This window comes from Hippocampus guttulatus, chromosome 3 (assembly GCF_054856545.1).
Source record: "Hippocampus guttulatus isolate MCC_2025c chromosome 3, RoL_Hgut_1.0, whole genome shotgun sequence".
In the NCBI taxonomy this organism is placed as follows: Eukaryota; Metazoa; Chordata; class Actinopteri; order Syngnathiformes; family Syngnathidae; genus Hippocampus; species Hippocampus guttulatus.
In genome coordinates, this window is record NC_141263.1 from 28133695 (window position 1) to 28420000 (window position 286306).

Below are 286306 nucleotides of genomic sequence, written 5' to 3' on the forward strand. Positions count from 1 at the left end.
AGTGGGCACATTTATGGCCTTACATGTTCACTAGTAAGCGTCAAAATGATCTTACTAGTGAACTAGTGGGCGTTTTGTGGCTTACATGTTCACTAGTAAGCGTCAAAATGATCTTACTAGTGAACAAGTGGGCAATATGGAATAAATACTCAGTATTTATTCATCCGTGATTGTATTGTAGACCAATGAGAGCACGTCCGACAGACACGTGGACTTCGGGCAGCCAATCATGATGCATTTCAAGCCAAGAACGGAGGAGAAAACTTTCAGACGCATTGAAAGCTTTTCGGGTAAATATTACTCTTGTTGTTACACACAATGTTGTTTAACGATTATTTTAGGCGGTAAAGTTATGGTGTAAATGTCAAATATGTGGTCAATTTATCAAGATGAAGCCTGCTTAAAAATGTGCTCCAACGATTTCGGAGATGTGTCTGACTTTGACAGCAATGGCGGCAGTTCAACGCTGACAGTCGCAGTCGGGTGCAGATTTATTTCGGCAGGACTTTCTCAAATCTGCCGTTTGCTCTGACAGTTCTCTGTCCGACAGTCACATTTTGTCTTATTACTCACAAGCTAATTGACATTTAAAAAAGAGTTAAAGTTAATGTTTGGAACATGATTTTGCTCTTACTGTTTGCTGCCTTAGTTCGTTTGAATTATTCGCTGCCTGCATTACATGAAGTACATTTTTTAATATTCACAAGACTGTAACTGTGCATTATAAATAATGTAACATTTGCACTATGTTTTACTGGATCTAAAACTAAACTAAACTAGGTCCTCGTTTCTGGGAGAGTCCACAGCACCTCCTGCATCACAACCATTCTGCCGGCACACCGTCAGCAGCACGATGTTTCTAACGGGAGCTGGAGGGTGATCAGCTTCATTGAAGAACAGGAGGAGGAGAGGCACAACGTTTGTCATCTGTGATATGTTTTTAGACTTTTCTCCTCATTAAAAAAAACTGTATGTTTTGTTAATTTCTTGATATAGTTCTTGTATTTAAATATTTTAACAATCAAATATTTTTCAACTGTGTTTTGAATATGAATTGTATGAAATAAATCAGTGAAGCCCCAATCAAATTCTACTCCATCTAATCTGCTCGATCACACTGCTGTCAAGATGCTGTAAATAATGCCTTCATTCATGATTGTAGAAACCCCAGAACGGTAAACATGTGATTATTTTATTTTAAAATACAAGAAGCCTATGTTTTTCAATTGTGCTCATTTTCGTTGTATTGCACGACAAATATAATAGATGAGCCGGTTTGGGGACATCATCAACCAAGCTGCTGCTCCGATTGCAATGCGATGTCCTGCTCTCCTAGATTCGCATCTACACCACAAATTATAGCATCCTAACTGATTTAGCAACAACTGAAAATTCACATCATTATTTAGGGAGAATATGTTGCAGAACTGCTGCATTATATGGTGCCGTATTAATTTTATTTAGTATAGCATACATATATAAAAGTGGAAAGATACTGTAGAGCTGTACCATTACTCTTTATCTCCGTGTACATAATAAATAAACATCACCTACAGATACATTGACTGGTAAAAATTGCTTGATTCCTTCTGTATACTGCAGATATTACGCAAATGGCGGTAAATAATTGTGAAAGCTCAGAATCAGGTTTTAAAGGGTTAATTTTTTGCTGGGTGGTGCTCTTATCGTGGAGCCAATAGGAGGTGTTCACTTCTGGCACTGTCCTGCCTCCTGATTAGCATTTAGCGTAACTAGTGTGACCAGTGAGCCATTAGTGTTTCACATGTTGTACAAGTGAACATTTTGCCATCACTAGTTAACTAGTTAAATCAAACGACCATTTAACTAGTTGACTAGTGAGTAGGGTGACATCCACTAGTGCGACATTTTGACTTCACTAGTCGAACTAGTGAAGTCAAAATGTCGCACTAGTGGATATTTGGGGCATCACTGGTGAGCAAGTAACATTTTTGGACTCACTAGTTGGATATCAAGGCTTTAACGGTCTTAAACTAGTGCACTATCAATGTTTTATCCTCCACTAGTTAACTAGTGGATATTTCAGCTCCCACTGGTTAACTAGTGCAGGAAATCATAGGCCACTAGTTAACATGTTAGAACAATCCACATTTCACTAGTTAACACTTTTTAAACCTTACTAGTAAACTAGTAAGACTTTGAACCTCACTAGTTTGGTCTAGTGGGCCACTAGGGCATAAAAAAGCTGACTAGCTGGGAAGTTCCCTCTGCTTGTGTGCTTCCAGGTGTCACTAGTTAGAATTTTGTCAGCACTAGTTGGACAAAAGTGGCACTAGTTGCCAAAAATGAGTGGCTAGTGAGGATTTCTGTGCAACTAGTTCGACATTCGGTGTCACTAGTGTGGCCGAGTGTCGAACTAGTGCTGAAAGAGATCGAACTAGTGTAACACACTTATGTTTGATATCAGGGATTTGGAATAAATGCTCAAATGGCTTGCCATACAGGCCTAAGCAAAAAATGAATTACTTTCGAGCCAATCCTAGTGAGGTTGCTCGGTTTTACTCGTTGATTGTGTGTGTGTGTGTGTGTGTGTGTGTGTGTGTGTGTTTCTGTACAGGTGAGATTTCCCGTTTTGTTGGCTGTCATTGAAAGCACCATGAACACACCTTGTGCCGAGTCAGAAGTGAAAGTGAAACTCTTTTTGGCTCTTTCCCAAAGCAGCCCCTGATATCATCTTCCTTTTCTTCGATGCCCGTCTTCCCGCACGTTTATTATGGTGTGTAAAAAACAAATGACAAGTTGAATGACATTTCCCCTTCTGGTGTCAATCAAGTAATCGTGCTCATATCCCGTTCGCCCATTTGTCACATGTCAGTTTGTGCCAGGCGCGTAGCTACGGGTGGCCGGAAAAGAACTGGATAAACCGGATTAAGTGCGGCCATTCCCAAACAGCAGCACTACGCGGGACTAAAACAAAACTAAATCATCTTTTTTTTAAAATGTTTTTAAATTAATTCCTGCTGATCATGATTGTGAACTGGCTTGCATTTGTTGTGATTGTTCAAACAGACAGCGTGATGCCTGGTAAGTCCACTTGCTTGACAAGTTTATCTGCATGTCTTTCCACGACCTTGTGTTTGGGCTTCACACGTTTTATTCAAGGAATTCCTTATTCGTCTTTGCAGTCGGATACCAAGTGACATAATGGTGTTTATGTTTTGTCATCTTATTGTCTTCAGTGTAACTGTGCTTGAAAGTTTTTGCATGGCGTATTGGTTTCTGGGGAACCTGGGACACAAGAGGTCCTGTTTTGTTGTCCGGTTGAAGGTCCGTCACATGTCCATCGGTGGACTGTGAATTTTGGTTTTGGCCAGCGGGTCATTCCAATAAGTTTAAGCCACAGGTTCCCCTTTACCTCTCGAATTTTCTTCAACATTTTGATGAGGTGTGGATGGAAGTGGAGCAAAAACAAAACAAAAAGAACCTGGGCGGCCAACAGATTTTTAGATCACGAGTGACATCTCTCAATGTAGAATGTCGACGGTTTCACTTTGAAATCACTGCACTTGCTGACTTTGGTGTCACTCGAAATCTCTCTCATAGTCTTACAACACTTGTAAATATTCTTTGATATAGCAAGCTTCATTCCTGTCATTCCGAGCCCCACACTTCCAAGGTCTGAAAACAAATGATCTTTTTTTTTTCTAAACTTCCTATTTTCCAATTTAATGACACACAATCAGAAAAAATATATCAAGTTATGCTACGCAGTGGCACAAGAACTCATCGGAATATTTCGTCGCAATTGAAAGATCCACATAAAGCCCGTGGAAACCAAATAAACAAAACATGCTGCAAGGCGATGCAAAATGGTCGGCTGACGACAAAGGTCGCATGTCAGCAAACGGGCAACTTCTCCACACGTTGAAGAAATAGCGTCCGTGTTTCATTGTGAAATGAACCGTTGGGCAAGCTCCCTCGCTGGCCACCTTTAAAACTCAGTTTTTAATCTTTAGCTTTCGACAAAGCAGGAGACGAGATGTTTCTATTTTTGTGCTCTCTACTGTCTTTGTCGTGAAGGTATTGTTTGTTGTATGAATTCTTCTTCCTCCACGCACAGCACTTTGCGTACAGCGGTGGTTGTTTTCAAGAAATACAGTCGATTTAAGTTTCAATTTGAAGGTCAAGATGGCCGCCAGGGTGATCGGAGGCACCAAGTGCTCAAGTCGCGACTTAAAAGATGCGCGTGAAGTTCGTACTTCATGCTCCACTTGAGTTGTTGTTGGCATCTCATTTTTGGGACATTTGTGTCTTTGAAACAAGTTTTTTTTTGTGACGATGGCGCACCTGCCGGCAACTGACGCCTCAGGAGAAAATGACTCTGCAAGCGATTTGGCGCGCCATTCGAGGCGTTCAACTTCATATTGATCCCGTCCAGACCAGTTTGGCTGCTCTCATGGAGAGTTGGAGAAAAGTCAGCTCAAAAGAAGATCCTCCACAAAGTCGATCAAGCGTCGTGAATTTGAAATTGACACGAACTCAACTATGGCGAGCGTTTTTGTTTTATTCTTGAAATCCAGATAGATGTGCGAATCTCATGTTGATGTTTTGTTTCTTTGTTTGTTTTCTTCCAGCAATCCACTCACTGGAGAATTTGGTCACGGTTTCAACCGGAATGGCCAACTTACCGGACCATGTGGGTGTCGTTTATGTCGACAACGTTGCTGTGATGTACTATGACAGCAAGAGCAGGATACTGGAACCCAGAAATAACTGGGTGAGAGAAGCCACAGCAGACCATCTTGCCTTTTGGGAAAGGGAGAGAAACGTCGCCATGGTTGTTGAGGATTTGGGCAGATCTTTGCTGGAAACCGTGAGAAAGGCTTTCAACCAATCTGAAGGTCCGCTTTAGTTTTTCGTGGACTTTTTCGGCGCTGATCAGATTTCCGTTTGCCTTCCAACGCTTTTGTCACCCTTTCAGGTGTCCACTTTGGGCAGGCGACGTTTGGCTGCGAATGGGATGACCAGACCGATGCTGTCGATGCTTGGGAAAAGATGAAATATGAAGATGAGCATGTTCTGTTGTTGGACGTGAATACATTCACGTGGACCGTAGAGGGCCCGCAGGCTCTTGCCATCAAACACAAGTTTGACTTGAACGAGCTTCAAAGGGACCTGCGGCGGCATTACTACACCAACGTTTGTCCTTCTTTTTTGAAGAAGCTGGTGAACTACGGGCGGAGCATCCTCATGAGAACAGGTAATGATCACATGATGTCCTTTGACCGTTGGAAGCCCAGATGGGCACTTGACGCTATTTCGCCGCTTCGTCCTCCGACCTGCGTCCGCGACCTGGGTACCCTTCTGTCATCTTCCCTCCGTCCTTATTTCTGTAATCATCGTCCTCCGTCCCCGTCCGTCCTTGTCCTTTGTCGACCCAGTAAATACCCCCCCCCCCCCCCCCCCCCACAATTTTGTTCCATGAATGGCAACAGGTTGAAGCACAGGTTCATCTTTATTTATAGCAAGCCTTGCTGGTTGAACAAAATCCATTGTCTCCGTTTTATCTCATGTCATGTCACTTTCTGTGCAGAGCTTCCCAAGGTGTCTCTTCTTCAGAAGACGCCGTCCTCTCCGGTCAGCTGCCACGCGACAGGATTCTACCCAGACGTGGCCGACCTGTTCTGGAGGAAAGACGGTGAGCAGCTCTACGAGGATGTGGACCTGAGCCAGACTCTGCCCAACCACGACGGAACCTTCCAGATGATGGCCGACCTGAAAGTGGAGGTGACGGCTGAGGTGGAGGGCCAGTACGAGTGCGTGTTTCAGCTGGCCGGTGTTCAGGATGAAATTGTCATCAAGCTGGAGAGAGGAAACATCCTGAGCAACGCACGCATCGAAGGTGAGGAACATGTGTTCGGGGAGGCCCACGCTTCTTGGCCTGCAGCCACCTCATTCATCTTCACCAGGAGAACCGAGCTCGACTTTAGTTCTCGAGCACTTGAAAACAACCACCGCTGTACACAGAGTAGATGGAGCGAAATTCAGATGTACAACCGCAAACGATAAATGTATGACAAAGACGCTCGAAAGCACCGAAACGGCCAATCTAAAAATTAAGTCTCATGCCGAGTCAACCGCCAAAGACTAAAAATGAGTTTTTTGAAGACGAGTTTTCGAGACGGGCAGCGAGGCGGCTTGCCCAACGTTCCTTCCAAAGAGAGGGAGCGGCAACGGAAAAGGCTCCACCCCCTCGCAGCCTCCGCTTAGTTCTCGGTGCCTCCAATCGTGTGTGGCGGGCAGAGCCGAGGCACCGGGCGGGTGTGTAGCGGCGGAGGAGCTCAGAGAGGTTCGGGTGGGGCCAGGCCATTTCAAGATTTGAAAACAAATAACAGGATCTTAAATGGAACGCTCAAACGTGTCAGGAGCCGGCGACACACACTTGCTGTCAATCGCACTTGATAGAATGGCTGCAGAGTGAGGGTTTCCTCTTCCTCACGTACTGTTTTTCATTCTCTTTTGCTGCAGAAGAAGAGAAGAAGAGGAGGACCGTTGCCATCGCCGCCCCGTTGGCGGTCCTCGCTCTGGTGCTCGTCCTCGTGGCCATCGTCGTCATCAAGTGTCATCCACGCAAAGCAGGTGAGCGACACAAGTCGTTTACAAAGACACCAGTTTTCGCTCTCTGCCATTCAATCTCACCTTGTCCTTCCTTTCAGACGATTACGCGCCAGCGAGTAAGTCCAATCTTTTCTTCATTTGAATTTTTAACATTTTTTGAACGAATTGACCCGTGTTGTCGTCATCAAGTTGGCCCGTGAATGGCTCCATGTGCCACATGTCGCTTCACGAGTGCAACTTTGTGCTTTTCAAGGTGCCGAAGTGCCGAGCTCGCCGAAAAGGTCAAAAGCGGTTCAAGACACGGCGGCGGGCGCAACGCCGTGTTAACGTTTCATAGACACGATAAAGAACTTATGCGTATGGCTTTTGTGATCATGTCCGTCTGCACGTGTTGCTCCAGGGTCTGCTCCAAGGGCCACAGCAGCTAGCCATGCTAATCGTTGGCCCACGCCGGTGGTTTACATTATATCGGTGTCTTTCTTAAAGAAAAGTTGTTTGATTATTTTAAGCACGCAAATTGCAATTCTCTTCCTTTTTTGGTCGAGTTTGACGGTAAACCGTGAGTGTCGTTAACCAGCCTGAATTGTCTTATTTTGCGGGGGTGTTACAGGATAGACAAACACAATGTTACCATGTTTCAAAGTTTCATTTTGTTCCATGCTTGATTGACCTCCAACGCGTGCGTTCACATCGGGGGTCAATTGGTTTCTGTTGGTTTATAGATGTGGGTGCGGGTACTCGGGGAATGGTTTGGCCTTCAGGGGCGCACTGAGGGGCGACCCATCGGGGCCGTCCAGGGGCGTGGTATGTAAATGAAGATGGGAGTGTTTTTCGGATATATTACTTGTAATTTGCATACACAGTCAAGAAAAAGTCGGCAGAGGCTATCTTTGGGGCGTTTTGCATGCAGGAGACACGCTTGGCTGTGTTGCTCATTGTTCAAATGACCCCCGATCGGAAGCAGATATTCTAAAGCAGATGGGCGACGGCGAATTTCTCGGCTGTTTTTGCCCATGCCACCAAATATATGCGCAGCGCGATGCCAGTTTCATCATTTCTAGAATTCGCCATGAAATAAAGTTTTTTTTTTGTTGTTGTTTTGCAGTGAGAACTTTCATTGCTTTGTTCCAATCATGTCAGAGCTACGTGCACAATTCTTGCTGATGCGTGAAGGTGATCTTGGCCATTTAGTTCTTTTGGTGGCTAGAATTGTCAATAGTGCAGCTACAGTATACAGATTGATCATCTGGTCGTCCCATGAGGGAAATTAAATCTGGGAAAGAGGGTTAAAGGCAAAACAACAAAACAACCCCCCCGCCACAAAGAATAAAACATGTCGCCAAACAAACGGAGAACTCCATTTAGTTTTCTCATCCTCGCTGCATTTTGGATGTCTAATTTTCCCGTCTCACATCCAGCCGCTTGGAGGCCTGTTGTGCGCAGCATCTGTGGTCAACTCAAATCCAATACAAGCAGCCAATTACGCCAAGAAGGGGCGGCCCGACATAACATCACCTCCGAAAACATCATAATTGGCTGCAACCGCCGCAAGCCGTCAGCGCCATTGTCACGATCGCCCATCGAGCAATTAGGGAGGAATCGGGCCGCGGACCCGAGTGTCGTGTTGTTGTTGTTTTGTTTATCAGGTTCAAGCTTCAGCCAGCCAACCTGATCAAAGTCTGGCAACATCATTTTCACTCAAAGGCGAGCGTGTTTTTCCTGTTCGGGACATGACGTTGCAGTTTGAGCAGTGGTCGCACACAGCTGAGTGACAGGTTGTGTTGCGAAGGCCCGTGTCAAGACAACAAACTCCTCGCATGCATTTTTTGCATTGATATTATGCAAAAAGCTTTAAAATCCATGACGTCAAATAAATAGGAGGCTGCAAGTTTGTACATTTTGCCAGTCGCGTCGGCGGTGTGGAAGGTAACCTCGGTGACAAACAACAGAATTGCAAAAGTTTGTTGCGGCTCCAGTCGGAAACAAAAGTTTTTGTGTCCTCCCACTTATTTGAACTTATTTGATGATTAGAGAAGAACGGTGCACTTCTCCCGCTGTTTCGACATCTTTTCCTAACATCTAAAAAGTAAATAGATGGCAACACTCCCGCTGTGCGCACATACAGAAAAGGTCCCACTAAAAAGAGGACGGCGCGGCTTTGACACCTCCGGCCGACGTCGCAGTTGAAAGCGCTCAGTCACGGGTCGCTCATTAGGAAAGTCCACTTTTGCCAATGCGAAGAAAAGGGCCGAAGGGTGGACGAAGGGGGCAGGTCGAATGGACGAATCAAAGAATTGCCAAGACAAAGACGCGCAGCGGCAGCGTGCTGGGAAGCAAAATCTTTTTCGGAAAGCAGCTTGTGGCTCTGTGTATAGATAAAACGGAGAAATCAATCGGTTGCCAGCCAAAGGCAGTGAGAGTTTACCGCTGTTTTAAAAACTCCCAAGTTTCAATAACTGCAAATATGCTCTGTCGCCGGCAATGAGCTCTTCCTTTCTTTTTTGGAGGGGACTTTTACACAACTCGATTGGCTACTAGTAGAGTTGATTAAATTAGCCATCTCTTTGAAGTAAATTGGGGGCTTTTTTTTCTCCTCGAGAGAAGAAAGTGGAGGGGTGAGCAGTGTCGCACAGAGGAAAAGGACGGGGGGGGGGGCACGCAGAGGCACGGTTTTGTCGACTTCCACGGATGACTTTTGATTCACGGCATTGTTGCCCACCCACAAAAAAAAACCCAAAATGCTGCCAGCGTGTACTAATAAGCCCCAAGGACAACGTGACAAGCTCATCTGTTGTAAAAATAGCTCAGCAGTGATGGGACAACAACTCGATGATAAGAATGAAAACAGAATGTTAATGTCGAACTATTTAAACTTAACATGATCCACGTTTTGTAATGTACCAAATATTCAATATTTTTAAAAAATAAAATAAATTGCGTTGGACGTTTTAGACCGTGTTCATACCGTGACGCGGCAATATTTGTGTTGACTTTTATCATACGGTCGGAATCTAATATGGGCCCACGCCGACTGCCAACATGATGACTTGTGAGTGCATATATTGGACATGTTGAACATTTTCAAGCCGAACGGGGGGGGGGGGGGGTGGCTTGGACGACACTTCCCACACCAGATGCTCGTCAGTCGGTCCTTTGCGGTCTTCAATCATAAGGTAAATGTTGACATTTGGCCCCGTGTGTCCTGCGCGTAACGTCGACATTTTCTGGGCCTCAACTTTAACAAGTACATCGTGGGAGGAAACATGATTTTTGACACACCCCACATCACTGAATAATCTATTTTGGGGGGGGGGAATATTCAATAATCGGGCCGATTATCCGTTTGGACTTCACCCGCCTTAACACTGCCGCCGCTGTCCCATTTAGATTGAAAACGGCATACCTGATCATCACAAACTTGTAATTGTTGACACTTACTTGAAACTTGATTTGAGATTATTCTCAGTGAATGAGCCGCATGCTGCTTCACCAAAGTAATCCCGTTCTTTCTGCTGGGGCCAACCGATGATGAGGGCGTGCTGGGCTCCAGCGGGGCGATGCTCTGGAACATCGGTGTCAAACTCGGGTCCTGGAGGGCCGCTGCCCTGCATGTTTTCCAAGTCTCCTTGTTACAACACACCTGATTCAAATGAACAGGTTCAATGTCAGGCTTGCGCAGAGCTTGCTGATGATCTGATCATTTGGATCAGGTGTGTTGCAACAGGGAGACTTGGAAAACATGCAGGGCAGCGGCCCTCCAGGACCCGAGTTTGACACCGATGCTCGGGAAGAAAGAGAGAAATGGCGGTCAAAAAGATGGATGCGGGGAAGCAAGGCTGGATAAATGGAAAGATAGATGAGGAGGATGGATGGATGGCGGCTTTAGCAAAGGGCAGCCGAGACGGAATGAAGAAGGTAAAGAAGAATTGATCTTGTGGCTGCTAAAGCCTCGGGGGGGATGAATCTCGTCTTGGAGTAAGAGCACTATTGGCTTTTTATTCCCGCCACAGGATTGCGAAGGTCAGTGACCACACCTCGGTTGGGCACAGGCACACCCTCGCGCAGGATGACCTCCCCCAGGGAGAATTCGTCATGTCAACAGAAAATTTGCTATGCTAATATTTACTCTTATCTCTTTATCTTAGCGTGAACATCAACGGTTGTCTTTCTCGTCTATTCCTGGCAAGGAGGAAAATCGATAGCATATAACAGCTGCTGAGTTCTGTGCATTCTGCGTTTCTGGAGTGCTACCGGCGCTACAAGCTAACACTTATTAGCTTGCAGTTAAAAATGGAACGTTATCGACATGAACAGAAGGTATGCCATTACTTTTGATTTTTCTTGATGGCATAATGTCAGCTTTATCCCTAGGAGAAAGACAAAGGTGGATCGGATAAAGATTTTCTTTATTTTTCTTTGGTGACTCCAGAAAACCAAAAGCATCCCCAAACTGTAACATTCGAAATGTTGATGACAGGTGAGCTCTTACCTTTAGTGCACTTTTACAATTTTATGCCATTCACAAAGAGTGCTCATGAAAAGCCAAACCCAGATTCGATTGAATCGGCTTTGTATTTGGGAGCCGATATCCGCTCGTGACCGGTGTTTTGCTCTCGGTGTCTGATTGACAGCCGGTCCAGCTAATAAACATAACGGGCCTTCTACCTGCTGGGTGAGAAGCGTGAGGTTGGCTGGGACTGGTGCGAGGTGATGGAGAGTGTTGTCACACTATTACTTACCTACCTCACAACACACTCTCGGCTCATTATTCCCGAGTACGCGCACGCACACACACACACACACACACACACACACACACACACACACACACACACACACACACGCGCACACACACCGACAATGTTGTATGGGAACTAATGAGAACATTCTTCAAGTCTATAACCTTTACCTGAGAAAGGTTTGCGCGCGCCCCTGTGTGTGTGTGTGTGTGTGTGCGTGTGTGTCCACGTGCATGTCTATTGTAGGAGCCTGTGGAGAGGAACTCGTTGGCAAAGAAAAGAGGACACCGTTTACCGATATCAACGAAAAAAAAATCGCAACTCTGGAAATCAGAAAATATATTTGTTTAAGTTGTATTATTTTATAGACTTTTTATATGGTTTTTCATATTATTTTGTTCATCATTGTGGAGATTCTCAGCAACTCTGCCTGTGAAGATCCTTTGAAAATGGCCATCAGTTCAACAATTACAACTCTAGAATTTCAGATCGTAATGAAACATTTTTTTGACATCACTCTTATAATTGTTGTTATTCAAAAACATTTCTAATACCATTTTTTGTGAAGGTTTATTGAGTTTTCTGGGAGCATACTTGAAATATATGATTAAAAAAATAGACTGTGTATAGTTTTATTTATTAGAATTCAATGGATTTTTTTAAATAAGAAAAATATTGTGATTCTGATGATACTACAGATACAGCCATGAAAATATATATTTTTTGTGGCTTTATAATCATTAGATTTGTTTTGGGTATTCATTCCACACCTCAAAAATGCACGTTTCTTGTGTACCAAACGATGCGGCTGGTGAATGTGTATAAAAAGGAAGCTAATGGGTCTTACAATATTAACAACAAGAACGCAAAAACAACTAATCGCCCCCCACCAAAAAACAAAACAAAACAAAAAAACAGCATTAGAAGAAAGAGAGCGGTTCTCACCTTGTTAAACAATGAATGAATTGATATACATGTCACAGGGAATAATAATTCATTCAATCCCAGCCATTTTCACTGGATCTTGACTGATCTTGCAAGGCCCACAGAATATTTGGTTCTAATGCTATATAAACATGGAGCCTACCAAAATAAAGTTTGGACTCTCTTCTTTCAGCAGAATTTTTTTTTTCGATCTTTTTCCATTCTTCAGCAATCAGCATTACAAAATGGCTATGTTTCATGGAAATGGCGATTCCTGAGCAAAAAATGGAGAAAAAGAGCTTTTTGTAAAAGCATGCATTTCAATCACACGAGGCACCACTGCCACCTACTGGTCGCTTTTTTTGACATGATTTACAATGCAAACGGTTTATTCTCATTCACAGATTGCATCAGACCCTCCTCTTATCTATGATGCAAAAAAAAACAAAAAAAAAAACGACTTAGACGTACAAGTACGTCCTTGGTAGGCAGGGCGTAATTTTAAAAAGACGTACAAGTACGTCTTGTGGAATGAAAGTGTTAAACATTCTTTGAGGCCGTTAAATTATTATGGAACTTTCCTGTTTAAAATAATGGCTTAAATCAAGCGAGCATCGCCGTCTGTGTACACAAAGCGAGGTCATTGAGACCAGCTTGTATTCAGATGTCTCCCTCCTCCAACACACCTAATCAAAAATGATCAGCTCTTCAGCGAGCTTCGCAGACGCCCGATAAGGATCCTCATCATTTGCGTTGTAGGAGGGCAAAGGCTGGAAAGGGGCCCCAGTAGGACTAATGCGCCCCCGTTGTAAAAATTTTTCCTATTTCTCTGCATTCTCCCTCCTTTGAGTCCATGTTGTCGCCTCGCTGGGCTAGCGTCGTGCTCGCGGTTGTCACGGCGACAACGCAAAGCCGCACACTCGTCTAAGTTAATGAATGGAGCACCAAGGGCGGACACGACACTCCCTCCCCCAACGCCGCCGTCGGACCTCGTTTAGCAAATGCCGGCGTCAAGCGAGGACTCTGGGAAGAGGGGGAAGGCCCCGGGGATGGGCCCCGCTAGCTTGTTAGCGGCTAATTAAGCTCCGCTCGTTATCGTTTGTTTAGTTTGTTGACGAGGAGCCTTTCGTATTTGCTGTTCGCTTTTTTTTTTTTTTTTCAACGTTGTTTTGCTGTCACTTGACTGCATTGAGTTGCAGTAATGAACATAGTTGTTCATGTACTACTAAGTGAGATGAAGAGAAATTAGTGTTTTAGAGCCACGCCGACCATGAGATGATACGATTTGCTCCAATGTTGACAGCATACAGCATGGTTGACTGCAATCACGATAAAATGTGAGAAAATTCACTTTTTCAATTTCATTGGAAATGACTACAATTTCTTTTGTTCTTTACAGGATGTTGTCAAGAGCTACCAAAGATGATAGCAGCCCATGTTGAGGCTTCATGTAATAAACTTACAGTTTCATACCATATTCGTGTCATTCAAAGGTAGTCATGTACTTAACGATTGTCCGAAGACGCCAGCCTTAAAGAAATCCAAATTTTGCCTTCAAACCATCATGTCATCAACCTGTTGCGATGCTACTTATCGCCGCACGCTCAGGGAGAACACAAAGGTATTTTCCGGGTTTGGTCTCGTGGCATTCCACACAAAACGGGTTACGATGCGATATGATTTACTCCGTGTAGGATGTGATACAATTCACTCCAACTACTACCTGGAAGGGTGGCCCGGTAGTCCAGTGGTTAGCACGTCGACTTCACAGTGCAGAGGTACCGGGTTCAATTCCAGCTCCGGCCTCCCTGTGTGGAGTTTGCATATTCTCCCCGGGCCTTTCTCCAGGTACTCCGGTTTCCTCCCACATTCCAAAAACATGCGTGGAAGGCTGATTGAACACTCTAAATTGTCCCTAGGTGTGAGTGTGGGCGTGCATGGTTGTTTGTCTCTGTGTGCCCTGCGATTGGCTGGCAACCAATTCGGGGTGTCCCCCGCATACTGCCCGAAGACAGCTGGAATAGGCTCCAGCACCCCCCGCGACCCTAATGAGGATAAAGCGGTTCGGAAGATGAATGAATGAATGAATGAATACTACCTGGAAAAGACGCCTTGCTGGTACGACAGGGTCACAGATCATTTTCTTGAAAAGGAACGGAGAGTAGAATTCACGTATAAATAAACGGACACATTTTATGATGTCGGCCAAAATTGAGCTTCGCCTCTTTGACAGACCAAAGATGATATATATATATATATATATCAGTGGTGGATATATATATATATATACAGTATATGATACAGATCAATGACAAAGCAACGTGACTTACTCCTAAACTGATCGGCACAAGACCGTATATGATACGACTCGCTCCAGTAACGACGCAATACGATGCGTTTCACTCCACCTAGCATGCGATTGAATCCAATTACGATGCGATGATATGATTTACTGTAATTAGGATACGATAAGAGTCGCTCCAATTACCACGTGATGCGATTGACTCCAATTACGATCCAGTACGATGCCCTCCAGTGACTAAGTGTGTTTGAGGCGTGACGGGGTTCTGATGACCAGGACAGGCCTCGTTAGGCGAAATAAGCCCGCCGCTCTTCGGGGCCGCCAGACTCCCCTCATTTCGCTCTAAGTGGCCTTCTCTTTGCATATGCAAATATGGCACACCCCATCATTAGTTTCCATATCTGCTCTAATTTCTTTTATGGCCAAACAGACGCGGTGCCAAGGGCAAACGGCGACTGGCCGTCGGCCATCTATCAAGTGGGTGTCGCCTCTTGTTCGGCGTGGCGCTTTATGAGGATTTTGACGGCCGGGGACGGTCACGCGTTTGAATGTCACGCCCGCGTACATCGGCGAAAAAATGCCTCGGACCCTGACATTGTATGGTCAGAGCGTATGGGGGCGGGGAGGGGGGTCCATAATGGAGCAAAGCTTCCTGACGAGGGCTAATTGGCCAAATGGAGTCACTTAGGCAGAACAACAGTCCCGTCACATAGATGAGGAGGAGGAGGAGGAGGCTGCCAAAAGATCAACTTTGGAGCCCGCTGGCCTCCAGACGGCGTCCTTCAGCCCAAAAAGTTTCAGCAAAGTGGAAAAAGTCTCACTAACGAGTGGACGTTTTGTTTTTGGGAGAGTTGGCTTCATGAAGTCGCAAATTGACGAATGAATAGGTCTCGGAATAAATAGGTCATTTAGTTCATGCAGGAGCTCATCAATGAAGTCGTAAGTCTAGTCGCAGGACATGTAGTCGGCCATGTATTTAGTCAAGTAGTCGCTCATGGCAAAGGGTGATGGGAGAGGTCACCTTGCTGCCCGTGTCGTAAGTCATTCAGATAATGCTCATTTCCAAAGAAGTAGTTCTTGTTGTAGCCTAGATAGGAGATCATGGAGTAGTTTGTGTAGCTGCTATTGTCGTCGCAAATATATTTGGTCACATAGACCTCCTTTTAGTAATTTAATCTACGATTGTAAAGAAATATGACTGTTGTAAAAGACAGCAAATAAGTGGACGATGACTGACGATGCAGTTGATAAACCTGATGAAATCTCAGCCATCATCGTGGGTCAGGGTCTCAGCCCCAAAAAAAGGTGTCTCCAAGTTGACCGATTGACTTCAAATTTGGCAGAAGCCGAGCAAAATATCTCATAGATGTGGACATTTGGGTTTGAAAAATGGCCGCACTCATGCAAACGTTGTGGCTCATTTTTGTGGGTGGAGTATGTCGTTGAAATCATGCAGTAGCCAATTCAAGGTGTAGCCAAGTTGAGCCATTCTGTGCTGCAGCCACACGTGCAGTCCCAAGATTGCCGATCACGTAGTGCGTAACACAGCGGCTGGTGCATCTTCTCGCCACTCATCCTCCAAACAAAAGCTCTTTGCCCGGAGTCCTGTCTTTTACGCGTTTTCAATGCCGGGACGTTTCTTGCGTCAAAATTGCTGAGCATCGGCCGCAGCCTCCTGCACTCGAACAGTGAGCACAAAATGAATCTTTTCATGCATTTTTTAACAAGAGCGAGGCAAGTTTCTCCTCCGAAGTCAGCGTCCAGACTTGGGCAGTCTCTGTTCCGCATCCGGCCCGAGTGGAGATGTTTCCACCTCCGCATCCGGGCCTTTTGTGTTCCTCCTATATGGTGTGCTCATGTCAGTCTGGATTTTATTTCAAAGACCTAACAGGCTCGTGAACGCCGTGCAGATGTTCACGTTTGACTCATAAAAGCTTTATGACTGCAGGAGCTCCTTGAATAGCAAATGTGAGCACTTGTTGGCATATCTCGGGCGGGAGAACCTGCCTTCACTTGCCTTTTGCACGGAGAACCAGATTAGCGTCGATGAAGGCTTTGCAGCTTAGTACGTTCGGATGATTAGATGCATGACGACGGCGTAATGAAAGCGGCCATTGCTTTTGACATGAAGCGGCGTGGCAAGTGACAACGGGGCGATCAAGTTCACACTCGTCCTGGCAAAATTCATCTAGTAGCTCATACGATGGCCTATATATATATAGTACATCAACGTAGTAGTTCACACAGGTGCGGTCGTAGCTCATTTAATGTGCCACATACTGTTGTAGCTTGTATAGTAGTCCATGACTCGCATCGTCGGGCAGATCACGCTGAGGATCATGATCATAGGTCATGTTGTAGCTCATGTAGTCTGGCACATCTGGCACATCGCTTACTGAGTTCACGTAGTAGCTCATGCTGTAGCAGCACATGCACTTGTAATCATGTAGTATGTCTCCTATAGTATGTAACGCGATAATTCATTTATTTCACATAGTTGTAGATCACGGAGTACCTCAGGTAGTCGGTCAGATAGATTACATCGTTTCTCGTTAACGGTCGGTAGGACATATAGACAATGTCACTTAGGAGTACCAGTAGGTAGCCATGTTGGAAATGTAGCAGCAACAATAGGAAATTGTACAGGAGGTCACATTGGAGGTCATGTCGGTAAAATAGTTGGTGATGTAGGTCACGTAGGTAATGAGTAGCACGTTTATGTCAGAGGTCTCGTAGCTGGTCATTTAGTAGGTCGCATTCTAGGTCGTGTATTGGATCATAGTATTTCAGTTCGGGTAGCCGGTCCCATAGTACCTCGCATTGTTGGTCATATGGAGTGAGTCACGTACTGAGTGAGAAAGTAAAGTCTCTTGCCCGCTATGTTTTCAGTGTTCACACTTACTTCCCAACCACTGCCCCTGTGGGACGCCAGCACATCCGTATGCAGGCGCCCGTTGTGAGGGAGCACGTTCCTCCGATTCCCCCATGACTGCCGGATCTCCTCAACAATCATCCACACTCGGCTCCTCCACAAAGCGCCGCCGAGCGTCTCTGCCGCCTGCTCTGTTTTCTTGGTATCAATGTCCCCTGGTGGCTGCTACTCGGCAGGTCAGACTATGCAACCGGATAATGAAGCCATTTTTCACTTCAGCTCATGTAGTAGGTCACATAGTTGCTGATGGGGTCGGTTGTGCATGTCACATAGAGCACCGGTCCCCAACCCCCGGTTCACGGACCGGTACCGGTCCGCAGGGCATTTGTACCGGGCCGCACAGAAATAACTTGCCTTAATTCTGTTTTATTTTTTTCGGATTACAAAAGTTGTTTTATTTTGAAAAATTACCGGATTCTCCGTTACATCCGTCTGTGTCACGCTTGACTAATGTCAAGCCACGCTTCTCCGTCACGTGAACAATTACGCTAAACACAAAACGCTTGAGCTCGCAAAATCAGTAAAAAAAAACAAACTGCTGGAGATCGCAAATGACAGCGGCCTTAAAAGTACGTTCGAGACAACTGGATTAAAGTTATGGCTGAATACTCTGAGATCGCCACAATAGAACTGTTGATATTTCCTACCTGTGTGAGGGGGGGGGGGGGAGGTTTTCAGCAGCAACGACGACTAAAACAAAATTACCAAGTTGACTGGACATAAACCACACACTTGAGGTGTCATTGTCTCTTATTAACCTGAGATGGGACCGTCTGGTTGCAGAAAATCAAGCTCGGGGCTGTGGGGAGTCGTCATTTTCATGCGCTTTGAATTTGCGTTGTATCGTATTTTGTAGGCATCAAACATTACCATAGCGATCAGAGTGTTGCGCCCAGATTAGACGCTCCTTAGTTTTATCATGATATTTCGAAAACACCACAGTTTTCATGCAGCTCATACCATATTATTTTGTTGTATTAATCCGCCACACCTTAAATGCCGGTCCCTGAAAATATTTTCTGACATAAACCGGTCCGTGGAGCAAAAAAAGTTTGGGGACCCCTGAGTTAGTAGGCCATGTTTCAGGTCATTAACTGGGTAATGTAGTTGGTCACAAATTCAGACTCAGGGTAGCTCGAATATTATTTTGCGTAGTAGATTGTATGGTTGGTTCCATAGTAGCTCACATTGAAGGGTCATGTCAAAAATGGAATACTTCATGGAGTTGGTCATCGACTAGCTACATTTAGTTGCGCCATTATTAAGGTAGTCGTTCATATATACTCCGTCACATTGCATTTTGATTGATTTTATTGATGAGATGTAAAACAAATATTGAAAAACAGGAGAGGAGCATCAATGGATTTTCAGCACAATTTACTTAGTAGTTCAGTAGTTTACTTAAGTTATTTACTAAGTAGATCACAAATAGTAGGGCGCACCCTCATGTAGCGTGGGTAACAGAGATGCTGTAATGTTAGGATGTCACACAGGTGAAGTAGTAGCCTACTTACCAAGTAGGTCATGCTTATGTAATCGATCACATAAAATAGTCATGTAGTGGGACAAAAAGTAGCTCTTGTAGTATGTCCCAGATGCTCATGCAGTCTGTGACATTGAAGTTAATGTGACATAGAAGCTCATTTAGCAGGTCATACCTTTTATACTATGTTACTCTTTGGTTCATGTAGTAAGTGACTTAGTAGCAACTATTGGACGTCACCAGGTCTTCATGTAGTTACTACATGAAAACCTGGTGATGAGAGGAGGCATGATGAGAGGAGAACGGAGACGAATGGAAACACAATCAAGGCCGGGTGGTGCGTTTGAAACTGGTGGCCCTCAATAATCCGCAACATTTAGGAGGGGGAGCATGTGTCCGGCTGGCAGCTTGTAAGAAGATGTGGTTGCAGGCGCATTGAGAGATTTAGCGGCCGTGTGCTGGTGTGGCCCCAAGTCTGTCGGCTCTCATCGGAATCAGTGCCTCATGAGGGCTGAGTGTCCAAAAGCAACAGTTTTAGAAGGTGTCATCGTTCCCACGGTTGCCCTCGCGGGCCATTATGAATGTAATGTAGTAGGTTGTTTAAGTAATGAAGTAGCTCATTTTGTAGTTTGCAATGGAGCAGCTTTTTTTTTTTTTGCTGGAAATGTGAAAAAACTTTGCACTGGATGGAAACTCTTGTTTTAAACAGTACAGTATAAACAAGATTTGAAACCCCAAACCCATGCTAGTGAACCGACTTCGAAAGTGGGACTCCAAACAATAATTTTATACCCTACACCAGGGGTGTCCAAAGTCGGTCCTGGAGGGCCGCCGTCCTGCCTGTTTTCCAGCTGTAACACACCTGATTCAAATGATCAGCTCATCAACCAGCTCTGGTGCAGCATTGGAACAATCCTGATGATGTGAATCAGGTGTGTGACTTTTGGACACCCCTGCCCTACACTGAAAACGGTGGGTAGAATTTGCTCAATATTATTTTTCCAAATAGATTGGACCAAATCAAATCATTTGGATCCAGATTCCAGCTTTCAGGTAGATGATACACCTGCTGAGAAAAAAAATGGATCTGGTTCCAGATGATGTTGTTCAGTGCATCAACTTGACAATATAAAAATTCCCCATAAAATTGCTCTGTTTTACATTTACGAGAACATTTCCACCACTTGACAATCACTCCTGCAAGTCTAATTTTCCTCACTCCGCACACACTCGCGCGCGTGCGCCAGCCAGCAGCGGTCGGAGGCACTTTAGCGGATCGATTTGTGAATTATTTTAATCCACTCAAGTGACGTGTTATTGGGGACAAGAGTGGTGTGATGTGTGTGCAGGGCCGCGCATTGATCAGCGTGACAAAGGGCTCGGGTTGGAGAAACCTCCCCCCCATGACCCACCCGCGCGTATATACGCGTGAACATCCATCCATCCATTTTCCGAACCGCTTGATCCTCACTAGGGTCGCGGGGGGTGCTGGAGCCTATCCCAGCCGTCTTCGGGCAGTAGGCGGGGGACACCCTGAATCAGTCGCCAGCCAATCGCAGGGCACACAGAGACGAACAACCATCCACGCCCACACTCACACTCACACCTAGGGACAATTTAGAGCATCCAATCAACCTGCCAAGCATGTTTTTGGAATGTGGGAGGAAACCGGAGCACCCGGAGAAAACCCACGCAGGCCCGGGGAGAACATGCAAACTCCACACAGGGAGGCCGGAGCTGGAATCGAACCCGGTACCTCTGCACTGTGAAGCCGACGTGCTAACCACTGGACTACCGGGCCGCCCTACGCGTGAACATACGAATTCAAAAAGGAATACAGATCCGACAAACATGTCAACGTGACACCTGTGAGGCGGAGTACAGGGAAGATGCGGCGAGAGGAGCTGTGCGCGCCCCCGTGATGTAAGAAGCCCCCCTTTCCGCCCTCGGGGGCGCGCGCCGGTGAGAGAGCGCGGAAGAAGAGCAGGAGGCGGACGCAAAGTTCTCCCGAGCAGAACAGAAGCCTCCTCGAGCGCGCCGTCTCTTCGCTCCGCTCTTTGATCGGTATTTGGTCCATTTGGACGTCGGAGGATTTGCGGCGGAAGTGTCCCGGGAGGCGTGCGACGAGTGCACCCATGGGTGCCTCGGCAGATTTGGCGCTCCGGTGGTGAAAGGTGCTCGTCATGATTTGGGTAAGCCTTTTGCCGCTTTTGCTGTCGTGCGCGCTCGCCAACCGGACCGCGGAGCCGGCGCCGGTGCCCTTCTTCCACGGCCATGTGTTTGAGAACGCGTCGCCGGGCTCCCGGGTCAACGGGCTGAGCGTGCCGCTGCGGAGGCTGAACGCGCAGCGGCCGTGCGGCGGCGGTGACGGCGGCGCATCGGAGCTCGTTCCGCAGCCGCGCTGGAGGCTGCTGGGAGACGGCGGCGACAAGTTCCGCGTCCTGGCGCACCACAACCGGGGTCACATCCTGCTGAGGACGTGCGGCGTTCTGGACCGCGAGGAGCGGGCTGAGTACGAGCTGGGGGTCGGCGTGTGCTGCGGCGGGTCGTGCGCGGAGGTGGCCTCCGTCAAAGTGGACGTGCTGGACATCAACGACCACCGGCCAGCCTTCCGGGACGCCGACGTGAGGCTCAGCCTGGACGACGCCACCCCGCTGCGCACGGTTGTCTACACGGTGACGGCGCGGGACGGGGACAGCGGCAAGAACGCGGAGCTCTTCTACTTCGCGAAGCCCAAGAACGGCACCTTCTACGTGGTGCCCAAAAGCGGCGACATCCTCCTGGTGGACTCCATCCTGGGCCGGGACGGGCCCATCAAGTTCGCCGTATTCGCCCGGGACCGAGGCTGGCCACCCCGCACCAGCGACGCCATCGGCGTGGAAGTCAGCCCGCGCCGGTGGCTGCGTGGCGCCCGTCAAAACGCCCCCGCCCGGACGCCCAGATCCGTCCAAGACGCCGACGACGGCAACCCGCTTTTCATCAACGTGTCCGAGGACGCGGGCATCGGCTCGGTGGTGATGAATCTGAACCCGGTGCGCTTCCAGGCGGCCGCGTTCGAGCTGGTGGAGCCCGACGACGCGGAGAGCTCGCCGGTCAGCGTGGGCAGGGACACGGGCGAGATTGTCATCGCGCGCCGGCTGGACCGAGAGACGGAGCCGCTGGTGGAGATCGGCGTCAGGGTGCACGACAAACGAGGTGGGAGCTCGAGGGTGCGTGCGCCTGAAGGGGCGTATAGCGCGCGCGCTCGTGTGTGTGTGTGTGTGTGTGTGTGTGTGTGTGTGTGCGCGCTCGTGCGCGAGGACCCCCGCCCCCACTCCGCTCCCCCACCTACACTTTCCAAAATAGGCACACAAACATACACTTTTACACTTGAACAGCTGACACATTAAACCACATTTCGATTTCCTTTTAACACGAACATGCATTTCAAAGATCACAACTTTTCAGGAAATTTGGGGACTTATTGATGATCCATGGGTGAGCTGAACCTTCCCGACCTTCCGAATGTCCCCTTTCTGCCTTCAATCCACCCACACTTTTCCAGCCAAGAAACAAATCGATTCCTTTTCGAATGATCCTCTTGGACGTTTTTTTCACAGATCACAGAAATGATATATTTTGGTCATAAATGATCACAGACAGACTGTCGTGATGTAAGGTTCTGATTTAAAAAAAATTTGGACCCTGCACTCTTCCAATTTGAGGAATGACTGAATTCATGTTTTGATTTAAAGCATGTCAGTAAACAGGCCAAAATGTTGAGCGCTTTTTGTAAGCACGCTGATGTCCGCATATAAAACTGATCATTTGCTGGCATGGCGGTGCAATATTTACATTTTAGAGGCCCAATTGGGAGGCTTTGGGCTTTCTTTTAAATTGTAAAAATGGCTCTAAACCTTTCCTATTGCATTTAATTTTGTGTGCAAGAAAATAGATGGCAAGGATGACATTTTACTGTTTTTTTTTTCTCTGAGTGTGTGTGTGTGTGTGTGTGTGTCTGTTGATTGTCATTGTGCATTCATCTGGCACCGAAATGCTTCGAGTCATTGTTTTACTCAACCGGAGTTTGACAATTTTGCTATTTAGTTTCTTCTGCTGTGACGAAGAGGTAGCAATTGAATGCCAGATGATCATTTGCTCTGGAAAGTTGTGCACCCCCCCCCCCCACCACTTCTGAAATGCCTATGTACCCTGTGTGTATCCCTAATGTGTGCACAATGGATGCGTAAAAAATGATCTTGTGATTTTTGTGCCGAATGCTGCACGAGTGATTCTATCAACATATTTTCAACCCGTCACGTTGAATTCTTTAGAGAAGAAACACTTGGATTAATAAGATCATTCCTCGTATGTAAGTGCATATTTGATGGGTGGGGGTTGGGGCGTTGCATTGGAGTTCATTCTGCGGGGAATTTGTCCAGGGGAAAAAAGGAAAAGTTTTGGAGTTTATGAAAAGACTCCCTCCAACAATGCAGCCTCCGCTGAGACTTCTTTGTGTTGCATTTTGAAATACGAGCGTAGAAGTTGGATGTTCCGTGTATTATTGCTTTGTTGTTTTCCTTTGGCAACTGGGAAATGAAAAAGTGATTCATCATTTATCCGTTTCTAAGTCTAATGGGCCAAGAAGGAAGATCAGTCAAAATCTAGCATGGCGTTGTTTGGTGGCTGATGGTCGGGTCCAGATGGATGTGGCGCGTAGCAAGCTAACATCCGCTATCTTTGCTAAGACTTGTTCACAAAAGTGCAGCTCCCGTAACACGACCAGTTATGAATTCTATCTTAAAATACAAACTGTCCTCGACGGATTTGTTCTAAATGTCATGCCCGTAAAAGTTAAATGCTTTTGATTGAATATTTAAAATTAATTGTTCTGTACTTAAATTATACCAAAAACTGAAATAAGATTAAGATATCCCTTATTTGTCCCACAATGGGGAAATTTACAGTCTACAGCAGCAAGATTGTGGGTAGAAGAGGAAAGGAAAAAAAAACAGTTTTTTATTTTTTGCATTATACAGTTTGAATATTGAATTCAGTGATTCTTTGGCGAAACACTAGAGGGAGCCAGTAAACCACATTTTCAGAATCACGACACATGGAGGGTTGAAAGTTAAATGACTTGATCTATTTTTTTTTTCTTTCCTTCTCAGAATACAAGGTGTCATATTATGAGAAACAAATTGAATTTTTGGACTGGTTGACTTTCTTCCCTTGTTAAACTTTGAATTCAGTATCATATTACAAACAATTCACAGACTTGGGTCAATTTAACACATTTTTGGGTTTCTTTTGCATAAAATGTCGCTTGGTCATGTTGATCCAAGTAATGGGTCGGTACCTTTTTGACCCAAAGATTTTTGATCCGGCTCTTATCGGGGCATCTGCAGTGATTTGCACTCCTGAGTACTTTTCGATACTTGGCATCTTGAGGGCAGTATTCCATTCAACTGTTTCACATAGTTGTCGTCTTATTGGCTCAATATTGACAGCACGATGGTCCAGATGATGCGGTACTGTCGCATGCAGTGATTATTACCATTTGCTTTTGTATTGATGGTTCATCGTGACTAAATGGGCCGCAAATGGACCATCGGCCTCTTTTTGGACTTCGGTGCCATAGAGAACCAAAACAAAAAAAAGAAGGAAAACAGCTCTTGGCTCATGAGGAGTTTGGACTGCGGTGGTTTTGATTTGTGGATGGCGGCGGGTCTCGCCATTCACACTTCTGGGTGCACTTTGCTGTGTGGCACGTCAAGTTCTCGTGAGTGATGGTGGAAATTGGCACCAGTCAAACGCTTTCATTTCTGGAGCTGCCTGACGATAAAGTGTTCCATTCAGACCAGTGTTATTAAGGTTCAGTGAATGCGCCACAATGACCTTCCATCATCTCGCCTTTGAAATCCATATTAAATGTAATGAATTGTGTTTCATTAGCGGTGTGTGGATGTTGAAAGTTCTTAAAATGGAACAGAAGTGGGATGTAGAACATTAGATATGATGCGCAAGTAAGTATGGTGCTGAAGCGATATGTATGACAAAAATTTGCAAATAGTACACAGTAATGCCTGGAGATTTTTTCTTCTTTTTTTTTTTAAAGATACTGTTATCAGTTTAATGCTAACAAAATGGAAAACATCGATGATGGGCTCAATATTAGCTTTGCTAATCGCGGTGCTATCACCCTTTTTGGCAACAGATATTTGAACACAAATGGTGGGGCAGGGCCTGTAGACAATATCACAATACTCACAGGCATAGATTCTTTATCCTCTGCAAAAAAGACTAATGCAGTTTAGAGTCGCTGAAAGTAGCGATGAACTTTATTCATTTATTTGAATAATGAGTATACAGTGGCCAAGGTGGACAGACCAGAAGGAGCAGCACATGACAATGATGATGTACAAGCTGTTTAATTCTTTATAATAACTGTCAGTCCTCTGTTTTATGAATTATAATATTTCTTCAAAAGCACTTGACAAAAAGTCATTGACAAATTTCTCTGTAGTTTCGGCTTCCAGTGTAATTGTTCTTTTTGCTATGCTTGTTGTTGGTGTTCTTGCAGGTATTTATCAATCTTATTATCGTCGATCTGCCACGGCCCTCGATACTCAAATTGAGGGGCCCCGAAGATTAAATCCACATCCACGTGCCACTTCAGGGTCATCTTTTTTTCGTATATGTTTGTTTTTATGCCATGGCCACAGAGTGCATAGAAAGCACATCTGAGCGTCTAATCCGCCGTAATCCGTATACCTAAATACATTTAGATATCGAGCGGAGTATTTGAGGATTACAGCCAGCTGTGTGTCCTAAATTTGAGCATAAACAGCGGGAGAGCGACCCTCCGGCCTTTCGGTCCTCCGATGCTAAGAGGGGGCGCTCTGTCCTCGGGTGGGAGGCGCGCTACACGTCCGTTTAATCTGTTTGAAGAGTTTAGCCGCGACCTCCCTCCATCTGCTCGCATTATCTCAGTAATCCCGTCTCACCCCCATCCTTTTTGACACCCACCCCTTCTCCTGGTATGTCCCTGCCCTCCCCCCCATCCCTTCCTGTCATTTTCACTTTCACTACAGGGATTTAGTAGTATCCTGCTTTAACACAATAGCAGTGAATACTTTTTTGTTTGGTGAGTGAGAGAGTGAATGAGTGTGGGTGTGTGTAGCAGGCCAAACCACTCGATTAAAAGCCCCGACTGATGACCTTTCGGCAGTCCTCACTCTTAAAGCAGAAGTGAGCTTTGACTACGTACTCACGCACTGCTCGAGCTGGCATGCGCCACATGAGTCCCATTTCAAGTTGGCATGATCTTAAGGTAGCGCACAACGTTAGCACACTTACCCTTTGAAATTGCAGAGGTGCGATGACATGCGATGTAGACATGCCAGCACGGAACATGGAAGTGCAGCGTGCAGCGAGACCGAGCCGCGGCGTACGGAAGTAACCGCGGCCAGCTGGGGACACAGGGACGTGGCGCCCGACCTGGGTCTTATCTATGACAACTGAGATGAACGTCATGCTCATCTAAAGCCAGACATCGCTCGCAATATATTTTTATCCTCCAAATTTTTAAAACACATCACCTTTTTTTTGTCTTCAAGGACATTCATGCCGTGAGCTCTCACTGTGTCTGATTCCCTGTTTTGACCCCAGATGCAGTGGAAAATGACGCGTGCACACCTGTGACAACCAGCAGCAATCTCGTTGGTCCGCTGCTTGACCTTTTCCAATTCCTGTCAAGTGAGCCGTTGCAAATGTCTCCACTGGTGTTAAAGGCCACACAAGTTGTTGAGGAGGAAGAAGAAAAGACGGAGCGAGAAACGGTGTGAATGTTATATTTTGGGGTGGCTGCGCCATCTCTGCGGGGATGACACGCTAAAAAATGCACAGCTGCTTTGCGAATTCATTTGCTGAGTCGTTGTGGATTTTGAGCGTATTTGGTTGCTTCAACTTCAAGGGTGGTAACTACACTGATAACCCGGTAGCCCATTTCTCGCTTGGTTTATGAGTCTAAACCGGACCTTTTTCAAACCAAAGCAACACATTGCCTGTCATGATGGACATGCCTGATTTCTTGTTGCTCGGGGGAGGGGGCTTAATTTTCAAAAGTGACAACTTATTTGGCCGATGAATAACGACAAAGACATGAAACGATTTCTTCGGGGCTATGGCACCCGCAGCCTTGGAGCGTAATTATTAATGGTGAACAGAGAGCAAGCCATACAATGCATCGCAGTCGTGCTCACGACCTGGACTGTTGCCAATGATTTGCTCCTGCTGACCGTAGCATAACAAGCAGCAGTGTTGTAACATTTTTTTTGCAGAGATTGTGTTGCGTGACCTGCAGGCTGTTTGCGCAGCAGATGGTCAGAAAAGGCAAAGATGGATGATTTAATAGTCCGGCGCTGCGCGCGAAGCAAATCGCTATGCTCCACAAAGCGGCAAAGAGCTCGTAAGTCTGCCCAGCGCTTATCTCGGCCCGATAAAAACACAACAAAATAACACAAAGTTGATAAAAGTGGTTGGAGGCGTATTATTATTATTATTTTTTTTCAACACACGAGGGGGGGGGGGTGTTGCTCTCATGCCTAGTTAAAACTTAAGTTGAATAACTTTTTTTTTTTTTTTTGACAAAGTAAAGCAGGTGAAGCAGTTGTTCTACTTTTACCAAGTTAGCTAGCTAGGCAAGTTCAATTTCGAAAATAATAAAACAGCCGAGTTTAATTGTTACCGAAGTCCCCCCAAAACACCCACCCACAAACAAAACAGCCACAGCGTCCTTTGGTCTCACGTGACGTCATGAAAACATTTCCTGCCTCAACTTTTTCTTGCAGCCTTTTGGTCACGTTCAGCACTGCACAACCTTTTCTTATCGTCAGTGAGCACATTATGAGGTGCGCCGAACTATTCCTTCTCATTTCTCATGCTTTTTTGATGAGGAAGTTGGCCGGAAAACAAGCCCCTGACCAATTGGACTGAAAGCTCTGCATTGTGCATGCCAAGCCAGCAGTTGGCCACGTCATCAAAGCGCTCTCTTTTTAAACAAGTGATTGATAATGGCAGTGACCAAAAACGTTCACTTTGAGATCCCATTATCAATTTTTTTTAAAAATACGCTCTGAAACGCTGTGATGTAAACTGAGCTACTCACCGACATCATTTTATGTTATACCAACACTTAGTAATGTATGAATTTATACGGTGTGTGTGTGTGTGTGTATGTATCTTTGTGTGTGTGTATTCATACAGAAGTGAATGTGAAGAGCAGCAGGAATAGTCAGCAACGTTGTCTGCAAATAAAACAGAATGAAATAGCCAGCAGCACTATTCAACATGAATGAAATTCTAAACTACGACCGTATTTTGTAATATGCAAAATGCATATGAAGTTACAAAGTAACGCAGCAAGAATAGTCAGCCTCATTGTCTCTAGCAAAAAAACAACAACAACAACAAAAAAAATGTTACGTGCATCGGTAGTCTTGAATTAAACGGCAGCAATAGTGCTCCACATGGACAAGTTAGAGAAACTCTTTGCTAATATACATACGGGATATGCAGATGTGAAGAGCAGCAGCGAGAATAGTCAGCAGCGTTGTAAAAATCAATGCGTATCAGTCTGCAATTAAAAACGGGCAGTGTTAAGCAAACATGACAAAATACTATCGAAACGGAAAACTTTTCTTTGCCAACTCTGGATAGATCGACGTGATGAAAAGCAGCAAGATTTAGTTGGCGGCGGCGTTATTTGTTGGGAAGTTGTCCATGTGATCATGTGACCAGCTGGCTGTCCTTGTGGTTTCCTCCTTGGAAGGCCCAATTTTAATTGAATTAAAAGACTGGCTCCGTCCTTTAGCTGCTTAACGACGCAGCTGATTTGCAGCCTTTTTCGCCTCCCTCGTCCTCCAGGAACGTGCGACAATAGCGGCGCAGGTTTTTATAGTTGGCGCGGGCTCATAAGAGAGCGACTATGCAATACTTAACTGCAGATTAATTTCAGGAAGATCCATCAGAGGCCATCTTGGTTGATGCTTACGCGCCCATGACTATCGGAAATTCAATTTAGAGGCAATGGCATGCAGTCCGACATGACTGTTTTAACTTTTTTCGTATCGATTCCTCCCCAGTCCCCCTTACAGTGGAGGTATTTGTCATGTTGACAATAACGCGGCGAGTCGGAGGAGAAGCAGGCCACTAAAATGTGAATAAAATGCAAGTAATGGAAGCCCAATGGAATCTGGAGCTCGCAGTGTTCCAGTCTTAAAGCTGCACTGTTAGCACTTCCACTGCTCTGACGGTGCATACGGGAAAATAAAATCAGTGGTGTAGAGAAAGTGAATGCATAATAAACATGGCCACCGGCACTGAAAAGCTATAGCATTAATTTATGTGCACGGTGTATCTTTATGTACTGGTGGTGGGCAAGCCTCTCAAACGGTCACATTCTTTGTCAACAGAGAATAGGAATGAGAGCATCATAGACTACGCCGTGGTTCGAATCTGGCTTTAATTTGCAGCCACGCTCTTCCCACGCGCAGTGACCGATTTACAGAACAATAATTTGGTCGCAATTGGACGGACGGAATCTCGAGCAACTGTTGTCGGAAGGACCCTAGGAAACAGTCGACGTGGCCCCCCAAGTGGCCATTTCAAACCAAGAGCCCACCTTGTTTGTGTCTCTTGGATTCTTGCAACGTTTTGGTGGCTGTACGAATGACAGGAACATCTTCCAAGTTTGATGCTGGTGAAAGTAATTTGCTTTGGGCCAGTACCCCCCCCTCCAAATTGCAGGGGGCAAGAATCCCTGCAAGCTGTGAAAATAGTGACTTTCAACCAAAATGGTCTACTACCTGTCTTCTCAAGCATGAAGTCTTCAGACTTTTTTGTTGTTGTTGGTCCACTCATCATAGACATGCTGACAAAAAATTCCCCGTACATTAAAACAAAATCCAGAGACAAAGATCTCTGGATGTGACCTAAAATGGCTGCTTTACAACAAAATGACTTCCCTTCTGTATCTTTCTGAGCATGCCGTCTTGAGACAATTTATTTTTTTGAGGGGGGGGGGAGGGGTATACTTATGTGAGACATGCCTACCAAATTTGATTTTTATAGATGAAAATGGCTTTGGGGAGCTTGCTTTTTCACAGGGAGCACGGATCCCCGGAAAGCAATTGGGTAATGGCCACTTTAAAGTGCAACTGCCTACTTCCTGGTGTCTTTTCAAGCCCTGCTCCTTTTTTTTCTAGGTCTGTTTATGATGTACATGCCTTCCAAATTTCATCTTTCCAAGTGAAACTGGCTTTGGGGGCTGCATTTTCATCAAAAATTCCAAGTAGGTGAAGGACCCCTGAAAATGTTGTTTTTAAAATGGCCACTCCAAACCAAAACTTTTCAAGCATGGCTTCATTTTGTTGCACATCTCCATCGACATGCCAACAAAATGTCATTTCCCTACTTTGTAAGTGAAACTGACTTCAGGAGCTGGATTAAAAAAAAACAACAACAAAAAACCGAAACACAATGTCATGGCAACATGAATGATTGTTGTTGTTTTTTTCTCTCCTGCCTCACCGGCGTGTGTACATTCAATAATGACTACTAATGAGGGCCTTTTGAGGGATTAAGATATTCATCAAGTTAATCGCGTGACTGGCCCTTACTTAACGGCAATTAATGAACATTCTTCCCCTGCGTGTCGCAAAGGCCCGATCCGAGTGCTTAATACACTTATCAACACGCGGCAAATATGTGGCTACACGGTGAAGAATGCTTATTAGAGGCGCGAAAACATTCCTCTGTCCGCTGATATTCCAGCAGTGTCAATGGGAGATTCGTGTGTCTCATTGGAGCAACTAAACCTTCCGCTTCCCAATATGGGCACGTAAGGAAGGGCACATTCATAAATGTCAAAATGAACACAAACCTTACATCTTCCCAATCAATTAAAACAAAAAAAAAATCAAAGCATAAGTTATAGATGCTTGCTTTTAAAGTATTTGGAATGTCATTGTCTTAAGATCATGAACTCAAACTGAAGAACATTTCCTTTATGATATGGAGAGAAAAAAAATCTATTTAATATAATCGTGGAAATAAGACTTTGTCCATACCTACCACCATGAAATGAATTTGTTGAAATCGAACATTTTTTTTGGAAGATAAACTGCTGTTTGTAGTCTTGAAACCATAATTTGAACCCCTAATGGTGGCCTGCAACCTGACCTTGAGAGCCCTGTGCCCCCTCGGAACCCTAACCCAGGCTTCAAATTGCCCCCCTAACCTATTTTTATGGCCTAACTGCATCTTGAGACCCGAATCTTGGCAGTCAGACTGCCTTTGCTCCCCTAACTCTGGCTTGACACCCTACTTGGACCCCTTCACTGCGCATGCATGCCAAATCTCCCCACTGGATAAGGCAAAATGTTGATTGCATGCGAATATGAAAGGTGTCGCGTGGGTTTTCCTGTGTTGTGTTTGCCGCACTCTTAGGAGGCCATTGTGCGGCTTGCTGCTGAATGATTGATTCCCCCGCCCGAATCGGAGGAAGTCAGTTCATCAGATTAAAGGCGGACAAGTTGGGAATTAAAGATTTGATTGCGCACGCACGCACACACACACACACACACGGATCTTTGTTGTCCGCCCGCCACTGCTGCAGCAGCCGCTGTCGAGTGAATCCCTAATTTTGACTTGGAACCCCAATTTGAGACCACTACTCTGTCTGAATCCCAAAGTACTTGTGCTAGTTCTAAAAAAGGCGGTATCAGTCTGTCTAGAAGGAGAATTCACAGCAAGGATTTTCTTTAGCGCCGTGCTCTTCGTGTCGAAGCATTTTCTTCTGATTTAAGATGGAATTTGCTGCCATTTTGTCCCGTACTGCCTTCGGGCTCGCATTGTGTAAAACCCAGAAAACGGGTGAGCGACGACGCTTGCAATGCGAGCCCGAGGGCACTTGGACATCAATTTTAGCTGGCGGCAGAGGGCGCTAGAAGACAAAACGGCAGTGCGCTGAGGTGGATGGGAAAAAAAGATGGATTCGTCTGCTCATCCTTCTTCCACAAACGCGATATTAATCAGAACGCCGTGTTTACACGAGCGGGGGCACGGAGAACACATTATCGGGGAGACATTTGTTCACGTGGCTTCGCCTTTACAGTAAATCACAAACAATGACTCGAAGCCCACAACACACACTCAGGAACAGACTGATGCTCGTGATCTCTCATGCACCCACCGGCGCCGCGGCCACAGCCGCAGTCACTATCGCAAGAAAAAGGTCTGGCATCCGCATTATTTTCTCATCATCCGTCGGCATGAAACGGTTTTGACACCGAGGCGGACGGGAGCGCACGCGAGAGGCGGGAGTACATCCGCATGCCACTTCCATCAGACCCAGACAACAGAAGCACTTTAATGTTCCGTCAATGTAAAAAAAAAAAAAAACCCAAACAAACCCAAACAACATGCATCAAGGTAAAACGGCGCCACCGTCAGATAACAAAAGCTCCGTCCGTCCAATAATGCAAAATGCAGGTAAGAGACGGAGGACATTTGATACGTGCTGCTCGTGTGCTGTCGTTTCCTTGAGTGCGGCGAAGCTTTCGCACTCCTCCAAAGTGTTACCACCAAGACGTTCATAGCACTCACTTTGCTTGCCCTTCCCTGACCAGCGATCCAAGCGCTGTACTGTGTTGCTACGCTGTCTTGGGGTCAAAAGTCTTGGCACGGTTCCATTGTTCGCAAACCCCACCCCTTGCCGCAAACCCCACTTGGATCATATAACATGGCGTGAAAGCCTTTCTTAAGACCCCAATCTTATCTTGAAACCCCAATTGCTAGCCCAGCCGTCACTTGCAACCAAATTTGGATCTGAAACCTTAACCCTGATTTCAAGCCATAATTACAAAACCTAACACTGGCTTGAAAGCTTCCTTTGAATCCCTGACCCTGAAAAAAGCCCCCTACTTTAAGATTGTTTTGAACCCCAAAAAAGCCGAACCCAAAACGTCAACCCCTCTTTTTTTTTTTTTTTTTGCCAGGGTCGAACACAACCAGTGCTCTGTGTTTCACAGCATCAGTATATTCATTTTAGGAGACTTTGCTCCACAGTGTTTTGCCTATATTTGTCATAACGACAGGAGCACAAAAGAAAGCTTAAATGGAAGCCTAGCACCAGTTTGAACTCGGGAGCAACGGTGGGGGGGGGGGGGCCTTCACTCGGTTAAAAAGCATTTTCACCTCGCACAACCCGAGCTGCATTCATGGAGCTCTTGTCAGGAAGGTCTTCTGGATCTTTCTCTTCCTCTTCTTCTGCCTGACTCAAAGGCTTCATGCAAACAAGCAAACAAAGAACACATCGTGTTGAACGTTTCACTGAGCAAGTGAACGTGAAGCGCTCGTCCGAAATGATGGATGCTAAGTGTGAGCTTCTACGGTGCCTGTGTGGGGATTGACGAATGATATTTAGATGATATCGTACCCTATATAGTGAGTCGGCCATTTTGTTGTGAGCCTGCAGTGCGTCCGTTACTGTCAAACTAAACGGCGATTTGGACGTTGTTAATTTAAAGCAACCAGGAAGTGTAACTTGGTCTTCGCAAAGTCCCTGAGCTCATGCTATTGGACGGCGCAAAGCACGATAGGGAGGCAAACAAATAGCTTTTACAGTATGTGGTGCCACTATTCCACTTTTGAACACAAATGGTGCAAAAACATGTGAAAGTGTACTTCCTATAAATTCTCCTTCGACGTATCACTTCATCGAACGAGACTTTGTGCAAGACTGTATCGTTCCGCCGGTGGCCAAGTTGCGCACATTCGAAGGGGCTGCAATGAATGACACTGACAAAAAAAAAAGAAACGCTTACTCGAAGCCCTGCTGCTTATTTGAAACCCTAACCCTGGCCTGAAGCCCTACTTTTAACTCCTTAACGTTGTCTTATTTGCATAATTTGAAAGCCTAATGAGCCACTAGTGGCTAGTTTGCAAACAAACGTCGGCTGCAAGTGACACCGTCCCTCGGCGTGGAAGTATCTGCACATATTTCCCAACCGTCGAGTACGTGTGTGTGTGTGTGTGCGTGCGCAGGCATGCACTCCATTTGAATTATCCAAAGAAAGCAAAGCCCATTAGCGCGGCGAGCATGTCAGCCTGCACTGCATCATCATTGTGCGCTAATTAGAGATGCAAATAAAGCCTGAAGGTGTCATACAAGACACAGTCCCACTTTAGCACGTAAACAATTCATTGTGTGCGTGTACTCTTCGGGGGTGTGCGTGGGCGTGCGCATGTGCGCTATGATAACGAGAGCGCATGCTGTGAGTTGTAATCCGCTAGCGCATTGGATTGAACGGAGTGTGCGAGATTAGCGGCGCAACGCAACATGCTCTTAATTAGCGCTCACTGTGCAGGAAGAGACGCCTAACGAGGGGGGGGGGGTCTTTTAATTGCATCCGTTTCACACGTACTGTATGTAGCTTTGCATGACAACTTTTGCTGAATTGCTGTTTTACCCAAGTATTTATTTATTGATTTATTTTTTGACTATCCGTACAGCCAAGTGTGAATTTATAATTGCTTGCGTCGTGTGCCGTACCACTTTGGGCCACAACATGCTGGGCGAGGGCCACTGTTGGTTAAAAATGACGAAATTCATAGAAATTGCTGATCGAGAACAAATACTACATGTCAGGGAAAGCCGACGAGAACATCTTTTCATATTTTTCGGTAGATATTCTGATGCCAAATTTTGGTCTCCGCACGTCCTCGCTTGAAACCCTTCTTTGGAACCCTAAAACGGTCCTAAAACCCAACTTTGAAATCCTAACCCTTGTTGGAAACACTCATTTGAAACCCTAAAACCTGTTCAGAACTCTAATTTGAACCCCCAGCTACTGTTTGTCACCCTAACCCTGCCTTGGAACCTTAACACTGGCTTCTTAACTGTCGCACTAAAAAACACAATGTGATGATTTGAACGATCATTATTGTCAGAAAAATGTCTGCGGTCTTTTCTGCTGATCTGTAATTGTGAATGCCCTGCGGGTTGTCACGGTAACCGAGTGACAAGATGCCTTCATCTTTCGGTAATTAGCTTGTTTGGCCTGGGCGGCGTCCGCTCATGCTATCTGTTGCTAATAGGCCAGCTCCATCAAAGAGACAAATGAAAGGCAAGACGCTGACCTTTCCTCAAAACGCTCGCCTCGCTCCTTCTTCTTCTTCTTCTTTTCCTTTCCCAGCCGGACACTCGTGCGTTCATCCATGTTCTTACGAGCAGTTGCAGCGCCCCGACCCCCCACTGCCTTGGATTAGACGTGAGTTAGCGGCTCGATGAACTTCCGCAACGTCGTTTATCAGTTTGACGCCTGACCATCCCGCTCGGTTTTCTACGCTGACAAATAAGTATGGAAAGACATTCCGTAATCTGTAAGGGTGTCGTTGTGCGGTAGTACCACCCGATGACAGCTGTGAGACAATGTGCAAAGTGTCAAGCAGCGCTAAAGTGATCAGTGGTAGAATACAATCCTATAAGAGTTGTGAAGTTGGTGCAGATGATTGTTGCACCATCTTAAAAGTGACTAGCCGCATTATTTGTAGAGCAAGTTGAAGGGTGCAATTGTGCTGAAGTCCTTGAGCCCTTTAAAATGTCTGCTGCTGTGGAATTGAGATGGTTCAAGTACAAAGCCGGAGCTACAGTGATTATTGCGGTCATGCTGTTCCACAGGGGTGTGCAAAATTGCAAAGAGCTACTGTGCAGGTAGATTTGGGTTACTGTTGCTAACCGGACTCCCTCAGAAGAGCATCAAACAGCTGCAGCACCTTCAGAACGCTGCAACTCCGGTATGACCAGAACAACGAGATCAAAACACCTGCGTCAAGTCCGAAAGGCTTTTCAGCCGTAGAATCGACTATACAGTTCGGCTACTAGACTACGAATCAGTCAACGGTTTGGGTCCTGAATCCATCCATCCATTTTCCGAACCGCTTGATCCTCACTAGGGTCGCGGGGGGTGCTGGAGCCTATCCCAGCCGTCTTCGGGCAGTAGGCGGGGGACACCCTGAATCAGTTGCCAGCCAATCGCAGGGGTCCTGAATAAATCGACGAAATGCCGATTGAACACAAGCCCGGTCGGGCTTTGAGACCTGAGGAAGTTGATGAATGGATCCCAAAGCTTAACGCAAACAAGGTGAAGCTGCACTTAGCTGTTGTGCCGCATACAAATGGGATAGCTGCAAACAGAAGTGAAGTCAGCCGCGAGTAATTTCTTTTCGCCCAAGTTCGAAAACGCTCCTGTAACTTACTACTTATTTCATCATTTTGCTGTGGTATGTACTTTGAATTTTGCGAGGCACATTGAGTTACCTTGTGTCTAAAATGAGCAAGAGAAGTAAAGCTGCCTTCCTTTGCCTGCCTAATGCAAGCATCAATAAAGGTAGCTCTGTAATTGCAGACAGCGACCTGTGCATTCATTCACATGCGTGCATACGGGCAACCCACTGCCGGTGTGTTGACAGACCGCCGTGTTTGCGCGCTTCATTCACACGCAGACTTAATGGAAGCATGTTGGTCAATTCACAGACGAACGGGCTCATCGGGTCAGCAAGCCAATGCAAAAAGCTTGAAGAAATAAAGAGAAGACGCCGATGGCCGCGTCTCACCGACGAACGAACGGGCGATCTCACCCGATTGCCGCGTGCTTCCAAAACTCCGCTCGTCCGACGCCGCTCCAGCTGTGGCGACAGCTGTCGGCGAGTGTGATTACTTGATGACTCAAATGACTTGATTTCTCGGTTGAAACGTCGGCGGGGCCCTCACAGGAGAGCAAAATTGTTTACTCGCAAGAGACGTCGATTGCTGTTGCAGCCGTCGCATTTAATTGCTGCCTCCCCTCGCTCGGGCGGCGGAAATTAATGTGCTGTCTTTGCTGCTTTCGTGGATGAAACAAACACGGGGCCCCTATCTGTAGCGACGTTAATATGAGCTGACAAAGGTCCGGCGTTATTGCACCAGTACGGTATTGTTACATTCGCACTAGAATTCATTTTTTCTTTTTAAGAACACGCCGTTTCAGGAATCTTCACTTTGGCTGCTAGAATTACATAACCTCACAAAATACCAATCGCGTGTCTCTAACTGCGCAGCTCTCGTCCTTTCCCATTGGCGCGCATTCAAGGTTTTTCGAAATAACCCACTGAAATGAAATGAACATTTTTGAAGCAAAGTAAAAAATGACTACAAAAAAGAACTACGGTTTTCATTCATGAAACAAGCTAAAAATAACTGCAGTGGGATGCCCTTCGTCAGTTCATTTCATACGTGAGCTTTCGGGGGTGACAGTAATTTCGGAAAGACTGGAAGAAGGAACGGTGAGGAATTCCGATTGTACTTGACTTTATTATCCGATACATCGTGACCACTGAAAGGAAAAAAAGTCTGTCAAAGTCATCAATTAGACGTTCATAAGAAAGACCCAATGAGGAGAGGAGACGCTCGATTTTGGGAGCAATCTCGCGAGGGGGAACCGTGACTAGCGCTAGCTTTCAGTTCTTTGCACGTCATCTCCCCATTCATTTCTCTTTGGGAGTCTATCCCATGGGTGTGTCCAACCTAGGGAGTGAGGGCAGGACAAATATTCCAGATTTAAAAAAACAACAACAAAAAAACTAATACTAAAGTTAAACAAACGAACCGTTTCCCCCTCAAAAATCTAAACTTGTAAAAACTCCAAAAAAAGGTCTCAAAATAAGATTAACCCCCCCCCCCCCACAAACTCTTGAGAAAAATCCCTCATTTTTGTAACTCCACACAAAAAATGTCGTTCTATCCATTCACATGACTCTCGCTCACACTGTCAACAATGATCTATCCATTGACATACAGTCCTAATAAAGAAATAAACATAAACTCTATTGCATTAAAATAAAAATGTCTTTCCATTCACACACAAACATTAAAATATTTGCATCCACTCACATTAGTCGTGTATACTTAAATCACGCGTGTCCGTTTGCCGGCAGGCGACATAAACAACCGTCTCTCCATTGACGCATCCTTTCAATATGTCCGTCCATCTTAACGAAAGCTGCGTCCGCCCATACGTCTACACTCAAAACGCCAACTCACACCGACATGCTTTTTGCTGACCTCGGCGTCTTTTTATCACTCTTTCCTGAAAATGTAGCTGAAGTCAGCGGGAAAAAAAAAAGTTGAAAGTTCCACTTGCTCATTTGAGAGTGCAAGTACGAAAAAAGACACGCACGCACAGACTAAAAAAACCCTAAACATCTCTTGATCCATCCGGCAGCAGCCCAGACACAAGCGACACTTAATGGCCTTGTACACGGGGATCAATCCCTCCGCGTGTGTGTCTCGCACTTGGGATGATGTGTCGATGCGTTCAAGGGGGGGTACGGGGGGAAGAACATCCAACACTCTCGCCCTCCGGATTGCCTCGTTAAACAACTCTTGTCCACCTGTCACAATCCCCGCAGACCTTTTATCGGACTTCCCACTATCGGGCCGAGTGCCACACTGCATTATGGCAACCGAGGAGCCTTACCGCACCCCTATTCTGCTCTGCAAAGTCCGTCTGGAAATTGCACTCGCTTCTGTGTTGTATTCAGAGCGCAACCGCATTTTGCAGGCCTACTTATCCCGGTCAAATGGAAATTCGGTCGAGCTAAATCCAGCCCACAAAGCCATTTTGACCGAACATAAAAATTCACATTCATCTTGAGTGTCAAAAAGCCATGGTTGAAAATAGACATGAAGTCTGCCTTTTTTTTTTTGTATGTGAGTCAGTCATTTGAGGCGTGCTTTCCAAGAATCCTTGACCCCTGATTTAATCCCCGAAGCTACATGCTATTAGCTACATGTACTATATAGTAGATGTGTCTCTCATGAGTAGACCCGCAAAAAAATTCTTAAGAAACCATGCTCAAAAAGAGACAGGCGACCTGCCATTTTGGTTTGAATTGGCTTTTTAAGATGTCATTTCAAGAACATTTGCCGCTGGATAGAAAAAAAATCTAATAAAAATTGGCAACGTGAAATTTGTCAGCCATGGCTGTCATAAGTAGCTCCACAAAAAAGTCTCAAAAAGGCATTCCTGAAAAGACAGCGGAGGGTGCGCAATTTAGCTTTGAATCTATTTTCGGGGTGCTTCCCAGGAATCCTTGTCATTTTGGCAAAATTCGGCCCTTGAAGCCATTTTCTCTGAGTACCATGAACATTGGCACAAGTGGCTCTCACCAGTAGCCCCACAAAAAAGTCTCAAGAAACCTTACGCGAAAAGACACTTGACTGATGTCCTCCACTCAACTGCGGTACGATTCGAAAAACAATTCCCATTTTGTGTGGGCAGAGCACGGCGGAAAAGTCTCATCTTTATTTTCTTCCCCACTTTGATTGTTTCTTCTGCTGACCGAGTTGAGCAAATAAGAGGAGACAAACCCCAGCATGCAGCTCAACTCTTCTTTTCCTCTTCATCTGTCTTCTGCTTTTTTTTTTCTTCTTTTGTGTGTGTGTGTTCTTTTCCAGCCACATCCGCCACGCTTATTTATTTATGTGTCACCTGAGGGCCCGGCTCGGCCCAGCGGAGCGTGCGCGCATCAACTTAGAAGCACTCGGTCCGTTCGTGGAAAATGAGACGCAAGCACAAGCTTTGCAGAAATGGCCAAAGTCGATCAAAACGCGCGGGCCCTTGTCACAGTCGCATTGCTCCATTAGTCAACTTGAGCTTGCAGTTATTTATGATGCAGTGTGAGCAATGCGCACCACCAATATCTGTCGATTGCCACAGACTGCATCTCTCATTTATCAGTTTGTTTCTATGGTGCAAGCATGCATTTTCCCCAAATTTCCAATTCCTGACCCCTAAAATGGTATTGCAAAACAAAGTGGCAGACTTTCTGTGTCATTTCGGTCCAGGCTTATCAAGACATTTTCTGTGGGGGTGGGGGAGGGGGGGGGTGTTAGGGCGGTCAACTCATGATAGACATCCACCAGATTTCATAAGTGCAACTGGCCAGCGGAAGGATGGCATCAGCAACATGACACTACGGCAGACCCTCGGATTTCGTATTACCCAACAATTTTCTCTTCCTTGAAATGTTGTCCCGCTTTTCATTGGTTTGAAAATGGTTCGTAGCAAACTCATCCAAGTAACTCAGTTCCGTTAAGGCTCTGCCCATTTCTCACTCTTTTGTGTACTACTCGGGAGTGCCCTTGTCCAGGATTATCATCGTTTTAATACACTTGGTTTTTAAATTGCTTTGACTTTTGTTTTTCACATTCAGTGCCGGACTGACGCGAGTGGACTTCATGGGACGGAGTCTTGGGGGGGGGGGGGGGGGGGTAACATGGAGGGAAAACAAAGAAATACATTGTGACCAATTCAATTCAAAAAGAATTATTTGCCCCTGAAGACTCTGGTCAACCGGGCATCTGCCCGCGATACGCGATGGCTAGTCCAGCCCTGGTAAGAGTGCTGTTACAGGTCGCTGCACTTCCTGGTGCGAAGCTTTTTCTTGGCTGCTTGCGTACTTGACTGAGCGACACAATTCACTGATTAGCTGCTGTACCAATTTATTACCAATACGGGGTGTTAACACACCATAACATGCTCAGAGAGACCATGGCCTGGTTTGATTTTTTTGGGTCAATAAAAGGCAAAAAAAAAGTGTATATATATATATATATATATATATATATATATATATATATATATACACATCCATCCATTTTCCGAACCGCTTGATCCTCACTAGGGTCGCGGGGGGTGCTGGAGCCTATCCCAGCCGTCTCCGGGCAGTAGGCGGGGGACACCCTGAATCAGTTGCCAGCCAATCGCAGTGCACACAGAGACGAACAACCATCCACGCCCACACTCACACTCACACCTAGGGACAATTTAGAGCATCCAATCAGCCTGCCATGCATGTTTTTGGAATGTGGGAGGAAACCGGAGCACCCGGAGAAAACCCACGCAGGCCCGGGGAGAACATGCAAACTCCACACAGGGAGGCCGGAGCTGGAATCGAACCCGGTACCTCTGCACTGTGAAGCCGACGTGCTAACCACTGGACTACCGGGCCGCCCTATATATATACAGGTATATATATTTTTTCTGACGTTTTTGAATGTCTTGAATGTATTCATTGGATTTACATTTTTTCCTATTGGAAACATTGCTTTGGTTTTCGTACAATTTGGTTTTAGTCTGACGTTTTGGAAACGACTGAGTCATGGTTATCGAGGTTCCACTGTCATTGGAAGGCAACGTATATTGCGTGACCAAGTGTGCAGTAGACTCCCCACCCCTCCCCTCCACCCACTGTTGTGGCTTATTTCCATTTGTTCTGTGCTCGTGGCCATTTGTCATGAATGACTGGCGACACTCATGATAATGTCAAGTCCGTTGTGAGTGAGCATGTGTACTCTATGGATTATCTCCCCTCGTTCTGTTCGTTTGGAGAGTGCAAGGTGGCAGATAGCATGAGGATGTGGTCAGAGGAGCCCACGGCAGCCTTTCTAGGACTCATCCATTGCCCCGTGTGTATGTGAGGAGGGGGCAAAGGTAAGCAGGCAGGCACGCGCTTTCTGTGCGGAAAGCAGAGATATTTTTAGACGAGACAGAAGCAGACAGAAGTATAAAACACACACATACACAAAAACAAATGGTTGTTTCATTTTTTCTACATAGTGTGACGTGTGAAGCCTTGCCGGGCTTGTCTACAGACCAGAGCAAATTGAAGCTCAGGTGCATTCCTGACATCTTCGTGCCGGGATGAAGCGGCCGCTTGTTCTGGAAGCATTCGGTTGAAGCGCTCCATTTAAAAATGAATCAATAAATCTTTGCCACGCTGCCGGCTGGTGTAAGTCTCGTTTTCTTGAGCAAGCAGATGTCGGCAACAGCTGGCCGCTTTTTTGGACGCCTTTACCAGAAACTTCCCGTTGAACTTTGTTTGGCTGCAAAGTGCGGCGTCGTGTGGATGAACGACGAAACACCGCATGATAACCAGGAAATGCAGTCCGTCCGTCCGTCCTTCCGTTCACCTCAAACAGGGATGCCCGAGTTCCATCACACCTGCTACAAATGGTCATGATCGCTATTAGGCTTCTGCAAAGTTTGCTGATGAGCCGATGATTGAATCGGGTGCGCTGGACGAGGGAGACATCCAAAAATGCTTGTGAGAATACTGTGGGGGAAAAAAAACAATACAAATACAATTGATGCCCTTCGAAGCGCATTGAGACAAATACGTTTTTTTGACGTTGGAACAATGAGAATCAGTTGGAAAAATGTAGACGTGGCATGTATAAGTGTGAGGGAAATTATAATAAGAAGAATAAAGTTGAAGGTATGGAAAAACATTGTGTGAAGGCCTCAGCCAGAGCAGGATTTTTTTTTTGGGGGGGGGTCGGACTGGTCTGAAAATCCAATCCTGTGTTACCCTCACTCTCTCTCTCTCTTTATGTATATGTGTGTACGTGCGTGTGTGTGTATGTACTGTATACGTGTATATACTAATTTACATATACTGCACAGAAATAATATACTTTACTAATACTCTTTTGGTGCCTAAACTTGTCTGACTTTGGAATTGGCGTATTCTCTCCCTCAAAACTGTGCTGAGAACCCACTCCCTCATCTTTATCTTCTCCTCAAAAGCTATGCTGATCTCCAATCCAAAGTGATGCAACATTGCCATCTACAGGCATCTTTTACACTGACAAACGGCCCACTCGTTGAAAAAAAATAAAATAAAAATTGACGGTTCCCCACCTGGGTGGCACGCAAAGCTGGAGTGCCAGTGGACAAACGCAAACATTGACGGCAGCAAATGAGTTAACAGCCGCTAACGTCTGGTCATGCTAGCGCCGCCGTTAGCTTTCCCGTTCGCGCTCTCGCTCAAAGCCATTTTTGATACTCATCACGTCTTTTGATTGAGGCCCGTTGTGCCGCCGTCTTTTTTATCAGTGCTCTCATTCTGTCACAGGCGAGCGTTTAACATCTTCATCTTTGTCTGTATTCACACGCGCCAAGGTTTTTCGTGTATATTAAACGCCTGCCTTTAACCGCAGCGGGGCCCCCAAGGGAATGCCATTCAGCCCCCCCCGGAGAAGATGTTTCATTCAATGCAACTTTTTTCTTTTTTCTCCTTCTTCTGCTTCCCTTTTTCCCCCTCCTCTCTTTGCTTACTTTTTTGTTCTCCTGACGCACAAAAGATTGCCCTTGAAAACCAGCGGCCCCCCGTTTGCCCGAGCACCTCTTGAAGCATACTTCTCCTCTCCTGGAATTTGTTTAGAAGAGTTGCACATGCTCAGCTGCCAAGATGCGTCACGGATAGGACTCTATTTCTTCTTCTTCTTCTTGTTCCTTGCTCAAAAGTAACATTTCCATCTCTTCCCTTTTCAAAAGCTCACCCTTGAAACATCTACGACGCATTTATCGCTCCTTTCTTTCTTCAATTCATTTAGCATTTACGTGGCTGAATTTCAAACGGAAATGCCGCACAAGTCTTGAAGGAGAACAATGAAACCTAAAAGGAATAATACACACAACGGAGGCCGCCTTATGAAACACGTCTCACGGTGGGGCTTCCGACGATTATTACATTTGGATAAAATGAGGGGAAAAGAGAGAGAATGAGCTCAACCACAGCTGGTCGAAAATCCAGTTACATTCAAGTAAGCTAGTGAATGTGTTGGTTTACAGCAGTACATGTCATGTTTTGGGTTTTTGAGTCCATTGCGGGTCCTTGTGAGTGTTCTCATTGTGGATTTTTGTTTGACTGTCCCAGTTGCTAAACCGCGACTGTGGCTGTCTTGAATCCGTGTTCAGTCGTTTTTCCAAACATAACTGGAAGTAAAACAAAAAACAACAAAAAAAAAAGAAAAAAAGAAAAAAGAATTGTTTCATCAATAGAAAAAAACAAAATGAACAAACGTATCATGGCTTGTCTTCCGATTTTAATTATCTATTTATCTACTTTTCGGGGGCAGCATTTTTTGTACAAAATGGAAAACATAAATAACGGGCGATGTGGATATTTGAGGATTTTGGCATTCTGTTGCCCGTTGCGTGACTCGGGTGCAAAGTTGCAGCAAAAGAGTTTTCATCTCGCTGGCTGCAACTTGACCAATTTCGATTGAGATGTGGGCATGTTTGTTTTGTTGCAAACCTTATATCTTCTTGTCTTCATGATGAGCAGACCTCGACGAAGCAGCTATGACCTGTACACGCATACACATACACAACTGGACAACCACACGCGCATACACATCCTTGTTATCACCGTCTTCATCGCTCCGATTCTTTTTCCCCCGTGACGTGGTTCGATAATGCGGAGCGCAACGGTGACCGTGCGGCTGGTCATTATCGGCCGCGTCGCGGTTACCCTACCCTACCCCCCCCCCCCCCCCCCCTTCCCATTCATCCCCCCCTTATACATGTTATGTCTTGTGACTTGTTGTAACTGTCTAATGCTTATTCATGTGCTAGGGTCTTTTTTTATCCTGGACTTAAATTATCCTCGGAAGAGGATAGTTCGAGCGTGGTTTTTTTTTCCCCTCTCCCTACCCAGCGTTTTTCCTTTTTGAATTCTGATTGTAATTTCCCCATTGCGGGACAAATAAAGGATATCTTAATATATGTGGCGATAATTCCCCCCCTAATAGCTCACAAATCTTTTGAAAAGAAACAAAGACAAAAGCACATTTTTCACAGTTCAGCATATAATTGAAAACGATTGATTGATGTCATTTCCAATTTCAAATGGCACTGAAACGGCACCGTTTTGATGAGTGGGGGCCCCCTTGCAATCGTCATGATGTCGCTTTTGAAATGTGGCGCAGTCAAATTTCGATCAACGTGGACACGACCAATGACGGCAACATAAATTGGTGGTCGTCAAGTCGAGTTTTGCTCTTCTCTGGCGTCCCCCCGCAGTCAAAGTCCAATGTATTTATCCGGCCCATAAAAAAAACAAAAAAGAGTCTCAACGGCTTCACGGCTCCACAGTTAGTAAATATGAATGACATTCCCTGATGTCAACCCCCCAGGAGGGCAAGGAAAAAACTCAAATAGATAAATAAACACATCTGCAGAAAAATGTTCACACTCAAACCGTGTATGTTTAAGTATGGGATAAAATCTGTAGATGTTGGCTAAGTAATAAAATGTGCGATCATGAGAGGAAAAAAAAAAGAGCTCATGGAGTCTGGAGTGAGTGGTGAAAGCCATTTTTAAAAAGAAAAAGCTAGCGCAATTCATCGCAGGCTATGCGTTGTTCATCGACGACGCTCATGGCATGTGCCTCAGCTGTAGTGTATCTTGGCAACTCCATTATTTTGCTGTCAAAAGATCTTTCTCCGTCGCCGTTGACGGTTTGAGATTCACAAAAGCAGAGTCGCCGTCCCGCTTGACATGATTGTTTTCCGAAAAAGCTTCTTTTCTGTCCTCAGAAAAGGTTGAGTTTCTCTGTTTTGTGGTCAGGAACCGTTATTTTGGGTGAAAGTGACTCAGAAGACAATGTACTTGAAAGACGGATTATCATGCTCTAGAATGGCCTGGCAGTTGGTGATTTTTGTCATCCGAATTCAGCGATATCATATCTGAGGCTTGCAACACACGGCAACCCCCCCACAAACAAACAAACAAACAAAAAAAAAAACAACAACAAAAAGACGACCATTTAGTCGAAATCCTCGTCAATTTCGGCACTTCTAAGTTAAGGTACCAGCTCTGTATTACATGAAAAAAGATGTTGGCCCTTCTTTCAGAACATGAGTGTGGCTAAAATGCCAAAGGGCAAGCCAAACCTTGGCTCAACTATGCTGCTGGGACTTTAAGGTCTCACATTTTGGAATTTGGTGATGAAATTGTCAGCGGTGCAGCAGCAGATCTCCATTCTTCTCCAGCAAGCAAACGTGCGAGGGGAAGCGGATTCTAATTTTAAGGTGCCGCATGGGGCGGGAAGTAAAAAAAAAAAGTAGCCCACTTTTTGCGCGGGTGCCGACACTTTTACTGCACTCTGCGGAAATGTTCCACGGCCACTCGATGGCGGCGCACATCTCCCGCGGGGCGTCTTTCTCTCTCGCTGCCGCAGCTCGTTAAATCACTCCCACCCGAGTTAGGTGCGAGTGTTTCCGCCCGAGCATTTGCAGCCGGGCGTCCCTCGGGCTCAACAAGAAACGGCCGGCCTGCGCTTTAAAAGCTTCAACAAGACAGATGCCTTTGGATTTCTTTTTTCCATTCGCCGGCCCGCTCTCGTGGCGCGCTGCATTGCGGGTATACTGCCGCTGTTGCGGACGGCGCAAAAAGACGCAAGGAATGCGCGATCAAAATTGTTGCGGCCAAGGGCTACGCCACATAAATGCTATTCACTAGCCCGTCTATGGCGTTCTCCTTGATGTGTTTGCGCTAATTAGTAACAACGAGAGAGATGGCACCGGAACACGCTCTAGCCTCACATGCAGTAGGAGTGCACAGGAAGAGAAAAGTGATGCGTGCATTGCGGTGTCATGCCTAAATCAGGTCCAAAAAAAAAAACCCAACGTGGAGCTGTTTTCCCCATTTGCAGATCAAAAATCAAAGGTGGAGGATGGAAATGGTCGAGCAAATGCACGGACTGCAGTATACGGGCATCATGTCAACAGGAAGTGAAAGGTGACCAAAAGGTGGAGTCTTTCCCACTCTTGGGAGTTAAGTATCAAAAGTGATTGACGGGAATACGTTTTGAGATGCGATGCGGGGAATGCAGGGTCGCATCTACAGGACTGGAATCGCAGTTTGACATTGCGGATTAAAAACATTTGATATAAGGAAGAAAAAGAAAGTGAATACGTGATGTTCTGCATGGGAATGAATGAATACAGCGTTTTTTTACACTGCCTTTCACTATTACACTTTTTTTACGCTGTCATGCCATATTGTTGTACCAAAAATGACCTCTCTCATTTGTCTTTCAGCCATTTACTGGTCGAACGGCCTCCCTCCTAATTCTCATGATGGAAAAAAGAAAGCTCATTTCATGCAACGTGGCATCGCAGGCGCACGTACGCGCGCCAAACAAAAAGTGAAACTGCGCGCAAGTTACTCGTCAAGACGCCAATTGGTTGTGCTGTTGTGGATGGCGGCGGTCTCACTGGTGTACCTCGTGAGGTGTCCGGAGGGGCTCTGACCTCTCCTGGATGAAGCTAATTGGCCTCCGAGTCTCCAATGTCCGAAATATGAGCCATTTATTGATTTGCTGTCAAACGTAATTAATACCATAATGGATCACATGTGTGTGTGTGTGTGTGTGGCAGGGGGCAGATCGATACATTTAAGACCTGATTAAAAGGAGCTTTGAGAACGAGCAGGCGGGCTAATTGGCAACCATCGAACCACCCGTCGAACCACCCGTAGCTTTCTTTCGCCATTATAAAAAAAATAAATCGGTACAATCATTGACACGGTGGATTATTCATTTATTGAATTGAAATCTGCTTTTCTCATTTTTAAAGTGGAACCTGTGCACTCGGTCACAAGTGGTCATGCCTTTTCAGGAAGTCATAATTCAATATTGGAGTCAAAATGTAACATTTTCATTTGATTTCAATATAATGCAAAATGTTGTAGGACATTGCCACGTTTTAAAAGCTTTCGATTCCAAAGGGATTAGCTGCATGCTTTGAATGGGAGAATGGAGCGCCATCTTGTGGACGAATATGACGGGCACATACGGAAAGGCCGTTCCGTGACGTCACACTGATGCGTCGTTTACGATCAAAACATACGATCAGCTGCTCTTGATCACTCCATCTCAGGTGCGGTTTTCTTTTCCGAATGCAGCGGGTCAAGATTAGCCTTTGAGTGTCAACTCGGGACAGATGGGACTAAGGAGAAGAAATCTTTTCTTTTTGGACAGCTAGCAAGTAAAACTGAAAAATAGATGATATGAAATGACTTGAATTAAAAAAAAAACAAGCATGAAACTAAGTGTAATATTTGGTACAGTTTAAAGAACGAAAATCCATTATACCCAATCATTTCATTTTATTCTCTAATATATGAAATTATTATTATTTAAAAAAATATCTCTAAAAAATATTGTTTTAACTTTAAATAGTTGAGAATTGGAAGATTTTTTTTTTTAACATGGTTGATTGCCATAAAAGAGTAAAAATACGTTCACCATTGCCAATGTTAAAAAGACGGGCTGGAGGATTTGGGGGCAGGCGTCTGTCAAATTCTTGCCCACCAGTCGAATCCAATCGCAGCTCTTTGGGCCTCGTGAGGTGGAGTTGACCGACAGTTCTTAACCGCATGAATGTTTTGGTTTTCTTCATTTTCGTCACAAATTCTGGCATATGCTAAAGCGATCCCTGCTGCGACCTCCACCGGTCCAACAGATGTGCCGCCAGTGAACGCCTCACCTTTTGACGTTTTCAGTTTTCCGTCTGGAGTCCATGTGTTCTGGCAGCTGACACTTTGCTCACTATCGGAAACGAAAGCCACGAGGAAATGGACCGCGCTTATATTCGGTTTTATCTCCACCGTCTGGTGTCCTGCGCAACTTCACAAAGCCTCACATTCAGCCATTGGCAGCCACATTCCGAGCCCAGTGGGAGCCCGTTGCCGCGTCCGCTGGGAGCATTCTGGCTTTCTAGTCTTGCTTCGGGACACTTTAGCTCGGCCTGGTCGCAAGGGAATATTTAACAAACACAATTGAACATGGCTTGACCAAATTGAGCTGAAGGATTGCATTCGTAGGTGTACAATCAGAAAAAAAGTCGTCTTGCATTAATATATATATATATATATAAATCGCGATACTCCCACTTTGTTTTGAAAAGTCTTTTTTTCGGGGCAGAAAGCGTGAACAGGTGCGACCTGCTCGCAGCAAGCTTCCAATGGAAAAAGTTGCTCCCGGCAAGAAGAAGTCCATCCATCCATCCATCCATTTTCCGAACCGCTTGATCCTCACTAGGGTCGCGGGGGGTGCTGGAGCCTATCCCAGCTGACTTCGGGCGGGGGGGGGGGACACCCTGAATCAGTTGCCAGCCAATCGCAGGGCACACAGAGACGAACAACCATCCACGCCCACACAATTTAGAGCGTCCAATCAACCTGCCATGCATGTTTTTGGAATGTGGGAGGAAACCGGAGCACCCGGAGAAAACCCACGCAGGCCCGGGGAGAACATGCAAACTCCACACAGGGAGGCCGGAGCTGGAATCGAACCCGGTACCTCTGCACTGTGAAGCCGACGTGCTAACCACTGGACTACCGGGCCGCCCAAGAAGAAGTCCTCTTTTGGAAATAAAATTGAAGAATAAAGTTGGAACCGGTCATCATATTTTGATATCCAAGTCAGAATTTTACAAGGATATGACTCTGGAAAACACACTTTCATGAGATCACAATTTATGCATCAAAAACAATGGGACTTTTGTGTAGGTTTTCCATGTTTGACAAAGCTCAGGTCCACCAAAAGCTGAATATGCTGTGTGAAATTCCACCTACACTGAGTCAAGTCAGCCAAAATGGTTTCCTGTGATGCGTTTAGGCGTGTCTGTGTTTTTGAAGCTTCGCAGCAGCGTTGGCAGCGTCACACGGGTACAGGCGCGCGCCGGCGCAAACATTCATGCGTGCTCTTGAAAAGATTTGCGCAAATGATGCTTTCTGCGCTTGTCACCTGCCGTTCCGAGATGTTTGCAACGCACCCGGGAGAAAACAAAACATCTGAAAAGGAGCGCAAATAAACGTGTTCTTTACTCAGCTGCCAGTAAGCTTGTCATAGAAGCAAAGCAGAAATCGCTGGCAGCTTTTCTGCCATTGTGTAAGCTGTCACCGTTGACTTACTGAGCCTTCCATAAAACGTTTCTGGAAAACCGCCGAAAAAGTCTCAAGAAGAAACGATACTGTTTGGGTTTGAATCCTTTTTTTTTTTTTTTTAATTTCGGGGCAAAATGGAAGACTTCCTGTGTATTTTCCACCATAGCGTCCCGAGGCTGTTTTGCAGGTCTTTTCACCACAGACGTGTCTACCAAATTGCATGTTGCTTAGTGAAATGAGCGTTGGGGGCTAGACTCGTGATTTTTTTCTTTTTTTCTCTTGGAGAACTCAACCTTCAACCCAGTTTCACTTCGCAACGCATTTGTTCGGCGTGTCCATCTTGAAACGATCCACAAGAAAGGGCTTGAGAAGCGATGCTGTCGGGTAAACAGGAAGTCTGCCGTACAAGAAATACATTGTGAACAGTATTATTTTTGCCTCAATATGTATGGCTGGAGCAACATTGGATGAATTCAGGCCTTTTTGATTGAGAAACATGACATTTGGCAGACATGTTCCCGATCTTGAGTAGACCCACAAAAAAAAAGCCACGGCCAAAAAGACACATCAAGTCTGCCGTGTTGCTTTGATGAACCCTTCCTGAATCGATTCCCCCGTTACCAAGGATCAAGGCAAATGAAGGTGACAAAATTTTAATCCAAGATAAATGAAAGGGATTAGTGAAGATTTGGCGTTTTCGTCATTGAGCCTGGCTCACTCACCGAAAATATGCTCATTACCATGTCTGTCATATTTTGAAAATTCAGCCCCAAATGCCGGATTCACTCATCGCCATGAAATTTGGTAGTCATGTCTCTCATTAGTACTGTGGACCCACAAAATAAGTCTCCAGATTCCGCCTCGTAAACATGAAATCTGCTCTTGTACTGTGGCAGGAAGCAGCCGTTTTGATGTCGGTATGGCCACTTCCTGTGTGTCTTTTAAAAGTCAACTCCTCCTCGAGATTTTGTCCAATTGTGACCAAATTGGAGAGCCGTCTACTTGGACGGATGGCCGATGCTGAATTGCAAAGATTTTTGACTTTGGTCATTGTCTGCGGGTGCGGCAAATTTGATGACTCGCCATAAAAACGGGAACATTCCTTGTGGGAGTAGCGTGGCGTCCAAAGATTACTGACTCGGCGAAGACAAAGTTTTTGTTTGCATCTCAACGTGCTCTCTTATTCCTTTCTCCCTTTTTCTGATGACCTCGTGAAGACTTCCTGCCAGACGTCGGGAGTGTATCAGTGGCAACTTTGGTATCGCCGCGTGAGGCCGTTTCCCACCGACGCCATCTTATTTCGAGTTCTAGTCTGCATCCAGCAGCAACATTTTTTTCTTCTCTGCCAAATCCATCCGGAGCTTTGTGGATGAAAAGGAGGATATTTCGATGAACCCGCGGATTTGATGGCGAGCCGCTGCAGGAATGCACTCGAGCGGCGGCATTCCAGAAAAGCTTTGACTTCAATCTTCCTTGCCAACTTGTTGCAATGAGAGAATGCCGCATCATTAGCCAGTGAGCGGTGTGTTGTTTTCTCGGCCCGTCGCCATCATCATCATCATCATCATCATCATCATCATCATCATATTTTGTCAACATCGTTATCGCTCTCGCAGTCTCAGGAAGCAGCCGCGGCTGCCGGCCCCATTTTAATAATGCTCTGTTGTTATCCCGGTCGACGGTCAGATCGCCATCACCTGCGTTCATCACCATCATAACCTGCCACGGCTCACCTTTGCTCGCTCGCCTTCGCTCCGCCGACCGGTCTTGAGTCGCCGATCCCTTTTATTAAATCAAATCCGGCAGCTTGGCTCACTGCGATACGGGCCATCGCCCACTAAAACCCTCAAGGCACCGGGAGGCTTTGCCCCTCCCTCCGTGCAGGTGGTCGTTTGTGTGCTTCTACATATAGATACAAATGTGTGCGCGGGCGCGGCGGCTGCTCACAAAGGCCATCCGTCTGAATTTCCCATGGTGCCTCCGCACTACTTAGCCAGAGGGAGATGTAGTGTGCGCCCGTGTTTGTGCGAGCGAGAAGAGATTAAGGCTGCGTTTGAGAAATGGCAGATTCACGATGCTGCAATAGCAAGATACCCGATGCCCTCAAGACATTAACCATGCGTGTGTGCGGGTGCTCGTGTGTGTGTGTGTGCGTTTCTGTCTGCGTGACGCAAGGAAAACATGGAACTGTTTATATGCGGGGGGAGAGGGAGATCACTGTCAGAGTGTACAGTAGATATAAAACGTCTACACACCCCTGTTGAAATGAACACTAGGTGTGGGTCTAAGTGTGTGTGCAAGATTAGTGTGAGTGAATGAGGGTTTGGCTGTGAGTGTGTTTGAGAATGTGTGAGTGTAGGAGTGAGTGGGAGTGTGTGTGTGTGTGTGTGTGTGTGTGTGCGTGGAATGCCACCTCCTCCTGCAATTCTTCCACCTGTGCTTCTGCTTCTCCTCACCTCTTCTCGGCCGGCCGGTGTTGCCCAGCATCGTAGATTGGAAACCAACGGCAAAAGGACACCGGCTGCTGTCGTCATGTCTCCATGACAATTATGGTCCATGTTTGAGGTCAGATGTTCTCATTCTTAGGTGGCACTCCAGCGGCCGTGTATTCTGAAGATTGTCCGCCAGATATTGCTTGGACTTGTAACGCTCAGCATTGTGTGTCGGTGGGAGTTTTCCGCGCAGCCATCGCCACTGGGGTTTTATTCGGCACCAGAGCAACGGCGTTTCCTTTCGCAGAAAGATGGAATGCATCCGTGGGGTTGTTTTCATTGCGCTTGACATGCGTGTTGGTCGTTTGTGACTACCACCGAAAGAGTTCATCACGCCACAGGAAGAAACGGGCAGAAGTACAATCGTTTTTCCGAGTTTTGGGGCAGCAGCGTTTTGGCTCAGCTGGAGCGTCCCGGAGTGGATGAAGCGATCCGTTTACTGGTGGCAGAGGCACCAGGACAGTGAGAAATGTGATATTTTCTCTCGGTTGTAGGCGTCACTCGGACAGCAGGCGTTCAGACCAGGTGGAGAACCTTGGAATGGATGGCGCAAGCAACTTATCAGTTGCTTCATTTACAAGGCAAGCAGTTTAGCGAAGCTTGCACTTGTGAAATATGAGAGATATGTGATCTGTCTTTCTGCTTCCAGTCAGAACATGAGAAGCTTTCATGTAGAATCCTGTAAAAGAGGAAGCCAGCACTTGATGGATGATCGACTGCTTAATATGCAACGTGCGGTGTGAAAGCTTGGAGCACAGTAGTCGTCTATTTTACTCGTCTGAATCAGCGCTTGAGCAGCAGCATTTTGAACCCACTGGAAATTTGCGCTTGAGAAGAAGCAAGACGCTTCTCAGTGAACAGGGGCAGCTGGCACTAGACTCCTTGATTTTCTTAGTTCTACTCAGCGGCTGAACAGCAGCGTTTTGGACCAGTTAGAAAATCCCGTTTGAAAAAAAACATTTGGTTCGTTCATTTACGGGGCTACCAGAGCAGCCAAGCTCGTACAGGAGAAATGTGATCTCTTCTCCTGTACTTCTAGTCGGCACTCGCAAAGGAAAAGCCGACCTTGTCTACCGAAATGAAACGTCCTCCGAGCGGCTGAGTCTTGAGCCTGCCGCTTGTGCGGCTCACTTGTGGAAAAAGCGGAGCTCCAACTGCCGCCCTCCTCTCGCAAACAGACGGTGCGAAGTATTTTTAGCGCCAGGCGCTTTCTGCACGGCTCTTCAAACGGTGCCGCGGGTGCCCCCGGAGGGGGTGATGTTTGTCTAGACTGGCGCAGCGGCCGCGTCAAGATCCAGCCGTGAATAAACGCCAGACATTCACTTATAGTCAAGTTTGCCACCATCGCACTTAAAAGAACGCACGGCGACTTGACGTTGAATATTTGGCTTCTTTGGTGCCGCGCCGAGTCAGGAAATTAAATGATGCTCGCTGGTGATGCCCTAATGACTTAGCTTCATCACATTCAGTGGGTGGGGAGGAGGGCGGGGGATGTGACGAAAACCGGAAAAACATTCTTTTCCAATTTTCATCTTCAAATGATTTGAACTCTGGCGTTTGTTCTTTTACTTGTCACCCCCTAGTGGCCTGGATGAACTGCAGCTGAGCTTCGGAAAAAGCAACACAAACACTCACTTGCCCTTTCTCTCGCTCACTTCTGATAGTGACTGTGTGTGGCGTACACACACACACACACACACACCCACACACACACACACACACACACACACACACACACACTGTGACAGACAGAATGGCACACAAAACGATGTGTCGATGTGGGTGGGTGACAGAGAGAGAAAAAAAAGAGGAGGATAAAGAAAAGAGACTCGTGCAGTGCATGCGTGCGCGTTCCAAGGGAATGTGTCATAAATGTTGGATTGTTGTTGTTGTTATTATTTCATTTTCCCACAAGGAATTGCATGGGAAAGTTCCCAGTGATAATACACGGGAAGAGTCCAAAAAGGCACATTTGACGACTTCTCCTTGACTGATTTAAAATGAGGCACAAGATAAATGTTCCCCACACGCTCCATTTTGTCTCAATCGTTTCAAAACGGGGTGAATAATTCATTCCAATCACTCTTGTTGAACTCCTGACTATTTCCTGAATGAGAGAGTCCCGACAACAAGTGCCCACGCGAAATGTGCCCTGACAAGATGCTTTTTACATTCCCCTCAGGCGAACATTTTGGACTTGTTTGCTTTTGCGAGCTTTTTTTGCAAATGTGCTTGATGACTTCATCGATGGGAACTCGACTCTAAAAAGAACTCCCTTTAGTTTTCACCTGGAACCAGAAATGGAAAAAAAAAAAAACTCTGTTGGAAAAAAGGGAAGATTTTGAATTTGAAAATCAACTTTTTTTTTCAATGTTTGTTGCCATTTACCCAACAGAGGACATGGAAAGTTATTATTGAAACAATGATACTATGTTTCAATGTAACCAGTCATGTAATCATGCCAGTATGATTTGGTGATTTGGTGGTGTGTGTGTGTGTGTGTGTGTATACGTGCGTCCCCTCCCTTCTGTCTTTGTTGAAAGCATGCATGTGCTCGGGTCTCAGGAGCTCCCGGTGCCTGTAAAGCTTCTCGGGTCCCCGGTGGGCCTCTAATGGGCCTGTCAGCCGCTCGGCAATCTCGTGAGCCTTTGCGAGCCCGCAACGCGTCTGCTATCGTGTCCATCGGACTGACGCACGCACACACAAACACACACGCACGCGCACCGAGTGAGAGGCAGTGGAACAGCTTTTGGTGGTAAACTACGTCAGCCAGTGTGCATGCTGATCCTAATTGACAGTGATGCCACAAACTCCTCTGAGACTCATGGATACACACTGTGTGCTTTTTTTTTTTCTTCTTTTTTTTGGAGCAATAGAGACGGTGTGTGCGAGAGAGAGAGAGAGGGGGGGGGGTGCGTGTGCTCGTACATAGCTGTAGGAGAGGGGGCAAATGAGTGCATATAAGAGAGAGAGAGACAGAGCGTATGAGAGAGTTAGTGTGAGTACGAGGCAGAGAAAGAGAAAGAGAGAGTGGGAGGCAGAGATAGTTGTGTGAGTTTCAAGGCACGCATGAGTGCACAAGCGTGTGAGACAATACGCTGTGCATGCAAGCATCAATGTGCTTGTGTGTGGGATTGTGTTTGAGTGTGTTTGAGGCAAGAGAGAGAACGTGAGTGTGTGTTAGAGAGATTGCGTGCAATGTTTTTTTGGGTGTGTGGAGGAATGTGTGCAGGTGAAACTGTTTTGAAGCAAATGTGTTTTTCGTGAGAGGCTTTATGATTGTGTGAAAATGTGTTTGTGACTGCGTGTGAGAGAATGCATGAAAAAAACTCCCATCGAGGCGCAGCCCTCTCACTCGCAGATCCTCCGGTTTGCACTCATTTGCGCAATTACCAACATGGGGTCGAACCCGCCCCTGCGCAGAGCTGTGTCACACACTGCGCAGGATTTACAACGCTCACAAAAATAGAGCCATAAAGTTGCCAAAATGTTTTTTGTTTCTATTTTTAAGTACTTGAAATGTTTTTTTCTTTTTTTGGGGTGGGGGCGAATTTTTTTTTTTTATTGTCTGGACAGTGATCCTAATTGACACTGAGTGCACACTGTGGTTTCCTCAGGGACTTGCAGTTCCAGACTGTGTGTGTGTGTGTGTGCGTGTGTGTGAGTGAGTATGAGTGCGCTTTATCCCGTGGTGTCTCTGTCTGGAGCAAATGTTCTCGCGTATGGCTGCAAAATGTGCTTCAACAGACTTGAGGGTGATGAAAGAAGCTGGAAGTAACAGTAGCAAGACGCAGCGCGCCGTTGTTGATGTCGTTGCAGTTTGTTGTGAGTTGGCACGTGCCGTCTGCGGGCGGGATTCACACGTGCCAATCGGCGTTATCGTCCCGCTCGCTGCGCTTGTCCGAGGGGGGTCAACGCCCGGGTGAAGGCAACGTGCAACGCGGCTGTCAACACTCACGAGCTCACCCACATTTGACAACGGCACGCATGGCACGCGCTTCGCTGTGTGTGTTTGTGATTGTGTCGTTTCTTATCTGGTTCAGGTTTTTTTTTCTCTCAAAACTAGATCTTGGCTTTTCAAAAATAAGACTAAAAAATATAAATACTGAATTTAATCAACAAAAATACATCGATGGTTGGGAAGAACGTTGACTCAAGATATAATACACATTTACTGTACTGCAAAAAATTCACTGCGGATAACATTCAAACGTTTCAAAAGTATCGTGTAGATTTCTTCTTGAAAAACAGAACTGTACTGGATATTGGGGAAAATAAATCCTAAAAATATGTATGATGAAAATAATTTGTTTCAGTGAATTCGTCCGTGTGTTCTTGAGCTCAATTGACAGACTTCAAAAATCCAAAGACATGCGCTTCGGTACCATGCAAAGCAAGCGGCTTCATGAAGAAGGCTGACGGGTAAACCGGCGACGTCCACATTTGTCAGTCCAGTTCATCCGCCGCAAACAATCTGAGCTCATTTTTCAGACCGAGAGATGAACGGGAAAGTTAGCTCCTTCCACGGGAAATCATTAGCAGAGACGCACGTCTCGTGGGATGAAAAACATGGTGGCGAGCGGCGACATCGTGCTCTGACTGATGCGAGCGACATTAGGCGGTGACGTTAAGCCGTTCAGCGCAAATTAACGAGCACTCCCCTGGAATTGCTGCCAGGTGCCGGCGGAAAGCATCGCCGGCGCATACGACTGATGGCAAGCGTGGCCGCTTCATTAGGGACACGCCTTTGTCACATGCCCTTCGCAAATATGCAATTCTCACAGGGGGAAAAAATGTTTTCAATAAATTGGAGATGAATTCATATCTTGGGAAATAAGATCAATATCATTTTGGAATTCAATTGTTAGAATATAATTTGACCCGAGTTTAATTTTATCTTTTCAAATACTACATTTTTTCTTGTGTGTGTGTGTGTGTGTGTGTCAATATGTATACGTATGCACACCGTGGCGTACACGTCGCTATTAGAGGCTGAGATTTTTTTTGAGAATCCTGCGGGTCACGGGAATCCCACAGGAATCCCACCGAATGGGAGTCAACTTTACCTTTAGTCACAGGATTGGGATGGCACGGGACAAAATATTCATGGGAGTAGACGGGTCTGGGTTCTTCCATCCATCCATCCATCCATCCACGTGTGTTCTTCTCAAGCAAGAACACTCATGATTGGTGACACGTCAGTTTTTGACAGGATGACGCTGATCAAAACTCAAACACAACGGCAACGATTTCTCTCTGTGCGCTTTTTGTCACGTCCCCGATCCCGATTCTCTGTACCATTCGATGGCAGCCAGATAGGGTTGAGCGATCCGCCATCTCGGCCCGAAAGAGCTGCGGTGCAAACAAAGTGAGAAACAGGACAACGCCTGTGACGAGGACGAACGGGATGCGACGGGAGTGATGCTGATACCGAGGACGTGCACGTCCTCGGGCGAACGCTGTCGCCTGTCACCTCTCTGAGGGTGGGGGTTCAACGCTGAAGCCCGCTGAAAGAAGGGACCGCCTTGTTGTCGCGTTACGGGGCCCCAACTGCTGATCCACATTTACACCAAAACATAGGATTTTTTTTTTTTTTCCAGACGACTAATTTATCTCGATAACCTCGACCGTGCTTTCTTTCCACATCTTTGATTGTATTCTTTTAAATATTTCAAAAATCACTTTCACTTGACAGTCTTTCAGTCTATTTCCTTTGCCTTTAAATGTTTTTTGCTCTTGTTTGTCAATGCGTTTAAATGTTGTCACTGTACCTTCCTTTCATTATTTGGACACTGCACCTTTTGTTCTCGTTCCTTTTGAAAGTCTTCAGCTGTTCTGTTTGCAAATGGTTTTATTTTGGTTGTGTGAAGCACATTGAGTTGCCTTGTGTTTGAAATATGCTGTACCAACAAAGTGGCTTTGACTTATGTCAGACGACACATTTTTAGATGTGACTCTGCTGTCGTCCACAAGATGACGACACCAATTTTCACTGTATTTGAAAGAAGAGTGAAAAGAGCAAGTTTGGAAAGCTCATGCTAGCTCTTGCGGGTGATTGAATGTCAAATCCTCTTCAGTCCTGCTTTTTACTCCGACAGAAAGAGAGATATCTGTTGCCAGAGGTTTGTTTGGGGAAAACAAAGAGAGTTGTTTCGCATAAATGCAGGGATTAGTACACTGTTAGACTGGAGTAAAGGCTGACTGTTTTTTATTTTTTTTCCCAGATGCATCACCCAAAATAACATTCAGCCGATTTTTAGGCTAGCCTCCTAACAGTGACAATTAGCATTGCCAAGTGGACAAAGAGGACTTCCACCTCCACTTTTGTTAACAGCTAAAAAGTTGTTTTCATCTTCGAGTACTATAACGTGAACCGCGTCAGTGAGAGCATTTACCATGGCTAAAGCGGCTCCTTTCCGAGACACGCCGACCTGCAATAAAGTTCTCGAATGCTGCGCGCTCTCGCCGCAGGATGATAAGAAGATATGGGATGAACACTGGGTTGTAAAACAATGTGCAGGTCTTTGGATTGCACTCCTCTTAGTGGCGTTGTAAAGTGGAAGCAGCCTTGGAAAGACCCGTGATTAGAATAGTGAGAAAACGATGAGATTGTTGACAAAAAGCATGTTGAATGTCGGACAAAAAGATGTGGGAGTTGGAGGAGAAAGAAGTCAAGTTCTTCTTCCTCAAATCGACTTCAAAGCACTCGGCTAATCCTCTCCCGCCCGCTCATTAATAATCCATTTAATAATCCCGTTAGCTGCTTTCACGCGCCGCTCTTTGTTGATGTGAAGAAATAACACATTTGTAAAAATGCAGTGCGAGCGGGTTTTCGTTTTCGACAAACATCTCGTCATGATTCAACCCCTAGAAAGTGCGCCTACTCAAAAGTTGTGTGACCTCGTTTGAAGTCAACGTCGAAGGATTAACGCGGCGGATCCTGCATCTTTTTGTAAACAAATGACACCGATCTTGATCTTGGGCGGCAGGTGGCGTGCATCTGCGATGTGACGCTTGTCAAGGCGGAGTGAGTGGGAAATTTTTGCCAGCGCAGTCCGATGCTTGTGAACAAAAGGTAGACTGTTTTTATGTTTGTCTGTTTTGTCCTACCGCGGAAGCTGTCAGCTGGTCTCACTAGAGCTCTTTTGAGCCGGCATCAAAGGACGAACAGCTTTTTGCATTCAAAGGACTTTTGATCTTGTGTGTTACGTTTGGTTGGAGCATTTGGCATCCACCGAATGCTTGTCATTGTGAGCAAAAGTTAGCCTGTCATATGTATGTACGCATATATCTATGGATACATGGATGGATGGATGGATGATGCTTTTCGTCATCGTACTCATTTGTATTCGATGGCGTTTGACAGGGCATGAATCTGACTTGATCTCAGTCTTACTGTTTGGTGCTTCCTACTGTCTTTGTTGTTTTATTGTTGTACATAAGATATCTGCTCCACGTACGGCACTTTGTATACAGCGATGGTTGTTTTAAAGTGCTCAAGAAATACAGTTGAGCGTTGAGTTGATCGCGTGTACACCATCCTACATCTGGATGTGAGAGCCGGGCCTCATTTCAGCCAGCGCCTAATGATGAATCCTGCAATATCCAGTAACTTTTTGTAAACAAATGACTGACTGATTTCACTCTTGTGTGACCGTGTGGTGCACTTGAGCCCATCTACATGTACTTTTTAACAAGAAGGAACACCGGGTGATTATGTAGACTGCCATATTAGCTTCTCCTCTTAGCCACCTAATGTTTCCCACTTGTGAAAAAAAAATGTAGGCTGTTTCACAATGTGTGGTTTTTTTCCTTCAAGCATACGTCATCATATCACACATGATGTGATCGCTCGACCTCGTTTCAGCCCGTATTGAAAGTTTAACGTGACATGGAGCAGCTTTTTGTCAACACGGGACTTATCTTGTTCTTGTTTGAGCGGTGTCGTGGTGTTTGATCAGCACTGAGTGAAGATGGATACAGCAAAGCTAGCTTGGTTGCTTCTCTTGCTCCCCGTCAAGTGCTTGTCATTTGTGAATAAAAGGTAGCACATCCATTTGGGAGCAAATAACTGCTTTTCATCTCGTGTGACTGTTGTGTTGCATTCAAGTCCTTCTCTGACTGATGTTCAACAATGAACAGCACTGAGTGAAGATGAGGACTGCTCCGTTAGCATACCAGCCTAGCTGCTGAATCTTCGTCACTTGTGGGGGAAAAAAAATGTAGCGTCTTTTTCATCAAACCGGTATATTTCCATTACACTGCATTATTTATGTGGATTGTGTGTGCGGGTGGTATACATCAATATTTGTGCTAAAAAAAACCCAAAACAAAACAACAACAACAACACATTTCTCTTCTTTGAAGCCAGGCTGAGACGGAGCTGCCTGTAATCAAGCGTCTGATTCAGTGACATGTTAGCTGCAAGATTTGTGTGCATAGAAGTGAGGTTAGGGGACAGTTGGGCGTGTGTGCAGGCGCAGTAGCTTACGAACGTGATTTGTTTTTAATGGGGGGCGCGCCGCCATTATGGCCCCTCTGCTCCTGTGCCGCAGGACAGCGGATATAATTGCGGTCGCCCGGGGGGCCCCCAAAAACTCATTTTGGAGAATTTACTGGCCCCGACTGGAGGAAGGTAAATGACAGCAGCCCACATTCAATCAATCAGCAGGCGCTCTATTTTTTAATGAAGGAAAATGACTCAAACTGATGAAATTACTGCTGTAATAGTTGGCGGCAGTATTTGGACACAGCCCTGAAGCCTGCAAGATAACCTTGTGCATTCAAGTTTTGACGGGCATACCATCCACTGTTGGAAGTAAGACACTGAAGTAGTTTGATCAACGGATTTCTGTTCGAAGATGCTGACAAAATACAAAGATGCCTCCATTGGTTTGATTGATTTGTTCATAATATTAAACGCAGTCTTTAAATGACATCAAAGGAGTCCATGAATGAATGGAATTGCTTCAGGAGATGTCCAAAAATGGTTAAAAAATTAATAAAGCAAGCACATCATAGGACAAATAGTTCCAAAGACAGCAGTCATTACAATATACAGACAAATACATTAAAGCAAAACAACGCAACAAGTGACAGCATTTAAGAAAAAGAACATCACACATCACACACAGTGATCGTCCGGGGCTGGTTTGCCCCTTCATGACCTGGACGACTTGCTGTGACTGACTGAATCCTGAAGTCCGCTGCGTACCAGAAAGTCCTAGACGAATTTCCAGCCAATAGTTAGTGGCGTTTGCCTTTGACATCATGATAATGCTGAAATTTAGTTAATCTATCACCTGCGAGAAAACAAATGAGCTGATCTTTGCCCATTTAGCTGGCAAGTGGACTGGGTCTTTGTTCTCAGTGGGAATCAAAAAGTTTCACTTGAACTTTAGCACTGTTTGCTTTTCCAGCTGTGACCTGTGAGGAAGTCTACATCCAGGCTGGCACTCAGCATGTTTGAGAACAGCGGCGGCAGATGCCTCGCTCGCAGCTCTCGCCGCCGTCTCAACATCTGTCGCCATTTCCAAAATGCAAAAAAACGAAACCTCCAAGTCTGACTCGTGGGCAGATCGTCGTAATCTCCGCTGGATCTCGCCATACTTTTACAGGATTGAGCTAATCCGTAGTGAAGAGGAATGGCCTCATTTGACCTACCGTACGAGTGGATCTCCTAACCCAGCACATTGCTAGTTGATCTGTGCCATTTCATTTCGAACAAAAGGCACGTTTTGTGTTTTGATTGCAATATTTTTTTAACCATTAATGGGTTTTTTTTGGAATGAAAGTTGGAATATAATGGCAATAGTTTCATTTTTCACTTTCTTCCCTCGTTCAACTTTATTGTCAAATTAGTGGGTTTTTTTTCTTGAAAATAGGCAACTTTACACATTTTACAGAATCCCCATTATATTTCAATGTGATCATTTATGCAACTTTTTCCCCCTCCCTCAATTTTTTTTTTTTTTACATTTAAGTCGATTGCTAATGACCAAACCTAAGGTTACAGTGGCTTATAGTAACGTTAAAGTAATTAGCAATAACGCCAGTCTCATTTTTGAACACTAACGCTGACAACTTATGTATTTAAATGTTGGTCATGATGGTACTTGGCATAAAAAAATTGAGAACATCTGACCATTGACATTTAGCGGTGCACTTGTTTAATTGGTGTTGGGATGATGATGTGGTCCTTGGAAAAACAAAACAAAACAAAACACTCCCCAGTCAGGGTTGCCAGGGGTTTGAATAAACTGAGAACCCCTGCATGAAAGGATCAAGTAGAGGTTGAAATTCATGGTCCGTTTTCATTGAGACGTGAGAGTTCTGCTTGGTCCTCTGAAGCCATGACTTCAGAGGACCCCCCCAAAAAAAACAAAAAAAAAACAAGAAAGAACAAGCGAGAGCCACGCGGATGCAAGTGCTTAGTGAACTCATTTCAACAGGACCAATTAGAGAGGCTTTGGAGGGTAAAAAATGGCTGATTAAAAGACAAAGTCACTCGAGTGAGTTGAAGTAGAGCAGATAAATAAAGCCATCCGTCCTTTGCGAGCCGTCTTGTTCATTAACGTCGCCGCTTGTTAAAGTTGCATCACAGGGCTCAGGCTGCAGAAATTGGCGATGTTTATATGCCCATGTTAGTCGTTTACATTTGAACTATTTGCCGCCCAGTTGTTTGCTCCTTGCCAATCGAATCTCTTTGGCCTAAAAGCACAAATGCGACTGGCATTTTTAATTAAAAAAACAGACCCACTTGCGAAAAATTGTTTGAAACAGTTGATTTATTTATTTATTTCAAAAATGACTTAGGCACTGATGTTGATGCTGTAATAATTTATATGAAACAAATAATGACTGCACCTTTCTGTTTATGACTCAAAATGACACATTTTGGTGGTCACGCTCTTTACGGTGTGACACATTCGGGGGGTATTTTATCCTTGGTTAGTCGTATTCGGTTTGATTTCGGTGTGTTGACTAATTGTGAGACAGGTCATTTAGGAATATGTTAGATTTGGATTGTGGTTAGGCAAGGTTGCTCGCTCTAGTTACGGATTCAGACAATCTGTTAACATGAGGTAAGATTGCATCATTCAGACAACATCTCTGTGTTCAAGTGTAAACAATCAACTTTCCTCTGTGATCTTTTACAGGTATTGTCAGACATAAAGTCACTCAAGCATATCTCGAATCTGCGTGAAGCTGTGTCTGTCTGTCTCTCCTTTGTGCGGTGCTCGCTATCGCTGGAAGTGCACTTTCACATTTATCCGTTGGTTTTGGGCAGCATTGTTGGGCCTGGACCGGTATTGTCATTGTCGCTGCCAGAGGACGTCTCGATTACTGTTACTGATATGGCTGTTGTCGTACTCATGGTTCTCTCCTGCCTCCGTCTTGTTTTCTCGCTCTCGTTACCATCTGTCCCTCTTTTCTGCGTCTCCATATCAATTCCAAGCAGCCGAGTCGGACGGTTACCCATCAGAGGCTCGGTTCTGTTCGTAGTTTCTTCTTTATAGGGCGTTTTTCTTACCCTCGGGAGCCAAGTGTCTGATAATATGTGGCTCACTTGCTTTTCTCATCGACAATATATACAGACGAATGTATGACGAGGGCCCTGCACAACGTGTAATACTGTGGGATAGCTTTGGTTGAGATAAAACGACATGAGTGTTTGGGTTTGGCAGGGTAAGATTTAGGTTATGGTTGGAGTTGCTTCTGCAAATGTTTGGGTGGAGCAACTTCGGGTTAGGTTTTGTGTAATGTTATCGGATCAGAATCAGAATCCAAGTACTGTATGTCGAACACACAAGGAATTTTGTCTCTGGTAGTACAGGCGACCCTAGTGTCATCGATGACCAGCAACTACGATAAACAAGGGCATGACAAATAAGTATGGAAAGACATTCCGTAATGTGCGGTAGTACCAGCCAATGACAGCTGTGAGACGATATGCAAAGTATCAAGCAATGCGAAAGTGATCAGTGGTAGAAAACAATCCTATAAGAGTTGTGCAGTCGGTGCAGATAATCACTGCGCCATTTTAAAGTGACCAGTCGCAGTATTTGTAGAGCAAGTTGAAGGGTGCAATTGTACTGAGGTCTTGGAGTGCTTTAAAGTGTCTGCTGCTGTGGAATAGAGATCGGTGACAATGCTTCAAGTGAGTACAGAGCCGGGGCTACAGTGATTATTGCGGTCATGCTGTTTCACAGGGGTGGGCAAAGTTGCAAAGAGACACTATACTGGTAGATTTGGGGTTCTGTTTAGGGAGTTCGTGGCTAGCGGGAAGACACTGTTTAAGTGTCTGCTGGATTTGGTGTGCATGGACGGGTAGCGCTTGCCTGATGGGAGTAGCTGGAAAAGGTGGTGGGCAGGGTGTGGGGCGTCCAGTAGGATTTTCCGTGCCCTTGTCTTGGTTTTTGCGGTGTGCAAGTCCTCAAGAGTGGGTAGGGCGGTGCCAATGATTTTTTCCGCAGTCCATAACTGTCCGTTGGGTGTTCAACCCCTCTTTGCCGAATCGCATTCTACCAAACCGTGGACTTGGAGGTTTTCCTTGGCCAGTGATGATAAGATCCTTTCGGTTGTGCTTTACCTTGCAGACATGTCAACAAAATACTGTATATTGGGGTATTCAGAGATGTTTTTGTGCGTGTCGAGGACGGAGCGGCAAACAGCCGAAGTTGAGTTGGAGCCGCATCAGCTGTGGTAAGTGCGTGTCAGCGGGAAACTGCCCGGTGGAGCCATTTGTGTCAATTTGAGCTCTGAAATTGTCCTGGCTAAAGTGACATTTCCCGGGAGAAACCCGGCGTTTCATGGAAGCACATTACGGACGGGAGCAAGTTCAGCCTTTGTCATGCTCACGCGGAACGTTTAATTGAGCGCTGACGTCTGTCATGCCCCCATGCTTTGTTTCCCGTCTGGGTCAGACCTGCGTGACGTGGTTAACCCACTGGTTCAATTTCATCAACATTTGCAAAGGCGCACCGATACTGCTTGCATGTTTCTTAAGCCCCAATTTGAGTTCTTAAAGACTGAAAAGATATATTTTTAGGCAGACACAAAGGAACGCGAAGGACAGGGCTTTTTTCTTCTTGATAGACGTCGCTGCCATCATCGTGACACAAATTAAGCGAGCCAAGCGGATGGAGTTCAGTCATAAGTTTTGAGTTCAAGAAATTCATAAGTCAAGTCTTTTGGAAATTTTAGCTAACCAACTCCACGTCCTGAAAATGTTGGCTTTTTTTGTTTTTTGTCATGCGACTGGAGTCCCTCATTTCCGACGACATACACTAAACATGGTTCAAGTTTCCAGTGAAGGTTTCAAGCCAAAGTTTTGGTTTCTAATACGGGTGAGGGTTTCAAAATTGGGTTGAAGGTATGCTTCAGGGCTTCAATGTATTTCTGAAATTGAAAATAAAGGATGAGGTTTCGATTTTGGTTGTCCAGTTAAGCTTTCAACCCTTTCATGCACCCTGTAACCCGATGACATGCTAAGCTGTCCACCATTACATGTTTACTGACCCGACTCGGAGGAGTGGGGTCTCTACTGTGTACTTCAGTCATTGACCACGTGTAAACACTTTACATTTACATGTACTTTACACACAATCTACTAAATGTGCTCTTTTTTAAATTCGATTTCAAAAATAATTTCAAATGTGTGTATACGTATGTCCGTATATACACTCTATATATATATGTGTTTGTGTGTGTGTGTGTGTGTGTGTGTGTGTGTGTGTGTGTGTGTTTGTGTGTGTGTGTGTGTGTGTGTGTGTGTGTGTGTGTGTGTGTGTGTGTGTGTGGTGTTTTTTTCACCACATACATGGTTGTTGAATCTTCCAACGATTTACACTTTATACAGTGCTAATCGTACACTTGTGTATACTTTGTATTCTGCTTCAGAGACTCGAATCCAAAACCAATTTTACTTTTCATCCACAGACTGTTTCACACTTTGAACCCAACCAGAACAGTGACGAGCGTTCAGTTCAGTCTTTTCTCATAAAGAAACACAACTTTAACACAGTTTCACATTGTGAACCCAAACAGAAAAAAAAAAAGGGTGAACGCGTACAAAAGTTCACTCCCGACATTTTAGCGAGGCGTGCAGCCGGCAGCGTTGCGGCACGTCAAATCGTGCCAGCCAGAGATCATCCTGACCTGAAGAACACGCCGTGCCAAATTCGGACGCGGCTTTTTCTAAAAAGCTTTTGGGCTGACAGCACAAATGCACCTCTCTTGTGTGAAGTGGCCCAAAATACCAACATTTACCTTTCTCTCACTCTTGCTCTCTCTCGCACTCACTCACACACACACACACACACACAAATCTCTGACTGACACAAAAAAAACTCATAGGCAAACAAAATTACCTCTCACACAGCAAAAAAAATCTTCCCCACACTGCACTTCTCATGAAAAACAAAGTCTCACACCCTAAAGAAACTCTCACAGGTATCCAAATAGCTCACATAAAAAGTACTCTCACATGAATCTCTCATATACAAAAAAACCCTCACACACACTATACAAACATTGCACACATGACCAGTCACCAAAGCTTTCATGCACAGCACAAAATTTCCAAACCTATGGGCAAAAGAAATCGCTCATGCCCAAGTCTCACTCAAAGAACTCATACAAGACACATAGAAACATACCTCGCTCTCACACACACACACACAAATCCATTCACATCATATTTCTCTCACACATATTTCTCTCAAAATGTATCATCCCCCAAAAATTCACCCACACCTGAATACCTTTAACATCATGAAAACCCCCTCGCACATCCAGTCAAAAATTGCACACACCAAAAAAACTCTCACTCCCACCCAAATAAAACTTTTATTCATTCCGTAAAATCTCCCAGTTCAAAAAGTCACAAAAGTTGAATACACACAACACAAAACCTCTCATATTGACCTAAAGAACTCTCCCACATGCAACAAATATCGCTCATGCCCATCAAATCATCCCTCATTTACTACCTCTCACACAAAACATTCTCAATGACCAAAAACTTCTCTCCTCTCTCGCGAACCATATTGACCAAAAATCTTCTTCTTCTTTTTTTTTAATAAGGTCAGCATAAAAATATGAACATGATCATCATTGTTATTAAATTAAAGAAGCAACATTTTGAGCCTGGCCTGCAAACGAGAGAACGGTTTTGATGAATACATTCAAAATATTCTAAAATCTCAAAATATTTCCAAATGAATAAGTGATGTGATAACTAAAATGATTAGATTATGTAATTGTAGAGAACTAGGCCAGCTAAATCCGAATTTAAGAAAGAAAGTCAATTTTAAAAAACGCATTGAAAAAATAAATGACAAATTACATTTTTTTTTTTAATCGATCCTACAATTTTGACCACTGTACTTCGGATTCAATTTTGCGTTGTATCCAAACATGGTGGATAATACTTTTGCTGGCCTTCGTTGCTTTTTGACAGTTTTAGGGAATTTATCATTTTCCTCATGTTCACTGCGCCGTCACAACGAGCATCTTCAACCAAATGCTGCAGTTGTTTCCCGCGCCACTTTAATAGCGCTTAAGTGAGCAGCACATTGTTCTGCTACACCGGCCGGGATTCCATATTTCGTGATTCAATGTGGACTTTTTTTTTTCTTTTTTCGTGATGTTACTAATACTTGAGTGCACGCAGCTGGAGGCCGAGCAGCTGCTATGGATGCAGACCTTATTTAATCGTTTTAAAGAGAGGAAGAAGACGTAAAGACATCAAGGTGTAGTTGCAAAAAAACAAAACAAAAACATTACTGGGATCCTTATCATTTTTCCCCAGATTGCTTTAGTTCAAAACACTACATGATCACACGTCGTATATTTTCTTTTCTTATAAGAATAGAAACAGTATTTTGTTCGGTATTAGAGCGATGAGGAATACAGAGTACCGGTAATACGAGACCGAATGCGGCTCTGCTCTTGCCATACCGTGTTGCAGTGCTACGATAAAAAGAACCCGTGTAATCCACCTGCGTGTCGGTGACATTTTGAAGCGACAGTAACGCGGAGCTGCAAACCGCTGCGCTCAGTTGTGGCCCGTCAAAGCTACATAGCGACCTACCTACATCCATCTCTATTCATCCAGCGCTTTCACAAAAGCATGAATTATTCGTGTTGGAAAGTTGAAAACCACGAAACGTCCCCGTTTTGATGTTGACGTTTTGGAACCGTTAGCCGGATGCCACCCAGCGAGAGTCGCGTTGCAGCCTTCCTCGTGGGACGCTGGCTTTACAAATCTTGAGCCTTGATTTCTTTCCAGAGCTGTCCAATTCTTTCTTTTGAACTTTTTGGCCTCACTAGAGTTAAAGAATCGGCCCCAGGAAAGGGCAAGGCTGCCGAGTGCGGCAGAGCGAGCGCGCGTCGCGTGTGGCAACGAATGACGGAAATATGCTTCGGTCACGCCTCGAGCGACGACGAGCCACTTCCGTACTCCTTGTCGGCTTCCTAATGGCCGCTTCTGTGCTGTCTTTTAGACCACCAACGTGTCTACGTTTTATACACCACAAATCACCTTTCCATTGTCACTGTCAGTACTTAATAGTCAGTCCTGGAATGTCATTTTTATGCATTATGAACCAATCTCAAACTCACTCTGCAGGCGGCATGACGTCAACTGCAGACTGAAAGGTTTTTTTTTGAGATGATAACAAGTGAAAGTGGTTCCGATGAGTACGTCCGGGGAAGTCGGTTTGGTGAAAAATGTATCGCGGCAGAAGAAAGTGCGTCAGCCGCGAAGGTCATTTTGCATGTGAATTCATTTCTGCCTATTGGGGCAGCTCGTCAGTTCCCCTCTCTCTTTTTTTTTCCACCCCCCTTTGAAATAGAGTCTCGGAAGATGACATCACCAGAGTTGTACGTTTTTGAAACTTCCCTTTAGTCGTGGACTCGGGTCTACAACATTCCAATCAATGAGAGTGCAAAAAATAAGCGTGTTTTAGTATGTTGGTGTTTGAATTGGGGAGGTGCTGTTTTTGGTTACTCAAGCAAGATAATTTTTTTTTTTTTTTTTGGGGGGGGGGGGTTCCCCTGAAAGTGGTGGCCGTGGAGATTGAAGGAGCGACAACAACGCACGACTTATTGACCGCTGCGGGAGTGTTGTGCATGTGTCTTCGTTTCTGAGTGAGTGCGTTTTCGTGTGTGTGCACGTTTGTGATTGTATTTTTGGTAGAGTGTGTCGATTTGTTGGGAAAGGCGCCCTTCTACCCCAAGGCCCGCATTTTCCTTTTCTTTTTTTCTTTTTTGGCCCAATTCATTTCGGACGAGGAAATTACACGCACACTCGCCTTTTGTCTTGATGGCTTCGTTTCTGCCGCCAATGTATGTTTCTTCTTCTTCTTCTTCTTCGTCTTGTTGCGTTTCTATAACAACCGCCGGGTGACTTCCTCTCACAGCCTCACCGCCTCCGTCGACTGGCCAGGCGTCAACTGGCGCGTTCCATGTTGCCTGATTGCACCTGCTCCCTCGCCAAAGGCCTCCTACTCTTCCGCGCGGCTCCCAACTGACACGCACGGTCAAGTGCCACGCGCGCAACGCGAGTTGAGTGTGTTCGCGCAAAATGTCAAAACCTCTCAGACATGCTCGTCCTGCCCCCCCCCCCAAAAAAGGACGATTAAATGAGGGCGTGCTTTCCATGTTCATCGTTGCGTTGGTGCGGCCGTTGACTGTGTCGACATTTTACTTCTTTGACAAGAATCGCTATTCCAGTGTATGTACGCACGCATGCACACGCTATGTTAAAATTCACTTGCGAGTGACAGAGATTAGAAGACAAATGTGCCGGGAAGACAAGAACGCACACACACGCAAAAGGAAGCGTTGACTTTCTCTCAATGTGCGGACATTTTGCTTGTTCGAGTGTGTGCGTGCCCGTGTGTGTGTGTGTGTGCATTCGTGCCTTTCCATTTTTGTGCAGCACAACCCTTAATTGTTTGTACATTTTCCTTCTTGGACACAAAAGTTGCTATTCAAGTGCGTGTGTGTGCGTAGGTGCGCGTGAATGCGTCTTTTCACCCCGATGCGCCACAATCATCGATTGTGGCGACATTTCGCTCGGTGCTCTGGGATGAGCTCCTTTCACCCTCTTGTGCTGAGCGTGCGCGGGCGATTGCTGTAGGCTGAGGAGCAGGACAAAGCAAAAAAAAAAAAAAAAAAGAAAAAAGAAATGCTTTCAAGTATGGTTGGGATTTTCAAGTAGGGTTGTAAGGCAGGGCGAGGGCTTCAAAGTGGGCTTGGAAGACAGGGTTTGGATGATAAAATAGGGTTTCAAGCCCGGTTGAGGCTACGCCTTTTGAGTTTCAAGCCAGGGTTGGATTTGGAATGAGGGTGTTGGGGTTTCAAGCAAAGGTTCAGGCTTCTGCACACGGTTGGGGTTAGGTTTTTAAGACAAGGGTATGGTTTTTCGAGCGAGGTTTGAGGCAAAGGTTAGGAAAAAAAAAAAAAAACCTGGACATCTTATATGCTGTTCCCTGAACGGTTACTTCCATTTTAATGACATTTTGATTTTATTGGAATTAATCCAACTGAAAATGACTTGACATTTCGATACTGCTTTTGGTTCACAATTTTTGAAGACTTAATTTTTCGAAACAAAAAAACTAGTAATGTGATCTGATATTTCTTAATATATGCAATAAACACATGATTTTGAGATATTTGGTTTTAAAAAAAATAAAGCTCAATATGTTTTTCAGTAAAATAAGAAATTACTGCAAATAAACTGCAGATGTTTTTTTCGTGTGGAAATTTTCTGTCCTTAGTTTAACAACCTGTCTGAAGCTTTATTTTTTAAAAAGGTTCGATTAAGCCAGTCCAACAGAGAGCTGCAAATAAACGTGTTGATTTTTTTTTGGGTTTATTTGTACGTCTACTGCCAAAAATTAAAGAGCCACCCATTGTCAGCCATATTAGAGAAAAAAAAAAGGAATTTGTGTAACAAAAGTAAAATGAGGATACGTGATTTATTTTTATTTTTTTAATACAGATAAATGTGCCGTGGGTGAGCGCGAACAAGTCGATGAAGGTGTTTCCTGATTGGCAGGTCCCGACTGGTACCTGGTGCGTGTGGAATTGACGGTGACGGACGTCAACGACAATGTTCCCGAGTGGCGAATGGTCCCGGCGCCGTACCTGGCCGTGGTGTCGCCCGACGCCGCCGCCGGCTCGCTGGTCTACCAGCTGCACGCCCAGGACGGCGACGAGGGGCTCAACGGCGACGTGGAGTTCTTCCTGGCGGACGGTGGGTTCACCAGTTGCGTCCGTTTTCTTTTTTCCCCTTGCCAGAGGCCAGTCGGCATCGATTCGTCTGTGAACTCTCCCACTTGGTTTGCTTCTTCGCTGCACCAGACGTGTTCACGGGTCAATTTGACCCACCGCACGTTTGGCCTATTGTTAATTTGCACGTATTTTTGCCTCCGGCACGAGTCTCCATCGGCTTCCTACTTGTCAATTCCCTCACGCACGCAGACACCTCACTCCTATCCAAAGCCTAATCGATGTTGAAAGCAGCGTAAAAGTCGGCGCGTTGTTGACGAGCTGCCGCGTCCGGTCCCATCAAGTGGACGTTGACAACCCGACTCGATGTGCCGCTCGTCCTGCTTTTCGTTTGGCGGCTCTCTTTATTGAGGCTTCTGCCGCTTTGCCGCTTGTGCCTTTCAACTCGGAACTTGAGAGTGGCTCAGCAGTATTGGACTTTTCATCCAGGGACAACAAGAAGAAGCGGAGGCTCTAATTGTCCCTCAAGGGGCCGCGTCTCTTTTCCACCGTCTCCGTGTAAACACACACCATCAATCAAAGTACAGTCCGATGGCTTGTATTGACATGTTTGGCTCTTGTATGTTGACAAAGCCACCTGCGAGTTCAGTGACAGCGCCAAATGTTCTAAGAAGCTTCGTAATGCACGTATGCTCGCTTCTTCAAAGACTCGGATTGTCTTGGATGTTGGCTGAGTTAATTGACTTATTGACTAGCAGCCCTTTCAAAGCGGTTCCCCGTATTCCAGCAGATCCTTTGAGGCCCGCAGAAAACAAGGCAAAATAAGAGCTTTTTAAAAGACGTTCAACGTGAAAACGCACCGTGAGTGACTCGGGCTGCCCCCGTGGGCTTGTTTGGAACGCCGCTCACTTCGTCAATTGCCTGTCAGGTTTCTTTTTTTTTTTTCCACTTGAAAATGCCCCTGAAATATCAAATAACGTTTCGCTCTCATTTTTTCAGAGAATGATTAGCACATGCCAGTTTGGGTGACAATCCGTTGCGATTTTCTGACCTAGGGTTGTTATCGAAGCACCTTGCCAGCCATTGCGCTGTTCATGTTTTTTTTCTTTCTCTCTCTAAGGAAGAACATGAAACCTGATGGTCCAAATTATGGCAACACTTGACAACAGCATTTTTGTAGCTGTCCAAAATGTCCAATATGGCGGCCTACTGGCTATGCCGTTATTTTGATATCTCGTCGGCTCAAACCTTTTTTCGGGAAACCGGATGCCATTGACAGTGGCACGTTGATTCTTTGTACATGCTGACCAAACACATGCTGGAAAATGATGTACCTTTAGTGGTACCGGGCATCCATATGAATAAAAAACGAGATGGGCTGACCTGTCTTTTCCATGATGTGTACATGCTCTTAGCATTATCCTAATCTTCGACTCAAAAGCACTGCTGATCTCAAATCCAAAGTGGCGCATCATTGCCATCTACGGGGTTTTATTCGTCACTTACTGTGGTTTACAAAGCTGAATTCCACAACCTGGGCTAGGCACTTTGCCACACCGACGTGGAAACTTGACAGATACATACATTGATGGCAAGGAGTCCGTTAATTCATCCTGTTCGCCAAAGCATAAAAGTTCAAAAGCATCCTTCCTTTGTCCAGGTGGCGACGGTCGCTTCGAGGTGGACCGCAAGAGCGGCCACGTGCGGACCACGGGGCTTCCGCTGCAGCGCCAGCGCGACTACCTGCTGACGGTGGTGGCCGCCGACCGCCTGGGCAGCCGCAGCGTCCCCGCCGTGCTGTCGGTGGTGGCGGGGGCCAGGCCGCCGCAGTTCACTAACGCCTCCTTCACCGTCGCCGTCCCCGAGAACACGCCCGAGGGACAGCCGTGAGTACGCCCACGCCGCCGCTGCGACCTTCGCCGAGGGCAACTTCAATCGGGGATTCATTGACGATCTTGTATTAAGATGGGTGTTGCATCTTCGTCTGAGAGAGAATCAATACGCCTCTGTCAAGGAGCAGCTCTCAAAGTTGTTCTTTCAAGCAAATGATCAGGCTTCAAAATAGGTTTTCAAGCAAAAGTTAGGCTTTCAAAGGACAATTTTGAGTCCGGTTTGAAGGCCCAATTTGGGTTTCAAGTGGGGTTTTCTTCTAAGACTGCGTTTGTGTTTCAAACGAGGCTTAGGACTTCGAGCATTTCGGGTTTCCAGACAAGACTTCAGGGTTTAAAATTTGGCTTCAAGACAGGATTGGGCTTTCAAAGTAAGGTCTCAAGGCATGGTTGCACTTTGCATCAGGTGTTCGGTTTCAAGTATGGGTTAGGGTTTCAGGTGTGTTAGGGTTGAAAGTGGGGTTTTCAAGAAAAGATTAGGGTCCAAAAGGAGCTCTTTAAGAAGCAAGGCTAAGGTTTTCAGCGGTCTTCAAGCTAACGCTAGAGTTTCACAAGGGTTAGGGTTTCAAGCCAGGGTGAGGCTTTTAAACAAACGTTTGGGGTTCCTAACTGGGATTTAAAGAAAATGTACCATTTAAAATCAGCGTTTCAAGGCATGGTTGGAGTTTGGATCAGGGTTTGGGTTTCAATTGAGGCTTTCAAGTCTAGGTTACGGTTTCAAATGAAGATTTGAAGCCAATGGTGTCACACAAGGATGAAAGTTTGAAGCCAGGGTTTGGGTTTCAAGCCAACATTTGGGTTTCAACCAGGAGTTCGGGTTTCCAATGAAGGTTTTGTTTTCAACTTTGGCAACTTTGCGCTATTCACGGCAACCAATCCTTTCTTCCTGCCCCAACACTTTTGTCGAAGCATCGACTCTCGCCGGCGGCTTTTTTTCCTCCCGCAAAGTTGCTCGGCAAACTTTCCCGGACCGACTATTGTGAAAAGCTTTCTTTCATCTTGTGTGCCTGGGGCGACAACAACAGCGCTACCACACCGCCGCCGCCGCCGTGGCCTTCAACGCCTTTAACAAGCAGCACAAAAGTGATTACCGCAACGGCGCTATTGATTGACACAGCGGCAAACAAAAGGTTGCGCGACAAAGGCACGACGCCCTTTTATGGTGTGTTGCATCATTGTTTATTAGCGCGCACGGACGCGGGCGCATCTCAAGTCCGACTAGAGTGTGCAGTGACAGCCAGCATTCTTGGACAGGTCTCATTGTTGTCGGTTAAGGTTTCAAGTTCAGATTTCAAGCATGTGCTGAGGTTTTGAAATTCGGGCTTCAACCAAGGGTCCAGGTTTCACACCAGGGTTAGGATTTAAAATGGAGGTGAGCATTGGAAACCAAAGTTAAGGTTTACGATATGGGTTTCAAGCCAGTGCTTGGCTTTAAAATAAAGGTCAGGTTTCAAATTATGGTCCCAAGATGTGGTTCAGGTTTTAAATTAGGATTTCAAACCAAGATTAATATTTCAAATGAAGGATAGGGTTTCGAATGAGTCATGAGACATGGTTCAGGTTTTAATTTGGGTTTTGAAGCCAGGTTCTGGTTTTAAAATAGGATTTCCAGCCAGGGTTAGTTTTTCAAATTGAGGCTAAGCTTTCAAAGGAGGGTTTTGACAATGTTAGGTTTTAAAGCCCAGGTTGTGTTTTCAGTTTAGTTTCCCTTAGTTCGATCAGGGATTGTATTTATTTATTTAGTTAGTTATTTTAGCACACACACACACGGTCTGACTGGAAGTTGAGTTTGAGTTCCAGCCTGCATCCTTGGATGCTTGTCATTCTGGCCCACTTGCTGTTTTTTCTTTACTTTGACTGACACGTTTGGCAAACAGGCAAAGTGGACGCTACGGTCTCCTATCGCTGCCGGGAACACTCTGTGGGCCAAATCATCTCACAAACACACACACACACACACGCACAATTCTAGATTTCATCTTTTGTTCACACAAAGGTGCTTCTGCAATTCTTTTAAAATTCCGACCCCGAAACGAGTTTGACTTTAAATTTGGTGGGTATGTCCATCATGAGTCGAAAGAAGCAAAAACTGAAACTAATTCATCGCCAGCCTCTCTGAAAGCAGAGTTCCTCAGATTGCCAAAAGATTTGAAGAATTTTGGCTGGTCTTTCAAAACTCGCATATGCAGGACCAAGTGTGACAAAATGAAATCAATAAATACAAAAAAGAAGACCTGACATTGGGCATTTCCTTGTCTGGGCTCGACTGATTAGTTTGGCGCAGTTTTTACGCCAGGCACAACCCACGTATCTCCTGCGGCCAGCAGTGGCTGAGAATTGGTACACTGTCCAAAAACTGAACCCGCGCTGTCTGCGTGAAAGGCATCCACCATGTACCACTCATTGATCAGTGCCAAATAAATGTTGATAATGTCATGTTGATGGTTTTTTTTTTCGTGGGTGTGATTCACGTGGTCTTGACAACAAGACAACCGTTGCCCGTTTGGTTTTTGACCTTACGCGTACCCGGTCTTGGTCTGTGCAGCTTCCTGGTGACGACGGCCGTCTCCTTCCAGAAGAAGCCAATCAGCTACAGCCTGCTCATCAACCCCAGCAGCCTCTTCTCCATCTCGCCCGAGGACGGCGAAATCAGCCTGACCCGGCCCATCGACTACGAGAGCGACCAGCACCGCTACCTGCTGCTGGTGCGAGCCGGCGAGGGCCAGGACAGCATGAGCAGCGCCGCAGAGGTTAGTTCTCAACCATCTTTGCTCCAACGGTCCCACGTAGTTGAGTCGACGGCTTGCTGGTTTGTTAGTGTTGTTGGTTTAATTGGCTGGTTCTTGGTTACGCAGTTAGTTGTGATTGGTTCAATGCTTGGCTAAGTTTTTTGGGCTAGTTAGCTATTAGATGGGTGGTTAGTTTGTTATTTGCTTGTTTGATTTCCGATGGGTCGGTTCGTCTGTGAATTGGGTGGTTGGTCGTTCTGTCGCTTGGTTAGATGTTAGTGTGTTGTCAGACGGTTTCTTAATTTGCTGGTTGGATGCCTGATTTAATCGGTGTTTAGTGATTGGGCTTAGTTAAATGCTCGTTTCATAAGTTAGCTTGTTGGCTGGTTGCTCTTTCTGTTGGTTGGTTGGATGCTTAGTGTGTTGTTAGACGGTGGGTGAATTTGCTAGCTGGCTGGTTGATTTATTATCTGTTTAGTTTGTTGGTTAGTTAGATGTACATTTTGAAAGTTCATTTTTCAGTAATTGATTTCCTGGTTAGTTGGTTTGTCATTTTTTTATTTGGCTGATTAGCTGGTTGGTGGTTTGACAGATATTGATTAGTATGTTTGTTGGTTGGTTGGTGTTTAAATGGTTGGCTGTTTGCTGGAAGAGTTTGTTGATTCAATGATTGGTGAGTTAATAAGTTATTGATACATGCATAGTTTTTTATTTTTTTATTATTATTATTTTTTATTGCTGACCAATCTGGCTGCTGCTGACATTGATTTGTGGCTCGTGCGCAGCGGCCAAGTGTGACGTTCAGTGAGGTTGAGGTGTGAGAGAGGTCCAGTGCTGCAGCAAGGTCGCGTTTCAGCTCCTCCCGCCTCTCGTTTCAATCTGGCAACTTGTTGCTCATGCAAGCACGCAATGTACCAGAGCCTTTGCACGCCCGGTGTGCATGAACGCATGCACCCAAACACACACGCGCACGCGCACACGCACTATCCAGCGAACGGTGACATCTACACAAACACACAAATCACCTCAGGGACCTGACATGGTGGGATTTTATTTATATTATTGTCGGTCTTTCCAGCCGATATTTGCAAAAGGATTTACTGATATTACAGAATTTCATCGGAGCAAGCAGGAATTAATGTCAGCGCTATTTACACACTCCTGTGCGTGTGCGGGCGTGCGTCCGTGTGTGTTTATTCCCCCTGTGAATGCTGCGAGCTGGCGCGCCTGCGAGAAGAAAATGCAGTTCACCTCACGAGGTCCACCATGAAGTGGATGTGGAAGCAGAACACACGCGGATGCAGAGAACGCATACAAGCGACACAAAGAACAGAGACTTACACACAAACACACTTTTGTGCTATAGCTGAAAGATACACAACAGCCCTCCCACTTCACACACGCAGACACACACACACACACACACACACACACACACACTCTTTTCATGTGACACACACTTGTAGCAGATAAACTGGGGACCCACAAAAGCCACGGATGACTCAAATACATACGACAGCAGACATGCATACATTGCCTGAACTCGTCTTTTTTGTGGCTTTAAATGTTCACAATATTGCGTTCCTCTTCGGAGTATTTTCACACCTTCTTGTTTCCTCGTCGCAAGGTGCGAGTCATCATCATGGATGAGAACGACTGCGTTCCCGAGTTCCTGCAGTCCATCTACAGCAAGGACGGCGTTCCCGAAACCGTCATGACGGCCACGTCACTCCTTCAAGGTGCAAAGTTTGACTTTTTTAAAAAAAATTATTATCTTTTATTTTTTTATGGGGAACACACCTAAGATACAACGATGTTTTTCCATGCCTCCAATGTCAAAATTGGAAGTGAACCTAACCTAACTAAACCCAAAACATCCAGTCGTCCTAATGTACATTTTTGCCAGGATGCACGTGTTGGCAACAATTTAAGAACTTTGCTATGCAATGAAAAAACTTAAATGGTTTGCAATTTAGCTTCTCCCATCTGTTTAATATGGCTACTTCCGATTTGGTATCAATTAGTTCAATTCATATGGAGTAGAAAAATGGGGACCCCTAAAATTTGACATTTTCACAAGTGGGCCAATTTTTGCACAATTTGGTGAATTTTCATGCTGTCCAAATCTGACCATACACAGCTGTTTCATTACAATTGCGCTATTTTTTTTTCCTGGTCACCAAAATGAACCACAACACTGAATCCAAAAACAAGGTCAGGCAAAATTCTTCCCGGTTTAACCATGTCACATTTGCGAGGTGGTAGAGTAGAGGACCCCAAAAAGCAGGGATGCAGGAAGAGCAGGGTGGACCAAGCCAAATATATTCACAAAACAATACTTGCAGGATTACACAGGGAAAAACTAACTGAAGTACACAAACAAAGTCTTGAAAAGTAACAAAAGCCAATGACAGAAACAAAATGTGACAGGGGCACACAGACACCCGACCGTTCGAGTCCTTTTCACAAAACGCGAACTGATGACACGATGACCAACAGGTGTGCCACTGCAGGAGGAGCCCTACAGTGCCACCTGTTGACCACAAACAACCACCTGAACAAACATCACCCATTTGGCTATATTATACGGTTCCAATTTGGTAGCAGTCACATCCCTTCGGAGAAGTTCATTTTGAAAAAAAAAAGGCAACTAAAACCAAAATGGCTGACTTGCTAGTCTGTTTACTTGTATGTTCCCCATCATAGCTTCTTCAGACTTTTCTGCGCAGCCCGCACCGATAAACATGTCTTCCAAAATTCAGGTCACTAAGTGAAATTGGCTTCACGGGCGGGGGTATGTACATATTTGCAAATCTGTGTGGGGGCGGGGGCACGCTAGTGAATGAGTTTGGGATGATTTTGATGGACAGCAGATGAAAGCACAAGACTGGGCCAACAGTCAGTGCCATTAGCGGCCGCGGAGCTTCGTCGCTACGGCAACAGTCGGCAAGCAGCTTGCGCGCCAGCTGTCCAGCAAAGAGGAAGTTAGCAAAATGGAAAACAAGATTGGAATCATCTTTTTTCTCCCCCTAAAAATGTTTGTGCTCTATTGATTCGAAAATATTTTTCATGTAGTTAAACAATACAGCAATATTTCCCTGCTGAAATATTTTTCCACTTTTGAAGAAACTAAAGCTTACTTGGTAACTTACAATAGTGTTTATATATATATATATATATTGTTTATATATATATATATATATATATACACACACACACACACACACACACACACACATATTTATGTAAAAATGCTGATTCAGTTGCGATACCAATACTGTTACCGATACTGATACTTGCTACTTTTGGGAGTGCTTATAATATTATATAATCCTCCATCTCACATCTTGGCAAAGAAAAAGCGACGTCTTGCGAGAATTTGTGGTTTCCATGGCGATTCCAGTCTCCTGCAGAGCGCACACACACACACACACACACAGACAATGTTGACTAATGAGCAAGGCAGCAGCTGGTTGATGAATGAACAATTGACTTTTTTTCTTCATGTGGGATGAGCGTCTTTGCTTCGGTTAGCGTCGGGGGTCTCGCTTGGTAAGAAAAAAGCTCATCAACAAACTTCATCAAGTCAGATGCAATAATCAATAAAGCACAAATTGAAACATTTAATGACCTTTACGGCATCCATTCTGCTGCATTTTTTTTTTTTTTTGCGAAATATCCCTTAAACACAACACAATTGCTGCGCTTTTTGTCATCGTTGAATGAAAATGGGAACAGTCCAGCTTGACTTTTATGTGGGTCACATCGTATGCGAATGTCATAATTGTCACCCCAAAACAATGTCAGCAAAAGCCAAATAAAAAGCAATACATGGCCCGTCTTAAGGGAAATTGTTTTTGCGCTATTTTCCGTTCAATTTCATTTCATTCGCATGTTCAATGAACTGGATTGAATTCAACTTGATACATTTTTAAGTATTTAATTCTAGCATTTTAGACAAGTAACGCTTTTTTTTAAGAATGAACTTTTTTGAACTGATTCCAAAGATGTATAAGTGAACTAGTGGTGAATCTGTGCAAATTGAATTGAGTTTCATTTCAATGAAAATATTTTGAATATTTACAAATAAGAGTGTTCCATTAACCTGCCATGCATGTTTTTGGAATGCGGGAGGAAGCTGGAGTACCCGGAGAAAACCCACGCAGGCACAGGGTAGAGAACATGCAAACTCCCCCACAGGAAGGCCAGAACCGGAATCGAACCCTGCACCTGTGCACTGCGAGTTAGACGTGCTAACGACTCCATCCACGTGCAGCCCTTCTTACATTACTTATTTGAGTTAATTTAATGTCGCAGATCAATTGTACCCATTCAAAAAATAGTCATAATAAACACACTGAAAACACATCCGGTAGTGGAACTCACAAAAAAAAAAAACAGTCATCTCACTGCACTGATTTAATTCATTTGATTCAGCGTAGTAAAAAGGAATTTTATTTAAAGTACAACAAAAATGCAATCAAGATGTTGAAATTATTCATATTTATTCATATTTTTGTACTTTTTGGTCAAACTTAGGTGCATAAGTAAGCACTTATACTGTGCTTTTTGGAACACTAATTGTATTTGCTGTATTTCTTTTCATGTAATTCTTCAGGTTGCTTTTTTTTCTATTTAAATGAGGCCCCTTTAGAGAGAAAAAAAAAAAAAAAGCAAAGTGAGTGATTATTCGGAAGCGCATAAAAAGGTGTCACTTGCGTTGCGTCCCCGCGGAACGTGGCGTAGCAGCAGCGCAATTACCAAACCAACAAATCAAAAAAGAAAATGTCACTTCATGAGGCCGCCTTTAATAAAAGCGTGTGATCATTTGTGAGGATGCTCCATTTGAAGCTTTTTTTTTTTTTTTCAATTTTGATTTCCCTCCCCCCACAACCCCCGTCTATCAGAAGTCTCAACGGCAAAAAAAGCAGAGCAGGTCACGTCGCCTTTATTCATGTTATTCAGGATAAATTGGAGAATGGAGAGTTTGACGACGAGAAAAAAATAATTCTCGCGAGCGGAAAATATGCTTGTGCATGTCCCTGATGGCGCGCGGCCTTTGCGCAAGGCAATCACTTTGCCACTCGGCCCGCATGGATTCCCAATGCGTCCGATTCCAAACACGCTGGCTCACTCGCCGCCCGAGCGTCGCCTTCGCTGACAATCGGTTGATCGGCCGTCGTGTCAAGCGCTCAATTAGCGCTTACGCTAATTGAACTTTTTGCCGTAGCCCGGTGGTCCAGTGGTGACCTCACAGTGCACGGGTGCCGGGTTCAATTGCAGCTTCCGCCTCCCTTGTGGGGAGTTTGCGTGGGTTTTATCTGGGTACTCTGGTTTGCTCCCACATTCCAAAAACATGCATGGCAAATTGTCCCGCGGTGTGAGGGTAAGTGCGGATTGTTGTTCGTCCGTGTGTGCCCTGCGATTGGCCGGCAAGCGGTTCAGGGTGTCCCCCGCCGACCGCCCGAAGACGGCTGGGATGGGCTCCAGCACCTCCCCGCGACCCTTGTGAGGATTAAGTGGATCGGAAAATGAATGAGGGCGGCCCGGTAGTCCAGTGGTTAGCACGTCAGCTTCACAGTGCGGAGGTACCGGGTTCGATTCCAGCTCCGGCCTCCCTGTGTGGAGTTTGCATGTTCTCCCCGGGCATGCGTGGGTTTTCTCCGGGTGCTCCGGTTTCCTCCCACATTCCAAAAACATGCATGGCAGGCTGATTGGACGCTCTGAATTGTCCCTAGGTGTGAGTGTGGGCGTGGATGGTTGTTCGTTTCTGTGTGCCCCGCGATTGGCTGGCAACTGATTCAGGGTGTCCCCCGCCTACTGCCCGGAGACGGCTGGGATAGGCTCCAGCACCCCCCCGCGACCCTAGTGAGGATCAAGCGGTTCGGAAAATGGAAAATGAATGATTGAATGAATTACCATTGGATTTAATGATTTTTTTTTTTTTTTTATAATTTTTCTTGAATTGTCCCTTACTGTGTTGCCTTTGTTTTTTTTTTCGCTTCTGCTTTTAATGATGATGACCTTTCTTTGCATCGCTTTTGTTATTATTACCAGAGCTGCACATGTCTGAATCAAGGAAATCCAAATGATTTTTTTTTCCCCCAGTGTACACTGTTTCTGTAATTGTTTGAGCTACTGACCGTCCGTGTTTTTTTTTTGGTTTTTTTTGTGTCCGAACGTTCAGTTTCTGCCAGCGACTGCGACTCGGAGAAGAACGCCGAGCTGACGTACTACACGCTGAGTTCCGACTTCACGGTATCGCCGCACGGCACCATCTTCCCGGCGGGGCCGCTGGACTACGAGAGGCCCAACCACCTGTACGAGTTTGTGGTGATGGCAGTGGACAAGGGAGAGGTGGCGCGCACCGGCACGGCCACCGTGCGGGTGCGCATGGCCAACGTCAACGATGAGCCGCCAGAGTTCTCGCAGCACGTGTGAGTAGCGTGTCGCCGCTCAAGTCTCTCCTGGATTCTGTTCAACGCTGCGGCGGGATCTGCCCCGATCAACGCTAACGTTTGACACTGCTCTGTTTCTTGATTTGTTTGTCGATAGATGCTTTCATCAACAAATAACTCAAAACGATGCGGTTACACGGCTGCGTTCTAGGCAGCGCTAAGTCTGAGACGAGGTCGATTTGGGTTCAATGTCCATATTTCCGACTGCTGTTTTTTTTTTCGTCTTTTATGGATTCATTTCTTCATTCAAATTGTCATCTAAAAATACGCACGAATCTTGGAAATAATTGCGCATTTGGAATCACGCCCCTTTTTGCCGAACAAATTCAACTTTGGTGGCTCCACATCGCCCCCTTTTTTGTTGACCTAAAATTGGATATTTAGCGTTGTGTCATCACCAACAAGTCCAGCAAGTTTCATTCTAGTCACTTTGGTCTTTCTTTCTTTTTTTTTTTTTGTGAATACAACTCGGTGCTTTAGCAGTCAGAGTTTGTCACTTCTTAACTTCTTGAATGTGTGCCTGCATTCATTTTCTTTTCCCAAACGGACCAAAAACACAGTCCTCGAAAGTCAATTCCCGCTTAAGCGACTCATCCAATCTTGCTTCGTCACAACATTTCTTTGCGCATGAGCAACGGCAACGAATCACAAGATCATCACAGCAAGCGTCGTGTGACTGACGGCGAGCGTGAGAGGCGGCCAGCTCCGCCTTCGGGTCAGCGCCTCGCAGCCGCTTTGCTCTTTGGATCTGTGTGCAGCTGCCATTACCCACAATGCCTGTTTCCTAGCCTCCCAATCGCCCCCCGTCCCGCCCCCACCCCGTCCGGTGCCGCTGCGGCGCTGGCATCTTTTTTTAATTGGCAGATTTTCTGGCAGAGAGCCAGACAGAAGTGGTGAGCTGGGGTCAATCAGCCATGCGCACCAGCACCCTCAGGAGACCTCGCTGTGTGTGTCTCGAGCGTGTGTGTGTGTGTGGGGGGGGGGGCTGTTTGTTGTCATTCTTAGAGAAGACTCCGATGTAGTTGTAAAGTGCATTCATGCATGGTGTATCTGATTCGCACGTGCACTGACATTGTTTTTGCAGCGAGTGCACGTGTGTGCGTGCGTGTGCGCGCGTGTGTGTGTGTGTGTGTGTGTGTGTGTGTGTGTGTATGTATGTGTGCAGTTCTATTGATTTAACGTCAGCGGAATAATGGTTCCCCTTTCTCCCTGTGTAGAATTCAACCTGCCACTGCAGATGCTGGAATTAAATAGATAACGGCACTGGACAATTCAATAAAATGCGCACGCGCGCGCACACACACACACACACACACACACACACACACACATTTGTGTCAGACAACAAGAGTTAACACCTGCTGGTATGTAGCTTGAGAGTGGAAAGGCGGAGAGAAGACGGACGATACAAAAACAATGACAACAGACAACAACATCAAACGCACCTGCTCGGATGTCGTTTGAGAGGGCGCAGGCAGGATGAAGAGCGATCACAGTAAGCAGCACCAAAAGACAGCAGTAATGACACGTGCCGGGACTTGCTCGGAGTGGGGACCGACCGACAATAAGAAGCAAAAACACCAGCATGAGCTTTCGGGCTTCATTTTGAAAGTGTTTGTATCGGTGTTGCGTTATGTCCGTACAGAAGAAGGAAGGTCAAGCGGTCTCCTCTAAATTTGGTGCAAATTTGCTGCGACGTCACTTTCTGAACTCCGTTTTGTGAGGCCGCAGTAACGGGTAGTTTTCACAAAATTCTTTGCTGGATGCAGAATTCTACAACTTGACACTTCATAAATTGTGGATGAAATTCATCTTTTAATCACTGCAAATTTGATTTCAAGCATTTTACCTTGGTACACAATACCCTTTTAATCTCGCCCTTCACAAATACTGCATATTAAACTAAAACGATAAATAAAACAACAACAACTAATTGCTGCTTTTGTTCAAACTCTTATTTAATCAGTGCCAGACGAAGGGAAATGAGGACAAAATCATCTACGCCCCCTCTAACTTTGGTGCGAATCTCATGGGGCATCATGGTCACGAGACCAAATTTTGAAGAGACTAATAATAAGAACCGTTCACCAAATTCAAAGTGAAATCCCAGAATTTTACGTCAACAACGTTTAAAGCAATTCATTTTATTGCACAATATTTAGCATCTTTTTAAAAATCTTACACTTGACAAACCATCCACGTATTTAAAAAAAAATCGGAATAACAAAACTACCAAAATCAAAAGAAAAATGAACCGTTTTTGAAAAAAAAAAAAAAAGCGGAACTTCAAAAGCACAATAAGAAAACAAAATAAAAACGATCATGAGAACCCCGAAACGACTGCCTTCGAATTGTAGGGGGACCGGGCAGCGCTGGAAGAGGAAACCAAATCAGTTACAAATGCGCAACAACAACTGCGACAAATTCAACAAAAACAATCGCAGCCAGAAGAGGACAAGAGCGAAAACATCTGCCGGCTTCTTGCCGTTGACGGACGGCTCGAAAGGAGACAACAAAAAGGAATAACCGAAGCAATAAAAACACCTTCTGCATGACGAGTGGCCCTGGCAAGACGTCATTATGGACCTTTCTTAAGGTTGCGTTTTATTTATTTTGGGGGGCGATGGGGGGGGGGGGGTTGAGTCAGTGACGGCACGTAGTTGAAATGATCAGCACGCGTCCGTCTTCGCCTCCTGCCGAATGACAGGTCGCCAGCGGTGCCGCTTTGAGCCGTCACTCCCTCCCGTGGGCGCACCACCGCTGGCTTGGCCGGCAATTTACAGCAGTTGCCGTGGTAACCGCTCCCCCCCCCCCCCCCCCCACACCAACAAACTCATTTCCATATACATTTCGGATAGAAGAGATGGCGTGAATGCGGTCGACGAGGTCGGGGCTTTGATTCTCCTTGTCCAGTCGCTAAATGTCACGATACGTTTCCCTCCCGCGGAGACGTCGCGGATTCACGCCAGCGTTTCCCTGAGAAATCTCAAGACCTCGTCAAATGTTTTCCTGCAATGCATCAAAGATTGCTTCCAAAGAATAAGCGATTCCTGCGACGTGGAGGAGAGCTGAAGGCGAAAGACACATTTTTCAGGCTCTTGTCTTAGAATTTTCAAGCTGGCCTCGATGTCTGGGGGATTTTGTTCCCATGTCATCCAAGACTCTTCTGGATTTCAAATTATATGCGCCACCAAATGAGCAATGCGCCTCATTTGATGAGGATCAGATCTCCCATGAGAAACGTCAACCCCTTTTTGTCCAACTTGGAGGAATTATTGTCGCACTGTCTATCGAGTGTGAGGTTGTTCTCCCTCTCTGGCTCTCTTCTGTTGCGTGACAGAGCAATGCACGCGCCATCGTTTTTGGTCAAATTACTATTTTCATACCTGGACTGTGAACAGATTCACAACTCGTCATAAAACGTCTTTGTATCTTTCTTCATCTTTCTACCCGATGAATAATGTTTTTGTGACGCCAAGTGGCGCTCATTTTCCACAAGTGACAATTCACCGCCAGCTGCCTGTTGATTCGTTAAGACCTCACAGGATGAGTGGGTCCAGATGAAAGGCGCAATCAGCGATCTCATTCCCCCCCCCCCCCGCTCCCACACACACTTTTCCGAGGCCAGTTGTCGCCTGCTAACGATTGGCCTCCAATTCCACAAAGCAAATGAAGTCAATAATTAAATTCAGTAATTAATTTCCGCGAGCCCACGGGAGGCTTCTTTTTTCCGCAGGCTGAGGCAGCGTGCGACAAAAACAAATTTGCACGCACAAAAAGGGGTTAAAAAGTAATTAGTGTGTGCTGGTGTATGTCCGAGGCGCTTTTCATTTGATTGCAACATCGATCGGGACAAATTAGAGACGTGCACAGGGTCCAAAGGCGCCAGGCCGTTCGCATTGAGCCCAGTGAATTGAAGTGATCGCCCACACGCGTCGGCTCACCCCCCCCCCTCCTCCCCCAAAAAGAAAAAAAAACTGTGCAGGGTTTATTCATGTTGAATGTGAGGTCATTGCGCTGTCGGGTTGGATTAACCGAGGAGACGTTGACCATGGCCACTCAAAATGGCTCTGCTTTTCCAGATATACAAACACTCGGTGGAAATCTCTGAGCAATGAAATATGTCCCTCCTCTCTCGCCGTACTGTGATTGTGCCAGGTGGTTCAGATTCAATGGGGAAAAAAAGATTTGATTGTAAAGTGTCATTGCAAAAAAAAAAGGTTTTCCCTAATACTCGATAGAATAATCCATCAAAAAAGAGATTCTTCGGTGACAGGCCTATCTCGGTCTTGCTCTTAAGCTCAGCTAATTATTTCGATACGTCGAGCAACATTGGGATGCGTCCTCCGTACGGGCCGCCCTCTCGGGCTTGGGGTCCCAAGCGTACTGCCGGCGAGGCTTCGAAGTGGCAGTTCAAAGTGTCGAGCAAGGCGCGGAGACAAAACTGAGGGGAATTTCAAGCGGGCCAACCAAACTTTGCTGGCTAAAGGCAAAGGGAGCTGATGAAAAATGCATGCGAAAGGCGAGCCTCCCCGCTCTTGAAAGCGCGCAAACTGCGGTCGACGATTACCGGTACCTATAAATATCCACTAATGTATATGCCTGGCGTTCTGTGCTGATATTAGGCATTAGACTGACACTTACTGCTTCATCCCGAGTCTGACTCGTGTCTCCTCGGAGCCCGCCACCGAAAGGTTCTTTTCTACCACTCTTTTCTACTTCCCGATTTTCTTTAACACCTGCGGCTCACAGTCGGAACCAAGAAGTGGGCGCTCGAACAGAAAGCTGCTTCTTTATTTATTTTTACGAATAAATACATAAAACCCGCTTCCAACTGTGAGTCTCCTTTTCATTCCCGACAGCTTTTTAGCTCCAAGCTGTGTTTCTGTTCTCGCCACACAACGTAACAAATGTGCGCCCAGGTCCGGGACTCTTTGTAAGTGTTAGCCCGCTGCTAGCTTTGTTGTCTTCAACTATCTTCTTCGCAGCGGTCCTGTTGACGTCGGACAGCAGTAAATCATCAGGCACCTCCCCAAAAAAATAGCAACACTTTTGTGGGGGGCGGGGTTATGTGGTCCAAAAGAGTTTAAGAGTTTACTTCCAGACCAAATCTGTCCTGGCAGTAAATGACTCCAGAAAGCTGCTAAACAAAGAGATAAATCTAAACATGAGAATTGTACACCCACTATGCCAATGGTGTATTTTATCGCGCTTTCTCTTTCAGCTACCGGACGTTCGTGTCGGAGGACGCCGGGCCGAACACGCTGGTGGCTACCGTGCTGGCCAAGGATCCCGACGGAGACGGTATCACGTACCGCATCGCCTCGGGAAACGCGGAGGGCAACTTTGTCATCGACAGCCAAAAAGGTAGGACGAGTTTCACTCCAGCTGTTGGGAGTTTTGCCATCTCACACTGAGGATGCGCCGCCACGCTTCATTCCGGCAGCACGCTCGAGCGTATTTAAATTCTGACAGGTCACGTCGCACAGACTTTGGAATAATCAGCAGCAGCGCAGCCAGACAAGCGTTTTCTTGCATATTTTCTCACAAGGACGACAAAACGCTGTCTGAGGTTTTATTGTTGTGCGGAGGGGAGGCGGCCGACGGTTGGGGTGGAGAGTGGGTTGTTTGGAGGCCTGGGGAAGGGAAGTGGGGTGGAAAGGTTTGACAATGAAATGATCAGAATCCAGTCTCGGCTTTCCCATCATGTGCGCCATCGATACAGCGACGCAGACTTTGACCAAATGACTCTGTCACGGTGGTGGGCCGTGATAAAATAACAAAGGCCAAATAGCCCACGCCGCGATGCATATTCAGATCAACTTCGCGAACGTCGGCGGTACACTCGGACCGAAATATTTCAGAATGGTGTCGGACTGTGGAAAACTGGTAAGGGGGTGCATACATTGAATAAGTGGCCCAAGTTCAGATGCATATTTAGATCAGATCAAGGCGCGTGGCTCGACCAAAACTTGATAATAGAGGCAGACCTCAATAAAATACGAAGGGAGCGCATACACGGATCTAATGATCCAAATTGAAATGCATACTTAGTGCAAATTAACCAACAAAGTCGACGTAGACTTGAAGGCAAGACCCTGTTACAGTTTTGAGCTGAGATAAAATGACTCGGGAGTACATGCATGGGCTCAATGCATATTTACCAAGATCAGATGAATCAACGTGGCTCGACTTTGGATGAATAGAGGTGAAAATGGCGGCAGACTTAGATAAGATGTCAAGGGAGTGCATACGCGGAGCAAATGATCCAAGTTTAATGTGGGAGGAAAGCGGAGTACACGGAGAAAACCCACGCAGGGATGGGGGGGAACGTGCAAACTCCACACAGGAAGGCCGGAGCTGTAGTGGAACCCGGTACCTCTGCGCCGTGAGGTCGACGCGCTAACCGCTGGCCCACCGGCCCGCCGACTTGGACACAAAAGACCCAATTACGGTTGTAAACTGAGATAAAATGACTCGGGGGTGCAGACAGTAACTAAATGAGCCGTGTTGGGATGCATACAGCGCTTACACTGAATAAAATTGCATTGCCAGGGTCAGTTGAAGAAAATAAAGATTTTTACATTTTTACATCACTCATTGAAAAACGCAGTCTTGTATCTTCTAAAATTACAACTGAATCGTAATATTATTTCATATATGTTTATTAATTACATTTTTGAAAAACAGCTTGACATTTGGTGAAGTTTTGTTCTCGGATGGCATTTCGTAATGCAAGTGTACCTTATGGTGTGTCCGGAGAACGTGACGTAAAATTTAATGAGCCCCCCGAGGGAAACCCAATTAACATTCTGGGCAACAGACGCCTCGTTTGCAGTGTTTGTTTGTTGTGACTCGCACCTTTTACTCTTTGTCGTGCCTCTAAATGACTGCCAGACCATTGTCTCACTCGCACACGCGCCACGCACACACTCAGCAGTTGGTGGCGTGTGAGCCAAAGTGACACCGAGACTCATCGCGCGGTCCGCTAAGGTCTCACGAGCTCACCATTTGCTCATGAAAATGATTTTTTATCATTTTCCTAATGGACGTGGAGCACATCGCACGCCGCCCTCACGCATCGTCCCATCTCGTTTCCCGCTGATGGTGATGGAAAACCTTGATTGATTCACACACACACACACACCCACACACACACCACACACGCGTGCACCCATATATATATATAGCAAGTGTTAATTTGCTTGTAAATCAGCCCAGAAAATACAGTGCGTTTCTCGCAGATTTAAGGGGGCCATTAGGATGGGAACGGCTCAGTCAATATGATGATCACGCGCTGCTATTGCAAGCCATAAATAACCGGGCTGTATCGGAGGGTGTCAATAAACAGTCTTTTCTGCTCTGCGTACTACGCTCTGTTTCGGGAAGGAGGACACCGGAACAAGTTTTTTGTTGAATTTAGTCCGTTTTATTTCTTCTAGCGGTGGCCGAAAATAAACTCATCTGGACCCTGGTGCGTTTTGCATCGACTTCAAAAATGCATCCGCATCCAGATGATGTTCATTTGGGCAGCCACTCCATGAAATAAAATGGAGTCAATTCTTTGCACCAGTTTATTAATCTTTTTCAGTGGCCGGGTGGAGGAAGAGGCAGAGGTGTACATGTGAATTTCGACCGCATGAAATTGCGCTGGCTGCATACCCGAACAAATGACTGCGGCCACTTTGGAGCCATCCAGTCCTCCCTCAAATGTCTCCATGCTGCTTGTCTCGCCTTAACGGGAACTCATTTTGTTGGGGGGGGGGGGGGGCTGTGTCAAGAATCTGCTGTCCCTGTCTTGGTTACGCCGTCCTTCCAACCCTAATCTCCACCCTCAGGTCATTTCGTCCATTCCGGTCGGACTTGACAGGCCGAAAAGCAAATTAGCTAGTACTGTTAGCAAAATTGCCCCATAATGTTGGTAGACTGAGGAGTGCACACGCGGCCCGAATGACTCACGTCGGCATGCAGAATCCAACCCGATGAACCTGAACTGGCAGCAGACTTGCCCTAAATAACTCGATAAAGGCAGCGGACTGAGATGAAAGGACTCGGGAGTGCATACTCAGATCAAGCGTCTGGGCTTTTCGGCCCTGTGCGGCATTGTGCTCAGATCGAAGCGTTGAGCAGAGGAAACTTGTTGTCACGCTGTCGTTTTGCCTTCTTTTCTTGTTGTTGTTGGTGTTGCTTTTTCCCCTCTTTTCTTTTCCACTATTTAGTCTTTGGCCCTGAGCTGCTGTTTGGTCTGATGGCTGCCCTGCGTCTGATCCCCCGCTTTATGCAACGCACCCGCACGGCTTTGCCCTGCTTCTTTTCCCGGCTCGCCTCAGGCTAACGTATTGTTATTCCGTCTCTTCTTCCTCACCCTCGCTTTTCCCCTTATTAGCATCTTCGGAAGATTTATTTATTAATTTTTTGCTTCCTTCCGACACATCTTCCTTCCACTTTGAGATGTGCCTTTTTCTGCCAAGTGAAAACAATCAGAACAGTCTAATGGATGCCCACCGGACTCTGTAAAGGTGGACGCGTCCTATGTCACATTTTGGACTGGATGGGGGGGGGGGGGACTGAAACAAAATATTAAGACATTGTACAAATCATGATCAACTCTCCAAAAATAATTCAGGTGAGGAGCATGGCAACTAAATGCTGATTTGCCTTTTTTGGTTCTGCGAACACACAAGGGACTTGTCCCAGATGACCTGAGGGGTCCGCATGCTTCTTCGGGTACTCGTACATCTTGCAAGATGATTTCGAGGTTGATAGACCAGCAGCAAGATTTTAAAATCTAGTCTTTGACTCGCCGGAAGCCACTGTAGTGATTTGAGGACGGGTATGATGCAGTCCAGTTTCCTGTTGATCAAACGTGATTTTTATCTCAGTCTATCACTCTGATGGAGTCATTAAATCTGCATCTCTGCATCGCAATTTCAGTCATGCGCTCCATGTCATGTCATTGCAGTCTACCACTAGAGCAGTGGTTCTTAACCTGAGTTCGATCCAACCCTAGAGGTTGGCTGAATTAGTCTCAGGGGTTCGACGGAGCCTCTGCCATGGAGGTTAAGACACACCCGACTCAACATGTCAATTAGCTATGACACGCCCACTTGGCCATCACTGGCTGTTTCATTTTGTGCGCCATTAAAAAACGTATACTTTATACTTATACTAATTGTGTTTACGTTTTTCTGTTTTTAAAAAATGCGCTTTTGTAATGTCTTGAATTTGTAAAAAAAAAATAAATAAATAATAATATCTGGGCGGCCCGGCAGTCCAGTGGTTAGCACGTCGGCCTCACAGTGCAGAGGTACCGGGTTCGATTCCAGCTCCGGCCTCCCTGTGTGGAGTTTGCATGTTCTCCCCGGGCCTGCGTGGGTTTTCTCCGGGTGCTCCGGTTTCCTCCCACATTCCGAAAACATGCATGGCAGGCTGATTGGACGCTCTAAATTGTCCCTAGGCGTGAGTGTGGGCGTGGATGGTTGTTCGTCTCTGTGTGCCCTGCGATTGGCTGGCAACTGATTCAGGGTGTCCCCCGCCTACTGCCCGAAGACGGCTGGGATAGGCTCCAGCACCCCCCGCGACCCTAGTGAGGATCAAGCGGTTCGGAAAATGGATGGATGGATAATAATATCTTATTTTTATTTTTCCACTAAAAAAGGTTTCGGTGAATGTGCATATGAACCGGTTGGGTTCGGTACCTCTAACAGGTTTAAGAATCACTGCACCCGAATATTGGCTTTTTTCAAAAACATTTTTTTAATGCTTTTCCATGGATGTTTTGAGTTTCGATTTACTAATGAAGTGGCCAGGGAGTGCATGCAGACCAGAAGCGCATGTCAGCGTTCACGTGTGTGACAAGTACACGCAAATGTCTGAGAGGATGAGAGGGGACATTAGCCGTGGTACCTTTGTGTTCTCAGAATGTCCTAAAACCTTTTCCGTGTACCATTTGCATCCACTTATGCCCCACGTGTATGGCTCCCATTTTCAGCTCTTAGGCGTTATGACGTCGTCCATTCAAAGCGCCTCCTTGGCTGGACAAAAATGTGCAATGCTAAGACATTCTCTCCAACTATATTTGAACATATGATGTATATGGGGCGCAGTGAGAGGGGCTATACGTCCGCCCGCCGCCTTCGACAAACCGGTCACATCTATCTCGGCCTTGTGTCTCGATACATTAAGGCCGAGTGCCCGGATGCGTGCGGGTGCGTGTGTTTGTGCGTGCCTGCCTGCCTGCTTCTTATCAGATTGAGCTGCATCTGCTGTGTGGCAGATGTACAAGATGTGATGTGATGTACAACACGTGTCCCATAAATATACAGTCTCCGACTGTAATAGGAATATTTCTTCAAATTTCAGGTATGAACTCCCGAGTCCTTTCGTCTCAGTCCACCACATTTTTTTTCACATACAGTACAGGAAGACGTTTTATTTGGGCAGTGTATGCATCTGAACTTGAGTGATTATATTCATGTATGCGCTCCCTCATCGCTTGATCCAAGAATGCAAATATCATCAATTGATTTATTCAAAGACTGCAGGTGCTGCTTTTTTTTCCTGGTCGACTTGGTACCTGAAATTGAGTCATTTGGTCACGTATGCACTCACTAGTCGCTTTATCCTTGACTATAACCACTATCGACTAATGTAGTCAACATCCGTTCCCTTTGCTTGATTGCTGCACTTTGTAGTCATTTTCTCCCTCTCTGGCCATTATTGAGTCCTTTCATCCATATCAATTGCCAGCCCTGGTTTGTTCGGTCAGAATTAGCGTTGGAATTTGAATTGGTTGAACCTTGAACGCACTGCCGAGTTATATTATTTCATTCTAGCTCGATATTGTGTCCTTTGATTCCATCTTCAAGCAAATCGAAGATACAGTTTATTCGGCCATTGGAATATAGGTCATTGAGCCCCTGTGTCCCCGGTCACGTTATCGTTATGCCAGTCTCCCGCTATTATTGAGGCTTTTGGTCCGTATGATTGCCAGTACTGGTTGTCTGCAGCCAAACTGGAGTGATTTGGTCCATGTATGCGCTCCCTCATCCTTTAATTCTCGGTCTAAAACCCGCTAAGTTCATTTTCTTGAGGGCTAGAGGCAATGCTGTTTCATTGAGTTGATGTCCGCATCTGAATTGGAGTGGATGATAGAGTTGTTTGGTCCAAGTTTTCGAACAGGACAGCTGAGTATATGGGTCAGCGTATGCCCTCCCTCCATCTCTCGTGGTTTTCATTCAACGTCCGGCCATGATGGAGGCCCTTGATGATCCGTGTCGAAAGCCGATCCCGTCTGTTTGGTTGAAGTTTGCATGCCCATTTGGTCCCGTATGTACTCCTTCGTCGTTTTATCTACATTTAGCACTATACTGGATCCTTTGAGCAAATACAGATCCATTAGGTCTAAAGTTAAGTCTGAATTGAAGTCATTTGGCCCGTGCAAGCATTTCCAACGTATTTCCCCACACTTGTCCACCATTATTGACGTTTTTGATCCGGTACAACCATGAGTAAAAATGAACATGGTCAAAGTCTGACTACGGAGGTCCATGTGTATACTCTGAAGTTATTTCATGTCATGAAATAACTTCTCCCACCCCAATTGAGTCCTTTGGTCTGTGCGTGCGCTCCTTCGCCATTTCTAATTGCGCCCGTGAGCATTGTTGATTGATTTGGCCCAGCAAGCAAAGTTTCATTTGCTGTACCCAAACATCGTTATTTTGGTCTAAGTATGCACTCCCTCGCCGTTTTATCTCCGAGACTTTTCGACTGTGGACGCAAGAGCCACAACCTTTCACAAAGTACAGGCAGGAGTCACATTGATTTGCCACGGACTGACGGCTCTTTGACCGAACCAATTTGAAGGATTTCTGTGGGAATGAAGGACTAACACCCCCCCCCCCCTAAAAAAAAAAAAACAGAGACCAACTTTGATTAATCTTTGGCCCGACTGTATTCCAGCAATCAAGCGTTGTGATTTTCGCCACGTCTTATCTCCTTTTCATGTCGTTTCCCTTCCATAACTCTTAAACGGATGCCATACAATGGACCATTCTGGTCAGATAATGAGGAAGTGGCAATGTTGTAACGGAGGTGTCCGGGTGGGAAAGTGCAGCTCGGTGCGGGCGGCTGCCGGAACGTTCTCTCATTTTAATTGACAATCTGCAGCCGGCGCGGTCGGAATACCGAAGAGGCCGCCTTAGAAGACCAAGACGGCGGGGAGCGAGACCGCCGGGAGGGGTCAAAGTTGAAATGGAAATAGACGGCATGCAGATTCCTCGAGTGTGTGCGCCAAGCGCGGGTCACGCCTCCGACAATCTACGAGCTTAATAGACTTCCTCTTAGGCGCCAGCAATCTGCCAGTCTTATTATTGGTTTGTGGCTTGAATATTTGACCGCCGCAGTTCAAAGGCAGCCGGCTCATTCACGTCCGTACGTGGCATCATCTGCATAAGATACGGCAAGCGCTAATGTTGTTGATCTCGGTTGTACTCCCTCCGGGCTTTCTGCTTATTTGCGGGAACGTATGCCGAAGGGCCGCTTCATTGGGTACGCTAGAGGGGAGGAAAAAAAAAAGTTAAAAAGTTCATTTTTAGCGTGAAGTCTCGCAAATGTCCCTGAGTTCGTACGATTCAGGACGCCCATGATGTACATCACTAGCGTTGGACGCAATCATCGTATCTCCAAGATCGTCGCTCTTCGGGAGACTCCCAAACCTGCATTTTTGTTCTCCAATTCACATTGCATTGTCAAAAAAAAAAAACAGCCAGCTATTTTTAACACTTTGGATCGGTCAAACATTTGTCCAAATAAAAGTCACATGCTGTATGTGGAGTGACCGATCGTAGATTTCTGTGAAGAAAGGTGAAATGTATCAAATTGTAACATCGGTGGTTTCGGCTCGATGCCAGCGATATGAAGTTGGAAAGATGTCGCATTCAACAAAAATTTTGAGGGGAAAAAAATAAAAATAAACACCTCTTAAATTGAACAAAAACAGTCAGATTAAAAATGTGAAAAATATGCTTCTTCTTAACAATGAATTAAAAGCCATTTCAAAAGTTACAGTATGTGAAGATTGCAGTTTCTTGGAAAGGTTCCTTAAGTTACACAAAAATGTGTAACTTGACCCAAATTTGTGGGTGCAATATGCCTCTCAAATTGCAAAAACAAACCCATAATTCAAGCCTAATTTTAAGAGGAAAAAGTGCATTCAAAGTTCTGAATTAAACAGTCTGGTCTAAATTAGCCCCGTCACATAAGGATGTCTATAAATTGGACTTCAAAGATGTGAAATTTGAGCCACATATTTGGTAACAATATGCCTCTCAAAATGCATAACAAATCAGAATGTGCCTGATTTTCAGCAAAAATCTTGTCCAGATTTTCAGAATACATTACCTCCATGATCATCCCTAAAAATGTTGAATTTAACCAAAAAAGACTGAATTTGACCAAAACTTTCATTGCACACAGACACTCACACTGTAATTTGACTCAAATAGAATTCTGGAAAGATATTCCTCAAAAGATAAAAAATGAAAATCAAGGACGCAGCCAGAAATTCCAACCCCCAAATTTTTCACAATTTTTCTTTTTACAAAATAAAGTCCTACAAAATTCAGAAATTAGCCAAGATTTTCAAGAAACATTTTCATCAGAAAGTTGCACCGAAAATGACACTAAGAGGAACCCACCAAAGATGGACCTACAAACATGCACAAAATCGGATCCAAGTTCTTCTTCTTACACCAAAAATGTAAAAAAAAAAATAAAGAAATAACTTGTTTAATCAAAATGTAATGCTGGTAACTGTTTCTGCTTCCAATTCCTTTTCTCCGACTTCCTACGGGAGAACTCGTTCAGTGGACATGCGTTCCGGCAACAATTTGTTTGACTTTGTTCTAACGTGCTACAGTACTTGAAATTGTAACCTGTTCAAAATCTGTCTTTCGTGCATATAAATTCTTTTTTATGTCTATGATAAGGCTTTCAGCTCTTTCATTGAAAAAAAAACATGAAAAGCGTCGGGAGTTGTAAGATGTCATTTATGGAACGCTTTTGGTCTTTTTGCGGTTGGTTAGTCTTTTTTAAGTTTACCACTTTAAAGACAACATAAATCAAAGTCAATATATCTCATGAAGCTCTGCCAACAACACCAAACAAAAACAAAAAAAACTTTCCTATTTCAGTTCAAAAATACATGAATGAAAAGAAGAAGGGAAAAAAAATATATACATCCCCTAAAGGGTGATTTAAAAACATTTCCAACAACCGGGCTCATGTTTAATCCCGTTCCCTGCGGGACTCCTCTCTTCTTCACAGCTGAGCTTCAAATCATGAAAAGAGAATAACCCACCGACCATTTTATTATTTCTGATTGATCAGTGCACAATGGATTGTTTCAATTAAAGGCGGCGTGTTTTTTGCAGTTGCCCTCATTAGCTTCTCGGCAAACCTTGTACAAAAACAAATAAAGCTCATTCCAAATCAAATGAGGGGAAACGTTTTCACCTCGCCGTAATAGCACTTTCTACCATTGCACCCCCTCTCTCCTGTTTAATCATGCAAAGGTGATCAACATTGAGGTTCAAACAAAAAGCAAAATGGGTACTTGAAAATAAAATGGAGGTTCAAACAAAAAGGATTTCTATAGTCAACTTGACCTCTTTTAGGATGTTGGAGAGGGTGCACAACTCAGGAATCAGCATCTTTGACGTTTCACTTTGCCATTTGAAATGCGGTGGCACACACGTCACATAACAGCACAGATTCATGAGAGAAATCACAGGTCGTGCCCCGACGCGCTGAAGAAAACCCAAATCATACATCTTGCGGCTGTAATCTTTCCCATCGCCTCCCCCGGTCTGGTAAACGCAGATAGTGCACCGCGATGAATATTGCACACGTACAGCTGATTTCAATTCCGTGCTCTCCTCTGAAACAACAAGCAAATGAACGCATGACAGCGATAGCACCTGGCCCGGCCCGTGAGGATAAGGTGGATGTAATAAGCACTGTTCGCACTCCAAGCCCGCCCACACACAGAAACACACAAGGACGCACAAACACAGACAGAGAGACACACACGACATGAACAGAGCAGCCGGGCGATGAGATGAATACAAAGCGCGCACACAGAGAGTCATTCAAAGCCGAGCGGGATGCAGATGAGTCGCCCACACCAGACGCATGATGGGGGCGGGGGCGGGGGGGGGGGGGGTAACGCACCCCCAAGCGCAATCCCGATCGGACCGTCGTCGCTCGTGGCCGTCGCTTAGCAACCACCAAGCAACTCACATGGCTAAAGGAGCAAATTTCAAGTGAAGAGGCCCTTTTTCATCAAGAGCGTCAAGTTGAACACCCCACACGTCCTGACCGTGTCCCTCCGTGTCGGAAGCAATTGTCGCAACCTGACAAGTATTCCAACGCGGCGATGCTGCCACAACATCGGATTTGATTTCCTCCATTTGTGAAGCCGCATCAGCTGACGTCCTACTTCCGCGGCCACGTGAATACCAACAAACTGACTATTAGTGCTATTGCTGCAAGTACGACTGCTAACAGTAAGAATTCTTGTATTCGCGGTGATGATGAAAATAGTCATTATGAATTGTTTTCATTATTTTTGTGAGGCAGCACTGTGGTTTGACTGGCGAGCATTCGATATGAAGTCAATCTGTGCCTTGAAATGGACTGGCGACCCGTCAATTGGATGCCAACATCGGCTGGCGACCAATCTACTCTTTGTAGGTGTCCTGTCATGAACCGCTAACCGGCAGAGTTTGGGATTTTAGTTTTTAGATGTCACTTTGTTTTTCAATTGATTGTTTTTTGTTTTTTTTTCCCTCTAAAATGCTTGCCTGTTTTCCTTTCACTGGGTACTGTGTCATAAGGTGCAATTGTCAACGGACTGTTTGACCTTCCTTCTCGTGCACTGATGTACAGCAATACAGAAAAGCCATTCACGCTACAATTGTAGTTTGACAAACGTAAGATGTCATTTGGTAGTTTTCTTTTTTTTTTTTTTTTTAAATGTTAATTCTTGAATGAAAGTTATTTGTCAATTTCACTTTTGCTCAGTTTGCCTGTTTCATTTTTTGGGGACTTTTTGCTAACCATATTGACCTCGGTAGCTAGCCATCCACTTTGCTTCGAAAGACTGGAGAGCACTTTATGGTTTGCCTCGATATTCGCCGCCATCGACTGACCACCATTCCAGAAAAACGTCCGGCCCAAAGTCAGCCGTCCGGAGCGCTTTTGGAATGGGATGAATAGATGGATGTCGGCGTTGCGTTTGCGTGCGATCTTCCGCTGACGACCCGCGCCCGCTTTTGCTCGTTGTCCAGGTTTGATCCGTCTGCGCTCCAGCCCCCCGCCTCACCTGCAGGGCGTGGAGTACGTCCTCAATGTGACGGCGACGGACGATAACGCCTCGGGCGGCCCTCGGGCCCTGTCGTCCACGGCCCGGGTGGTGGTCGGCGTGGACGACGTCAACAACAACAAACCCGTCTTTGAGAAGGTGACGTACCGGCGACCGGGCGCCCTCAAACTGTTTTCTGTTGAGTCGAGGTCAAGGCTTGGCGACTCCTCTTCCGATCATCCGGGGGGGGGGGGGGGGCCGTGGCAACACGTCTTTGCCGCGTGCTTGCGAACCTCTATCGTGTGAAACGCCTTTGGCTGGCGAAAGCTGATTTCGCGCTCACTCTTCCACCTCTTCATCACCGTGACGACGGCAGCCGAGTGATCCTCTTCCATCCCACATAAGTCCTCTTTTCCCACTCACGCTCATTGTCTTTGTCCCTCGTCTGTTTATCAGCCTCCCCGGAGGAGCGATTAGCCGGACCTTCGTCTCGCTCTTTAATTCAAAGCTTTCACCGACGTGGGAGACGTCCCACTCCATTGCTAAACAAACGCAACCGCGTGCAAAAAGCCAAACTTTAATGGAAGGCACATTCATTTTGCACTTTTTCCTCATTCACTTCCCGCCGTTTTCAAAGCGGGGTACCTCATATTTTTTTCCAGTATTTTTTACATAAAGTGATCCGTGACAAGAGAAAATCAATACAAGACAGTAGGAAAAAAAATGTTAATAGCCTTTTCGCTTCTTGAATAATCAGCAAGAAGGACTTGGGTCGGCCTCGGCAAAAACACCACTTTCTGACTGAAAAGTGGAGAAGTTTTTGGATTTCATTTGAGAAATCATTTTCCGGAAAAAAAAAAATCAATGCTTTTAAATTCACAAAAGAGTTTGTGAATCATTTGAAAAACTATCGCCCAAGTTTTCTGAAATGATGCCTTTCAATTCAGACCAACATTTGAAATCCACACACTATTTTCCAGTGCAAAAAGGCCAGAGGAGGTCTAGGAGGACAGAAGCTTTCAAGCTTGTCCTGCAGCTCGACCAATCGCTTAAGAAGTCACCACCGTAGCGCTCTGTGATCTCGCGCTCGCCGGTTGAGGCGCGAGGTGAGCACTTGAACTCGGGCAGTGGCGCCGCCCGGCACGCGGCGAGTTCCCGCCCTCCCTCCACAGCGCACTCCAGAGGCAAAACTAACCAGCCGTGTCCCGGAGGTCAGGAACTCAACCGGGAAATTGAGCGAGAAAATCAGTAGTGCAGTCGGCCTTTTCATGGCCGCACCAAGGAGGGATGATGTCGAGTGCAAAGGAGAGCACCGCTGCGAGGCGAGCGCTCTTGCTAGTTTATTGCGGCTTCTGTCGTTCCACATTTGGGCGTTAAAATCAGATTCAAAGGTGGGAAAGCCCAGTTTAATTTTCTGAACAATCTCTCTGAGGTTGCAATGGTTGGTTTACATTAAAAAAAACACAACCAAATAAACAAACAAAAAGCAACCTGTGACAGACTTGTCAAGAATGACGCCAAATCTGAACGAAAACGGAGTCATGACGGCTTTCATGAGGCTGCTGAATTCCATTTGGAGACCGTTATCACCCCCAAAAATATCGAGGATAAAACCAACCATTGACATTGACTCGACAATAGACGGCAAACTCACACGGGCCTTTCTCGTTTCCGCCTGTGATGCCATGTTCAGAATATCCGATTAATAGTCTCCGAATTCTGCACTTCCACTTCAATGGAGCCGTTAAGTAGTACCGAGAAATTGCTATGGAGCTTCTCATAAATCAAGCCGGCACGCGCACGCGCACGCGCACGCACAGTGGCTGGTGCAGATACATGACAATTAGCGGTGAAAATAGAATCAAGTACTTTTCTAAGCGAGCTTCATTAATTCGCACAATTTGGCCTGGAAAAGCAAGAACAGCTTGTGGGGGCGCAAATGCGCAAACATCTTGGCGGAGAGAAATGGTAGTTTATGTATAATAGATTGATTTTGAAAGTCTCCCTCGCAGCCGCGCGCTGCAAATGCCGTTGCGCCGAGGCCCACCGCTGTGAGCCGTCAGTGGGGGGGAATCAAGAACTACAAATTAAAGCCGCGTACCGCCATGTCAGCCTCGAGGACTCGGTGCGGGCGTCTGAAGGAAACGGGAGCGGGGCCGGAGCGCCTTTCCTGCCTGCATGCATGTGTTTTCCGTCAGCAGGGGGCGTCCAAGAGTCAGTTTAGGGTGCAACCTACAGTATAAAACTTGGTGTAAAAATCAGCGGTGGACAACTGGCAGCCGGCGGGCAGCATGTGATTTTTTGATTTAAAAAAAAAAACATTAGCACAGACAAAGCAGCTTCACATCTGGCTCAACAATAGCTTTAGCTTGCGTATTACATCCAAATACGTAAAACATGTCCCAAAATGCCACGTTTCACATTCAGCAACAATTCCAAAAAAATGGAATCCGTGAATGCCGATCCACATCTGGTTCAGAAGTGCGTGCTTCTATGGAGCCTCCCCAGTAGCGCTGACGGAAAAACGGTGACCCCCCCCCCCCTCCCCCAGGATCGAAGTCGCCCATCCCTGCTTTAAACCAACATGGTCAAGCGAGGCACCTTGAGAAATTGACCCCAAGATGGCGTCTTCAAACAATACGGTCGGCTTCCCGCGTCTTTTCATATCTTGGATCTTGAGCCTTTTTGGTTTGTCTACTCATGAAGCTTCTCTCAAGAGTCCAACCAGGAGTGGCTTCGGGCCATAACTGACCCACCACCCACCGCCTTCCTCACCGCACCACATCAGTGAATGCCACTTTTGGGCGAAAAAGACTTTGACACATATGGATGAACTGTGCTTGTGCAATGAATAAAATATCACCTCTTGTGCGCTCTGACATAGTTTGTCCGCTTCCTCTCCCTCCCCCAGTGCCAGCAGTACCGGGAGAAGACGACGGTCCCGGAGAACCAACCGGCCGGGACGTATGTGCTGCGGGTTGACGCCGTGGATGCGGACGAGGGTTCCAACGGCAAGGTCACATACGGCTTCATGCACAAAGACTCCACTGTGCCCGCCTTCAGCATTCACCCTGACACAGGTGCACGCACACGTCGCACATCTCAATTGACCGGCAACTCTTCTTTCCCATGTGCTCGTTTTTTTTTTTCCCCTTTTGATATTTTCTGGACCTACCCAAAGTAGGGAAAAATGTATTATGTAACAGCGGTTTAAGCAATTTTTGAATGCCGTACAGCGCGTGTTCAGGAAAATTGTACGGAAATATACACGCCATCGGATTCCGAATTGGATTCACCGACACTGAATTTTTTAATTTAAATTTTAGCTTGAAAAAAACAATTCCAAATATTCATTGGGATGCAAAGGCAGTTGCAAATTTAGCTACAAAACACCACTCTGAGATCGAGCAGTCCAAAGCACTCGATAGCGCAATCATCCAACTTCATTCATTTGTATTTAACTTTTAAATACCATACATCTGAATTTAATTTAATCTGTTTATTGGGGTCCAATTTTTATTTCACTCATGTGCAATAAATCTTAATGTAATCGTTTGTTTTTTTTTAGCAAATTTTTAAATTTTCATTTCATTCATTTTCAGAGTCGTGTCAATGCTCAAACTGTGCGGAATGTTACAGTGAGTTACAATAATATTAAACCCTTTTTTTAAAATCAAATATTTAGCACAGTTACGTGAAGGGAAAAGTTTACAGAACAGTTGTGAGACCAGCCATGATGTACGGTCTAGAGACACGAGCAATTGGCAAAAGACAGGAGGCAGAGTTAGAGGTGGCGAGAGTTAAAGATGCTGAGATTCTCCTGAGGAGTGACAAGGATGGACAGGATCAGAAATGAGGTCATCAGAGGGACAACTCAGACAGGAAAGTTTGGAGAAAAAGTTAGAGAGGCCAGACTGAGATGGTTTGGACATGTACAGAGGAGGGACAGTGGATACATTGGTAGGTGAATGTTAGCGATGGAGCTACCAGGTAGGAGACAGAGAGGAAGGCCAAAGAGGAGATTCATGGATGCCGTGAGGGAAGACATGCAGGTAGTTGGAGTCAGAGTAGAGGATGCAGAGAACAGGGAAAGATGGAAAATAATGACTCGCTGTGGCAACCCCTGAAAAGGGACAAGCCCAAAGGAGAAGAAGAATTTAGCACAGTTACGCTATTGCGTATATTTTGAGGTGGTACGTGAACGTGCCAAAAAAATGTAAAAACTGCAGGGTTAATGAGATGAAAGAAAAGAGAAGAAATCTACTAAGTGTGAGATAAAAACAAGATGAAAAATAAATCTGATGCTTCAAAGTTTGCTCTTTCACCGCAGTTGGCTGTACTTTCGTGATATCTAAATTGAAATGGTGCCCATCCTTTTATTCTGTTTACGAGACGCTAAACAAAACAAAACCATGAATGATCCTGAAGGTAACAGCGCTTCCTCAATTTGAGCCAGGAGAAACCCGACGTGTGATGAAATAAGTTTTTACAGCTTGCAGCATCAATCGAGCTTCTCATCACAGCGGCGGGACGCGATCGAATTCCTTTCTTTCGCCGCAGCAACCGAGTGCTCCTTCGTTGTGTGGTTTTTACGGGGATGTCAAAGGTTCCCGTTGCGCCGGGATGCGGCAAACCACGTCCGTCTCTTCTCGCCGTCTTTTGTCTCCAGGGACGATTGTCACGGCCCGGAAATTTGACCGCGAACGCCAGCGGGAGTACGCGGTGACGGTCACGGCCACCGACCAGGCCAACGACCCGCTGATTGGCATCTGCCAGCTCAACATTCTCATCGTGGACCAGAACGATAACAGCCCCAAGTTTGAGAACATCCGCTACGAGTGTGAGTGCAACTTGACTCGCAAAAGAACAACATTTGGTGACCTTCATTCAATTCAAGAAGCCAATTTGGCCCAATAATTCAAATCACCGGAAAGTGATTAGAATTGAAAATGCAACGAGACATGTTTTGAGTATTTCGACCGGCATGCTAGCTAAAACTATTGATGCGCCTGATGTGAAGGCGGCCTTGTTTGTGTTAAACACCCCAAAATTCTTTCCTCGTAGACTTCCTCCGCGAAGACACGATGATCGGGACCAGCTTTTTGCGAGTGGCGGCCCACGACGACGACTTTGGAACCAACGCCGCCGTTACATACTCTATGTCCGGCGAGCAGCCGGAGTACCTCAGGGTAAACCCGCTGACCGGCTGGGTGTATGTCAACCAGCCCATCTCGCAGGTTTGCACTCACGCTAAATGGACACAACATTCGGTACACCCGCACTCAATACCAGAGTTAATTTTTTTTTTTCATTTAATGGAAGCCAAGCAACAAGTGATGTTTGCAATAATATGTGCCACGTGCCTCCGCTAGTCTCAAGGGTGTTCTCATTCATATGCCGTTCGTGTCAAATAAGCACACTACTCAGGCTAGAGATTAAAATATGCAACATATTTGATCAACAATTCCAAGGAATATTTCTTCATATCAAGCATGCCAACATATCCCAACATATCGGGGAAAAAAAATTTGAATCGGCATCGTGCAAAGTATTTTGTAACAGATTAAGTTTGAGGTTGCCAGATCATCTGTGACATGAAACAAACCAGTTGCCATTTGAAACATTTCAGATCAGGCGGAATATTGCCCAACTGCTGATGTGACCTTCGGCTTCCCTCTCTTATCAACAACTTCTTGTCGAGCTACCGCGCGGGTTCTTTTTTTTTTTTTTTTTTCTTAGAAGATCTGAAACATAACGGTGACACATTGAATCGCTACTGTCCATGTTTCTCAGCAGGTTAATTGTAGAAAGCAAATATGAGTCCTTCGTGTTATGGATAGAAAGAAAGAAATGAAAAGAAACATTTGGACATTCAGTGGATGCTTTTCATCGGAGAGAAATCCACTTGAATTGAGTTGAGTTAATGTCCATAGATATGGGAGAGATGGTTTTCCTCCAATATATGAAACTGCTGTATCCTGTATCCTCCACAATCCTAGTGTGTAGTGAGTAGTCTAAAAATATATCTTCTCTGGCTGAACAAAAAAACATTGTGTCCTGCGTGCATTTGATCGCTCGGGAAGTTATTCCTCCCGTTGGACTTTTATCATTGCGACCATCTCGCCGACGTGCAATTTCTTGGATTGCTGCCGCTTGTTCCGAGAGATTGCGCCCGGCTTTAATCGTGCGCGGCCTGAGGAAATATCCACGTCTCATTTTGCCGAAGAAAGGACTCTAGTGATGACACAATCAGATGTTTGCCCGCTGCCTTTTTTTCCACCAGACGTCTACGCGATCAGGGAAAAAAGCGTCGCTTGCTCCTCCGGGCATGGAAATGTGACGAGCGGCATCGTTTGCGCTTAGCATGCCTCTTACGTGATTTGATTGAGATGAAGACATTGAAGGGTTTCTCTGGAGGGCTTTTCAAGTGGCATCATTAGCTTGATTAGCTTAGTGCGTTAAATGGAAGATGGAGATGAGAATCTAGCGGCCATCGTGGATTCCTGCTCCACGATACAAAAAAACAATTGCATGATCTGGATCGGAATGAAAGTGGATCTGCATGCGAATCATCCAGCAGCATCAATTGCTAGAAAAAGTTGGTTTGATCAAACTAAAATGAAAAATGCAAAGACTTGATTTTAAGGGATTAAAAAAAAAATCACAAAATTTGGTGATGCATGTTTAGCATTGGTGATAATTAAAAGACAAAAAATCCACTTGAGTTAAATTGAGTTAATTTCCATAGATATGGGAGAGATGGTTTTCCTCCAATATATGAAATTGCTGTATCCTGTATCCTCCACAATCATAGTGTGTAGTGAGTAGTCTAAAAATATATCTTCTCAGGCTGAACAAAAAAAACATTGCGTCCTGCGTGCATTTGATCGCTCAGGAAGTTGTTCCTTCCGTTGGACTTTTATCACTGCGACCATCTCGCCGACGTGCAATTTCTTACTGAAGTGAGAACTCACTAATATGGAGATGCAACCTGCAAGCAAAAGACCAAAGTGGGACGATTTGTGATAGCTCCCTTCGGATATATTTTTTGGGGGAACTCACAAAAGTTGGCACTGCATGTTTGAGGTTAAGGTAAAAATTAACCCTCACAAAAATAGAATTTTATGATTTGGCATCAACTAGCAAAAAAAAAAAAAAAAAATCTGGGGGAGAATTAAAAAGTCAAATGCTAAATTTGAAAACGCTTTGAAAGTGCAGGGATAAGTTGCGATGCAAAAAAAAACAAAAAAAAAACAAAACTAAACTATACAGATTTTGGAGATCCATGCTTGCCTTTGAAGACAGAGAAAAATAAATGCTTTTACCCCAAAATTAGAATTTACGCTAAAATTGCGAAGGCCTTATTTTCATTGGCCAAAATGAACTCGGCCAAAACCCTTTTTTAGTGGGGCAAAAATAAAACGCCGTGTCGTTGTATTTGGTGATGATTAAATGATTAGTGGAAAAATGTAGCATTAAAGAATAAAAATGCATGATTGTATTTGAGTGACTTGCATATTTTCATTGGCCAGCATGCAACTGAAACTCTCAATTTGTATGATGGGCGAAAACATGCTTTCAATGGGGAAAATGACACGCAGCAACTTTTGGAAATGCATGCCTTGACGGTGGCCAAAGTTATTTGGAGATGGATGCTAAGGATGGGTCATTTTTGCCAGACTGACACTGTTAAAAAGAAATAGCGTATGATAATGAAGCACTGAATTTGGAAACGCATGCTTTCAAGGGTGTTTTGTTCATGGGCTGGATACCAAAGTGCACCTTTTGCGGAATCAGCCTCTGACAAAAGAGAGCCCTCACTTATGACTGACTGGCATTTTCTACTATTTGAGCACACAAATCGACTTTTCCCTCTTTTTTTTTTCCACTCCATTTCATATTCTCGCCGTGGCTTCAGAGGACCTACATCACCCGGGAGATCATGGCCACAGACGGCGGAAACCGGAGCAGCTCGGTGGAACTGGCCGTCACCATCACCAATGTGAAAAACCAGCCGCCGCAGTGGGAAAAGGAAAGCTACGCCGTGGTCATACCGGAGAACACCGTGCGGGACACGCCCATCGTGGTAAGTCCCCGCGCTGGTTACGTTAAACCTCCCCCAAAAGCACTGCCCGGGGAATCTTTCTTTCCACATTTTCCACAGAATGAGGAACACAGAACAGCCCTTAACGTGAACAGGGTCGCGGGGAGTTGCCGCAGCCTATCTTCAGCTGACACTTAGAACGCTTTAGAACCAGGGTGACGGACGACGCTCACGAGCACAGTTCCATAGATAAAAAGGCATCAACTGATTGGTGAATTATTTGAGTCAAGACAAAATTGGGCAAACCGACTCTCAGAACTCTCCGACACACAAAGAAGTCAAAAAGCCCGACAACCAAAAGTTGCACAGGATGCCAGCCATTTTGTTTTGAAATAAGATAAGATAAGAAAAGCTTGATTTGATTCACAATGGAGAAATTTCCAATTTACAGCAGCAAAATGATGAAAGGCAGAAGTAGAAGAACAAAAGTATATCTATCTGTCTGTCTATATAAAGAAATATAAATGAGAAAATGGAAATATAAGCATATTAAAAATGGGTGAGTCGGGGTGAGTCCAGGTTTTCAGGTCTGTCTATTGAATAGCCATTTTTGTGTTTCTCAAACTGCCCTTCGAGCTATTTGAGCAATAGCAAGCCCCAATCGCAATCAGGTATCAGGAGACTGTCGCACATTCGATAGGCTTCTTTTTTTTCTTTGACTACACTTCTGCTGGGGAATTCGCCAAGTAAGCCTCAAATGGAAACAGGGATTCTAGACAGATGGGCATACCTGTCAACGTTTCGGAGCGCCAACCTGTATAAACTACCAAAAAAATCCTTATAAAGAGCAAAAAATCCTTATAACATACCAAAGCATTTTATATGTCAAAATAACGGCAGAAAAAAACCCACGAAACTTTCAATGATATTTATTGTAGATCTCCATAATACAATGTCTGGTTAGACATACCGTGGAAAGTTACCGGAAATGAATGCATTCGAGTAGACTAGCACCATTCTGGGCAAAAGCAAACGGAACTACCTGTTAGGGGGAAGAAAAAAAATAAAAATACGGAAATTTTCAGAATCCGTATGATTTATGCGATACGGCCATATACGTAAGATTCACCACAAAATCCGTATGAACTACGGCTAAACCGTATGAGTTGACAGGTATGGATGGGCGACATGAAATTGCCAGATTTTACTTTTGTTTGTTTGTTTGTTTTGCTTATGTTGTCTTTTCTGGGCACGTTCCTTCACGTACTCAAAAGCTCACCAAATCGTATTTGTCTGTTGTCCATCAAGCAGTAGAATGAAACTTTTCGACCTGGAAACCTAATATCATGATCATCGCTATCCACGTTTTTCGATCTACCGTTGCACAAAGATGATGATGATGTCAAATATGATCATGTATTCGCGTTCAGTCACAGAAAAGATTTGTCATTGTTACATGGTAACACATTTCTGACCTCTCCGATTTGGGTCTATGAAAGTGAATCCATTTTCTGAGCTGTAAGCTGGTGGCAATGGAAGAAGTGGTGCCCATGCTTTGTGGACATTCGACGGTAATCACAGCGTAAGCGTTCCAGGGAGCCGACCTCCTTCCTCAATTGCACTTTGCAGTTAATTGGAAAGAAGAAGAAAAAAAAAAAACACATCTTTTTTTCCTAGACATCATTTGGGAACCTTGAATCGTTTAATAAAAAAACAAAATATAACCGGTTAATTATTAGCCGAATCTGGAAACAAAGACGACCTTTTTCACATGGGATTGCTCTTTTAGCAACCAAATGAAAACACACAAAAAGCAAAGCGCGGAAGCTTTATTTTTAGCGGGTTGCAGATGTTCGCTAATAGCCGTTTTTCATTATTCATCCGCACTCCCGTTTATGCCTTCTCGACTAATCACGAGTGTTTTCCCAGCGTCTCTCCAAAGCAATTAAGTCCATTAAAGCCGCTGATTGATATTTGCGCGCCGAGGATGCAAACAAAGCAGTCGCCGAGGGTCCTTCACGTTGAGCTATCGGATCCCCCAAAATGGCAGTCGACAGTCGGCCTGAGCGAAATGAGAAAAGCGGCGTCGTGGTAATGACTCTGTTGTGGAAAGTGGAACACTTTGCCATTTGAAATCGGCACGTTTGCCAGCCAGTGTTTCATTGCTCGCATTGTTTTGGGTCAGAGTTTGAATAGCGGAAAGGGTGAGGCTTAAGGGCTGGCTTGGACTAAGTGGTTTGGAATACGGTCAAGGCGAAGAGTAAGCCTTTTTTTTTTCCTTTGCCTTGCTTTGCGATATTTCATCTTTGTTCTAATTATTATGATTATTTTTTGGGCAGTCTTCACATTGAGCCAATGGGATGGCCGGAAATGGCAGCGCAGCCTGACGGCGATGTTGCTAATGGCTCCGCCGGGCAAATGAGAGCTCTCCCCGCCTTTAATCGGGCACGTTTGCCAGCCGGCGTCTCATTACGGCGGCTTCCTCACTCGGAGGCTTGACCGTCTTCAGCGAGGTCACCGCCGTCCTGTCCGAGATGGCATTTGTGAGCCTAATTGGGAGCGCATGGCGATGTCTTCTGCTTGCTGCTTCCGCCTTAATTAACCAAGCAAGGATGAGGCGGGAGTGGTGAGGACGCCTCGTGTTGTTTGGTCCCGGCGGGTTGGAGCCTCACCGGAGATTTACGGCCTTAATATTTGACTTTACGTTATTGCGCGCCATAAAACACAGGGGGCTGATCGCTTTCCGCTAAGTAGAAGAGTGGAATGTGCCAGGAGGTCTCCGGAGGCTGCAATAGATTAAAAGATTTCATCTGGAGCAGGGCATACAATTTAAAGCTAACGTGACAGAGATTGGTTATTCTCGGGTGGGCGCTTGCGTGCGTTGGAAAAACGGGAGACCGTGGCCCACTACCGTGGCGGCGGCAGAATCCTACGTTGCATTTTCATCTTGGTCAGATGCAAAAGTCGACACGAGGCAGGATGGTTGAGGGGGCTCGGAGTTTGAGTGAGTGGATTTCAAAAATGGGGGCCCTCTCTCCAAACAGACCATCAAAGCCACCTCCCCGCTGGGCGACCCCAGGGTGACGTACAATCTGGAGGACGGCATGGTCCCGGAGACCAACATGCCTGTCCGCTTCTACTTGACGCCGAACCGGGCGGACGGCTCGGCCTCCATCCTCGTGGCGGAGCCTCTGGACTACGAGATCACCCGGAACTTCATGCTGAGAGTCCGAGCCCAGAACGTTGCCGCCGTCCCGTTGGCCGCCTTCACCATTGTCTTCGTCAACGTCACAGGTTGGTCTTTGGCCTGGTCTCACCATACCCGTCCCACCTCGTAACGGTGCGATGGGCCGGTTCGGGCCTCTAGATCTCGAGATGGACACCCTTGCCCGAGCCAAAGTCTCTGGAGCCAAATTTCCAACCCTCCCCCTCATCCCATTCTCTTAACACCGCACCCCCAGCCCTCGCCCCAGAGCTCTAATTGTAACTAACCTGAATCCTCGGTCCTACGTTGAGCCCTCATGCTGACCTCGCTTCTTGTCTTTTACCCCCTTTGAGCTCTCTTGCCCGCAGATCCCCCTCCATCCGAATGGTCCAATTCTGACGAGAAATAATGAAACTAGCTCAGACTTTGTCACCTGAACTGAAATGCGCAGCTCAGTCTTGCTCAGTTCAAGTCAATTCTCCTCCCATTTTTTTGTGACTCGCGGCAAAGACGGACGGACGTTCACGTTTGGTCGGGCTGCTCCCTGCTCGGTGGCCCTGTACAATCGTCTCTTGCGTTGACGCGGCTTCAAGCCTGCGCTCGCGGCGGCCCAGTGTCACGGCTTTGTCCGCTATCGATTCATTTTGTGAACCTCGTCTTGACACCGGGACGAATGAATGATAAATGTGGAGTCACGCAGGCGACAAGAGGCCCTTGTCAAACATACAGGTCCTACTTGTACTTTGGAAAGGAGACGAGGATGTGAAATAAGAACGTGGCTGACGCCAAATGACAAGTGGACGATCAGACCACAAAAAAGACATGCACCTTTCACCGTTAGCGTGCGCCAGCATTCCATTTTTCTTTCTGTATGCGACCATAACCCCGTTGCGGTAGCCCCGAACCGAATGTCCTAACCACACACTGTCACCTTATACCCTTTGGCTCTCGCCATCACACTTCCGTATAATGATGGCGATCGATGTCATTTATGTCCCGTTTATTGCAAAAATACTTTCTTTCCTAACGGACTGGACCGGAAAGGTCTTTAGCGGAGTGACAGCAAAGGAACTTCCCGAGTGGAATAATTTATCGAGTGGAACGTTGACTGGAATATTTCAGTCCAGTAGTGGAAAGAGCCGGACGTTTTGCTCACGTCGGCTTAGTCTGGGCGCTCCGCTGACACCCGGAGCCGTTCGTTCTTTTGATGCTTCGCCCTCCTGTCTACGTATCCACAAGTTAGCTCATACTTGTCCGGAGTTCAAATGCTGCTTCATCTTCGCGCAGCCCTTGCAAGTCAGAACGACAGCCCGGCAAAGCTTCCCCTTTGGTCCGACCACAGAACTTGACAGTTGAGCAAGAGAATAAAACACGTGTCAGGACACGGCCAACTAACGCAAGAGAAGAAAGACGCCGCAAGACCTCTTGTCACGTACAAACTGTCCAAGTAACTTTTGTGGAACTAAAGGTTTCACTCTGTAATTGCAAATGCATTTTCAAATGCCAAAAAAATTAAGTGTTGTGCTGACTAAAAGGTCGACGTGCGCACTGCGCATTGATAATGGTGCAGAACAACTCGGGCCACTCATCTCTGGGCTATTCAAAGTGGAATGCCACAACTCCCAAAGTCCTTTTCGGCATCCTGTCCATATTTGAAGCTATCCCCTCGTCTCCTCCAAATTACACATTTTCAGGAAATTAAACCAAAATATTTTTGGAGTTACCGAGCACTGCATTATTGCTATCGTCTATCGAATATCAACACGCACGCCACCCCAAAGTCACGTTCAAACGCTGACCCACCGACCTGCTTAAAAGCCTTTCCTGCTGCCCTCCAAAAAAGCAAACAACAGTGTTCCATCATCTTCCTGAACTCATTTTTTAAAGGGTTTCGGCCCAACATCAACGATATGCAGCGTATTAAGCGTAAGAAATGTAGCCCCGCCTTCATGCCCGGTGTCCCTAACCCTAACCCAGACCACTTACCCTGGTGCCTCCGCTCCTAAGCACTAAACTCAGTCCCTAACTCTAAGGTAGCCCCAAACCCAAGCCCCTGAGCCACACCCCTAACCCTCGCCAATATCCCGAGCCGCCCACCACCACCCCTGACCCCAATCCTAGCCTCGAAACCAAAGACCAAAACAGGCGTACGGTCAAATGTACGTTCAACTAATCCAAGTTGCCATTCCCGACTATTTTGCAGATGTGAATGACAACGTCCCCTTTTTTACATCCTCCATCTACGAGGCCTCGGTGACCGAGGGCGCCCAATCAGGAACTTTGGTGTTTCAGGTGTCCGCCAATGACCTGGACTTGGGCCTCAACGGCAAGGTGAAACCCTGCGCTCCCACACACTCGCTTTCAGAACAAATGTTCGCACCATAAATACTATCTTTCTTCTAGATCGCCTACTCGCTGCTTGAGGATCGAAACGGGGACCACCGGTATTTTCGCATCGACCCCGAGCTGGGTTTCATCTACACGCAGGCTGTTTTTGACCGCGAGACCAAAAGTTCCTACCTCTTGGAGGTCCAATCGATGGACGGCTGGGAGTCGGCCAGGCCCGGCAAACGCGGACAGCCCAACTCTGGTGAGCAGTGGCGGTCGTCTCTCATTGCTTGCCTTAATGCTTGCTTCGTCACCGACGAATGCATTCTTAGCAAAGCAAAGACAAAGCTAAAAGCGCATTTAAACACGCTAATTGGTTTTGAACGTGCTTCAAAAACTTCAAAAGTGCGCCTGTCAGATACTTTAAAGGCTTTTGGGGAGCACAAAAAAACTCCACCTCCCCGATGGACTTGGCTTGACATTTTGAAAATGCAATAACTCATCTTTTGCCTCGTTGAGAATAAAGAGGAACTACTCGGCAACTCTTGATGCGGCCAGAACCTTTGTCGATGTTCCAAGTGAAAAAAAACCCCAACCCATTCATGGCTTTTCTTTTGCATCAATATGAAAGAAGAAATTTGGATGCTTCAATGGCAGACGACATGAATGTGATCCATCCATGACGTTACAAGTGCATCTAAATCCAAGTTCAAGTGTCCGTTCTTACGCCAATTGTTTGTTTTAAGCTGCAGAAAGCGAGATTTCTTGTCTGGCCCAAATGTCCTGAGGCTTAGATGTGAGCGCGCCACCTGTCGCTTTACAACTTTGCCGATAAGAAGGCGGTTGTTGTGGCTTGACAAGTGTGCTTTGGAGCCTGGAAACACAAACAAATAAAAACGCAAAAATCAGTCAGTGCGAAAATTCAGGAGCACTCAATTTTGATTGTTGCACTTCCAGCAGTTGAAGTCGTCAAGTCCGCTCCAGCTCGCAAAAAAAAAAACAAAACACTTTTATGTTGGCCATTTTCAGAATGTGAACCAAACCGTGATCTTAAAACTGAGGTATGGAAAAAAAAAAAAGATTACGGCATCTCGGAAAGGCATAGCAGTGGAGTCCTTGGAAATTCATCCTAAAATGTTAGTTCTAATTTTTGGGGATTGGTGTTTGTCGTGACTGAGTAAGATTGTATCGTATGACTTGCTTGACTCAAGTGACGATTTGATTCGACTTGAGTGGCTTGAGTTTTGGTAACTTGGAAAAATCGAAGCTTGCGTCTTCAAGACCGACACTCCCACCTCTGCCGCTGAGCAACCAGACGGCGCTTTTGGATCTTTGTCGGCTGCTTGGACAGCTGCAGTTCATTTAAGGCTCCATTTGTTTCCGCGGCGACAGATGAAGCGCATACGTGCCGCTTTGATCCGACCGACCGAGCGCATGCGGACGGCAGATGCTCGGCCAGACGGATGCTTGGAGAGAGGTGTTGAGGGAAGGCGAGGACGGAGGACAATATGCTTTTTGATCACCACATCCTAGATGAGCCCGGGCCCTTCTCGAAATCCTCGGCTCGGCTAAAATCGTCTCAATGTCAAACACGTCACACAACAAATGACTGGCCGCGATGAACGCGAACAAACCTGAAGAAGAACTCATTTTCATTCCCATCCGAGTTTGTCACGCGTAACTTTACGCCTCTGGTGAGTCGGCCTCGTGCCGGCTGGCGAACAGATGACAGTCGCTGACAATCTTCTGCCAAAAATGTGCTTAGTGCATTTTAACTGAGAGCGAGAGATTGCTTATGATGTGTTTGAACTTGAATGAGAGCAGATAGTCGTCCCTCCCAACATCATGTGCTCCTGTTACAGTCGGTCTTGGAGATAAAAACAGTTCGTTGTTCTGCCCGTCACGATTTGTTCCTGACATAGAAAGATGAACCTTTGGTCTCCATTGACCATCCCCCAATTTTTGGAGGTTTTCTAACCGGAAAAGGGTGTTTAGCTCCACAGTCTCTTTGCTGTCGCTATTTTTATTTTTTTTTATGCCTTTCGTTTCCTCTTGAATAATCACTGTTATGCCACGCTCGACCCTCCATCTTCTTTGGTTCCGACGGATGTTTTTCTCAGTTTCTGAAAAGCCTACAGAAAGCGCTCGTATCAAAAGATACCTCTCTCAACTGTCGCTTTACACTTTGCGGTGTGAATGTTTGGAGTGCGAACAGGCGGCTGCTCTGCTGCTTCGTGCCACTTTTTGCAACCCCCCCCCCCTCCTCCCACCTCCGACAACATCTCATTGAGTTGTTGTGCGCCATCTTCCCATGCCGTGCCTTAAATTATTCATCTCCATCTCGCCGAGTGCAAATGATGCGACGCTATCAAAGGCCGGTCTACCACAGGGCGCTTTGAGCTCCGCCCCATCCCCAAGGTTCCATCTTTTTTACTTTGAGTTTATATGCTTATTTTATGCCCCGTAACCGATGAGTCCCTGTGGCAGGCAGTGGTGGGTAGTAACAAAGTACAAATACTCTACTTGCTAAATGTACTTGTCGTAGTGAGACTTTTTCATTTGAATCCCCTACATTTAAAAACAAATATCTGTAGCTCCCATTCCTTGTTTTGTCGAAACAGGCTTGATTTTTCAACTTCCATAGATAATGATGATGTAAATCTGTAAATATAGAGAGGCAAAGTCAACAGTTTGAGATCTCAGTCAAAAGACCAAAAAGAGAGAGTTCCCCCCCCCAACAAAAATGGTTTCTGACCCAAAAGTGAAGACAAGGATATATATATATTTTTTTTAATTTATTGTGAAGAGAAACACATCAAGCAGAGTGGTGACACCTCAAACCTGGGAACAACTAAAACAAGACCGAGAAATGGCTTATGGTGGCAAAAGGATCATTTATTTACAGTTACAAAACTAAGAAATGCGTCGTGAGTGACATTGGCTCAACACATGGCTGAAGTTGAACACGATTGGCATTTTGACATGCCATTTGCCATTCGCTCCATGTGAAATTTTCACAGTTTGTATTTTAAACACGAATAATAATAAAAGTCAACTTTTTGCATGGAAAGAAGTTTGAAGCCCCGGGCTAGTGGGAGAGTCTCACCCGTCTATGTGTTTTCCTCAACAGACAAGAGGCGGGAAATGGAAGGGAGGACGGTTTGAGTTATTTTGGTGCGCGTCGGCGTGGGTGAACACATTTGCGACTACTTTGTCTTCTGGCTGCAAAGCGACAGATGTGCGAGGTGACAGAATAGGCACAACTCCGCGCTTGGAATAGCATCTTTCTTGCTGCCGTTATGAAGACTTTCTTGTTATTGTCGTTGTTGCGTCCTTGGTACTCGTAGGCACGCCGGATGGCAGCATGTTCATTAGTCAGGTCAATGGAAGGTCACAGTGTTGGGAAAAAAGGGGGCATTTATTTTTCAGGGAAGGACATTTTTTGTTTTGACTCAAGTTGTACATTTTGCAGGATTAATGCAATAGTCGTATTTTTTTATTGGCATCTTTATGAATTCATGGAAACATGGCTCAGTGTTCTGAGAAAACACTCATTGTATTTTCAAGAAAACATTTTGAATTTTACAAAAATAAAATTGTATTTTTCCAAAACTTGTCATTATTTTTAAGACTAAAGTTTATGTTTTTCATGAAACGGTGTGTTATTAGAAAAATAAAGTTTGACGTTTTGGAGGATAGTGACTTTTTTGGGGGTGGATGGAAAAAAAATAGTTATATAAGCAAGAAATTCATCATTTTTTAATGTCTTGAGAATCATGTAGCATTTTTTTAAAAGCAAAAAAAGCAAAACTCTTAAGCGATGATAAAGTTGTGAAAATGTGTGATATCACAAGAAAATCGTTATTTTTCGGAATAATTTTAATTTATAAGACAACTTGTCTTCTTTTCTAAAAAAGAAAATTTCAAGACTTCAAAAAAAGATTTTCTTTAGATTGTATTAAAACTAAAGCTGTGTTTTTGCAACGGTAACGGACCATTTGACCACGAAAAAGACCTGAATTGATCACAATTTGCAACCTTTTTTTTTCTTTCCCTCCCAGCCCAAGAATCAAGTACTAAAGTGTTTGTTTTTGTCACTCTCAGACACGGCGTACGTTCGCGTGTTCATCAGCGACGTCAACGACAACGAGCCGGCCTTCGCTCAGAGCGCGTACGAGGTGGACACGGATGAGGACGCCGACGTGGGATTTGCCGTCCTCACCGTCAGCGCCAACGACGGAGACGAAGGTGCAACTCCACATTACATCCTATATCATGCATGGCAGGTACAGCAAATAAGTAAATATGATCCGTTATTAATAAGCAGCATTAAATATGATGTTGTACATCAAATATACATAAACATTAAATATGGTCCATATAAATCCAGTCAAAACTATGATGCATGATGGTTGCACTAAATATGATATGCGCATGCGCTCGAGAGGCGCGTCAACATCAAATATGAGGTAAGTACGGTACGTTTGATGCACAATACCGGTGTGTAGACATCACACGGATATGGTAAATACCGTAGTATTTAACAGGTATGGCTCCGCAAAGGTACATCAAGTATGAAGTGAACGTGGTCCATTCGACTTAATTTATATCGAATGTAAATGAGGCACATTGAAGGCCTGGTACGTCACATTCCATCTGGCACGTTGTAGCTATGTTAAAGATGCAAATATGCTGTCGGGGCTTCAAACATGATGTGAATATGGTGCACTCGTAGTCTCTCGCCGTCGCTGTTAATTGTAACGTTTAGACCAGAGGTGGGCAAACTACGGCCCGCGGGCCGAATCCGGCCCCTTGGTCTTTTTAATCCGGCCCGCCGAAGGTTGGTCCACAATTAAGGTTCGATGTGAATGATTGCATTCATTTCAATTGGACTTGTATTGACAGGCATTTCACCGCCAGGTGGCGCATTGATTTGAAGTTGCAGAACACGGGGGGGGGGGGGGCGGGGGGGATCTTTTCTACCACCTAGGACCTCTGTATCGCTCTACTTCTACTGGTCTGATCACAACCCATCTGCAGCAATGCACAGGCTAAAAGAGGGCATCAACAACACTGTTGTCATTTAAAAAAGTATATTAATACAGTACTTTCATGCTTTTGTTCTGTTGATGTTTGATATGGACTGTCAACAAATGCTTTTTTTTTTTTAATGTACCATAGCTCGTGCTGATCTGGCCCTTCTGTCAAATTTTAAAAGTCAATGCGGCCCCCGAGCCAAAAAGTTTGCCCACCCCTGGTTTAGACGGTACATTCAAGCTGCAGAGACACCAGGATGGATGCGGTACAGTAATGGTATGGTAGCTATTACGTATCAACGGGGTTCATTGACTGCAATGTAAATCAGGCATGTTGCGGCTACGTCAAAGTGAATGCGGTTCATTGGACTTTGAATAAATTTGATATAAATGAGCTCTGTTAGAGAGTAACGGATATACAATAAACAGTCTTTGTCATACATGAAAAGTACATGCTGTACATGGGAATTATATGATAGACTCCACGCGGACACATTCTGAAATATTACGTTGAATATCAGGCAAACGGGGTCGATTAAAAAAAAAAAAAGATAGTTACGTAAGATGGGTTTCTAGAAATTGATGTCAACGTGGAGGTACAGCCACTCTGCGCATCCGCTACACGAGAAGCTCGTAGAGTGTTAACGTGGCATAGATGGCACGTTAGAGGTGTAGAAAATATGGTACATTGGAGTGACATCCAGCAAAAATACGATGTCATTGCGCTACGCACGTCGTCATTTAGTCAGATGTGATAACGGGCAAATTAGACTTGTGTGTAAATTGAACAAGCTGAGTGCATACGCGACTGCGCACAAATCAGTCATGTCCAAAGTCTCAAATGAATGTTGGCGTTCTGCCTGACGTTGCCACTCCTTGCCCCAGAGCAGTGTCGCTGATGGCGGCACCTTGGGGGCCTTGGACTCTCTCAGCAAGATCACATCTTGTAGCCTGACAGCCAAAGAGCGCAAAACACTTCAATATGGCAATGTTCGAAACCCAACAAGCGGCTGACCTTTCCAGTCCACCTGCCTATAATAAGACGCTCATGATGACTCGGCGATATTATCGCTCTGGGGCTCGAACGACGCCACTCCTCGTCCGACACCTTTGGAATTACGATCTATTAATGTCGGCTTCCTTCCAACGCAGGCCACCCCGTGGGCTCGCAGCACCTTTCTTTGGCCCGGCGAGGTTGTCCAAATGTTCTTTTGCGCCGTTAGCATCTTGTCGCTGTGCACTCACAACCCCCGTCAGGCCATTAGAGCACCATTTTTGTGACAACCGTGCGCTCAAGCCAGACTGACCGCGATTTTCTGGGGGCTGTTTCATGTGGCCCCCTCTCGTCTCAACATGGTTTTATGATGAATAATTTGTCAAATAAGACTTAAACAGATGAATCCGTCCATTTTCGTCAACCTCACGACGCCGCCATTTTGTCCTATACCGCCCTGCACTGCCGACTGTAATTGATGTCAAAGTGCCCTCGGGCTCGCATTGTAAAACTCAGCCCTGCACAAACAGAGAAAAAAGGTGAGCTGTGACGTTCGTAATGCGAGGACAAAGCGTACAGTCGACAGCAGAGGGAAAGAAAGGCGCAATAGTTTGCATTTATTATTTCTTTTCAAATTTTCAACAAATTTGTCCTGAAGAATGACTTGCGTAATCTTCAAGGAATTTTCACAAAATGTACAATACAACAAGATTTTTTTTTCACAAAAATGATTTTTTGGGAGGGGGGCATTTTTTTCCCCAAAGGCAAAATTAATCTTACAAGAATGAAGTCATGTTTAATAAAATGTTGGTTTGAAAAAATAGTGTAATGTTGTCAGAACATTACTCTGTGTAACATTCCAGGAGTCAAGGTAGATTTTTTTCAAGAAAAAAAAAATTGTTCCATAAAGAAAAGAAGGGTTGTATTCGAATAAAACTGCCGTTTGGGATTTTTTTCATATCCCCTGAAATAATGATAGAATCAATTTATCATTTTTTGAAGTAAAAAAGAAAAAAAATGCCCGATCTTGTGAGAATGAAGTTGTAATTTTTTCTCGAGAACCTCCCCAGTCGGTATTTATTATGCTGGCGGTCAAGTGGAGGTCCTTCTTGATCCTGCTTTCGGAAACGGAGCCACCTTGATGCTAATTGTCATAATTATCATCACGACCGTAATGGAGAAAACAACCCTAAGTGCATAGTTGGACACCGGCCATGAGCAAAGTTCACGATGATCAGAAAAAAAAAAAAGGATGTCAAGACTGCTTGTCCGTGTGAATTTTGGCACATGAAGTGCTTGTTGAAATGCAAATGTGAATGTGGAGCACAAGCGGAGCTGAAATTGAACATCTGTACTGGATTAAAAAGGCGAGCCCCCACTTGGGATGTCATTATCAGTCAAATCAATACAATTTCAGCGAGTTCGGCAGAGGCCGCGAGCTCCTTCCCACTGCTGCCAGTGAGTCTCTTTTTTTTTTTTTTTTCCCGGTTGTTTGTTGGATGGCAAAAAGCTGGAATAAATCCTCTCTGTAAACAAGCGTAGTCTCGTTAAATGCCAGAGCTAGTCAATACTCGCGCTCAAAAAGGTCTCATTATAGCCTCCGTGCTGGCCGGAGTCAGTCCAAAACACCTGCGGACAAACTCCATCTACTTCGCAGAAATCTTCTGAGCCTGTAGAAAGTCTCGCGCAACTTGCGCGACGACATTACATTCGAGGAAAGCAAAATGGGTCGGCCGGTCTGCCCCAATCTCACGGTTAAACTTGGGTGGGTGGCGAAGCTTTCCCGCAGTGGTCCCCGACCTTTTTTGTTGACCAGTTGAGACCAGTAGTCGCTGTTGGCGGAGCGCCAACCATTTTTTTTTCATTGCTTTAAATTGCTAGACATTTTATTAACGTAGATTTATTATTTTCTCAAACGGTGTTATTCTACTGCTCAACAAATGCAGACTAAAATAACACCGTGAGCTCCTAAGAAATGGGCCGACCTGGAATCATAAATCGGCCTTATCACGTAAAGCGAATCATTTCCGAGTTACGACGGCACGTGCGGCGTTAGCATCACCGCTACTTGCAAAAGTGACGGATCAAAAGATGACCCGAACGAAACTGCTCCTGTCGGCGTGGGCGGGCTGTGCAAACTCTGCTGTGCATTTTCATGCTTTCCACCCCATCGCTCGAGTGCTACCCGTTCAAATGATCAGCTCACACAACTTGAGATCAATCAACCCGCATTTCTGAATGTGTGATTTAGTTATCGTTGGGCGTACTTGCTCTGCATCCTGTAAAAAAAGACTCCATGTTTATTCATGATTTCGCATGGTTGCTGTAAATTTCAAAAGTGCGTGTGTGCGTGTTTGTGTGCGTGTGTCGTAACGTGCGTTGTCCAGGGAAAAGGAGAGACGTTGCAAATGAGTCCAGAGATGAGGACCCCCCCCCCACACACACACACTCATTTGATTTTGTTTGGACCGCAGCATCCCTTGCCGGCCGACGTCCTTGAGCTCCTCACGGTTATTTGTAAATATTCAAGCCATGCGGACAATTAGAAAGCGGAAGTGGAGGGGGTGGGGGGGGGGGGGCCCAATGTGAACCCAAGTCTAGAGAAGTTGCGATTGCACGTATCCCCCCGACGTCTCGTTTGGAAAGCCAAAGGCAGGCGCTACAAAACGAGGCGGATTAGAGGCTCCCAACAATTCCAATTTTGGCACGTCTCACACACACACACACACACACACACATATATACAGCCCCCCCCCCAACCAAATGAAACACACACACACAAAATGTCACATGCTCCTCCTGACCTAGCAAGCCTCTAACCTGACCGACTTCGTAACAAAGGAGCCAACAACTGAACGAGCTTCCGACTGTATCAAAGCTACCGTACGTACCTGCACACACGTAACTAAGGAGGAAGCAAACAAACCAAGCAAGCAACCAGTTAACTAAATACTGAACAGTGGCAAACCTTTTCAGCTCTCACGATTTTGGAGTTTCAACTCTATTGGAATGCGAATCTATCTCTGAGTACGCATCAGCGATTTTGGGCATGAAGCAGCAACAGGCGTCAGCCGACGGGAAGTAACGCCGCCGACCGCCGGCTCGCCTCACGGCGCCGTTCGCAATTAAGACGGCGTTTTCCGCTATGTTAAACCGAGGACGGCCAATCAAGTGTTAACGAATCCCGGCGCCGTGGTCGCGTGCTGGGAATTAGCATAATGCTAATCGGAATAAAGTGAGAGGAGAACACAAATATTGGAACCTCGCTGGCAGGCAAGCGCGCAGGGTCAGAGCCATTATTTCACGAGTGGCGTCGAGGAGGGAGGCGGGGCGCTATTGTTCCAGATGACATTTAGCAGCAAATCATCATCGTCGTCATCATCCTTTCGCATTCACTTACTCTTCATTGTGACCTTCAAACTAAAAAAATAAATAAATAAAAGTCCGGTTCAGCCCCACGCAATGACAGTAAAAGATGTTCAACATATAAATAGTAACGAACGCACGGAAAAACGGTGTGTACAAGATGAAGGGAACATGAAACGAGACTTATCTACTTAGCGCGTATATTTTAAAACATGGACTTTGTGTATTGCAATCACTCCCAGCTATACGAGTTCTTTTATCGGCGGGAAATACATACACGGGCATATTTAGACATGTCGGGTCGAGACAAAAAAAAAAAAAGCTGCAAAGGCAATCCAACGTGATTTATACATCATCACTTGACACCATTTCAGCACATTTACAAACAGATGTCAAGACATTTGAAAGCATCAGAAAGAAACGCAAAGTAGCTTTTTGAAATGACAAAAAGTCCGTACAGTGAAGTGGAGGTCCAAAATGCTTAAAAGACCTTCATCAAAGGAATGGGGGGGGGCGGATAAAAAAGTCCCACTTTTTAACTTGGATCCATTTGCGTGAAGCATCACAGCTAAACACAGCTTTGCCGCGTTTGGCTTGAAATGCGGACTCCTCCCATTGACCCGTGTTTGCAAGCCAACTGTTTTCTTATTTTTAAATATTCCCTTTGCATTTCCTTCACGTCTTCACTAGTGGCTACAATTTCACAGAAGTGTATTTCCAGCATTACAATCTGGATAAGCAAGCTTTCAAAATGTTGGGGGGGGGGGGGGGGTGATTGACGTTGTTTTTCCACAAGCAAAAAAAAAACAGATGATGAGTTTACTTTACTTGATGAACTAGTTTGTCCTAAATGAACGACATGATCAACGTGTAGCCGTTTTACTCCACTCGCATTGCTTGTTTGGAAGCAGTTTTATTTTTAGTTTTTCCTCTCGCAGGTTGATTCGCCCAACGTTTGTTTTTCCGAGTATGCCTGCCTCGTCTGTCTAGGTGATGGATTGTCTTCGCGGAAACTGCTCATTGTGTCTTCAAGGGCAAATCGCAAAAACATGTTTCGACATGTTAAAAAGGCTCCGAATAGTTTGTATAGCTGCGAAAGAAGCGGACAAATTCACTGCAACGATGCTTCCGCAAGCACAATTGCATGTTATCAGAATGCACTTTTGTGGGCTCCAAAAGGACGGACTGATTGGACGTTGGTGGCTGACAGGCAAGCAGACCTTGTGAAGTGTAGCCAAAGCTTTACATTCGCCGCATCGGCCCCGCTGACCCAACCGCGAGGTCAAATACGCGCTTCTCATGAATGCAAAAATATTCCCGCTTGACCCAGAATGAAAACAAAATCAAAACAGTTCAAAATGTTTTCCAAGCGAAATTATGAAGTGGCGGCACTCAGTCGCAAAAGGACATTTTATGTCCAATGATTAGCAAAAAAAAAAAAAAAAAAAGTCTTGCTAAGAATGGACACTTTCTTGGCGGTCGATCTCATGATGGGAACCGACGCAAGAGCTGTATCAAAATATCTTTGAGCGTTCGGCCACGTTTCACTCGGCAACATGACATTTGGTTGACATGTCCACCATGAGCAAACCCACAAAATAGTCAAAAGGAATGATGTCCCGCGGAAAGTCTGCCATTTTGATTTGACACATTCATTCTAGGCTCTTAGTACTCTTTGACCAAAATCAATCACCTTTTCAGGTCTCTGCCATACCGATGCCGATGTAGCAGCATGAAATTTGGTCGACATCCCTTTCATGAGCAGTGCCACAAAAAAAGTCTGAAGACGACATTTCTAAAAAGTCACAGGAAGTTGGCCGTTTTGCTCGAAGCGGCCCATTTTTGGCTCATGTTGGTCTTTCCAGAGGTCCTTCAAAGACAAACTTATCTTGAAAATGTTGTCCAGTACCCTCCAAAAAAATACTCTTAGAACCCTTTGACCAAACTATTTGACCATTTTATGTCTTGGCCCTTTTTAGCAACATGAAATTTGGAAAGCATCCCTTTCATGAGTAGTCTCACAAAAAAAAAAAAAGTCTAGAGAAGTCATGCCCAAAAAAAGGTCAGCCATTTTGATTTGAATCGGTCAAAGACTCTTGCGCTTTGAACTGCCATCAAATGCTGGTCAATTTCCCAACTTTCAGATTCAGAGCATTTCATTGCATTCATATTACTACTTTTTTTTGGTTGCAGCTTTGTAGTTTAATTTAAAAACCTCCACCGGTGGTTCCGTGGAGCGTTTCCACAGTCATGCAAAAAGATAAACTTCCGATGGATTTCTCATCACGAGCGGCTCCTCACATGCCAAGTCGGACTAATCGCCTTTTGTCCGGCAAGGCGAGCCTGGTATCTGATGGTGCGTCCTCCCGCTAACGTGCACTAATGCTCCCCATTAACAACGACTGACCGGCCGATTGGCAACCGGGCGACGGCTTCAGAGACGAGCGCTTCCCACGAGGACGCCGCCTCTCGGGAAATCAATGCGTCCGTCTGAGTGAGCGAAAACCATTTCGCTGACGCTTTTGTGCTCTTCCGCAGGCGGGAATGCCAAACTACGTTACCAAATCACGTCCGGAAACACGGGAGGTGTGTTTGACGTGGAACCAGAAGTGGGGACCATCTTCGTCGCTCAGCCTCTGGACTACGAGCAGAACAAAAGGTAGACGAACAGCATTCGTCAATCCCAAATTGAGATGAGAAGAAAAACAAAACGTGCATTTTGGCCAGTCACAGAAATCCATCATGAAAACTCTCACAGATGCTAACACGGAACGAACTGCGGGGTAAAAGGCCAACCTGACTAATGCAGCAGCTTCCGATGTTCCTCGCTCGGCCCCGAACATTCAAATGCACACATCAACACGCAAACCGAGCAGACTTTTGACTCCATTTGATTTCGTTACAGCAGAGGTGGGCAAACTACGGCCCGCGGGCCGAATCCGGCCCGTTGGTCTTTTTAATCCGGCCCGCCGAAGGTCGTCTATAATTAAGGTTCGATGTGAATGATTGCATTCATTTCAATTGGACTTGTAATGACAGGCATTTCACCGCCAGGTGGCGCATTGACTTGAAGTTGCAGAACACGGGGGGGGGGCGGGGGGGGATCTTTTCGACCACCTAGGACCTCTGTATCGCTCTACTTCTACTGGTCTGATCACAACCCATCTGTAGAAATGCACAGGCTAAAAGAGGGCATCAACAACACTGTCGTCATTTAAAAAAGTATATTAATACAGTACGTTCATGCTTTTGTTCTGTTGATGTTTGATATGGACTGTCAACAAATGCAGTTTTTTGTTTTTTTTTAATGTACCATAGCTCGTGCTGACCTGGACCTTCTGTCAAATTTTAAAAGTCAATGCGGCCCCCGAGCCAAAAAGTTTGCCCACCCCCTGCTTTACAGTCATAACGGAGCTCCACACTAACTTTCCAGTTGGTCGCCCCAGCACAGGATCTGGCCGCACCCTTTTTTGGTGTGGTACAGCAGGACTATATTTGCTGAGGGATCGTCATCGCAACTGGCGTAGCGTGGTTTCGTATGATGTAAACAGCGACGGCAAAATATTTAGCTGCCACAAGAACTTGGTTTGCGGCTCACGAAACAGCTCACTTACTTTCAAAGAAGACCAAAAAAAAGGCAACGATGCCGCGGCAAAAACCCTGAAAAAACAGCTTCTCATTTCTTTTATTTGTATTATTTCACGTAACACGGTTTTGATAACATTAACAAGTCAATGATGATCATTTTTCTTTTTTTTTTTTAAATCTCAACTTTAATTGCTCACGAAATGTTCCCCCTCCCTCCCCCCACACGGCCGCTATTTCTATTTACTGGATATTTCAGACTTGACCAAAGTCTGAGAGCACCTCAAGATTTTCTGTTTGTTACTCAAGCCTTTCGTCACGAAGATGCCTCAAGGGGTCGTCTCATCATTTCAGGTACAAGCTGCATGTCCTCGCTTCCGACGGCAAGTGGGAGGACTACGCCACGGTGGCGGTGAACGTGGTCAACAAGAACGACGAAGCACCCGTGTTCACCGTCAACGAATACTACGGCAGCGTAACAGAGGAACTGGATGGTTCGCCCGTCTTCGTCTTACAGGTATGCAATTCTGCTCCTCGGTGAAAGGAAGGAAGCTCATCAAGTTCCACTTTGAAGAAACGGATGCAAATACGAACACATTTTGGAGGCATTTTGTTCATCTTGGTAACGCCCACATTTGGTCGGTGGATTTTTCATGCTCTCCAAATGTGGGCTCGCTAGCGACCCCTAGAATTTGGGGCCGAAAATAAACCCCAATTTAACTGAGCAATATGAAGTTTGGTAGGCACATCGATCTGGAGTCCACCCATAAAAAAAGTCTCAAGAAGTCATTTCCGGAAAGACACGGATCTCTTCCGTTTTGGGATCAATTTGACCTTTTTCAGGAGTCCTTCAAAGACAAACTTGTCACAGAGATTTGGTCTGATTGCTATTAAATTTGAACCGTGAATATTAGACAAATGGATTGAAAGGCGATATGACGTTTTTCAACCAATGTTAAAAGTTGCTGGAGTGTGATCCATCGAACATTTCTTTTATTCAGTGGGACAGATATGATTGCGTCTCGGGATTTCCGCCTAGCAACATGTGTGCATGCAAACCTCAGAGAAAATCTCTTGACTATTTTAGCAACTCTTAGACGCAAAAGATTCAATTAAATAGTAAACAATTGCAGTCGCTAAGATGCGACGTCAAGTAAGTGAAAGAAAAACTACGTTTGAACAGAAGTCATGAATAAAATGCAACCATATTAAATATTAAGCAAATATTGAATCAAACAAAATACAAGAAAAGGAATTCAAATGTTTCATCTCAGTTGTTTTGTTGTTGTTCTTGTCGTGTTGTTTTCTCCTATTTTTCTTTTGTGATTGGTGCAATGGCGGTCCTTGCTGTGTTTTTAATTATTTTTTTGGGGCGAGGCTCTGCTAAGCACGAGGAACGAGAACTGTTCTAAAGGCGCTCGAAAAGGTGGATGGAAAAATGTAATTAAAGTGAACTAAATTAAAATAAATGCAATTAATGAAGGTCAAGATAGATGCAATTATAGTAAATGAAATTTGATGACGTGTGTTGTGACCAATGTAAAAAAAAATAATATATATATATATATAAATGTTTCCAATTAAAATCCTTCAAACATGTCGATTTCGTTGTATGCAATTTGCCTGAGGGGATGCTGCCGGCATCATTCAATGTATTTTATTCACGGGTTGTAGTCCAGCTGTCGCTCCCGCTCGAGTGTGACCTCTTCCGGCAGGTGACAGCGTCGGACCCGGACAAGGACGCCGACCAGGAGGCTCTTCGCTACTCCCTGCACGGCCAGGGCGCCGAGAGCGAGTTCATCATCGACGAGGTGACGGGCAAGATCTACGCCCAGCGCACGCTGAACCGCGAGGAGCGCGCCGTGTGGCGTTTTGTGGTGCTGGCCACGGACGAGGGCGGCGAAGGCCTGACGGGGTTCACCGACGTCATCATCAACGTGTGGGACATCAACGACAACGCGCCCGTCTTCACCTGCGCGCCCAGCTGCCACGGCGACGTGGCCGAGAACTCGCCGGCCGGCACGTCGGTGATGGAGATGACGGCCACCGACCTGGACGACGCGGCCGTGGGCCAGAACGCCGTCCTGTCCTACCGGATCTTGGGCGGCTTGGACGCGACGGGGACCGTTCCCGCCTTCTCCGAGATGTTTGCCATCAACCCGGCAACCGGCACCATCACGGTTTGTTTTGTTTTCATTGTTTCGTCCGCCGACAAACCCACCAAGCATCCATTGAAGAAAAAGTATGCAAACGATGCGTTGAAGCAAATCGTATTTTGTCACGGATTTGCATTTACACCGAGTTGAGTGTTCAGGTAGTTTGAATTTGCGCACAGCGTGCAGGAGGGCTGAATCAAGACTTTAAATATGAAAAGCAAGAGATGATGGTCTTTTTTTTATTCATGTACATTTTTGAGGTGCATTTTTTTTCCACTCAAGCAAGTTTCCAATGTGTTTAAAAAGTGCCTTTGTTCACTTTAAATCTCTCAAGGCCTTAACTGTAAAAATGCAAAGTGGAAAACACCACAAATAAAATGTCTTTGGTGCCACCTTGTGGCCCCATGGTGCCAAGGAACTAGGTTGAAGTGAGTTGAATAACAGTATTAATATCAAGTATTGCTTCGATGCCATCGCGTGGCATCTAGAGGCAATTTTACTACTTGCAGGGGGGGGGGCCCAATAACATTCGCACTTGGTGCAGATCGCTGCGAATAAGGTTTGCTCGTCGAAGTTGGCTGCAATAAGATTTGCTCGCAATCACAGGGGGGAAAAAATGAAATACTGGCATTTTTGCAGCCCACCTGTGAGGTGTATTCAAAAATGAAATCTAATTGGAAAAAAAAAAAAATAATTCTAACATCTGCGACTGTTACGCACACTGGAAGCATCGCAGCCAACAGAAATACAATCGCACAAAGACAATCGAAGTTGACGCTTTTCTTTCAGGCTGGCTATGCTAGTTACTGGAAATTGTGCTGTTTTAAAAAAGTACAATTCCGATTTCCATTTTTCTATTGGCAGATGTCACTTTAAAATGTCCGACGCAATGTTTTTTCAGCTTTTGTTTCCAATTGCTCGTTTGAACTATAAACTTCAATGAATTCAGACCGAATTATATCGCTTTGTCATTAAAGCGACCTAAATTGAGCGTCAATTGCCATACCTATTTGAAATCACTGACGTAGGTGGCCTTGGATGGCCTGGACCGGGAGCAGGTGGAGTCCTACGTCCTGGTGGTTGAGGCCAGGGACGGAGGCGGCATGGTGGGAACGGCCACGGCGACCGTTCAGATCTCCGACGTCAATGACCACGCGCCCCGGTTCGTCGAACACGCTTGCCTGGCCAGGATCTCGGAAAACGCGGAGCCCAACGCGGAGGTAAGCCAGCGGGAATTTGTCAATTCATTTCAAACTTGCCATAGCAAATGCCACCATGTTAGCATTTTACGCGCTCTCGCAAGCAATTTGATGTCTTGAAGTTCCTTTTTGTTAGCTTATCAACTGTGAGCCTGTTTGCATGTTGTCCAGTCTCGAGAGCCTTTTGAAATCTTATCTGACTCTAAAGGCACAATATAAAATCCATCGAGGTCTGTCTCTGCAATATCTGGACTACCATTAAATCGACTCGTCTCACCAGCATTGCAATCAGGCGGCTAGCATAACGCTGCAACCTCCCACATTCGTTCCACATGTGCAAGCTTTTCAGATCTGTTGGTTGGTTTTTCTATGTCGCTATCTACTGTGGAGGTGTTTTTTTTTTCCAGATCCAACACTGTGCCCCCCCCCCCCCCCCCCCCCCCCTTTGTGTTCTCTGGTTGCTAACTTTCTGACTGCATGCTTGCGTTGCACCTTTTCGCATGTTAGCATTCTAATTTTTCAAATGCAAACCATTTTAATTTGAGATATGCATGCTCATTGATGAGTACATTATTTTTTATTTTTTGTAACAATGACTTATAATTGATTGATTGCACGGATTGATTCTTGACTCATTCTCTCCTCAAGTATGTCAGGTTGAAAATCTAATCAGATGAAACCCAATATTTGCTGAAATGATCATTTCATGAATTTCTCAATCAGACTAAAATGTACCTTAAAATACTAATATTAGTCAACCGGCTTACTTTTTGTATTCAATCCTACGCTAAACGTTGCAACTGGGCGTCGTCTCCTCACCCTTGAGTGCACTTTTATTTTGATGAGTATGCATCTAAACAAAAACTCTACAAAGTCAAACTTTACTTGACGTTTTCTGACATTAAAAATGTAATCCAAAAACTGATGTGGGGGGGGGGGGGGGATTTTTCATCCAAAATAATGTTCTTCTTCCTGGCTCAGGAGCCCAAAAAAAGCACTGCTGCTTTTATATTCCCTTTAAGCGTTTGCTTTGAGTTGTTGACTCTGCGATGGGGAGGCGGGAGGGAAGTTCAAGACGGATGAACAAGCACCAAACTGTACACAAGTCAGATCCAAACCTTCCGTCCGGAATAGTTGCGGGATGCAGCTCGGAACGTGACCAAAATACGAAGATGGAAATGTGCTGTATTCAATTCTGTAGTGGGTGCTGCACAAACTCCGTTGACTTCAGTGTAAAAAAAAAAAAAAAAATCATAATACAATGCCTGCATTTTAAAAAAAAAAACCACAAAAAAATCACTTTGGGAGCATTCAGTTCTCCGCCAATCATTAAAAGTCAAACTTTGCGTATCGATGACTTTGTGAATCTTGTTCAAATGTTTGATCCATTTCTCCCATTCAAATCCAAAACATTTTGTCACCAGCGTCACAGTAGGGATGGCTATCAGACAGTGTGAGGCTTTCCAGTACAGGGATCTAATTAGGGTTTTAAATTGATTTGGAGTTTCCAATTAAGGTTTGAAGCAACAGTTAGGGTTTCAAACTCCAGCTTGAAACCTGGATTTGTGTTTTCAAAAGGGATTGAGGTTTCGAGTTTGAGTTTCAAGACACAGTTGGGGTTTGAAATTAGGGTTCATTGCCTCGGATTAGAGGCCTGTTGTATGGCTTTCGGAAAGGGTTACGGCTCAAAGTTGGTATCAAACTGCCTTTTCAACCCTGTCTCATGGTTTTAAACAAGAGTGAAGAGTTTCATTTCAAGGATTAGGTTTTAAAGAAGAATTTCAAGCCTGCTTTTGAACAAGTGTTAGGATTTCAAATGGAGCTTTCAAGACAGCGTTAGGGTTTCAAGCCCAGGGTTTAAAAGATCGGGATTGGGTTTCAAAGAAGGGTTTGAAGCTAGGGTTTAGGTTTTCCACATTTGTCTTTCAAGCCTGAATTGGGATTTCAAGACGGGGTGACGGTCTCCAGGTAGGTCTTGGGTTTCAAGTAAGCCTCATCCAAGTGTGTCACTGCAAGGACTTGTGTGTCCCGAGGTCCTGGAGCTGAGGGGCGAGGACCGAGACACGGGAGAAAACGGCCAGCTGACTTTCAGCGTGGTGGCTGGGGACCAGGAGCAAAAGTTCTACATGGTCAGCAACAAAGTGGAGCAGCGGGGAAGCCTCCGACTCAAAAAACGACTCGACTACGAGAGACACAGCGAGCAGAGGTTCAACCTCACCATCAAGGTACTGGTGCCTTCAGTCTTTTTTATTTTGTAAGGTTTCAAATAAGGGTCTTAAGCCTGGGTTATGTGTTAAAATTTGCATTTCAAGCCAGAATTGGGCTGTCAGGTTAAGATTTTCAGGAAAGTTGGGTTGCCAAGTTAAGGTTCTAAAACTGGTTCATGGCTTAAGGTTCGGTTTTTGAGTTAGACTTGGGGTTTCAAAGTAGCGTTTCATGCCAGCTATGGGATTCCAAAATAGGGTTTCAAGACAGGGGTAAGGTTCTAAATGATGGTCTCAAGCTTGGGTTAAGAGGTTTTGAGGATGCGTTTCAAGACACGGTCAATGTCTCAAGACAGATTTTTGGCTGTCTTGAAAGTTTCTTTGAAAAAGTGACGAAGTTGCTCAGCAATCTGTGGCACGAATGTGACGTATAACGTCGTCGAATGTGACGACCGCTGTTGTCATTCCAGGTTGAAGACTTGGATTTTTCCAGCCTGCTTCACTGCGCGGTCGAGGTGGACGACTACAACGACCACGCCCCGGTTTTCATCCCTCACTTCCTGTCTCTGGGCCCCCTGTCAGAGGACGTCGCCGTGGGGACCAGCGTGGCCCACCTGCTGGCCAGCGACTCGGACTCGGGTCAGAACCGCCAGCTGGTCTACAGCCTTTCTCGGGACTCGGACCCGGACGGGCTCTTCGCCGTGGACCAATCGGGCGTCCTGACGGTGGCCCGACCTCTGGACCGGGAGAAGGTGGCCCAGCACCACCTGGTGGTCATCGCCACAGATCACGGGGTGCCCGCCTTGTCGGGTAGTGCCACCGTGGAACTCCCCCTCCTGGACGTCAACGATAACGGGCCGCAGTTTGAAGCCGTGTACGCGCCGGTGGTCTTTGAGAACCTTCCTGGGCCTCAGGTAGGATTGCCTACTGGAGAAACTGTCAAAATGCATCCAACGCAGCCGTCTGTGCATGTATGACTGAAGGTATACACACACACACACACACACCCATTGTTTAAGCACATATAACTGAAGGTACATGCTTCCCATTTTTCCATTTTGGACCGAAATTGCATCTCTATCCTGTTTAAGCATGTGTGACTGGAAGTACACACACATCCCGTCCAAGCAAGTTTAACTAAAGATAGGATCACAAAATAGATCCCAAATGAATATACATCTGATGACTTTTTGGTGGGGTTCAGGTTGTAAACATGAACCAGACATCCACGTTGCTCCGGGCTGTGGATCGAGACTCCTTGGAGAACGGCGCGCCTTTCCATTTCGCTGTCCCCGCTGACTATCGCCACGGCAACGACTTCTACCTGAAGGACAACCTGAACGGAACGGCCACGCTGACGGCGCTGCGGACGTTCGACCGCGAGCGTCAGAAGGAGTTCCTGATCCCCGTGGTCATGAGCGACAGTGGCCGTCCTGCCAAAACGGTGACCGGCACGCTGACGGTCACCATCGGCGACTACAACGACCATCCGCACGTTGGCGGAGAGAAGACCATCTTCATCAACACGTACAGAGGTCAGCGCCTTTTCATCGGAGTGGAACGTGCCCGGAAGAGGCGGTTTGCAATTTAGCATTTGCATGACATAACAGTCCATAATTTTAGCAAGTTTTGTCAGAAAAAAAATACTAAGGACAAAGTATTCAGACAAAATTCCAACCCTTCATTGCTGTCAGCATGAAGAGATAACATTTTATTTGATTCTTTTTTTTTTTTTTGTCAATGAATTGGCCGATTAATCGGTTATCAGATTTGACTCTACCAAATACAAAAATTGATGGTGGTCTCAAAAAAAATCCATATTGGTTGAGCCCCAAATTTTTTTCATTCAAAAAAAGTGTCAACATCTATATTTTAAAAAAACTAGTTAAAATAAAGATTTTTTTAAATGATAAATTATTATTAATCAATTTAAAAAAAAACATTTGAAAGTTTCTGACAATTCTTAATGATTTATTAATCATGAACTCCTGAGCAGACGCTATTGGTACTGAGTTCGAGTTCGTTGGAAGTCTTGGATTTGACAAGTCTCTTTTGCGTGCTGCGTCAAGTTTTTGACAGACCTTTGAGTTCACTCGGCAGGGACGTGGCGATTCGGCGGCAGAACGATGGCGTCTCTCTACTTTTGTCCTCCCAGCACAGCTGTAATCCACGAAGCCGCGTCCTCTGCCCACTAATTAAACTCCCGTCACGATACGGCAATGAAAGGCAATGGCTGCGTTTTGATTGCGTTTCCCTTCTCCGATCATTATCGTCAACATTTTCATGGTCCTCGTGATCGTCCATCAGCCGGCAGGTTTCCCGCGGCGCGCTCAATTGGACGCGCGGCTCGGCCGTTTATTGTTCCGCCGCCCGCATCGCGCCGTCGGGCCGATCTGGCCGCGGTCTGAATCGGCAAATTCGTAGTGGCGAGAAGGCCTTTGAGCCGCGCTTCAGACGCCGCCGTCGTCCCCTCAAGTCCTCCTGTTGGATGGCTACCTTCAAGTCTCTCGCATGGGGGCGGGATTTTGGCCTGCGGTGTAGGCGTCTGCACCCGAAAAAAACCCCCAACAAAGACACAAACATGTACGTTCTGTTTCACATCCTACAAGCACGATTTTCTCAAATTTTTAAGAAATGGTTGGAGTTTCAAGCAAATTTTATGCTTTCAAAAGGGCTTCCAAATTAGGGCTTCAAAGCAAAGTTTTAAACAAGGGTTTGGCTTTCAAAAGAAGTTTTCAAGTTGGCATACAGAGGGAGAGAGAGTGTCATTCTTTAATATTTATTTTGTTGAATTGTTTTTCCAGGGCGCATGCCCACCACCGTGCTGGGAAGGGTGTACGCACCCGACCCGGACGACTGGGATAACAAGACGTACGTCTTTGAGGGCCACGTACCCACGTAAGTTCTTCTCACGTCTTTTCTCACAATCTTTGCAGATGGAAATAGCACCGGAGAAAACGTCTCTCTTCTCTCTTTGTGTACTCACGATACTGAAAACCAATCCCTCTCGAAATTTTAATGGATACAACTTCATTTAACACAATGAGCAAAAACTGTGAACAAGGCATTTCTTTCCGACACGGATGATGATTCGCCAATGTGTCAGATTTTGCCAGATGCTGCCGAGGAGGACTGAATGATGCCAATTTCTTCTTTAAAGTTTTTTTTTCCGAAGTATCTTTGGCCGATACCGGCAGGCTCCACAAGTACCCGATGCCTTGAAATAAGGCTGGTATCGGTACACGTCCATCTTGCCAGTTGAGATTTCAAGACAGCGTTAGCATTGTAAAACCAAATTACGGTTTCCAATCAAGGATTAGGGTGTCAAGTTAGAGTTTCAACCGGAACTAGGGTTTCAAATGAGGCTTTGAGTTTCAAATTAGCGCTTAAAGCCCAGTTAGGGTTTGAAACAAAACTTACGGTTTCAAGTCCAGGTTAGGGTTTCAAACGAGGTTTAAGGTTTCCAATTAGGGATTGCAGACATGGTCAGGGTGTCAAGCCAGAGTTATCTTAGATTAGCCACATGAAATATGCTACAGCAGAGGTGTTTAAACATCAACGATTGCAAATCAGTGGTGTGTAGACTTGAAATGTGGTAAATGAGGGGTGTTCAAAATGTTGGTCCCCTGGAGTGTAAACGCAGCATGCAGCGATAACGCATACCTGATCAATCAGTGAAATTGCTGATATTGAAGCTGACAAGCGAATAAGGCTTCCACTTTCTTTGGCCGAATCACCGGCGATCCATAAGGTGCGCATTCATTAGCGCCCCCGGCCGCGATTGATGTGCGCGCCGCCAACATCTGCTTCACAGGCCTGGCCTCCATCTTTGCATTATTCGCACATCCGTCACTCACCGCAACTAAGCCAACGCGGGAAACTCAGGCGATTTTTTTTCTCCGCTGATTAAATTCACTGCCGGATTAGAGCAAACATTTGGCGTGTGCCGTACTCTTGTAAGCGGCTCTTAAAGATGCGCCCCACCTTTCGTAGTCCACGCCCCCTGACCAAAAAAAAAACAAACCCTCAAATCTGAGACTGGCATTTTCTCATTCATTTGCCATCGACAAGCTTTTCCCAAACCTTTGAAGCCACACAACCACCGAACAAAGATGGTGCACTCTCACTCTTCTGTGCGCACTGATAAAAAAAATGTCAAAATGACACGAAATTAGGCGGCCCGGTAGTCCAGTGGTTAGCACGTCGACTTCACAGCGCAGAGGTACCGGGTTCGATTCCAGCTCCGGCCTCCCTGTGTGGAGTTTGCATGTTCTCCCCGGGCCTGCGTGGGTTTTCTCCGGGTGCTCCGGTTTCCTCCCACGTTCCAAAAACGTGCATGGCAGGCTGATTGAACACGCTAAATTGTCCCGAGGCGTGAGTGTGAGTGCGCATGGTTGTTCGTCTCTGTGTGCCCTGCGATTGGCTGGCAACCGGTTCGGGGTGTCCCCCGCCTACTGCCCGAAGACGGCTGGGATAGGCTCCAGCATCCCCCGCGACCCTCGTGAGAATTAAGCGGTTCGGAAAATGAATGAATGAATGACACGAAATTTTCAACAGCAACTTTTTGACAAATGTTGTCATTCCTGCTGCTCCTCGTCCATGCCGAAAGAGATGGCGCACCCATTCCCCATAACACCTGAGAAAAAGCACTGCACCATCGCCTTTTTGTTTTCGATAACATTTTTTGTTTTTAATTCAACCATGTGCCACCTTCAAAATACAGCCTAGGCACGCCCTCTCTCCACTTGGGGACCCACCGAAGCGCAATCTTTCAGCAAATGTACGTGATGAGTGTCCACCACCGCCAGTGATGACGAGACTCCTCCCTAATCAAGCCAACTAATTACCTGTACGGGAAGACAGAAAAGGCGGCCCGGGCTTGTTTGTCAGCCTCCCGCCGCGGCGCCTTACTGACGGAGGCGTCGATCATTGTCCCGCGGGGGACGTTGATTCACGGCGGGAAATGGAGTCAACACTAAAACGGAGCATAAAAGACATCGTAAAAGCGCGCGATGGAGTGTTTTCATCCCTTTTTCAGTTTTATCCTCCGAAAGGAAGGTTGCGGCAGCACCATCGGCAGCAGGGGGGGGAGGTTGTACTTGAAAGCCTCGTTAACGCCTCGTCAACGCCTCACTCGCTCCGCTTTTATTTGTAGTCGTCGCCGCGAGATGACAGGAAAAGTTTGTGCGGGCCGTTCATTGGCACGCGCACGCAGGACAGCAAATGTCATCAAAAATACACACAAAAATGAGAATTTGAAAATGTCATTGCATAAAAACAATCAAATGAATGTTGGAATGAAAATTATGAATAAGCACATTGAAAAATAATTGACCTCATTACACCAGTTGATTTAATTTGTTTTTTCAATCATAATGAATGAATGAACTAATTGCATCGATAATAAGTGACCTCAGTGTGAAAAGAATTCACCTCCGGCTGCTTCCGATGGCATTTATGGCCCTTTTTTTTTTTTTAATGTCTTTCAACACACTTTTCCAACAATACTTCCACAATTTCAAAATACATCATAAAACAAGAGAGCGCAACGTCAACAAAGAACGCAAAATTCTTCGACAAACATCGTAACGTTTACTCGCCACGACGATGATCATGAAGCTGCCGCGGAAGAGTACACTCCAATGTCGACGTTGGGGAAGGAAAATAAAATTTTCATCTCTATCTACATCGGTAACTTTGTTACGTTGGATTTATGCTGATTTTTATTGATGTATTTATTTGTTTGCGTTCCGACCATGCTTATGGGCAGTTGATAGCTGGCACTGTTGCGCTTTTTCCTGAAGCGCCGGATTTCAACTCCGAATGAGGCCGCAAGATGCAGGCCGATGGCAAAAATACAAAATTCATAACAGGGAGCGAGTCATCTGGGCCTTTTGTTAAATTCCCGCGGGCCCTTGCCACGGTACACACTGCTCGGGCCGCTATTTTATGTCGTAATTGGCAATTTTTGTTCACCATTGTATTCAATATATCGCGCTGACTGCCTACACCCTCGTTACGGAGAATGTCACCAAATAATTTAAAATCAAAAGTAGCGATCATCTTTGCTGTCATAAAGTTAGCATCAGACAGAAAGTGCTGTGACTGGGTTTCAAAATAGGGCGCGATGAAGAAGTGAGAAGTGCGCTGTTAGCAGCCTTATTCTTGCCAACTTGACTGCGTTTGATAAATCTGCCTCTTATATATATATATATATATATATATCCATCCATCCATCCATTTTCCGAACCGCTTGATCCTCACTAGGGTCGCGGGGGGTGCTGGAGCCTATCCCAGCCGTCTTTGGGCAGTAGGCGGGGACACCCTGAATCAGTTGCCAGCCAATCGCAGGGCACACAGAGACGAACAACCACACACAGGGACAATTTAGAGCGTCCAATCAGCCTGCCATGCATGTTTTTGGAATGTGGGAGGAAACCGGAGCACCCGGAGAAAACCCACGCAGGCCCGGGGAGAACATGCAAACTCCACACAGGGAGGCCGGAGCTGGAATTGAACCCGGTACCTCTGCGCTGTGAAGCCGACGTGCTAACCACTGGACTACCGGGCCGCTCTATATATATATATATATATATATATATATATATATATGATATATATATATATATATATATATCTTCGTGAGCACACACATGCAGTTGATTACTTTAATTAAGAGTGCACACACACACACACGCACGCACGCACGCACATACGCACGCGTGCAAGATGTGCTTTAATTGATGAAAGGGCATCCTAAAAGAGACGCACGGCAAGCTCACGAGTTTTCCTCGGTCAACATGGGGGCAGCACGTCAAGCACCCCCCACTCCCCACCCCCCGATGGCTTTTTGTCGACCTTGTCTCAACATTTCCCATCACGCCGCTCGGCTGCAGGCAGCGGCCATTTTAATTTATGAGCGGGAGCATCCGTCCCGTAATTGGACGAGTGACGCTCTGACCCGCGGCGCCCCCTAGAGACGTTCCCCGGGTGAGACGGAGCCAGACAATCGAGCCCTAATTGCTTCACGCTGGCTCCCCCCCAAAGTGTCTGGAGGACTTGGGAGTTGTTCGGGGCGGAGGGAGAAGGTCACGCTTTGCCCAAAGCGCCACGTTCGCGCACGATATTCGTGCAACGTGGCGCCAATGCTGAGCGAAAAGTTTTTTTTTCTAGCTTACCTTTAACATGACACTGGTGAAGGCATTTCTGGGGGAGTAATTCTTGCACAAAAGCCCACAAAAAAAAAAAACAGGAAAACAATGAACTGAGCTTCCTCAAGACTTAATTGTCGTCCAGTAGTTGAAACCATATCAAATTTGTTGTGAATGATTCGAAAATTGTTATCTTTTATTTTTTGGGACAGCTACTTCGTCTTGAACAAGCGCACGGGCTTTGTGATCATCAAGGAGAAGGCCCCGTCGGGCGACTATCGGTTCCTCGTGCGCGTTTCGGACGGCGTGTGGCCCGACGTCGTCTCCGCGGTTACGGTGCATGTACGAGAGCTGCCCGAGGACGCCGTGCAGAACTTGGCGTCGCTCCGCCTTGCAGGTAAGACCCATGACCGCGAGAAATATCTGTCAATTACTTTTAAAAAAATTGTTGAAGATACATTAAAAAAAATCTGGAAAAAATATAATAGTTTGTATGATAGAAACAACAAAATACATACAAATAATTATAACGTAAGATTACAAATTTGAAGATATAAAACTATTCGATTACTATAGAAAGTTCAAAATATATCAAAATTTGCACATCAATAAAGTGTATAAATATAGAAATCTATTAAAAATGTAAAAACTTGCGATATAAAATATATACAGTATACATTTACAAATATTAAACTATATTAGGATTACAATTAAAATATATAAATGTTGAAATGTAGACAAAAAAAATATCAATTCATCAGTGTGTGTGTGTGTGTGTGTGTGTGTGTGTGTGTGTGTGTGTGTGTGTGTGTGTTTGCGTATAGTACATATGTATCTCCTGTATATATGGAGTATTTGTTGCAAGATTAACAAAAAAAAGGTTGCAATAAATATTATGTAACGGAGTAAATTGCACTGCTCAACTGACTGTAGCATGTCTGTAGTTCTTTAGTGTTAGTTGGTTGCATGCACATTAGAGGTAGTTTCAGTTCCTTTTCAGTCTTTTTAAAGCACTGTCATTTTCATTTTGTTTCGTTTCCCAAAATGTTTCATTTTAGTTGATTGCGCTCGTTTCTTTAATAACCTTGATATCAATTGGATAATTAGATCCATTCTGTCAATGACTGCACAAAACAAAATTTACATTAATGATAAAAAATCATCAAAAGTGCCCCCCGCAACCCCCCCCCCCCAAAAAAAGAAGAAAAGTCTGTCCAGTTAGTTGATTAGTGTGTCCCGATTAGACACTTAGTGCTGAGCATGAAGAATGATGATCATTTTTCATGTTGGCTCTCGGGCAAGACACACAGAGCCACACTTGCGTCGAGCGCAGTTAGCTGCTATAGGCGGCAGCTTCCGCCGTCTCCGCCACTTTACATTTGCCTGCGAGAAATAGGACACGGCTGAGGGGCTTTTACCATCTCTCAGATATTGAAATAGAACCTTCCAAAGAGAGATGGGCGCTTTGGAGGTGCAGGAGGAAGGAAGGAGTGTGCTGCTTCGTCGTTGCACATAAAAGGATTTGTCTTGCCAAAGCAAGAAGCGGGTAGATGAACGTGACGCGCAGCGGCCGCTGGAAACATTGCTCAGTTGGGCTGCAAAGGAAATGGAAATATTCGCATGACACCTTCTTTACATGACTGCTGCCATGCCTGCTTTCACAGCTACGTGAACCCCCCCCAAAAATGAAATGAAATGGTCATTTCATTTGATGTTTTTTCACGTATTCAAAGTACAGCATGTAAAATGGACATTATTGAATTTATCACTCGGGATTTGAGATCAGCACAGCCTTTGAGTTGAAGATGAAGATGAGGGACCGATTCTCGGCTTGTCGACACACAAGTCGGGCGAGTTCGGCATCTGACACCTAAAAGGAGTTTGCTTATGTATGACACAAACAAGCGGGACTCGAGAGCCCCTATCCGGCCTATTGTTGCTGTCTCTCTCGTGCAACACGCCTGATTAAAATGATCAGCTCATCAGTAAGCTTTGCGGAAGCCTGATAATGAGACTGATTTAATCGTTTATGGAGGTGTCGCAAAAGCAAATAAATAAATAAATAAAATAAAATTGTTTTCTCCGTGTTTTGGTTGGAAAAACTGTCCCCCCCCTAATGAACCCGACCCCTCTTTGACTGCTGATTACTGATAACGGTAAAAGCTCAAAACATTTTTTCCCTGGTCTGAAAGAAGAAAGTCTTCTATTCCTCTTAGTCGGTTTGTTGCTGATACAGAACACAATAAACCAAAAGATGAGTCCGATTGCTCTCCAGCTGGCAATATGGAGAACATTGCTTTGAAAATGTCCGACAGTGAACAAGTTGCCTGAATTTGCTCACGGAGTCACTGCATAAAAAAAAAAAAGCAAGGCGACTGTACATCATCTGTCTCGTTAGCGGCGGTAAAATTGGCTGGCGTGTTCTGTAAAACAAAACAAAAAAAATCCATAAGATCTTATATTTTGAGCCTCCGTCGACGGAATAAGAAAATCCGACTGTGAGATCATGTGAAGGTGAGCGTGCGTAAGCGTGGCCGAGCCGCGTAATAAGAAGCGCTCTCATCGATTGGCCGTCAGCGTGCTGGAGACTTCAGAGAATATCCCGGTTGGAGCAGAGTGACTTGACTTTCCGAAATCCCATTCCCGGGAACCAATGCAGAAAGCAATAACCGCGCGCGACTTGAATCGCCGCTGTGAGATGAATACAAAGCGCCGACATCAACGCACAACAGCCGCCGCCCGCCGCTGCCTCACTCACTATCTTGAAAAAGGCGGAAAGTCCTTGAATGTCCACAAAAGCTCCCCCACGCAAGACCCCCGCTTGATGAAGAGCCCCTCTCGAGGGGTTCGACCTTTAAAAGGCAACACGGTCAAGTGAGAGATTGCCGAAATATTTCTCCCCCGCCTGGCGAGGCGAGCGAGGATCGATACTGCCAGGAAATTGGGAAAATATCGTCTGCGCTCCTTTAATCGCTTCTGCTTTGACTCTGCCCTTCTCTCCGTCCTGAAGGATAAAGTTCTTTCAGCCGTAGCTTAGCTTGGGAAAATTCAGCCCCCGGGAGCCACTTTCCTTCAGGAACATGAATTTCGTCTGGCATGTCTGTCAGGAGTATAGCCACAAAAAGAAGTCTCAAGTCCTGAAAAGCAACCACAAGTCCACCAATTTGGTTTGAAGGAAACATTTGGAGCAGCATTTTTAGATATGGCCGAGAAATTTTACAGACGACCATTTTTTTGTTGTTTCTTGGGGAAAAATCATCACTCTCAGTTACCACCCTGAAATTTGGTAAAAATTCCGACCACGAATAGACCCACAAAAAGTCGCAAAAATCAGCCTCTGCGAGCTTTCACTTAACAAAATGGAATTTGGTCGCGATTTCTACCATGAACAGACATGCAAAAAGTCTCCAAAATCAACCTCTGAAAACCTTAACTTAACAGCATGAAATTTGGTCACAATTTCTATCATGAAAAGATGCGCAAAAAAGTTTCATTAAGCCATTGCTGAAAATAAACGAGAATTATCACATTTTTGTTTTCATGCAACATGTTTCTAAAGGTATATTATCTCTGTGTCCTTTAAAAGGCTGGTCCTAAAAATTTTGCTGCCAACTTTTTTGAAAATTCTGGACCCAATGAGAACAACCAAATGTCATGGCCATGTCTGTTATGAGTAGAGCCGCAAAAGACTCTCAAGAATCCGCATTCAACCATTTTAGTTTGAAACTGCTTTTTGAGGGTGTATTGCTAAGTGCCTTCTAAAGATTTCACCTTGAAATTTCACCTGTCATGATTTTTTTTTTCTTTCCCGGAGCCTCGTTTCATCGGCATTTTTCATCAAAGCAGCTCAAGAAATGGCTTCTTGAGATACAAAAAGACACAGGTTTTGGTTTGAAACGGCTATTGGAAGGTTCATGTCTAGTCATCTTTTAAACGCTTAACCACAGTTTTTGCCTCCCAGAACAATGATCCAAAATGGGAAAAAAAATCCCCAAAACAAAAAAAATTGGGGGGGGGGGGGAAATCAATGTCAAAAATCCATTTCGGTAGATTTAAAGCCATCACTGATTAAAATTTGCTGTTGATTGTTAATTGTTTCGAAAAATTCGCCCCTGGAACCAGCTTCTCTTGGCAACCTCAGATTTTGCAGACACGTCTCTCGTGAATCGACCCATAAAAAGTTTCAAAAAGCCTTACTTGGAAGTAGACGATTTTGGTTTCAAGCCGCCTTTGATTTATTTTTTATTTTTTCCAATGTAATCATTGAACTTGTTTTACCTTGAAAAATCAGCCATTGTAATCTCGTGGATATTTTGCTAACATCCTTGTGAAGATTTTGCACCACCGGCACCAGTATGGAGTCCATGGCTCTTCTTTCCCCTTGATTGGACTCTTCAATCAGTCTTGATGCTTTTTGTTGCCTTGCCGGTCCAATCGACTTGAGCAGCCGTTAACTTGCAGCGTTGTTGTTTCTCAGAGTACTTTGAAACTCTTTCAATGTATCTTTAAAAACCTCTGGAGCCTTCAAAAACCTCTTGAGAAAAAGTCCTCTGCCGCAGATGCTACTTAAATTGCATTTGTGTGCGTGTGCGTGTGCGCGTGCGCGTGCGCGTGTGTGTGTGTGTGCCGGATAATGTATTCAGATGGAGGCAGACAGCCTGCAGGGAGGAGAGAGCAGCAGTGTGTTCGGATGTGCGCCAGGTGCAGAGGCTGTCATAGAATGTTACAACTTACCAGGCTTTCCCCCGCAGCCCACTTTACTCCCGACCGTCTCCCTGTCGGCCCTCGTCCGTCCTCCTCCGCCCGGATGGATGGATGAGAGCTGACGTTTGCCTCCGACGTTCACTCGGTGCTCGTCTGACCTCCTTTTTAAGATCCTGCCTGAATAGCTCTCGGTTTACATGGATGGAAGGGTGGATAGATCATGGAATGACAGAGAGCTGGCAAGATGCACGGAAAGATGGATGGATGATGAAACAGATTACTTGACAAATGAATGGATGATTGTTGGATTATCAGATTAATTGATTGTTGGAGGGCCAGTCGGATTGATAAACGGATGGATGATGTGTTCGGTTGTCTGGATAGATGGACAAATGGACGGATGGGTCGGTGTGTATGTCGGGTGTCTGCATGGATGGATGGCCTCATTCGCAGGTGAATGAATGGAAACACTTTTGAATGATGGATAGATGCGTCAACGGGTGGACGGTGGACGGACAAATACGTGGATGGATGGATGTTGACAAATGGGAGTGCCTCTAAAGTAACTGGCAACACAAACAAAACGTTTCCCCATCATCTTCCAGCGTCCATCCATCCCTTAAAAGCTGCCATGGCCTCATGACACTTGGAACACAAGTTTTGCTCATGTAAGTCTGACAGCTGCTTTTCAACAAATTTCTGGCTGCAGAAGCCAAAGCTGACCACGGTCTTTCTCTGTCATGTCAGTCGATCGATATGATCCCGGTCTTGTTAAAACATATGAACGAAAGGTATTTAGATGTCAATAAAAGGAAAAGCGGCAAAGCAGAAATTAAAAAGTGTCCGATATTGACAGTGGTGACCTCTTGGCAGCTGCGCACACCTCTCGCTGCTCGTGTCAATGATGAATGCACAAGCGAGTTGCCACAGAGCTGAGTCCAATCGTAATCAGCTCTTCTTACTCCAGTCAATCAGCGCAATTGGGCTTTTCTCACTGCACTTTTGCAATCAGCATGCCGATTTTAGTTTGAATCGGCATAAAAATCAAACTCTACCGACATTTTTTTTTTCCTCAAAATGGTCCTTCGTGTCCCAATACTTTTGTCCGCCTTGGGCATGTTTTTGTTTGTACTTTGCCAAACGCAGCGGATGAAAAAAGACAGCCGGGACTGGCAGATGATGAATGGAGGATGAAGCGCTCCCTTGAATTTTACACTCCACTTCTCTCTGACTTGTTGAGGACTCTCAGCGGCGTGTGCGCGCGCACGCACGCGACTAAAGCTTGCCGCATCGCTCCCAGCTGAGGAAGTGTCTTTGATGCGTGGCTTTTCTCTGATATCCTTGTTTTTCTCTCAGTGGGGGGGTGCCGTCCTTTACGCTGATGTATTGTTCCATTCCATTCATTTTTTTCATAAATAAAACAGCGGCGTGCCATGTTTGTGTACAGATGCGCTTCACTTAAGACAATTTCAACACGCACGATGATGAAAGCCTCCCGTGTAGCCCGTCAATCAGTCCGAGACAACAAGTATGGCGCGGCGTGTAATTAGCTGTCATGACGGGCTAACAATCAAATTAGGCCTCTTGCCGTTGTTTTTCTTTCAAATGTAGTCTCGACCCTCAGTGGCTCTCGGTTCTCTTTTAAAAAGTAATTTTGCTTCCTTTCGAAGCGTTTGCTGGCCGTCGGCGTGCTTGACCGAAACCAAAAACAACAAACGTGACATGTGCCTTCATAACTGGAACATCTTCACACGTGACCTTGAAACCCTAAAATTCAACCTTGAGCCTGACTTAAAAGTGGAACACTGGCGTGAAATCCCAAGCGTGTCTCACTTTTACACGGTCTTCAAACCATAACATTGTCCTAAAACCGTACTTCGAAACCGTAACCCGACTTGAACGAAGAACCCGATTTTAAAACCGTAAAACTGGCTTTCGTACGTTAAGCTTGCCTTCAAACCCTACTTTGAATTCCTTTCCCCGGCTTGAAATAACATTCCTGACTTAACGCGCGACTTTGAAACTGTAACACTGGATTGAAATCTGAAGTCTATCTTGAAAGGCTACTTTGAAGCCCCGTCTTGAAAAACGTCAGCCTCATGTCAACCACTTACTCTCAAACCCTAAGAGTGGCTCGGAACCCGAATTCATAACCCTCACTTGAAGCGCTTCTGAAATCGATGTCACACTGGTTTCAAATCTTCAGTTCTCTTGAGTCCCTACTTTGAATGACCGAAGGACCTTCTCCACTTGGAAAGCGCAGCACCAGCTTGAAATGGCAACTTGGAGCCCGAACGCTGGCTTGAAACCCAAATTCCGAGTCCAGACCTAAAAGGCTACTGAGGAAAGGTAAGTAAGCCGCAGCGGCGATTTCCAAGCCTCTTCCGGAGCCCGACTTGGCCATTTCCCAGCGCCGACTTCAAACCCCAATTTCAAACCGTAACGACGACTCGCTGCGGCGCCGCGGCGGTGAATAAAACATGAGCTGACTGCTCTCCGCGCTCGCGATTGGAAATGAAGCTGCTAAATTGTCCGGAGTGTAATCACCTTTAACTGGAACATTTGCATATTCTCACAGGCACGCGCGCGCACAAACGCACGCACACACAACCATTCCAAACAACAAGAAGCCTTTTTCAGTCGTTCATCCCGACAGCTTTGGTCGTATTAAATGCAAATGTTTTCCGAAATCACTTTACATCAACAGCGGTGCACTCGGTGCTCTGGCAAGAGAGCGATTGCGGCCCTTTTTGTCTTGTTCTTTTTTCATTTGAGTTGACAGAGTCAAGACACCTTTTCAAGAACGAAAGGGAAAATACCGTGAGACCAAAATGAAGTTCCATTCAAATATCTCTCGTAGACCTCGCCCAAATGTGAAAATCGTATTAATTGCACCCTTTTGGAAAAAGATTTGAGCCATGGATTACAATATATCCATCCATCCATTTTCCAAACCGCTTTTTCCTCACTAGGGTCGCGGGGGGTTGCTGGAGCCTATCCCAGCCGTCTTCGGGCAGTAGGTGGGGGACACCCTGAACCGGTAGCCAGCCAATCGCCCTTAAAAAGATGAATATGTCTAAATGCATGAGTTTTTTTTTTTTTTTTTTATTAAAAAAAAAAAGACAAGTGAAATCGCTTTTGAGAATATCGCCCTTTTCCGTAAGAGGCGCAAAATTCTTTCTTCGTAGAATCGTTCAAATTTTTTAAATCTACTTAAAATATGACTCTATGGCTTTAATCGCACTTACTCAGAAAAAAAAATGTTGTGATGAATTTACATTTTGTCACTCGTAACAAAATGCAGATGGAGTTTTTTTTTTTAAGCGGACTTAAAGGATTTACTGTTTGCAACCACTTGTCATAATTAAATGGAGCATTTTTTTTTAAACATGTATGGTTTTTTTTGTCCTTTGTTCCTCCTTGAAAATCAGGCCTTTATAACTTCCCGACTTTTTAATGTGATTCTTTTGTTGTTGTCATCTTGCGGCAGACATGACGGCCAAGGAATTCATGGAGCCGAGGGGCAAGCAGCGCAGCCGATACGAGCTGCTGTCCGACTTCCTGTCCGAGATGTTGTCGGTGTCGCCGTCCGACGTCAACGTCTTCGGCCTGAGCGACGTCCCCGGCCGCATGCTGGACGTGCGCTTTGCCGTGCGCGCCGGCGGCGCCGCCGCCACCTTCTTGCGGCCCGAGAAGATGCACGGATACCTGGCGGCACACAAACAGAAGGTCGGTTGGCTGGGACTTGAATTGAAAAAAAAATCTGAGAAGAATAGTTTTAGATAATGCAAACTGCAAAGCTAGCACCGCATTAGTCAGGTTCTGAACCGAACCGAATGTTGTTTTGGATTCCAGAAATGCAGGCTCAAAGTGCGAGAACAAAAATATTTCTTACAGAAACGTGCAAACTGAAATCGCTGCTCACAAGGAGCCAGGAAAAAAAACAATGCATAAAACAAAGAGCGCTTGCAAAGGCAAAATATAAGAGAACACTGAGAATACGCAAACAAAATATCATAAGCCCAATAACGCGAAACCAAAGATCGAGATCGATACAAAGGATTAATGAAAATACTTGGAAGGTTCTATGACAAAAAAAGAAAGCGATGGAGAGGTCTCGAATACAACACTTGAAGCACAACAGCGAGCAAGGTCAATAATCCGACAAGAGACGCGGCAACTTGGCAGTCCTTCAATACATGGCAGGCTTGAACGCGTGCGCCTGCCGCAGGGAAACGCCCTTCACTCCAGCTGGGGCTGAAAACGGAACAAACAGACGGACACGACAGCCTTCAGATCACCGTTAGCCCTTCATGTACTATCACACCGACATGAAGCCTTCACCCAGACTTAAAACCCGACTCGGAAACTGAAACTCTGACTTGAAACCCTACTTTGCGACTGAAACACTGGCTTGAAAACCTAAAGCTGGTTTTCAAACCGTGCTATGAAATCCTGAAAGGAAACCATGAACCGTCATTGAAGACCGTACATTGAAGCGGTGCGAAACCCGAACACCAGCGTAAGACTGGTTTCAATATCTAAAAATGTCTTCACACGCTCCTTTGAGCACGCAGGAAACCCATAGCCTCCGCCCTTTCTGCTTCCTTGCAGCTTCAGTCCTTCCTCCAGGTGCGGGTCTACCAGGTGCGCGTGGACGAGTGCCCGCAGTCGCCGTGCGGAGGAACGGGCGGCTGCGCCGGCTCGGCGGACGTCCGGGACGCGCCCGCGGTGGTGGACTGCGGCCCCGTGACTTTGGTGTCCGTCACGGTGGAGGCGGCCGCCGTCTGCGTCTGTCCCGGCCGCCAGCAGGTGCATCAGCCCTGCGACGCTTACCCCAGGAACCCGTGCTTCAACGGGGGCGCGTGCGTGGACACCCAGCATGGCTACAGGTCAGTTGTGGATTCTTTCAAATCGCGATTTACCGCTATCGAGCGAGGCGACGATTGTCAGAAAAATCTGGCGAGAGCGGTCATCGGACGAAGCGTACGTTGCGTGGTTGCGCTTGAGCAAGTGGGCGTCGGATCGCCTCAGTTCTTATAGCGTTCATTGACCGAGCCTGAAATGTACTGATTTGACTTGGAATCTCATTTCAATCCTGCATGGCGGTGCCAAAGAAGAGCAATCACACTCGTCACTGTGTATGCCACACGCGATTCGTGTCCATGTGACTTGAAGCATGTTGTCAACTTTATTTTAGTTTATTTTTTTGTCTTTGTGGATTATTTGTAATTGTCGTGGTTGTTTCTATTGTGTAAGGTGGCTTTTAATAGAGGCACAATCCCAATTATTGTTACGATGCACATTACGCCTGACAGTGTTCAGAAACATATATTCTTTTTATCTTTTAATCAGTTGATAATTTCTAACACGTGAGTTCATTTCTATTGTTCAAGGATGACTAACTGGCAAAAAGAGACATCACGGTACATTTTGCGCATACTGTACAATATGTCCTTAACGTGCATCGGAGTATGTTTATTTGGCACTCACTGGAATATTTCTTGTCTTCTGTTTTTTTATTCCCCCCCCCCCCCCCCCCACACACACACAGCAAGCTCTGAGCTTATGAAACAGCACTTTACTTGTATTGTCATCCTTGTGCAGACTGCATTTACTTGATGCATTAGTGAGTCACAAATGTCAGTGTAATTACAATCCCAAAAGAGGATCCCCTGTGGCTAGCGCTCGCCACCGCGCCTTTTTGTCGCAGAAATTTGCTCGCCTCGTACGCCGCCGGCATATCAATAATTCATAAGGTGTCATCAAGTCCCGAACGGTGGCCACATTTGTCTGGAATTAGACCGGCCCTCTCCCCCGGCTTATTATTTATTGAATGTAAAACTAAAAACAGCAGCGACTCGAAGGCCACGGCGAGCATGTCAACATGTGATGGGAGGGGGCTGATCGGTAATGGAGTCCATCAAAACAAGCGGGGGAGGCCCATCAGACCGGGTTGTGACCCTTGGTGAAGCAGCATGTAGCTCTCAGCCGAGCAGGTCATGTCGGAACACCCTGCTTCATGGAAACACAGGATTTTTTAATAACAAAGGATCATGCCACTAAGTATGTAAGATGATTGGGCGTTGTATAATTTTTGTTGTTGTTGTTGTTGTCATCAAGGCATCGTTAATTTGATGGAAGTCGCGTCACTCGATTCACCGATGACATCCTTGAACTTTTTTCAGCACAGTGCGGTGGTCCCAACCAAGTGTTCTTTTTCATTGTCGTGATGTTGGTGCGTGTTGCACCGTAGCGCTCAACTCCCTAGAATTTCTTTTTACACCCACCTCCATACCCCCCCAAAAATCTTTAGAAAACACTGACAAAAACCAGGGGAAACCATAACCCTAACCTGAAAAAAATAAAAAATTAATATATATTAATTAATTAATTAATATATTAATATTAATTAATATATTTTTGTTGTCATTTTTAACCCCTACAAAGATCTATATATTTTTTGTTCTTCAAATAATAGTAATATTACGAAGGAAACTCAATGCGCTCAAATAAAATCGCGCCAATAATCTAAAAACAAAGCGGGATCGTTGCCACTCAATTTCTACACGCTTTAGCGCCCCCTGCTGACTCTGGCATCAGCCCATCGAATTCCGATGAGCCACCTGCGTCGCAATCATTTCTTTGTGTACATTACCTGCTTGATGAGATGCCAACACCCGCAAGAGACCAGCTCCCCAAAAGCGCTTTTCTCTGTCTCTCATGTCAAAGCAGGAAAATGCAAATGACTCCGCGGGGGGCGGGGGGGATTAAAAACACGGATCGGCAACAATTGGATATTTATTCGCATTTAGGACTCCCCGATGGTAATTTAGTGCACAGCCCCCTGCCTGGTATTGAATGGCATCCCTGCTTCCGGAGGATTCCCCTGCCGCCGTCATGTGCCCGCCTGACGCTGCAGGTGATCCGCTGCTAATTGTTCGCCATCATCGCAGGCGGCTTGCGAGGGGAGAAACATTGTCCGCAAACTCCGGGTGACCTATATTTACGACTGGGTTCCATGAAATTCTTGTCACATATTTTCTTTGTTTTCTTGTGCCACTTTGATGCTGTTGTATTATAAAAAAAAAAAAATCCCTCTTGTGTTTGATGCCCACGTAACTTCCAACCATAGAGATCGAAACACGATCAATTCATTTTTCCTGTGAGTGCCAAACAACTTTTGCCTTCGTCAGTTCGAAACAAAACGTGTGGCAATCGCAGAGGTTTCCAAATGTAAGCATTTATTGGTTTTCAAAAGCCGCACGTAAGCAACTACAGTCATACCTCGGGTTTCGACCATAATCCGTTGCAGAAGGCTGTTCAAAAAGCCATTTGTTCGAAATCCGAAACTATTTGATTAGGGGCTAATACACGATGCAGAAATAACATCAAAACAGTCAGATTTGCATAAATCACAACAAACACGTCTGCTCACAATGAACGCTACACGAGCAAGCGTCACTTCCTTGTGTAAGGAAGCCAAGAGGTGTCAAGTGGCGTATTCGGTTTTGCTCAGTTTGGTCGAAAACCGGTTTTCAGTCGTAATCCGAGGCGTGAAAATCTCAAATTTCCTGGTCGAAAACCAATTTGGTCGAGAACAGAGACGTTCGAAAACCGAGGTCTGACTGTATGAACCCTTTCTGGGATCTCGGCCAGAATTATTGATTGGTTGATTGATTTATTTATGTGTGTGTGTGGGGGGGGGCAGATAGGGCAGAGACTGCAAAAGGGTGGAATAAAATGTTACTTTCTATGCATGTCCAAGCACATAGCTCCTCCTCTGGCATGATGCCTTCACTGGCTCCATTTGAGAGTTCTTTTTGGAAGATTCGATGATTTGTTTTCCAATCCTGAAATGGCCTGGCCCCACCTTAGCTCTCGGAGCTCCTGCCCCCCCTGCCCGCTGCCTGAGGTCTGCGGACCAGACACCGTGAGACGTGGCGAAAACTAAGCGGAGGCTCCGAGGGGAGACGTTGCCGCCCCCTTGCTGCCCATCTCGAAAACTCCTCCTTTTTAGTCTTTGGCTTTGAACTCAGCATGAGACTTGCGTTTTAGGTGGAGCGTTTTGGTGGAAGAATTCTTTTTGCTCCTTGTATGGGTTTTTTTTTGTATACAGCGACGTTTGTTTTCAAGCGCTCTCGAAGTACACTTGAGTTGCGTTGAGCTCTCTACCGATTCCATGCATTCCAACCTCCAACTATTTCACTTCAAGACATCTGAACATTTCTGGGGGAGGAAATTCCAACGATTGCGCCCTTTTCCGACCTCTGCATTCTCCCCACTAAAATGAGCAAATGAAAGCAAATTCCCCCATTTTGAGAAACGCAGGCGTAACTCCTCCTTCGCCGTTCCTCAACCGATTGAAACCATTCCAACAATTAGTTGTCCTGCTCATTCACGATATTTTTTTTCTCTTCTCAGTTGAGTCTTTTGCCGGATGTTAGCATTTGAGCCATCCTCATTGCAATGACCACTCCGGAGGGCTTTCTTTACCCTCCACTTCTCAGAAACAACACGGAACGTTGATAATCGAAATCAACCAGCATCGCAGCACAGATTGTGTTGCATGTTGGGGGTTTTGCTCGATTTGTTTTTGACTTCTCTTGAAATTTGACGCCCCGGGCGCCTCCACAACTGTTGCATCACATTTGGATACTTCTATAGCCAAGCCTTACGCATACAACTAATGAGCCGCTTTATCCGTCAGAAGACGACGCAAATACTCGGCGGCGGCAAATCTTCAAAATAAACATTTCATCTTCTCCTCGCTTTTCTCTTTCCTGTTTTTTTTTTTTTTTTTTTCCATCCCCAAGACGACAACTTGGAAGTGAATTGTTAATCGCGGGCTCGCCGCTGGACGTCAACAATGTACGCGAGTTGGAGAGCTCCTTATTTCATCGCGGCGCTTGAGAAGCGTGCGGAGAAGAGTTGGCATCTTCTGTCGGCTTTAATTGGTTTCAAAGAGGCCTTCGCGCGCTCCACTAGACACGCGTGGAGGCGTGCCACCGCGTCGCTATAGCGCTAAATGTGTCCTCTTGTCTTCGTGCCAGAGACTCTGCTTTGAGTTCTTGCCGCAAAGGTGGCAAAAGTACACGCACTCTGTGCGAAAGGCCGAGCCGGATACAAATGTAACCGCCCCCCACCCCCCCCAAAAAAAAAATCAAAAATCAAAAACAAAAGACTTTTATAGCGGGAGTGTCAACCTCATTTTTGTCGGGTTACGTCTTCCTGGATGCTCGCCAGGTCCAAAGCAAAAGTTAATCGTTTCTTCTTTGGCCCACACCTCAGACCGATATTTCAAGAAAAGCAGTCGGCATGACAGCCAGGAAGGAATTAAAGAAAAAAAAAAAAGCATTAAAAACAAAAAACAACAACAACAACAATCAGTTGCCTCTGCAATTGTCCAAATCTGTTTTCTTGCCATAATTCCCATTGAAAGTTTCCAACCTTGAATATTCCCGGATATTTTGCAAGCCAACTTGTGAGCGCTGCTCGTGTAAAACGAGACGCCAAATTTGACTTGGCTACCGAGCGACCAATCAAACGGCAATTTGAAATGCTGGAACAGACGCCCGAGGCCACCCAGACACAATTCCAAATGAGGCTGCCAGCAACGCGTCGTGCTAATGAGGAGATTTGATTTCAAAAATGCTCTCGAGGAGACACATCTCGAATACATTTGACAACAAAACAAGAATTGGAAGTAGCAAGACAATTCATGGAAAGCTGTTGAAGCCTTTCGTCCGTATTCGGGATCTCCACCTTGGCGCGCCCTTTGTTCTCACTCGTACAACAATTCAGCGCACTCATAGAATGCCTGCATTACGACGGGTTGTTTTTTTTGTTTGTTGTTGTTGTTGTTGTTTTTCAAACTTCACTACTGCCGCCTTCCATTTCATGACACGAGTAGGACAACTTTCCCATCCAAGTAGGGTTGTTACTTGTTGCAGCACCACATGTGGTGCTAGACCAGGGGTGCCCACTACATCGACCGTGATGGAAGTATTTAAAGAATAAAATCAAACAAAAAGACGGGCATCCTTTAGCCTACGGTGGCGCCCATATCTGCGCCACCAGAAGTTGTTAGCCGTCACCGGTCTGCAATTGCAGCTTGCGATCAGAGCTGTTGCGATACATCCTTTTTCAAAGTTAATATTATTCTCGTTCCAAGTTTGTTTCATGTACAATTCACCGATGGCTCAGGCTAATCATGGCAATCTGGAGCGCCGGGAGAGACATTTTATCACCGTAAACCACAGGTGTCAAATTCAAGGCCCGGGGGCCAGATCTGGACCGCTGCAAAATTTTATGTGGCCCGCGAAACAAACATTTTTGCGCCGGCTTTGTCGGCTTCTTGCTAAAATACCAAAATTGTCCCAATGAGTTTGACCCCCCTGCTGAGCACACGTACGTACGCTAGTTTGTACACTCAACACGCTGCTTCAAGAGTGCATCCCGTGCATCCCGTGCGTCCCGTGCCTCCGCGTCAGGTCGCGTGCACGTGCGGTAACGGGTCGATGGCGGGAGGTTGGTTGCTTGGAAAGTGGCTCTTCGGTTTAAAAAAAGGTTGAGCACCCCTGTACTACACTGAAGGCACACAAATGTTAACTTGAGACTTGCCTGTATACTGTAAGGAAACCAAAAAAAAAAAAGACCTCTGCCATCCGCAATATGCTGCAAAAAAACTGTTTGGTCTAAAAAGCAAACGGCGGCGGATGAACTCTTGCGGCTGTTTTGCCCTCCACACACGAGCAAGAAAAAGGCAACCAGAAAAGGGAGAAAATGAACCATCATCACATTGCTTGCTCCAGTAAAACATTCCAGCTGCGCCTGTATGCCGAGTGTAATTACATTTCTCTTTTAATTAAACTTCATCCATATTTGCAGAACACACATTAAAAAAAAAATTTGAGAAAATGAGGCCAACAATGTTGGGCCCTCGACGAGCAAATTGCGTGCAAAAGATCTTCAGGGGGTTTTGGTTCAGTTGAGTTTAGTTGAGCGCAGGGAGCTTGAGAACATTTGCGGCAATTAGTGTGAAACGAAAGCTTCATTTTCTGTTTGTTTGGCTGCGGCTGGAATTGAAGAGTTAGCGCGGAACCACAATGAAGCGTTAACACAATCAACACGGCGCAACTGCGCGCCATTTTTTTCTCAATGGCTGCATTGTCGTCTTTTAATTCGTTCAAATTGACATCTCGCAATAAAAACGCAGGCGACAAAATGAGATGCGGCATCCCATCATGTGGGAGGCGTACAAGTGCTTCCAAAAAGTCTGCACACCTCTGAGCAAATGAAAGGTTTTTGTGGTGTCAGGAAATCACACAACCAGTCATCATGACAGAACTTTCTCCATCGCTCATGTGACGTATGACCTGTACAAGTCAATTGAACAAACAAAAAAAGTGTGGTTGCACAAGTGTGCACCCCCTCATCACTGGGGCAAATTAAGGTTGCCTGTTCTAGTAGGCTTTCCCTGGCATTTTTTTGCCTTCTGAAGGTTTTGTCACAAGAGTGATTTTTTTTAGAACTGTGCCTAATTCCCTCCATCTTGACAAAGGCCCCGGTTCAACAAAAGAAGCCCGAGATAAAGTTCAGTTGTTCTAGTAGGCTTTTTCGGGCCAGTTCCTTTTTTTAAATTTATCCTCGAATCCTGACGTTTTTTTGCTCATACAGTACTGATCACTATAAGCAACTGTTGTACGTTTACCTTCACTTGTTTTCATTGTCATTTTTCAACTCAAATGATCTTAGCTTTGTGTTCCAAAATTTCTCACATTTCACAGTTTTTGGTTATTATTATTATTTTTTTTACATTTATGCTGATTCGGTGACTAAAATAAGTACGCTCGCCAATGTTTTGATTTTCATCAATTGTCATTCATTTTTGATGATTTTCACTCATTTTTAGCATTTTGTTAAAATTCATTTGGGTGAGCGCCACTACTTTTGATTTGAACTTTTTGCACTTACATTGACAATTTCCATTTGTTGTCACAGATTTTTATGACAAATCTCCATTGTTTTCTCACCATTATCGATGTGCAATACAGTCGACTTGAATAGGCATGCACGCGCACACGCGCGAGTCATCGAACATATGTGCTGGTAAAAGTTAATTTGAGTGCACAGCTTGGTTTCATTAGAAGCAGCTGGGAAAACAAGGGAAAAAAAGGAGGGCAGAATGATGCCATTCCTTGTGCACGACATGCACGCCAGACCAACCCTGATAATCCCGAGATGACACACACGCACACGTGCGTACACACAAATACAAAATGTCATCCGTACAAGGCGAGTGAATTAATGGTCCTCATCTGTTTCTACATTGTCTTCCAAATCCCTCACATGACGACCGCTGTTTGGATTTATTCATTGTTGCCCCGCCAAATTGTTTCAGAATGTAATTTCTTTTTTTTTGGGGGGGGGGGGTTGACATTGATTTTACATGGGAGCATCGTTGTGGGGGCAGGGGGGTCCAATAGATGAATGTGTATAAGTAGTTTGGATGATAAATGGATGGAAACGGCGGCAGCCCGATGGTCCAGCGGTAAGCACAACGACCTCACGGTGCAGAGGTCGTGGCTTCGGCCTCCCCGTGTGGAGTTTGCATGTTCTCCCCGTGCCTGGGTGGCTTTTCTCCGTGTACTCCGGTTTCCTCCCACGTTCCAAAAACATGCGCAGCGGGCTGATTGAACACTCCAAATTCTCCCTAGGTGTGAGTGTGAGCGCGAATGGTTGTTTGTCTCTGTGTTGGCTGGAGACAGGTTCAGGGTGTCCCCCGCCTACTGCCCGAAGACGGCTGGGATCGGCTCCAGCATGCCCCGCGACCCTTGTGAGTATAAAGAGCATCAGAAAGTAGATGGATGGATGGAAACAAAATGTTTGTTTTCCAAAATAAGCAGCACAGCGGCTCATTCACTCCCAAAGACATATTTATATGTCTTTTCACACTCCACACGTTCAACCCCAGATATTAATTTTTTTTCAATTTTTCCAAGACTTAGGGTAAAAAAAAAAAAAGGGGGGGGTCTAGAATTGGCTGGTACTGAATGATTTAAGCTCCCCGATATCTTAGATGTGAAAAGGAAAATATTCGGGAAGATGAGGGAAAAAAAATCAATAGACTTCAGCAATTCTCCTTTAATGGCGACGGGGGAGTGTCACAATCTGTGAAACGAGCTGCACACATTAGGTGCGCTCAAGTCTCTCCAGGTGTGCCACGGGAGGGGGGGGGGGGCTCAGTGAATAGGAATCCAGCAAAGTTGTTGACATTGCGCTTCTCTTTTCGCTGAATAGTTTTGGAGCCAGAGTGCTGAGAGTCTAGCTGACTAATTTCATGGTTTGTCTTTTCAGAAGAGAAAAAAAAAAAAAAACAGAGGCTCTTTCAGGACAGAAGACAGCACATTAGACAAAATCAGCAAAGCAGAGGAGTAAAAAGGGGGTTGGGGGGTGGAGAGCAAAAAGTCTTCAATTGAAAATAAATTTTACCAATTAAAAAAATATATATACAGTATATTATTTACAGTTTTTTCCATTGTTTCTGGCTAATGTAGTTCTTTGACTTTTTTTGGAAGACATTCTCGATCAAGAATATCCTCAGAAGAACAAAAAATCACCCAAAAAAGTAGAGAGGAAACAAAGATAGTTGTCTTGTTGTCTCTATATAAAACATTAACGTCAAATCTTGTTGCTCGCATCAATGGTGAATGAGTTCGCATTCTGACAACTCCGTGAAATCTGCAAAGAACTTTCGACACAGCCAAAGGTAGACGCTGCTGCTCAGAGCGCAGGAAGAATGAAGGAGAAGGAGAAAATCAGAAGAGAGCTTGTCAAGGCAGAGACGAGACGCGGCTCGTCTGCGGCGGATGGAGAAAATCGCAAAGGCGAGTAAGACGAGGAAAAGACTGCGGAGGAAGCGAAAAAAAGCGAGCGTGGCGGACTGAGAGATGTTGTGCATCAAATAATTCAAAGCAAAAGAACGACAGAAAGTGTCAAAAAGAAGTTCACCGCCGCTGGATAAGGAGGCGGCGGGGTACGGTCCAGTGAAATTGGACCACGGGATTGACTTTGGTGTTTCAGATTCACATTCATTTTTAGAGCGATTTTATTTTTAATTACTATTTTTTCCCCCAGAGTTTTTTTTCCGAAGCTTTTTTGAATTATATGGAGTAGATCTCAATTCCGAAATAACAGTTTGACCTTCCTTCCTTCTGTACAGAAATGCCATCGTGAACACAGCTCAAACGGACCCGCAAAGTATTCATTGACGAACACGGACATTTGTGCTCCGTTTCAAGTTACTTTTAGTTCGGTTTATCGACGGAATTTTTTTCTCTGTTTTCTTTTTTTAAAACATTTTTTGGTTTCATTTTGTGACCACTTTTATTCTTTTTTTTTTTTTTTTCCGTATACTCATAACCTTGGTCAGGACACACGCTGGGGGATTGGGCACCTTCTTCTCTTTTCATGACGCCGCATCTCTTCCAGTAGAGCTCAGTGTTGTGGGGAATACCTGATATTGGCCACACCCACAAAAGAAGGCTCCAAAAGCTGTGTCGTGTGAGGCGTTCACCGTCTGTCCCTTGAAAGACTGGAGTAACACCCCCCCCCCCTTTGTCCAGGTGCCAGTGCCCTGCCCAGATGGAGGGTCCCGAGTGCCAGCAGAACAAGCACAGTTTCCACGGCAACGGCTACGCCTGGTTCCCTCCCATGACGCCGTGCTTCGAGAGCCACATCTCGCTGGAGTTCATCACCGAGGTGCCGGACGGCCTGCTGCTCTACAGCGGGCCCCTGGCGCAGCTGCAGGCCTGGGACCACGAGGACTTCATGGCCCTCGGTAGGACCCAAAGAGGGTGGCAAGGCCTGGGGGTCAGGTGGGGAACATCTGGATCACAGGGGCATTGACGATCCAAGCGCCGGCCATCATGGCTGTGCGCAGAATCGGATCATTTCTAGATCGATCTCTCGGAATAGTTTGGGAACCATTTGGCATTCGGGTGACATTTCACAATGAGCCTGAAATGCATTCAAACCTTTCCAGGTGAATTTAATGGCACCGTCTTAATGGCTTTTGAACGCACATGTCCAACTGTGAAACGTTTCTGAACTTTTTGCTCACGTTGCTGTTCTCAAACGAGGAGCTTCACGGCAAAATTCACAACAGGCATTTGCTCCTTGAATCCACCACTCAATGTCCCGGTCCAATTTTGCGAGTCGTGTGTATCTGTTTTCTAGACCGCTTCCCCTCATACACACAGACAGATGGATAGGTAAGTGTGCGTGTGTTTGTGTGCGTGTGTCTCTGAGGAGAAGCAGTGTCGAAAACGGATACACTTTTGAAAATGGAAGAATAAACTTTCTCATCTGAAACGGCAGCAAATTGCACATGTGGTGTTCAAATCATCAACCAAAGCGTGGCAATGAAAGACATGAAAGTAGATCGGCCCGTTCTTCTCTGTTGCTGCTCAGCCCAGAAAATGAAAGTCTGTTCTTTGACGTGAAATTCATTTTTGGGTGCTTTAATTCCCTTTTGCTCTCCACCAAGCGGGGGATTAGGATTTTTCATTTGGGCTAAGCTGACACTCATTTCACTGCATTTAATTCTCGCACACACACACACGCACGCACGCACATTGACGAGCTCACATACACGAGCCCACGTGCACCAAACATTCTGCCTTGTAAGAAATGCAATCCTATTATAAGCATGTGTGTGTGTGTGTGTGTGTGTGTGTGTGTGCCTGTGTGTGCGCGTTTTTCCAGGGCACACCGGGGTTCATGGTTGGTTAGCGGCAGGGCGACGGCTGACTTGTCGTTGCGTGCGTGCTAATCAGCGCCGGGCGCTCCATGTTTAGAGCTCTAATTAGCTTGTTTCAAGGTTGACCTGCCGCATGTCATGTATCCACTTTCATGATCCAAACGGGGGGAGGCACACGGAGAGCCAGAAGGTGCATTCTGCCTTTTTTCCCCGTGATTCCCCACCATCAAAACTTGGAAGACAAAGGTGCCTCAAACGTGGCCGGCCGGCATCAAATGGAACTTCCTGTTGGTTTTACTTCAACAAGCGCGCCGTTAATATTCTTGAATGGACTTCATCTTGATTTTGAGTAAGGTCGGACCCTTCTTTGAAATGTTCAAACAGGGCTGTGAAATTTGAAGGAATGGCTTTTGAATTTTGGGTTCTTGGTTTTGAGAGCCCTGTTGATTTTGACTGAGATCTGAAGGAAAAATGGAGGAGCTAGCCGAATTCTAAGGCAAAAAAAACTCTGCCCTGCTTTTCGTGGAAGTATCGCCAGTTGTCTTCGAGCAGTGCGACTAATGAAGATCTGACGAATATTGTTCTGTGATTATATACTGTAAGCGGCGCCGCACCCACAAAAACAAAGAGCGGGCTTTTTGCGTCCTTGGCTAAATACACCCACAACACTGGTTTGTGACCCCAAAAAGTGGCGAAAAGGAGCTTTTTGTGAAAAGAAACAGGAAATTAACTTAAGTGCTCATATGCTTCTCCCCAATTCAGTGGTGACACCTCAAAACTATAAAACAATAAAAGCGAGGGTGACAAAATGTTTTGAAAGCAAAACAATCATTGAAATAGGAAACTCACCGTAAGTGGATCTGACTCACGGCAGCGACCGGCTGGGCGACACCCTCCTCCACACGCACTTGTTCAAAAAGCTACTTGAGCAATATATTCGGCGGCGGCAGTAAACGGTCGGATTGTTGTCCTGTTGACCAACATCAACGTCGGCGGCGGTCAATGAGTGAATCACACGATATCAAATGAATATGAGAGATTCAAGTGAGCTCGAAGCTACAAAGTCATTTGAATCCTTGCAGAACCAAAACTCTCCCCGATGAATGAAGGCTGTGGCTCAAAATGTGCAGTCGTGCGCATAGTCCGTCGAATCCCTCAATCCTCAAATTAATTAAAGGGACGAAAACATGAAAGGAAGCGCGAGGAAAAGTGATTGTGTTGGCCTGCTGCAATGTGAGGCAAAACCGAGGTCAGTGAATGCAACATGACCTCATTGAGCTCAGAAAAGAGATGCCTTCAAATGACAATGAAGAGAAGGCAGACTCTTCTACCAGTTGCGTCCATTGACCAGAATGTGAACTGCGTCTTAAAGCGGCATTAAAAACTCACTTGTATTCTTTGGCATTCGACTCAGCATGACTTAGATTTGTTCTTGGTTTTACTGTTTGGTGCTTTCTACCGCCTTTATTACCGATTTGTCTTACTGTTTATTGTGCATGTTAAATTGCTCCATGTACAGCACTTTGTATGCAGCGATGGCTGTTTGAAAGTGCTCTATAAATACTGTTGACTTGACTTGACTTGACTTAAAAAAATAATAATAATAAAACACTCGTCTTCAAGCACGCCATCCTCCCATTGAAGCTCAGGCAGCCATCTTGGATTGATTGGCGATCCATTTGGTGACTCGCTAATCAAACGCAGCGAGGTCTTGTCCTCACATAAAGGCACCCGAAATAAAAGCAACTCCCATTAGAGCGTCGTTGAGTGGGGGCGCATTGCAGACCGTGACCGTGAAAAGTACAAGAAGATTCAGCCTGGATCAAAACTACTTTGTACATGCGTGAAATATAACGTCACGGATTACGGCGACTTATTGACCGACGGACAGACGAACTGGCTAACTGGCTACCTAGCTAACTGGCTAACTACCTCACTGGCTACCAAGCTAAGTGAGTAATTGACTGACTGATGGATGTCCTGACTTTGACCTCCCTGCTACCCACATAACTTCCTACCGTAGTTCCTGACATATACCGACTTCCCTACGTAGAGTACCTACCTGCTTACCTACCCACTGACACAGCTGCTTGCCTGCCAACCTACTTACTTACTGTACCAACCTACCTACATGATCATCTACCTACTCAGCGAGCAAACGAACCAATGACTCTGCCTCCTTCATCTACCTACCTACCTGTCCTTCCTTCCTATTTTCTTCATACGTCCCGAGCTCCCTTCCGACCCTCCAAACAAACACGCATACCTCCCGACGATGCCGATGCCGTACCTTCGCATCCGCCTACCCCGCCTAATTCCTTATCTTTCCAACGAGCCAACTCACGGTAATCCTCTCTGACTAGCGCTGACTGGCTTTTCTCTGGAACGAAAGAAGTGAGCAAGCTCTGTCCGCACCCCGCCGACTTTTTCAATCTTGTTATGAGGCGGCAGATTGAAGCGCTCTTCAACATTTGCACTCCACACGTTCTTCACTCTTTTTGCCATGATTTAACAAGCTCTTTATATATTTTTTTTTCTGCCATGCAACAACATCAGAGCGAGGCCCGTTTTGAATTACTGCAGCGCTCCATCATTTTTTTTGTCTTATCTCTGTGGTTCCATTATGAATTCATTCTCGCCACATTTGTCTGGAACGTCGGTTTGATCGTTTGTCACAGGAAGCGCCTGTGTCAGGAGGCCATAAGTACCAAAGAATTTGTCGCCGCAACCGGGGGCCAAACTGCGGCAATTAAAATGTGCCTCACAGTCACAGCGACCACAACCTACTGAGATTTTTTTTTAAATTGGGTACGGGTTGGGGGGGGGGGGGCAACAGTATCGTTGACTGATGTACTGTAGGCGGGGGAGACTCACTGATTCACTTTGACATGATCTGAGATGCCCTGAAAGAGTTGAGCTGTCTGTTTAGATTCACTCCAGGAACTTTGGTGTAGTTTGTTGGCAACGCTCAATTGTAAACTAAAGATAACCAAAATGTATGCTGATTAAGGACAGTGTTTGTGTCTTGTCTTCATTTTCTTTTTTTACCAAAACGCACAACCGTGATTCACTGAAGACACTCTTTATGCGAGTCCTTTTCGTGTGGTTGATGATGGTCATTGTCTGCACGCTTTTTGCTTCTCTTCTTGGCTCTGGTGAATCCCCGAGGCCCTCCCCCAGGTGATTTTGTGTTCCAAATTCAACTACAACCCACTAACCACCAAATGACCAACGGACCAACCTGCCTTCTCAACCGGCCACTCACTGACCTGACCGACCAAACATCGACTCAATCAACCTACCACCGAACACTCCGCCGACCTCGCTACCTACTGACCTGCCAATCAACCAATGACCTATCTACCCACTCAACCCACTCAAGCACCCATGCAATTTCGTCCACTAAGAACAGAATCTTGTCTCATCTGTTGCGCACCGACTTTCTGCTCGAACAAATGAACTCCTCTATTTGGCCACCACTCTGCCGCTTTTATTCGTTCCCTTTCTGCCACTCGCTGTGCAGTGTTATGAAAACAAGTTAGAAAGGTGACTCAACTGAGTCAGGAGACGGCATTGAAGAGCTCTCCATCCAGCCGGCGAGACCTCGAATTGATCCTCACACGCGCTTTGGAAGCTTTTCATGTTGCAATAGGCCAGCTCATAAAAGTGATGCCGTAGAGTGGCGGAAAAGACAGGATCGAAGAATCTTCTGTGTTTGGAGAAAGGCGGCAAGTGCAAGAAAAGTCAGAAGTCGGGCAACAGAGTTAATAGCGGTCAGTGCACTTTGCCTCATGCTTCGCTAGAGGTTAGTCTTCTTGTATCTTTCAACTGGAAAACAAAAAAAAAAAAACCCTGGAAAAGTAAGATATTGTATAAGGACAAAATAAGGACAGTATGTTGTTGTTTTTTTTGTTGTTTTTTTATAGTCAATGTGACTGGTGCCAGGTGAACGCAGCATATCAGGCAGCAACTGTTTCCGTTAGTTGTATTTCCATGACAACATCAAGGAGTTATGTCGAGCATGCGATGTCTACCGACCCGATGGACCAACAACCAACCAACCAACCTATCTCTCAATTGAACAACTGACAGAGTACTGACATGCCTACCCAACCACCAACTTACCTCCCTCTCTATGTACCCAGCAATCCACCCACTTGTCAAGATGTCCGACCAACTGTAATTACCTACTGATCAGTTAACCACCAACTTACCTCGACCTCCCTACCCAACTGAACGATCAGCCAACCATCAAGCAACCCAATCACCTGAAAAACCTGCCACCCAACCACTCACCTATTTCTCCGTCAAACAACATAACAGCCCGCCTATAAAGACAACTGACTGGTCATATTGCAACCACCAACCTACCCTAACAAGCAACCAACTACCCTCCACCTACCTACTTCTTTACTTACTGTACCTACTATCCACTTGACCAGCCTGCCAGTCCACCCCCGTCTATCTTTCTGCCTACCTTTTTATCGACCCAACTATCCACCGACCTACCCAGTCATCCATCCATAACCGCCGCCCTCCATGCCCATCAACCAAACAACTTGTGGACCAACAAACCACCAACCTACCCAACTACCAACCCAACAATCCAGCCAACTAGCCAACCAACCAGCTAGCAGTTTACCACTCTATCTACCTACCCAAACGTCGACGTATAATAAACGCAATTGACAGACCATAACTGCCAACGTACCTAGCTACCCAAACACTGACAACTGAACGGCCGGCCGCCTGACTGACCGACCGACATACTGTAGTACCTTTCAATCCACGACCTACCCAGCCACCGAAAATCTAAATCAACCAGCCAAATAAGCTACCTACCGAAGAATGAATTTCCGCACTGTGAGACCAATCGTCATCTTCTTCTAACTATCCAACCAACTACTAGTGCACCTGTCTAGCTCTGCTTCCATCCCTGCATTACCAGAGTTGATACTAACATTAAGACCTAAATCCCTTCTGTGATTTGTAGCGACCAGACAACATGCATCCTCCTGTCTCCCCCTCTTGCATCGAGCTCACTAGTACCATGGCGGCGGCGAGGTTTGCAACACTTCATTAACTTTTAATTTCCCATTTGAGTAAGTCGGGAGCACGGACAGAGTGGAAAAGAACAACGGTGATGCGGCTCAGCGGGAGGAAAAATAAACGGCGCACGCAGACGGAAAATGTCAGTCACAGGCAGGTCACGACGAATGAGGATGTTTGGTTCAACGTGTTGGTTTCCGCAAAGAGAGCTCCTGGTACCACCTTTGAATAGTGGGCACCGAACCGCTGTTAGATAGCAATTTACCGTGCGCATCCCCACTATATTGCAGATTATTTCGCAATCATGTTTTGTTTTGTTTTTTACATAGTTTTACACTACAGTTAAGAGACAAGTCGGAATTTGGAGTTGGGCACATTCAATGTAGTACCACATTCTGCCACAGCATGACAGGCAGCAATGAGCTCTACAGTAAGAGATACGGTGTAATTAGGAGAAGAGGCAGAGGAGGTCCCCAACTAATCTTCAGTAATAATTGTCATTCCCACAGAGCGGCAAGAACATTTGCCTGTTCATATTGCTGTCTACTCTTTTTGTGCAAAATTAGCAAGGTGTTTGAAGATTTACAATGATGGTGCCATGGAGGCACACCTCCATTAGCTGCTCGATGGAATTTAACAGTAGATTTTATTATTAACCGAGTGCGCTTTTGGGAAGGGAAATGGTGTGTGTGTGTGAGTGCGCGCGCGTGCGTGCGTGCGTGTGTGTGTTTGTACATTTTAATGTTTAAATATTATTTTTATTTATGAGTTTTACAGTAAACAGAAATAAACAGTTTGAAGTGAGCACACTTTGCCACTGATATGGAGACGGTGAGCAAGTCTTCTTTTCCTTCCCTCAAAATTATGTTGTACGATACTCTCTCCATTTTTCGACAGCATAAGTGAGAAGAGATGCGAAGAAATCAGTTTAAAAATATGCGTCAGTCGGTGTTTAAAGTGCGCGGGAGGGGTAAAACGATTAAAAACAAACGTTTTTACACAATCTCTCTATGTTGCCGATTTTTAGCATGCGGATTCAAAATATTTCACTCTCCATAAATGGGAGGGTTGACTGTACACACAAATTATTAATCAGTATTTTGCGAATGTACTCATTGGAAAGGAGCTGACCCCATTTTTCCTCACCTTCTCCACTCAGAGCTAATCAGTGGGACCCCCACGCTCAAAATCAACCACGGCTCCGGCACGGTAGTGCTGCAGTTGCCTGGCAACATCAATGTGGCCGACCGACGCTGGCATCGACTGGACATCCGCAGTAACAGCAAGGTGGGTCTGCACCGCCAGATGCAAAAAAAATAATAATAATGTCCACTCTCTCATCTGAAGTACGGATCCAGTGGGTAAAAACACAATGTCATAAAACGTGTCGTCATGGCTTCTTGAGATGACAGAGCAAGAAGGCTCGTTGGGGCCATTTCATCATGTGAAAATGTCAACAGCTTAAATCACTCGGTGGGCTTACGGGGTATTCGTAAGACGATGCGCTTTTAATGAAGTCAAATGAAGTGAACCACCGACGGTGGAGCGATGTCACCTGATCAATTTCATCTGTGCTGTATGTAATACAGCACATTTGACAATAATGTTGTATTCAATTCAATTCAATGTCCTTTTTGTCCCGGCCGTGGAACAGTGGACCGGCTCGACATCCTCAGCAGGATTCGGGAGAGTGCTCAAATGTTGGTTATGTCATATGAGGCATCGACTAAATGGTGATTGCCCTTGTGTCGAATAAACAGCCGACTCCCCCCTCCAGCATCTCTGTTAGGAGGAAATAGCAGGCAATACTGTGCTGCTGTTTTGGAGGGAGCCGGCAAAGGTATTTGGTTCTGTTAATCGTTCCATTCTACCTGGCACACAGTCAGTGAGGGAAGAGGGGCCTTTCTCAAAAGGTATTCCACAGGGGTCTTTACTTGGTCCTATTCTTTTCAGTTTTTCCATTAACGATATACCCCTCACCACCACCATCGCCAGCTCACTTGCACATTCTCACGCCAACGAGTCAGTTATTTATTACTGCTAGCTATACTTCCACACGTCATTGTAAGTCTTGACTTCAGACGAATTTTAGAAACATTTGAAATTCATTTTCCAGTCTACGGTTATCACTGAACATAAGCAAAACTAAATATATGAGCCTGCTGCCCATCAGTTTTTTCAGAGAAAATTCAAAACTGCATCCGATCAGGGATGTGGATCCTGGTTTGGAGTTAGCAAACTAAATGAATATTTTGTTAGATATCGCATATACATTTTTCCTGCTGTGTCGAAGGTGTTGAAGAGTCCTTGAGTGAGACACTCCTCTTTGTTCCCTATATGGTCTTTCAAGCAGTCGAGGACATTTCTCACAATTCAAAAGACTCAAAGCAGAACAAAAAATTCAAAATCGAATCAATTCAAAAAGGCCATGAAATAAATCCCACTATACAAAATTAAAAAAAACAGAAATGAAAACAAAATTCTGATGTCAAAACAACATACAGTATAATAAGACAAATGACATAAAAACAACCCCAATAGCTCAGAAAAGTCAATCAAATGTCTTCAAACTTCCAAAGGCCTCATTAAATAGTCAATTGCCTTCATTATTGGGGGCCCTTATTTCACAATCATTTCGCATTTTAATGAATGAATGCACGTTTAATTAAATGATGAATTCAGTCGCCTTGAAACGTGTCGAATTGTGCCATGAGCCTGACCTGCAATAGAAGCGGAGCACAACTTTCACCCCTGAGGGGGGGGGGGGTTTTGTATTTTTTTTTTTGTGCTTGGCATAATTCCAGCCAAAACCCCTCACGAGCGCTTCAGAGGCTCGTGGTACTAACGACAATCATCGTCGGCTCAAATTCAACCGCTAATCGGTACCCGACTTCATTTTTTTTCCTCCCCAACGGCTCCCATTGGCTGGAGTCAATTTGCGCCGAGTAATTTGCATCACATCTCTCATTGCAGGTACGTCACCCTTCAAAGCCCGTTTTTTTAATCGCCTTGCTGCCCGCGCGAAGGCGACCTCTTGTCATATTCCCAGCGTGGGAGGTTTCAATTAGCATCCCATCGAGGCAAGTGATGGGAGGAATGCTCCAATCCTCCTCTCCAATAGATGCCTTTCTTCAAAGATACCATGTATTTCAATGCCCCTAGCCGTGATCCAATTACGCGTAAAAGATGAAAATAGACAGAAACGTCCTGAGGAAAAGGAAAACAAGTTTGCAGCTCAAATTTTACGCAAGCATTTCTAAAAATAAAGGCCTCCTGTCTAATGGGCAGCTTATTGAAAACAAATACAGTTTTTTTGCCTCAGCAGATCCCCTTGGCTACGATTCAATTGCAGGTCCACTCTCACCCAAACAATTGTACAAATGAAGGCCTCTTCTCCGATAGACACTTCACCTCAAATATTTGACTAAACGAAACCCCTTTCATGAAACGAACACCTCCAGCAAGCCCCTTCAAAGACTTCTTCATGACACGCTGAACAAAATGATTCACGTGTGAGGAAATTAACACCTCACGTCTAAAAGATGCCTGACGCCAGAATTAATCATCAGCTGTGTAATAACTGCTTCACCTGAAATCGAATCCTCCTCAATAACCTCACGACTTCTGAGGTCATTCGATTATAACATCAACCAAGAAGAATTCAATTATCATCCAATCAAGTCATGGGACAGGAGGACAGCTGTTCACCTCCGAGGCCCAATGCCACGCACCGCTTGCCTGGCCTCATTTTCATGTTCCCCCCCCCCCCCCCGGTTCGCTTTGATTTCTTTTGAGGCAACCCGCAGGGTCTTTTTTCACTCGTCTTCCAGCAGCCAATCAGGACACGGCTTTGACTAAATTAGCGCACCGAAACTGTTACCTCAAGCGACACTTAATGAGTTGAGATTTTACTTTTCGACACAACAAAGATGCTGCTCTCACTTCATGTGTCTTCCTTGCCGACAATTTAGTCATTTGGCAGTTAAAAAAAGAAACAAGTGAAGCCTTTAGTCCCATCGACGACTTACTTGAAGTGAACCAGAGTGCTGGCTCAGCAGTTGAGTAAACAAATCCCCAAGGGAGTTTGTTTCGACACCTTACTTCCAATGAAACACCTGGTCCTCTCTTGGCAGTTGAAGAAACAAGCTCCCCTCGGGAGACAAGGATTTTTTCTTAGTTTTTTTTTTTTTTAATCAGGACTTTTCTATTCATCAGTTAATACACACCTCACCTCAAATAGAGCGCCCTTACAAAAGCGTTCCTCCGATAAAGGCCTCTTCTCCAACAGACCCCTGAGTTTAAATAAACTCCTCCTGCTGCCGTTGCAACTATTTGAGGTATTCATTAGTTTGCCCTTTGCAAAAATCAATAAATAAATGCCTTGCCACAAATAGACACAAGGAGTCAGTAAAAAATGGACTTTTACACAAACATTTGTACGAACGAAGGCCTCCTTGCCAACAAATGCCTTACTTCAAATCAACTCCTCATACTTAATACCGCGGGCAATGATTGAAAGAAGTAGGTTGTTTACTTTTGACTTTGACCCCACTCCCCATTCATAACAAATGAAATTCCTCGCTTCATATTAACACCTCCTCAGTAAACACATAACATATCAGGCGGTGCGTGTTTGCACTCTACAAATGACCCTGAACACTCCTGTGGAACTCATGAAAAAAAACCAACACCTCACCTTAAATAGATAACTCCTCAGTCCTTCTGTCTCTCTCTGTCTCAGAGTAGAACCTCAAGTACTGTCGAGTGTTGCGGAGTCTTTAATTGATGTCAAGTGTTTAAAAGGCTGGGTTTTGTTCCCAGTTGCCATGGTTACGGCTCAAGAAGGAAAGGTGGATTAAAAAAAAAAGGGAAGTCTTTTGTAACATTTGTATTTATTCAGATGCCTTTGTTGCACCGCCTGTTTTGCTTATTTTCTGCAAATGAACACTGTTGCAACTAAATTGCAGCTATGGGCATATGAACGAGTGATGAAATACAGAAACATCATTATTATTCATTACTCGATGGCCATTTGTATAAATATTAAAAATTATCGATAACCAATGAAATGATTCCATGTGTTTTTCGATCAATCCGAACTCTTACAGTGCTGTGTGTGATATGAGGGCTTGAAGTCTTGTCAGATTGAACCTGTCTGGAAACCTCAGAATAAAACATTTCCCCTGGAAGCCCTCACTCACCATTTCACAAAATCCCCGTCATATTTTAAAACACAGCTCAACTCAACTCAACTCAAGTGTATTTCTAGAGCACTTTCAAACAGCCATCGCTGCATACAAAGTGCTGTACATGGAGCAATTTAACATATACAATAAACAGTAAAACAAATCGGTAATAAAGACGGTAGAAAGCACCAAACAGTAAAACCAAGAACAAATCTAAGTCATGCTGAGTCGAATGCCAAAGAATACAAGTGAGTTTTGAGGAGGGTTTTGAAGATGTAAAACCTTCTCCCTTTAAAGTCCTCATTTGAAACCGCAACCATGTCTTGAAGCCATAATATTGGCTCAAACTCCCTCATTCAAAAGCCCAACGTGAGGCGCCAATCTGAAAGCCTCACCATTGATTGAAGCCCCAATTCTATCTTGAGAGCCCAACCCTTGTTTTGCGACCCAAACCCTACGTTGAATCCTTCCTTCAAAACCTTCATGCTGTCTTGCAACCATATTTTGAAATCCACCTGAATTTGAAACTCTAGCCTTGTTTGCCCTAACTCGGGCTTGTAACTCAAATTTAAAAGCCAGACGTACGCAGTGATGACATCAGTCGTGGGTGTTTTGTTTTTTTTTCTTCCTCCCCTCAGGAAGTTCGCTTCACCCTGGATCGCTGTTCGGGGGCGGCCGTCACAGAAATGGAAGGTCTGGGAAGTTGGCTAACCACAGAGGACCACTCGTCCTGCGAAGTGACCGGCACCACGCCCAACACCGACAGGTACGCCTCCCATACTGTATTTACTGTCGAACTTGTATGACGAAGGGGTGTGGCCTCGTGAGTGATCTCAGAAGCCCGAGTCTTGTTGTCCAATTAGTCAGCGCGTGAGCGTCTGGACGTGAGCTGCGGCCCACAGCTACTCTTTGCGAGTATTCTCATTTTCTATTTATGTTTCACTGTTTCTTGTCCCATTCGTCTCCCTGCCCACGTGCCGTTTTCATTGCCACTTTACTCGAGTGACGGCATATCTGCAGCTTACGCATACTCAAATTTCTGCTCGCAAACACAAAGCCATGAAACGGACCAAGTGACTCGAAATAACCTGAAGAATTCAAAGGTTGAGGCGGATGTAGGGCTTGTATAATAATATGCTGAGTCCTGTTAATATTGACTTTGCAGATACCTGAACACAAGTCAAGTGTTGCAGCTGGGCGGAGTCAACGAGGACATTCCCTACATTTACCCTCAGCTTCAACACAAACACTTCACGGGATGCATACGCAACCTCGTTGTGGACAGCAAGGTAAGAGGGACAAAAACAACACTTACACAAGTCAAGACCGTGACTCTGAGAGTCAACACCAAGTAAACAACTTTCAAGTGTTGGGACAGAGTCGAGAGCAAGACTTGGAGAAGTTGAGGCCAGGACTTTGAGGAATTGACACGGACTAAAGACAAGACAGATAAGACCGATGCTCAGAGGGGTCCAGTTTGAGTCAAGACCCTGATTTTGTGGGACTGAGTGGACACCATGACGTCGAGGGGCTAACAAGAAACTGATTCAAGACTTTGAGGCGGACAAAATATGAAATTGGAACACAGCATCTGTGACGGTGAGGCAGTGGCCACATGTTCCATGATAGTTTTTTGGAAAAGTGACGAGAGTAAAATTCTTCATAAGCTCTCTCTTCCCAACTTGAGTCACTGGAGGGCTTGGATGTGTTGAAGTGAAGTTCCACGTCGGGTCTTGAATTAGTTGAAATTGGGAGTTCTTCAAGCGGTGTTGCATGAAAGGCTTCTCTCTGGACCTCTCATCATTCTGTCTGAGTTTCAAGCAGCCTCCCCAATCTCTGAACTCCAACAAGGAGAGATGAGAACTGTCTGCCTTCCTCCTCCGCTGCGCGGCTTTTCACGACCCGCTCTCTTGCTTGTCTTTAATGCCTGTCATCTGCGTCCTGCAGCTCTACGACCTGAACTCCCCGGCCGACTCGCAGTCCAGCTCACCGGGCTGCCAGACCACCGACGGCAGCTGTGTCAACATGGGCTACCCGTCCTGCGGACGCCGCGGACACTGCCATGGAGAGTGGGGCTCCTTCAGCTGCCAGTGTGTGCCCGGATACAGCGGGCAGCAGTGCGAAGAGGGTAAGGGCAATGCCCCACGACGGACCTTTGAACGGCTCCAAAGTACTAATGCTGACCATGTCAGAGGTTATGCATTGAAATAGTAGGGATAAAAATACAACTACTACTACGAATAAAACTGGTAAGTCGGGAGGGCGGCAGTTCGTTTGCTCGGTCAGAATGAAGGAAGGATAAGCCGCTCAGTCGGCAGCTCTTCCAAATGTTTGCTCTGTTCCAAGTAGCAACACTTTTATGTTTTTCTTCGGTGGGATACAGTAAAGACGGAGACGAGACTTGGCGCTCCCCCATTCATAGAGTGCAGGAGAGGTCACATTTCTCGACTTGTTCTGTTCAAGTTTTGAGAGATCGTTGTTGGACGTCAAAGCAGGAACAGAAATGATTGAGCACTCGTCACTGATCGGTGGCAGTGAACCACAAAGTTAAGGAAGGATGCAAGACATGACGCCGAAGGAAGCAAAGCCTGGCAGAGGCGCTGACGACAACAACTGGCAGTCAGACAAACGCTCGCTAAGTCACTTCCAAAACAAACGACAAAACGCGGCCACAGCGTGACAACGACAAAGGGAGGAAAGAAAAGCGTGAAAATCCAAGACAATGACAAAGAAACAAGACAGAGAAAAAGGCCCGTTCTCGCAATTCGAGACCCAAACCCTGCTGTTAAGGTTTTGTTTTTTTCTCCAGAGAATAGCTGCACAGTGTTAATAATTACTTTTTCTTCTCATCATAGTTGTGGACCTCTGCAAAGGCCAAACACTTGGACGGGGACAGAAGCCTGGAAGTCTTTCCGTCCAAGTAATATTTGAAAAAAACTTCAATGTACCATGAAGAAGCCTAGTAGGTTACTCAAAAGATTGTAAGGAAATTCTAAGATTGAAGTGGCTGAGCTTGTCCGCCGCCCGGGGTCAGCGTAGCGTTAGCATTTCTGGTTCATGGGAGAGCGCGAGCGTGTCATTCTTTGACACACGAGTCGGTAGCCCACCTTGCAGCGGGCAAGCATGCCTGTTGACCGCATCGCTTTCGCTCAAGGCTGCTTCGAGCGACCGACGTTTTTATTCATATTGTGCCACGCGGTGGTTCTCCTGAATAACTTGAGGGCAGAGGAAGCATCGACAAAGTTTGAAAGTCATTTTTTCAGTCGGTTCCAAAAACAGCTAGAGTTAGGCAGAAAAACACAACCAAACACAAAAAGCTCTTTCCGCTCGCTTTTGCCCTTGGCAGAGGTTAAAAAAAAGTGATTTTTAATGGGGGTTTTTTTAAGATGAACTTGCAGCAGACAAAAACAAACCACCAAGTGTGCGATTTTGCCTCCCAGCAGGACGCTTTGGCCTCTTAAGCGTGCCAGAATAAAAGAGGAAGTGGAAGTTGCCACGGTTTGGAGATCAGAGGCGGGTGTTGCGTGAACTCACCCGCGGGGAACAAAATCATCAACAACATCTCTTTGCTGTGTTTTCCCTTCCTGGGATGTAACATGTGCAGAGGTTCCCGAGTACTCCTTCGACGGCCACAGCCACGTGCGCTACCAGCTGGCCTCGCCGTTGCCGGCCCGCAGGACAGCGGTGCAGATCCTGGTTCGAACCCGTAGGCACAGCAGCACCGTGCTCAGCCTGAGCTCCAGAGAGCAAAGCGAGTACCTTCGACTGGAGGTAAGACTTGGCAACAAAGGGAAGCCTGCTTATCGTTTCCGGTGGTCCAAGTTGTACTTGTCCTGCCGCCGGATAGGGGTCATTTTCCTCATCGATTGTTGGCCAGCGCACTTCGAGAACGTATCCCACTTCAGGACAACTCGACTGCATTTCTCGAGCACTTGAAAACAACCACCGCTGTATAACTAAGTGCTGTACATGGAGCAAAAATCAGATTACAACAACAAACAATAAAACAATAAATGTATGACAAAGACAGTAGAAAGCACCAAAACAGCCAAACTAAAAATTAAGTCTCATGCTGAGTCAAAAGCCAAAGAATCCAAATGACGAGTGTGAAGGATGGGCAGCGAGAGGAGCATTGCCCGACGTTCATTCCAAGAGAGGGACCGGGAACGGAGGAGGCTCGGTCCCCCCTGAGCCTCCGCTTAGTTCTCGGGACTTCTAATAGGGTCTGATCCACAGACCTGAGCCACCGGGTAGGAGCTCAGAGAGGTAAGGTGATGCGAGGCCATTTCAAGATTTGGAAACGTAAAAACACACAATAGGATCTCACAAAGTGCTCGACATGGGAGCCAGTGAAGGGATGCCAGAGTAGGAGTGATGTGCTCCCTCTTACGAGGAGCCGTCAAGAGGCGAGCAGCAGCATTCTGGACCAAATGGAGACGCTCCAAGGAGGATTGGCTGACTCCAAAGTCAAGTGCATTACACTAATATGACGAAGGCACAAATTACTGTTACCAAGTGCTCTGGAGAAAGGAGAGGCTGGACTTTACCCGTTGGCAGTGTGGAATCGTTACTGCTCGCCAGCGTCCCAAGAAACCTTCTTTTGCTCCCTTCCAGATCCTTCTTTCGAGGTGCTTCTTTCATTGACATTCTCCTTCAAATACATCACCAATGTTTGGTGAAACGTTGTGCGACTCGCAGATTTTGTTGCCTTTGGAATGAACACCGTTGGAAACCCTCATTGAAATCCGAACCCCGGTTTGAAAATCCCCCTTCAAAACACTTAGCTTGAAACCTCAACCTTGACTTGAAGTCCTAATGCTTATTTAAAAGCCCGACTCTAATTCTGTCTTCAAGCCCTCCTTTCGCGGCCTAACTCTCTCTCTCTCTCGAAACTCTGAATCGACAGCCAAACCCTTCACCTTCTTGTCAAGTGATAAGCGTGCTTTCAAACCGTACCCAGCCCTGGCTGTAACGGCAACTTTGAAACACAGACCTTTGTTTCAACCTCCAGTCCTCTCTTGAAACCTGACTGAAGCCCATTCCATGAATCTAACCCTGCCTCGAGGTCCTGATTTGAAACTGCCTTTTGTTCTAAATGGCAATCCCAACTCTGGCCTGAAGCCCAAATTTGAAACCCTGACCCTGGCTTGATGGCCTGTTCTGAAAGCAGCTTCACATTTCAGCGGCCAGAGCCCCGCAGCGGGACTGTTTACTCAAGTCAACCGCACCTTCTTCGCCGCCTCCTCCAAGATGAGACGCAAACACGCACACGTGCCAGGGGGGGAGCCGGCAGGAGTCCAGCTCGTGCTCGGCTTTCTTTTAATTGGGGCTAAAATCAGGTGGTTAAAAGCGGGGGCCCAGTGGATTGGAAATCGAATTAATGAGTTCACGGCCGAGCTTGGAAAATGAGCGGCGCTGAGACTTTGGGACCCAACGATGACGGCGGACAGTGAGGAGGAAGAGAGACGGAATGAATATGAGGATGGCCCGCTTCAGCGGGAACGAGGGCGACTCATGCAGGAGCTCCGCAAGTCACACACTCAACTCAACTTGGAAGCCCCACCCTGGCTTGCAACCTTCATTTCAAACACAAGCCTTACCCTCACTTTGAAACCTCCAATTTTGAAACTTGTTGCTGTTGTTATCATTCAAAATGTAATCATTGTTTCGGAGAAAATAAGTCAGCTAAAGTCATCAAACTGTTGTTGTTATGTCTCCCAAATGAAGTTTGCTGAAGATGCTAAATGCATCTCTTTTATGAAATCATCTATAACATTTTGAAAATGAGCCTCTAAGTGTGATTGCTTGGGCGTTGCGGATATATTTTCACAAAGCAGGGACACTTAACAACTGCAATTATATATATATAAAAAATCCTCGTCTCACCCCTCGGGTGGTGACCGTTCCTCATTCAGCTCGGGTCCTCTACCAGAGGCTAGGAAGCTTGAGGGTTCTGCGCAGTATCCTTGCTGTTCCCAGCACTGCACATTTCTGGACTGAGATGTCCGATGTTGTTCCCGGGATGTGTTGCAACCACTCATCTAGTTTGGGGGTCACTGCCCCGAGTGCTCCAACCACCACAGGCACGACTGTCACCTTTACCTTCCAGGCTCTCTCCAGCTCCTCTCTGAGCCCTTGGTATTTCTCGAGTTTCTCGTGTTCCTTCTTTCTGATGTTTCCATCACTTGGGACCGCTACATCCACTACAACGGCTTTCCTCTGCCCTTTATCTATGATCATGATATCTGGTTGGTTCGCCATTACCATCTTGTCAGTCTGGATCTGGAAATCCCACAGGATCTTCGCTCTGTCATTCTCCAATATCAATATGAGGTAAAGAATATCGTGGTAAAGAAGGAGCTGAGCTCTCAATTTACCGGTTGATCTACGTCCCAACCCTCATCTATGGTCACGAGCAATGGGTCGTGACTGAAAGAACGAGATCCCGGATACAAGCGGCCAAAATGAGTTTTCTCCGCAGGGTGTCCGGGCTCTCCCTTAGAGAAAAGGTGAGAAGCTCGGTCATCCGGGAGGGGCTCAGAGTCGAGCCGCTTCTCCTCCACATCGAGAGGAGCCGGATGAGGTGGCTTGGGCATCTGATTCGGATGCCTCCTGAACGCCTTCCTGGTGAGGTGTTCCGGGCATGTCCCACCGGGAGGAGACCCCAGGGACGACCCAGGACACGCTGGAGAGACTATGTCACCCAGCTGGCCTGGGAACGCCTCGGGATCTCCCGGGGAGAGCTGCAAGAAGTAGCTAGGGAGAGGGAAGTCTGGGCTTCCCTGCTAAAGCTGCTGCCCCTGCAACCCGGCCCCGGCCGGATAAGCGGTAGAAGATGGATGGATGGATGGATGGATATACATATATATATATATATATATATATATATATATATATATATATATATATATATATATACATACATACATATACAGGTATATTATTTTTTTAATGACCAAATTATAAGAAAATGGCCCAAAGAGTTGGTTAACACTGTCCAACCTTGGTCTGTTTCGGCCACGTTGCTCTTGTGTGAGGCTGATTCATGGGTAAGGTCCTGTTTTATTGGTGTCCATGATGACCAGTTCAAATGCACTGGTCATGTGCACTTCACCATACACGCACGCGCACACACGCGCACACACTCATGATACAGTTTGGCTGCCTCCTGCCTCCTCGCAATAAAGCAGCAAAGCGGCGTTGTCTGTTTTCGTGTCGGCCGCCCACACCTCTCTCATGTCTTCCTCTGTCATTCTGCTGCCTGCTTGTGTGGATGATGCAGGAGAGGAGGAGGAGGAGGGAGAAGGAAATTATGCACAATGGGACATTCGGAGGAAGCACTTTGAAACGAGGAAAACCGTTCAGTTCAGTCCTCAAAAAACCGACTGCTCTTCTTTTTATCCTCAAAATGAAAGCTGACAGATGTTTTTTCATGCTGCTAGCATGTGTGTGCGTGTGTGCGTGTGTGTGTGTGTGGGGGGGGGGGGGGTGTGGGTGTGTGTGGGGGTGTTTTAACAAAGCTGTCAGTATGTGAAGGATAGACAAATGTTTGTGTCCGCTTTGCACCGCAAAGCACGTGTCTGAAGTCTCGAGTAGTAGTCACAGTCATACTTGAGTTCAACACGCTTTTGGGCGTCGATGTTGAATTGCACCAAAATTTGGAGTTAAAATAATTGTCGCCCAAAATGAGGCATTCTAAAGGACAAGTGCTCATTTGGCAAGGGAGCTGTGTTCATCCCGCACATTTCATGCATAAGATAACTCAATGTGCTTCACGAAGCAAGAGGCAAAAGACAACATTTAAAGGCAACCAACCCAACAGCTTATTCAATTTGCGTGCAGCATGACAGCTAAATGCAGCTTCACCATGTTTGCTTTGAACTCTGGGCTCCATTAATTGACCCAGGCCTGCAGCCTTTGATGGTATCGATGGCTCCTTGTTGTCCAATCAGATTTGTCAGGGCTTGCTGGGCGTGTACTACAACCTCGGCGACGGCGACTACAATTTGAGCGTGCCCACGTACCGCCTGGACAACGGCGAGTGGCACCAGGTGTCGCTGGAGCGCCACGACAATGAAATGACGCTGCGGCTGGACGGCGGAGGCGGCCAACGTGAAGTGACGGGGGCGCCGGGGCGCAGCCGGGAGATCGTCATCGACCCCACGCTGGTCATGCTGGGCAACGCTTTCCCCTCGGCCCTGAACAAGAGCTTCCAGGGTGAGTCATAGTAACAGCGCCCATTTGTGTTGGATTTAAGACACTGATGCTGCTGGACGGGTAAAAATATCGAGGCCGGCTAGTCGTCGAATGTTGCCGCCGTTCTTCGCCCGCACGCAATGACAGAAATTGAAAAAAATGAGCAATTTCGTCAACATTGAGTCAAATCTACTTATGCAGCCCTCAATCCCAAAAAGGGCTTCACCTGCCCCCATCTGACAAGTATGAATGACGTCCCATGATCCTAACTCACAGGAGGGCAAAGGAAAACTCCAAAAACCCAACATGGAGTCGTTACTCCCAGTGGACTCACAATCTGCCCTAATCTCCGATCTAAATTTGTGCAGCGCTGTCACTTACTGGTGGTTGTGCGTCAGTGAAGTTGTTTCCGAGCTTGGAATTTAGTGGTGCGGCATCAGAAATCCATCGGAAACCGTCTTTGACAAGTACTGTTCATGGAATATCCATCCATCCATTTTCCGAACCGCTTGATCCTCACTAGGGTCGCGGGGGGTGCTGGAGCCTATCCCAGCCGTCTTCGGGCAGTAGGCGGGGACACCCTGAATCAGTTGCCAGCCAATCGCAGGGCACACAGAGACGAACAACCATTCACGCCCACACTCACACCTAGGGACAATTTAGAGCGTCCAATCAGCCTGCCATGCATGTTTTTGGAATGTGGGAGGAAACCGGAGCACCCGGAGAAAACCCACGCAGGCCCGGGGAGAACATGCAAACTCCACACAGGGAGGCCGGAGCTGGCATTGAACCCGGTACCTCTGCACTGTGAAGCCGACGTGCTAACCACTGGACTACCGGGCCGCCCCGTTCATGGAATAGTGGTAATTAAAAACGTCCGCTTCAAACCAAAACGGCAGCCTCCCTGCTTGACGCTATGGCTTCTTTTTTTTCTGTAGGTCGACTCCATGATTGACATACGCTCTCTACAAAATGTCATTTGCCCCAGTGAAACGGGGTTCAGGGCCTGTTTTTTGTTGATTCTGTGTATGGCGAATACCTCCCAAAAAGCCATTTCTTGAGACGTAAGAAAATGAGTACAGAGCTACTTCCTCCTTTTTTCGGGTAGTGTTTATGCGACTGAAACAGGAGTAAAACTGGCCGCGCGCAGATAAAAGCATGTTTGGGCTTATGCTTCTCGTACGCATTCATTTAGATGCTGGAAATTGCGAGGGAGGAAAAATGTAAACAAAGCAAACAATGTCGTCACAGCAGACTGGTCAAAGCTGCAGAGGAAACTGGGTGTGAAATTCATCGACTGCGAAAAGCCAGCCTCGCACATCGCACGCGCGCACGCACGCACAAGTCGTGTTTCATGTCAGAACAACACACAAGAAGCGAAGCGCTTATTTTCCGCATGCGTCCTCCTACTCAGCGCTTCCAACGTCTCCCAGTAGTTCCGGTCTCGGGCGCAAACAGTGTGCCTGTCTTTTTTTTGCTGCTTTAGGATTGAAAATAAGATGTTTAAAGTTATAGCGTTGAGCCTTTCAAGGATGGAAGGCAGACAGGTTTTTTTTTCCATCTCTTTTGCTCACATTTTTTCCTGGTAAACATGCACCGATCGGGTGAAACTTCTCATCTGTAGAAATATGTTTTGTTTCAATATTTTCTATGTATCCCGCAAAAGACACTGAAAAAACACCGGCAGTTGTGATAAATGTATTCCTTGTAAAGGAGGGGAGAAACTACACAAACGCACGCACATAACCGCTCTTCTAACCATTCATACACTCGACTGACATCCTTGCATGTTTCACCTTCTCAATGAACAATTTGCCCCCCCCCCCCACCCCGCAGGCTGCATGAGGGATCTGCGTCTGAACGGTCGCCACCTGCCGATGGATATCCAGAGTACACGGGAAGGCGTGTCGCAGATCAGCGCGCAAGGCCTCACTCCGGGTTGCTCTTCCGACTCCTGCAGGAGGAACCAGTGCAGCCCCCCTTTCACCTGCGTGGACCTGTGGCGAGTGCACGAATGCAGGTGGCTTCAACGTAGCATGCTAACACTCTGCGCGGAAGCATAATATTCGGTCGCGATAGGTCGAATGCTAACATGCTAGGGATGGGTACACTAACATAACAGTAACATGCTAACAGTGTGTTCGCTTACGAAACCATAACATGCTAACAGTGAGTACGCTAACACAACAATATCCTGATAGCGGTGGGTGGGCTAACACAACAATAACATGCTAACAGTGAGCATGTTAACGCAACAATAATATGCTAACAGTGAGCATGTTAACGCAACAATAATATGCTAACATGCCAGTAGTGGGCACACCAACATAGCGGTGGTTCCTCTGGCATACAGCATTTTAACTGAGAATTGATTAATTGATAACATGCAAACAATCGCAATGCTAAAATGTCGAGAAAGTAGGCAAATCGATAACTTTATAGTCAGAAAAGTGTTTTTTTTTGTTTTTTTTGGGTGTGCGGTGGGAGGCGAGTTGCTCTTTGATTCTCTTTGAGGTGAAAGCCAAACGAGCTTCCTGGCGCCACTTGCGCCAATCAGAAATGGACCACGACCAACTTGTTCTGCCGCTGTGTACTCGTTAAAAATGAACATGGATGTTTTTATTTGGATTCTTTTGGTCAGATGGTGTCCCAGGCTTCTCGTGCGCTTTTTTTTTCTCCGTTCTCCTCGTTCACCCTCATTTTCTTCTTCCCCCTCCTCGTCCACCTCGCGCTCCTCGTCTCGTCTCGTAGTCCTCCTCCTCCTTCTTCTTTTTCTCCTTTTCCTCCCATTTGGCCTCGTCATGCTTGGCCCCCTCATCCTCCTCGCCCTCCTGTTTCTTGTTCTCCTCCTCTGTCCTCCCTCCTGCAGTACTCCTCATCCTGATTTTCCTTCTCCGGCCCCTCGTTCCTCGTCCTTGTCGTGGTCGGTGTTCTCCTCCTTCATCTCCCCCCTCTTGCCTCTGCCTTTGGCCCTGCTCATTTTCCTCTTGCCTACCTGCCTGCCCATCCTTCTTATTCTGCGCATCCTCTCTGTCCTCGGCTTCCTCTTGGCTCTCCCCTTCCTCGTGGTCCCGCTCGTATTCCCCTTCCTCGTCTTTTCTGGCCCTTTTCCTCTTCATCCCCCTCCCCGTGCCCATCTTGCCCGTCGGCCCCCTTCAAAGGCGCCGTAGCCGGGGCCGCCCGCTGGCTCCGGCGAGCTAATGAGCTACATTTCCGTCTCTTTGCTTTTAATGTGTCCGCCGTGTGATCCGCTCCCGCGCGTCTTTTTTTTTTTTTCCTCCCCCGCCCGCGGCCTCCTTCATTGTACCTTTTCATCCGACTCCTCCGCGACTCTCGCAACCACGTCTCCGTCTTGACCCCCGCTCGGCGAGATGAAGCGCCGCCGCTAAGTGCTCTCTTTTGCTTTACCAGCCACTCGGCTATCACGGTTATCAGGCGTGCTGGGACGAGCGTTTGCATCATCAAGCCCTTTTTCCTAAAATGAGTCCAGAACATACGGCTTCATATTTGAAAATGCATTTATCGCATCACATAATTTTTGTTACTTTATTAACAGTCAATCATTTTAAAGACGAGTAGCATTTTTGTTCTTTAACTGGCAAGGCTACACTTTTAATACTTTAAAAAATTCTAAAACATAAGACTTGATTATTTTCTTATGCTGTTTGTCTTTTTGTCTGGGGTGTTTGAAACGAATGACATCTCAGCTTTGTACGCAGTTACCGACGTATTTAAATTAATTTTTTTATTTTTTGTAATGCATGCAACCTGGAAAGAAAACGCACACGAGCATCAGGCGCATAAACGTGACTGTTCTCGCTCTGTTTACGCGTGGATGTTTACGCTCAAAATAAACACCTAACGCCAATTTTTTGGGGGGTAGGTGTGGGCGGGAGGGGGGTTCTTTTTCAACACGGCGACAACCCACCGCCTGATGAAAATTAAAACGAAAAAAAAAAAAGCGTAGGAGTCCTTTAGCGCATCGTCTGCCTTTTCCCTCACGAAGTGAGTCGACGCGATAACGAGGCTGTAAAGCGTTAAGTGTCAGTGATAAAGTCTGCTAATGACGCCGGGAGCTGCAGACTCCATTTAAATCAGACATTTTTCTTTTTTCTTTTTTTTTGAAGCATTTCTGGGCAGAGAATTCGCATGCATAAAACATGTTGGTTTGTTGCCACTTGCGAAAGCGGAATGTTTACGCTCAGATCTCATTAGCGACGACATCTCGCTAACATCGCCGCGTGAGGTGATTGACAGTCGCCAGCTTTGTTGTTGTCTGTCAGGGTTGGTCTCAGCTCGCCAGCGATGGCCGTTGATGTCGGTGATTCTGCCGGCCTTTGCTCAGGTCAAAGTCAAAGGAGGTTGTGGTTCAAATTCTCCGCAGATTGTTTTTTTTTTTTCAATTGAGCAGTCGATTTCGTTCTCCCTCTGAGTCAAATCTTGCTCTTTTTTTTTTTAAACAATAGATTGTTGGTCTGTTTCACAAAAGTTTGTCTTGATTGTAGCTTGATGTTGGATTTTACATGACGTTGGATTTTCTTCAGAGTCGCTTGTTGTTGTTTCAGTGTCGGTTGGCGTTCCGTTTTAGACTCGATTTTGTTTTCCAGTGTCGTTAGTTGTTCTCTTTAAATGAAGATTGTTGTTGTCTTTCACAGTCTACTTCGAGTTGGCTTTCGTGTCGATTGCTGTTGTACTGGATTTCAAGGTCAATTTTTCTCTTCAGAGGAGATTGTTGCCCGATTTCACGGTTGATTATTCGACTCCATTGTCGATCATTCTTTTGCATCCAAGTAAATTGTTGTTTGGGTTTCGAGGTAGATTGTTGTTCGCTTCAGAGTAGATTGTTGTTCTATCCCAGAGAAGGAATGCTTTTCGGTTCAAGCGTGGATTGGTGTTCAATTGGGATGGATGGTTTTAACGTTACTTTACGTTTGTCCTGTTTGACAAAGGATTCTTGTTTCTGATTCTCGTATTGTTTTTTTTTGGGGGGGGGGTTTCGCAGTGGGTTCTTTGTCACAGGAGATTGATGTTTTGTATACTGTGGAGTGTTGTTCTTTTTAGACGATGACACCGTCGATTGAGAGTCGACTGCTGTGCGCTTTCAGAGACATTGTTTTTCCTCTTTCGGAGTAGATTGCAGACAGCCGTCATCTTTTTCTCTCGTGTTGTGGATGCATGCTTCAACTTGCCAGCAATCAACATTGACATCGATGACTTTGCTCGCCTTTGAGAAGTTGTGGTGTCTTTATATTGGAGCTGGCAGCGTGGATCAAACCCAATCAGGCTCTCCAGAGAAGCGGAGCCGATCCGCGGGCCGGATCCAGTGTCCGGCAGGAGCGGGCGCCAGCAGGTGTTAAATGTTGTCGTAAATCGTCCCGTTAAAATAACACGCACACTCACACACGCGCCGGCCGTAAAAAGGTCAAGCGGGGGAGTCGACTTCACGTTGATACCACTTTAAAGCTAATTGCGGTGTCTGACTTGGTCGCGATTCTTCAGTTGATTGACGGTCCGCAGGAGATTATTGTTCTAGTTCAGTGATTCTCTTTCAGGCGATTGCTGGTCTGTGTTTGTTTTGTTGTATTGCTTTGTAGTCGACAGCTTTTGGTTTGTTTGTACAGGACGGTCACAGGAATTTGCTGTGTTTTGTCGATTGCTGTTCTCTTTCCCAGCATATTGTTAGAATTGTTGGTCTGTTTCAGAATTGCAGATTGCTGATTGATTCCACAGCAGATTATTTTGTATGCATTTTCTGTTGCACTCGATTTTTCGATTTTAAAGTCGACTGTTGTTTCTCCCGTCATTTTATGGCTGTTGAGTTTCATCGTTGGCCGTTGTACCGTACCAGAGTTGACCTCACAGTGTGTTGTTATTTCTGTGTCGATTGTTGTTCGATTTCCCGTCAGATTCCTTCCCACTTTGACAGTAGATCGCCGATCCGTTTCGGAGACGATTGCTGTTTGACTTCACGGGAGATTGTTGCCCTGTGACAGTCGATGTTCGTACCATGTTCGAGTTGATCTCACCGTCGGTCGTACTCTTACAGCAGAGCTCTTTGGGCCGTTTCACAGTGGATCGCTGCAACCCCGTCCTCCCCTTGTTCTCCAGATGTCCCCCGGGCCACATGATCCGCGTGAATGGCAGCAGGAAGTCATGCGTGTACACGTTGTGCGCCACGCGGCCGTGCCACCGCGGGACGTGCGTGGCGCAGTCGCCGTCCAAGTTCACCTGCCATTGCCCCGACGGCCACCGGGGGCGCCTGTGTGAGACGGCGCTGGCCGTCTACAGCGACGACGTCGGCCTCAGCTTCAGCTCGCTCTTCGCCATCTGCATCTGCTTCATGGCACTACTAGGTAATATCCCGTGTCATCTGATATGTCTCTCTTGGTAATTCAATGAAGTATTTGCTTACTGTACCATATTTTTGTAAAAAAAAAAAAAAAATATATATATATATATATATATAATTTTCATTCACCGCTTAAGATTCTCAATTCATTTTTCGAGCTTTTTCCTCTCTTCAGTAGTACATGGCGAAGTTTTTGACTAGCACTGGTTTCTGACCAAAAACACTGACTTGATTTGTTCATTTGTAATGGTGGCACCTCAAACCTCTGATGGCAAAAGATTTATTTGTTTATTATTATTATTTTTTAAGACAACTACAAAACAAGCCGTGAGCGAGGCTGCTGGTTAGCTCGAGTTTGTCAGCTTTTCTTTGCGTGCCGTTTGCCCCTCACTCCATCAACTGTCATCTTTTCTTCCAATGGTGACACACGTTCTACAACCTAGCGTGACCCCTAGCTGTGCCGTCGTGAGCGACATGTAGCGAGGCTCGCCGTAGAGCGCGCAAAAGAATTCAAATCTCTTGTCCGCTTTGATCCGCAGTTACTGAGGGAAACGTGTGACCTCACGATGCATGCAAATTGCAGAACCGACACGCGCGTGAGCCCCAACCTGAGGTCACATGAGTCACGTGATGCCAATGACGTGTCACCGCGAAGGTTGAAATTGAGATTCAGTGAGAGAATGTTGGAGATGACGACGATTTGGAGACTCTCAGTCTGCCACCTGCTGCTTATTTGCATAATGGTGTGTTCTTTCAAAAGCGTGTCGGCTCTGGGGTCTGCCCCCCTCCTCCCGCCCCCGCCACCACAAATCACGCTTGGGCGCGTCGACAAATGACCTTCCTCTTGCCAGAGGAGATTTAAATATGCTCACCTTCATTATTATTGATTGTTTGATTGCATTTTCTTTCTCCCGGGTCATAACATGTAGCCTGATTCTTATTTTATTATTTTCTCATTTCCCGTCTGTCTTTTTTTTTTTTTTGTCTTGTTTGCTTGGTTTTATTTTGCCAGTTGGAAAAGCGTCCTTGAAAGCACTCGAGCGGAATGCTCCCAATGGAGACGCCGTTTCTCTTTGATAGCACGCGCCTTCTTTTCCTTTTTGAAAAGAAAAAAATAGATTGCACTATTGTCGATATCAAATTTTATTCAATAAAATAATGAACCGGTGGACGACTGGTTAGCGTGTTGGCTCGCAGTGCAGAGGTGCAGGGTTCAATTCTGTGGCTGTGCGGATTTTCTCTACCGGATACTCCGGTTTCCTCCCTCCCACATTCTAAAAACATGCATGGCACACCAAATTGTCCCTCGGTGCGAGTGTGAGTGCGGATGGTTGTTCGTCTCTGCGTGCCCTGCTCTGCGCTGGCAACCGGTTCAGGGTGTCCCCCGCTCGCTTACTCCCCGAAGACAGCTGGGATGGGCTCCGGCACACCCCGCAACCCCTCTTGAGGAGAAGCGGATCAAAAAATGGATGGATGGAAAATAACGCGGCAAATAAAGTGACAGTTGATACGCTTGACGAGGCCACCTTGACAGTCCCGACGTGACCCCGGTTCGCGCCTCTCGAGCTGCGCCATAGCAACTCCAATCGGAACCGCGCCGACTGGAACCGAATCTGCGCGTTTTACCTTCAGATGAAGCATCCTTGAATCGTATCGCCCTCTCCGCATGTACACGTGAAAACTTTTTTATTTCGTCAAGTGGTTAGACGGTATTCTACGCAGGCCTTCGGTACTCCAGGTCTCTTCCGCACGGCCTATTACGCAAGCCCGTTGCGTACAAAGACTTTACAGGACTAATTAATCCACTTCACTTGTTGGTCTTGATTTGAGAACCGCCCGATGATTCATCGTTGTTATTTGCGCATTGTTGTCGTCGCGGGACGCTTCGCTTCGCCTTGGGAGGATTTGAAAGCCAAAAGCATCGAACCCCCCATTGACAACGCGCACACGCAATCTCATCTTGTTGCGCTGGTGTGTCGTGTTAAAATGGAGTGTGTGGAACAGCCGCCTCCTCCCCTCTCGTGTTTCTTCGTCTGCCGAGGATGACAACGATGTGCCGCAGGGTGCGAGCTGTTGTCGGCGCCGCCACGATGTTCCCCTTGTTTAATTGAGGACAATACGCGCAGCAGGCAGTCGGCGACGAGACAAGCTTGCAGATCGCACGGCCGCGTAAGCGCACGCGTGCGAAAAGAAGAAGCCCAAGATGACAAAGTAGATGAACGGGCTTTCTCAGCTCCTTTGCTCCACGAAGACCAAAAAAGGAAACTGCTAAACGGACTTTGACGCAGAAGTCCTGAAGGACAGCCGAACTGCCACTAAGTCCTCAAATCTCAGAAAGCTTCTTTGGAGCTCCCGGGACTGCCGCTAAACCGCACAAAAACAAACATCTTGCCAGTGAATCGTGAAAAACGGAATCAACTGAAACTACTCAAGCAAACGTCATCACAGCGCATCAATAAATCTCACAAGATTACCACAAATCTTGGCCTGCTAAACACACGCAGTTTTTGTCTGGATTTTGCCCCTTCCCACGGACAAAAAAATTCCCGAGATTAGATTGGAAACCTGATGTGACGTCCAACAAATCACACGCAGCTCTCCTGAGCTCTCCGAGGACGTCACGAAATCAGCCCGGACTTCCGCTCGAGTACTTGAGAATTTCTCCAATCTGATGACGACGATCACGCACTTTCCACTCCCGCATCAAGAACACAATTTCCTCCCCGTCCCTCTCTGACCCGTCACACCGCTGCGATCGTTGTCCACAGTCTCGTCAGCTCCCGTGAAAACATGGTTGCCCATCACAAATTGCTCCAGAAACTTCAACTTGGTCCAGAATTCTTCATCAGGAGAACCCCCTCCTTTCATCACATCGCCCTCATCGTGCGACAGCTCCACTGGCTTCCTGCCAAACTCCAAAATGCTTCTCTGTACGTTTAAAGCCATCCATAACCTTGCCCCCCCCCCTCCTCCCATCTGTCTGATCTTCTTCAAATTTCCGTTCCCTTTCGTTCCCTCAGGTCCTCATGCTCCTCCACCTCTGTGTACCCTCCGCCCGTCTCAGCAAGATGGGGGGGGGGGGGGGGGGCAGAGCTTTCCGCCGCTCTGCCCCCAAACTCTGGAACTCACTTCCACCCGACATCCGTAATATTGATTCTCTTGCCACGTTCAAATCCCATCTCCAAACCCACCGATTCAAAACCGCATACTCGGTTTAAATTCATCTCTTCTCTTATTATTTATCATCTTATCTGTGGTTTTATTGTTTTGTTCTTGATGTAAAGTGTCCTTTAGTGTTTTGAAAGGCGCTTATAAATAAAATGGATGATTATTATTATTGTTTTTATTATTAGACGTGTCTTGATCGGAGCCTGACCGGGTGGCTCATCTTGAAACAACGTTGGCAAATGCCTTCAGCGGGTAGCATTTGTAGAGAACCACATCACTCCCGTCTTGAATTGTGGGAATTTTTCCTCTCCGAGTAAATGAGAACCATCAATTTGGATTTTTTTTTTGGTTTTGGTTTTGTTTTTAAATCCACTTGACGTCCACATTGACCCGAGGATAAAGAAGACTTAGGGAGTCGGAAAGTTGAAGCATGGGAGCGTGGAGGAAAAACCCACCAACAAAAAAAAAAAGAATATGAGGAAGCCATGGGACCTTGGAGGCAGCAAAAACAAATCAACACATCATGTTTCACTTTCTCTCTCTCTCTCTCTTGCACGCACGCACGCAGGTCAGAAACAGTGATCAGATGTTCCATATCTCTTGTTTGGCCTTGAGAGGCCCCTTTGAGCCCACAACATCCATCTTGTTCTTGGCCCCGACCTCAGCTTATACACACACACACACACACACACACACACGCAGCACTGTAGGCTGTGTCAGGTTTTTTTTCTCAATCCCCCCCCCCCCCCGCCCCCCCCAGCTCGTGTTGGAAATCAATGCAAGCGGAGCATCCGTCTTGACAGCAGCTCATCTCAGATCTCTGTGTGCTCGTGTTGCTTTCGCATTCCCGCTAGTTTATTTACTTTTCCTCTTTTATTTATGTTTTTTACTATCGCTCTCTCTTTTCTTTATTTTCCATGTTGACTAGATTTGATATGTGTTAGTTTGTCTGTCAGCTCGCCCATAGAAGACCCAATCAATTGAACCTAATCGAAAACCTTCAGACAATTTTTGTCATTTTCACTTCAGTTTTACACACACTGAAATATATTCCATTCATTTTGAATTAATCAGCACTTTTATTCATTATTTTCTCATTAAAAACATTTTTAGATAACAGTTCCTCTTTTAGTTTTGTGGATTTTTGAAGGATTTCGAGTTTTTTGAAGGACTTTTTTTTTTTTTAAAGGTGTTACCCTTTTCCAGATTTGTCATTTTCTCCAGATTTAGTTTTTGTTTGAGAATTCAATTCACTATTCCACAATTTTTCTCCATTTTCAAACCGTTTTTTTTTCTGTGTTTCTGCTGACTTTTTTGCACATATCAGTTCAGGTTTTTTTTAATGTATTCTTAGCAAGCTTTCTTCAAAAAAGCTAAAATTTCAAAAAAAAAATCAAAATTTTCAAAAAATAAATAAATTTGACTGTCATTATAGATTTCAGATTATAGATGTCATTCGATTTTTTTTGTAAATATTGACCTTTTTCACTGATTTGTCTTGTCAGTTTTTCTCCTTTTTTTTAAACAAGTTGAGTCTTTTTTTTTTCACAATATCACTTTTTTTTTTAATGTGTTTTTGAAGCAGTTTTTGGGGAACCGTTTGGCCAAGTCTCACTTTGCAGTTGTTGTTCTTCGGCTCCCTCTTCTTCCTTCTTCTCTTTCTTCATCTTCTTCTTCCTGCTCGAGCGTTGCACTGTGAAAACGCTTTGATGGAGCAAATCTGCCAGAGTGGAGTTACGCCGCAGCAGTAAATGACTATTGATTTTTTTTTTTTCCCTTACCTCCCTTTCCCGCACTCGTCCGTCTTCTTTTCCGGCCAAATGGGCGCACGCGTATTAGATGGTCAGCTGACGGGTGAGTGGCGATCGTCGGCCCGTGACGGATCGTCTTCTTCCAAACTTGCTTGGAAAAAAAATTGCAAAAGAAAATTGTGTTCGTTGGTCATCTAAAGAAAATTCACCCTCGTAAAAAATAGTGAAAGTAAAATAAATCCTGAAAAAAAAGTGAAAAACGAGCAAAATGGGCAAAAATAAAAAAGGGAAATTAAAAGTTGCTTGCCAATCGTAAACGCACTAATAAATGAAGAAATCTGTGAAAACTGTTCATTTTTGACGAAAAATAGAAATGAAAATTCAACAGCTGGCTGAACACCATAAACCCACCCATCCCTCCATCCATCCATTTTCCATTCCGCTTTATCCTCACAAGGGGGTGGGGGGGGGGCGGTGCTGGAGCCTCTCCCAGCCATTTTCGGGCAATAGGCGGGGGACACCGTGAACCGGTTGCCAGCCAATTGCGAAGAGACGAACAACCATCCACACTCACACTCACACCTCGCAAAGGACAATTTAGAGTGTTCAATCAGCCTGCCATGTTTTTGGAATGTGGGAAGAAACCGGAGTACCCGGAGAAAACCCACGCAGGCCCGGGGAGAATTTGCAAACTCCACACAGGGAGGCCGGAGCTGGAATCGAACCCGGTACTTCTGCACTGTGAGGTCGACGCCGCAAACCTATAAAAATGTTAAATATCCATGCAATTGGTTCCACAGAAATGTTTTGGGGGTTTTTCCCCCCATTTTGGAGGAATAATAGGAATGAAAATTGAGAAGATGCTGACGATGATAACGGTGGGGGTGCATTTCAGTGCTGCTGCTGGGCATTTTCCTGTACACGCGCTGGAGGAGCTACAAGGGCCTGAAGGAGGGCGTGTACCACGTGTCGGCGCACCACGACGGCTGGGAGGACATCCGAGAGAACGTCCTCAACTACGACGAGGAGGGCGGCGGCGAGGAAGACCAGGTACCGCATCGCGGCCAACTTGACAACAACTGCAAATGGAGATACTCTCTTATTCACTCTTATGAACATCGTTGGTGCGCACTGATCCTCTGCATGCACTCCGGCGGTTCCGTGATGCTTCTGCCATGTCGACTGCGCCCCTCCCTTGCGTTGAATCTAAAGGGAACGAGTTGACCCGCTTTGACTGGTCGGGAATCAAGCCGGCTGTGTTCGCTCCCACAACGGCACAAACACCCGTTTCTAAATGGGCCCATTTAAAAAACAAAGAACAAGAACAAAGTAAACTCCACCCATGCACATAGTTGAGGCTGTGAAAGAATTAAAAATTAAAATCTTCCCCCACCCGCCCCCAAATAATCTGTAAGTACTTAAAACATTTGTCATATCTAGTAAAAAAAACAACACATTTTTAAAACTAAACCTGTGAAAGACAATCTCAAAAATGTAAAATAAATAAATATAGAAAACAAAACAAAGAAAAAATTCAATAACATAGTTGATCAAAAACAGCAACAAATGTTGCAAAAATGCATAAGCATATAAATCAAATCAAACAATTTAGAATAGAATTATAAATCAAAAACGCGAGGTCTGTCCTGACAATATGCAAAAAAATATAAATATATAAAGGTTTTAAATTTTTTTATTTTAATTTAAATTTAAATTGCGAAGGAAATTGTGAAAATTGCTGCAAAAATACAGAAACACTGAAGGAAAAAAAAATAAGAGTAAATGCCTGCCCCCCCCCCTTTCCCCATGTGAAAAACATTTCAAATCAAACATGAAAAATGGCCCAAATACAAAATGAATGCACATGCAAGCATGCATACAAACTCTGTTTGTCTTCCTCTGTGTACCTGACCTTGCTCCATCGTGCACTTGCAGCACAGGCACAAAAGCGCACGTGTTCCTTTTCCCACAGACATTTCTTTACACATTCAAACGTGTAACCGTGTTGATTGACGGGTCATCAGACATTGTTGTTGCTTTCTCCAACGTGTGTGTGTGTGTGTGTGTGTGTGTGTGTGTGTGTGTGTGTGTGTGCGAGATGTGTCATGAGTGCACATCACACACACACACAAGCTGGATGCTGATGCTGTTACCATGGCAACAACAAATCTCAGCCATGTGTGATTGTTCTTGAAAACACACACACGCGCACACACACACACAGCGGAGGAGACAAGAGTGAACGCAATTAACAGTGTTGGCGCGCGTGACGACGCTCAATTGTGCCCCACAAACACTCGGCAGTCCTTCAAAGCCTGCCGTCTATGCGCACACGCCCATGTTGTTATTGCAGAGGCGCAGATGTTGGCGTAAATTCAGTCGAGCGTTGTTATTAAATCTCTCCGGAGGCCCCCAAAAAGACCAAAAGGCTTTGAACTCATCATCGCGGCGACACTCGGCCGTCCTTCAGCCTCCTCGCGGTCACTTTCCTCCCCGTCACATCAGCGCTCGGCGAGTGATTGGTCCCGCGACGGATGAGCATCCGAGCCAGAACTCATTTTGTGTCGGATGTCAACAAGCCTGACGCAAACTATTCCCTTTCAAGCGTCAACACGGAAAATAGCGCAAACTCATCAATATCGTATGAGTGAATCCGTGGAAAAAGGCTGACACGTTTCGTGACGGCCTTTTTCCCCCCTGCCCGATGAAGTCCTTTGGTTGTGTTCCGGCTCTTGGTTTGGTTGCAACATGAAAATGAAGCTTCTCCCTGTTAGTCGGGATGCATTTTTCTGCCGAGGCTAAACGCTTCTGCAGACTTCAGAATTCAATCTGCTGCGACCATCACGAGTGCCATCAAGGCTGCCCAACCAGTCGATCGCCATCGCACCGCCCCCGAGACCGTCGCGAGGGGTGTCCAGGGAAATGGAAAAGGACAAACAAACAATTATTGTGTGTCTCTGTGCGTGTGATTAAGATCGTCTATTTTTGTGCGAGTGCCCACTGCGCTCTCGGCATCCTCTCAGTCTCAAGGTCAAGGTCAAGGTCATCTTTATTGTCAAATATGCTTTATGTATGACATGCAGCATAGATGAAATTTCTTCCTCTCAATCCTCAGTGCGTACATGCATGCAAACATGCTGTGCATTAAACACACACAGCTAAGACAAGATAGCAGCTACGCTGTATAAAAGACATAATTTGTAATGTGAACAGTAGAAACAGTGTAGACAACATAACCGATATAAACAACATAAACAGTGGCACTTGTGGCTATTGTGGGTAAAGTGAGGTAGTGCATTGTGCAATGCGCAGATGTCGGATCATAGTCACTTTCACAAAAAAACAATAAAAAAAAGTGTTTCAAAAATAAAATCAGACTGCAGGTCGCCTACGGTGGCGCAAGATTACCGGATGTTGTGAGCGCTCCGCAGTCTGCAATTGCAGCTTGTTTATTTTTTTATTTTTAAATTCTCATTCAAAGTTTGATTCTTCCTTTCGCCGTACTTCGGCCTCCGGCCTGATTTTGGCAAAGGTTCATCGTGGTCCCCTCAGTCCAGAAAAGTCTGTTCCCGAAAGGATGGCGGCTCACGTGCGCTCTTGTTTGCTTCAAAGGGGCAGCGGCTCATCTGTGACGCGCAAGCTTTCTCGGCATTTCTTAGCGCGTGTGCGTGCGCTTGTTTGTGCAGAACGCGTACGACATGGCCGAACTCCAGAAGTCCCTGCAGCCCAGCCCGGCCCAGTCGCTGCAATATTGTCGTTCCCGGGCGCTGCACCACCCGGCGCCGGCGCCGCCGCACCACCGCCACTTCCTCCACCAGGCCTCGACGCCGCGGGCCTCCGGCCAGCCGCCGGACGCCCCCGCCTCCGGCACGCCGCCCCCTTCGTCCGCCTCGGGGGCGGCCTGCGGGGCGCGGCGTGACGTCGCGCCCGCCCGCTCGCCGGCCCAGGGGCAGCCCCCCCGGCGCTCGCTCTCCTTCTCCAGCCAGGACCTGGCCCGCTACCTGTGCGAGATCATCCGCGACGCCGACCGGCACCCGGACACGGGGCCCTTTGACTCGCTGCAGGTGTTCTCCACCGAGGGCGGCGGCTCCCCGGCGGGCTCGCTCAGCTCCTTCAGCTCGGCGGGCTTGGACGGCGGCGACGGGGCGGCCGACGCCCGGCGCGAGGAGACGCTCGGGGACTGGGGGCCGCGCTTCGAGAAGCTGAGGGCGCTGTACGAGCGGGCCGAGGCCAGTGACCTCTGAACTCTGGCCGCACGGGACCCTTTCCGGGGCGCGGCGGGTGACCGCCGGACAAACACGCACACGCTCACACACCGACTCTTGATGTTATTTGCCGGCAGGCGATTCGCCGGGGAACGGAAGGTGGCGGTCGAGCTCCAGCGCGACGTCTCGGGCTGGGGCGGCGGGGCAGCTGACCCCCGCCGTCGATGTCAACCGAGGTCCCGTAAATGTGAAAATCAATGGGTTTGGGTGTGTTTTTATACACGGAACAGCAGAGACACCTAAAAATGTATTTTTCGCCTCTTTGCCTGTTTCTTGTTGTGTAAGTAATCCCTTGACGGCCACTTTATTGGGCGCACAGTCAAGCATGTCTCTGGTCAACACCATCGCAAAAACCATTCAACTGCGCAGACGACGCTGCGGCGCCTTTCTCGCCGTCCAACGACATCCCAACGACTCAAAAATGGTGACAATTCAACTTAAAAAAGCCACAGGGAGTTAAGAAGTGTTTCATCTCATTCGCTGGCCCGCCAATCAATGAAACACTTCGCAAAGGAAGGCAAAGGCGAGTGCGCGAATGCACCCCGCCGTTTGGCCCGGCTTCAAAAAGAAATGAGAAAGCTGGACGATGTCATCAAGTGCCTGATTCGCTGGTCCGCCGTGATCTTTGTCGCACACGCTAACGTGGAAATTTGATGCGGAAAAGGTGTGAAGGTTGCTCATGCTATTAGCGGTGGAAGGTTCCGATGTCGCACGCTGGAGAAGAAAGCCGCCAAAACGAGCGCGGCAGCTTCAAAAACAAAACAAAAAAGAGAATCCCATTTTGTTTTTTTGTGGCTTGTCAACTGAAAAAAACCCACTCCTTGACGTTTACAGAAATCAGTGTGGGGAGGCGATATGGACAAAAGTATTGAGACACAGCGAGTTGGGCAAAAAAAAAAAAGACGAGACCAATTTTTGACCAATTTGCACCGAATTTGACTGAAAACCATTTCCCACTATTTTTACAATTTTCCCTTTTTTTTGTTTTGTTTTGTACAGCTTTCAAAATGTTTTGTCATATACAGTTGGACCATTTTCACTCATTTTCTCGTGCTTTTTCAAATTGACAATTTGCACTATTTTGACCATTTGTCACTTTTTTGAGGAGGAGGGGGAGGGCTTTCAATATTGTGGCCATTTTTCACCCACATTTTCGTAAATGTCATTATTGAAATAGTCATTTGTCATTTATTTTCACTTTTCATTTAGTTACACGCCTCCATGTGCGCGTGTGTGCGGCGTCTTAAATAACACGACCTTGATTTTTGAATCAAGCCGACTGTCAGCCGAGAATTAAGCTTGAGCGCCAAATTCATGCGAGCGTTTGCACGGCCATCGCTGGACGGCGAGCCGCGTCCCAAGACTTTTGTCCATATGTTCAGGAGGGATCTTTGCGGGCTTTTGTTTTGGCTTTGTTTGTTTCCTTCGGTGTGATGTCGATTGCGCACGCGCGCCGCTTCTTCACGCGGCCTTGTACATAGACAGAGAAACAGATTATTTATGTGACGCGCTCGCTGTTGCCGCCTGCCGCAAACGAAAGAAACGGGAGAGCCAAGTGGAAAACAATCAAGAAGTTAAAGGGAAAAAAAAGTAAAAATCATTTTCTTTAAAAAAAAAAAAAAAAATCATCCGTGAAGACGAGCCTCGACGAGGTTTGTGCTTTGTATTTGCTCTCGTTTGTTTTCCTCAATCAAGTCGACTGCTACCGGAGTGCAAATCCAAAATGGCCGAGCGTCTTTTTGGTGAGGCGCAATACTGAGCAGCGACCGTGGCTGGACACACAATTTTGTCAGATTAGCCAATTCACCCCATATATTTTTTTTTTAATGGTAAAAATTAGACATTTGGATTCATTTTTTCCAACATTTTTATTCTTGTTTTGAGACAAAAATCTTTTTTTTTTCCTCCCCCCCAAAGCAGTGAACCTTAAAGTGTGTTGTGAAACATGAGTGTGCCGAGAAAGAAATCATCAGGTGTGTCGTGGGGGAATTGTGCACTGTCAATTATTTTCACCCCAATAGTTTTGTCCCCCCCCCCCCCCTCCAAAAAATGTTGTTAATTTCTCCATGACATCGTAACGGGCAAAGGAATTCAAACGCTCTTCCGCCAGATGACAGGAAGTTTGCCATGTACCTGTTTTTTTCCCCGTTTGCTAAGTGGCGTGCCGTGAGAGTCTCGTGACGCTCAAAAGAATCATTGCTCACGTCACCGTTTTGGCATTTGAGTACAACAGCATTTCATGTTGAACAACTGCTTGTTTTCATTCTTTTATGAATTGACATTTGATTGAAATGGTCACTGAGTAACTCTTTCGCTGTTTCCTAATTTTATGTGCAGCGCATAATGCTGCCTACAATCATTTTTCATATTCTCTTGAGGAATAAAATCTGTCTCGTTTCTGATGAACACTGATGTCTCCTACCCTACTGTATTGGTCATGATGGTGATAGTTGAAATAGATTTTTTGGTGTTCAGTTTGAAGCACTGACTTGAAGCTCATTTTTACCACAATCTTATTTTTTTAGGGGACAGATGAATTTCCATTTTGCATCATTTATCTTTCCGGCTCGTCGCTCATCTTAATTTTCGAAAACATTTTATGTTTGCGCTGCGCAAGGGACGCCGCACTCACTGATTCGAAAGCGCAAAGCGTCACCTCGTCGCAACTGGCGTCGTCAACGTCCAAAAAAAAAACACGTTCAGTGACGGCGATGCCGCCTGTCAATCACGTGCTGCGAAAACGTGCCACATTCTCCACTCGGTCTTTTTCTTCTTGTCAACTCCTCCGCAGCCGCCACAAAGCTTCTTTTCATACACGAGTGATGCACCGGCAACACTCGCTGGGATTATTTGGGATTGCCAAGGAGAATCGGCACCGCAATTTCCTCACGGCTTCCATTATTCATGCCACTGTGTGCGTGTGCGTGCGATGATTGGAGTGCAAGGTCGAGGATTGGACTGATGGGAATAACGGCGGCGAGGGGGGAAGCAAAAACATGACAGAAATCCCAACGGGGCTCCCGAGCTGGGGTTCACTAACTGCTCGGGAGCACTTTTGCTCACGTCGCACGAGCTGTTTGGTGACATTTAACTCGCACTTTCAACTCCAGAGTCTCCCGCTTAAGACTGCGGCAGTCAACTCCGTTCAATCGCAGCCACTCGGCAGCATTTTCCTCCCAGTTCCGTAGCATCTTTGATTGCGTTTCACTGGCCGTTTGGTAGCTTTAAGTGAACGGTTCGTGTTGAGCTGTTCAATACTCCTTAAAAAAAGGCACAACTATACACGAATCTTTTAGCTAGCATTTTCACAGTGTTGTAAAAACAACCATGTATAGTAAGGCGTTTTTAGTAGAAAAAAACGACCATGTATAGTAAGGCCTTTTTAGCCGAAAAAAACAACCACGTATAGTAAGGCGTTTTTAGCTGAAAAAAAACGACCATGAATAGTAAGGCGTTTTTAGCCGAAAAAAATGAAAATGTATCGTAAGGCGTTTTTAGACGAAAAAAACGACCATGTATAGTAAGGCATTTTTAGAAGAAAAAAACGACCATGTATAGTAAGGCGTTTTTAGCCGAAAAAAACTACCATGTTTAGTAAAGCGTTTTTAGATGAAAAAAACGACCATGAATAGCTAAAAACGCCTTACTATGCATGGTCGTATTTTTTGGCTAAAAACGCCTTACTATACATGCTGGTTTTTTTCCTCTAAAAACGCCTTACTATACATGGTCGTTGTTTTCGTCTAAAAACGCCTTACTATACATGGTCGTTTTTTTCAGCAAAAAACGCCTTACTATACATGCTCGTTTTTTTCGGCTAAAGACGCCTTACTATACATGGTCGTTTTTTCCGGCAAAAAACGCCTTACTATACATGGTCGTTTTTTTTCAGCTAAAAACGCTGAAGTACACATGGTCGTTTTTGTCGTCTAAAAACGCCTTACTACACATGGTCGTCTTTTTTCGTCTAAAAACGCCTTACTATACATGGTTGGTTTTTTCGGCTAAAAACGCCTTACTATACATGGTTGTTTTTTGTCGTCTAAAAACGCCTTACTATACATGGTCAGTTTTTTTTCGTCTAAAAACGCCTTACTATACATGGTTGGTTTTTTCGGCTAAAAACGCCTTACTATACATGGTTGTTTTTTTTCGTCTAAAAACGCCTTACTATACATGGTCAGTTTTTTTCCGTCTAAAAACGCCTTACTATACATGGTCTTTTTTTGGCTAAAAAAGCCTTACTATACATGGTCGTTTTTTTCGTCTAAAAACGCCTTACTATACATGGTCGTATTTTTCTTCTAAAAACGGCTTACTATACATGGTCGTTTTTTTTCGTTTAAAAACGCCTTACTATACATGGTGGGTTTTTTTCGTCTAAAAACGCCTTACTGTACATGGTCGTTTTTTTCCGCTAAAAACGCCTTACTATACATGGTCGTTTTTTTTCGTCTAAAAACGCCTTACTATGCATGGTCGTTTTTTTCGTCTAAAAACGCCTTACTATACATGGTCATTTTTTCAGCTAAAAACACCTTACTATACATGGTCGTTTTTTTCCGCTAACAACGCCTTACTATACATGGTCGTTTTTTTTCAGCGAAAAACGCCTTACTATACATGGTCGTTTTTTTCGGCTAATAACGCCTTCCTACACATGGTCGTTTTTTTCGTCTAAAAACGCCTTGCTATTCATGGTTGTTTTTTTTTCGTCTAAAAACGCCTTACTATACATCGGCGTTTTTTTCGTCTAAAAACGCCTTACTATACATGGTCGTTTTTTTTCGGCTAAAAACGCCTTACTATACATGCTCGTTTTTTTTCGGCTAAAAACGCCTTACTATACATGCTCGTTTTTTTCGTCTAAAAACGCCTTACTATACATGGTCGTTTTTTTCGGCTAAAAACGCCTTACTATTCATGGTCGTTTTTTTTCAGCTAAAAACGCCTTACTATACATGGTTGTTTTTTTCGGCTAAAAACGCCTTACTATACATGGTCGTTTTTTTCTTCTAAAAACGCCTTACTATACATGGTCGTTTTTTTCTTCTAAAAACGCCTTACTATGCATGGTCGTTTTTTTCGTCTAAAAACGCCTTACTATGCATGGTCATTTTTTCAGCTAAAAACACCTTACTATACATGGTCGTTTTTTTCCGCTAACAACGCCTTACTATGCATGGTTGGTTTTTTCGTCTAAAAACGCCTTACTATACATGGTCGTTTTTTTTCGGTTAAAAACTTCTTACTACACATGGTCGTTTTTTTCGTCTAAAAACGCCTTACTATGCATGGTCGTTTTTTTCGTCTAAAAACGCCTTACTATGCATGGTCATTTTTTCAGCTAAAAACACCTTACTATACATGGTCGCTTTTTTTCCGCTAACAACGCCTTACTATACATGGTCGTTTTTTTCGGCAAAAAACGCCTTACTACATGGTCGTTTTTTCAGCTAAAAACACCTTACTATACATGCTCGTTTTTTTTCATCTAAAAACGCCTTACTATACATGCTCGTTTTTTTCGGCGAAAAACGCCTTACTATTCATGATTGGGTTTTTTTTAGCTAAAAACATGGTCGTTTTTTTTCGTTTAAAAACGCCTTACTATACATGGTCGGTTTTTTTCCGTCTAAAAACGCCTTACTATACATGGTCGGTTTTTTTCCGTCTAAAAACGCCTTACTATACGTGCTCGTTTTTTTCGTCTAAAAACGCCTTACTATACATGGTCGTTTCTTTCGGCTAAAAACGCCTTACTATACATGGTCGCTTTTTTCGTCTAAAAACGCCTTACTATACATGGTCGTTTTTTTCCGCTAAAAACGCCTTACTATACATGGTCGTTTTTTTTCCAGCTAAAAACGCCTTACTACAATGGTCGTTTTTTTCGGCTAAAAACGCCTTACTATACATGTTTTTTTTCGGCTAAAAACGCCTTACTATACATGGTCGTTTTTTTCGGCTAAAAACGCCTTACTATTCATGGTCGTTTTTTTTCGTCTAAAAATGCCTTATGATACATTTTCGTTTTTTTTCGTCTAAAAACGCCTTACTATACATGCTCGTTTTTTTCGGCTAAAAACGCCTTACTATTCATGGTCGTTTTTTTTCAGCTAAAAATGCCTTACTATAAATGGTTGTTTTTTTTCGGCTAAAAACGCCTTACTATACATGGTCGTTTTTTTCTACTAAAAACGCCTTACTATACATGGTCATTTTTTTCGGTTAAAAACGCCTTACTACACATGGTCGTTTTTTTTGTCTAAAAACGCCTTACTATGCATGGTCGTTTTTTTCGTCTAAAAACGCCTTACTATGCATGGTCATTTTTTCAGCTAAAAACACCTTACTATACATGGTCGTTTTTTTTCGTATAAAAATGCCTTACTATACATGCTCGTTTTTTTCGTCTAAAAACGCCTTACTACATGGTCGTTTTTTCAGCTAAAAACACCTTACTATACATGCTCGTTTTTTTTCATCTAAAAACGCCTTACTATACATGCTGGTTTTTTTCGGCGAAAAACGCCTTACTATTCATGATTGGGGTTTTTTCAGCTAAAAACATGGTCGTTTTTTTCGTTTAAAAACGCCTTACTATACATGGTCGGTTTTTTTCCGTCTAAAAACGCCTTACTATACGTGCTCGTTTTTTTTCGCTAAAAACGCCTTACGATACATTTTCGTTTTTTTCGTCTAAAAACGCCTTACTATACATGGTTGTTTTTTTTCGGCTAAAAACGCCTTACTATTAATGGTCGTTTTTTTCGGCTAACAATGCCTTACTATACATCACTGGTGTTTCACATGGTGGGCCTAACAATGCCTTACTATACATCACTCATTTCACATGGTGGGCCACATACGGCCTCGGTCGATGTCAAGTGGGCCGGACCATTAAAATGATACCATACTTTGCTATAAACAACCAAAACAATGTCTTTCCTTTGTTTTGGTATAAAGAAGCACAAGAACGTTTGGAAAATGTTGATATTTAATGAACGTATCTTTTACAAAACATTTCATGAAGCACCTTACATTTCCTTCAACAAATGTGCAATTTACTTTTATCATTCACATATATGCATTGCAACTCATCCCATTGATTGTACAAACTTTGACAAGTAATTGGTATTGAAAAATATAATAATGCACTTTATGATTAAACAAGATTTATAAAGAAAGGAAGTTTTAAACCATTTACACGTGCATATAAAATCTAAATGTAATCCCTGCCTACACCTTACAAACTAAGGAGAATGCTATTAAATGTGTAAATGTGAGAGTGCTATTGATAGCGTCTGCTGACATGGGTCTGTCTCAATGACGGACTGAGGCTGCTGTTGTCGTCTTCTCTGGTCAAAGCAGTGTCCCCTAGCGCATACTCAATGAATTGCACCTTATTAAAAATATTAATTCTGTGTCTTTTATGTATTTTTTTCATTTTTAAATTATCCTGCGGGCCTGATTGAACCTCGCGCGCACGCGCGTGTGTGTGTGTGAGATGAATGGAATTCCGCATCGGTGTGCAATTGTAAAACAAGTCTGTGTGTTGAAAAAAAAAATCTGAAACTACATTTAAGGGTGGCTCAATACTGGCTGGCCATGTACGGGCCGGAGTTGTAAATTGATTTCTGGCCCAAATACTTCACTCCACAACTGGCCCTCATCTGGTTTGCCAGAGTCAAGCCAGTGCCTCCTTTGCCACTCCTGGGCCGTGTTCGGCCCACATGCTTTATGCCGGTGCCGACTCAAGGCCAGCTGTGACAGCTTCATGCCGAATCCGGGCCAGATGCCTCTGCTGACTGGGGAGCGGTTTGCCGGCATAATCTATTCCTTTCAAAAGAAACGTCACCATCGCTCACGAGCAACAACTTCAGGAGCCGCGATCAGCATTTTGTTCTTCTGAAAAAGTCACATTAGCTGGATTTTCTTGTGCTTTGACAAAAAGTGCCACTCACCAAATTGATGTGCTTTTTATTCCACGCATAGCTGAACAAATTACACAACCTTTTTTTTTTTTTTTTTTTTGAAAGGACAACAAAACCCAGCAAAGAACGTTGTTCAGGCATCCTGCAAATGTGCGTCAGCTGCCGTCATCTTACGTGTTCTTCTTGGCCTTCTTCCTGACTCGGTACACGTGGAAGGTTTTGTTCTGGAAGGTTCTTTTGAACAAGGCGGCGTATTCCGGCGAGTCCGTCTTGACGGCATCGCAAAATCGCGGGTGGGCGGCGGCCACCAGGTCAGCATCGTTGTCGCCTTCGCCGTCCATGATCTGATTGGCCAGAAAGAGAACATGGCTCATTTGATTCGGTCTTGATGTGAACCCGATGGAAAAACGAAATTCAAACTTTTCTCCAGCTTTCAGTCGTCTTTTTACACATTTGTATTCATTCTTAAAGACTTTTTTTTTATTGTTCACAATATATTATTGTCACTTGATTTTTATGCATTTTCTTTTTTTTCCATTTTCACAAGCAAGTTCAAATTCCAGACCTACATCTCACTTTGACCCGTATTCATTTTCTTGTCCATTTTCACTCATTACAGTTTCGTGACCACTTTTTGGGATATATTAAATTTTATCTTTGGAACATTTATGGACTTTAGACTTTTATGTTTTTTTTTTTCATTTAATTAAAAAATAATAATTCTCTCTATTTTCCACTGAAATTATTTCTGGATCAATTTTTAATACCTTTCGTCCTTATCCATTCATTCATTCTAAATGTTGGCTCATTCGCAATCATCTTTTGTTACCCCCTTTGTTTTCCTCCCCTTCTGCCCCCCCCCCCCCCGAGCGTCAACTGGAAGGGACGACCCCCGATGGACCTTTGCGGAGGAGGAAGGCGAAAGAAAGAGAACCCACATGTCCGTTGGCCAAGTCCAGCAGGTCTCTCAGGCGACATCCTCGCCGGTGGCGGCGCTCGTAGCAGATGGAGTTCTCCAACACCACGTAGTCGGCGCCCAACTCTTGCAGGATGGCGTGGACGGCCCGCGGCGAGCGGCGGGCGTACACCTGGTACACCTCCAACATCAAACGCAAACAACGACAAGACTCAGCCTGCCGTTTGCATTACGGGGGAGAGCCTCGCCGTGATGGAAAAATCAAACCGTCACGCCGAGTGTGATTGATACCGAAATCACGACGAATTAAAAACGATTCTTCTCAGATTTCAAAACGGTGTGGATTCACCTGCTTCGATGGTGCCGCGCAAAACGCCCATCGTCATGCTCATTCGCATGTCGGACACGTTCTTCTCGAGCGCTCTCTTCTTTGTCAAGTACGAAGTCACCTGCTACGCGTCACGTGACTTTCACAACGTCGGGAACCTTTGCCATCGGTTTTCTTGGGGGACTGCCGGAAGCCGACTTCAAAATCCCGATGCAATTTCGGCCCGGCTCTTATCCTGCGTGCACGTGAGCGGACACGCAGAGGTTTGCACAAAGCGCATGCGAACGGCTCGACGGGAGTTTGAATCGTACGAGGACGCGAACGGACAGGCCGCGTCGCCGTTTGCCCAGATTTTCAAGCGGGTGGCAGCGTTTTGTGATTTGTTTGTTCTTGTCATTGCGGCCCGCCGCCGTGAGGTGTCTTCCATCATTTGGGACACTCGGGGCCCATTAGCAAAGCGGTGCTCATGTTGCTTCTGGGCACGCAGGAGAGAGAGAGAGAGAGAGAGAGAGAAGGCCTCCCGTTTGTCCCATTAGCGCACCGCTTGCGTCTGTGGCGCAGCTCGCTGGAGAAACGCCACTCGGCGGACGACGTGCCCCTCCGGCAAGGCGGCAAACGACAACACGCCGGATGATCCAATTTGCTGGCTAAACCAATGCTCTTTAATGAGCCGCACACAATTAGCCAAACACTAAAAAGGACAATTTGGGGACTGCCTTTTTTTTTTTGCAGATGTTCCTGACGGAGAACTAACAACAACAACAAAACCTAAAACTAAAACAAAACATTTTTGGAGCAAAAAAAAAAAAAAAAAAAAATCTAAGGAACTTGCTCGAACTAACTGAATTTTAAAAACAAAAGTCAACAAAAATCAAAGTAACAATTCTAACCCTGGAATGGACAAACATGTACGCGCAACTGGACAGAGTGACGTTGAGATCATGTTGGGGGTTAAGACAAGAAAACCGTTGATCATCCCACAGGGGGAACATTCGCAATTGCAAACATTTTGAAGCGTGCTGCCGTGGGTTTTTTTGTTTGTTTGGGGGGGGGGGGGGGGGCTTCCATCATTGAAGACACGACGGGCACATGAACAGCCGGTCAGTGCGTCAACGAACGTGCTCACTCATGTGGAAAAATGTTCAATTTCCTCTGATGGGCCAATTAAATAAAATGACAAATGCACTGAAAAGCTTTGTTTTCTTTTTTTTTTCTTTCTTCCAGATGTTGATTAAGGACAAACCTCAGTCGAGGTTTTCTGCAGTGACAGACAGAAAGTCTTGGCCGCATGCCAGCTCCCGCACCTCGCCATTTTGTGACCTCGCCCACGGGCGACCATTTTGTAGCTTTTTTTTTTTTTCAAGTGCAGCGTGTTTACGAGGAAAGCGACAAAGGAATGCAGTGGCATCGCGCGTGCTGTGACAACCTGTTTGGTCCTGTCTCTCAGTTCCTCGTCTTCGTAGTGCGGGTGGTTGGTGATGACTCTCCCGGTGCACAGTTTGACGCCGGCCAGCAGCTGCATGCTCCCCGCCAAGACGGCGCTCTCGGGCGTCTTTGCGCTGCCAACAAAACGAGCGCGCCGGCAGATGAAAGAGATGACAAGGCGGCCATTGTGACACGGGATGCGGCGGTCATGAGAGAAAAGCGAAAGAGAAGGAAAGAAAAATCCGCAAGGGGAAGCGTGCGTCTGCCGCATTCGGTCTTTTGTCCGGCTATGGTGCGGAGGCCACGGGAGCTTGAAGTCGGCACTAGCCGCTGTTGTTTAAAAAGGGCGACGTCGGGGGCAAACGCGCCAGATGAAAAAGCTGCAACAGACGCTGCCAAACAAAAAAAGTGCAGTGACGCCAAAAGACAAATGTTGACTGGATGTGAATGAAAAGGCATGATGACGCGCAAAACCAAAATTCTTTGCGTGACTTATTTTCGGGAAATGAGGCGCCGTTCACTCAAAATGACGTCGTGTAACGGCGATGATGGAAGAAAAATAAAGTCAGGCTCCAAAAGTGGGCAGGACAATCTGTGTCAAAAGTCAGCACAAAAAGCCCTTGAATTTTAGCGCTGAGGTCATATTGTCGTAAAACGCCCAGCCCGTCCGAGCATCCCCTTCAAAACAGCCGGGAAAGATCCCGGCTCACGCGCGACCGCTGCCGACTGCGGATGCGACCCCCGTATGGATTTCCGGGTGTCGCGTTTTGAACGCCCCCGCCACCGCCAAATAATGACTTCCATCCAATGCACATTTTCCCAAATTCCAAAAACATCCACAGGAAGGCATGCATCTTTCATTGCGCGGCTTGTTAGGCGCCGCAGCTTGAAGCCGGCGTGATTTGCTCACGCGGAAGCTAATAACCCTGCTCGGCTTAGACGCGGCGGCCGTAATACAATCCTCCTTTGCCACCGTAACGCTTTCATCCGGAATGTAATTAGCGCCGAGGCCAGGCTCAGCTTTGCCCCCCCCCCCCCCCCCGAGTCATCCCGCACAGCCCATATCATCCCGACAGTCTAATGGGATTAGCTCCTGAGGCAAGGGAACCCGTGGCAACCGCGCACGCTCTCACACTCACAAATACACACACACACACACACACAAAGCATCATAGCGTGAAGGAGCTGCAGTAATCATGACAATCAGTGTGATGACAGTGTTCGAGCATTATAATAACAATGTAATAACTCAGATACCCAAATGGATCAAAAGCAAACATGAAATATAAAAATAGCTGGGACTATTTGAGATCTGTTGATAAACAAAACAGCAGTACCGACAAGGGAGGCCAGAAACACACCTCGGAAATGTCATGATTGGGTTTAGGGACCAACAGGTGGCACTGTAGGGCTCCCCCGGCAGCTGCACACCTGTTGGTCATAACTAATTAGGGCTTTAAAAGGACTCCCAGCCCGAACACTCAGGGTCGGGTCATTGTTGCTTTTTGCTACTGTCATGTGTGTTGCTGTTTGCGCTTAGTTTCTGTCATGTTTAGTTCATTGTTATGTTTTAGTTTTAATCATGGTTTTTGTTTGATACTTTGGACTTTGTTTGTTTTGGATGTAGTTTTCTTTGTTTTGAATACAATTCTTCAAATACACTCTGCTCCTGCCTGCTTTTTGGGGTCCACCACCACCTTGCTACGTGACAGGAAACCCCTGCTGTGAAAGCCTAACTCGCTCTTGACACCCTAATTTGAAATCTTGACGTTGTCTTCAAACCTTGATAACCTGACATGCACCCCTCCCTACCTTAAAACCCACACTCGATCCTGACAAAGTAGGAATCCCTATCTTGAAGTCTTACTTACAAACACCAATTCTGTCTTTACAACCTTTATTTGAAGGATTTATTCCATCTTCAAACCCTAATATTATACAAGCCAAATCATGCCTTGCAAACCATCGTTTGAAACCCTAATTCTAGTTTGAACCCCTACTTCAAAGCCCTAACCCTAATTTGAAACCCGAAATGGAAACTCAAACCCTTCTTTGAAACCCTACTTTGTAACCCTTGACCTGGTTTGAAACCCTAGCCCTAATTCGACACCCTGATTAGAAACCCAAACCCAAGTGAGAAAAGCCTAAACCTTAGTTTAAAACCCTACTTTGAAACTCCCAACCAAGGTCGAAACCTAATTCGGTGAAACTCTAAACCTACTTTGTAAACCACAAAGTGGTTTGAAACCCGAACCATACTGAGGAATACATGAATACATGACCGCTTCTGAGCTTCTAAGTCCAACCCACACATTACGCACAGACTGAAGCGTAAAGATTGCGTGAGCAGCGATCCAACGCTGTTGCTAACCAAAACAGCAGTGCGTCAACAGTGCCTCAGACCAATTAAGTGTCACGTCTGCACTTGAAGAACAGGACGACCGCTGGAAATGAAGTCAAGCGCACAGCAGCCACAGCCAGAATTCCAAGGCCCAGATCCCAGCGGGCCGACGCTCTTGATCAGCAACCCGGCCACGGAGGCCCTCGTGGGGGACGGGGGAGGGCGGAGGGGGTGCCTGTCACCGCCGTCCGCCCGAGCTGTGCCAAAAGATGGGCCACTTCCAACAACTCCCCATTTCTTATTCATCAAGACCCTTGGGCTCTCATCAGTCAGGGGCCACTCTCACCCACGCCACCCCCCAACACACACACACACACATACTGACGCACAATGCACACACACGTCCTAATCAAAGACATCAAACAAAGTGTGGAAACTAATAAGATTTGCCTTTGATGTAGAAGATGATGATCCGTGTGTGTGTGTGTGTGTGTGTGTGTGTGTACCTAATCCAGGTCATGAGCTCCACAGTGTCTGGATCATAGAACTCCCTCAAGTCAGACAGCTCCTCCACCATCTTGGGCCAGAACTGCAGGCAATGATGAAAAGTGTGTCATCATGCCAAATGAGTCATTGCAGCTAAGTGGCACCGAAACTACAAGTAACTGCGTGGAGGGAGAAAAAAAAATTGGAAAACGCATAAGGTGGAAAAAAAAAAAACAAAAAAAAAATCAAAAACAAAAACTGCAATGCTGAATACAATTGCAAGTTAAGTATAAATCGAGAATGTGAATTTGAAAATGAATGTCAAACAAATTCAGTGGAGAATAATGAACACATTCTTTTTCTTCAACTTTCATTCATTCATCTTCCGAACCGTTTTATCCTCAGTAGGGTCGCGGGGGGGGGGAGGTGCTGGAGCCCATCCCAGCTGTCTTCGGGCAATAGGCAGGGGGACACCCTCAACCGGTTGCCAGCCAATCGCAGTTTCTTAAACATGTTCAGACTTTTTTCATTAGCATTGTATACAAAAATAATATATTTCTTAAATGGAAATCGAGGTGCATAGTTGCAACACCTTTTTGGAAAATAAACTGCAGAGTCACGGGTTCCGCAGAAAAAAGACCGACTACTGATACAGTACCAGCGAATGGCTTTGGGTTAAAGGCAAAGGCCACAAACCTTTCGGGACATCCTGCGCGGTTCCAAAACCAAACAATCCAATAAATCAACACACCGTGCTGAAAGCACCCCGTGGGATCGCTAGTGTTGGTGTAGCGGGCGCCGGAAGGTCCTACCTTGTAATAGAGGAAGGCAACGACAGCGACGGGCGCAGCGTATCGGACCAACTTGAGCTGGCGGGCGAGGAGAGACAGCAAAGAGGAGCGATTCAGTTCAATGAAGGAACCGTCGGAGCCACGCTGACCCCTGGTGGCCACCCTTGGGAAGCCACACGCCACTTGCCACGTGGACTGATGGGAGTCCCACCCCGTGCCCTCACTGAGTCCATTCAAAATAGATTCACGGCCACCGCCCCAAAATTGTCTGGAAAAAGTTGCATTCCAGGACTGAGCGTCTGTCTTGAAACCCGAATTGGAAATCCTAACTTTGTTTTGAAGACCGTACTCCAGGGTTGAAACTCAAATCAATTTTTTTTTATTTCTGGAGCACTTGAAAACAAACAGCGCTGTGTCCAAAGTGCTGTACAGGGAGCAAAAAAAAAAAAAAAAAAGAGTTTCAAATCATACAACAAACAAGAAAATCAATGACTAACAGAGACAGGAGAAAGCACAAACACAAACCAAAAATCACGTCTCATGCCGAGTCAAAGGCCAAAGAATAAAAATGACTTTGAAAGATGGGCAGCGAGGGGGCTCGCCCAACGTTGGTTCCAAAGAGAGGGAGCGCGGACGGAAGAAGGACTCTAATAGTGTCCGGTCCGCAGACCTGAGGCACCGGGCAGAGAGGTAAGGTGGGGCGAGGCCATTTCAAGATTTGAAAACATATTCGAGGATCTTCAAAAGAACTCGAAAATACGAGTAGCAGTCAAGAGGCGAGCAGCAGCATTCTGGACCAACTGGAGACACTTCGTGGAGGATTGGCTGACTCCAAAGTCAAGCGCATGACACTGACTCACGCGTGTAGCCCAACTTTGAAAAGCGAACTGTTTTAAAACCCTCATTTGAAACTCAAACTCTGCCCGGAAACTCGAATGACCCAAGTATTTTTAAACAGCAATATGGACTCAGTCTTACTTCGGTGTTGTCCATTTTGTCCAGAGGTTGTAACAAGTCTACTTAGCCGTGTTCAGATGCAAAACAAATGAGAGAAATGGTTTCCAAACTTCTTTCCACCATTCGTTGAATTTTGAAAATGTTTTCGAGGGGTTACATAAAAGGTTGCAGAAGTGCGCACGCCCTCAAAAGGACGTGGCTGCGTTCAGAGCGGAGGGGTCGCATTTAAGTTCCCGTGAGTGGGAGCGCCTCGGCTTCACCTCCACTCAAAGTTCAGCTCTTCCAGTGTGCATTTGAGGCTTGTGGCGAACTCACCAAGACTTTGGCGTTGCATCGGAGCGCGTGAAGGAGCATCGCCCACACGTCGCCGCCGCACACGCCGTACGCCGCCACGGCACACATATGTCCCGTCCAGATGTACTTCATCCTGCTCAGCGGAAATGAGAAACGAGGAGGAGGCGCACAAAGTAAGTGAAAGCTTGTGGAAAAAGAAACGTTTCCAACACACAGAGGTGAAAGGAAGCAAAAAAAAAAAAAAAAAAAAAAGAAGCAAAGAAGAAATGACGTCTGCCTGCACTTTTGGCCTCCTGTTCTTCATCAGCACTTTGGAGCAAGCCAAAGGAATCCAATTTGTGGGCTCGCGTGCAGCCTGACGCGCGCGCGCGTGACTTTGTGCCGCCTCCTCTTTTACGTCCGGTCCAAGACTGTTTAGTGTGAGCTAAACTTCCCCATGAAAAATCTTTTCTATTCAATTCAAATCCTGACTTTCTAATCCTAATCCCTCATTTTGAAAGGCTAAATTGAAATTGTGAACGCTTGCTGTAAAACGCTTCGCCCCGCAAGCCTGCCTTGAAAGCGTCTCATGAAACCCAAAGGCAACTCCGATCGCTCATTTGCAACCCCAACCCGGATTGGAAAGTCTCCAAGCCCTCGTTTAAAATCCTAAAGCGCTCAGGTATCAAACTCGAGTGTGAGATGCTCCTTTTTTGAAAGCACAACCCTTTGATGAGACCCGAGTTGGAAAAACTAACCATGGCTTCTTTAAAACCCGAACCCTGATGAGAAGGCCTAATCTGAAACCTCCAGCCTGGCTTGAACCCCACTTCTTTGTCTCAGAGCCTAACCCTGGTTTGAAACCCGTACGCTGGCTTCAACACCCAAGGCCAACACGAAACCTTAACCCAAGACTGAAACCGGAATGTGAAAGCCCAAGGCGCTTGAAGCCCTCATTGGAAACTCCCGACCGAGATTGTCTTGAACCGGCTGAAACCCCGATGGGAATCATTTGAGCCGCCCAGCGCAGAACGCGCTTCGTCTTTCTACGACGACCGACACTGCGGCAAAAGTTTCGCCTTGGAAATAACCGCAGGGTTCTGGAAATGAATTCCCCCACAAAGCGAAAGCCAAAAAGTCACGACTCCAATTATACACTTCTCCCGTCTTCTTCTAGTCGCTCTTCACAAAGCGCGGCGGCAAAGTTCGCCGCGATCACCACATGGCAGAGGAGCGCCGACGTACACGCGTTTCCATCCTTTCATTGAGAGACGCCATCTGCGTCGTGAAATGACAATGCTTTCTTGTCAGAGAGGCGACGGCGCCGCTGTTGCCATGACGATGACCAGGCGGCGTATTTCAAAGGAAGAAAAAGAGGCCGAGCCCCGAATCCGAGACACTGGAAGCAACTGGATGTTTTTTTTTATCTGAGCAACTGAACATTTGGATGTGTCAAAGCGATTTGGCAGCGCAGTTTGCGCCTCATCATAGCACGCCCAATGGCAAAAATGAGAATCGAGTGCCGATACGTTTTTTTTTTTTGTTTTGTTTTTTTAAACATGTAAGGAGGGGCGTGGTCACCTCATGGTGCTGAAGGCCAGCAGGCCGTAGAAGAGCGTGTGCAGCAGGTTGTAGGCCACGTCCGGACGGAAGGACGCCATCGCCGGACCCTCCGCGCCGCCACCTTTCGTTCTGCGGGGGGGGGGGGGGGCAAGCGGGGACACGACAGGCAAGAAAAAGACAGAAAGTCACCGCGCGGCAATATTCCAAGCGTACCGCTGCAGGCAGAATGGAAGGTGGCTGCAATTGATACGATTCCGATGGGATGATTGACTTCTCATTGGCTGTGACACACCGAGCATCTTAAATGGGCGCAGCGGGAAGTGACGTCATCGCGTCAGATGAATGCCGAGGTGACTCTTTGTGTCTTTGTCCGCGCGCGGGCGGCAAAGCGTCTGGATTCCTTCCGGAATGGCCGAGCGCCCCTTTTGTTCCGGCGGGTTGGCATTCGCGCGGCGAGCCCTCATGCTAATCAGAGCGCTTCGATGGAAGATGCGGAAATTCAAAATGGGGCTTTTTGGAGCATGGAGCCCAAACGTCACGAAACTCTTTAACTCTCCTTGCAGGCAGGAGGGCCTCTCGAAGAATGCTGTTTATCGGTAACCATATTAATATAGGAGTGACTCTTGATGTTAAATTTGTGCATGCGAGAGTGTCAAAAGAGTTGTCATCATCAGTCACTAAAGTGGATGGTTCTGCAAAATGGCATCAGTCACTAAAGTGGACGGTGTCAAATGTGTGCATCAGTCACCACAGATGAGAGTGTCAAAGTTGTTCGTCAGTCACTACAGAGGACGGCGATTCGCAGTTGTGCATCACTGAAGTGGAAGGTGTCCATTTTTGGCATCATTGACTACAGGAGAGGGAGTTGAAGTTGGGCATCAGTCACTACAGTGGACAGCTATTTATCACTGTCCAGCGGTCAATACACGCGACAACCATTGAAAAGCCGCGATTGAGTTTTTGCGTCAACGTTCCCCATCCGTCACCGCGACGGACAGGCGGCGTATTCAAGGTTCTTGCATCGGTCAATTCACACAGTCAGCAGACGGCAATGCAAAGTTGAACATCAGTCACTCAAGCTCGGGCCATATGCAGGGGCTCCGGTCCAGTTCCTTGGGGTACACCCACCTGAGGTTGCGCAGAGCAGCCAGCGCCAAGGCGCCGCCCATCAGCGTGAGCGTGAGGGCGTAGGGGCCCAGCACAAGGGTGGCGGACAGACGCTCCAGAGTGTCCAGTGGCAACGCACCGAAGGCTTCCTCGCACAGATACAGGTTGGCGTCAAAGTCCCTGGAGGAGGACAAGCGGCAGTCAACGGCACGTTCGTGAGCCGCCTAACTCAACAAGAGCGTCTTTCTCATCCAACGGACTCGAAACAACTGGACACTGGAGATCCCACTCACTGCAGCAAGTGTATGTTTGGGATACTTTTTAGCATTTGTATGTTGGGACTGGAAATGACGTCAACAATGGGATGTTCACTGCGAAGGGGGGTGGGGCTTTTGGGACCACAACGAAAGTGGGAACTTCCTTTTGAGTTTTTTTGGTTTGGATTTTTCCCACGTCGGGCACCATTTTCACTTGTCCGTTGACAAAATGTCATTTGCACTCATTTTGGCCATTTTCAGTCATTTTTGACGAAGAATACGTTTGACATATCGCAATGACGCCAACCACAATTTCCTCGGGCCGCAATTAACGACGAATTGCATCATCGTTGAATCTGCCGATTAGTTTGCCAAGTACTCGATGCAAAAAAAAAATAATGTGTATCAGGTTTTATCCTTTCATTAAAAAACAACACATTCCAAATGGACAATGCAATTATTCACTTCTTGGGTTGTCTGACATGTTACCGTGTCAGACAATTGGCAACAATGTGATGGTGGTTTTCCAAGTTGAAAGCAAATGTTGTATTTTGATTCAAGGCTTCAATAATCAATCCGCTTTTATGGAAGACTGCAGAAATCAAGATTTAGACCATTTTAAATCGAAACAAGCTCTCTCAACATATTCATTGATTCTCCAAAATAAATAGCGATTAAGCTGATAACCAATGTGTGAAATCTGTTTCACTTTGCCACTCTTTTTCTGGAACATTTTTGACACAGTAAATTCTACAAAGTCAAATCGTGTCATTTCCCGATAATTGAACTTTTTTTCTTGAAATGTGTGTTGGGTGCTTTTCACACACGTTCGGACCAATTTGCATTATTTATTTATTTTATTTTTTTTATCATTCTCACGCATGAATTTTTCCTGGCCTAGTCTTTTTTTTTTTTTTCCGCATCGCTCAGAGTGAAAACCAGAGCCAGCAAGAAGCGGCAAAGAAATCCTCGGCGAGTGTGAGTCACACAACAAACGCCGCATTGCGCGCCGGCTGCTGAATAATTGAAGGCCCGCTCGCGTGTGGCAAGCTGGCGTTATCTTGCCGGAGACGCGGCGCCGAGCGGCGTCTAATCGATGGTGTCAACCGTCATCTATTATTCACGTGCGCAGGTGCCGCAGCGTCGGAGGAATAAAAACGCAGGCCGGCGCGCGAGACGAAACGGGCGCCGAGACACGAGCGCGACCGGCGTTCGCCGTTCCTACCTCGTCGGCCCCCAGGCAAACTTTGACTTGATGAATTTAAAGATGTGCTCGTCCGATCGCAGCCGCAGCGCCTTCTGCAAACACACGCCGAGATAAGGTCAGGAAGGACAAATGACAAGAACACGCCGGCATCCAAAGCACATGCGTCACGTGAATCGTGGCCTCCGCCGCGTGTCTCCGGTCCATTGAAAAGAGGATCGGACGTGAGAGAGGAGATCCAAAATATCGAAAAGCCACAGCAAAACACACAAAAAATAAACTAAACGACATTAAACAAACAGCACAACTTAAGAAAACAAACAACTCAACACAACAGCAAATACAACAACACAAAACAAACCACGAACCAAAACAAGAAAAAAAAAATCCAACGACAAGAGCAAATCAAAACACAAATGTAAGAAACTAAATTCAAAAGCACAAAAACAAGTCACTAACCACAACGGCAAATCAAAAAACAACCCCAAAAAAAAATAACTGTGCCCCAAAAAACTGCAAAAACACGACACTAAACTACCGGAGGTCGATATGTGACGCGATGCAAAATCGCAGTCATTTCAGACTATTTTCAATTGTTTGTTTGTTTGAATCCCTAATTTTTATAAAATATTGACACATTTTTTTACTCATGCGTAACAATGTTTTGCTCGACAATTTCCAATTTGACAAGAAGAAATATTCCCTCTTTTTGTTTTGCCATCTTTCACCAACCTTTACAACTTTTCTTTGCTTTCCAATCATTTTTGTACTCCTTCCCCTTTTTGACCATTTGCAAACATTTTTGAAGAAGCGTACCCTGTTTTTTTCAATGTTTGGGCAACTTAAACAAGTGTAAAAAAACATTCATCCTAACAATGACTGCGAGGAGCGAAAAAGATGAAATCGAAAGGAAATGAAAGAAGTGAGGAAGGACAACCTTGGCAAGGAAATTGATGGCGAAGGTGAGCAGGAGGACGGCAGTGCTGTGGATAATCAGCCGGGACACCCGCACCACAAAACTTCCCGTCTTCAAAGAATGCTGAAGGAGCAAAAAAAAGAAAAAAAAAATTGAATTTTCACTCGTTTAGAGAAAGAACTGTAGAGACAAAATGTGCAAATAATACGCCTTCCAAAAAGTAATTTCATCATTTGGGCAACAGAGTTTATGCAAATGAGCAAAATGCACCTCATCTCGATTGTGATTGTTATTTTTCTTCACAATTGGGCATTGTGGCATTTTAAAACCTCCGAACGGGGGACTTAAGTATTTGCTGTCATTTTGTCTTAGTAGACGTAAGGCTTTCATGTGGGAGAATCTAATTGAACAGCATCTGGTAACCAAAGGAATGACTCATACTGCTTTATGCCCCCCCCCCCCCACATCCCCCCGATGCGACGTACATATTAAAAGCAGCCTATTTTCAACCAGTAACTTAGCAGACATACATAAATGATTTAGAGTCTTGCTGTCACGCCAAATATCTTTGTAATTGTCGCCGTGATAAGATCAGATTGGAAAAAAATGACATAAAGACTTGACAGGGAAATATGTCTCAGCTCACAAAGTGGAATTATCAGCGGCTTAAACGCGCGCCCGCCTCGTTGTGTGCGTTTTTTGCGCGGGCGTACGCACGTGGAAGTGACGCACGAGGAGGGCCGCCACGATGAAGCTGAGCACCAAGGAGCCCAGGATCATGGCGTTGAAGAACTGCAGCAGCCACACGCTGAGCAGAGCGCTCATTTGGACCAAGTACAACGTGTTCACCTGCCGGGGACGGAGACAAGAAAAACAAGAAAAAAAAACAAACACTCATACAGAGCGGAACTTCGCAAAGGCCTGGGAAAACGGCACCTTGCAGTCACAAGACGGCAGCTAACAGCCATGTCGTCATGAGAGTGTTGCTACGGTGCAGGGTTTCAAGATTTTCTTGACCATGGCCGTAGATTTTTTTTAAAAATGATTTTGACTACATTTTTGATGATTTTAAAGAATTTTTTTTAACCCAATATATTTATTTAAGACCATTTCTATTGTAATGTTATTCTTTTTTTTTTGTAAATTTTTTTAAACTCGATTTTTACTCGTAAAACTTTGACTCGTGCTTTGTATTTTCATGTTCGGATTTCTTGTCAATTTGCACTTAATTTTTTTTTTCTTGACCTAATTTACTGCCATTTGTCTTACTTCTCCTCACTTTCACTGACTTTACATTTCGGACCATTTTTACTGTACTCATTCTTTGTAGACCGGTTTCCCAGATTTCTTGTCAATTTGCACTATTTGGGGAGAGAAGGGGGGGGGGGCGAAGACAATTTCCAACATTTTGTCATTATTTACCCATTGTTTTTATTCTTTTTATACCGTTGTGAGATTTTATTGACCATTTGCTTGAATTCAGGGAGTAACATATTGGTTCATTTCAAACTGTTTACTTTGGAGTGGAAATAGAAGTGCGAAAGAGAACAAACAAAAAATTTAAAAAACCACTTATGAAACCACATTTTTGGTTCTTAGCTGGTGTAGTCTACTTTCCGATGAAGAGAAGGGAAAAATGAGCGGCGTCTACCATTGCATTCTGCGGCTCTATGGTGGGGCTTAAAATAAAATAAAAAATTGCTGTTGAGTCCTGTTGTTCCAACCTGTACGGCGGTGAGCACGTCCGCACAGTCCAGCGTGTAGACGACAAAGGCTTGAACCAGAAAGATGAACTGGTTGAACTGCCACGTCACGCAGAAGCACAAGCTGCACACGTACATCAACCACACCATCACCTTCTGCCGAGTAGAAGAAAAACACACAACGAAAGGCTGGATGCTTCGGCAGATATCAGCTCAGTGGCCTTTGCGCGCACGCACCTGCTGCGAGGCGCCCAGCTGAGGCCTCAGGTAGCATGTGATGGCGGCAACCTGCAGCGCCAAGAAGGGCAAAGACCAGTTCTCCCTCAGCGAGATGGTGAACTCCACACGAGTTGTGTCCACCCTGCAAACGGATTCAGAATTCATCATCGTTATTGCTCGCATCTCGACGTGATCGCGCACTCAAAAATAAGAAATAAAAAGGATTGCACTTCCATTAACCTTCAAACAATAATATGCCGTTGTTAGCTCAAACGTGGGCTACTTATCGTGGCGCTAGCAAATTGGCTTAACTACCGTGGCTAAGAGGCTGACATTTGCATTGCAATGATTGCAACTGACAGCAGGCTTCGAGACATCTGGAATTTTTGCTCTGAGGTTGGTACGCTACGCTAGCTTAGCGGGACATGTTGTCTCCGCCCACCTGTTCAGGATGTACCAGATGGCGGCCAAGACGCCCGCCATCCACGAGCCGCCCAGGAGCCACGCCGTCAGGTACAGCGCCATCACGTACACCGCCTGCAGCGAGAACACGCTGTAGATGTAGAAGTACATGGGCTCCAGGTAGGACTGCAACACACGCACCAAAATGGTCAGCCTGATCGGCGCTATTGGTGATGGTGATGAAAATTGCCATGAATACCACGAACAGAACTGTCAAAATCACCATGATTGAAATGATCACAATTCAATGAACAAAATGTCACCATTATCATGGCCAAAGTGATCACAAAAAACATTATCACGAGTGATATTAGCGGAGTTATCATGAGCCAAAATAGCACACATATCAAGTGTCATGATTTGACCAAAGTTCTCAATTATCATCAGATGTCAAAGGTTCACTTTGGAAAGAAAAAAATTGAAATCGGAAATTCTAGGTACTTTTTGACATCTACAACTGGAACCCCACCAAATGTACTTAAAATGATCACGCAGTCACTGCCAACACATGTTCACTCTTTTTTTGGGGGGGCGGGGGGGGGGGGGGGTTTCACCATTTTTACTCAATTTTTGACCACTGTTTTGTTTTTTTCCTTGATCTCAAAAATGTGCACGAGTCTGTTACCTGTATGGGCAGCAGCCTATAGAGAATACTGAGAAGGACCTCCTGGTAAATGTTCATCCTTTGCAGGAGGTTGATGGTCCTCTTGGACTCCGTCAAGTTGTCGTGGATCAACTCTGACAATCCTAAGCACCCCGCCAAAACACACAAAAAAAACAGATCGATGGAATTCAAAACAGAATCTTTGGTGGTCCGTTTAGTACCAAAATTGGAACCATGTATGCCCATACTCCAAGTTTACATATAGCGGGGACCACAGGAAGTAGGGTTTTAAACATTCAATACCTGTGGCCAGTTTCACTGAGCAAAATGAAAATTGATAGGCGTGTCTGTCATGAAAAAGTCTCAAGAAGCAATGCCTGAAAAGACACAGTCAGACTGCCATTTTGGTTCAAAGTGGCCATTCTGGAATAAATGACGGCCTACCCTTACCAACGTGAAATTTGGTGGACATAGGCTACCTATCATAAAGAGACCTACAAAAAAATCTTCAGAAACACTGCTCGAAAAGACACACACAGTTGACCTTTTTTTGTTTACTGGTCATTTTAGGATCTATTTTTGAGAATCCATAGATCTTTTAGTTTTTTTTATTATTATTATTTTTTAATCCAGACCCAAAAGACAGTTTCACTTAGCAACACGAAGGTTGCTCGGCAAGTCGTTCATGTGTAGACAGACCGATTAAAAAAATAGAAAAAGGAAAAAAAAACATGCTCGAAAAGACTGTCTGCCATGTCGCTTTAAAAAGGCCATTTGTGGTTCAATTCCGCCATTTGCTTCAGATCTCTGTAGACGGTACTTGCAACAAGAGAGTGCCACAGTAGTTCCAGTAATCTTGCGCCCCAAACAACTCCGGCCCAATGACCCGTAATGATTCTTCCAAACAGGCCTGGAGGCCTGGAAATGATTACAACATGTTTGCTGAGATTCGGAGAGTCTGCTGCCAAACGTGCGACATTCCTCCGACTTTGGGCCGCAGACGTCATCCCGATGTCGACGACTGCCTGATCCACCGCGGCAACCGACCTTACTTTCCATAAACGGCGTCCGCATTTCCACCCACACACTTCATTTTATCGCTCCTTCGTTCTCAAAATATTCCTTCATTAGCCGAACACGCCCTCCCTTCTTCCAGTGACTTAATTCTTCTCTGCGCTTCGAGTCGGTCGATTAGACCGTGTAGCGGAAAATTGTGGCAAACAAGGAATTTTGATGACGATGATGAGGAGTCGTTTTACCCACGTGCATCATTAGCAATAAACTTCACTTTGGGTCGGAAAATGGAGAGCGCGGCGGAGCCAAGCTAACGCTAACATGTCCCGCGAACAAGCTAAAAATGTAAGAACAACAATAAGTCAACTTGCTTTTCAGTTGACTTTTTCAGGATTTTCGCTTACTTAAGGCCGTAAACATTTGCTCGTGTCAGGTAAATGAAGATGTAATGTGATGATGCAATTTCTGTATATTTACTAACAACAATTATTCAGTCATAAATCAAGGTTGAAACAAACGGTGTTCAGTTCGCATCGTCACAGGAAATCATCGGTCACACAGTAACCTCGCTACTGCTAATTCATCGAATTCTCACCTATTTTGTTTGTGATGCGTTTGTTTTTACTGTAAAAGAAGGAAAATCAGACCCTCGATCATAAATTGAGGCCAAAAACTTTCAGACTGGTTGCCAATATGAGCATTCGAGCACAGATTTCTTATTTTAGCCGTACCTTCCTTTATGGACGGAGCATTCAACATTTGCTTGTAGTATGAGTAGTAAAGCCCACATTCCGTCCGGAAGGAGATCTCACGCTCCACCTCCTGCAACAAAAATGTTTGTTTGAAATGCCCGGGGATTTATCACAGGTCTTCAGTTGGTTGAGCATTTATGAGTTACTTTAAGATATCCAGCATCAACATACTGTACTTATCGTAGCTTACGTCAGCTGTGCATTATGTCTTTAAAACCCTGGAGAAGCCACGGGGTCAAATTTGGCCCCTATAAATTCTGCTACTCAAATATTACCCTTAGACTTGCTTATCCACCTTAAATCTTTCTTTCTTCGTTTATTATTTTATCTGTGGTTTTATTATTGCTCTTGGTTGTAAAGTGTCCTTGAGTGTTGTGAAAGGCGCTTGCAAATGTAATGCATTATTATTACTATTATAAATGCCAAAGGATCAGATTTGGCCCTAATCCTAAATTAGGATTAAAGCATTGAATATTTGAAAAAGAAAACATATATTTTGGTGTTCAGTGAACATATAGCAGTCATTTAATGTATAATTCATCATTTTCCAAAGAAGAAAAAAAGTTCTTGGGTTCTCCAGGGTTAAGATAAAGCTGTTTTTACATTCTGTACTTTTGACAAAAAAAAAAGGCATACAATTTTAAACACTTCTTTTTATACTCAAAAGAAAAAGAAATTCACATTTTTTGATTCTTTTGTATTTTTGAGCAAAGTCATACATCCTAGAAAGTCTAACATTTCCTTATTTTTAATGTTCGTACATTTTCCATATTCAAAAAAATAATTTGAGCAAAGTTATACATTACAGATATTTAGAAAAAAAGAAAAGTTATACATTATCCAGATTTTTAAAAATATTTATAGTGAAGGATTAAAGCTTTAAAAGAAAATTAGTACTCATTCATAGTCCTGAAAAAAAGGTGACACGAAAAACAATCGATTTTACATTAAAAAGACAGTCTCACACACAGCTTGACGGTGTTCTATTTGTGGTTGTTGCAGGTTATTTGAAGGATTGTGAGGCGCTACCGTGAGCTGCTGGAACCACAGCAAGTTCTCATGCAAGGTGTTGACACAGCAGGCCTGTGTCAAAGCCAGCAGGCCGGCCGTCGCCAGCCCTGTCACCGTGGCAACAGTCCACTGCCAACTCCACCACGGGGCTTGCGAGCCAGATCCAGAGCCGCCCTCCTCCTCCTCCTCCTCCTCTTCTTCATCCCGGGCGGACCTGGTCATACCTCGTCGCCGTTTGCGGATCTCCATCACCAGGGGGAAATGATCAACAGAAGAAACCCAAAAACATCTGGCCAGGAGCAAAGAGTAGCAGCCGCGGCGTCGTCAAAGTGGAATCAAATCATTTAGCTTTCTTGGCAGCGAAAACGTACCAAGGCCTTCTCCAAGGAAATGAGCAGCTCCTTTACAATCCCACAGTTCTTCTTCCTCATGTTCAAAAAAAAAAAAAAAAAAAAGGCGGCAGAAGGGCTTAGATCTCAACCAGCCCGGTTGGCCCTGAACTTGAACGTCCTCCAGCTTCCTCGTCGAAAGGCAGGATGAGGATGGAAAAGTGGGAAGCTAGTGGACTGTGGCTGACCTTTTATAAGAATAGGACGAGACATAGGAGGGAGGAGGGAGTAGTGGGGGATGGGGGGGGGAGGGTGTTTGGGAATGTCAGCCTACTCCAGCTGTGTCTGAAATTAACTCCCAGGTTGCGACCACGTGGAGATGACTTCACACCTGACCAATGCAAGCCCGGCGCCGTACACATGACTCACCCCGGCGCACAGTGGAAGCCGGCCTGAATTACCTGCAGTGCTAATTGGGTGACTGCTATGTTTTTCTGCAGATTTGTGATTATTCTCATCAAACCGTTCCAACATTGTCACCAACATTTATACTTTGATACTGTACCAAAAATCATACCAATAGCTAGCAGACCTTTGTTCAATGAAATGATGTCGTTTAGTTTGACCATTTTGGTAAGCGATAGGCAGGTACCGATATCGAGCGTCGGTATCAAGGTTATCGGGTCCTCGTAGAAGCTGTCGATGTCAGCCACCGATATTAAATAGCAAAAAAAATCAAATAAATAAAATTGCACATTAACCGAGTCCTCTTAGGTAGTCGTCATCGCGATCACTGCAACAGTTTGAAATCGATGCAAATCGTCACCTGTGTCAAAAAGAAACATCTTTGTTCCCAATTTTGTACCATTGTGTTAAATGGCGTGTGATATAGCAAATGTACTTGGTATTGGTGAGTGATCAAAAAGTGAATACATTTAAAAAAAAAAAAAAGTAAATACATTTTTAAAAAGTGAAAAAAAAAAAAAAGTGCCATCGGTCATCCCTGGTGTCGGCGTTTAAATATATGGTACAATGTTCATTTGTCTTTGTTTTAATCAGAATCAGCATCATCTTTATTGGCCAAGTATGTGGAACACAAGGAATTTGTCGTGTGTTTTCGTAATTATTGATATTGATACAAGCGAGTCGAAATTCTTTCAAGACAAAAAAGGGGGAGCTCAAATCTTGACCACATGTCGGCACTTTGGTCACGGAAACTGGCTGCAAGTGAATCTCACGTAGCGCGCTATACATATACAATTGATCGCAGAAGAAACCCGAAGACCCGAGGGAAACCCACGCAACCGCAACATTGGGGTAACAAGCAGAGTTGGGTTTTTGCTTGGTCACGTTCAGATCTTGTGAAGTTGACTTTGTAACTTGACTGAAAATTTTAACCCTAACTTTTATCCCAGCCTAACCTTACTCCTCAACGCTCAACATGACCTTGACTGCGAGCCCAACTTTCTACTCGCCTTACCCTAAACGTAGCCCCAATAATGAACCTGGATTAAAACTGAACCTGAATAACTTTCAATCCGAACATTCATTCAAAAGTTTGTTTTGATTGCCTAACCGAGCTCTAGTCGAACACTCTTCGATCACAAATGAAAACTAGAACGAGAATTCCAACTCAACATTTAGAAAAAGTTTGTGACGCAATGCAGTGTTGGATGGTAGCAAACCATCAGGTAAGGTCATCACTTTGAATTTATCCTTCCCGGAGGACGTTTAAAACTTCGCGTCGTACACTTTGTACCACGAAGGTGGAAATGAGTCACGAAAAAATATTTCTCTCTAAAATTAAGATTAACGGATTGATTTTCCAGCCTGTGTTATCCCGCTTAGAAACTTTGTGTCCCATGATGAGGGTGAGAGTCGAAATGTCAAAAACATGTGGAGATTTTTTTTTAAGATTGAAAACTTACAGAAGATTTACTGGACACGTTTACGCGCAATGTTTTAAAGGATTTTTGGGTTTTTTTTTTAGGTTTAAAACTAAGAGAAGATTTACTGCACAGGTTGACACGCAATGTTTTAAAGGATATGACACTGTGGTGGAACTTGTCCACTTGGGTCTGTGCTGAAAGGAGGAACACGGTGGCGGTCCGGAGTGTGTGCGTATGCAGAACAGTACAGTGCGCACTGCCAATGGTGATGTCATTCCCAAACACCAAGTGTCCACTCTGTTGCCATGGCAACATGTCAGCACCATAACAACAAACTGAAGGCTTTGTTGCAATGCTCGGGCTTTTTTTTCGGGGGGTGGGGGGATTGATTTGTTCACTCTGTCGTGATCTCAGGGAAGGTACAGAACACATGAACACACGTCTGACAGATTGTCTGAAAAATCAACCCACAGCAGTTGTGTCCATTAGTTGGAGCACCAAAGCAAAGATGGCCAAGATCCGACTGGATAACTGTCAGCTGTAGCCATAAGCTTTGCTGCGAAAGGCATGCAATAGCAGTGATTTGAAATGCTGATCGTGAGTTGGAGTGAACTCATGAAGTAAAAATAAAATAATTCCATGGCGCTCTCAGTCAGTATGTGTCACATGAGTTATGGGATGGCTCCTCTTGTCAATTACTAATTACTAACCACTGGGCCACCAGGCCGCGCCCCTTATCATCTCCAGAAATTAGCAATATGACTGCAGCTTACTGAGGATCTTCTCCATGTACTAGATTCACATTTGTCTGTATCACACGATACCCCAAGGCGCACCCACCAGACGGAGCGGCACGATTTCTATCGAAGTGACGTGTGACAAAAATTTTTTGAATTCATCACATTCCAGTCAATTGTCATTCATGCATGTTTTCATTAAGCGCACTAGTGCGGAGTGCTATTTTACTTGTTAAGAAAAACACAAAGCTAATTTTTGGGTCTTTTAACAGGAGGCTGGAACCGATTCACAGCATTTCATTGGCGAGACATGATTCGAGTCCATCCGCGCAACAATGATAATGATGCAGTAACTTGTATAGAATGGATGCTATCGTTCGTAACCAGCACCGTACACGACAGAACAAGCGGAAAAAGTTGCTGCTAGGTCACCTTGATGTTGGAGAACCACAGGTCGTTCTCGTGCAGCGTGGCCATGTACATGCAGCACAGCAGGCCCAGGCCCACCGACACCGACCAGCCCACCGACGTCCACACGATGGACCCCCACGACCAATCACCTGTGCTTGCGCATACATGCATGAGCAACATTAGGAGGAAGCCTCAAGAGACGGCACCAACAGATTACTCTCATGTTAAGAATAAAATCATTCACTCTGATCCTTTAAATGTATTATTCAGCATTCATTTGATTATAATTAAGCAATTAGTTCATAAAATCTGTATATTATGAGTAATATTACTGTTAAAATATTAGAAAAATAATTCAACATTTAGAAACTAATTAAATGACAGAGTAGCAGAAAAAAAAATTACATGTCATGTTTGTCTGTTTCAATATTCTTACGACTAAATCTACAATCAATAAAATGACTATTTCATAAAATGAATGAAAAATGTTCATTGTTCCGTAGCTGCAAAATATACGATGGTTTAATTATATACATAAAAATGATCAATGATTCAATTAATGAATGAAAAAAATAAGTGAACTGCAGATGTAAAATTCAACTGAACATAAATTGGTTCATGTTACTATTTTGTTTCACATACAATAACAATATAGATCAACCAATTAATATAATAAATGAAAACATCTTAAATATGCTTTATCAATAAATTATTGTACTAAACATTTGACAAAAAATAAATTAACCCAACATTTAATAAATATTTGAAATGTACTGTATAGATAAATTGTTTAATCTCCATTTTTAATTGCATCTGCAAATTGACTAATTTTAGGAGAGGAAAAACAGCTAAACTGTTGTGACAAATACAGTATTACATACGTTTTAATAATATGCATGGGCCAGGTTTAAAAAATGGCTTTTTGTGATTTAACAGGAATGTTTGTGACTACATGGACCCGATACTCACCCTGCAGGAGGTCGTCATGGTGATGATGCAGGGAGCAACAGTTGGCCTGCAGGCGCTGAGGAGTCAGAGGGACTCCAGCAGTGCTCTGGGGGGGGCACTTGCCCCGGTTGCCCTTCCTCTGGCGCAGGGCTGCCATGATGCGCCCCTGCGTGGCCAACCCAAATCAACACACACACACACACACACACACACACACACACACACACACACACACACACACACACACAACGACGCCATCTTGTGTTTGTTTTGCAATCGGCTTTTGATCGATGGGATGATGGTTTGTTTGATATGATTGGGGGGGGGGGCGACTGTTGACGAGATCAAGTCAACATTAAAATACATTTTATCCACAAGACTTGCCTAAACTCTCATATGTGGTTTATACTACATAAAGCGACGCTGTTGTTATTTTTGCGAGCATTGTTGCACTGCAAAAGCAAACACAGACGTACCGAGAAAACCAAGCGTACGCGTCCCAAGCACCACCGGAAGACCGTCCACTTCGGCGACTCTCGTCTCCTTTCTGCCCGGCGTGGTTAGCTCCACGGCTCCATCATTCCCCTCTCATCTGCTTTAAGAAACACGCATTCGTTGCTTTTGCAGGCTTTTCGCCTCCCGGGGTTCGATTGAGTATCCACGCCGGAACTTGGCAGGCCTTCCCTTCAAAATAAAAAAAAACAGTTTTCCTAACATGTAAATACATCCGCATCTTGACATCACGACGACGACTTCTACCTGCAACAGTGTAAAACTTACCATACTGTCATAAGTAGTGCGTACATGCGTTTTTCAACGACTTTTTACATGCGAGTGTTTGTTATTTTGTTGTCCACCATTGTCACGGTTGTATCCGGTGCACGGTCTGGTGACGGGAATTCCGGCTCCTTTTAGAGAGCCGGCTCTTTTGGCTCGGCTCCCTAAAAAGAGCCGGCTCTTTCGGCTCCCAAATGGCTCCTCAGTTTTTTTGTTGCTTAAATTAATTTACTACCAAAAATAACGTAATATTATGCGTAAAATGAATTACTAATGCAAAAACTAGACAGTATATCAAATATTTATTATTTATATGGCTTTATGTATGTTCTTCTGAACATACTCAACATGGAGTACAACATGGAGTGCTACAAAAATAAAAACAAAGTACAAAGACCCATATCAAAACAAGGTCAACAAAAAGTTCCAATCTCTGAATGTGTATATTTATAAGCTTTTAACTATTTACAGTAAAACAACATAAGTAAGCTTTGAATACCACACAACAAATTATAAGTTAAAATTTGTAAAACAAAAAGAAGAAAGCAGCACCCAGGTAAAAGTTTTAACTTGTCTTTCGCGAAGATTGGCATGAAGAAAAACCAAGTGCCTCAGCTTTGAGGGGTTGATCCTGTTTCTCCTCTCTGTTAATATTTGCCCTGTTTTGGAGAAGATTCTCTCAGATGTTGCGACAACACACAGCCAACACAAAATGGCTGAAAATCACTTGCAATCATTTTACCCAGTTCCTTGTCAATTGTGTTCTGTTTTGCTGGTTTATAGCTTTTTGCATAAAGTGGCTCATAGAGCTCTGGGTTGTACATCTAGGCAGTTGTGACATTGCAGCAGCAGCAACAGTTGCAGACACACTAGCACCTTCATTAATAGCTGGTTCCCTTGCTTGTCTTTTCTCTTCAAATTGTACTGATGGGTGGACTTTTCTGATGTGCCTGTGCAGGTTATTTGTGGAGCCTGATCGATGGGATATTTTAACCTTGCACAGTCTACACGCTGCCTTTGAACTATCAATTAAATTGAAATGAGTCCAAATTTCACTGCGTTTCCTATCCATTTTCTCACCTTTCCGCTTTCCACCGTGTTGTTTTTTTCGCTAACTAACTCTCTCGTCTCCTCGTTTGTCTTGTTTGCGTGCTGCTCAGCGTGCTGCTGTGTGTGTCTCTTCTCTAACCCCTCCCCCTTCTCTAAACTGCAGCGTGTGCGTGTGTGTGTGTGTGTGTGTGTAAAACCCTCCCCTTCCTCTTCTACCACGGATCTTGACCAATCACGTGCGGCTTTAACCGAAGGGGGGGAAAAAACTGGAGAAAAAAAAAGTCGGCTCCTATTCGGACCGGCTCCCAATGAGGAGCCGGCTCCCATCGTTCACTTCAAAGAGCCGGCTCTATATATCTATCTGTTTTGGAATATGGGAGGAAACTAGAGTAGCTGGAGAAACCCAAACGCAGGTACGGGGAGAACATACAAACTCCACAGTTAGGCCGAAGCCAGAATCGAACCCTGCACCTCTGCTCTGTGAGGCGGACGTGGTAAACAGTCATACACCGTGCCACCCAACAATTACTTCTACAAACATGCAAATGCACGGGCACCTGCCATCTTGGAAATGGGAACTCAGTATTGTATTTCACATGTCGCTCTTTTATTCTTCTACTGTTTCCTTCTCCTGTGCTGACTTTGGAAAACAGAATATTTATATATGATAGGATTGTTCTCTGATTTTCACATGTAATTCTACATTTGATTATGACGCTTACGTAACATTAACACAACACGTTTTAAATGTATTCTTTTTTTGGTCACTCAAAACATGTCACAACCATGGATGTGCACCATTATAAATATAGAGCTGTTTGTGCGTGTGTGTGTGTCTTGCCCTCTCCCTGGCACCAGTGGCGGTTCGGGGGGGGGGGGCAACGGGGGCCAGTGCCCCTGTAGCACCGATTCTGGCCCCCCTGTGGCCCCCCCTCCGAGCGCAGATTACTCAGTCGTGCCGAGTCGCCGACGCGAAAGGTGGAAACAAAGTGCGTGATTTAACATTCTAGTCGGACCCTTTAGTGCGCTGCGCCATTTAAAAATGAGCGGGAAAATGAGAAGCAGTCCGCAGAGAAGGAAATTACCACGACACGAGTGCTATTTGCGTGTGTGCGTGCGCGCGTGTGTGTGCGCGCGCGCGTGTGCGTGTGTGTGCGTGTAACTTTTTTAGTCTCCCTTTTTATTTTAATTTTTATTTAACAGGATCAATATATAAGACGTTGCCTTTTAAAATTTGGATAATTATATGCATGTAAAACATCTCGCTTCAGTGTATTTGCAATTTTTGTCCCCGGCAGGCTGGTACCATATCATTCCCTGGCTTGAATATTCTCAACAGACGTATTGTTACGCTTGCAGACATTTTAGCCCTCCTAATACTGTTTTTTTCTCATCACTGTAATGTTATGACTACAATTTCAAAGTCTGAAGAAATAAAAAGTCAAATAAGATTTAGAATCTGTCTTTTTAGCCCTGGGTTGAATGTGCCCCCCCCCATCAAAACCCCTGGCCCCAGCCCGGCCCCCTCAGTGAAATTGATCCAGAACCGCCCCTGCCTGGCACCCCCCCCCCCCCCCCCCACACACACACACTCGTCTTTTAGAATATGATTCCATCCCTGTGTTGCTAAAATGTCGTTGGGGTTTAATTTTGTCTGTGTTGCAGCCAGATCTCCCTCTCCAGTCTTCACTCTGTGGTGCAGTATGAATTCAGCCTCGCGACAAGTGACACAACCAGGAAATAAACCAAATTGTTGCTGTAAATTGGGAATTTCTCCATTGTGAAACGAATAAAGATGTTCTTCTTAAATTACTGAGCGGTTGGGAGATGGGTGTCAAAAGAAAATTTTACATCCACCGATGCAGTCACTTGTTTTGGGACGCGTTAGCTTCTATTGCTCTCCTTCCTTGCAGACAAATTGGCATCCAAAGAGCAGTAGAATGTGCGGATTAAGTCAAAGAGTCGAAAAGCTGCTTTAAGAGAGCCGAGTCAGTAATCTTGCCTCATTTCAGTGATTTCCTCCTTGTCATCTCCATGCTGACATTCTCTTAAGAGGTTTACGTGGAAAATGTGATCCTGCAATGACATGAAAAGCACACTCGCTTGTACAGATGTCATGTTTGAAAAATGGGATTACATGTACCTTTTTGAAAAGCACAAAAGGTTTGTGCAAAGGAAGTCCTTTCGTGGAACGGGACTCATGCGAGGTTTTCTGCAGGTAAAGCTCAGTCAATTGTTATATGGTTAAAGCCAATTTATATTGGTAGCTTGATTAAAAAAAAAAAGTGAAACACATTACTGTCTCTAGACTGCTCAAACAAATGAGGCCAATTCCAACCTATTAATATTAAAATCATTACGTTTCCATTTTCTCAAAATATTTAATTTAGAGAACTCGAGTGGGCAAATTGCATTTTGCGTCACAGTGGCACCAAGAGTATGAATGCAAGATGACTGACAAAATAAAAAATATCACTTCAATGGCAAAGAGCAGCAAAATAAAGCACATAAACTATAACCTAAGCAATGTGGTTAAAAGCGTTCGACCTGATTGCGTTTGAAAAGTGCTCGGTCCACCCAAAGTCATCATTCGCACTACAGCAAGAAAAACATTGCCAACATAAAATAAAATGAAAAATCACGTCATGTTTATGTGTGCTGCATTCAAGTGAAACATTCACACAGTGATGTTGCATCTTGACATTTTATTGTCACCTGTGTTCGTGTTGGCGGGAACAGCAGTTTTTCCCTTTCCCTCTGAGCTAGAAAGTCTTTTAAAAGAGTGACCAAAAAGATTACATACAAAAATAGAACTTACATGTTGGGGCAATATATATGCAGACATAGTTTTCAAAAATGAAGTTGACACTGTACATGTTTTTTAGGCACCGTTCTGGGAAAATGAAAAAGCAGATTCCCTCTGTTCGTCCCTTTTCCCATCTCCTCACAAAAACAAAACTTATGTTTTAAACATATACAGCGAACAAATTCAATCAATAATCCACTTTTTCTTTTCAAAGTGTCGTGATAAAAACATGCGCACAAACAGATAAATACGTCTGAACTCAAGCCGTGATCGAGTTTCAACACATTATTTTATTAAATAAACATTAAATATGACAGTAGCTATTTAAAAAAAAAAAAAAACCAAGCTGCCTTGCACCAGCATGGTTTTTGTTTGTACGAGGTATCAACTTGGACCAGCGCTCTAGCACCACACCGCTGGAGACAGATTTTGTGTCCTTTTTGTGTTACCTCCGCCAAGGAAGTTTCATTTGAATTGTGAAAAAAAAAGAAAAGGCAAAATCAATCACATTTGACAACTGGTGGCTTTTGAAGCAGTTTTGAGAATAGACGTTTTGAGGAAAACGTCATAGCCGTGCAATATTATTCGATTTCATGAACTATCGATGATCGATTATCCCGCCTGTAGTTACGTTATTGCGGTCAGTTTTTAATTGGAGAGACCGTTGGGGGCAGGGGTGGGGGGTCACTGGTAGCAAGGGTGTCTACAAGTCTTTCTAGAAAACTAATGTATTTTCCAGGACGTTCTTGCTTAGAAGCTATAAAATAAATTAGTCGATTTTTAAAGAGAAAAAAATATTTTGTAAATTGGGCGGGGGTGGTCAGATTTTTCATTTGGAGGTGTCACTACTTTTGAGGACAGGGAAACGTATTTTTTTGAATAGATTTTCTTGGGAAAAAAATGTAATCTCATCAAAATATATAGGGTTTTGGTCGAATAGCTTTTTGAACAAAACAACAAAAAGCTCGCAAAGAGTCTTTTTGGGGGAAATTGTCACTTTTGTACACTTTGCGTGTACAAAAACAAGACGGAACTTTGTGGAGCAAAAAAGGACAAACGAGCGGCATCAACTATGTGGCGCCATTCAAGAATTGTCATGCATGCTCACTTCATTGACTAATTTCGCAATTTTCTGAATACACTGCCCGTCCTTCGTTCTACTGTCTTTGTTTTTATCGTGGGAGTTAGCTTCGTTGAAATTAAAACCTCACTCCATTTTAAATGAAGAAAAAAAAAACATGAGAAAAATAAATGTGTGTCATTTAAGAAAAAAATGGAATGTGATCCAAATTGTGCTTGGCTGGCCTTTGGCGGAGGTCTAGCGTGCATTCTACGGCATACTATTGCTATAAAAACGGCAACCTTTGTTGTTGACAAGACAGCGGAGCTGGTTGACAGACGAGTGACAGGATACGCGTGACCACTGAGGTAAGTGAGCGTGTGAAATATTCTAGTCATTCCTGGGGGTCATTCGGGGTTCGCCGCGCCCACCTGCGCGTGTTTGTACGCGTCCTTACTGTTGAGTATGATGCTGATGAGGTCACCCTCGTGCTCCTTCATGTGCTCCATAAGCCGCTCCTTACTGGTCGACTCCAGGCCGCAGATGCAGCAGCAGAAGAGCAGCATGCAGTACTCCACGCCGCCACCGTGCGGCTGGGGCGGGACCGCTGAGCTCCTTTGCGGGGTCGGGGCCGAGGGGTCCGAGCTGGATTTGGGGAGCGCGGAGGGAGGTTCCAGAGGCGGTTCTGCCGGGACTTTGGCGTTCTCCTGCGAGCACGTCGTCAGAGATTCCGGTCCCGTCGGCGCCGACACAGGAGCTCTGAGTGAATACGGAAGGCTCACAAATGGGCCCGTTTCGAAACGTTCGGTGGATTCTTTCGACTTGTGTTTATTTCGATCAGGCGAGTTTAGCGGTTATCATGAGTACCTCATTCAATGCCAGACGTTTTTGAGTTATCTTGCAAGACCAACAATAGCGTGTCCTGTGACAATGAAAGGAAGTTGCCTCCCAAAAAAAAAAAAAAAAAGTTGCTTTGTTTGCCATTTTCATATAAAAAGCTATTAAATTTAAAAAAAAAAAAACTACCGCTGCATAAAATAATGTGCTTATTTGGTGCTGTGGTCTTTTTTTTTTTTTTAATCACTTCCAGTCATTCCGTTTATATTGTGCGCCGGATTGGTTATCATACATGAAAATATCATGTACGATCACATATGACCAAGTGTGCAACTGTTGATTGTTCTCGTGGAAAATGCCATTTTTGTAGCATTTAGTCTGCGAGTACGTTTGAATGTCTTTGCCGGTCAAAATATTTTTACTTCACACTGACAGCGCCAAATTTCTATAGATTACGGGTTGGCTGGTTTGAAGCTTCTTTGGTTCATTGTCCCCCCGGGACAGTGAACCAAAGTGAAGCTCACGTCGCGTGTTACCTTGGAGCCACGTTTGTGCATCATTTGGCTGCGATCGCGACTAACTGGTAAGAGTAAGTCTTGCGCTGTGCGCTTACCGGCTGCTCTGCGAGATGGCCTCGTTGATGGCCTTGTTGACCTGCTCGTAGTTGTAGTTCTGGTCTCCGGCGTGCTTCCACATGTGTGACTTGAGGGAGGGCGGGTGGCTGCACACGTAGCCGCAAAGCGAGCACCTGACCGCCGGCAAAAGTGGATGTGATACGCCGGCTCCGAGCTTGAGAAGAGTCTGGCAGCGGGCCTTGGGTCTCACCTGTACTGCTCGAGGAACTGCACAGCCTGGTGCTCCTGAGGGTGCCTCCTCATGTGACTCTTCAAACTGTTCATGTTGGTGGTGGCGAAGTCACAGTTGCAGCACCTGCACACAATAAGTGTCAAGTACCACCATACATCTACCGACTTTACCAAAAGTGCCACTTCACATCGACCAACTGTTGTTGAACGCGCCACTTTATAAAGACACTGTACTGCTTTACGTTAAAACAAATAAATAAAAATCAGGCTTGGTGTATTTGCATTTTTTCTTTTCAGTATTTCACCTTTTACCTGTTATAGCATTTAGATTTTTTTTTTCCATTCCACCAATGTTGGTGTTCTGACAAATTAATCCAGCAGTGTGTGCAAAATGCCGTCTAATAACGCAGAGCACACAAACGCCTGAAAAGGAGGTTCAGGGTCCACCTGCCGAGTACACAAAGTGCAACGAAAAAGCAGTTTTCTCCTGCTCTTGAACCTCTTCAAACTCCACTTTCACACGCTTTGACGCAGGATAAACAAACATTTTCCAGACGCAAACAGCGCAGAGTAAATGCAACCTCGGGCTTGGTTTGGATTCAAGTGCCGACATTTGAGCTTCCTGCACCAAAAGCAGAGGGAAGAGAGCTTCTATAGTGCTCTACTGCCACCTAGCGGATTTGTAGATAACAGCAAGGGTCTCGGACAAGCGTCTGCCAAATGCACGCACAGATAAAAAAAAAAAAGTATTCGAATACCTGATAAATAAACGTGGGTTCCAGAACTAAACTCTGTGGAACACCACTTTTTTGGGGTGTGAGGGGGATCAGACACATTGCTTACTTTAATATAATGAATTATTCAGTTTGTGCTTCCACGTGTCAAAATCAAAACATGGAGTATTTATTGGCCAGATTTTACCTTCAAACATGTGTGCAAAAGTATCAAGATGCAAATGTCAAACCAAGCTGCTGTACATCACTCTGTGCTTTTATTTCGACAATTGATTAATTTCTGATGTTGTCAACTTCAGCCGCTTTACAGTTGACATAACCCCCATTTTTTTTTAAAAGATAGTTTTAGGTTTTTTTTGCAGTAAAAGCCTCACCGGTAAGGTTTGTCCGAGTTGTGTATGCGTCTGTGGTTCCTGACTCCCACGTAGGTGGCACTGGTGTAGTTGCACGCGTCGCACTTAAACGTCTTCTGAAGAGCGCCTTCTGTGGACGAGAAGATGATCATCACAGACATACGCAAAGTCCGTGGCCAGTTCTACAACTCACCCCGGATCAGAGTTTCTCACCTTCATCCGGGGCACGTTCCGCTTCCTCGGCCGCGGCGACCGTTTCATCCACGGCCGCCAGCGCCGGTGCGTCAACGCCGACGAAGCTGTGATGATCCCGCTCGTGACTTCGCAATTGACTCTGAAACACCAAAACACAAACAGGTTGCAAGGTGCAAAGGTATTCATGCAGTGATGGGACGTTTGTTACGGAGACTCCGGAGCCCGCGTGAGACAGACCTCTTAGAACAGCGTATCAAAAGCTCGGCAATCACGCGCTGATGACATATGAGGCTTCGTGCACGTCAACGAGACATGGGAAATGACGTGACTGATTCAAGTTTTTGTCGCCGCGTCAAGCCGCCAATTGCCGTAAGGAGACGCCAAATGCTCACCTTTTAAGGAGTCACTTGTACAAGAAATATATAAATTTTTGAAGCCTGTAAAATGTTGGGAATAAAGTCCATTTTGGCGGGAGTAATGAAAGTGTTTATCATGCCTGGTGCTCGGCGCCGATAAAATATTACAATATGCAACTAAGGCTCGTTTAACGACGTTGTTGGCAAATTTGGAAGTTGTACGAGCACCTTGCCGACCTTGTAGTGGAAGGCTTGCGCGCACGTCTTGCACTGGTACGTCCTGCTCTTGCAGTGGTGGATCATGTGCGTCTCCAGATCCTTGCTGTCGGCGGCGATGTGCTCGCAGATGGGACACTGGTACGGCTGCCTCTGGCGGTGCACGCGCAGGTGCTGCTTGATGTAGCCCTTGTTGCCGCTGCTGTAGCGACACAGGCGGCAGCGATACGGCCGCTCGCTGCCGGCCTCGTAGTCCACCAGGCTCCCGTCCGGAGGCGCCCCCGGAATGCATTCCGGGGCGGCGTTGGCGTTGTCCTGCAGCTCCTTGAGGATGTCCTCGTCCGAGGCGTTCTGGTCCGAGCGCTCGCGAAGGCGCTCGATGACGGTGAGCAGAGAGGAGCTGATGCCGGCGTTGGTGGAGGCGGTGCCTTCGGGAGTCCTACGCATTTCAAATGTCAAAAATGACTTCTTTTTCTGCACCCTCATTGGCTCATTTGTTGTAAAACCAACCGAGAATTTCCCCCTGAACCCCAGATTTTTTTGAGGTTGATTGGTCTTTCATTGCAGTACCAGGGTTTGGACCGGCTCAAATTATGATTATGATATCCGATTTCAAAAATGTCTTTACTTCTCATATGAGATCTTTTTTTTGGGGGGGGGGGGGGGGTTCGTTTTTCGTTTTTAAGTTTCACTTTTTATTCTCCAAACATGTAGGAACTCTGTTTTCCAGACCTTGAAACGGATAAAAAGAAAATTCATACTTGCGAAGGAACCCTGGGTCCCCGTCCACATCTTCGTGATGCTCCATCACGGACGCCGGCTCGGGTCTGAGCTCATGGGTCCTCATGGGCATGGCGACCAGGACCTCAGCAGCCAACGAGTGAAGGCGAAGCGATTCCGAGTGCGTCCTCTTGCGTCCGGCCGGTGGAACGTTCTCGTCTGGAGGGGAGTCGCCGCCTCGCGCGTGCTCCTTCTCTTCTTTGACATCCAATAAGCTTTGGCCGGCGTCGGCTTCTGGGTCGAGCAGCAGCGGCGCAGCGGCCATGGCGGTGCCCTCGGCGGACGGCAGACGCTCCACGATCACGTTGATGTGTCCGGCGCTTTTGGGGTCGCTAGTGATCACACATTAACATAGAACGGAATTTAGCGTGTGGAAATAAAACGGCCAAAAGAGAGCGCCATAAGTATCGGTGACCGTTATCGGCAGCCGAGGGGAGGGCTCGATACATTGAAATAAGGCCGTTGAAAAAAGAAAAGCATTAATTGTAGGCATAAAAGGCGTACAAAACGACATATTTTGCTGCGTCCGTTTACGTGCCGGTGCCTTGATGAGGCGGGGCCTGGTGGGTTGCCATGTGATGTCAGCAGGATGGGTTTTACCTGTTGATGATCTTCTGTGCTGACGTCAGCAGGCTGTCAGCCGCAGACGCCGTCTCGGCCTCCACCTCCGTCTCCGTGGCGACGTGCAACTCTGTCTCAGATTCTTCGGGACTCAAATCCTTGACGGCGAACTCGCCCGGCTCCTCTTTGGAGAGGTGGGGCGGACTCGATCTGCAGTCTCGAAGCGGCACGCACGGTTTGAAGGCGGTCGAGACGGTCTGGGACTCCGCCTCTTGACTGGCGGACGCTACGACGACCGAGGTAGCTCCAGTCTCTTCCACCTCCTCCTCCTCCTCCTCTTCGAAAACGGGGTAGGAGCAGTCGAGGAGTCCGGCGTGCTTCCAGGCGTGCGTCTTGAGCATACGCTGCTGGCTGCACACGTAGCTGCAGATCAGGCAGCGGTACAAGCCGTACTCCTCGTAAATGTACCACTTCTTTTTCTTCTTCTGCCGCCGCTGCTGGCCATCACCCACACACTGGTGGAGCAGAACAGAGCAAACATTGGAAATGTTCGGGGGCACAATTGAGTCACCGAGAGCAAGACTGGGACAACTCCACTTGGGTCATATTGCAGGAGAGAGATTTGTGAAGGATAGTTTAGCACAACAGTGGTTCAAGGTCGACACAATTGAGTCACGGGAGAAATACGTTGCGGAAATGGCCACGAGTCATGACACAAGAATACATCAATAATGTCCGAAGTCTGGGATCATTTTACATGACAAAAAAAAAAAAAAAGAATATATAGTGCAATGTGTCAAGTGCAAAGCAGTATGAACTAATGGCCTATAACAGCACATCCACTTTGGCCAAGACAATCTATCAATATTAGTCTAGCAGCTCCAGTTGGAACGTCCCCACAAGTGGTCAAGGACTCACACGGCCGGCCGCCGGAAAACTTCCCATCGTTTTATCGAACAAACGGTAGCAAAATAAACACGTCATAAGGACCTTCATACCCAAACAGGTGACGCTCTGGCAGTCATCGGGTTGAGCCCGCTCAATGTACGGGGACCCAAACGGTTGACATCATTAGTACTGTCGCAAAGTAAAAGTTATCGCCGTACCTCGGAGCCCACCGGTTCGGCATCCCTCCCGGGTCCATGTTCACCCTCCGTGGCGTCGGCGCTGTTGACCAGGTGCATCCTGACGTGCTCCTCCAGCTGCGCTTGGTCTCGGGAGCTGAAGCAGCACTCTGAGCACATGAGGATGAGGTCCTGGTTGTGCTCATTGTGCTGCTTCAGGTGCTCCTTGAGCAGCGGAAGCGCGGGCGACAGGTAGGGGCACAGGCTGCATTGGTAGCACGTGACCGCAGGCTTGAGCTCGCCACGGTCGTTCGCGTTGTTGTTGTTGTTGTTGTTGTGGTCTCCGTCCACGAGCGCCACACTCAGCTTCTTGTGAGGCGAGTCTCCTTCTGCTCTCGGCTGGAACCTCTTGTGTCCCGTCAGGGTGCAGCGGCGCTGGGGTCGCTTCTCCACGATTTTACTCAGCTTCTCAATGACCTGGATGAGAGAGTCGGTGTCCGGCTTGCACTTGGAGGCGTCGGCGATGCGCTGCTGCTCGTGGGGCTCCGACGAAGGCGCGGATGAGGAAGCGGCAGCGGCGGCGATGAGGACGGCGACACTGTTGATGTCCTCCATGTCCTGACGTGAGACACATGCCATCCACAAAAGTGTCCAAGTGAAGTGCAAAAGCTCTTTCTCTCACAAATGCTTAAATCGTATTCCTATCGAAGCCGATTTAGTTTCAAAACGTGGACAGACTCTTCTGCCCCGTTGTTCTGCAGCGTCACGGTATTTCCTTCATGAAGGGCGCTGCCAACTGCAGAAATCCACGATTGGAAATTAACTTTATTCCACTGCCACAGATGGTGATGTTTGTCAACGGGAATCTGACCGTTTACTCCCACCAACGCATATATTCTTCATGTACGTCTGAAGAAAAAGGTAAGATGTGGAAGAGGGTCTCGCCCAGCTTGTCTGTGAAATTCAGGCTTGTAAACCACTGTAATGACTAACAGATCCCAGCAGACGGGATTGAATATTTTTTGGAGAGTCAATTCGTGCATTAATTAACTGATTCATGCAAAGGCCTCCCATGTCATGCGATGATGAGAAAAGATGACGCAGTTCATGGAGTGAATGACAAACGTCATGTAAAAAAAGCCACTGATGTTCCACTGGAGTGATGCTGTGTGGCAGCGTCGCTCGTGACTTTATTGTGCCTATGTCAATAAATGATTACTTTGCCTGCTCAAGCCACATCTCTGTCTACTTTGGGTTGTTTTCAAGCTTGAGGCGTAACGTTTACATCATGTAATAATAGCTTAGCGCTCAACAAAACAGGGCCAGATATCAAACGGAGTCAACTAAATTTGCGAGTAAATGACTATTTTGGTTTTGATACTTTTGCCGTGCTTGTTTGGTGCAATGAAATTGTGTCATTGTCAAATCTGTGCATTGGCCCAACCGATTTGGAATGCTCTGTTCATCTTGCAAAGGGGAAGCGTGATGACAAGTGTGACTTGGAAAAGACACACTCACACACGTGCTTTTGTTGACGTCGCTATTGGAAGGGGGGAATGACCGCACGTCCCTTCCTTTCATCTGTCTGGAATCCTTCACTTTCTCTTTACCAATCGCCTTCCTCTTTTCTCACCACTTCTGCTTCGCGGAGTTACTCACGCGTGTGGAATGCACAATTGGAACACCCTCTGCCATTCACGAATTTGTAATATGAAAGTTGTGCGCGTTTGGAAGCTTTTTAAGGCTCAATTTGAGTACTTCTTTGTGAACGCGAGGCCCGGACAGCCTCCAGCGCGCACCTGTTCGGCCGCATCTAAAAATATGTCACCTTGTTTCATTTCCGTTTGTGGAATTAGAGTTAAAACACACCCAAACGTTGAGTACCCTGACAGGCAGACACGTCTGTGGTGGTGCTAAATGGCGAGAGAGCGCGTTAGTTTCAAAACAAAAGCGTCAAAGGTGAAACATCAAGTTTGGCCACGTTAGCATCAGTTAGCGCTGAAGCTAACCCAGTACATAAGCGTGTAAAAACCCGCCGGAAAAGCATGACTTTTCATCTGCGGTTAATGGGTAACCAACACATTACTACACTGAGACTTGTGAATGACATTAAATACTCACCGAGTCGCCGCGCTCTTTGTCCTCCAAGCATGCAAGTGCTCGTGTTAGTTTTATACGCCAGTCATTAAAAAAAAAAGAAAAAAAAGTCGCCTCGGTCGCTCACATTGCAAAATGGCGAGAATGGAGCCTGGGTCACGTGACTCAGAGTTTGCGGTCAGGTGACCAAAAAGCGGCTTGGTGATTGGACTGGCTGGCGGTCCAGGAACCTGCAGATCGTGCCTTTCGAGGCAATTTGCAAAATACAAACCCATATTATTTTCAACGAGATTGAACGCAACTAAATATTCAAAAATAGCAATCATACTCATCATAATATAGAAATCATAAATGCAATTTCGATAATGTTGACTGAAAAAAAATTTATGCGCGTGTGTGTGCGTGTGTGTGACGGGGAGTGACAGTAGTGGTGGTGGGAGGAGGGGGCAATAGTTGTGTTATTATTGGCTTTTAACTACAGTATTCATTTATTGACACAAATAATGTACTTTTTTTGTCCAATCACGCAAGCATTCATTTACGTCACCCAAACACGTCATTATATGTTGACATTATAACGTCTAACGTATATCGCATATAACGTATATAATGAAAGCATCTGTTTGCCCATTTATATCCAAATGTGAAGTGGTCTGGCCCTAGTAGTGCAAAGGTGCAGTCATAACTGTGCGCAAGGGTGGAGTTTTATTTTTATTTCTTTTAGTATTTTCGGAGACGAGGCGTTTTCACCATTGTGGAAGTATACACACACACTATATCTATATATGGATGCATTTTTTTTTCAGATGGTTCCCCTCCTCCAATGCACCTGCTTCAAATTATCAGCTCGCCAGCAAGCTCTGCAGAAGCCTGGTAACTACTCATTTTAATCGGGTGTGTCAGACATTTCAATTACAATACAATACAATACATTCACGCAGGATAGCGGCCCTGGAGGACCGGATTTGGCAACCCTTGGTGTATTCCGTCAGTGTTTTTCCTTCCTGACGTCCACATGATGTAAATCCTTTGCTTTGTCTTTCGCCTCCATCAGCGTGCTCTGGGCGATGACCAGTCGCTCATCAGCGTCACTCATCTCGACGCCGACCTCAAAAGTACCCCGGTGGGCGCCCGGCGTCCAGCCCCATCTGACGGCTCATAAAGTTCCCATGGCGCATTAGAGCCTGGCCCCGGGCGTAGAAAAAGATGGTGGCCCAAAGCAGCTTATTTCTGTTGCCCTATTAAAGTCATACTTCAGTCCAGCTTCACAGTTCTTGTTTCAGTCCAGCTGGGAGAGCTAAACAAAAGGACACACGAATGACTTTTTCTTACATTTCAAGCTACACTACACACATTTTGCATGACATAGAGACACGCTCATGACAAACGAATAATCAAAACGACATGACTGGCAGCTGCCATTCTTGTTAAAGTGTAAATAATTAGAAATGGAATTCAAGAAAATAACACGAGTCAATATGTTTTTAATCAGACATGCAAGCAAACTTTTTACACTGTTACTTTGGGTGCCCTTGTTTTTTCTCTGGCACATCGAACGTAAGGTTTGATTCAAAATTAGGTGGGGTTTTTTTTTTTGAAACGTCATAGTTATAAATGACACGGTATTATAAAATCCCCACTGCACACGCTTTCATAGGTCAAACTGAGAAACAGAACATTGAAAATATCTGAAAAATCGGATGTTCTCGAAAAAACAAAGTAAATCAGCCAATCAATCGTGCTGCAGTCCCAATTTTCAACACCAGGTGCCAGCCATGGCATGCGGGTCGTATGAAGACGCCTGCGGTGCGTTTCACATATTTTCACTTTGCATTGAGTCGAGTTTTTGCAGCAATATAAAATGTGAAAGAATTGTAAAATGATCAACCTGATACATGCTATGAGCCATTCGAATAAAATTACAATGTAAAAAAAATTAATTACAAATTTAGCAAATGTAGTGATTTGAAATCGTGCAAAATGCATCCTTTTGGGACGCAGCACTGACATTGTATTTGTATGTCAAATTAGGTTTCTGAAGGTGGCACAGTGGGTGTGGGTGACCACAAGGTTAGCACCTTGTCCTCATAGTATAGAGGTGCAGAGTTCGAATCTGGACTCTGGCCTTCCTGGGTGGAGTTTGCACGGTCTCCCCATGCCTGCGTACATCAGTTTTCTCCTATGTTGCAGGGTAGTTCACGTGCACACTCTAAAAAAAAAAGCACAAATGAAAAGAATCTCAAATCTGATCTCACGTGCATTTTATTCATGTGACAAAGAGGTGAAAAAAGAGACACACACTTCATTTCTTATACATTGCTTTGTAATGATGAAAGGAAGTGTAACAGGAAGTAAATGTGTGCGCGCGCACACACGCAACGACAATTGCATTTTTTTCTGTCACATTGTTGTTGTTTTTTTGCATGCAGTAAGACTGGATGTATGACCTCCATCATTGCACAGGACTAAACAAATACGCACGCACACGGCACTTGGGTCATTTTCCTCCCAGTCGCTGCTTTATTGTGGCCGTGCATCTGATCTCCCGCGCTGTCCCGTGTGATTTCTCTTTTTCCGGCCGTAGCCGTGTTGAGAACAAAAAACGGCAGCAAGGATGGTCGCAATGTTGTTCTATGGCTGGAGCATCTTTTTTTTTTTTTTTTTTCCTCACACTGCAGGGTGGGTGGGCCTGTTTTGCAAATCCTCAAATTTGGCTGCCAAGCTTCACCCACATCCTCGTAATGAAACCTCACAACTTTGGCGATTCTGCATCATGACGTGGTTCCAATTTGGTAGCAATTGGAGAATATCCGTCAGACGATTTTGTTTTTTGGAGGACCGCCGGACATGACTAATTTGAACAAAAAAGGGTGGCTTTAAACCAAGATGGCTTTTGGTTGCCAGTTCACGTATGACAGACCTGCCCACCAAATGTCATGCTGGCTAAGTGTAAAAGGTGAGCAGCGGTTCAATAAAATCCCTCGAAAGAGTTTGTTTTTGAAGAAAATGGCACAAAATGACCAAAACCTAGCAGACTTCCCGCAACTATACTTTTTGTGTTTCTACTCATGATACACCACATGCCGATCCTACTAATATCCTCCTAATTAAAACTACCAGTCAAAAGCGGAAAAATACAAAATGATGTAACACGTTTGTCGATGGCGCCTGTGATCATTTGAACATGTGCAAATTCAGGGGGGTGCATAAAAAGTCAAAAACAGCTATGTGTACATTTAATTGCTTCCTTTTAATGACTCAGAAGTGTAAAAGTAATTTATCTGCGCCGTTAATGAGCATCAATTTGATTGGACGCTTGGCCAGTACATATCAGGAGGTCTTATTACAGAAATAAACAATTATTTATAACAAATCAGACGCCTAATGCATCAAATTAACAACACAATTTCACATTTATGACATTTACTTAAGGTATTCCGCCGCAAAGGACCTCTTTTCTTTATTTGTGTGTGCGTGTATGTTCTTTTTATAGGTGGTCGCTTTATGTGTGAGATTAACAGCGGCCGGTGTGTTTTTTTTTTTTTTTTTGCTTCTTTTCTTTTGCGTGATTTACGGTGGCCGTAAAGTGGTACTTTTATTGAGCCGGAGCAAATCATGAAATGGTGGACTTTTAAGTGCAATGTTCATCTCACGTGCCAGGAAATATCACCTCGTAAAAGTCAAAGTTATCCACAAAGTCAATGAGTCAAAATATTTACATGAAGCAATCTTTGACGCCTCTGTGTGAGCCTGTGTGCTAGCTGGATGCTAACGCGCAAGACTTGAATCGGAGAACGTTGGAGCGCCGAAAGGTCAGAAGACGGCGAGAATATTCAACTCCCAGTGCAAACTTTGCCACTAATAACGCTCTTCATCGTCGCTTTTGGAGCAACATGACAACGGCTACGACAGGTTTGTCTTTGATGGTAGTTAACATAAACGATGCAAAGATGGCCCCTTTCGAAACAAAATGGACAAAACTTCCTGATGGTATTTTGTGCATCCACTCATGATGTACATGGCTCAGCGGTGTCCAAACAACAGTCCCGGGGACATTTGCGGACTGCCATCAATTTTTCATGAAAAAAAACCTGGAACATCCAAGAATGGCAGTTGAAGACCAAGGAAAGAGGCGGAGGAGACGAGGATGCGACATAGGGCAAAGGTGGAGGTGGCAGAACAGAACAGAAACAGAATTAACATGAGATCGTAACAGGCTGGCCAGGTAGAGATGGGAAGGATGCGCAGCAGGTTCGTGTGATTAACGATAGACATGGGAAGGAGTTGACTTGTATTTCACTGCGGTGTGAAATAACTTTCCGTGTTGAAATTGGATCGAAACCTGGATTTGGACCACCAATTAACTCATTCACTCCCAAAGACGTTTTAAAACGTCTTTTCAGACTTGGTCTAGAATTGGCTGGTACTGGATAAGTTAAACAACCCCCCTTGCCCCCCCCCCCCCCATTTTAACCAAGCAGATTCTGAGTTTAATCAAACTTGCTGTACTTGTTGATAGTGATGGCTAAAAGAGCCGAGGCCACTTTCATTTGCAGTTGAATAAACCCACTGGGCCATTTGGTACCGAACGATCCAATGTGCTCTAATGTCTGATCTCTATCAGACATTAGAACACAATAACACATAACATGTTCTACGTCAGATTTTGCATTGTAACACTAACCAACCAACCAATCAGCAGCAGCTTCTGGTAACGTGTGTGTGTGTGCGCGCACGTGCATGTGCGTAGGGCCAGCATGTACTGTTATGTATGCTCATCTGTTTGCTTGCCAGCCGCAGCGCGGCTGAGCAATGGCCTAATAGGATAATGAATTCTATGTGGTGGTGTTGGCGGCGGCAACATCAGGACCGCTGCTGTGCGTGCGCTTGTGTGTGTGTGTGTGTGTGTGTGTGTGTGTGTGTGTGTGTGCGTGTGTGTGTGTGCGCGCGCGAGGGGGGCAACGGTGGGGGTTAATACAACGTGATAAATATTTGATTTCTGCTGGGGCTGCTCCTGCACCTACAGAATGGGAAATGGCTGTAATGCGATTCACAACAGATTGTCCTTGGGGAGGCCCTACATTTTGTGTGCGCGTGTGCGTGTGTGTGTGTGAAAGTGCGCTGACCGCCGATGTACAGCCAGGGGAAATAAAGGAACAAATCGGCTTACAAATCAGCACGCACACGCGCTGGCCGGCCACCACTTGTCGGACCCCCGCCGCCATCAGCAGCAGTGACCATGAACCCGGCCATCAGGTGCATTTCGGACCCCGACGCCACATTAATGTCGTCATCATCATCATCGTCATCGTCATCATCAGTGATTGTTGTCTGGTGGAAGGATTTGACAGGAAGTGAATGTGAGTCATAGAGTAAATGAGTGTTAGGCACATCATGACTTTTTCAATCATTTAAAAAAAGTGCATTTTGAATATTTATCACCCCAAGTACATTTAAAAAAAAAAGTCGTTTTTTTTTTACCATTTTGACTCTTTAACATTTCATCAGTTTTTGTGAAATGTTTTTTAAATGTTCACAATTTAAAGAAAATAGGTATTTTTTATTCTTAATTCAAATTTCCATGTATTGGTTTTCACAATTTACAATAATTATTTTAATTCTTCATTTAAAAAAAATTATACCATTTTCAATGTTTTTTTTTTCAGTTTTTCAGTTGCTGAGGTGACACATGTTTTTCACATCACGTGGCAATTTTCAATCCAAAATCAAGTCATGATAAGTACCTCCCCCAAAATAAATCTCAACACAATCCAACTGGGTTTTGTTTTTTTGTTGCTGCTTGTTTTGGTTTTTTTTTCACCAGAATGCACGTGTGCAAGTTAAGGTTGCGAGACGGGTTTTGGTTGAGGGGTTCAAGCCAATGTTCGGGTAACATGCGGCGTACTTTCAATGCGACCATTCATTGTGTATCTGCGACGAGGATGCAAAAGACTGAACGGCGTGTCGTGCGGCGGTACCCACACCTGGGATGCCCAAAGAAAGGCGCATCTAATCGGAAAGGGGCCGGTGGTGCGATTTCAAAGTGCTAACAGCAAGAGACCAGGCGGCAAAGCCTCCCTGTTACTTCCTGGTTGCCAAACACTTCCAAATATGGGCAAGCTTGTACCAGGGGGCTGTCGTACCGCGGCTTTTTGCGAACATAGTAGTTTTGGCTCTCCGGTGTACAGCGTGGCGCACCTCTCCGTGATGAGGATGTGAACTTTAGCTTTTCATGGTAGCTGCCACATGCTCGCCATTTGTAATCAAAAGGTAGCATCTTTTACGTTGAACATTACTTTGTCATAAATGCCGCTTGTAAACGTCAGATTTTGGACATTTATTCCGCCACTCGCGGTCAAGACGGTCAGATGCGTTTACGTTGGAGATGATTGAACACACATTAGCTTGTATGCTATTAGCCTTGTTTATGAGATCCATATGTGGGCTAAACATAGCCATAAACACTCCATTAGCTTCTAGGTGCACCCCCCCCCCCCCACCTCCGACAACCCTAAGCCTGAAGTACCTTTATCCACCGAGCTTATGATTTAGTGGACGCAATAAGAAGATTCTGTGTGAGTGTGTGTGTGTGTGTGTGCATGTGTGTGTGTGTGTGTGTGCGCGCGAGTGTGCGCATGTGTATGTGTGGTGAAATATGCATTTGATATTTGGAGGTGTGCAGGTTGGCGAGGTCGGTGGGTCGAAGGGGTGTCCGGACTTTTTATGTGACAACAGCAAAAATGAATGCTCCAATAAGACGAGAGCCGCTGTCGCAGGGCGCAAATTACCGAGGCCATTTCGGTGTGACCTGCCATCTTAGACCGCATGATTTTCTGACCACCTCCGCCAACATGTCAGCGTTACATCGGGTGAGGGGACGTCACTCTCAAGAGTCAATTTTGATCATCATCAGCTTGTAGATGTGAAATGATTTTAACGTGGGAGGTTTTTGTTAATTAAATGCAATACCTGGATTTAAACTCCCTGAATGATTAAAAAAAACACGTACAGAAAATATTGAATTGGCATATTAACATTCATTGTATGTATTATTAGTAAATATTGGATCCCCTCATGTTCGTGGTTCATACCCGCAGATTCAACGATTTGAAGACTTTTTTTTTCAAAATATTGACAATTTTGGGGGACGGAAAAAACATAGTTTGTTTTTTTTTGCCACAAACGCTTTCTGGCAGTCTATCTCCACGAATTAAATATTTTTTGGGGGGGCGGGGCTTGAAATTCTTTGAATGGATTCAATGCAACCATAAGGGTCGGAAATTATTTTATCCACCCATTATCTGATCCGTTTATCTTCATAAGGGTCGCGGGCTTGCTGCAGCCAATTCCAGCCTTTTATAGTATAGTATTAATAACAATATTATATATAATATTGTTATTAATATCATCATAAAAATGGAGGACAATCAGTGCATGATATGGAGGAAAAGTGTTTTTGTTCACACGCTCCCCAGTCGTGCAGTTGGCTTTCACAATAACAAGCTGAGGATATGTGAATAGAAACTGAAACTACAGCATGAAATCAAAATCTATTTTCGTAGCTACAGGTACGCGACACAAGGTGTGGAGAAAAAGGTGTGCAGCCGCTGCTGATTAAAACTTGGTCTTTTTTTGGTGTAATAATAAAGTTTAATTTGTCAGTGGGACACGAGCAAAAGGGCAGCCGAGTTCTCCATTAATTGGCCTCAAGCAGACGCAGACGGACACTAACAACTACGGGAAGTCAGTCATTAATACGAACTGGACTTTTATTTAGCACAGAAGAAGCTCGATGGAGTTATTAAGAGTTCAGTGATGGCACCACATTTTAAAACGCCAAAGAGTCATCTGTGACATTAACGCTGATTCCAGAGTGTTACTTTGTCCCAGTGTGAAAATTAAGTGGGAGGGAACTTGAAATTGAGACTTCAACACATGAAAAGGAATGGAAAGTTCCACTTGTTTTAAAGGGCTGACTTTTTCTTCAAAACTAATACAGCACGTGGGAATATTTGTATTTGGGAAATGTATTGATCGAAGAGAACAAGACCGATTGGTTGAACAAGTCTAAGCATTTCTCGATTTCTTTTCGAAATTCGAGAAAGCAGCTATGATTTAAGAGGTAGCGACTTATTCAAAAAACTCAAAACAAGAACAAACATCGAGCAAAGAAGTGTATCTATCAAAGGTGTTAATCTGTGGAATAATCTCGAAACGGACCTGAAAATGAGTAAATCGCTTGCCGAGTTCAAAAACAAATTCAAGAAAATAGTACAAACGAGCAACATCAATCAGAGTTAAAATGATCAATTCTAAACATGAAATATAATGATAAATCAGAACTAAGTTGATAAATAGAGAAAGGTATATAAATATCCATTATGAATACAAGAGAAAATCGACACAAGAGTGTCAGGGTGTGTGAGTATATAATCCCGATACAAACCAAAAGTTGTAAAAATATCACGGTTAAGGGTAAAGTATGAGCCTTAATGGAGACTTCTTTCTTCTTACTTTTTTCTTTTCTGATTGATATAAAAATGATTTATTAGATACAATCACATAACGGGGTAGGACTAGATAAGTTTTTTACTTCTTCCTACTCCCTTGAACATAATAACTGTGTTGAATGAAGATTGATTTCTTTCTTTTTACTTTTTTTATCTACCTTATTTTCTGTCAAATTATTACTGTATATATGTTTTATGTTCAATAAACAAACAAACAAACAAACAAAAGCAGACACTTCCATGACTGGATCCATTCATCTTAAAAAAGAAATAAACAAATACATCAATAAAGACTTTCTTCCTCATCTGTTTTTACACATTAAGAGTCTTGACATATTCATGCGAGTCAAAACTTAAGCACTGATTTTAAATGACGGCCCGTCGGCCACGCAAACAAGGCGGCACGGCGAGGCTGTCAAATAAAGGAAATAACCTGTCGAGTGCTTCGTCAGCAAAATGTCATTTGAGAGACATTTTGGAATCCTGTTCACTGCTCTTCTTCTTGAGTTGTTTTTCCTTGCTCAGGGTGTTGCCTGCAGTCCTCCTCTTCCTCGCGTCTTACATTTGCTTCCCCTTTGTTTGCATCCCTCCTTTTCTTTCTCTCTCCACATTCTGCCCGCTTTTGCCCGGCTGGACTTTGACCATTCGAACGAGACCCGGAAGGCGCGTGCATGTGCGGTTGGTGCACTGCAGCAGGTGGCCTAGAGATGGCGCTGTTAGCCACGAAAGACGCGGAGGGCCCTTGTTTGACTCTCAAACGAGAACCGAGCGATGACAGTCGAGTGATGAGTCCAACTTTGACTTTTCGTACGTGCGCCTTATGATGTTGACTTCAAATAGGATAGCCTTTATTTACATCTATTACTCATAATATCATCACCCAAATGATAAATCATATTCATTATTTTGGGGATTTTGTTACGGGCAACACGGAAAGCTAAAAAAAATGTGGAAACTTGCCGGGAAAATGATGCGATCCACTTTTCGAGATGCCCTCAATGAGATGTAACGTAGGAAACGTTGCCATGGCGTGAATCAGTTGACATGTGTGGTGTTCCAGATGTCAAATGTCTGCTGTCATCGGAGAAAAAAAAGGTGGCCATTTGGATGTCCCAAAGTTCGGGAATATTTTATGCTTTAGATGGCTTGAATCAGTTGGGAAATGTGCAAGGGGGAGAATTTGGTTGATGATGAAAAGGACTCCCAAGGTGCGCAAGTCCTCGAGAGTGGGGAGGGCGGTCGGTGCCCATCGCAGACAGATTTTGTCCTTTTTTGTGGAAGGAAAAACCAAAAAAATCATATCAATTTGGGGACTGTTTCTGAAGATGTCCGGAATGTTGGGTTCGGTTTCTGGACTTTAAAATCACTTGAGAAATGAGGAAGGGGGAACATAAGATGAGGATGGAAAGGTCTGTGACTCTTCTCAAGTGGTTTGAAATCTGTTGGGAAATGTGGAAGGAGAAGGTCATCTTCTAAAATGTCTCATTTAGTGTCGGAATGTGGAAAATGGCTCCCAAGATTCCCGCAATTTTGCAACCCTTTTTCCGTTGGGAAATTTGTTTTGTGCCCAAAATTGTGAGAAAAGGAAGAAACTGGAGAAGTTGGAACCCCCCCCCCCCCCCCCGCCCCGAAAACTGCCAAGAATAATCGACGCGAAACATGAACTATTTTGCTGCTAAATAACATCAAGTTTTGGGACACGGAGTTTGGTCAAAGAGATTCATCAGCATGCGGCGCGCGTGCTCCGGCGGCCATTTTACCTGAGCAGATAAGAGTCGCTTGCATATTCATACGAGGTGGTGGCGGAGATGATAAGAGCGAGCGACGCCTTTAATTGGGAATGATGGAGAGTAACCAGGCACGAGTGGACCGGCCATGACCCAGCATGCCTTGCTGCATTCATTGAGGGTATTAGACTTGGGGGCTCTTGGTACCGCACTCATCCATCATACACACACACACACACACACACACACACACACACACACACACACACACACACACACACAAACACACATGACAAAATAAAGAATATTCTTCAGGGAATAAAGTCTGCTCATTGAAGAGGTTGACGGATGACGTTTGTACCTTTTGCAGGAAAAAAATTAATCAAGCCCAATCCCAAAAAACATCAGGCAGAAAACCTTGACCCTAGCGATGTAAAGGGCCAACCTTGAAAACCCCAAACCCAAACCCAAGAGACAAAAGGGGAGGGGGGGGGGCCCACACTGTTTAGCAATATTGTGTCAAATGTTGCCCACTGAGCATCGATTGCAGCCTGGTCATCCTCGAAGGGGGATTCTGACGTCCACCACGCCCGTTGACAGAGCTGGCGTATCTGTCTGCCTCCACCTCCATCAAATTCCCCCCCCCCCAATATGTGAGCCCACCGGTGTGGTCTGAGGAGGCTTACGTTTAGACCAACTTTCAGTCAAAAAACTGTCACGGGCGCTGCGCAGATGTCAAAGGGCACGCCCTTGCCACGCCCATCAAAGACAGAGCGGTCTGCCAAATTTCAAAACACCTGCACGAAAACAGGGAGATGCCACTAAATACTGTCTGCTTTTGTGTGTGTGTGTGTGTGTGTGTGTGTGTGTGTGCAAATGCACAGATACTTGAATAAAGTATGCTGGGTTCATCTTGGGTTCATGATCCAGTGTTTTGCCTTTTACTGAGTGTCTGGGAATGCAGCAGCACCGACATATAGCGCCTGCTTTTGTGAGTGTGTGTATATGGTTTATATATAAATGAATGTGTGTGTGTGTGTGTGTGTGTGTGTGTGTGTGTGTGTGTGTGTGTGTGTGTGTGAGAGAGAGAGCAAGAGAGATGCCATTGTTTGGCCTCTGGGGGTTTCATTAAGGCCCGGTGTCCAGAGGTAAAAAGTCATTCATCTCCCCTGTTGTGAAGTGGCAGCTCCTGCGTATACATACACACACACACACACGCACACACACACGCACACACACACACACACACGCACACACACACACACACACACACACAAACGCACACTGCTTCAATTCCTCTTTCATCCTCTATCCTCTCTTTCCCACTACATTGTCTGTTCTTCCCTTCACACAGAAGTCGGAAGATTTGAGTAAAAAAGGGACACGGCGACCGGTCTTAATGAATCCTTCACCAGCAGCGACTCACCCCCCCCCCCCCCCCATTAATTAGAGCTGTCACAAGCTAAGTATCTGGCAGTGTCACTATCTTTGTATTTGCCTCCTTCAAGTGTCTGAGTGGGATAGCGTTAATTAAAAAGATATCAGATGATGAAGCCCCCACCACACCTCCCTCCAGTCAACATGTCACATTTTGGGGGTGGCTTCAGCTCTGCGACAAAGTCCGCGATCCCCATACCAGGGTCGCTGCCTTTTGTCCGGACCCAAGGCAGGCACAAAGAGTTGATAGCAGATGATTTGCCGGGGGGGGGGCAATTTGGGACGAAGGTTTAATTGAGCTTCATGAAAGTGGGCAGAACTTCACAAGGTTTTCCAGTTTTAACTTGCAGATCTTTGCTGACAAAGCGCTGACTTCAACCCACGGCGCTTCGTGTGTGTGTGTGTGTGTGTGTGTTTCAGTAAAAAAGTAGTCATACGACTCCCAGTTTGTTTTGTGCGCCACAGGATGGTTATATATGGAACGTCTCAAGTGACATAACTGATGTGAACAGCAATAGAGACGTACCAACCGCAACGCAGAGATGTCGTCATTCCTGAACTGTCGCCATGTGCGATAACTTCATGCTTACCTGGGAAAACTCTCACCCGACTAACTTAACCCTGCTCAAGCCTCATTTGAGAATACCCCGACCTTGTCAAGCACCAATCCCTACTTTTGGAAAGGCCTAACCAGCTTAACTCGAGGAACCCTTACCCCCGGAGAGACAAAACTCATTTGTATGCTTTGGCTTTTGATTGTTTGTTGTTGTACTTCAGATTTTTGCTGGATGTACAGCGCTTTGTATACAGCACTGGTTCTTTTTAAGCGCTCCGGAAATACAATTGAATTGAGGTGAGTTGAGTTCAAGACGAAAGACCCCGGAAGCCCCTACCTCTGGAAAAACCTAAACCCCGGAAAACCTTAAGATCCACCCCAGAAACCTCTAGAATCCATATTCATGGAAAACCTTCAACTTGGGAATCCCGAGAACATCCCCTGACCCTAAACGTCAAAAGACCTGCTCTCCCTTCGCCTTGAAAAACTTGGAAAACACTAAACCCTAAAGATGGACAATCCTAACTCCGGAAATAACCTGATCCGAACCCTGAAAATTTTCAACTCACCCAAGAACAAAACAAAGTCAACTCAAATCCAGTAAAACCCGAACCTTGGGAAGGTCTAAACTGAATGCTTACATGTGGGCAGTCCTTTCCCCGGAAAACTCAAGAAAACACTAACCCTGGAAAATCAAACCCGGGCCAGCCCTAACCCTGCTTCCACTCTTGGGAATATTTGCTACAAGATGTCTGGAGTGGTCATGACGATTCCAGTGTAGCCGAAGCACACCTAAGGTGCTCAATATCCACAGAGCTCTTGTCTCAAAAATATTAAAAAAAAAAAAAAAAACAGAACTCACTGATTACCATCACATTTTTCATGAAAGGTCAACAAACGGCGTTGGGGTGAGGAAGATTCCACCAGGTGAGGTCCTGTTTGAAACTGCTAATGGACTAGAAGGATTCTTTGTTCCTGACATTTATGCTAAAGAGACACGCGCTCACACTCACACACACACACACACACCCACACACACACACACATTTTGTGTCAAGCACCCGGCATTTAAAGCGGCAAAGTGCCTCTTCTTTTGCTGCTGCTGGTCGTTGTCGGAGTGGCAGGCAGACATCCTGAATAAAAGGGAGTGGCATTAATATTAATAATGCTAAAGTGCCTCCATAATCAGACACTGGACTGTCAGCTGGACGTGAGCGTGCACACACATGCACACACACGCGCGCACACACACACACACACACACTGAATCCAAGGGGCCGCTCAGAGACCATTTGATTAGGTACACAATCTTAGATTTCGCATCACAGAAAAAGCCGACCCCGGCCAACGCTAACATTGTCCGCAGAATACGGAGGTGAGGAAGATGAAGGCGGAGGATGAAAAAGGAGGCCGAAGAAGAGGAAGGCGGGTGAAGCCAAAGGTGGGACGCGGACGAGGACGCGCTTATGCGACGGTGATGAGGACAAAGGTGGGCAAAGGACCCACAAAATCAGTCCTTTGCGACACCAATAATCAGTTATTGTGGTTGATTCAATGACTTCACTAACAAGGACATTCACATTTTCAAGCAACCGAGCAACAGCCATAACGGCCCGAACATGAACGAAACAAAAAAAAAAAAAAGAGTTTGCGAGTTTGTGAAAAGGAACTCAATAGCTACCTTCGTCGAGAAATGACGCGCGGGCATGGGCCGCACCTTTGCAGCTGTTAAGTGGAGATATGATCGTACGTACCCGTAACGTTTGAAAATGCTTTTTTGAATTGCACATCAACCAAACTTTGAATGAGAATAATAATAGTAATAACATGATATATCGCATCGGCTCTAATTGCAAGCCGCAATGGCGGCCTGCCGACCGCTAACAACATCCAGCGGTGCAGATCATGCGCCACCCTAGGTTAGAGGTGACCTGCTTTTTTTATTTTTTTTAAATCATGTAATACTTTTTTTGTGAAAGTGAAACCGATGCTTAGGGTGCAGTGTGAAGTAACACAAAAATAGATTGTATTAATAATGCACACACCGACACACAAAGCTTTCTTTTTTTTTTCCTTTCCTTCTATACCCCTCACGATCGACCGGTAGCTCGCGGCCTGGTCCCGAGTTGATCACGAAGGGTCTAGAGGGAAATGAGTTTAAAAAAAAAAAATGTAAAAAACACGTGTTGGCCACCCCGGGGTAACGGGTTGCTTTCTCGCATGTAACCGGTATCACTGGTAGGGTCATAGATAGAAGAGGAAGGCGAGTTACAACAAGGGTGGAAGAAGATGAGCGTCCCGGTAACCAAATGTGGGCGAGGATGAAGAAGCTGAGCCAAAAACAAAGGAAGGCGAGGTTGAAGGACGGTGTCAGGGTGAAGACAATGCTTGGTCGCGGTGGGCCTATGATGACGATGCGCGAAGGAACGACAGGAGCAAAGCGTTACGGGAGAGCATTCCTGACGAGAATCGCAGTTCTACTTAGGCGGCGGTCGACGGCGTCGCACTCCGATGCGCTGAGAGGCTTTGAAAGAGCAGGCGCTCGCCATGTAAATATTCGAGCAGCCTGTCAAGGGAGACCTGCAGTCACTCACTCAAATATTCATCAGGCCATCTGAGGGATGAAAAAAAAACGAGTCGAGGAATTCAATACCAAGTCCGAAAAAGGAACAAATTCAGCTTGGCAGTCAAAGGCACCACTGTGGTTAAATTGAGGGCATTGTAGAAATGCAAAGAGTCGGTCGGTAAGTACCCAGTAAACGGAAATGCTTGGACTTTGAGTTTGCTTCTGTGAAAGGCCACACTGAAGAAAAAAGAAATAAACAAACTATCTGAAACATACTACTAAGGTACTAAATCGGGGCATATTTGTTTTCCTTTTTGAGAGTTAACTCTCACAACTAGTTAACTAACACAAATCGGTGTGTGTGAGTGTGAGGGAGAGGATGTGGTGCTTTTTGAAGAAGCTCCTATTGTTAACGCAGGTCGCTTGTTGACTTATAGAGACAGTACGCCGGTTTGGAAAGTCCTTAGTGTTGCACATTTTGACTTCATTACACACACACACACACACACAAAACCTGTGTCAGCCTTGAAGGTCTTCTGGCCAATTCCCATTCACCTTGTCCACTTCCTCTGCGACCATATTTGGACGTTTCTTCTTTGGTTGCTGCATCATCTCCACTGGAGCTCACAACACAAAAATCAGCATCAATCCTTTTTGTATTTTGTGTGTGTGCCTGTGTGTCCCTGTTTGTGTGTGTGTGTGTGTGTGTGTGCACGCTTAGTGAATAGAGGCAACAGGTATGCATGCAGACTGTCTATATGCAAATGCAGGAAAGGACGTGGATGTAATGAGGCAGCGTTGAGAGGATGAAGTTAAGGTGGAGCGTGCTCCCACTGAGGTTGCCAAACACAAAATAAATAAATGTGTGAGGCAGCAGGGTCCGACATTAAGGCTTTTTGGGTAGTCAACTCGTGGAACATGGGCCAAGTTTTAGTGAGCCTGCCAAAAACGGCGCTGGGCCTGAATTATAACAATACTGACTGAAATTCATCATTTTGTAGTGTATGTGGGCCGAACTAGGGGTGAAATAGTGTCGCTTCGTCAGTGATTGGGGGTAATGGATGCATTACAGCCAGAGTAAAAAGAGCCAAAGAGGACGTTTTAAGAAGGTGACGGTTGATGATGTTCACGGGTGTTCACATGAAGGCAGACGAGAGACACGCTGGCTGGGAGTTGATCCTCTCCCTCAACAACTTATCTGGCTTTAGCCTCAGTCTGGATGAGCTGCTCTCCTCCAACATGACACCCCGCTCCTGAGCATCTTTCTGTGTGTGTGTGTGTGTGTGTGTGTGTAAGATGGGATTCCAGGGAGAGGTGTTGAAGATCGGGGCCGAGCGGAGATCCAGAGTGGCGGTGGCGGATGTGCCAAAAAGGAGGAATTACACGACAAGCTTCTTATCTCTTGGCTGCTGTCGCCTTCAATGCGTCCCCCGCCTCCCCGTGTCCTCCGCATACCGCACCTCTCTAACTGCCCCCCCCGCCCCCCCCCCCCCAGCCCTTCAAAACATCCATCTAAAGGTGGGATCCTTATCTGCTCTCCAACGGATACGGATCACACTAGAGACCAGGAAGAAGATCAGCAAAACAACAACAACAAAAACATAGTCTGGGTTGGAAATTGGGTTTCGGGTTTCAAAGTAGGGTATCAAGTAGGCGTTCCAACGGGGGTTGGGTTTCAAATTGAGCTTTCAAGCTAAGGTAAGTGTTTCAACACGTAAGATTCGAATGCAATTTTAGGTTGGGGTCTCCAAAAAAGTGGTGAGGTGGTGGAAAAGACTGTCAGGGTACGGTGAGGGATTCAAGGTTTCAGAGTAGGATTTCAAAACGGCGTTGTAGGCTCCAACAAGGGTGCTGGCTTTGGAATTAGGGTTTCGATCCTCAATCAGGATTTCAAAGTGGGCTTTTTGAGCCTGTTTTATCGTTTCAACCAAGGCTGTAGGGCTGCAAAAGAGGATTTCATGGCAGCAGGAGGGCTTGAACCGAGTGTCAAGGTTTTAAATGAAGGTATCAAGCCCGGGTTGGGGTTTGAAGCCTGGAATCAGGATTTCAATAGAAGGTGTTATGGTTTCAATTAAGTGTTTGCAAAAGCAAGGTTTCATGACAGGGTTTGGGTTTCAAATCATTGTGAAGATTTCTTATCAGGGTGTCAAGTTGTTTCAACCCCAGCGTAGCATTTCAATTGCGTGTTCATATTAAAAAACAAAACAAAACGAGAGCGTCAAGGCTCGTAGCCCTAAATCTGCTCAAGGTGACACCAAAGTCTTTTTTTTTTTTTTCATAATTGTTGTTACGTTGGGGATGGAAGGCGTAACGCGGAGTCATCCGTCGCTTGTCCGAAAAGTTGGGTCTCGCTCATCAAACCACGTGATTGGCCGTAGCGTCGCCATCTGCCCACGGGCACCCGCTGGCGCGTTAAGCTGCCCACCGGGAGGACTGACTGATGACCAGTGGTGCATGCCTCCGCATGTCAAAATGCCTTCTCTTTCACGGGAGTTCCAAATTGCGAAACAGCGATGCAAAGAATTCTCTCACCGCCGTTCAAACGCCTCGCCTCAACTTGACACCCGCATTTCAAACCTGACTGCTGACTTGGAATCCTCATCTGTGTTCAAAACCTGAAAGCAAAACATTACCCCTGACTTCAAACAAGACCAAGTTCATAATTGGAAAGCAAAAACTTGAAAAGCCTGTTTCATGCGCAACGGATCCATCTTTTTATTTTTATCGAAGGGTCAGATGGATCGTTTCTTGATTTTGTAAAGCCGGCCTTACTTCCTGTCAAGCGGTAGAGAAGGCAACCATGCCGGGATCTCTGAGTGCGCGGGTGTTGCTTCTTCCGTGAAATCCGCGGACCAGTGGAGGGCGGCAGATGAAGAAAAGGCCGGCCGGATCAATACGAGAGAGCTGCTAGCGGCCCGTCCGTTGAGGCGCAGATCACATGACAAATGAACGCTGCTGGCTCCCTGACAGCCTCAAGGCCTGCAAGGAAGCCTGCACTCACAACAACTGCAAACTCTTTCCAACACAGCGTACGTACGGGGGCGGGACCCCCCCCCCCCTTCCCCCCAAAAAATGACTTACCCTTTTATTGGAATATTGATGACTGGACTGTGTATTGGTATCATTTTTATCAATAAAAACACTGTTTTGCCTGAGAATGTGGCAAGCTTTGTGTTGTCCAATGAGGAGCAGATCCTCTTCTGGAGGCATTTTAGTCAAGTGAACGCCAAACCATCATTCTAAACTCTACTCCAGGTTTTCAGCCCTGAATGGAAACAGGAAACCTAATTTCAAACTCGAACTGTGGCCTGAGATCATAATTTGAAACCTAACCCTGGCTTGATTACCCAGTTTTTCTCACTAACTTGCCCCCTTAATTTGAAGCCCTGCTTTGGACTTGAAGTCCTAAACTGCAACACTAAGCCTAATTTGGACCCCTAATTTTTAAACCCAACCATTCAAAGGACAACTTTTAAAACCTGTACCTGACTTTGTAGTTAAAACCCTAACCTTGTCTTAATTGTAAACCCTACTTTTGAAACCCGTTCCTCTTTCCCACAGTGATCTGGCTTGACTTGACTTTGGACAACTTTTCAACGTTAATTAACCGAATCAAAGTTAGCAACCTGACTTTGACTTAACCAGCTCCTCCCGTGTGTGTGTGTGCTATTACGGGATATTTGTACTATGTACACTGTGAGTGATGGCAAGTGCAAGCCGGAGACAGATGAGCGTGTCCTCAGCTTTGGGACTTCAGACCGAAATAAACTTCTTTTGTTAGGAGGCCTGACACACCTGTGATGGATGAGCTCCACAAGAAGAAATCACACACGGTATAGCACAGAGTGGACTCATACTCTTGTCTTCTTGTTCTACGCTATCACATGTGTCACACGTGTCACATTTATCGCAAAGTTGGACTTCACAGATGCCACCTTCGTCAAACTCAAATCTTAGCTTGAAACCTTGAACTTGAAACCCCAAACTCAGCCGAAATCTGGACTGACATCTGGCTTTGAAAAGCTAAACCCGGTTACTTGGAAGCACGACCTTGTAACCCTATCACTAGATCGAAGCCCTACTCTGAAACACTACATGCTGGTTCAAAATAAAACTCCTTTGAGTAGAAGTCAAGTAGATAACTTGATGGCACATTGAGGGAACCGGCCCCTATGTATATCATCCTAGCAGTCTGTATTTGCACATGTTATCAAATGTGTTTGTTAGCGTTAGCATGCTCAACATTCCTCTCGCAGATGAATTGCGTTCAACTTTCAGATTAAAGATGGGGGCGGTGGTCGCAAGCGCACGCAATTCCCCGCTGAGCTCTTCATAAATATCAAAACGCTGTCGGTCGCTATCAGCTAGATAGCGACGCTACGGTAATACGTCTCCAGGTGGCACATGAGCAATGCGTCCGAGCCGCCGTCGCGACAAGATAGCGTGTGCTTTGATGGAGCGGCCATTTCACAATCGCACGTTTGCTTAAAAAGTACACTTGCTGTCGACAGCAAACGGATAACTGGCGCTTTGATGCTATCGTCATTAGCGCCCCCTGTGGACTTTTATACACGTGGCAAACAGAAATAATGAAAAAAAAGTCCTCCACTGTGGACAAAAGAGACAAAGTTACTTCTTTTCTAAAAGAGAGTTTTGCTTTTTGTAGGCTTTTTTTTTTGGTAAACTTTTTGATCGCAAAGGGGGAAAGGTTCGATGATGTGGCCCTGTTTACCCAGCTAACGCTAATATTGAAAGTAAACATACATGAATAATGCAACTCACATTCCGTCATATTTTTATCAAGAAGAAAAGGTTCTGTGTGTAGATCGGCTGTAGTCGTGCTAACTGGGTAATGCTAACGTTGTAACAGTGTTCTTCATGAAATGACTAAAATGCAATCCAACTGATCAGCCGTGACAAGCACGTGTAAATGCTCAGAATTCAAATAGTGATGCTACGGTTGAGCAAACTTGTTAAAGCTAATTCTAATGCCATAATGAAACAAATTTCATACCGTGACTGACCTCCAACTCTGCCCCTATCGTCAGGTTTCTAGTAGAAATAGAAACAGCTAGCTAATGCGAATGCGAAGTGTGCACATTCAAGCAGTCGGTGTTATTCTCACAGCCATTTTGTGCCTTGTGGTCCCGACAGGGGACATTCAGAGGTATCAGGAGACATATCTGCTCTGGTACGCACGCGCACGTGTGCGTGCGTGTGTGTGTGTGTGTGTGTGTGTGAGACAAATGTACCGTGTTGTCCGTCCGGCGGGTCAGCGCGAGTGTTACACATGGCCTGCGGGGGCAGCGTGCAGAGGAAATGAAGGAAATGAAGGTTCCATTAGAGACATTGAGGCTGCAGGCCATGTGACAGACACTGCAATAAAACTCGCACGCTCTATCAATCTCGGTACGCGGCACCGTATGTAGTACCAATGTCACCACACACACACACACACACACACACACACACACACACACACACACACACAAATGACACTTGATGCACCGTGATACACAATGGTCGGAAATATATGTATGCGTAGAATGCGGTATCCACGAATTGGGGTTTGGTACCAACTTGTAGAATGAATAACAGGTACCAGAAATACTGCACGGTGCTAGCAATTCATGTATGGTAAACAGGAAGTTGAGTACAAGACTGGGTTGTACGGTATATGGAAATCAGACACCAAGTAGGATATCCATCCGTCCACTTTCTAATCCGCTTCATCCTCACCAGGGTGGCGGGCGTGCAGGAGCTTCTCCCAGTTGTCTTCGGGCAGCAGGCGGGGGGACACGCTGAACTGGTTGCCAGCCGATTGCGAGGCACTCATCGAAAAACAATTATACACTCTCACAATCTCACTGAGGGACAATTGGGTTTGTCCAAGGAACCGACCAAGAATGTTTTGGGAGTGTTGGAGGAAACCGGTGTACTTGCGGGAACGCGCAAACTCCAGACGGGAGACCGGAATCGAACCCTGCACCTCTGCACTGTGAGGCAAGCGTGCGAAACTGTCGAGTACCATGCCATTCTACAAGCCAAGTGAAATATTACCAAAAATGTACCGGGTCCTAGAAGAAATGTAAATAGCAAGATGCAGAAGAAAGAGTACCAGATACTCGAAAAACTACCCAGTAGCCTCGTAAAAATACTACCACATACAGAACATAGTCAGTAGCAGTCAGAGAAATATTGCAATCAGGCCATTGTTGATGTTCTTGTACTTGGTGGTGAAAATAAGAAATGGTATGCGATAACGTGTGATGAACAGTACCAGGTACTCCAAAGAGAGCACGGTACAAGAAATGCTACCAGGTCGCTAAAATATGAGCAGGTATTGAAAGCGGTAGGAAGTACAAAAGTCGCCTCATTTTGCGTCCCGCTAGCATCACCGTTGTTGGCCGTGTTGATTGTGTGCGAGCCTGTACGGTGTAAACTTTGTTTCGCTGAAAGCCGCCAAAGGTCTTTAGACTTCCTGCAGCCATTATTGAACAAGGTGGACATTTGTCTCTCACACACTCACACACGCGCCCGCGCAGCAGTCTAATTGCTCTCGGGGGGGAAGCAGATGCGGAGCAGAAAACTGGCTGAGATTGAACTCTCGTCCTCCTCCTCCTTTTCATCTCTCTCGTCCATCCCTCCTTCCCTGCATCCTTGTCTCCTTCCCTCCGATCCGTGTCCATCACGTCGTTTTGTCTAGTTTGCTCTTAGTTGTCTTTCTTCTTTCTTCGACCGCTGTCAGGCGATTGAAGAGACGGACCTGAAAACCTGCACTCACCCCCACTCAGCCATTTTTAATATGCTTATATTTCTATTTAATATTTTACATTTATGTTTATTGATATACTTTTTGTTCTTCTACGTTCTCCCTTTCATAATTTTGCTGCTGCAAAATGGGAATGTCTCCATTGTCAGACAAATAAAGGTTTTATTTATTTTATTTTATAAGATACAAGATATCACTCAGATCCCATCAGACCAGAACCGACCCCTTTCCTGTGTCGGTGTTCAGTCTTAGCTCATCGAGTACTTGAATTTGTTGTGGAAATACGGCCTGGATTGTAAATAACAGCCGCTGTGAGAAATGCTGTCCGATGCTGGAAATAAAAGAATGCTGGGAATTGATGGGAAGTAGCATCAATAGTCGCCGGTAGTCAATCATTCGGGCCGATTGTTGAGTTGCAGTCAAGCGTTTTGGAGACGGGGTTGAGTCGCGGATTCGTGCTTTATTACAACCTGCGCTAATTGAGATAGCGGCCAAATAATGAGGAGTGACACTTTAATGAAGACGGCGAGCTTTTATTGCAAAAAGGTGAAGAAAAAAAAAGAAGCGAAAATTGAACGCGACTTGCATGTAATGTGTTGGGCTTCATCATTTATTTTTTTTCCCCCCCTCTATCGCGTTACACTCGGATTATTTGGAAGCTGGCTTTACAGCCCAAAAAGTTGACATTGCTTCTCCAGTTTATGTGATGCTGATTGTGTTTGTGGGGGGAGAAGTTATGAAGACAGCGCCGCGCTGGTGTTGGAGCTTCATAACGTGTCAGACGCTTGCTTGTTTTGTCGCCTTGCAGTAATAAAAAACACTTTGTAGCGCACGTGTCGCCTTTAAGTGAGATTAATGAGCGCATGCAAACGCAGGATCGTCGATTGTAATTGTGGACCGCCACGTCTTTGTTTTCTCATGTTCATTCAAAACGCTTTTTTTGTTGGGTTTTTTTCATCAAAATCAGGGGTCACAAAGCTTTTTGAAAGTGAGAGCTACCTTTTGGGTGCTGATTAACGCAAAGGGCTAGCCGTTTGATCCACACTCCATCAGTAACAAATTAGCCCCAAGGAGTTTGGTGTAAATCATCCCCTAATTGTTTCACCTGCTCGCTGGACTCCATGAATGTTACCATTTGGTCATGTGCTACAATGCTGACTTTGACTCATACTACTTTTTTTTTTTTAACTAAATCTACAACGATGCAATTTTGATTTAAATAGAATAATATCCCCCCCAAAAAAACCAAAACGATTTGGTGCAGTCTAAGTCCAGCTGCCCAACACACACAAAAATGTCGATGCACATCACCGGTGAGCTATTTTCAGAACGCTCTGGTGGCCCCTGGGGGATAGCTGGTGTCTGTGGGCAACACGTTGGTGACACGATCTAAATCACCATGCCTATTTTCATGCAAGATTACCACTTTATTTTGTCAAAAAAGTCCTTAAAATCGAATACATTTACACAAAGCTCCCCCCAACTTAACTCCCGTAAGACTTTTTATCTGGTAAACCCGAATGACCTTTCCAATTCTTCCTTCTTTGAATCTGCCAGCAAAAAAAAAAAGCAAATGTGTGACGCTTGTCATTAAAAGGCTTGTCGATTTGAACGCTTTAAAAGGTCTCCTCGAGTGAAAAGTCTGAGGAGTTTTTGTCGACGCACGTTGTGACACCTTAGCCCAGAAAAGAAAAGATGAAAAAAAAAAGCCAACAGGAGCGTTTGCGTTTAATGAGAATAACGAGCTGGAGCGGGAGCAAGGTGATCTCTGCGCCAGCCCCAGAGAGAGCGAGCCAGCGTCACACTCATTTTTCCGTGGCGAGGGCCCATTAGCATCGAGAAGCTGACACGCTAGCTTCAGGCTACATAAAACACCCTAATGACCGCTACGCTAGCCCTCTCCATCATCGCTAGATGCTGCCGCAAGACGGCCACACGGAGACATCGACTTCCCGGCTCAATTCGCTTCCTGACCAAGCTTGCAACTCACTTTAATTGGGGGCTCATTGTCATATTATTTGATCAATAACGGTGAAGGCACATCACAACGAATTTCCTTTTGAAAATCGATTAATTTTACTGATATGAGTTTTTGAAATGTGTGTAATTTTTTTTGTTGGTTTTTGGCCTCCAAACAGAAACAATTTCTTTGAAGAGGAAAATATTCTCAAGTCATATTTTTCAAGAATTTAAAGCCAAAATATCTTCACCGTTGTGTGTCCTAAGAAAAGTTTCATGAGTTGCAACATGTATTCTGAAGATGCTAGTTCCAATTTCGCATTGACGGGATGATTGCTTAATGTTCCTTTTCCACAAAAATGATTGAACTCAACTCGAGTGTATTTCTCGAGCACTTGAAAACAACCGCCGTTGTACACAAAGCACCATACAAGGAGCAAAAAAAATTCATACAACAAAAATGAAAACAATAAATGAAGAACGAAGACAGGAGAAAACACAGAAACAGAAAAAACTAAAAATCAAGTCTCATGCGGAGTCCAAAGGCAAAGAATAAAAATTATTTGCAAGACGAGTTTCAAAATCAGAGGTCATTCCAAAGAGAGGGAGCGGCAACGGAAAAGGTTCCACTGCCTCTTATCGCCCGCTTAGTTCTCGGTACCTCTCATCGTGTCTGGTCTGCAGACCTGAGGCTCAGAGAGGTAAGATGGGGCGAGGCCTTTTAAAGATTTGATCCGCACAGCAGTGGAAGGAAATACGATGTTTCCTTCAGATGGAACCCAGTGGGACTGGATACAGTGAGAACAGCAAAGGCTCCAGGATTGAGCCCTGTGGAACACCACACGATAGTGGGGCAACCAAGACTAACACGAAAGGTTCTGTCAGCTAAATAGGAGCCAAACCACTCAAGGGCGCTACCGCCAATGCCCACCAGATGCTGCCAACGAGCCAGCAGAATACTGTGATCCACTGTATCAAATGCACCAGAGACACCAGAAGGACCAACAGAATCTCTTGCTCTGTCAATGAGGACTGCCTCTATTATAAATGCCAAAAGGTTTATATCGCCAGTAACTTGAAGCGCTTTATACGTACACACCCAAATTGGCATCGACAATTTTTTGAATGTTTATGTATTTTTTAATTAATTTTGACAAGTGTCCCAAAACAAAACGAACCTGCTCCAGCCCCTGACGTCTCTCACCAGGCCAGCCTGCTGACAGGCACGCCTCCAAAACAGCACACACTGTAACCCCACGAAAATACACATTCATTTCATGACATTTGCTTTGACGTTTCAATGGATATGATACTCAAGAGCACATCGATGTTCATAACTTCCATTTTTATTTGAAGGAAAATAAATACAAATATGGCTTGATTATGAAAGGGAGGAGCATATCGAATCATGTCGAAGAAAAGGTGAGCCGATAAGGACTCGAAACACCCTTGGCATTTAGATACCGCAACAGTAATTCCATCACTCAAAAGATTCCTGAAAACAACATTGCGAACTTATTCGTTGCTAATCATATTTCCCATAGAAACAGCACCAGAAAATATGGGACAACTAGAAAACATGATTAGCCAAACGCTTCTCCTCCCCCATCAGCGACTTGTGGCCTCGTATTCGGAATGTTCATTTCAAAACATGTTTGCATGAATTATAGATGACACACGCGGATGCACATGTCAACACATCATGCCCATTCTTGATTATGAATAATAATTAGAGCTATACAGCTGTTCAAAAATGATTGCGCTTGTCTTTATGGTGAACACTTGCAGAGAAGCGCACGCAGTACGTTGGTCTTTCGGCGCGATATTTAATGCTAATTACAAGATTGCTTTTATGTTTCAATGCGCTAGCAGAAATATCTATTATTCATATTTTGATACGATGAGATTGGAACCAATTTCCACTACACTTGCTCACTTTAACGGTCACTGTTGGAGAGGAATTCTCGTATTCTTCCAGTCTACTCTCGATAACATTATGAAGGGACTCGTCATGAGAAAAAGCAAATCAAGCATTTCTGAATCTAAATAATAATTATTTTAAATGACAATATATAAACACGACTACCGGCTCATGCAATACCGGACATGAATTTGTTTCTTCTAAAATATGCTCTTGTGTTTACATTCAACGCTTGCGAAAATAACCGCACAAACGGCGTGTGCGCGCCGTATGCGTGACTGCTTCGGCGTGCCTGTAATCGCACAAATGATTGTTGGCAATTAGCGCTGTTCCGCTAATTAGCTCTCGCTGACACGTTGCGTAGCGCCCGCGCTTTGCGCCACCTGTTTCCCACAATGCACCTCGACACATCTCGCTCTCCGTTTGTGTTTTCTGCTGCTAAACCTTGTGTCATCAAGAGAGAGGCGGTGTTCGGCGTCATTTGTCATTCCCTAATCGCTAAGGAGGGATTTTTATAACGTGGCCCCAAACAGGTTAAGAAAACCTTTATTAGTCTCGCAATGGAGAAATTCCCAATTCACAGCAGCAAAGTAATGAAAGGAAGAAGTAGAACAACAAAATATAGGAGCTGCTGGAACGGCAGCCACTCTCGCGGCGCCATTTTGAAGTCTAAATAACAAAAATAACTTGACACAACACATAGGACACAGATCATACACTTTGTTTTCTGAAGCAGTTATAGATGAAAGAGGAGAGGATCAAAGTGTCCTTTCACCAGTGGGTCAGAGACGTCATGCTGAAAATGTGCACACGTCTGCTACAAGAGTCATCAGTCAAAAGAAAAATAGTTGTGGAACGCTACAAGTGGGGCTGGGCAAATAGAAATTTTCATTTGGCCTTCTCACGACAATCACAACATTTTAGTCAAAGCAAAACGAATGAGGTGGCAGGGTGCCTGCAAGTTCCTTTGGTGTGAAAGCACCGTGTTGCCCGCGTTGCTCGTGCGGCACGTGTGTGCCTTTCTGCCCGCCCTGAATATCATGGCAACATGGTCTGTCTGCAGTCTGACTGCACGCACGTATGCATGAATGGCGCTACATTGCCCCTAGAGGCCAAGGCACACACGGCAGGAACAGCCAGTATTTTATTTTTATTTCGTTCAGGTTGTTATAATTTTAATATCCAACCATTTTTTTCTTCACTGGCTCAATCAACATTTACACCCGCCAAAAGAGTGCGGTGCCACGTGACTGAAAGTTCTTTCGCTGCGGCCGTGCACGGGGGCGCAGAATTCCCACTGGGAAGGTGGTTGCCTTTAGCGGCACATCTTCCTGCGATGAGGCGTATCCAAAAGGTTTCATGAGAAAAAATGCTGATGTGGCGGCAGCTAATTAAGAAAATGGGCTTTGTAGATGGTGGCTGTGAGCCCCCCTCCCCTCCACTTTCCTCCCCCACTTTTCCTCCTTTAAGTCATTTTGCGTTTGAATGTGATGAAGTTAGCGAAGCCAAGAGGCTGCGGAGGAAGCGTAAGGCACACACGCAGCACTTCTAAATGTAGACTACAATCAAAACAACGTCCTTCCTCTCCAATTGGTCGCTGTGATCAAAGCGCATGTTTAATTGGGATCTTTTTCTTCTTTTTTTTTTTTTTTCTGCGATGCACTCTTTTTCCCGCCGACTCTTCTTTTTTTTTCTTGCTTTGCGGCATATTTTACATTTTTGCTGAAATAAAGTTGGGTTCAAACAACAATATCACAACGCTTGGAGGCACCTCGCCATTGGAATAGCAAGTTTGAAAAAAAAATGCCATGTTGAATCCAGACAAGTGCATTTTGTCAAGTGGTCGCACAAACCAAAATAATCTGCATCCAGATACATTTTTTTGAAACGGATGCATGGTCTGCTGGATACATTTCCCAGAAATTTGTCGAACCAATGACGGGTCTTTTGTGGAAGCAGTCGGCTGCTCGCCTCCACTTGTCTTCCACCAGATATCAAATTGCAGTTTCCTGGTCTTCACCCTTTTTTTTTCGACAGTTCTCTTCACTTCCTGGTACTTAATTCTTGGCTGCCCACCTCCCATGTTACTCATGCATGTCGTCCATGGAGTGTGTTTGAATCTTTTTTTTTTTTTTTTTTGCAACATGTTCCCGCGATGTTGTTCGCCGTGATGTTTTCGAACATCAGAGCGGCGTTATTCTGTCTGAAAAACCAGAAGCGGGTCCCGCCGGCTCTCAAAAGGCCGTCCATTTTGCATGAATTATTAGCACGTATAATTTGGGCTATTAGTCTCCGGGAGTCGGCGCCGCGCTCGGCTCGCTGGCTCCGCTGCCGTTCCGTCGTGTGTTCTGACCGACTTTGTGTCACATTTCCGTGTTAAGTTGAGCGGGAGCCGCGCTATTAGCATACAGATTATCTATTGTGCACTTTGGTGTGCCGCCGGAGAAAGGAATTAGCATTCAAAAGACAGAGGCGGGCGGGAGGAAAGAAAAAAAAAGCGAGAATGAAAAAGAGGATTATGCATATCCTACTTCGTCCCGTTTTACATCTCTAATCTTCCGCCGGGGTCAATGTTTTATCCAAATTGATTTCTTCCAAGCTAAAGGCGCCGCACGAAGCCTTGTCTGGACGCATTTAAACACCTCGCCTCCTCATCGGCACAATGGTAAACACCGTGATGACTTCATGTTTCATCACAATTGGACAAAAAACATTTGCGGCATTGACGTGAAACTTTCCCGAAAAGCAAGCAAAAAGGACCAAAAGGCCTTAATATTCCGTCACTTGGGCCAGTGTGACCACCAAGTGGCGGCCCGTCTCGTTTCAGGCGGGAAACTGCAGCTCACTGCAGGTGGTTTCGGGACAAACTTGCACTGAGCCAACTTATGCCAGCCCAAATGAGCTGGTGGGTGACGAGCTGGCGAGCCTCAGCCGTGAGCTGCGGCGCACCTGGCTGAGCAGGCCGCCTGGCCGGCCCCTCCCGAACAGGCTGACCGCTAACAACTTCCGGTGATCCACCGTAGGTTAAAGATGACCTGCTTTTTTTATATGATTTTTTTTAATACTTTTTTTTGGGGGCGGGGGGGGGGGTGAAAGTGAAACTGATAGGATGCTTCGGATGCTGTGCGTGGAACACACTCAATTGTCCCCTTGGTGTGATTGTGAGCGCGAATGGTTGTTGGTCTCTGTGTTCCCTGCGATTGGGCGGCAACCAAATCAAGGGTGTCCCTCCGCCTGTTGCGCCCTCACCCCCCGGCGACCCTTGTGCGGCAAGGCGGATTGGGAAAATGGATGCATGGATGTATATTGCCCATTACAAGCAGTCATCATGATCGAATGTGAGGTCTTCATTTGGATTGAAAAGCCTCTTAAAAATGCCTTTGGAAGTCCGATTTATTTATTTAGTCATTCATTTAGTTATTTATTCTTTTTTTTTTTCACATCTAATCCAAAATCTGATCCAAGTGAATTTTCCATCTTCCTTACAAAAAGTCGAACGAAGATGTCGCAGTCAGAGCTGAGCCATAAAAAAAATACCACCTGCGAGCTGTCAATCAGCTTCTTGTTATCCGTCGCTCTGCCATCCCTCCGACGTCGCTCTGCCCATCAGTCAACTGCTTGCGTCTGTCAGAGGGTGTCTGCCATCAACATCCCACCGCACCGTTTGTAAGCTCAGATGATGGAGAGAGCAGCCAGGAGACTTGGATGCCGAATACGAGGTGGGGTCCGGGCAAAAAAAAAAAAAGTCAAAGTCAGCGCCGCGAGTCAGGAGAGACATTGACGCTTCTTTTGGTCTTCCGGAGAATAACTTCTGGGTGACAGCGAGTGGCTGGACAATAAAACTGTTTGAGAATGTGGAGCGACTGCAGGAATGATACGAATCCACTTTCAAAATGGCATCACGTCCCACAGGAAGGACACAAAGGTTCCCGATGTTTTGTGTTCAATGCTAAGGTGAGGAAAGTCGAGTCAATTCATCGACGTCTGCGATATTTCCCGCCCCAAAATCTTGCTTACTCATTGACTCCCCCCCCCCCCCACCCCCTCCACCCATCCTTGGTTGCGTCGAGCCCACCCTGATTTATTCGTCCGATCCCTTCTTGGCCTCGCAGAGTCGGAAAGCGGAAGAAGAGCTTGGCGTGTGTCTGCAGTTGCGACGTGAAGCGTTCATTTTGTCTCTATCATCCGGCTCAGGGCACCAATTGAAAAGTTCCGAGCGAGCTTTAATGGTCACAATATTATACGAAGAGTAACTATCCAAAGAGGATATGCTGCTCGGTGAACTATTTCTCGGATGCCAGAAAGATAGAGACGCGGCCGCGGTGCCCTTTTCTGCGGGTTAGAGAAGAAAATCCGACGTCGGCCGCCTGGACGCGGGAGGCCGGCGCCGCCCGGCCCCGCGCGGTCTTCGGGGCTTTCAGCTGGCAGCTGTGCAAGGGCGCGGACGGCTCGGAAGATGCAGAGCCAGCAAAAAGCGCACAGCACGCCACGGCAAAGATGCCGAACGGAACACGTCCGAGCAGACGCGAAGAACAGGCGGCGCGAGCAATGGCGGCGGTTACACAACGGCGCCCCGCCGTCATCCGCGGCATCAGTCGGGATGGGAAGGAGCAGGCGAGAAGCGACGCCGTTGTCGGCTCCTGACAGCCGGCGTAACGCCGCCCGTCGAGGGATTTGGGCTAAGTGGCAGGGCGGAAAAGCGCTTGGGACACGCCGGATGGCGTTCCACATCAGTCAGCGGCGCGGAGTGGGCGTCGGCGAGAGACAGCCGGCGAGCCCCGTGTCGTTTTTCCGCGCGTGTGAATAGATCCAAAGCTTGTTTAATTTTGGCAGCGAGGAAATCAAAAAATAAAAATACACAAAGAAGAAAAGGTGGCACCGTGTTGCTCTTGTTCCTCGGCTGGGCCTTCGTCATCCCTTTCACGGGCGTCGGATAAAGAGCTCAAGCGCAAACAACATCCGTGATGGGATGTGACACACAAAGCGTCTTAAAAAAGACAAGAAGACCAAGACCAAGACGAAGAAGGACATTCTGGCTCCGGTTTGGAAGCAGCAATTGCAACCGACGACAACCCGCTGCTTTTATGACTTTGGCCTCGCTCAACAGAGCCTGCGCTCTGGTTCTGGCCATGTTGGATCGGAATAATTTCTGCCCTTCATTGCTGCCACCCGTGTCTTGCTGCGTTTGAAGTCTGTGGGAATTCGGGGCTTCCTCCGTCTTTCTACGGCTCATCGGGTTTCATTCATCCCAAATGACTGCGGTTGGCCTTCAAACCCTATTTTGAAGCCTTAACCCGTCATTTAAAACCGTAACCACGGCCCCTGACTTTTGCCCAAAGCCTGATCGCGATCGTCAAAGAAAGGCTCGAAACCCAGATTTGAAAAACTCACCTCGGCTTTAAAGCCGATCCGAACCGAGCCTCGTTCCAAACGCGCATCGCAACGCTGCTGTTTGAAACCGTAATCTTAGCTTGAAACCGTAACCCTTGTTGAAAACGCGGTTTGAACGTTGGCTTTGACACCTCGGCCAAGGCTTGAAAGCACAATTCTGTCACATTCAACTCAAATGTTGACGTGAAAGTCAGAACGCAACCCTTGCCTCAAAACGTCGCCTGCACAGTTCACCAAGGTCGCAGGAAGGTGCCAGTTTGCGTCTTATCGCCGCAAATGGGAACCAGCGACGTTCCCGATTGTCATTCTTCCACGTCACCGGCCGGGCAAGGCGTCGTCTTTTATTCGGCATCCGAAGAGCACTAAAGCTGCGGCTTCGACATAAAGCGAGTGCGGGAACGCCATGGACGTGCCATAAAGGAAGGACGGAAAGAGTTCCAAAAAATGTAAGCGCCTGCCTGTTTCATAAGTCCTCCAGGTTTGTCGCTCGTTGAGTGGATTTACGACCGGACGCCCAGAAAACACGCACACGCGAGTATCAAAGCTCGCGCTGCGGCCGCCCAGCCCGGCCGTAACTTAAATGTCTCGGGGTGGCGTCGCTTCTCACTGGGGGACACGCAAACTCCTCAAATGGAGATTTTTTTTGGGGGGGGTCGATTAGAGCCACCGCCGAAGCCCAGAAATCCTGGAGCGTAAATGAAGAAGACGAATGGCGTACAAGCGCCGCGCTGTCAGCCGCCTCCTTCCCGGCCGCGGTGTTTTATTACAATCAGTACTCGTGTCTGCTTGCTTGCACGGGGGGGGAAATGCGCAAGAAATAATGATGTGCAGGGTCTCGGGGCTCCGGATTGAAGTGTTCCTGTAAGAATTCCGGTGGTGTAAGCAATTTATTTCTTAACACGTAGTTCATATTGTTTAGGACACGCCATCTATCTGCCAGCCGCGACGCGAAATATGGCTTTAATACCACGGCCGGCGCACCGAGGGGACGGCAAATATTTCTACCTCTGCCCCCCGTCTAGGAACACGCCTTCAGAACACGCACACACACGCGCGCGCGCGCGCTGACCACATGTTGCTTTATGGCTTTGATAAATGCTCCCGCTCATGAGGAAAAACACAAGAAGGAAGAAGAAGAAGAAGAAGAAGAAGAAGAAACCTCGGACAAACCTGGAGAGGATTTGTCCTCTGTCGTCGCAAAGGGGAAGTTTCCACTTCACGGGCCCGAGTTTGGTGGACAGGCACACGTGCGCTCGGCCCAAAAAGTGCCGCATCTTCATTTCCGTCTAGTTCGGCTTGCTTGGGAATTTGGCAGACCGCGTTACGCCTCGCTGGGTCAGCCGAGGCCGATTTCCACGGCGCGGCCTCGCAGCGCCTGACGATGTGATGACCGAAAAGTAGACGAGGCCCGGTGAAAGCAGCTCCAACTTGTGGCGCAGGTGCTGTCACGCCATTTTGTGTGTGTGTGTGTGTGTGTGTGTATACGTTGCTTTACTCCTCTTCCTCTACGACTACCACTTAACTAGTAGAAATAATCAAATACTCATGCTACTGATGCCTTGCAGATATTCTTCGTCCATGTGTTTGTGTCTGTCATCGCGGCGTGTTCGGTGGGCCTCTTGCTCTTGTGGCCTTTCTCCTAATTGGTGTTAAAGACGCTCAGGGTCTCTGCAACACGAGTGGGTGGGTGTGGGTGTGTGCGCTTGCATGGCGGGGAAGAGGAGGTGCAAAAAAAACCACCCAAATCTTCAGAAGTGGTCCTTTTGCGAGGAGAAAAGTGCAATGATGGCAAATTTTGAGCTCTTAATTAGCGGCTGTTTACTTTTCCCTCCCCCTTCAGCCTTTCAGCGCCTCCCCCAACCAAGCTCGTCCACCTCCTCCTCCTCCTCCTCCTCCAACGCATCCCGAGGAGATGAAGCGTGCGCGTTCTGTGACTAAAGATGTCAACCTGGGAGATTTCCAAGGACGAATGTTTTTTTTTTTGTTTTGGGAGGGCAAATTAATAGAAGTAGACTACTATCCCCCATAATAAAGGATTCCTAATATTCTTATATTATTATGGGCATTATGACTGTGAAACCAAATAAATGTTTCAATATTTATTTCGCATTCATAAGACATAATGACACACCTCGAGTTCTTAAACGGATTCATTATTCCATCCGCACCACAAATGGATGGATGACTAGTTTGGAAGTCAAAAGTCAAAGATACGAGTTGGCCCACGTCAAAGGTCATTTTTTGTTTTGTCGGGGTTTTTTGGGTGATGTGGCGGATCGCAAATGCCCCCAAGGGCAGCAGATTCGACATCTCCGGTCTACTTTCATTATTGTCGTCTTGCGTTTTTTTACTTGGTTGTTTTTCTCACAAATGTTCAACTTCTCATAAAATGACCGCCTTCCCAACCTTATCCTGGCCATATTCAGTCGGTCCATTTTCTCTAAATTAAATTCCAACTTTGGTGACGCTGTTCTAACAGAGCTCTTGGTGTATTCGGTGTGTGCAAGGAAGGCATCTCCTTGAAGGAATAGGAGCAGAGTGTCGATTGCGCTGCACAGCAGATTCCCACTGAGCAGACCACAAAATGCGCATGCGTGTGTGCATGCATGTGTGTGCGTGCGCGCGTGTGCGTGGCTGAGTGTGAGCGCGTGTGCGTGCACGCTGTTGGGAGGCAAAGAGTTAACGATATTTACAAGCGGCGAGTCAATGATCCGCTCACAGAGTCGACTATCTAAATTCTCTAACAGGGGACACGCTGTGAATAATTGCCTTGTTTGTGTCTCGCTCGCGCACACCCAAATCAATCTCGGAGCTCCCGATTTGCTCTCATGCGCCCTCTCTCTCCTCTCTCGGAAGCCACAACAAGGTTCGCAGCTTCACTATTGACCGGCCACAGGGCCTCCTTCCCTGACGCAGGCGCGCACACATCCACACACGCACAGACGCCCTGTTTCGCCGTCAATGCACCGCGTGCACGTGCGCGCTACGCCATTGGCTTGCAAAGTGCAGGACAGCCTCGGGGATCCGTCTGAAGTACGAGTAGCAGTTACGTTCAAATTGCAGGGATATGTCAGGAAGTTCTGAAAGGACTTTTTGATTGGATGCCATGATCGGTTAGCGTGGTCATTTCTGGGACATTTGAAGTCAGAGTAGGAAACGGTGGTCATCGTCATCTCACTGCTGCGGACGTTGACGTTGGACAGCGAGATACGAGGAACGCATCCATCGAAATCGTTTTTTGAACGCGTCGGCGTGGAAGATGGTCTCGCGCAGCTTGTCTGTGACATCTGGCTTAGTAAACTGCCGTAATGCCAAACAGATCGCTGCAGATGGCGGCATCGCATCACTTTGGAATTCACACCAGCATAGTTTTGGAGGAGATGATAACGAGTAGGCTGCCAATCTCTGTTTTCCAGTCGATTCGACTGGTCGGCAAATGTTGACAAAATGGTTGAAATTAGAAATGCAAATATGATTTTCAAGATGATTTTTTTTTTTTGCCCTGATTGCCGTTGTTCTTTCTATTGCATATCAAGTTTTCATAATACTAATAATAGCAATGATTGAATTAGAACAGAAGCGGCCAAATATCTTTGATCGAAGATCTATTTTTCAAGCAACCGCCCACCCGTGAACGACCCGCGACCACATGTACACATACGCAACGTTAAGACAAAAGTTACGGTGGTTTGGTTGAAGGCACAATCTGTGTAGCTCGATTGGAATGCATTTTCCCTGGTTGGAGGCCTGAAACGTGCGAGTTTGTGAGAATGCAGCTCAAGTACGTCCATGAGGTGCACACTCGCCGTGCGTTGGACAAAGGAAGCGGAGTTGAGGTAATTGCTGCGCGGTGTCAGCTGTTGCTGTGAAAGGCGGCCATAATGACCAGTAAGGAGCGCCTTAAGCGCCGCTGGCAGCTTGAAGCTTTGACGCAAAGCAAAGGTCATTGATTTCCTTCCTTCCCTGAACGCTCCCGCGACTACACGATATCGCCCGGATTTTGGCATTTTGCGAACAAGCTTTGGACAGCCGGCCGACGAGCCGACCTTGACAACCAATTGGACAAATAAACCTTCAATTTATCCGCTCGGCTTGCCGACGGTCCCAGTGGGGAGCCTTCACCGATCCCGCCTCCTCGCCGTGACAAACACGGCCTTCAAGAAAAGCAAACAGCCCCCGTGCGCTGCAGTCAAAGTCAAACCCCCACCCCCAACCTGCACCTCGCCATCACCCTCGCGTATGGAATGTCGATTCCGTCTCCCTCCCCCGACCGCCCGTCCCGTTTCTCGCATTCCATGTTCACTTCTTGTTTTGCAAGTTAGGTTTTCGTCAACACTGTTCCTTGTGTCTACCAATCGGCTACGTCAAGTCACTCAATGTCTCGCCACGTTGCCATGTTCGCGTTTCGTTCTCGGCTTTCTGTCAGTCTGCGTCGGTTCATTGCCGTTGCAAGTCAACACTTCAACGCCTCATTTTGGACCGCTTGCTGTCCTGACTCATTCCGTTCCCGGCGCTTCGGTCCTCCACCAAGTCCTCCGGGCAAACCGCAACTCGTACATAAGGAACTTGACACCGAGCAGCAGGTTTGGCAGATCGCAAATTATTCTTCAAAAAGGACTCAAACTGTTTATTGACGACAGTGAAACTCCTCTTCAACAAAATCATGTTTGCAGCAAGAAATTTTTCACAACAGGAGGCTTTTCACTATAACAAATTTTATCTCGAATGTAACCCCCCCCCCCACACACACACACGTAGAAAGAAAAAAAACGGGAAAGGGATTGCGAAATTTACGATCAGCATTCACTTTCACTTAAATCAATTTCTTGCATAATGTATTTTACTTATCCTGTATTCAAGCGTGAATGTTTTTCTTTTCTTCACTCCTTGGTCTGCAAAGCTCCGTTTCGTAGCCATTTTAGCAATGCAACGTTCGTGCTGCGTCTGAAACTAACAAGAACAAATACTTCCTGCACTACTGCATATGTGTAAACCAATGTGGTGGTTGCTGTTGTCGTTTCCGAACGATGCAGTAGAGGTCGCTGTGGCATGCTGAGGTTGGATTAGACTTTTGCAGAAGGCTTGTTTTCCTTGTAGTGAATCTCGTTTCGAGGCAAGAGCAGAGAAAAAGATTTTGTATAATGGAACAGGGAGACCGTCGTAGGGGGAGCAGAAAAGTGGGAATGGCTTTCATGCATGAACATCTTTTCACACTAGAGGGGTTTTTCGCCCATGTAGGTTTAGGTGTAGAGGAGTTTCACTGTAGCTTCAAATTTAACATCAAATGAAACCTAAATCTAAAAGAGAATTACATCTTGTTTATTTAAAACCAACACATAAATCCATTGGCTTAATGCTAACACATAAGGGGAAATAACACACACACACACACACACACACGCATACAGGACAGACACATGTAGACATTTCTGAATCAAAATCAGTACTTCTACTTTTACGAGAGTAATTTTTTGGATCTGTACATTCACTACAAGTACAACACGTGAATCTCTGCGGCACCTCTCTCCATATCTATGTGACGGAAATGAGGCGGGGAAAGCGAGCGCGGCGCCGCGTAACAGGTAATGGCAAGCTATTTAATGATGCTGTCCACAATGATCCGGCCCGCCGTCACAGTGGCGGAGAGCGGGACAAGGCCGAGTGGGCCCGATGCCATTTTACCAAACGGGCAATACTGTGGCACTCGACGTCTGATTGGACGTGACGCGCGCCGCCTCCATTTGCTCTCTTCATCGACCATTCTTTTCTGTCTTTTCTATTGTGCATCTTTTCTTTTGGAGATTGGATTCAGTCTGATCGAAAGATTTGCCCTTTTTTGATGTCCCAGCAAGAACTCTATCAGAAGCCTGGTGCAGAAGTGATTGGTTCAAACCCAGAACCGGCAGATGTATGCACCCCCCCCACCCCCCCCCCCCCTGCTCACCTACACACACACACACACACACGCACACACACACACGCACTCCCACACACAGATAAATAAATAAATGGATGGATGGATGGATGGATATGGCCAGAAAGCATAAATATGCACAATGAGTCCACTTTGCATATGTGCATACATAAGAACTCAGCGTGTGTCGCCCACTTGACAGGCATAATGACACCTCGGGGCGAGAGATTAAAACAGGACCTGCAGCGAGAGCGTCAGTCTGGTGGCGATAATGAGCAGGGGGGCTTCTCGTTAAGCGCGCTGACACTCGACAACATGAAAAAATAATCACTCATAATCATAATTATGTGAGGGAGCCCAGTAATGAGTGTTTAGCTTCACCTAACAGCGACTCTTGTACTTAGACGCTGCACGAGCTCTCGCCAGGCAGCTTTTCCGAATGGGCAACAACTGGAAATGTGTGGGTGCGGATGCATTAACAAGGGTTGTCGTACTGTTCCTTTCAATGTGGGCCTCCTTGCGTGTGTGTGTGTGTGTGTGTGCGTGTATGCACATCCTGCACGGATAATGTCAAAATGAGTCAAAGACACGCACTCGTAAAAGGGGGATATGATATAAACGTGACTCGTCGTGCCTTGGCGTGCCTTGAGCTTGGAGTGACCAGAGCTTTGGTTCGGTCCAACTTTTGCTTTGACTTGTGAGGAGAAAATCGGAGCTACGAGTGCTGGTTGGCGAGTGCAGTCACTCAAAATGTTCTTTCCAATAACATTTTTTACGCACAGGGCTCAGGTAACGACCAGTGACGGCGCGACTGTTTTCTGTCTTTGGTCACGTGACATTCACACGTTTTTTTTTGTGGGGTTTTTTCGCATTCAGTATTACAGTGTGAATACTTTTGCCACGTATTAAAAATTGATTTAAAAGTACAGTCTGTACTTTTGAACCCAACAAAGGAGTCAAATTAGTGCTGCTGCTTTACACATCTGGACTCCAACAGACCACAGTGTGAGTATGTTTGCTGTGTGTGTGTGTGCGTGCGTGCGCGCGTGGGTGCGCACAATAGATAAGCGAGTGTGCGTCAAAGAGCTGCCATAACTCCACATGACATTGATCAGAAGGTGGCATGTATAAACAGGCATTAACAAGGGTCGTGTTCGTCCGCCTTTGAGTGTGCGCGGGTGCGTGTGTGTGCGTGTGTGTGTGCGTGTGCGCACGTGTGTACAGTACTTGTCAGGTGCGTGGCTGTGTGATTGCGCGCCGCCCCGAGGGCAGCCCAAGGGTTCGCCTCAAGCGTCTGTTCTTACACCGACAAGAGCGCGCCCTCGGCCCAGCTGGCAGCGCACTAACCTTTTCAAAAATCCGCCGTGACGTTCGCCGACAATTACATCGAGACGTGGCGTGGCGCCGAATGTCGAGATACACGCCGCACAAGGCCGACGTGAGGCGGGCGTCCGTGTGGCGGAAAGAACAGCTCGAGTTTGTTGCCGTTCACTGGAGGGATGGGGGGGGGTTAATGCTCTCAGCTCACGGTGTGCTCATTTCACTCAGACTTTATCGAACAACTCACAGAGAAGACAGAATGGCAGCTTCAAGCGCAAACGGCAGACTCCCTGTGCCTTTTCAGGCAGGGCTTCTGGAGACTTTTTTGTGGGTCTACTTAGGAGAAACGCGACGAAAACCAATTTGAATGAATGAGACTTTTTGGGGGTCGGTTCGTGAAAGACAAGACAAAGTCAAACTGGGTTCCGGGACTGAGTTTTTCCCAAAATTATGATCGCACTTTACGTTGCCGCGATGAGTCAAATTTCCCATTTTCGTCTCCATGTGTTGTAAATGTTTATTTGCGCATTAGCCGTCGCTTCTCGCCGTTCAGCACGCGTGACATCAAAAGGAAAACGTTCGGAGCGTACAAATGCAATTACTCCTGCGCGCGGCATTAAAGTTCAACGCTTCAAACAAACGCAGCCTGTGAGTGAATTGCACTTTCTGTTCTTTACTTCTTTTTTTTTTCCTGACGGCCCACTGAACCTTCTCGTCGACAGACAGCGTATGCACCAGCAAACATGCTGATTTCAACTTAAAGGTCATGTTCTTTTCACGCTGACGAGCGGCTTCCTTCAAGGAGCCCGGCGACGCCGCCGCCGACGCGGCGCTTCGGCGGCAGCTACCCGAAAGTAAATGATCTGCACCCAAAGTCAATCTGCACTTTTTCGACAGCGTGATCTCCCTGATCGTGACAGAAGCGATCGGTTAGATTCACTCTTGGGCTTGAATTTCCAAAAACGAATCCAGGCGACTAAAAGTGGTCCATTTTTTGTGGCGAATCATCAACTTTTGCGTCACCCGTATACGTACAATGACAGTATGGGTGGTTGAAAAGCGGTAGCGGGCTAATCAAATCTGTTTGTCGTTTCAAGGATCACAAAATATGGACATCTGCGATTGGCTGACAACCGGTTCAGGGTGTCCCCGATTGCCCGAAGACAGCAGGGATCGGCTCCAGCAACCCCCCGCGACCCTGGTGAGGCTAAAGCGGATCGGAAAATGGATAGATGGATAAATATGGACACTAAGATGGTTTACTTTGTGAACGTGAGGGCACTCATGCACGTAAATGTAAAAAAAAAATCAAATAAAAAATGGAAGGGGTGGTGAAAAAAGCTAGTTAAGGAGAATTATGCTTGTTTGTTTTGCTGCAAAAAAAAAAAAAAATGCCTGGCCTCTCGTACCGTGTGCGAGTGTTTGTATTTGTGCGGGTGTGTGCGTGCGCAGAATGAATGGTTATCGTGGCGCGGTGCGACAGTAAAATCAATGGTTCATATGAGGCAGCTGCAGGCTTGGGCCCGAGCGTCGACGTCAAGCAGCTTATTGCTTTTCTTAATAGTCCAAACTTGGCGTTTGGATACTTTTTTGGGCCGAGCCCGCTCGTGCGGTCGTGCGGCCGACGGCGCCCTCCCCGCCTCCCGCAGCGGGGATTCATTACCGAGCAGACCGGCTGGATATTTGTCGCTTGGGTCACGTGTTGCCAACGGGCGTCCGCCATTGGCCGGCGCGCCGGCCTAATGGCGTTAGATGCGCTAACGAGGTTACGGCGGCGGCGCAGTCATCAGGCTGCCCTCGGCTTCACGCCGTAATCAATAACAACACGAGCACTTAAGCGGCCGCCCCATGAATCATCCCGCCGAACGTGCGCCGTGAACGCCTACGCTCACCGAGGAGCATTATTTGACCATCGCGCACAATCATTCACGCAATAATGCTCTGCTTTGACTGACACGGGTCAAGATGTGTTCACTGCACTGCTTCTACGGTGGACTTCGAGTGCGTGTCTCGATTTATCTACGTTGCGAGCTAGCGACATAGCCAGCATCTATCTTGCTATGTAGAGCCAGGTGTCAGTCTGCTGGAGAGCTAGCCACATTATGAGTATCTATCTATGTAGAAAATGGACATCGGTGTTTTTTACAGGACAACGCCGACATGTCAAGCGACGTGCTCTTTCTGTGGTCTTCAATTCACTGAAAACGGCAGGGACAAGGTTGAATTTAAGCCTGTTTCAGCATCTCAAAAGAAAATCGAGAAAACAGACACAGACAAGCTAGCGTTAACTGCAACTAAGACCAGTGATTCAAATTTTGTCTCTCGGAGATGAAAAAAGACGACGTTTTAAGGTTGTTTTTTTTTACATTGTGCTTTGAAAGAGACACTCATTTCTGTTTTTGTCAGCGGCGCGAGTCTGGCCTGGCGTGCAGGCTATACCTCGATATTTTCACAAATATAAATATTGATTATAATATCATTTTGGCAATATTGCACATTTGCAAATAGGGAAATTATTTGAAGTTGTCCAGCAGTAACACATGAGTCAAATGTTATCATTTACATGCGATGGCAAAAAAAAGCTACTTTTGCGCCTCATTTCTTCTTCTCAACAATTCATCTCAGACCTTTTGTTTATTCCTCCACAACCGCACAACTTCCCCCAGGCACAAGCGGACCGAGGGGTCGTTTGCGTCCGGTCGCTAACACAGCAAAGGAGCGGCTAGCCGAGCGATGTGCTCGCCCGGCGGAACGGCGGCACCAAAAAAATAAAAATAAAAAAAGCAGTTGCAGATGTAATTTGTTTTCAATGGCTGTTTCAAAAGAGTAATTGTGGTGACACCGGCCGCTCGATAATATGGATTTTGGTTTTCAAGTCTGTGGGAGTGTGTGTGTGTGTGTCTGTGTGTGTGTGTGTGTGCGTGTTTGAGGCCAGGAAACACACAAGTGCAGACCCAAATACAATAAAAATGGATTTTGTGTGCATGTGTGCGTAGGTCTGGTAAGCGTCAGTGGTCGCCGACATCATTGGGAGGATTACTAAAGGCATCCTGTGGGCCAGCTGTACCTTTCATGCCTCTTTCGGGAACGAGTCACTCAATGGCTCCAATCAAGTCGACCGGCGAGCGAAGGCTGGAAACGCAACGACCGAAATGCGACGCACGAGAAATGCCGATGATACGACGAAAAAGCATCTCAAGAGTGATGTTTACCTTTTCTACAGTACGGCGAGAAGCTGTCAAGTCGGCGTGCATGGCGCACACGGAAAACTTTTTTCTTGGGCTTTGGGCTCGCTCAGTTCAAAGCAAACACGGTGAAGCAGCATTTATCCGTTATGCTGCACGCAAATGAAATAAAATAGCAACCGAAATGAAGTCAGCTCAGAGTGTCAATGTTGTTGTTTTTTTCCATCTACCCATGTTGAATAAAAGCATTTTTGAAATCACGTTTTCCAAAATCTTTCACTCTCTCTCTCTACTTTCTCTGTTAGTGATTGCAGTAAGTGACTTTGTGTTTCTTTTGACTTTTTTTTTGAATGCCTTCAACTCTTTTGTTTGAAATGCTTTGAATTGTTGTATGAAATGCGCCAGATCAATAAAGTTGCCTTGTCGGACAGTTAGGACGGCGGAAAAAATCGTTGGCACCGCCCTACCCACTCTTGAGGACTTGCACACTGCAAGAATCAAGACAAGGGCACGGAAAATCCTCCTGGATCCCCCGCACCCTGCCCACCACCTTTTCCAGCTACTCCCCTCAGGCAGACGCTACAGATCCATGCGCACCAAATCCAGTAGACACTTAAACAGCTTCTTCCCTCTAGCCATTAACTCCTTAAACAGTCACTGACGTAGTCACTCTTCTTGTACTACAAATACTGCTACTGGTTACTCTAAAATGGTTCAATGATTTGTTGTTTACGATGATACTAATGCAGCGTGTTATACCGGAGACAAATTCCTTGTGTGTTCTACATACTTGGCCAATAAAGATGATTCTGATTCTGATTCTGATTCTGATTGTCTTGCTTAAATTGTCATTCGGCGCGAATGTGAACGCAAATGTTTTTTTTGTCTAGATGTGTTCTGACGTGGACTAACGATCATTCCATTGTCTGTCGAGATGTGCCCTGTGATTGTCCGCAGGCAACCGGTCGAGAGGGTAACCCGCCTCTCGCCTCAACTTAGTCTGCGATAGGCGGCAACTCAAGATGCAAGGACGTTAACATATTACTGAAAATTTGGGGCCTACTGTTTGACTGATTTCCATCGTTCTGTGTGTGGAAAGTTTATTTCCTAATCCAAATAAATCTTTATTATTATTATTTTTTCAACCTTAGATGTTCCACTGTGTTTTGTCTGACAAGCACATTGTATTACTTCAATTATTCCCTTCAGTAAGAGTTGTTTAAATGGCTCGGATAGACCAACAGGCAAAGCTAATGTAAGTCGACAGGACGCTAACGCTAAAGCCTTTGAAAATGCAACTTCCTGCAACTCGCTGTGTGTTTGGTGTTGCATCATGAGGTTCGGAAAACTCGCGCGGCTGCGGTGTAAATATCATATACAAATATTGTGCGCATGCTGCAATCATGAAGTCAGAATCTTCCAAACCTAGCGCCAAAAGTTCGGACATTTGTGTTGGGGGATCATTTCTTGTCACTAAGAATTGAAAGTAAATCGTTTGCCGTTGGAAAGCGTGTTTATGTCATGGTTGTGTTCCATTTGTGACCAGCGGGTGGCATTGGAGGGCATCTCCTCCAGCGCCGCACCTGTTGGTCATCATATTATTAGCACGAGACCACCCTTGGTCGGATCATGTTTTTTTTTCTGCTGTTTTGTTCATTTGGTCGATTGGGATTTTCAGGACTTTGTTTGTGTTTTGGATTTAGTTTTTCTGGAGTGCCCCCGCATGTGTTTTAGTTCATCCATTTGGTTCAGAAGACTCTGCTTCTCCCGCCTCCTTACTTTTTGGGTCCACTGCCATCTCGCACATCACGACAACGTATTAGACATTTCTGTGGCCCCTGCATTTGTGGAATGAGCAACAGAGCTGCGGCTGTTGGCTGTACCATTGCAAAAATCTGGCCATTTCATTAGGGACACAATTTAATAAGATGAAATCATTCCGCCTTGGCCGTTATTGATGATGTGCGCAGAGCAAAGCTGATGATTGTTCTTATCACAGAAGCGGCTCTTTCCGTTGAATACGGGAACATGGGGCTTTGTCCCCAACCCTTAACCCGCCCTTGTCGTCCCTCAGCTTCACCGCATGATGACCACTTGGACCGTAATCTGGTCACTGGAGGGGGGAGTTTGCGCGGCATGAAAGAATAACGTGTGCAGGTAGCCACTCCTCCTCCCACATTCTCACCGGATCTGGACGGGCTATTCCCAAGATGGGGTGGGGGTTTCGTGGGCTTTGGTCGCCAGAGAGGATCTGATTTATTCTCCCGCTCTGCCTGGCTGCCTCAGCAATGGAGAAATTCCCGTCCTTCCCTTTCCCCTCGCCATCCAACGGGAGAACATTACAAGGTGCAACTGGCGAGTGCAATAATCACTATGTCTTCTTGAAAGGAGACGAAGGAGCGGCACAACATTTATATCCTACCTTACGCACGTGCTTCACCTCCATGTTTACCAGAGGCGGGCTATGCCTTGGACTCCACATGGGGAAGGCCGGTGCTCAGAACCTTTGGACTGGCTAAAAGCATGCCTCACCATGTCATTTCATGACAACTACTACGACCAATTTCTGCCAGTTTGGGGAACCTACGATTGAGTTCATGGTCTGAATTTAAAAAAAAAAAGAAAAAGTCATGGCTGAAACATTTTTTAATTTGAAAGTGAGTTCCAAAACTTGGCGGCCATGCCTCATTCACAAATAATGACAATACAGAAGCATTGGCCATTATTCAAATTTAGATATATCTGTCTAGTGTAAGTGTTTCAAATTTAGTAGCAATGGAAAAAAAAAATCCCAAAAGGGAGTTTCTCTTTAAATTGGCAAAAAATAAACTTCAAATGTTTGATTCAAACCAAAATTGCTGACTTCATGTGTCGCCTGGGGCGTTGCCGACTTGAGACTTTTTAGGTGGGACTACATGCCTACGAAATGTCATGCCGATATTTCAAACGGGCCCGAGTTTACAAAAAAAAAAAAAAAAAGTGTGTCGGTCTCAAGAGTTCTGCACCGACAGGCAAGTCATCACAATTGACATTGTCCTAAAGAGGTGAAATGTGACAGAAACAGAACTGAAACTCTAAATTGAAGACCCTTGGAAATGGCCAACATTACCCCCCAAAAATCTCAGCATCCCGCCAAAATGGCTGACACCCTGTCTTTTTGGATGCGGTTTCTTGAGACTTCTTTGGGGGTAAAAAAACAAAACAAAACAAAACAAAACAACATATTTATTCATATAAGTGTGTCTTCTACTTTCTCCCTTTCATAATTTTGCTACTGTAAATTGGGAATTTCTCCGTTGTGGGACAAATAAAGATTTTCTTATCTCATTTCAGGCTCAACAATCTCTTGGGGGGACTGAATTTTAAAAGAACATCGGGGCGGCTCTATTGACAATGCGTTAAATTTGGATAATCAATGTCATGAAAATGTCCATTTAGTAATTCCAACAAGTTGGATTTATATAGCAGCTCTCGGCGGACGCAAGGACGTTTGACATCAGCACCGTCTCGGCGAGGTTGGCCGACCCGATGAGAGCGGAGCGTTGCGGCGGTTGCTCAAGGGTCGGGATAATTGCCGGCATGATGGGATGATCCTACAAGCGCTGACAAGTGAGGGGCCGCTCGAGCGTGAACGTTGAAAAGATTTCTCCAGAGGCCGCCGAGCCGGAATGATGCGGGAGCTGCGCTGGGACTTGTGCGCATATGATCATATGCAAATGAGTCAGGATCGTTTTCATTGTGGGATGGAAAAGGATGACTTCCTGAGGGCTTGCCTGGGATTTCAACTCCTTCATCAAGGTGAAAAAGTCTGACATTACGGCTAGAAATACTCTCAAATCGTACAATTCCAAATGTGGACATTTTCCAACCCAAACGTGATTCGAAAGTCCCACAAAAAGTTTGAGGCGCATCCATGAATGGCATATTAGCCTAGCCTTCGCGGTTCCCACAGAGCGACGAAAATATATGCCTTGAACTCAACTGTATTTCTAGATCACTTGAAAACAACTACCGCTGTACATGGTGCAAAAATAATTCATACAACACCAAACAATCAATTCCTAACAAAGACAAAAACAGTCAATTTTAACATCGAATCTCATGCTGAGTCAAAAGCCAAAGAATAAGAATGAGTTTGAATGATGGGCAGCGAGGAGGCTTGCCCAACGTTCAGCGGGAGCTCATTCCAAAGAGAGAGAGCGGCAACAGAAAAGGTTCCATCCCCTCTGAGCCTCCGCCTAGTTCTCGCTACCTCGAAGAGTGTCTGGTCCGAAGACCTGAGGCACCGGGCCGGGAGGTCAATTGGGGCGAGGCCATTTCAAGATGAATAACAGGATCTTCAAAAAAGAGTGTAAAGGGAGTCAATGACGGGATGCCAGAGTAGGACCTCTGCGCTCCCTCTTATGAGTAGCGGTCAAGAGATGAGCTGCGGCATTCTGGAGCAACTGGAGAGGCTTCAAGGAGGATTGGCTGACTCCAAAGTCAAGTGCCTGACAGTTGAAATTCAAGACATTTCATGCCATTCGGGTCTTGATTTCCTCCAGACAAGATAAAAGTGGCCTGAATGAGAAAGCGTCATTTTTGCTCAACGGGACGCCGATCTGACCGTCATCTGCAGAGCAGTAGAAAAAGAAATACCATGTTTCCTGAAGATGTGTTGCTGCTCCGTATGTGTTGGAGTATTTTTTATTTTTTATTTATTTTTTTGTGAAAGGTTTCGAATTATCCTCACACGTGCTAATTTCCGTTGTCTATGGCCTTGTTTCTATGTACCGGGATCAAAATTCGTCCTGGCAATATTCTGTGATGGGGTAAGGGAGGGGTGGATGGGCTTGGTGGTTGGGGGTCCGATCATGGCTGTCATGCACCAAAACGTAATTGGTGAAGCGCCGTCATGCTGCAAGGTAAAAGTATTCCAAAAAAAAATACATGTCCCAATCCCCAACTGGAATAAAGCACATAGCTTGTCCTTCTGTACTGGCCGCTGTCCTTGTGCATTGACCGCGCGCACTCACGCGCACACACACACACACACACACGCGCGTGCGCTATTGATTTTCATTTAGATAACTTAATGTTCACAGACAATTCACGGCGACTTCGTCATTTTGAGATGTACGAGCTCACCTCAGTGTAATCTGCCGCCATCTCGACCCCCCCCCCCCCCCCTCCGCACACTCTCATTTTTCCAAAATTCAACCAGCTCCGAATAGGCGGGAAATATATGGACAAAGAACGGCTCATCGATCAATCACCCCCCCCCCCCAACCCCATCACCTAACACGCACACACACACACACACACACACACACACACACACACACACACACACGTGTATAAAAGCAGCAACATCCAATTACCAGCAGGTATAGTGGAACAGTCCATGAGGAATACGACTTCCAGGGCAAACATGAGACGTACGGAAGCATGAGGACAATTCCCAGACACGTACACGAAGCAACGCCAAGGCAGGAAATCAAAAGTCGGGCGTGTTTTTCGAGCTTGTTCATTTAGTGCAGGGGTCCCCAACCTTTTTTGCCCCACGGACCGGTTTATGTCAGACAATATTTTCACGGACCGGCATTTAAGGTGTGGCGGATAAATACTACAAAATAATATGCTAAGAGCTGCATGAACACTGGGGGGTTTTCGAGATAAACACGAGGAGCGTCCAATTTGGCCGCAACACTCTGATCGCTACGGTCTTAATGCATTCAAGATACGATACAACACAAATTAAAATTACATGAAAATCTCAACTCACCACAATGCTGAATCAGTTCGAGCGCCGAGCTTGATTTTCTGCAAGCGGGCGGTCCCATCTCGGGGTAATAGGAGACGATGACACCTGAAGTGTGTGCTTCATATCGAGTCAACTTCGTCATTTTGTTTTAGTCCCCGTTGCTGCACAAAACCGCCGTCTCACACAGGTAGCATGTCGGAAATGGCAACGGTGCTATTGTGGCGATCTCAGAGTGTTCAGCCATAACTTGAATCCAGAACACCGGCAGAGTCGTTGTCGCGAACGTACTTTTAAGGCCGCCGTCATTTGCGATCTCCAGCAGTTTCTTTTACTCATTTAGCAAGCTCTGGTGTTTTGTTTTTAGCATAATCAGTCACGTGACGGAGAAGCGTTGTTTGACGTGTGTCAAGTGACACAGCCGGATGTAATGGAGAATCCGGTAAATTTTCAACATAAAATATCTTTCGTATTCCAAAATAAATACGACGGAATTAATGTAAGATCTGATTGTGCGGCCCGGTACCAAATGCCCCGAGGCCCGGCGGTTGGGGACTGATTTTGTTGATTTAGTGGCAAGCCGAGCAGAGCAGCTGTGAATACACGCGGCGACGGATGGAGCGAGCCCAAACACAGCCGAGCTGTGCTGCCCCAAGAAAGTTCTGTTTTACCCACTGTGTGACTGCCATGTTTGTTGCGCCCAAATTAAGAGGCCTGAAGCCATGACAGTCTGGATTTCATCTCAATTCCATCCTGCGAACCAAAACTTGGTACAAACCAAGTTAGTGACAAAGGGTGACAACATTCAGCCGCACGTAGACGTCCGCCAAGGCCGAGCAAGTGGAAATGTGTCTGTGCGTCTGTGTTTTTTTCTTTTTTTCATGGTGATGTTGTTCCACTCCAGTCCTGTGGGTGGCAGTAGGGCGCGTGGTAGCATGTTCATCATGCTACCACGCCCAGGGATGTTCAGCATCTCCTCTCGTCTGCGCTCCAGAGGCTGTAGTAAGTGTAGCACCCCTTGAAGGTGAAACATCACATTGCAGGTTTTGATTCACTTTGCGCCTCCACCGGTGGGTGGCAGCGCCATCACCGACTCGTACTGACGACTTGGAGTTTGTCAAAACAACCACAGTCTTTGCAATGGTGGCGATTCTGAGTTACATTTGAAATCCATACACACTGACAAAAAAATATATATATATTAAATTCACTCCATTTTATTTTGTCAAGCAGATACATATTTTTAAAGTAGAGTCTACTTAAAAGTCTACTTTCTTGATTTTTGACTGCTGCAAACCTGCCTTCAATCATGGGTGCACTTTCCTGATTCAATCGCTTGCATTGAATTTATTAAAAAGTGAATGCAAAACCACATCGTTTTACATTGTCACCCTACTGCACTGGTGTCAAACTCCAGGCCCCGGGGCCAGATGTCCCCCACCAGATCATTTTATGTGCCAATTTGTCGTGTACAAGAAATAATTAAATGAGACGATTAAATATCGTTCTAGTTTGAGTGTCATAACGGCCCTTTGAGGGAAGACGGAACTCCAAAGTGGCCCGCGACAAAAATGAGTTGGACACCCCTGCCTTACTGTGCAACCCCGATCCAAGTTCAAACCCTGAATTTAAAAATTTGGAGATTCTGTTTTGAAACACGACCCTGAGGGGACAAACCCAATAACATTTCATAACTTCACAGAGAACAACCCATACCCATCTCCCTCTGAAGAGACCCTGACTAAGTTAGAGCTGTTCACCAACACACACACGCACACACACACAAGGCATGCTGTCACCTTCCGTCACGTCAGCCTTGCAGCCGCCGTCACCAGGGGACGTCGAGGGAGTGTCCAAGTGACAGAGACCGCCAGGCCGCAGATGTCACTTTGACGTGACGAGCGGCGGCGACACGTTGACGCGTCCTAAAAGCTGCCGAATGGACCCGTCACAACCGAGGAAAAGTGAGAAGACGACGAGGACACGTGACAAGGATGCTCTTGACTCTTTGCAAGCGCGGGTCCCCGCCGGGAAAATGTGCACCTGCGATTGGCCGGCAAGTGATTGACATGTCTGTGGACTATATCACAGGGTAGCTTCCAAGACATTTCAGAGCCTATTCGGTCATAAACATCCAAACAAGGGATATAAGACAACGGTGGCTTGAAAAAAATATGCTGACTTCAACATAGTTTCTTGACATCAAGCTGCTAATAGATGGCGGCAAAGCATGCAATTTTTCGAAAATGTAATTCTAAAACTTACTTCCGCATCCTTCCGTGGCATCAAAATACCACAGGAAGACAACCAAGCAGTACTTTTGGGTAAGTGAAACATCTTAATTCTTCATTTCATTGACA

General features: G+C 45.6%; 4 protein-coding genes and 1 long non-coding RNA gene across 10 annotated transcripts; 3 read left to right on the top strand and 2 right to left on the bottom strand.

Moving 5' to 3' along the window:
• Positions 1-208: 208 nt before the first annotated feature.
• On the top strand, positions 209-1561 carry LOC147208108 (uncharacterized). Its single transcript, XR_015100552.1, has 2 exons — positions 209-290; positions 781-1561. It is a non-coding gene; the product is annotated as an uncharacterized LOC147208108 (long non-coding RNA).
• Positions 1562-2692: 1131 nt separating this feature from the next.
• LOC147208109 (major histocompatibility complex class I-related protein 1-like) lies at positions 2693-47434 on the top strand. Of its 4 annotated transcripts, none has more exons than XM_086107951.1 (7): positions 2693-2755; positions 4614-4880; positions 4961-5239; positions 5573-5881; positions 6508-6618; positions 6696-6713; positions 11583-12452. In XM_086107951.1, the coding sequence occupies exons 1-7, from the start codon at positions 2728-2730 to the stop codon at positions 11702-11704; spliced, it is 1134 nt and encodes a 377-aa protein (XP_085964077.1). In that variant the 5' UTR covers positions 2693-2727; the 3' UTR covers positions 11705-12452. The 4 variants fall into 4 exon arrangements, with proteins under 4 accessions (XP_085964077.1, XP_085964076.1, XP_085964078.1 ...); XM_086107950.1 differs by lacking the exon at positions 2693-2755 and adding an exon at positions 2766-3063; XM_086107952.1 differs by lacking the exons at positions 2693-2755; positions 11583-12452 and adding exons at positions 2767-3063; positions 46563-47434.
• On the top strand, positions 20842-195084 carry LOC147208110 (neural-cadherin). Its single transcript, XM_086107945.1, has 38 exons — positions 20842-22172; positions 71366-71563; positions 73199-73424; positions 75973-76177; positions 77784-77895; positions 82344-82593; positions 87839-87981; positions 98964-99136; positions 101889-102057; positions 103647-103817; positions 104042-104214; positions 106896-107063; positions 110066-110315; positions 112430-112557; positions 112630-112816; positions 116659-116802; positions 124489-124609; positions 125890-126052; positions 127251-127715; positions 128720-128911; positions 130924-131115; positions 131565-132008; positions 132299-132629; positions 133899-133992; positions 138458-138642; positions 146440-146678; positions 147564-147841; positions 157577-157791; positions 164921-165048; positions 169586-169713; positions 170113-170236; positions 170895-171075; positions 172552-172718; positions 176900-177164; positions 178980-179163; positions 183252-183496; positions 189307-189461; positions 192098-195084. The coding sequence occupies exons 1-38, from the start codon at positions 21161-21163 to the stop codon at positions 192653-192655; spliced, it is 8763 nt and encodes a 2920-aa protein (XP_085964071.1). The 5' UTR covers positions 20842-21160; the 3' UTR covers positions 192656-195084.
• Positions 195085-199658: 4574 nt separating this feature from the next.
• Positions 199659-225154, bottom strand: dpy19l3 (dpy-19 like C-mannosyltransferase 3). 2 transcript variants are annotated; one of them, XM_086107955.1, is made up of 20 exons: positions 225114-225154; positions 223733-223940; positions 223278-223422; positions 222330-222457; positions 217911-218001; positions 216187-216308; positions 215542-215687; positions 215118-215241; positions 214902-215036; positions 213895-214026; positions 213199-213300; positions 212283-212356; positions 210822-210980; positions 209712-209822; positions 208173-208284; positions 206922-206978; positions 206130-206212; positions 203284-203416; positions 201552-201710; positions 199659-200957 (listed from the first exon to the last, which is right to left on the bottom strand). In XM_086107955.1, exons 3-20 carry the CDS (start codon positions 223411-223413, stop codon positions 200784-200786), a joined length of 2178 nt encoding a protein of 725 aa, XP_085964081.1. In that variant the 5' UTR covers positions 223414-223422; positions 223733-223940; positions 225114-225154; the 3' UTR covers positions 199659-200783. The 2 variants fall into 2 exon arrangements, with proteins under 2 accessions (XP_085964081.1, XP_085964082.1); XM_086107956.1 differs by lacking the exons at positions 223278-223422; positions 223733-223940; positions 225114-225154 and adding exons at positions 218961-219231; positions 219314-219519 and having other exon boundaries at positions 222330-222458.
• Positions 225155-227773: 2619 nt separating this feature from the next.
• Positions 227774-237078, bottom strand: znf507 (zinc finger protein 507). 2 transcript variants are annotated; one of them, XM_086107958.1, is made up of 10 exons: positions 236973-237078; positions 234894-235469; positions 233827-234302; positions 233208-233558; positions 232468-232885; positions 231893-232013; positions 231701-231809; positions 230612-230716; positions 230400-230534; positions 227774-229708 (listed from the first exon to the last, which is right to left on the bottom strand). In XM_086107958.1, the coding sequence occupies exons 2-10, from the start codon at positions 235464-235466 to the stop codon at positions 229357-229359; spliced, it is 2640 nt and encodes an 879-aa protein (XP_085964084.1). In that variant the 5' UTR covers positions 235467-235469; positions 236973-237078; the 3' UTR covers positions 227774-229356. The 2 variants fall into 2 exon arrangements, with proteins under 2 accessions (XP_085964084.1, XP_085964083.1); XM_086107957.1 differs by having other exon boundaries at positions 232459-232885.
• Positions 237079-286306: the final 49228 nt, after the last annotated feature.

Bases quoted from the DNA above. Each gene is read 5' to 3' on its own strand.
- dpy19l3 (XM_086107955.1), bottom strand. From the start codon at position 223,413: ATGGCAGCCCTGCGCCAGAGGAAGGGCAACCGGGGCAAGTGCCCCCCC. The intron at 215,688-216,186 runs GTAACAGACTCG...CGTGTGTTGCAG, and splicing joins ATAGGCTGCTGCCCATACAG to TCCTACCTGGAGCCCATGTA. The intron at 209,823-210,821 runs GTGGGTGTACCC...CCCCCCCCGCAG, and splicing joins GCTGCTCTGCGCAACCTCAG to AACGAAAGGTGGCGGCGCGG.
- LOC147208109 (XM_086107950.1), top strand. From the start codon at position 3,006: ATGATTGTGAACTGGCTTGCATTTGTTGTGATTGTTCAAACAGACAGC. The intron at 3,064-4,613 runs GTAAGTCCACTT...GTTTTCTTCCAG, and splicing joins AACAGACAGCGTGATGCCTG to CAATCCACTCACTGGAGAAT. The intron at 5,882-6,507 runs GTGAGGAACATG...CTTTTGCTGCAG, and splicing joins GAGCAACGCACGCATCGAAG to AAGAAGAGAAGAAGAGGAGG.
- LOC147208110 (XM_086107945.1), top strand. From the start codon at position 21,161: ATGATTTGGGTAAGCCTTTTGCCGCTTTTGCTGTCGTGCGCGCTCGCC. The intron at 77,896-82,343 runs GTGCAAAGTTTG...CCGAACGTTCAG, and splicing joins GGCCACGTCACTCCTTCAAG to TTTCTGCCAGCGACTGCGAC. The intron at 127,716-128,719 runs GTTTGTTTTGTT...TCACTGACGTAG, and splicing joins CGGCAACCGGCACCATCACG to GTGGCCTTGGATGGCCTGGA.
- znf507 (XM_086107957.1), bottom strand. From the start codon at position 235,466: ATGGAGGACATCAACAGTGTCGCCGTCCTCATCGCCGCCGCTGCCGCT. The intron at 232,014-232,458 runs GTGCTCGTACAA...TTGGTGTTTCAG, and splicing joins TCCACTACAAGGTCGGCAAG to AGTCAATTGCGAAGTCACGA. The intron at 230,535-230,611 runs GTGAGACCCAAG...GCCGGCGGTCAG, and splicing joins CAGTTCCTCGAGCAGTACAG to GTGCTCGCTTTGCGGCTACG.